The sequence below is a fragment of the Rhinolophus sinicus genome, linkage group LG06, assembly GCF_036562045.2.
Source record: "Rhinolophus sinicus isolate RSC01 linkage group LG06, ASM3656204v1, whole genome shotgun sequence".
NCBI lineage: Eukaryota > Metazoa > Chordata > Mammalia > Chiroptera > Rhinolophidae > Rhinolophus > Rhinolophus sinicus.
The window spans coordinates 81,055,060-81,304,708 of NC_133756.1; the positions used below are offsets into that span (position 1 = coordinate 81,055,060).

Here is a 249,649-nt window from a genome sequence, read left to right on the forward strand (position 1 = left end):
GCAGCAGTGAGCCACTCCATTAGAGAGTGGTTGCCCAATGGTTTTGGGCCAACCTATGGCAGTTCTGTAACCTTTGTCGCAGGGACGGATGCACTGTCATAAAGGCTAGCTTTTCCATCTCTCCTGGGGAGCAGAGAATGTTGTCTGCTCCCTCATCCCATAAACGTAATAGCCAAGCTGAGACTGGCTCTCCAGGGCGCTGTCTGTACCGCCTCCCCAGCTCCTGCAACTCAGGGGGGAGTGTAAGGGATGTAGGTAGTGAACTCAGTCACAGCTGGGTTGCCGGCAGCAACGCCCCCGGGGCCCAAAGGTTGTTCATGCTTTACCTTTTGTTTCAAGATTGGCCGGGCTTGGGGGTTGGGAGCTACATTGTCTCCACTCCCTTCCTTTGCCTCTGCCTCAGAGTCTCCACTGTGGGGCCCCTCTTCTAACAGGGGGACCTGGGCTTCCAGCGCCTCCAACCTGGACACCTGGTCTGGCACCTGGGCCATTTCATTAAGCGCGTTTTCCGTGTTGAGACTCAAGGCCGTGAGGAACATCCAGCCCACGCGGCCGGCTGTAGCCTTCGCCTCCTCTGGTAACCGCTCAGCCAGAGCCTGCAGGGCCCTCTCCCCACTGGCCGGAGAGCCGTGCATGTCCTCCCACCCCTCCTTGGGGGTCCAACTCCTGAGAACAGTGTCCGCTAGGCACCACACACTGTGTGGGGGCCACCTGTCCTCCTTCCCAGAGTCAGACTCCTTTCCTACCTGGTCGGGATCCTGCTCACTGTGCCAGGTGTCTGAGTGGGTGGAGGCCTCCGTGTAAGATGTCCACAACCCTCGGAGCCTAAGGCCGCAGCAGATCACCAAAATGAAGGCAACGCCGTCCATGGCCAATAGGGTGATGTGCCAGCTGGAGGCTTGAGTCTCCCAGGCAGACCGCGCCTCCCGTCCGCAGTGTCGCTCCTCATGGGCCTCCCGAAGCTGGGCTCTCACACGCACAAACCGCTCCACTATGCTTTGGTAGGTGTTGGCCAGCACCATACCCTGCTTACGAAACTGAGCTTTTATATGTATAAACTGCTCCAGTACATTCCGGAGAGTTTCAGCTGACACCACACCCTGCTCGCTGCGCCATGTGTCGTGCGGGGTGGCCTGCGGGGTCTCAGCTTCTGCTCCCCACACAAGAACACAGGATATGGTGAGGCCAAAAAGGAACACCCACGGAGCCATAGGTAGGGGAGTCATACCACTATAGTCTCACTGGAGGCTGGATTCACACGACGTGTGACCTGCTGTCTGCTTTTCTGCCAACCGACCGACTCCCCTCAACTCGACTCCCAATGCAGTGGCGGCAGTTATATTAGTGGCCAATGGCTCAACGGTTACAGCTGACGGCCATCTACTACCTGAGCCAGCACCTTTCCATATGAGGCCGAGAGCCTGGGAACTGTTCTCCGGGGCTTTGTCCCCACAGTGATGCACACAGTTCCCCAATATAATGGCTACATATCATTGTCCATTTCTATGGAGACAGAGTTCTAATATCATTAATATCTAACTGTGCTGCCAACAGATTATAATAAATTGTCATCATTGGGAACAAAGAGGGGGAAGGGGAACGGGAATAAGAGGTTCAAATTTCCAGGTATAAAATAAATAAGTCATGGGGATATAATGCACAGCATAGGGAATGTTGTCAATAATATTGTGCTAGCATGGTACGGTGTCAGATGGTTGCTGGACTTACCATGGTGATCACTTCTTTAGGTATATAAATATTGAATAACTGGTGTACTGCTGAAACTAATATAATATTGTATGTTAGCTCTATTTTAATAAAAATCTTTAAAGGAAAGAAATACACTCTTGTTACAAGGTCCTGCATACAAAGGAGGCATGGTACACATATCAACTTGTGGGGGCAGAGCCCCAGAAAGTAGTTTCCAGGCTCTCGGCCTCACATAGACAGGTGCTGGCTCAGGTAGTAAATGGCCAACTGTGATTGCATGGCCATCAGCTGTGGCTAGTTGGCCGTCAGCTGTAACCAGTGAGCCATTGGCCACTAATATAACTGCTGTGGCTACGCTAGCAGAGAGAAGGGAGAAGAGAGAGAGAAAAAAATGGGGGCTAGCAAGAAGATGGCGGCTGGGCTGGCAAGCGTGGATGGCGGTTTGCGGACAGTGTGGATCCAGCCTCCAGTGAGAGTATAGAGCCGCCAGAGAGAATATAGTGGTTATGATTCCCCTACCTATGGCTCCGTGGGTGTTCCTTTTTGGCCTCACCATATCCTGCGTTCTTGTATGGGGAGCGGGAGCAGAGACCCCGCAGGCCTCCCCGCACGACACAACTCCATGACACTTCCACAAGATTGCCATGGACCCCCATCAATGTTACTCGTCTGCAACCAACCCTGAACTAACTCAGAAAGTACCCAGGGGACCAAGGCATTATACCTGGGGACAGCGTCAGTTCTTCCTTTATCTGAGCAGACCATATTAAATTTATACCTAAAGAACTAGTGTCCAGATTTTGGTATCTTCTCAGCCACATATTATTTTCAAATTAATGAATCAGTTACAATTGCTGGTGGACAGTAATTTTAGGAAAACTGAATAGGCAAAATGAATAGCTACAATTTTCTGGGTGAGGACCAGAACGTAAACAATGCTGGGAGCCGATGAGGCTGAAAGATACCTGGTGAACTGAGCTAGCTGGTTATGGTGCCCTGGGAATGGGGAAATATCTGTCAGAAGGAACATAAATTCTGCAAACTAAACCTGGCAGTTTGGAGAAAATGTTTTTTACCCACCCATTCCCCTTCCTGTTTGTAATATTGCTTTCCTACTTTTCGACTTGAGTTTACTCTAGAAGTGGAACATATATTCCAACAAAATGTGCCTGGTGAGGTGTCTCAGTGATTAAAGACATCTGCTTATTAGTATATATTAACTCCAGTGTAGTACTTGCACTTCTCTGAGGATATCTTTACTCAGCCCTCAGTCGGCTGATGCTGCATTTTCTTCAGGTGTATAATTTGAAGAGGCAATTTTTACCTGCTATGCAGTCCAAAAAAAAAAAAAGATACTTAGCTTCTTGGGCTCATTAGCCTTTAGTCTTAGTTAGTGACTACCCGATGTTGCTAGAGCATATTTGGAAAAGAATTTTATCTGTTGAAATTTCTTTTGGAAATCAGAATGTTATACTGTAAGTCATGGAAGAGGAAAAATGTTGTACTATAAAGCTTAGCTATATGTGATATAATCATTTTATTGAGGATATGGTGTGAGCAAATTTTTTTTCTTAAGTAATGAACACATTTGCTTGTAGTTTGAGTTAAACAAGTTATTACATTTCCTCAAAAAAATATACAGAAAGTTAAAAGTGTGAAATCCATTTTAGCATAACAAAACATTTAGATTTCAAGATAGTATCAGATGTAAATATATCCAAGTTCAAATTACTTGGAATTCTAGATTCTAAATATTTTAAATTGAAGTTAAAATGAAATCAAGCGTAAATTTACCTGTGATTTTTTTTTTCTTTTGGTTATTTTTAGGTAAATAGGATGTGAGACTGGCAAACAATGTTTGTTGGGAGGACCCATTATTGTGATTGAATTCCAAGTAGCATTTTTTAGTCACATCTCACTCTTACAAAAAAAAATAGAAAAAGAAAAAGAGACTCCTGTTGTGTTTTAAACAGAAATACTGAAAACTTCAATTCTATTTGTGAATGTTTTTCTTTTTAAAAGTGTCTTTCCTACCGACAGATTCTCTAGAAGCCAGCCAACTGAATCCAGGCCTAACACTTTAGCTAACAGTTCAAAATCCAAAAAGTAGCGTAGAAGGGAAGTAAGAGTGACTAACAACAAAATGAAAATGGTCAATACATCTTAGGAAGCACTTTATTACAATAAATAGGTGACTTCACTGGGAATAGCACACTCTCCAGAAACCATATTTACCACAGATCACCCAAACTATTATACTCAATATTAACTAAAAGATTTATGTAATGTTTTTAAAATATACATTTTGTAAATGTAAAGATACTGTGTACATTATCAAATAATTCATCTATATTCTTGAAGTGTCATATTCTCTGATTCTTGTTAATCTGTTTGAACTAGGGACAAAAAAAGTTATTGAGATAGTTGGATTAGACCCCTATCAACTACTAAAATTGAACCCAGAAGATCCAAGCGTTCATAGCTTAATTTTATGCCATCTATGCTTCTCACAAGAGCAGTAAAAAAAAAGACTGACATAAATAAGTTATAAGAATATCTGATGATCTTATAAGAACATTACACAGAATCTTTAAAAGTTTTAGCCCTGGCAGGATTCCTAGGTGAGAATGGGCAGCTATTTCATATTTTACTTTTAGTTGCCCCCTCACTTTTTTTTGGTCATGACTTCAACCAGGCCCCTTTGGAAGTTAACAGTTTATTTATGAATGCAAACCCTTTTCCTTTGCCCGGTCTCATTTCTTAGTGCTCTAGGGAGAGATCCCACCAGGCAGTGAGTGGCCTGTTTTAAATTCTTAGGCTCCTCTCCCTCCCACTCACTTCTTGCCCTCCTCCCCTTCACATTCCTGCAATTTAGACAGGCAAACAAGGCTTCACACTTTAACATTTTAAAGGAACCAACCACTAAGCCACCTCTCTCTAGGATGGACACAAAGTGTAGGGTTATTCCCTTACACGAGTGGGTATTTTAAAATCTGGTTGGGAGATGACATGCTACAAATTTAGAATTTAAAAATTGTAAGGGGAATCTTTTTAGTCTCAAAAATAACCTTCTCACATTTCTCTACCACCTTTCCATTGGCGGTGTGGAGATAAACAAAGACCAACAGATAAGAACAGTTTGCTACAGCAAAGAACCCCGCCACCTACACTGAGTTTCGTGGAGACTCACGGCAGGCAGCGAGGAAAGGGGAAAGCTGCACCTATGCTCTGATTGGAGCGCGTTGGCCTGGGGAAGCTAGAGGCCTGCTACGGTAACTCGAAGCCAGGCGTCTCGTGTGATTGGCTTAGGGAACATATTTGGCTTCCTCTGATTGGTCCCGAGTTGGAAGCAGGGGCAAAATTGCGGAAGGTGGCAGTCAATGACTGATTCCTGCCCATTCTAGGCGGATTACTGCGGGGGCTGTTGTTTGTCTTCACCAGCTGCTTGCAGCAGCAGTTGTGGGTCGGGGTCCTATAGTCACAAACGGCCTGGCCATTGTCCCATATATTCAGTCTCTCAGCTGGGTGAGACCCGGGTTGTTCTTTTCCCTGACAGCTTTCTAGCTTCGAATTTTTGTTTTACTTGGAACATAATTTTCCTGTTATTTTTGTTAAGGGAAACGGAGACATTAGGATATAAAAAGTATTTATAAGAATAAATACATAAATATCCTTCAGTGAGGGTTAGGCGGGAGAAAGAATCACCCTCGGCCTTCCGGTTCCCCATGTCCCTACAGAACTCTTATTTCCATTATAACTGACTCCTCAGCAGCTTTCCTTTCCTTTGCGGGAGGTCGGCCCTTCCCCGCCCCCTCTTTCTTTGAAGATAGCCTATTGGGGCCGGGAGGAAGGTCGTTGCCCCGGGACCCCATCCCCCCCCCCGGCGCAGCCCCAGCGCAATTCCCCCTCGTCGTGTCCTTCAGTCCCCGCCGGGCCCCCTTCCGGCCCCCTCCCTCGAGCGCGCCGGCGTCTCATGGCCACCAGTTCTGCCTGTTCCTGGACAGACGCGGCCCCTTTGGTCCTGCAGCAGCTTCCCTGGCCCGCGGGAGATGTCAGGTCAGCGCTCCTCTCCCCGTTTCGCTGCCGGGAGAGGCCGTTCTCCGAACGCGTTCCTGGGTCAGGAATAAGCAGATCCTCTGTGGTCACAACCCTCGATTTCCACTTTGGGGGGCGGGCGAAGGCTGGATGGACTTCGCAGTCACCATTCCCTAGTCGTTTCTCCTCAGCTGTGGAAAAAGCAGCCCGCCTTTCCCTTCTGAGAAGAAACCGTACTTCCCCTTCAGCTTCCCCTCGGCCTGGCACCCCTGTGTGCCCGTTGGTGTGAGAGCACCGCTATTTTCTCTTGGGAGAGGCTCCGCGGCCCCTGTTCTCTCGCCGCGAAGCCGCAGAGGCCGTGACGCCCTGGCGGGCACAGCGGCGGTGGCTGAGCTCTCGCCATCTTGCGTGGAGGAGGAGTCGCGACCGCCGCCATGCGGAGAGGCCGGCAGCGAGGCTGGGAGGGAGGGGGCGGCGGGCGAGGGAGGGGGCTCAGGAGCCGAGTTAGCTCAGCCCGGGCGGTGACTTCGGCAGAGCCCTGAAAGCGGGCAGCGACGGAGGTGAGGCCGGCCGGCGGGTGGAGCGGCGGGCGCGGGCGGCTCGGGGCCTCGGCCTCTACAGCAGAGCGAGGGCGGGGGCGGAGGAGGCCGCCGAGAGGGGCCGGTTGGGGGCGGGCGGAGGTTTCCGAGGAGGAAGGAGCCGCCGCCATTTTGGGAGCTTCGAGTCAACAATAAAGGACCGAGGTTGCCGAGCGGGTGTGGCCTCGGTGGTAGGACTCAGGCCCGAGCCGCGGGGAGTGGGGTGAGGTCGGGGCTGCGGGGAAGCCTCTCGGTCAGCGTGGGGGACACTGAGGCGGAGGCCTAAGGCCTGGCTGGACCCTGGGGAGGAAGGCAGGCGGCAGCTGTGTGGGGTGGAGGTGTCTGAATATGGGGCTGTGCGCAGCGGGGTCTGTAGAGGGAGCGGGCCAAGTACTCGGAGGAGCTTTATACTGTAGAAGACGAGGGAATGTGGGACCATGGGGGCGGCAAGGACTTACGGTGATGTTGGAGGTTATAGGGTACGAGGCGGCCCTATAGGGGGCGGCAGGGATGTGCAGTAGTGGAGGGCTCCGTTTAGAAGGGGACCAGCAGCTGCTTGATTGAAGTGAGGCCTTGTAGGTCGGTAACGAGTGGGTGATTCTGGAAGCCCTCCGAGTCGTGGAGGAAAGAAAGACTTTCTGGGTTAAGGGTTTCTCTTTGGGGCTTCATAGGAGGAGTGCCTTTTGTTTCCTACCCGCGGAGCTCGTTCCCTGCTCTTGTGGCGCAGATAGGATTGCAGAGCCCCAACCCGTTTGTGTTTATGGTCACAGAGAGCTGACTTGGTGTGTGTGTGTGTGGTTTTTTGGGTGGGTGGGGTGAGGCGACAGGGAGAGCTAGAAATTATTGTCCTACAATTAAGTGGTCCAAATTATTGGCTCGTTTCCTTCCCTTATCGCTTACTCCCTTTTCCACAGTCCCCTTTTCCCCTCAGAATAAAACAGGCCAACTTGCAGATCCAGCTTACAGAAAATGCGCTGCCTTTGCAAACAAAAGCTCTCGCCGGAGATGACGATACTGTTTTGGGTGTGAAACTGTCAGTTGCTAACTACAATCGGGGAAGTGGTGTAATTAACTCCGCACGGGGCTCCTCCCAACTAGTCTACGTTTCCTTCGTACTATTTAAAATGCAGAAATATAATTTCAAATCTAAATGGGGAAGGGATAGAAGGAATATTTCCTCTGAGATGTAAAACTGCAGTGCAGGTTTCAGTTTAAGGAGGGGAGCAATTATCAGTCACAGTTTGGATCTAGGGAGACAGGAAGTGTTACATGCATGATGGACAGTAATGAGATCATTTAATCTTTAGAGGTTGCCTCCTTCATCCTCTAGTACTTTGCAAACAAATAAGTCTTCTGGTGTGAATTACGCGATACTGTTGATCGTAATATAAACCTGTCAATACAGGATACCATTTACTGCCCTGAACTGAAATTAGGTGACTGTTAACCACGATCTGTTTAGGAGATTAATTCGATACTGGGAGCCTTCGAAATATACCTCTTTGTGTGTATGATAATCTGGATTTGCTTGTGAGCAACTTTATTTCCAGTTTTTTAAAAAGTAAGAGAAATATTTTAAACAAATTTTATTGTTGGAGAAGACTTTATGGCACAAATTAATAAAGCTAGTGTATTTTTGGTAAGAAATGTTAAAGGAGTTAAAAAGGAGTAGGCCTTTCTTTTCTGGCCTTTGTAAATTTAAGTTTTTATTCTCTACATTTTAAAAGAATTCAGTTTGGGGAATAATTAAAAATGGAGGAGATTAACCAGTTCTTTTTTAAAACGACTCTAGGTTTCTTGGGAAATTTGATTCGTTACTAGTGTATTTAGCCTTTCACAGATTTTTTTTTTCAACAGTCACTTTCTTTTTAGTTTTTATAATTTTTTAATACTATTATACTTGAAAAGTGTTATTGAAATGTAGCTAATAGTTTTTTAGTATTCAAATTTTATAGTAGCTAAGGAGCTTCTTGGCTGTTTTTCAAGCAGGTGATTTTGACATGTAGATATGTCTATGTCCCTGCTTCAGTTATTGTTTCAAAGGGCAAAAACTTACAGGGAAAAAAGAAAATGCATTTTTCTTCATAAAGTTGAACTTTTATAGTTGAAATTCACGAGTGCACAGATGTGTTTTTTCTGAAAGCATAAAATTAAGTCAAAACGCTCACTTTTCAAGGATTCTCAGTTGCTGTCAGAAATAGAAAAAAATTAATGAATTATCTTGCCTTGTTCATATGTAGATTTACATTAAGTTGTGTGGTACTTCATTGAGTTGTAATGCAATAAGGTGTAATGAATCGTTGACTTTTAGAGGTGTCATGGACTTCTAGAGACTTAGGAAACTGTAGGGAAGAGATTGCCATTTGACAACTAATGCTAATTTAACCACAGTATCTTTCTAGCTGGGTTCTCTGGGTTGCTTTGAACTAACAATTTAAAATGTTTGAGATTGGTCTCATTGTGAGTTTGGTTTTTGAGGCAGTTCATCGTTTTTGTGTTTCTCCTAGCCTGGCTAATGATTTGGTTTAAGCGCAGCTGTATTCTTAATTCTTTAATTTAAAAGGAGAGTTCTTCTAAAGGAGTTCTTTAAAAGGGAAACAAGTTTTTCCAACTTTCCTGTGTTTTTGCTAACTTAACTTTTTCTTTGTTTCAGATTGAAGTGAGTGAATTCAGATACATAACTCAACCTTGTTAGAGCTTTTTTAAAAATAAAAAGTTGATTTGGTGCATGAGAGCAAGTTACTGCTGCTTACTGTTCAGAGACTTACAGGTGCTTGCCTGCATTGCAATAAAGGACTCAATATTGAGCAAGACTTATATTTATCTCTTCGTTTTGGAGAGCCTAATAAACTGTTATTACAGTTTCTCTACTGACTTTCAAAGTTTTGAAGTTTGAAAGAGACATCTTTACAATTAATACAGTATGAGCACGGCCAGAACAGAGAACCCTGTTATAATGGGTCTGTCCAGTCAAAATGGTCAGCTGAGGGGCCCTGTGAAGCCCAGTGGTGGCCCCGGAGGAGGGGGCACACAGACACAGCAGCAGATGAACCAGCTGAAAAATACCAACACAATCAATAATGGCACTCAGCAGCAAGCACAGAGTATGACCACCACTATTAAGTAAGTGTTAGAATAAATAGTAAACACACTCTGGGTGGTGGGACCAAGGAGATTTCTTTTGGTTACTTTGTTGTTTGTTGACTGTTTTGTGTAAATCTTAACTATTTTGATTGCAAATAGAGGACATGACTATTTTATGGCCATCAGGTATTTGCAATAGAATAATGTATTTCTGTCATAATTAATTCAGGTTTATTAAGTAATAATGAATGTAGGCATAGATGTATATTAATTTTGTATAGATTATTTTTTGAAACATTTCTGGCTTTCATAATTAGCTCAGATTCACCTTGTTTTTGCCAGTATAGCTTTCCCCTAGTATTGTGACTGCACCTTACCCTAGTTTAAATGGCAGTTAAAGCCAATTTCAGATTTTAAATTTAAGGACTTGTCCAGCTTTCTGAACTTCAAACATAATTCACTCATTGGAAATTTATCCATAATTTTTTTTTTTTTAGTTTATGGAACTTTGCTTTTCTATATATATATATTTTTTTTAATAAGCTTTCTCCTCCTCTTACAAAATAAGAAGCCGTTAAACATAGGGAAGTCAGGATTTGAACTCTCCTAAACACACATCTCTGAATAGGGGGCCAACCCTCCCTTGTTGACTAAAAACTTAGAGCCTCATCTTACTACAGAATATATTTTCCTTTAAATCTGAAAGTTTGTGGGCTATCATTTTTTAAGTGTTCACTTTAAATTATTTGGTAACTATCACTCTAAAGATTCAGTTAATAGAAAATTAAGATTTAAGATGTGACCCCCATTTGAGGTTTGGCTTTGTTGTTAAGAATTTAGCCATTAAAATTGATTTAACCTCTAGAAATCTTCTAAGATGACGAAACTGATTCACTGAACTAAAGTGTTTAATTACAACCTAGATTTTTTCCATGCTTATTAAGAAGCACTCATAAAGAAAAATAGCCTTTATAAGAAGCTACCAGAATATTTTATAGATGGTTACTTCTGTGTAGTTCACTAGTGACCTATAAGAATTAATTTCCAGTAGAATTGGTTTGGTCACTGAGTGAATTGCCATTAATGCATATTCTATGTTTTTTTTTTAAGGTGAATGCTTTAATTAGTAAAATATTTTCTAAATTGTAGTTTGTCTTGACAAAATATGAGTAGGCTAGCAAAATTTTGGCTATTTTTAATCTTTAAGGATAAAGCTGCATTATTTCATTATGATAATATTTTTTACTTAAATTCTAATTTCAGATAACAGTGGATTTTACTTTTTTGCTTTTCCTAGGCTTAATGGTTTCAATTCTGTGGGTTCTTTAAATCTCAATCCAAGTGTCATTTCTTCCATGAAGGCTTTAGATCCCATCAAATGGGGGGGGGGTGTCTAGAAGTTCTAATACTTTATCACTTATGTTCTCATTTTAATTACTGTGGTTTATAAATTCCTTGTGGGCAGATTTTGCATTGTATCGACTGCATTTTTATTCACTGTAGAATTTGACAGTGTGGTAAACTGGCCTACCTAGGGTGTTCAGTTAACACTTTTGCATAGAGACTTTGGTGTGATAGCAGCTGAGGTAAAAGGCTTTAGTACCCTGGGAATTGGTAGCAAATAGTCACTTGTGTTAGAGTATCTTGGATTATTTGGGACCCAGTTTTAAGTATAATAAATGCTCATCTTTCTAAATCAAAACTCCTGAGATGTTTTGGGGGCTCTAATTATACAGGAGTCGCTATAATGAAAACTTATTTAAAGACAACACAGTTGAACATGTTGTTTGCTTTATTGATGTTTTTTTCCTCTGTTAGATGCTTTGTGTTAGATGAATTAGAGGTTTTTGCCTGACCTAAAAGAGATTTTTAAAATTATATTTTCCTTGTTTTTTTCCTCTTTTATAGATTCAAGCATCCCCAGTAAAAAAAAAAAAAGATTGAGAGAGCTTCATTAACAGCTAATAATTGACTTACTTTGCCAGACACTGTGCTGAGCGCTTTGTGTAAATTACTTGCTGTAATTCTTAACCCGTTTTATATATGAGAGAATGGAAGCTTAGAAAAGTAACTGCTGGAGGGTCACAGAACCAATAAGTGGTAGAGTCAGGGCTTGAACTCAGGTCTGAAACGTTAGAGCCCTTGGTTTTAACTAGTCACCAGAAGTTACAAACTCAGATGCCTACCAAAAACTGCCAAATGAGAGGGTACTTGCCCTATTTAAAGGGTTCAGCTGCTTGATTTTAAACTCGTTACTAAGCTCTATTAAACTGCTGCCATGCAGAAATTTGGAACCAGTGTTGCTAAAGCTTCCAGTTTTTCAAGAAAATCCAGAATCTGGACTTTTATACAATCTAATTTTTAAATGTCAGCAACTAATTTAAATAAAAATACACTATGTAGGTCAAACAAAACGCATGGGTTCCCAGTTGTGACAACAGTTGCACTGTTGTCACACTATGCTGCTTAAGAAGATGGTTGCCTTATCCCTTTCCATTGATTTTTTTCTTTTTTTTTTTTTTTTTTTTAGCCCTCCCTAGATTGCTCCTTGTAAGGAGAGCAGTTTTTCTAGTTATCTCTGTTAACTGTATTCTTAAGTAAATGGTAACATGTTAAACTTTAATGTGTTTTTTAAGAACTTAATTATAATTAACACGAATTATCTTTGTATTACTAGAATAATGATGCTATGAATTCTGATATTTTAATATTACTATATTCTCTCTAGACCTGGTGATGACTGGAAAAAGACTTTAAAACTCCCTCCAAAGGATCTAAGAATCAAAACTTCGGTAAGTTGGTTGTAAGATTCAAGTGGAAAGTGGTGTGGAAACGAACAAAAATGAAGTAGTTACTTAATAACAATAGGCAATATGTGTTCACTCTTAAATATTTTGCAATTGTATAGATCATATATGATGAAGTGCCAAAAATTTCCACTATTTGGAGGAGTTAATGTGTATCTACATATTATGTTTATACGTATGTGTATTTTATCTAGTTATGGAGTGCTTTTGTGGTTTTCAAGGCATTTTTCTCAAAATTCTCTTTTCTCAGCAGCACAATAAGATTCCGGTTAGGTATTATTTCCAATTTGTGGATGAGAAAATGGAAGTTGAGGGGTTAGTTCTCTTAGCCCAGTGGTTTTCTCTCAACCAGGGGTGGTTTTTATTCTCGAGGGGGGTATTTAGCAATAGCTAGAAACATTTTTGGTTATCACAGCTGGGGAAATGCTACAGGATAGCCTCTTACAACAAAGAATTTTCTGGCCCAAATGTCGATATTGCTGAACTTGAGAAACCCTGGTTTAAACTAGGATATTTTATAGCCAGTGAGTGGTGGAGCTAAGGTTTGACTTCGCATTTTGTAATTTACAATTTATAGCATGATTCTTACATAGAAATAAATACTATTCCACCTGTGCTTAGAAGAATATGACCACAGTGTGTCCTTTCCCCAAAACACAATTTTTAAATGGCTTGCGTGTAAGAGAGTGGTTATTCTTTAGGAATAGTTGTTGAAGTACAGATCAAGATAACTAATCTGCATATATTTATATTATAAATGGGGTAGATAAAGAATTAGTCTCTTAAACAAACTTTCTTAAGCATGCTAACTACTAAAGGAACACAGTTGTACTTTATTCTTTTGTTGTTTGTCTAGGATGTGACCTCCACAAAAGGAAATGAGTTTGAAGATTATTGTTTGAAACGGGAGTTACTGATGGGAATTTTTGAAATGGGCTGGGAAAAGCCATCTCCTATTCAGGTATGTTTCCCTGTTTTATCACATGGGTAATGTTATGAGTTAAGCATTACACAACTTTTCTTTTTGATCTGTGATGATAAAATGAACCAGCATTTCTCTCGTGTGTGTGTACACACCCACACGTATATACGTGCACATACACACTTTGTGAATCTTTTAAGGGTAAGTTACAAAATCCTGGTACCTCTGAATATTTCAGCGTATTTCCTAAGAGTAAGGCTATTCTCTTGTATAACCATAGTACAGTTATCTTCAGTCATTAACATTAATACAACATTTCTATCTCATCTGTCATTTGTATTCTAATTTTTAATTGACCCCAAAATGTCCTTTTTAGCATTTTTTTCCTCCTCTGTGCAGGAGTCATCCTAGGATCAGGTATTGCATATAATCGTTACGTCTTTAACCTCTTTTAATCATATTTCCTGGTCTCTATGACACTGATATATTAAAAATACAGTCCCCTTCCTTTCTTTAGTAGAACATTTCTCATTTGGGGTTTGTCTCATGTTTCCACATGATTAGATTCAAATTGTATATTCTTAGCGAAAATGTTGCAGAAGTCATGTTACGACCTTTTCAGGATATCACATTTGGAGGTATAGACAAGTGTCCATGTATTTTGCATTGGTGATTTTAATTTTGATTATTCTGTCAAGGTGATGTTTGATTTTTCTATTGTATATTTGCTGCTTTTTTTTTTTTTTCCCCTCCTCCCTTGAAACTAATAAGCAGCCTGTAGGGAGCACTTTCATATCTTGCAGAGATCCTGGTCTTCATCATTTCCCCTAGTTTTAGTATTCATTGATGATACTTGCGTGATCTCATCTTTGTTGGAATATGAGTTTCCAACTCTGGTACTCTTTCCACATTTGGCCTTAAAAAGAAGATCCTTCCCTTATCTCCTCTCTGTGTATCTATATATTATCAGTGTGGGCTTATGAATTCCTTTTTTTCCCCAGTGATGTTTTTCTGCTCAGACTGTCTTAGATTTGGCCAGTGTGAGCTCCTTCAAACTGGTTCCTGTGTTTTTGAAAGGTGCCCCTCTTTATCTTTCTTTCCCTAATAGACTATTTTTTAGAGCAGTTTTAAGTTCACGACAATTGAGTAGATACAGAGACTTCCCATAATCTCTGCCCCTGATCATGCACAGCCTCCACATTATTAACATTCCCCATGAGAGTGACACATTTCTTAAAACTGGTGACCTGCATTGACGCACATCTCCCAAATTCTGTAGTTTACATTAGGTTTCACTCTTGGTGCTGTAAATTCTGTGAGTTTGAGTAAATGTATAATGACCTGTATCCACCATTATAGTACCATACAGAGTAATTTCACTATCCTAAGAATTTTTTGTGTTCCACATCTTCACTCCCCCCCCGCCCCCGCCCCTTTTTCTTGAGCACACTTCTGTTTTGGTATATCATGATACCAGGCATACCCTCCCCCAGCCTTGGAATCAGCCATTTCTCCAAGGAGCTCTGATTCCAATTAGTGGGAAGTAGTATTAGGGCCCAAAATCTGAGCAGTAGGTGCACTCTGCTCCTTGGCCCTTTCAGTGGAATGAGCAAGGAAATGTTCGTACACAGTTGTACTTTATTCAGATGTGATCAGAAAATATGGCAAATGTTTAAATTTTTTAAAAGTACAGTAAAAGACACATTGCCATTAATCCTCCTCAAAATACTCCTCCTCGCTTTGAACACATTTATCCCATTGTTCTTGGCCACTTTCTGAAGCCGTTCTAGAAGTCCTCTTTCGGGAGTGTCTTTATGAGCGTTTAAGAAACAATGTGCATAGAAAATGGCCTGAGAAACGGGCAAACGGTTTCATCCTCCATCATGACAATGCTCCATGTTACATACCGTTTTTGGTATATGGCAATTTCTGTCAAATAAAAACATTATGGTGTGTCCTCATCCACCTTGTTCACCGAATCTGGCACCGTGCGACTTCTGGCTCTTCCCCAAAGTCAAAATGACCATGAAGGTAAACGTTTTGAATCGATTCGGGACCTCAAGGCAGCCACGACAGCACAACTAAAGACGTTCACAAGAGAGCACTTCCAGAACTGCTTCAGAAAGTGGCAAGAACGATGGGATAAGTATGTTCGAAGTGAGGGGGAGTGTTTTGAGGGGGATTAATGACAAATGTGTCTTACTGTAATAAATGTTTTTAATTGAAACAGTCACTGTATTTTTTTATCACACCTTGTATGTATGCACATACATGCATACACACACGTAGACATAAACGTGTTATACATATATCTTTGATAAACGTGTGCTGTCTTCATGTAAGTTAAAACTTGAATCCAAGTTGTATTAAGGACAAACACTGTTACATCCCTGAGCACTTTTTCATTGAGCAAAAACAATTACTGAGTGACTTTTAGAAAGTGTTAGACATGGGATGTAATGAACAAGGCAGATAGGGTTCCTGTTCTTACAGTCTAGTAGAAAGGACAGCTAATTTTACAGGTACTTTCAATATAATATAATAGGCCCCCTTCTAGTCGAAAATGGCACATATATGTAGCCATTAGGGGAAGATGGAACAACCTGGAAGAAGTGATCCATATTCTAAGCAGAAAACACTGGGATAGTGATTACCTAGGGGGGAAAGTGTGCCTTTGTGGACAAACTGAAAGAAGTTTATCATGGCTGGAGAAAGTATCAAGATAAGGTTATACATCATCAGATAGGCAATTTAAGTGTAGATATTGAAAAATTTAGTAATCTACAATGTAGTTCATGTTAATCCATTTTATCTGTAACAATGAAAAGTTTTATGAGAGCTCTTCTGTAGGGTCTATATCATTCAACTTTGTATTTCTAGTATTTAGTAAGGTATATGCAGGAAATAGGCCCTCAAATGTTCGATTGTGTTTAGAATGCTTTGATGAAATTATGGTGAACTTAGTCGAGAGAACTGCTTAAATACACTAGCTTTGCAGTCAGATTGCCGAGGTTGAAGTTAATTATTTGAGATACCTCTCTAAACCTTGGTGTCCTGACATATAAAATCGATATAATAGTATATGCTGTAGGGCTGTTGTGGCTTAAGTGAGGAGATTCATGTTAGTACGCTTAATACAGTGCCTACGTGATAAAGGCTCAATGAGTGTTAATGGGTTATTCCATGTAACAGTTTTATCAAAAAAGGAGGTTGGTTCATTTGGCAGACTTAATGGACTGTTTCTCACCTTTGTATTAAAATTTAAAATTGAATTTGTTACTTGTGCTTTCAGTGTTAGTATAGTATATCATAGAGGCAGTTAACTCCCTAACCACTTGGCTAAAGTATTATTTTAGATACCTGAGACTACCGTTGCCTTTTTTCTTCACTATTGTTTTCACCTGAGAATCTGTAGAAAGTACAATAATTTGCTCCTTAGAATTATTCAATGTAACAAAGTATAAGTATTAGGATTTTAGAACCAAAAAGAAATGTAGAAGTCCTCTAGTAAAATTCGTCCTCGTGATTGCTGCCTTCTGTTCATTCTGTTCTAATCTTCCCTCTCTCCTTACTTGCTTGCTTGTTTTGTTTTTCCCCCCTGAAATGTCTTCTATCGTATATAGTTTTATCTGGAATTTTTTCACAAATGTAAAAGCCTTCTTGGACAGATGGGTGTCATCTACATTTGAATATTTTGTAAGAGGTGGAACTTATTTGCAATTTGGCTATAAGATTAGTGGAAGATGAGGAACTTAAATTATATCCTCTCAAAAGATTTTACACTAACAGGCTGGGTCCAGGTATACTACAGATATCTCCTACACGTCTTTCTTTGGTGCTGCCATCTGTGACTCTAGTTCTAGGTCTGATGAATACTGTGCCCAGCGGCATAACTTGGCATTCTAAAGACAGCTTTATAGAAACACAGACTTCTTTGGAGTGCATGAGAACCTACTGTTTTATTCTGCTTAACATCTTGAAACCTTATATTAACTTTGAGATGATTGAGAGGTAACAGGTCCTGCTGCTTCCAGACTCTAGACTACAACTTTTGAAGAATTTTTAGATAAGAAGGTGATGAAATGGCAGGTAGACCATTATTGAGGGAAACATGGAAGTTCCTTACTGTTGACAACAAAATTCCATATTGGGTCAAGAATCTCAAATTACTTTGAGAAATTATTTTGCCAACCAAGTCTAATAAGGATTAATAGTTTATTATTTATAGCTAGGAATTATAGCATTCTTTATCCTTTTGTAAAACATTCTTAACATGGATTTATTATGGTAAAATAATTATTTTTCTGAATTTTCAAAAAATCTTTAAGTGCATTTCCCCATTGATTACTGGGGGTAAATTGGGGTATGTTCATTATGTTAGACTATTTTTGAAATTACTACCTTCCATTTCCTTTTTTCTAGGTAGCAGTAGATATCTGTGACAACCATTGCTACCTCCTCCACAGTACCCATATTTTTTCCCCCCTGAAATTTGGATTCTTAAACTCATGTGGCTGAAGGAAGTAAAAAGCAGCAGCTACTCTAAAAGCAGCCAGTTTGGCGATTTTGAGCTTTTTTAGTGTCATACTCTTGTTAAATGGCTCTCAGTACTGGGATATTGGGAAGTATACCATTCTTTATAGGCAACAGAAACCAACATGGGCTAAGTTAAGCAAAAGGTAGTTCATTGGAAGACTAGTAGGAGTTCAGAAGATTAAGGAGAAGTCTGGAGAAATACACTTGGAATTAATTGGCCAAGAACTGAGGAAGCTGAAGGTCTTTAGGAAGCTGTAAGTTATAGGATGCACTATCAAAATTTAAAATCTTAGACGGGAGCATTCGGCTGGCCTGGCTTCAGTCAGTGTCTACAATTTGGCTGAGGAGAGGTTGGCTAGACTATTCATTGGGATGGGGGAGATGCAGTTCCTCGGAAGTGAGGGAGCTACTAAGAAAGAGAAATGGGTAATAGGGTAACCAAAACACATCAAATACATATTTGATCAATCCCTAGACCTTAAAGTAGAACATAGAGTTAAAGAGTTAAAAAAAGGTGGCAGAATCACAGGTTTGGGTTATATTGTGATATAAATCACATATCACACAATTCACACATATAAAGTATACAATTCATTGGGGTTTTAGTGTATTCACAGTTGTGCAACCATTGCTACACTCAATTTTAGAACATTTTCATCACCCCAAAAAAACTCATTTAGGGAGTTACTCCTTAGCCCTAAGCAGCTACTAATCTACTTTCTATGGATTTGCCTATTCTGGATATTCTCTATAAATGGAATTATACAACATTATGATCTCTTGTGGCTGGCTACTTTGATTTAGCATAGTTTTTTAGGGTTCATCCATGTTTTAACATGTATCACTACTTGATTCCTTTTTGTTGTAGAATAATATTCCATTGTATGACTGTGTACCATGGTTGGTTTATCCATTCATCAGTTGTAGGGTTGTTTCCAGTGTTAACTGTTATGAATAATACTGCTGTGAGCATTCATGTACAAGTTTTGTGTGGAGATGTTTTCATTTTTCTTGGGTGTATATCTAGGAGTAGAGTTGCTGGTTCATAAGGTAACACTGTTTAACCTTTTGAGGAACTGCTAGCCTGTTTTCCAAAGTGGCTACACGTTCCCACTTAGGAGTGTATGAGGGTTCCAATTTCTCCACATCCTCACCTACATATTGTTACTTGCAGACCTAAGTTCAAATCCTGGTTCTAGCATTTCTTGCTTTGTGACCATGGGCAAAATAATCTCTGGAGATTGGTTTTGTCATTTGTAAAACAAAAAGTACCAAACTTGAAGAGATAAATACAAGGTATCTGCTTAGCACATAATGTTTTTAAAGAATTTTTAGCTTCCTCCTTTTTCTTCTCCTTTGCAGCTTCCCATAATTTCCTCTTGGGTTTCAAAGCTGTCTGAGCCTGACTTGAATTCTCTTATTTCATATTAACTTAATCTTCCTAGGAAACAGTGGTAAGAAACAATGTGGATGTGCTGAATTCCCTGATTGCTAATCATTATGGCCATTATACAGGGAGAAATATCAGTGCATCTTGTAGGCTAGATTGCTTACTTTTTTTTGTTGTTTTTAAAGAATTCAGTTTTTTGGTGGAGGAGAATATAGGGGAACAGTGTGCTTCTCCAGGGCCCATCAGCTCCAAGTTGTTGTCCTTCAGTCTAGTTGTGGAGAACGCAGCTCAGCTCCAAGTCCAGTCACATTTTCAATCTTTGGTTGCAGGGGGCATAGCCCACCATCCCGTGTGGGAATTGAACCTGTAACCTTGTTGTTGAGAGCTCACATCTAACCAAAGCCATCCAGCTGACCCTAGGTTGCTTACTTTGTTAAAGCCTTACCTTAAACTGTTTCTAGAAAGCATAAGCCCTATCAAAGAACAGAAGACTAGAAGTCAATCTAACCCAGTGGCCTCAATCTAAACCAAAAGACAAACCCAAAACGGGAATTAGAATACTCCCTATCTAATTTTACCCTGGCTCACTTCACAAGTTTTGTAGTTTTGAAGGACATGACTCAGAAAGTCATTGAAGACTTTGGCGACCACCTAGCCTCCCCCCCCCCCCCCCCCCATTGAACTGAGTAGTGCAGGTAGTCTGTTCAAAAACCATAGAAGAGAATGAATCAGTGGGGGTAATGGGTCTCCAGAACGACTGGAAATTAACAGAGCTGACTCAAAGTAGAAGGGAGGAAATTAAGACCAAACGATCAAAGCCAAGGTTTTCTTCTTTGACTTTTTACCATAATAAGACTGTTTAATGCTGGTTGTCGGAACAAGATAACAGATTGTCACTGGACTGTTTTCACAGCTGGCAGCTATGTTATTTTGACCATGTGGAACCCATCTGACCCCTGAGATTGGGGTCTAGGTAGAATGAGTGTCATGGTGGGAAATGGAAATCATGATGCTTATGACTTAGATATTTCTATGATAAAAGTTTTTAAATGCTATAGATAGCTCTTTTGGTCATTAGCTCAGGCATAGAACTCATTCTTACAGTGACTATGAATCTCCTGGTTTATTTTCCCTTGGTTTTAGAAATTCAGATTTTTTACTTTAGAAACAAGTGTTCTCCTTTTTCCCTGTTTATACCTGTTCTGCCTTTTTAATTTGTCTCTGTGTTAGGTGTATTTAATTTTAAGTAATTGTTGGGAATCCTTTGCTATTGTCTAAGAAATTTTTCCTGAGTTAATAGGAAATGATGCTGTCTTCCACAAAACACACATGACAAAGGAAGCTAAATATGAAAATGAGAGTCACTCTCAGTGATGTGTTCGTGGATTGAGATAACTGGGATAGAATTGAGCCTCCATTTGAGCACATTTCAGGACAGAGAAATTGGCTATGAGACAAACATTGGAGGTTTTGTGTGATATCACATAAAACCTGAGGTTAAACTTTCCAGCCCTTTTCTGCTTTGTAAAAGGATAAGTTGTCCAAACTACAATTTTTCATTGTAAAATTGGCTTATTAGTCTTAAAATATCATATGGAGTCTTTCCATTGTATTGTTTGTGCCATTTTTTTCTCCAGTTTTTAACTGTGAAATGTCTTCTGCTTTTCTTCTGTGTCAGCCCAAGTTTCTCCTCTTTGTTGATGTTCAGCTTCCTTAGCCATACACAGTTTCACACATACACACTTACACAGTTTTTATTGCATTGGGATACAATACGTGTTCTATGAGCAGTTTCAGTAAATACTGGTTGATTAATGATGGTGATGTTGACTATTCTTGCTAATTTACTTGGTTTCTACTTTTTCTTGTAAAATGCAAATGTAAGGCACTTTAAAGCAATACCAAAGGTATACCTTGTGTATTTTAGAGAATTTGCTTATGCACTGTTTTTACTCACAAGTAACTGGCTTTGTCTCTTTTAGGAGGAGAGCATTCCCATTGCTTTATCGGGTAGGGATATTTTAGCTAGAGCAAAAAATGGAACAGGCAAGAGCGGTGCCTACCTCATTCCCTTACTTGAACGGCTAGACCTGAAGAAGGACAATATACAAGGTTAGTTGTTTAAATTCTAAAAATGGTGGTTAATAACCATGAAGTTGTGTGGAAGATGTTACCATCTTCTTTTTGTCAGAATTTACAGAATCTGAATGGCATACCCTTTCTTTTCACAGTTTTTTGAAGAGATTTGTAGTTTTCAAAGTAATTTTACATATTGCACAGTTTTGACAACGTTCCAATGAGATAGGCAAAGTATTATTGCCCTATAGATAGGAAAGTTAAGATCATAAGAAGTTAAATTATCTGACATTACTACTTAAAAACTATGAATTTCTGTGGCAGCTGTGTGTAAGTTCCTTGTAGAAACATGAACCTTTTCCCTTGTGGTTTTGGAATTTTAAGAGCTCAGGCAGTGGGGAAGAATCAGATTTCTGTAGTTGTACCCACCATAAACTAATAGTTTTTACCTCTAACGCATTATCTTAAATTCTCAGCTTTCTTGATCTATAATTATCATTCTTCCCCCCCTTTCATATGTAAATGAACCTTGGTAGCAGGAGTTTCCTATTTGGGTGTTCAGAGTGTCTTACTGAAATATTAAACTTCAAGCCCATGGTTGCCAACTCAAAGAACCCTGTAAAAGTTTGTAACTAAGAATAGTACAAGACTTATATAGTAATATTGTTGAGGAAGAGTCTTAATCTGGAACACTACTAGGTTCTCTTTAAGATTTACTCATTTGACTTTTCAGAATTGGTTTGGCTTATTACGATTAACTTCTTAATATGTCTGAGTATCTAGATTGCAAGGGGCAGTATTTCTGTAGCTTCTTAAACTCTTAAAATATGTTTTTTTCTGTTTTCTCTGTTGCTTGATATTTTCCAGCAATGGTGATTGTTCCCACTAGAGAACTTGCTCTACAGGTCAGTCAAATTTGCATCCAGGTCAGCAAACACATGGGAGGGGCCAAAGTGATGGCAACCACAGGAGGAACCAATTTACGGGATGACATAATGAGGCTTGATGACACAGGTAGGAAATGACTGATAATGAGGTGGCCTAGCTCTGAGTATAATTTCACACACAGGTGTTTCCTTTCAGTAACTTATTAAAAATTGCTTTTAAGAATTAATAAACAAACATTGCAGTAGAAAAATGAATGAAGGAAATGAGGGTCTCATTTCAAGAAAACACCAAATTGATAGTAATTGAAACAATACTCAATCTTACTAGTAATTTTTAAAAATGTAAATAAAATTAAAACAATAAATTCATACCGTGCTTATCTGACTGGCAAGGCAAAAAAACATTAGTAACATAATGTGAGTTTGTGGAGAAATAGGCTGTCTTTTGCAACATACATAAATTGATGCCTTCTGTGTAGTGGGCAAGTTGACATTATATTTTGAAATTATAAATGTATATTTTTAAGAATCCTTCCTGAAGAAATAATTGGGAAAATGCAAGGTTGTTTATTACAGTGTGGTTTGTAGTACTGAAAAGTTAGAACAACCTAAATGTCAGACAGGAAGTTGGCTAAATACATTGGGGTGTATATTTTGAGTGGAATACCACACAGCCATTAAAGGGTGAAGCTGATCTTTGTTTATTTTTATGGAGAGTTCTCCTGGATACACTGAGTGAAAAAAGATAAAACAGTACGAATGAGATCCACTTATACAAAATTATACATAGAATTTAGAATTTTATGATTGTCATTAGATTAATTACTATATTCATACTGCACAGTTATTTAAAATGATTCTCTCATTTGATCCTTATAACAATCTTCTGAAGACCATTGCTGTAATTTAGAGACAATCTACTATATCAGAAGCTTAGTATGCCTTTTGTTATTCATTAGGGATTGTCCTAAGATAAGGCGATATCACCCTTATTTGGAGCATGTGATTTGGGAACCTGTACCCCACCCCATGTAGAGATAAAACAAGCAAGTGTTTTCTAGCCAACTTAGGTGAAATGGAAATCCATTTCCCAAATACACATCTTTGCCTCTTTGTACTACAGTAGTCTCCCCTTATCTGTAAGGGATGTGTTCCAAGACCCCCAGTTGATGCCTGAAACCATAGATAGTACTGAACCCTATAGTATATACAGTGTTTTCCTATACATACTTAATGGTAAAGGTTAATTTATAAATTAGGCACAGTAGGAGATTAATAATAACAAAATAACAAAGTAATATATTGTTAATAAAGTTATATGAATGTGGTCTCTCTCTGTTCATGTCTACCTCCCACAAATTTAATGCCTTTTCCATATTAACTAAGTACTTACCATGTGCTGTGGCCATAACTTTCAGTTTGAGGTGCAACAGCAAAACTAACAAAAATTTCTTTTTCTTCACAATTTCACGGATAGATTTCATCGTAGATTTTAGCAAACTCAGCATACAGTTTTTTTTCTTACTATGTTGAGAACTTTCACCTTTTCACTTAAAGGAAGCACTTTCCAGCTTCTCTTTGGCATATCCAAATTACTAGCATCTCTACTCCTGTACTTTGGGCCGTTTAATTAAGTAAAATGTTACTTGAGCACAAGCATTGAGATACCACAATAGTCCATCTGACAACCTAGACAGCTACTAAGTGACTAACAGGCAGCAGGGTAGCAGATACACTAGACAAAGGGATGATTTACATCCTGGGCAGGATGGAACAGGAAGGTGTGGGATTTCATCATGTTACTCAGTACAGTGCACAGCTTAAAGCTTATGAATTATTTCTGGAATTTTCCATTTAATATATTCAGATTGCAATTGACCGTGGGTAAATGAAACTGTGGAAAGCAAAACTGTGGATAAGGAGGGACTACTGTATTCCTACCTCTACAGCAGTGTTTCTGATAATGTATATATGTATTTTAAAAGGTTTATATGTATATATTTGTGTATATATAATATACAGACACCTTTACTATATCCTTTTTGTCCAAGCTAAAATTAATGAGAATATGTCTTTTAATCTTGTGTAGTGCATGTGGTGATAGCTACCCCTGGGAGAATCCTGGATCTTATCAAGAAAGGAGTTGCAAAAGTTGATCATGTCCAGATGATAGTATTGGATGAGGTAATGTCTCTTCATTTGGAAAGATACTATTCTGTATTATTCTGAGCTTTGTTTATCATTGTCAGTGAATGAAGCAAAAGTTCTTTGTGTTCATGAATTTCTAAAAAAATATGACTTCTGTCAGTTCAAACTAATTTGCTTATAAAACACGCTTTGGCCTTTAAAGGCAATAGGTGATAGGCATTTATAGGAATAGTTCAGCCTTGTGTCTTTCCTAGGGATGCCAGATAGTTTGGGGTTTATTTTCATTTTTCAAGAGGAGTTGAGTATCCTTAAAGCTAAGTTCGTTCTGAGTCTTTCCATTCAGTGATACATCTTAAAAAACATGTAATATATCTAACCCCTCATTTAGCAAATACTGTGTTTCCTTGAAAATAAGACCTAACCAGACAATCAACTCTAATGCATCCTTTGGAGCAAAAATTAATGTAAGACTGGCTAGGTTCTTTTTTTCGGGGAAACACGGTAGTATGCATTGTTTGTTTTTTTCAGTCTCTGTTACATGTGTTACCTACACCAGAATGTTAATGTAATTTCCATGAAAGAGGCTGTATGGTATAGTGGTTAAAAGGACAGCCTGCAGAATCCAGCTACCTGGATTGAAGTCTTATCTCCTTCCCTTAACTAGCTATGTTTGGAAGTTAGTTACTTAACCAATACTTCAGATTGCACAATTTTAAAATTAGGCTGTGTACTCACTGTAGTAACTACTTTATAGGATACCTATCTTACAGGGTTGTTGCAAAAATTAAACGGGAAAAAGAAACATGTAGCGCACAGTGACTAAAGGTTATCTCGTTACTACACAAACAAAACTGATCTGAATTAGGCCATGATCTACGTGATCTAGTTATCTAAAACGCAGACCATGTAGGAAAGTAACTTTATTTTAAAACATTAACACTGATATACTGTATGTATAAAACACTAGTAGAGCCCAAGGATACAGAACTGAGTAAGTTGTTAAGATGCTTCGGTTGTGGGAACAAGGATTTTATATCTGTCTAGGGGTTTTATTTTTCCCCCTAGAAGATGGATATTACAGACTTTTCCCCTTCTGGATCACTGGGAATGTGTCTTGGTTCTTTTGCACTATGCAGTGTTGTAGAGTACTTAACTGTTCACAACCAGGAACATTCCATGGGTGCTCTTGGTGGATGATGCCTTATTAACCAAAGACGACATTATTTGTTTGTAAAATTGTCTTCTTTATACTGCAGGCAGATAAGTTGCTGTCACAGGATTTTGTGCAGATAATGGAGGATATTATTCTCACGCTACCTAAAAACAGACAGATTTTATTATATTCTGCTACTTTCCCTCTTAGTGTACAGAAGTTCATGGTGAGTATAAATCTGTACTTGGAAGCAGTGCCATCCTGTTGCCTATGGGTATACCTTTATCCATGATTACATCTTCTTATCAGTCTATGCTGATTATTTCAAGTTTTTGGCTTTTCAGCTGATCAGTTAAGGTTTGTTGTGCATAACTGATTTTTTTAAAAGCTATAATAGTAATTTGATAAAATTCTTCATTGTTCACTTAACTTTTGATGTCAGGCTGACGTAGCCATTGATGCTACCTAAATTATTATAGCATAATCTTATGTACAAAGTACAAAATAGTAATTTAGCTACGTGTCTGAATATTAGATCTCCCATGGTAATTTATTTCTCTTCCATGACAAATTATGTATACTTATTTTGAAGAGAGTCGTAGCCCTTAAAGCAAGAGTTTATCAGATAGTTGTATAGGAGATACCTTGAGTTTAAGAGATACATTCTGCTTTCACTTAAGTATAAGATTCTTCTTTTTTTTTTCCCCCCAGAATTCTCATTTGCAGAAACCCTATGAGATTAACCTGATGGAGGAACTAACTTTGAAGGGAGTAACCCAGTACTACGCATATGTAACTGAGCGCCAAAAAGTACACTGCCTCAACACACTTTTCTCCAGGGTAAGTAAGAAGCTTCAGCTTCTGAACATCCATTACTTAACCCCAATAAAATAGACAATTGTACCAGTTTTCCTACCATTTTCGGTGTTTGAAAAAGCCCATAGCTTTTCCTAAAAGGCAGTTGCAGTTGATCTGAAGTTGATACTGTATGATTGATGAGTCACAGGCACTTTTAATTCTAAAATAATTTGACCATAATTACAGTCAGTCCTCATTATTTGCGGTAATTATAGTCCTCATTATTTATAGATTCTGTATTTGCAGACTCACCTACTTGCCAAAATTTTTTTATAACCACAAAATCAATAGTTGTGTGCTTTAGAAGTCATTTGTGGACATGTAGTGCATGATGAAAATTTTGAAGCACGGTGCATATTCCCAGCCTTCGTGTTTCAGCTCTCACACCATATACCAAAGTTCTTTTCATGGTCTATTTGATACCACGTTTTTTTTGCATTTTCGTGCCTTTTTTGTTGATTTTTCACTGTTTAAAATGACCCCTAAGCATAGTGCTGAAGTGCTGTCCAGTACACCTAAGTGCAAGAAGACTGATGTGCCTTGCAGAAAAATTGTATCACATAAACTTTGTGCAGGCATGAGTTACAGTGCTGTTGGTCATGAGTAAATAAGGTGTCTTTAAACAATAACACACATAAAACAAACTTATCTATTGCTTCATTGTTGAAAAACTTACATGTATGACCAGAGGCTCACAGTAACTACCCAGTATTTCTCCTAGGAGCAGTGGTTCTGTGTTCACTAATTCAGTGTTTGCAGCAACTTTGTAGAACATAACTATTGCAAATAATGAGAATCAGCTGTGTTTTACTCTTGATGGCAATCAATCATGTGCCCTTATGAAATATACATTTTTTTTATAGTGTTCAACATCTTTTTATTATTTTTTTTAAGGAGGGCGCAGCTCACAGTGGCCCATGTGGGGATCAAACCAGCAACCTTGGTGTTATTAGCACCACGCTCTAACCAACTGAGCCTAACCGGCCACCCTGAAATATACTCTTTTACAAAAAAACTTAACAAATTATTACCTGCATCTACTAAGTAAATGAATAGTATTTACAGTTCTGATAGTTTTGCATCTCTCTTATATCTTAGATTCTAAGTCATAGACCATGTTTGTTTGCCAGTGATTTCAAGATGTGTAAAATAAATGAAGGTTATTTCTTTTTCATGTCTTTTTTTTTTTCTGTGCTCAGCTTCAGATAAACCAGTCGATCATTTTCTGTAACTCCTCTCAGCGAGTTGAATTGCTAGCCAAGAAGATTTCTCAACTGGGTTATTCTTGCTTCTATATCCATGCTAAAATGAGGCAGGTGAGTTTAAAACTAGAACTTGCACAGCTTTTAAAAAAATCTTTTTCTAAGTATTTCTTGGATTTCATTTTAATGCTCCTTCAAATGACCTAAGTTTAAGAATAAATTATTCCTTAGTAGGGGAAGAACCCTTCATTTTAACGTCTTGGGCATTCAGTTTTTTAACTGTAAAATAGGGGTAATACATATTCTTACCTCACAAAGTTGTTAGGAAGATTGAGATAATATACAAATGGAGTACTTTGTAAAGCATGATGCTAATGTGAGATTTTATTCCCTTCCCCTTGTAATCTCTAGATTTGCACTATTTAACACAATAACCACTAGCCATATGTGGCAATTTAAATAAGTTAAAAATTAAATAAAGTTTAGTTTCTCAGTCACACTAACCACATTTCAAGGGCCAAGTTACATGTCATTAGCAGCTACAGTTTTGGAAAGTGCAGATACAGAACATTTCCATCATTGTGGAAAGTTCTATTGGACAATACTGCCCTAGATTTTTAATGTATCTGTACCTCATCAGCCCAAATATTTTTTCTTTACTATTTGTCTTAAAAGGATGGAATCTCTAAATTTCAGAACTTGATTTTACAGAAAATAAATTCAAAACTAGCAAGACATTTTTTTGTGTGTGCTAACTATAATTGAAACTTCATGGAAAGAAAGCAGTTTCTACAACTGTAACAGGTTAAGAACTTAGATTAGTCGGCTCACATTTGGTTTTCAAAGAAGCTTAGTGTCAGGGATCATATAGGGCATCTAATACTAGAAATTATCACAGGAAATGAATGTGTTATTATGCTGAAGAGAATATTTTAAAATGGAGGAATGTTGCACTGAAAAGATAAGTCAGTTTGCCAGATGCTAGGTTTACCGTTTTTCCTAGAGTCATTGTGTGTTTTATTTTTGATTTTTAATTGGAAGGTAGTTATTTTTAGCTATTGCATATAATTACTAAAAAGGTAAATAAATAGATGTTTTGGTCATGCCAAATTCAACATCTGTTTGAAACATCTTAAAAGTATATATATATATATATATATATATATATATATATATATATATATATATAAACTTGGTGAAAATTGTCATTTATAATCTCCAGCAAAAAATATAAATAGCTTTAAGAGTCAAGACAAATGCTATATGTGCATAGATATGCATAGATGTCTGTTAGTTGCTTATTCCCATGAGAAACCAATTTATGGTGAATTTTTTTACCTTTTAAATTTATGTGTATTGAATTGGCTCATCTCATTTGTGTAAATAAATTTTGTATAGGAGAAACAGTGAAAAATTTGGGACTGTGTGTATGAGTTTTAATCGAACCCATTGCTTTGTTCCTAGGAACATCGAAATCGTGTGTTTCATGATTTCCGAAATGGCTTATGCCGCAATCTTGTTTGCACTGGTAAGTATTTTCTATTTCCTTTATCCATTGTTTTTCTCCCGAGTTCTTGCTCTGCTTTCTCTGTTCCATATTATGCAGCAGAGCCTGTAATGACATAGTCTAGCTCTCCCTACTACTACTTCTAGAATTTCTGAAGTTTGAGAATGAGTTGTAGTTAACTCCTGAAATTATATTCTGTATCTGAAACTGCAGAAGACTCGTTTTAGCACTCAACCTCATCTACCTTCTAAACCAATTTGGGGATTTGTGTGTTTTCTGAATAGTTTTAACACACAGGAATGGATTATATATGGCATATGCAAAATGAATTATATTGAGAAACCATCTACGTTTGGAAATTGTTTATTGTGGCCTTTTTATTTTTTGCTGGAAGCAGACTAGTCTATATTGTATTTCACTACATGAAGAAAATCACTGGGGAAGCAGCTGGACAATCAGATCAGACAAAGCAAATGGATTCAGTATCCTCCCATCTGTACACTGCAAATATAATCTTAGTATTGGTATGAGATTAATAATCTAAACAAGGTTCTGGGTAAAGAGAAGAACATGGATTTTGCTTCTTTTTTTTTTAATTGAGGTATCCACACAGGTCAATAAATCATAAGCATATTATTTGATGAATTTTTGCATGTTTACACATTCATATAATCAATACCCAGATTAAGATTTAGAATATGTCAAAATTTGAATTTTTAAAAATGTTGCTGTAGAAATTTCAAATTTTTCTCAAAAAGAGGACTATCGTATATGTTGCGTACTTCCAGTTTATATTGTTTCTGTGCCTTACATTTGAAAGGACAGTTAATACAACTGTGAATTAATACATTTATGTTTACTTTTATCAATAGTTCTGACCTTTAAATGTATTGAGGTATTCAAAAATATAAAATATTTGATTTAGTGGAAAGAATACTATGCTCCTAGAATTTTAAGCTTAGGGTCCAAGTCCTACCTACTTTTTTTTTTTTTAACCTTTAATCATGACCCTGGGCAAGTTATAGTTTTATGCCATTTTTTATTTGTAAAATGGGATGCTTTAAACTGAATTCTAAACAAATATCTATTATAGTTTATTCGAAAATATGTGTTAATCTACTGTTTATATTTTATCGGTAAGGCTTCCAGTCAGTAGTAGACTATATTAGTTAAGTTTTGGGGAAGTCAAGTTATATGCAGATTTTTGACTGTGCAGGAGTTAGCGCCTCTAACCCCTATGTTGTTCATGCGTCAGTTGTAGAAATTAATCATAAATTTTCATAGGAGGGGAAAGTAACTAGCTGAGTTTATCTGAGAATAGATGGAGTTTTAGGGCTTCATAAGCTGGATACATTTCAGATTTGTAGAAGAGGGGACTTTAAGTTAGGGGACTGGTATAAAAAAGTGATCCATAGAAGGCTAAGAAGGTATGTTCAAGGAAAGATAAGTGGATGAGTTTGGTAGAGAAGAAGGTTTGAGGCAATGTGTTAGAAAAAGTATGTTAAGACCAAAATACAGAGAGGAGGACCTTGAATGTCAATTTTAAATTTTACTTGGAGGCTATTTAAAGCAATGAGGTGCAAGTTCAAAGCAGTATTTTAGAAATACTATTCTGACCATCATGGATTATTTTCTTGGAGTGTGGAGCTGATAGAATCAGAGAAACCTACTGTGTTCCCCTAAAAATAAGGCCTAGCCGGACACTCAGCTATAAGACCTGGTCTTACGTAATATAACAAAAGACTGGGTCTTATATTAATTTTTGCTCCAAAAGATGCATTAGAGCTGATTGTCCGTTTAGGTCTTATTTTTGGGGAAATGGTAGTTATTAGCCTATTATTTCTATTTGTAGTTTTCAGAACCTAATGAGCATAGTAATTGTGAGACTAGAAAAAAGTAGAAGGGATGGCCTTGCATGTTAGCTTACCCCAGACCTATTGCAAATCATTTAGCAAAATGGGATGAATGAATTCTAAACAAAACATAAGTAATTACTGCTGGTGTATTACTTCTATTTTTGAAGTATTCTAAGTTACACAACAAATGTTTTTTTAAATAATTTACTATTTAATCTTAAATACTAAAAAATAGACTAAAGAGCAGTTGGTTAGAGCACGAGCTCTGAACAACAGGGTTGCCGGTTCGATTCCTGCATGGGCCAGTGAGCTGCGCCCTCCACAGCTAGATTGAGGACAACGACCTGGATCTGATGGGCCCTGGAAAAGCACATTGTTCCCCAATATTCCCCAATAAAATTTATTTAAAAAAAAAAATAAACTAAAGAAAATTCCTGATTATTCCTGAGACTCATTTATGAGTTTATAGTTTACCAGTTATCTTAATCTCTTCCTGCATTTGCAATTATCTTAGACCATTTTCTAAAACTTTTCTTACAGAACTGCAAAAAGGTAACTTGTGACCAGGAAGTTATTTATGATAATGTACATGAAAGGTAGTGTCAGTAATTTGCAAATGCATTTGAAATAATGAAGTGGATAAACTTAGATTATACTAGAAATAACAGTGGGTGCCAAAAAAATGCATACAGATTTTAAGGAAGGAAAACTATTAAAATTGTAATACTCAATGTATACCACTAACAAAAGGTGAGAGTACAAGTTACGTTTGACTTCTGCAATTACAAGAGGTGCTCAAAGTGGTTACCATCAGCTTCCACACACTTCTGATTACAGTGAACTGCTTGAGCAACGTTGACCAAAGTGTCCACTTGTGTACATTATTTTGGCACTCCTGTGGTATATGTTAAAGAGTATTATGGTAACAAGAAGCATGTTTTTAAATGCTTAAAATTGCTTAAATGCTTAAAAATTGAAAGGTATAATGGAGATTTTTTGTTGTTGTTTTTTAAAGATTTGTTTACCCGAGGTATTGATATACAAGCTGTGAATGTGGTAATAAACTTTGACTTTCCAAAGCTAGCAGAGACCTATCTCCATCGTATTGGAAGATCAGGTGAGGAAAAATAAAGGTGATGTTCTTCGTGGAAGTTTTTTGAGAAGTTTAATCACTAAATTTTGTTCCTGTGTGAAATAGAGTGTGGTAGTGATGAGAACAGTGAATTAAAATTAATTTAGTTGTTTGATATTTAAGACTAATTTCTAGCTCTTCCAGAACACTTACTAAGAAAAGTTAAATAACTACCATATGCTTAATTTGAGATAAATTCACAAAGGAGAACCTAGCTTTTCTCATTAGATGATGTACGTAACTACTGTTCAGTACATGTAGTTTTGGCAACTTTTGACACAAACATCCATTTTGTCATTTGAAGAAAGTAAACTAGAGTACTATTTAGGGCTGTGAAATCGGAAGTTTTGTGGAGTAATGTGTATAAGGAGACCAGAGAAAGTGGTTTCATATACCCAGAATGGCATTGAAAAACAATCTTGTATGGTTTTGACACAGACTTGCACATGCACATTCATTCTCATATTTAAATAATTTTATTATTTAAAAATGTTTTCCATTAGGTCGCTTTGGTCATCTTGGCTTAGCCATCAACTTGATCACATATGATGATCGCTTCAACCTGAAAAGTATTGAGGAGCAGCTGGGAACAGAAATTAAACCTATCCCAAGCAACATTGACAAGAGCCTCTATGTGGCAGAATATCACAGCGAGCCTGTAGAAGATGAGAAACCTTAACAAGCATGTGCGTACCCTACAGAATAGCTAAGTAAGCATAATGTTTATAGAAAGGAAAGCAATCAAGATGATCTTTCCTGGGAGAAATTTGATATCCCACCATACATAATAGAAACATAGGGTAAAACACTTGTTGGCATAAATGACAGTAAACGGGAAGTATCTCTTGGGTGAAGTTGGGTCTCATAGGAGAATCCATAAATGCTGTTCTTGAATGCAGTCTTCCTAAGTAATGTGCTATGTGAACAGTACCGTGACAAATTCAGACTTCTGAAATAATGAAAGCAAAGAGAATCTTTTTCAGTAATTTTGAATGTAAAAATACTTTGTTTTTTTCCTTTGCTTTTCAGTCATCTCTCTGTTAACATTCACTCTTAATTTCTAATGGGTACCTCAATAAATCAGGTTAAATTACCTGTAATACCTCATTCTCAAATTGTAATCAGGTTATGAGGATAACTATTTTTTTTTTAAGTTCCCTCTGGTTTCCCTCACCATCTAATCATTTCATCTTTTGGTGACTATTGGGCTCTGGTAGAAATGCTTAAAACAAAGCTCAACATAAGGGAATGTAGACCATTTTGGAATTATTTTTCTAAGGAAAATCTGATTTGCGACATGATGGTTTCTGAATTAGCAATGAACATTGTACTTATTGTTTTTAGATTTTTCAAATTACTCTTCACTCTAACCTTTCCCCCCCCTAATTTAAATATCAAACAAAATCCTTAGACAAACAAAACTAGCCAGTGTTTGCTAGTATATTGGCAGGCTACTTACTGAGTTTATATAAGGTTATAATAATTTTTTTGATTTTAATTGTTGTGAGTGACTTCTATCTGTTATTAGAACTTTCTCCCCCCCCCCCCTTCCGCCTCCCACCCTACTCTGGTTCAAGCCGTTGTTTTTCAGTCTAGTTGTGTAGGACACAGCTACCTGGCCCGTGCGGGTATTATGAGCCTTGCGCTCCCCGCAGCTGAGGCAGTCGGTCGCCAGTTGGCCACACGCAGCCCTTGCTGGCTGCCAGCCACTCATGGCGGGCACACGGTAGCCTGCGGCAGCTAATGGCAGCTCACGCTGGCTGCCGGCTGCTTATGGCAGCCCAGCTCCAGGGAGAGCTGTTGTTCACAATCTTAGCTGTAGAGGGCGCAGCTCACTGGCCCATGTGGGAATTGAACCAACGACCTCCAAGTTAGGAGCACGGAGCTCCAACCACCTGAGTCACAGGGCCAGCCCTGTTACTAGAACTTCAGGCTCTCATTCTGTTTCTAAAATGCCTAGCAGAAATTCCTTAATCCTGAATGGATTCTGCAATAGTTAAAATGCTCAGTAAAGGATAATACAGAGCATTTGGGAAAGGGATTGTGAAAACCTATATTCCCTAGTTCATACTGCTTTCACGCTTGTTAATTTTGGGTTTCTTCTTTCTTTAGGCTTTGAAAAACTGCAAAAGGCTCATTTGGATCTGTGACACATTGTTTTTTTGGGGGGATGCTCTTCTCTTTGTGGGGTTTTCATTTTGTTTATTTTGAAACTATGAAGAGTTCAGACATTTTTTTTCTTTTTTTTTAACTGGTGAAGAGAAAAAAGCTGAAAAGAAGGAGTTTACCTTTTTTGTTCCACTTGTTTGCACTGTGTGCTGACTGAACATTAGTTGCACTAACTGCTAGTTTTTAAAAATTTTCTGGGAAAGGGGGACAAGGAAGGAGGAAAAAGAAGAGAAGGAGAGAAACCCTAAAAAGAGAAGAATCTTAATGAACACACAAGCTTGTCTACAATTTCAAAATTCTCCAACAGGTGACTCTTGAGTGCATTTCAACTTCTCCCTGATTACTCATCGGTTTTTTAAGCCTGAAGAGCTTATTACTTATTTGTGCGAAGTGCCTTATGCTATGAGACCATTCAGAATATCATCTTTTAGACACAGCCCAAGGAATCAACAATAATAATTCTTTCCTTTTTCTTCTTAAAATTTTTGTCTTTTCATTTTGGTTTCAAGTTGGTCTCTCGCTTCTTTTTCTACCCAATACTCAAGCCCAGGGCTGGAAGATGAAACGTATTAGTAATGTTAAACACCATTTTTTTTTCTTTATGTGGAGGAGTTGATATGCAACTGCAGTCCATCCGCACTGTAAATACATGTATTTAAAAAAAAAACAATCCCAAGTAAAAATTTCTTCTGGGCTGAGTAGATACAACATCTTCGCTCCCAAAGGAAAGAGCAGTCTATCATTGCAGGAGCCATATGACAAGCCTTTGTGCTCTATAACAGAACACTAAAGACTGGTTTACATACGCCTGCCTCCATTAGCAGTTATGGCACTTGATGTGTAGACATGTCAGCCTTGACCCTCTTTCCTCTGTGGCAGAGCGTGTCCCGTAGAAAATTGGGTGTGTATACGTGTATAAACTTTGTAAATAAGTTTTTTTTCTGAGTTCGTGTGTATATATATGTGTGTGTGTGTACGTGTATATATATGTGTGTAATATATACACACACACACACACACGATTTTTTTTTTTTTTGGATGAAGGTTGCTGGGATTAAGGGGATTTAGAATGATTATGGGAGCAGCTAAAGATGAGAGGGGCTCAGTTTTCCGCAACACTAAATTTCTTACTGTAGAGAGCAGACCTCTATGGGGACCCTATGTTGGAAAGGGACCCAGAAGTCTGGGATTCACTGTTTGCTGCTACACTGTCTCATCTAGTACTTTTGGAGGAGGTCTGTCAGAGGGAGCAAGGAAGCTTCAAAAACCTATAATTTAAGGTGTTATTTTTGAGAAGCTCTCTCTGATTTTGCTTCTTCCCCCCTTTTTAAAAGTTGGAGGAACTTTTGAAGCTCAGCAAAAGGGAACAAAAATTAATCTGCCTTGCAGTGTGGAAATTTGATTAAATGGCAGTGTCTGAGCAGTGTAGGTATAAAGCATGGATTTTGCATTTCAGAATATTAGCCAGTACCAGCTTTGGTAACGTTAGTTAGGGGGCTTGCTTTCTGTGGATCACCTGTACTGTGTAAGTGTGTTGCCCTCTGCCTACCTTTCTACATAAACTTGCAGGAATGGGCAACCCCTGAGAGGTGATAACTTTTGTGCTGCAGAAAGCTGCTTGCCATCCTCTTTGTGACAAGAATTGTCATTTTGCATTGTAAATTGCTGGCAGATGCTCTACAGTGAATAGTGTTGCTTTAAATTGTGCCCCTCCCAACATGCTTGATGTTTGGCCTGATCTCCAGGCAAAAGGAATGAGATGAATCAAAACCAGTGAACTTTTTTTTTTAATGTTTTTAATTCCCTTTTAACCCAGTGTACTAGGTCAATCAGGAGGCATCTAGGGTTAAAAAAAAAAAAAGGCAAAAAAATAAAATTAAAAAAAATTTTGATTTCCATATTCCTCCATTGTTTTTCAAAACCCTAAAATATTATAAGGTAAGTCCTGCATATGCTTTCATGCTTAATTCATCTGGATGAAGAAATCAATTATTCAAAGTTGCTTTTTTTGACTGTCTAGTTCTAAGCAAAAACTATTTGTGACTCACACAAAATTCCTTGAGGATCAAAATCCTCCACATGCCTCCTGATCAGACGTAGCCCTGACTCCTTAAGAACTGTAGCAGGAGCTGCACAGTACAACCCAAAAAAGAATAAGCTCATTTATTTGGTATCCAAGCCACATAGGTTCTATCCAGCCAGTTGGCTACTACATTCAAGCCCTAATTAAGAAAGAACTTTTTTCCTGGGAGAGGTGGGGGTGGGGGGAGGGAAATTAAAAGGCATCAACTTTTGACCAAAAAAAAATCTTGCCCTTGTACTGATGCAGCTCTCTTTTTCCCCCCCACCTCTGGCAAGATAAGAGGGATCATTATAGAAGAAAGGCTCATAAATGCAATTTTGTATCTAGCTAGAGAGTGGGTGACTAAACAAACAGCGCAGTCCTTTGCAGTCCTCTTTGCCATCCTCAGACTGCCGTCTGCTTGGTGCCACATGCCTGTGGGTCCCTCTGAAAGCACAGACTTTAAATTGAAAGTATTACTGAAGTATATAGCCTCTGATGAGGAGTGGCACTTAAACTGGGACACCACTAGTGGACAGTCTTATACAGGCAGCTGTCCAGTTTTGGCGCTTGACTCTTGAATAGTAATTGTTAAATGGAAAGATGCTCTAAGTACTAGGTCAAAGCCTAGTGTTTTTTTTTTTGTGTTTTTTTAATCCCTTCACAATAAGGAACATTTGTTACTATTGGAAATTGTTTTTGTATTTTTCCAGTATTGGGTGTTTATTTTAAGTAATGGTAATATTTTTCCAGTGGTTCATTTGGATGAAAACTATTCCCTATTAATATTTAAATAATGTCCAGCTCGTGGTTTAGCCTGTGGTTGTGTAGTTGTGTAATAGGTTATGGACTGTTACACACCTTGCTGCTTCTGGGCCTATTTTTGTCTTTCTATTCCCATACATTCCAATGGAGAAACTTTCTTGCTTTTCCCTCAGGAATGGAATAAATTTATTCCAAAATGATCTTCCATGGAAAGGAGTAAGGGAGAAGGAAACCTAAACATGTCTCGAAATTATTTTCAAGTTGGTCCTACATCATAAAATGGGTTGGCCCCAAAAGCTGGGGGGAGGTGGGAGGCAACTGGTTATCAATATATTTTCAGAATGAGATGGGAGCATCTTTCCTTACCATGTGCTTTGTGTTTGATACCATCATGCTTCGGTTAGAACCAGACAACTCAGCACAAAGCCTTGAGTGTAAATTGTTGGAATCAGAACATCTCATTCTGATCATTGGTTTAATTATTTTTCTTTTTTTTTTTTAATAGGGGTGGGAGGGAGGTTACTGTGCCCCAAAAGGGAGGGTGTCTGCTTTAGGATTTAGAAACACTTTGGAAGCTCATAACCTCGTCAGAAACTGCCCTTAGGCACACTCCTGACCTTATAAGATGAGTAACAAAAGATAAATTACCGGGAATTAAGCCATGTTATTTTAATTTGCTACTTTTTTCAGCGTTCTGTGTATCTTAAAAATTGTAGTGAGTCATTTTCTGTCAAAATACCTTTTTCAAAATACTGGCCTCGGGGGAACTGAAGTCAACTTGGTGAACTTAAGTGGACTTTGGTGAACTTGTAGTTCTACTTTATATCCTTAAAGATAGTTTTTAAAAAGTCCCAAAGAAAATCCACTCTCCTGATCTAAAAAACTCATCTTTGGGGTAAAAGAGTTAAGTGTCCAAAGGTTATAACAGTTCATGAGGTCAGAGGGGACTAGCCTGGCACCGACTCAGCCCCTCCACAGCTGAGCTGATTCCGACAGAAGTGTATTTAAATTCTCCAGTAGACTACTGGGCAGGGCAGGGGAGGGGGGAGGGGTTGGGTTATTAAGATACAGGCTACTGTATTTTAACCAATGGTTGGGTGGGCGGGGGTGCCTGGAGAAAACAAAGTCACTTCCCTTTTTTGAAACAAAACTAAAACTTGAAAAAAAAAATTGTTCAATAAAAATGGGATAGAATTTCAATGTCCCTAGACACAAGGGACCAGTTCCACTGAGAAGTTAACAGTGGAGACTCAAAATTTTGAAAACATTTAGGGAAAGGGAAAATTGGCTTTCTGTTAATTGGCAAATGTTCCAGTGGGGCTCTGTTTTTGTTGGGATGTGTTATGTTATATGTACATGGACCAGAGTCGGCTGAGTTTAGAAAAGATGGTTGATAAAATCTTGATTTTTCGTTGTTTGTTTATTTTGTTAATTTATCTCAATAAAAACCCACTGGAACTCCAAATGTGTGTATGTGTGTGGTGTGTCCTTAGCAGGCTATGCTGTTTAGGAATCCTTGCATTTGAGAGCATTTTACTGAAGTAATTCATACTGCAGTGAAGCAATAAGACATTCTCAACACTACCCCTATTGAGCCCAGTTGAGAGCACATCCACATTTCACTTTCCTCAGTTTTTATAGCCTAAACAGAACCGAGATAATCATTTAGAACAGATGTTAGTCCACAGTATGTCCAGGGGGGTTATCTAGTTTTCCCCGCCCAGAAGAATTTTTCAAATGTTTCAGAAATAACATAACCACAAAAAATTATTTAGGAATAAATTTGTATGCTGAGAACTACAAAACACAAATCAAAAGACCTATAAATGGAGAAATTCAGACACAAAGCTGAACACTCTCACCCCCACTATACAAAAGAAATAGGTATAAAATATGCAAGACAATCTAATTCTAGAACACTATCTGCCTCTGGATGTTTCTCCCTGGGGTCACTCTCCAAAGATTAACATGTATGAACAGCGTAAACATTTTCTCTGTTGTCTGGCTTCCAGTTGGGTTTGCTCACGAGGGATTCCACCTCAGGAAATCAGAGGGAGAGGAGAGGAAGGTCAGAGTTGGTATTCCTCAAATTCTCTCCCTGCAAGATTGCTTCTAGCTCCTTTGTCCCTCAACTGAAGATCTCTCTGGTTGAGGCCTTGTGACTCCTTCCATTTTCTGGTAACTGTCCCCTCCCCTTGGTAGGTTTCCCCTACACCCACACCTTTGTAAATAGGCCATATGTAAACAAACTCAGATTTCTCTATTACAAGTGTGCCTTTTTGTTGGGACCAGAAGTAACTGCAGGAAACAGATTCTTAAACAGATTCTGGGATTGGGTTAGTTATATTTGATGAGCTAGCTCAAAGATAACCCCATGGGGGTTTGTGCAGGGTAGGCAGGGGATGGGACATGAATAATTCATGACATAGTGTTAATTCAAATTTTCACTGGTGAATCCATAAAGGAAAAAGCCAAGACGTGGAAATCGAGAGGCTGACAAAAGCAACATTAGGCCCTGGAATTCGTAAGAAAAAGAATTAGGAATGTGATTAACAAAAAAAAAACCGAGAAGGCGTCTGGGAGTTTTGAAGAGGGACCCTTTATCTGTCGATAACTCCTTAGTTGATTATAGGCTCCCTAGGACTCAAATAGACGGTAGAATTCGAAAGTTTTACTCGACTTACGTGCACAGAAATGCTCTAGGTCTGGCGAGCAGAATTCTGACTTGAGCCAGTCTGTTTTGAGGCTTGAATAAAGGAAATTTGGTCCCCTTCTCGCATTCTTCAAAAGGGCTTGTGACTATTTACTAGGGTGCCTGCACATTGGGAAAGAAGAAATAGACTTAAGGACTACCGAGACCCAAAATGCTACAGGTCAGAATAAAGGCTTATGGAGGTCAAGTGATCCATTGAGTTTTGGGATTTTTAAAAAGTATGTCAGGGCTGCTATTGTATTTCACACTAAAGAAATGGAATTTGTTTGGAATTTGCAGGCGCAAGGTCCCAAAATGATAATCACTTAAAATGAAGCCATGGATAGTCCAAATCAGTGAAGGACCAGACTACCTATTTGTAACCTTTCTGCAGCATTAGAGCCACCGATGATGGGGGGGCGGGAGGGTGGGGTGAGGCACACAAGGCTTTAATGCTCCTAGATTTTCAGTGCAGCAGAGGAACCAACCTGTGGATGGAAAAGGGACCCACGTGTTAAACCTGACAAGCTCAGGAGACTTAACCACATAGGATGGTGTGAACAGAAAAATTCCTAACCAAGGTGAGCCATGGTGGGAAGTCACATCCTTGGCCTGTAGCTTCCTTGACAAAGGTCAGTCTTTACCTTAAGTGAGCCTGTTGGTTGTTGTTGTTTTTTTGCATCTAAGATAACATACCCTTGGAAGGTCAGAGTAATCCCTTTTTCCAGACCCCCCAGGGGGCAAAACCCACTACACCAGAGCAGGAAACTACAAAATCCCTCATTGTTACCTTGTTCCCCAAACACCATCTCTATGTGCTGTAAAATGCTATTAACTATCCTGTACCCACCAATGTAAAAGTGTGTGTGTCTCCATTTTGCTTTTTATCCAATCCCAGAGATTTCCTCGCTTTGCTTTCTCCCACCCCCTTACTCTATCACCAATGGATTTCCTGTAACCTTCCTCCTTTGATTCTAATGTATAAAATAAGTTGCAAAACGGCCGTTTTCTGGAGCATTTTCTCAATCCATTGAGACTTTGCTTCCCGGCAATTGTCATCAGTTTGGCTCAAATAAACGCTTGTAAGCTGTCTCTTAGGCCGGATGTTTTTTTGTCGACATTACTTGGTGTAGTCGGCAGGATTCCAAAGAAGCCCATCCTGGACCGCCCTGCGGATCTGGATTCGATGCTCGGTACCAGCAGGGGCCCATTGTGCCCACAGGCTCCCTGCTTCGCAGTGGGTGAACTTGGGTGAGTTTTTCCTGGAATTCCGGACCTCCCCGTTTTAAGGTAGGAGCCATGACTTTGAGCTATTTAAAAATAAAATTCCTCGAGATTGCATTAAAAGTTTTAAGGGTTGAGACAACCCATGTTAAATTAAGGACAAAAGTTAAGATAACTCAGGGACAGGTAAAAAAAAAAATAGGTGGCTGGTTTTAATTTTGACTTTTCAATGAGTATTGCTTACTGAGAGTCTGAACAAAACTTACTGGATAAATGAGAGTCTGAACTTGTTCAGCTCCAAAGGTGAGGGGCAACCTGAATTTCGGGTATTCTTAGGTGACCAAGAATCTTTGTGGAGGTGTTTGAAGGTACTCCTCAAAAAGTGCAGTGGCCCCACAGGGAATTCCGACACAACTGTCATTAAATATTTGACTCGTCCTGGGACACGCACATAAAGGCTGGTCACCTAGCGCTGAGTCCCCACGGTTGTACTGATGGAGAAACTGACCTTAAAATGGTTTCCTGCCACGTGAAACCGACCTAAAATGGCCCGAGCTGAGAGAGAAGTCCCCAGCCTAAGTCCCAGCCCACTTCTGTATAACCACCTCCAAGCCACACCTCCAGCCAATCACGAGAGGACTTCTACCCCTTTCCCGACTGAAGAAAGTCCCCAACCCATAAAAACCTGCTCAAAACCTTGCTATGGGCTCAGTCTTTTAGGAAGGTTCCTGCTGAGCCCACCAGTGTAGTAAAGCTGACTTCGCCTAACTCAGTGCCGCCTGGGTTCTTTCTGGTCTTGGATTCTGCAACAGTACTAGACAGCCGGGGAGAGAAATCGAGGCATTTTAGAGGGTTGAAGCGACTCGACTCGGGAGGTGACAGTCCCTTGGAGCTCAACCCATAAGCAGCACACTTCAGCCCGCTACATTGTATCACTAGATATTTGTTCAGACTGAAGAGCTCAAAAGAAAACAAAATTTACATGGGCAATCGTGCCTCAAAGGCCAAAAAGCTCCCAGACTCCAGCCCCATTAATACTCCGGCAGACGTATATTCCTAGGAGTCTTGCAAATACTTATAGAAATGTAAAGATTTAACTAGAAGTGATATCAACTTAAGATGGCCAAAATAGAGCTTTTATTGATGTAGGTGATGTTGGATCTGCTGGCAGTTTCTGAGTGTGGGCTGGGATCGTGTCTCGTGAAGCCGAAGAATGGAAACGGACCAGGGAGAGGCAAAGAGTTTTTTTAAAAGGATAGTTTATTAGAGGCAGGAGAAGAGGTTGCAGCTCCCGAGCGGGAGGGGGTCCCGAATGGGGGGTGCCCCATAACTGAGGCAAAAGCTCTCGCTTTTATACCTTCCCTTGCCTGCTTGGGGAAGGGGAGCTGTTTGAAGAAGGGAACTCGTTTGAAGAAGGGAACTGGCGCCTTCTAATGAAATTCGTCTACCAGGTTTGTTCTACTTGCCCATCCTAAAGGAATCAGCAAAGTAACCCACTCTTATCTATGAGATCTGCTCCGTTTGTCAGGCCAAAATGAATTTTATGATTAACCTCAAGGCCTTGTTACGTTATGTCCTGGAGCAAAGGAGTGATTTCAAAACCTGAAGTTTTAGGATATGACTGTCTTTGTTTTTTCCACCAGGGACCTCCCTGTCTATCTAGGGACATGCTAACTCTCCTGTATCATTATAACATCTAAATAAATTTTCATGTGCACAATTAGAGAAAGCTGGCTTAAAAATCAAACTGAATGAAATGGGAAGCTTACCTCAATTGGCAAATAGAAGCCTCTGAAATGAGGGACATACTTCACTCCAGGAAGTTAGTAAGAAAATTTTAGAGACTGTCTCTGAATTAAGAAGGTTACTGAAGCTGCTCAGTGCCAACACCCCACTTTTGCCTCTTCTCCATCTGTCCCACTGTGTGCTTTACTTTGTCCGGACTGGCTCTCCTTTTCCTCTGCCTCTCTCCTGCACCTCTGTTGCAGCTCTCTTTGGAAAGGAGCTGGTCTTGGGCAGAGGAAAATCTGTGGTTGTATGCAGGCAGAACTAAGGAATCTGCTAAAGATTCCCCCAACCCTCTTTAGGACCCTGATGACTTCGCAAAGGAATTTGAGTTGAGTGTTAGAAGGAACTTATGATCCCAGCTTTTCTGATTTATCCCAATTAATGCACCTACTGGTTTCTGAGAGAAAAGCAACATAATTACTAAAGATTTGCTAGGGAAACTTCTGTAGAGGAATCTGCTTTTATTGTAGAAAGTCAGGTCATTTTAAGGATTGTAGAAAACTGAAACAGGATTTAGAAAAAGAAAAAAGTATATATATTAATAGAAGCAAACATAGGGCTGCTTCAAAGATTCTGAGGGCATTTCCTAACACTGGGGCTACTTCATTTGTTAGCACCATCTGACTAAATTGCCCTCTCCCTTGGAGTAAAGCTTCTGTACAAATGGTAGGGACATCTAATCAACCAGTCTTTTTTTAAAAATCAGAACCTGTTCCCTTCCAACTAGGAAATGTTAAGGGGCAACCTATATTTTTACTACTCAAATCTACCCCAAGTCACCTGAGAGTGTGACTTTCTAACCAATGATGCTCACATATCCTTCTCCCAGAAAGGTGAAATGTACTTACTAGAACTAAATGAATCAGATTGGGAAAATGATTTTTAAAGAAAGTACATGAGAGAAAACTAGTCTCGAGACTGACTAAATGTTTGTTGCAGGATGTTCCAATGCAACTTGAGGCTTTTTACAGATATTGGCAAGGTTAAGTCAGCCACTCCTATTTAAATAACTATTGATAATACTTTACCTCTACCTTATATTTGCCAATATCCTTTAAGGCCTGATACACTAGCTAGAATTAGCTCATTATACAAAATTATCTTTAAAAGGGGGGCTTATAATTCCATGTATGAGCACCTGTAATTTTCCCATCCTTCCAGTAAAGAAACCCAAGGGGAAAGGATGGAGATTTGCACAGGATCTCAGAGCTATAAAGATATCCTGTGGTTCCAGATCCACATACCCTATTATCAGCTATTCCTGTGTGTATTGCCAATATTTGTCAGTGATAGATCTATGTAGTGCCTTTTTCAGCATTCCTGTAAAAAAAGAAAAGAAAAAAACCCTCTTTGCCTTTCCACCTGGGAAGATCAGAGTTTACTTGGACAGTAATGTAATGCCACAGGGGTATATAGACAGTCCCACCTATTTCTCTCTGATTTAAATAATATTAAATTTCCCAGAAATTCTACTCTAATCCAATATGTGGATGATTTACTCTTATGCTCTAAGATATATTAGATTCCTAAGAGGACACAACTTACCTATTACAATAGTTAGTCATAAAAGACATAGGGACTCAAAGGACAAGCTTTGATTCTGTTTATACCGAGTTAAATACTTTGGTTATCTAATATCTAAACATAGGCTACTGATTAACTCTGAAAGACTTGGAGGAATAATATCCTTTCTTCTTCAAAGAACAGAAACAGCTTAAAGAATTCCTGGACCTAACTAAATGCTGTCTCAGTTAGGTTCCAAATTTTTCATTAAGGCTCAGCCTCTATATATCTTATTAAAATCAGGTCAGTCTGATCCAACTCAATGGAACCCTGAAGGGAAACAAGCTGAAGAAGCTCTAAACAATTCAACTCAGTAGTTAAAGGGCTCTTTCCGTGCAGATAGCCATCTCTGCTACAGTCAGTCATGTTATGCAAACAGAAGAGATAGTTACAGGTGCTCCTTTACTTATGTTACTCATTCTGTTAAATCGGTACTGAACTCAACACTTCTGTCAGCCGACTGGCCTCTTATAAAGTAGTCTTGCTTTCTGCACCTAATATTTTATTTCCCCCCTTCTTCTGCCTCCCCCTCTGCGCCTAATATTACTTTAACTCAATGTAACAGTCTAACCCAGCAACTTTATTACCCTCTTTACAGGATGAAGACATCCAAAACTGTTTTGCTTACTGACCACCTTCTTGTTCCTAGGAATGATTTACAGGAAACCCTATTGATAATGCTGACTCTTACATGAAAGATGAACAGGGACATTACCAAGCCGGATATACAGTAACTTCCACAGTAAACATAAATTTAAGCTTCTTATTTACCTGAATAAGATCTGCCCAACAAACAAAATTAACTGATCTAACAAGAGCTTGTAAATGAGCCAAAGATCAAATAGCCAATATTTACACTGAGAGTTGCTATACCTTTGGTGTAGCTCACAATTTTGGAATGTTGTGGAAGCAGCAAATCTTCTTAACTTCCTCAGGGCAGCCCATAAGAATGGAAAACAGGTTACAGAATTTAAATTAGATGTCATACAACAACTGAAACAATTGGCAATTGTCAAAAATTCCAGGACATTCTAAGGCTGCCACCATGGAAGCAAAAAATAATAATAATTTAGCTGATATTGCAGCTAGACAAGCAATAATAAACAGCCAAATTGTCCAGACTTGAGAATGTTTCTTCTCCCTATTAAATCAATAAAAGGCTCTCTTTTATAGTTCAAATGGACAGTTACAAAAGAAGAAAGGAAAATATGGCAACAAAAAAGGAGAAAACTTTGACCCAAACAGATACTAGCTTAGCATGTACATGAGCTAACGCATTGGGGTCTTGGAAAGATGGTTTCATGGAGTAAAGAATATTATTGGAAACCTCCTACTGTAGCTCATAAAGTATATAGCAGATATTCTATGTGTCCAAACCCTGGAAAATCACTCCATGGGTCCCAAAGACATTTCCCATTTCCTTTAGGTACATTTGATGTATGGTAATTAGGTTTTATCCAAATGCCACCATCTCAAGAATACAAATATGTATATTAGTCATGATTTGTATATTGTCTCGATGGGTTGAGACATTCCCTTGCCGGAGAGCAACAGCCTTAATGGTAGGTAAGTTATTTATAATAATAATAATAATCCCCAGTTGGAGAATTCCATGTGAGTAACTGAGGAACTTACTTCACTGAGCCAATGATAGAATCTGTTTGTAATATTTGACTGCTTTTACAGCATTTTCATTGTGCTTATCCCCCAGTCCTCTGGATTGGTAGAATGTACAAATAGTAAATTAAAACTCCACTAGATAAATTTTCAGAAGCTTTTATTCTCCTTTGGCCAAAAGCTCTCCTTATAGGGCTTCTCAACCTGAGATACACTTTTGTTAAACAGGCCTTCTCAATAGTCATTGTTTACCCTATGCGAAGGGACTTGTGAACCAACCTTACTAAAAGGAGACATTCTACATTATTATCAAGGACTTATCAATTGTCTTAAAGAAATAAATAAATTAGTAACTGATTCACTTCAGTGTGTTCCTGGGAGACGAAGACTGCAAAGACCATGACTCACAACCAGGAAATTTTGTCTATTAGACAAGACATCAATGAAAAACTCTCCAACCTTGTCAGAAAAGACCTATCAGTGGATATCAAAGAATCCTCAAGGACGAGCAGCTGCCAACATCAGGGTTAGACAGCTACCCCAAGTGATTGAGAAGGCCTGGATATCTACATAATTGATAGGAACTTAAAATAACCATTTGTTTAATATTCTTGACCTGTCTGCTAATAATATTAGTAATGATGATAGTTATTATTTAGGGTTTTCTCAAAACTTACATAGCCCAACTGTTAATAATTGCTGAAGTTATATAAGATAACTTTTATATTAGTAATATTTTTATGGTTTTGAAATTTAGAAGGAATGTTATTATAGAAGAAAGAAAAGGGATGTGTATATTTTTGAGAGAAGTTAAAAGGAAGTAGTTTGTTCTAGTAAGTTGATTATTTCTGAATGAGGAAAAAGAGACAAACTGAAAAGGATGAGTGAAGTTGTAAGTTAGTGGGAAAAAATATTGAAAAAGGAATTTTATATATATAAATATTAGAACCCAATTATGCTTACCCCCAAACTCAATGTAGACTGCTAATTATGTTACCGGACAGTAGGCTCTTCTCGACACGATGTTCAGGTTCTTGGCGTCTCAAGCAAAGAATTGAATGAAACAGAAATAAAGTGATGAAAGAGCAGTTTATTAGAAGAGATAGCACACTCCAAAGAAATAGGAACGGACCCGAGCAACAGAGAATGGCTCAAGGGCCCATTATTTTTTTAAAAAGTACACTCCAAAGGGTTTGGAGCAGGCCCCTGAGCAAAAGCAAGGCTCAAAATTCTCAAAGAGCCCTGACTGGCAAGGACTTGGAGTTTTTATCCTTTTTTCTCTAGAATTGGCTGTTCCTTTCTGGGCATGGGACTACTTGATTGACACCTGTAATTGACAAGAGGTTATTATCTCATCTTGTTAAACTGTGCATGTTTCTTCCCAGAATTCAGTCTGTTACAATGATATTAATATGAACTTCTGGGCATATGGATGATATTGTAATGATGGTATAATGAGACCCAGGTGAAATGAAGGTCGTTGTGGCATTTACTGCGCAGGTGTGAGTGGCCGGTTTAATCTAGTTGGGTATTTTGTACCCATTTGTTCCTCATAGGGGTAGATAATTACAATGAAACAGGGAAGTTTTGGACAGAGAGGGGAGGTCTTTTGGGCAGCTGCTTTCTGTGAATTACCGTGTTTCCCTGAAAATAAGACCTAACCTTAAAATAAGCCCTAGCATGATTTTCCAGGATGACATCCCATGAACATAAGCCCTAATGTGTTTTTTGGAGCAAAACTTAATGTAAGATACTGTCTTATTTTCGGGGAAACATGGTATGCAGGAATGCAGAGACCCGATGTCTATCTCTAACTGCCTGCCTTGTTTTTCCCTTGAGTGACACGATCCCCATAAAATCTCTATGGGAATTTGAGGGACAGTAGGTCTTTTCTTCTGTATCTGCTTCCTGCTGGGCAGGGGTGTAGAGCTGTCCTTACCTATTGGGGGATACATGGAACTCTTGCCCTATCTGATCTCAGATGAGAGGAAGGGGTCTCCATATCCACCTGGAAGACCACGTTGGTTTCTTTGGTTGTGACTGGCAACCTTGCTGGGGCATCCTCCCCATCCCCAAGGCCCCTGAATGAAGAAAAATAGATTTTAATTAATAAATCCGTTAACTCTATAAAGCCAGTGGCCATTCAGGTGTCATTCAACCAATCATTCAGGTGTCGTTAGCTGTCCAGGAGTTAAGCCCAGAATGGATAGGAGAGAATATTAAGCTTCAATGATTACAATCAACAAGTATGAATCACAAGTTTTATGGTTTTTATCTAAAGCAGGGGTAAGAGATTTCTATGATTCAGGTTAAAAACAATCTATTGTTTATGATTAAGAAACTAATGGAGTTAAAACACTAAAGAAAGAAAACAGTGTTTCTGTAGTGAGAAGCCCTTTCATTTGGCCAGTATCAATTCTATTAATTCAGATAAAAGCTGAAGTGGATATATATATATATATATATATATATATATATATATATATATATATATATGGTGGGGACAGAGCCCCAGAAAGTAGTTTACAGGCTCTCGGCCTCACGTGGAGGGGTGCTGGCTCGGGTAGTGATGGCTGTCAGCTGTGGCTGATTGGCCGTCAGCTGTAGCCAGTTAGCCAATTAGCCGCTAATATAACTGCTGTGGCTGCGGAGGAGAGAAGGAGAAAAGAGAAGAATGGGGGCTAGCAAGAAGATGGCGGCTGGGCTGGCAAGCGTGGATGGTGGTTTGCGGACAGTGTGGATCCAGCCTCCAGTGAGAGTATAGTGCTGCCAGAGAGAATATAGTGGTATGACTCCCCTACCTATGGCTCCGTGGGTGTTCCTTTTTGGCCTCACCATATCCTGCGTTATGAGGGGAGCGGGAGCAGAGACCCCACAGGCCACCCCGCATGACAAATGGCGCAGCGAGCAGGGTCTCCCGCGTGACATATATATATATATATAATATATATATATAATATATATATATATATAATATATATATATTTATTTTTAATGGTCCTCCATAATGGCTGTTGAGGCACAGACAATTTATCATTTTAGTATATGTGCTGCCGAAGCGAGCACCAGAAAATTTATTTATGAAACATTTATTGTCCTCATAGCCTCTAGAAATTTTTAGGTAGTAATTGTAATTTACACCATTGTATTCTTACAGACTTAGCCCCTATTAAACCTTAAAGTTACAGTTCCCAGTTGTACAACTAACAGAAATCAGATTAATAAATGACATTGATTACTTCCAATGTAAAGTAGACAGGCCATATGTCGTGCGGGACACCCTGCTCGCTGTGCCATGTGTCATGCGGGGCGGCCTGTGGGGTCTCAGCTCCCGCTCCCCACATAAGAACGCAGGACATGGTGAGGCCAAAAAGGAACACCCATGGAGCCATAAGTAGGGGAGTCATATCACTATATTCTCGCTGGCGCCTGGGTTGGAGACACAGGAAGCAGGAGCCACACGATCAGCAACCCTCACTCCGCCGCTTGCAGGCTCAGCCACCATCCTCTTGCTAGCCCCCATTTTTCTGCTAGCGTAGCCACAGCAGTTATATTACTGGCCAATGGCTCACTGGTTACAGCTGACGGCCAACTAGCCACAGCTGATGGCCATGCAATCACAGTTGCTGGCCATTTACTACCTGAGCCAGCACCTTTCTATGTGAGGCCGAGAGCCTGGAAACTGCTTTCTGGGGCTCTGTCCCCACACCATATTAAATCGAAAAGGTAAATGGTTATGTCCCCAATCAAAATGAAATTCTGAATTTACCCAATCCTGGCGTATCGTATCCACCTCAACAAACAACAGTATATGGGATATGGAAAGGGGACATTTGTTGGGAAGGATTAGAAAATTCTTCTGTCATGCTAACTGATTTCTATTGTAATGACACCGGGTTTATAGGAAATGCTATGGGAATATGGTGTAATACTAAAATAGACAAATTAACTTTGCCTGAGGTTAATAAAACCCATAATAATATTGATACTGAAAATCCAATGTATTGGGAAATTGAACTTAATCCTCCCCATGAAGTCCTTTCTATGAACACTAATTGGCCAAAAGAAAAATTGGAACTTCTAGATCATAAAATAATAGTCTTCATTCATCAACTTATCATGAAGAACAAATAACAGGAGATAAGGGAGAAAAACATATTATTAGTTTAATAAAAAATTATAATAATACATGTAAAGGGTTCTTTAGAGCTGGGACATTTACTCTCCTCAGACTCATACTTGTCTAATATTAGACATGTTCTGTTCCTAATCGGTGTTACTGGTTTAAAACTATTGCTCTTGGTTCTAGTTCGTACATGTTATACTAGATACAAAAAAACAGCATAAGACAGACAGAAAAGGAAAAAACTCGGATCATAATAGCTCAAAGATAAAAAAAAATGATCCAGAATATTTAATAAAGACATATAGGATGCCTCACATTTGCTCACCTTTTCTTTTAAATGAATAATTTGGCCTTGACTGCCATCTAAGGTTATGGTCTTGCCCCACCCCCAATGGTCCAACATTCAGCAAAATAAAACCTAACAGTAAGACTTCCTAGGAATGAGCCATCCTAGCACCATGGGACCACACTATCCAATCAAAAGGTTGGTCATCAATGCATCCTTCGGATTGATTGATGACCAAAAGGGGAAACTGGATGGAAAAGGGGGCACATCTTAAGCCAGACAAGCTCAGTGTTAAGCCATACTTAGGCCAGGAGCAGAAACCTTATCTTAAAAGCGATCTTGTCTTGATCCTGTCTTGCTTTATCCCCTAGGGGCCTGTGATCAAGGTTGGGACAGTGACCTGGGGCCAGGGTGTGGAGCTGGAGGACTTGGTCATGCCCAAAACCCTTTGTCATTGAAGAGGGAACAGCCTCCTTTACCCCCTCCTATAAAACTCCATACCCCTATTTGCTCGAAGAGGTTATGGATTTTTCTAATCTCAACTCTCGCAGCTCAAACATGCCAAATAAATTCTAATAGACCAATTTTGGTCTCCCATGACTCACTCCTCCTGCCATGCCTAACACTCAGGAGACAAAATAACCACACAGCATGGCATGAACATAAAAATTCCTAACTAAGGTGGGCCATGGTGGGAAGTCACATCCTTGGCCTGTAGCTTCCTTGACAAAGGTCAATCTTTACCTTAAGTGAGCCTGTCTGTTGTCTTTTTGTATTTAAGATAACATACCCTTGGAATTCCTCAGAGTAATCCCTTTTTCCAGACCCCCAAAGGGGCAAAACCCACTACACCACCACAGCAGGAAACTACAAAATCCCTCATTGTCACTTTGCTCCCCAAATACCATCTCTGTGTGCTGTAAAATGCTATTAACTATCTTGTACCCACCAATGTAAAAGAGTGTGTCGCTCCATTTTGCTTTTTATCCAATCCCAGAGATTTCCCCTCTTTGCTTTCTCCCACACCTTTACTCTACCACCAATGGATTTCCTGTAACCTTCCTCCTTTGACTCTAACGTATAAAATCGGTTACAAAACGGCCATTTTCCAGAGCATTTTCTCAATTCATTGAGACTTTGCTTCCCAGCAATTGTCATCAGTTTGGCTCAATTAAACGCTTGTAAGCTTTCTCTTAGGCGGGATGTTTTTTCGTCGACAAACCATAAGTAGAATCACAGGATAATATATACATACATATATATCATAAATGCATATATAGTTATATTTTTTAAATGCAACTGAAAGTAATTGGATTTCTTAAGGAATCAAATTTATTTCAAGAGATTACACATGGTTATTTAATCTCCAGTACTGAATAGTTCTTTTTGCTTTTATTAATTTAAGTGTGAATCAAGTGGTTAATACAGATTTGTTAACAAGTGTGGTTCTAAAGCTCCTGCTGTCATCAACTTGGGCAACAAATGACCCACTGGAAAGGCAAATCCACTTACAATATCTCTGCATCTTGTTCTGTGACTAACGTGATACACTGATACACTAATCATGGGAACCCAGAATGATTCAACACTTTCCCCGACTTCTCCCTTGATCTTTTGGTTATACTTTGAGCACTGTGAGAATGCTGGATAAGTGCTTTGAAGTTTTCAGGGGTGTATTTTTATAGTGAATATGATTTGCATGTCTTGCCAGGAGTTAAGCAGCCTCTGTGGGGTACTGGGGAAATAATTTTTTTCCTTTTATTTTTTGTGGGGTGGGGACAGAGGAGGTCGTTGAAGTTCTACAATTCTGGAATAGTCGGTGGTACATAGTTCACTTGGCTTTGGTTACATATTGAACTTTAACAAGTGAAGAATCCATGAGTGTCATTTAAATAAAAGTTACAGAACAATTGGATTTAGAAATTTAATTAGGAGAAATAACTCCAGTGCCAGTATTTTGATATAATTGTATAAGTGGGAGCAAAAATATGTTCTGCTTTTCAACTGTAGGTACTCCAGACTTGTTCTGTCACGAACACTAAATATGCTGTTTTCCTTCAAACATCTAAAGAGAAACTTCTGGGTCCGGCCCGGTGGCTCAGGCGGTTAGAGCTCCATGCTCCTAACTCTGAAGGCTGCCGGTTCGATTCCCACATGGGCCAGTGGGCTCTCAACCACAAGGTTGCCAGTTCAATTCCTCCAGTCCCACAAGGGATGGTGGGCTCTGTCCTCTGCAACTAAGATTGAACGCGGCACCTTGAGCTGAGCTGCTGCTGAGCTCCCAGATGGCTCAGTTGGTTGGAGTGCGTCCTCTCAACCACAAGGTTGCTGGTTCGACTCCCGCAAGGGATGGTGGGCTGTGCCCCCTGCAACTAGAAAATGGCAACTGGACCTGGAGCTAAGCTGCGTCCTCCACAACTAAGACTGAAAGGACAACAACTTGAAGCTGAACGGCACCCTCCACAACTAAGATTGAAAGGACAACAACTTGACTTGGAAAAAAAGTCCTGGAAGCACATACTGTTCCCTAATAAAGTCCTGTTCCCCTTCCTCAATAAAAAAGTCTTTTAATAAAAAAAAGAGAAACTTCTGTACATTTCTATAAATTCTCTTTTAATTTCTCAGAAATATCTAAAAGGGGAAGAAAAAATTCCACGAAAACTATAAGACTTCATGTTTTTACCCAGTGAGGAGGTGATAAATGCTGCCTATATGTGTTTTCATGCAAGCTGTACTTCTGAGCTTATTAGCTTCTACTTATATCTTTTTAAAAAGATTTTTATTAAAATATAGCTATCATACGATATTATACTAGTTTCAGATGTACATCATAGTTATTTAACATTTACATACCTAAAAATGGTGATCACCATGATAAATCCAGCAACCATCTGATACTATACCACACTGTCAAAATATCGTTGACTATATTCGCTGTGCTGTACATTACATCCCCATGACTTATTTGTTTTATTCCTGGAGATTTGAACCTCTTATTCTCCCTCACCTTTTTCCCTTTTTTAAATTTCCAATTACAGTTGACATTCAGTGTTACTTTATATTCATTTCAGGTATACAGCATAGTGATTAGACATTTATATAATTTAAGATGTGATCCCCCTGACTAGTCTAGTACCCACCTGGCACTATACATAGTTATTACCATATTATTGACTATATTGCTCATGCTTTACATCCCCATGACTATTTTGTAACTACCAATTTGTACTTAATCCCTTCACCTTTTCCACTGTGACCCCAAACCCCCTCCCATCCATCACCCCAATAAATCTAGTACCCATCTGACATCATGTACAGTTATTACAGTAGTAACTATATTCCTTATGCTATACCCTACATCCCCATAACTACTTGTTAATCCCTTCCCCTTTTTCACCCACCCACCCCAACCCTCCCATCTGGCAACCATCAAAATGTTCTCTGTATCTATGAATTTGTTTCTGTTTTGTTTGTTCATTTTGTTCTTTAGATTCCACATATAAGCAAAATCACATTGCATCTGTCTTTCTCTGTCTGACACAACATCCTTCAGGTCCATCCATGCTGCCACAGATGGCAAGAACCAATTCTCTACCGTAACCGAACAATATTCCATTGTATATATGTACCACCTCCTCTTTATCCATTCATCCACTGATGGACACCCAGGCTGCCTCCACATCTTGGCCATTGTAAATAATGCTGCAATGAACATATGGATGCACATGTCCCCTCAAATTAGGGTTTAGGGTTTCTTCTGATAAATACCCAGAAGTGGGATCACTGGGTCCTTTTTTGTCTCTTGTAGGCTTTGTTTTAAAGCCTATTTTGTCTGGTATAAATATTGCTACCCTGAATTTTTTTTTAATTTCCATTATCATGAAATAATGTCTTTTTCCATCCTTTTACTTTCAAGTCTGTTTGTGTCTTTCAATCTGAAATGAGTCTCCTGTAGGCAGCACGTACAAGGGTCTTGTTTTCTTATCCATTCAGACACCCTATCTTTTGATTGGAGCATTTAATCCATTTACATTTAAACTAATTGTTGATAAATATATACTTATTGCTATTTTATTATTTACATTTTTTATCTTTTTCTTTCCTTCTTGAAGAAGTACTTCTAACATTCCTTGTAATACTGGTTTGGTGGTGATGATCTCTAGCTTTTCCTTGTCTGGGAAACTCTTTATCTGTCTTTCTTTCTTTTTTTCCCCCTTTCTTCTGCCTCCCCACACTCCGGTTCAAGCTGTTGTTTCTCAGTCTAGTTGTGTAGGACACAGCTCCCTGGCCCATGCTGGTATTATGAGCCTTATGCTCCCCCTGGCTGAGGCAGTTGGTCGCTGGTTGGCCACACGCAGCCCTTGCCAGCTGCTGGCCACCAGCCACTCATGGCAGCACACAGTAGCCCACGGCAGCTCATGGCAGCCCAGCTCCAGGGAGAGCTGTTGTTCACAGTCTTAGCTGTAGAGGGCGCAGCTCACTGGCGCATGTGGGAATCGAACCCACAACCTCGGCTTTAGTAGCACAGCGCTCCAACCCTCTGAGCCACCGGGCAGCCCTTTATCTGTCTTTCGATTCTAAGTGATAGCTTTGCTGGGTAGAGTACCCTTGGTTGTAGGTCCTTGCTTTTTATCACTGAATATTTCATGCCAATCCCTCTGGCCTGCAAACTTTCTATTGAGAAATCAGCTGATTGTCTTATGGGAGCTCCCTTGTAGGACACTAACTGCTTTTCTTTTGCTGCTTTAAAGATTCTCTCTTTGTCTTTAAGCTTTGGCATTTTAATTATGATGTGTCTTGGTTTGTGCCTCTTTGGGTTCATCTTGTTTGAGATTCTCTGTGCTTCCTGGGCTTGTATGTCTATTTTCTTTGCCAGATTAGGGAAGTTTTCCATCATTATTTCTTCAACTAGATTTTCAATTCCTTGCTCTCTCTCTTCTCCTTCTGATACCTCTATGATGTGAACGTTGGTACGCTTGATGTTGTCCTTTAAACTGTCCTCATTTTTTTGGATTCTTTTTGCTGTTCTGATTGGATGTTTTCTGCTAACTTGTCTCCAGATCACTGATTTGATACTGTGTTTCATCTAATCTGTTGTTGATTCCCTCTAATGTATTCATTTCAATTATTGTATTCTTTATTTCTGATTAGTTCTTTTTTATGTTTTCTACCTCCTTTTTAATATTTTCTATCTCTTTGTTGAAATTCTCACTGAATTCATCTACTCTTCCCCTAAGTTTATTGAGCATCCTTATACCAGTGTTTTGAACTCTATATCTGGTAGATTGCTTGTTCTTTTACTGGAGTTTTGTCCTATTCTTTCATTTGGGACATGTTTCTTTGTCTCCTCATTTTGGTTGACTCCCTGTGTTTGTTTCTATGTACTATATAGATCTGCTTTACTTCCCAGTCTTTATAGAAGGTGTCATGCGGGACCCAGTGTTGCAGTCTCCCTGGTCACCTGAGCTGGATGTTCAAGTGGTGTCCCTGTGTGTGTGTGTGTTGTATGTGCCCTCTTGTTGTAGTTGGGCCTCAATTGCTGTTGGCACATCACTCAGGCTAACTGGCTGGGAGGGCTGGTCATGACTATAGCGGATGAGCTGTTGTATGTGGCTGACCTCTGTGCTAGGCTTGTGGGCCCTTAGTGGAAGCTGTATTCCAGGTCAAAACTGGCCACTACTTATGCCAGTCTTGGAGCTGCCTGATGGGAGTCACAATGCAAGTTAAGACTGGTTGCTGCTTTTGCTGGACTTGGGGCTCCTTAGCAAGAGTTACAAGGTACACCAAGGCCAGCCAATGCCCGTTTGGGGTTTATGGACCTTTGAGAGATTTTGGGTAAATCTGCAGCACAAACTGAGGTAGCTGATTATGTGGAGAAGCTGTGAAGAGTTCCAGTTAGGCAGGCAAGTGGATTGGGCAGTGTCTCATGGAATCACCAGCATGGGTCAAACAGTGTTAGCCAAGTTAATGGAGAGCTCAGGTATGATGCCCACCAGTGCCAGGTTGGCTGGGTCGAGGGAGGGCCCAATAAAAGAAAAGTGGTGCCTAACAGCACTTCCCTCCTCAGAGAGAGTTGCTCTGACCTCTGCCCCTCCAGCCCTTGCCCTGAAGTTAGTCAGTTTAGTTCCTCCCCATGTGTCCCTGGTGTTTTTTGAACTGTTGCCCCTGCTCCATGAATTTGTGAGCGAGCAAATTTGTGCATGGGCCCTTTAAGACCTGCAATGCTCCAGTCTATCCCAGACTTTTGTCTCTCTGGAACACAATCCCTGCTGGTTTTCACAGCCAGATGTTATGGGAACTGCTCTTCCTGGCACTGATGCCTCAAGTTGGGGAGCCTGATTTGGAACTGGGATGCCCCCACACACACTCCTCAGATATCTCTGTAGCCAACATATCCCTCCCAATTCTTAATTGCCATGCTATGGGTGTGGGACTTACTCATTTTGTGTTTCTGCCCCTCCTACCATTCTCATTGTGGCTTCTTTATATCCTCAGCTATAGGAATACTACTCAGGTAGTCTTCACGTGGTTTTCAATGATGGTTGTTCTATAATTTAGTGGTAATTTTGATGTGGTCATGGGAGGAGGCAAGCAGAGTTTACCTAGTCTTCCACCGGAAGTTCATATTTTTTTATTTCTGGTTATGGCCTTTCACTTCGTACTTAAAGAAAACCCTTTAACATTTGCTGTAAAACTGGTTTAATGATGGTGAAATCCTTTAGATTTTGCTTCTCTGGGAAACTCTTTATCCTTCCTTCAATTAACCTTGCTGGATAAATTATTCCAGGTTATAGGTTTCTTTCTTTCAGCACTTTAAAGATGTCCTGCCACTCCCTTCTTGCCTGTCAATTTGCTGATGAGCAATCAGCTGATAACCTTATAGGGTTTACTTTGTATGTAAACAAAGTATGTTTTTCCTTTGTCTCCTTCAAGATTGTCTCTTTGTCTTTAACTTTTGCCATTTTTACTACAATATGTCTTGGTGTGGGTCTCTTTGGATTCACTTTGTTTGGAACTCTCTGCTTCCTGGACCTGAATGTCTGTTTCCTTTCCCTGGTTAGAAAAGTTTTCAGCCATTATTTCTTTAAATAAAGTTTCTGTTCCTTTCTTTCTTCTCCTTCTGGGACCCTTATAATGCAAATGTTTGAGCCCTTGATGTTATCCCAGAGGTCCCTTAAGCTAGCCTAATTTTTTTTTAATTCTTTTTCTTTCTGCTGTTCTTATTGGTTGATTTCCATTAGTCTGTATTTCAGGTGGCTGATCCATTCTTCTGTGTTTGCCAATCTGTTTTTTATTTCTTCTAATGTATTTTTTTTAAAAGATTTTATTGGGGAAGGGGAACAGGACTTTATTGGGGAACAGTGTGTACTTCCAGGACTTTTTTCCAAGTCAAGTTGTTGTCTTTTCAATCTAAGTTGTGTAGGGTTCCGTTCAGCTTCAAGTTGTTATCCTTTCAGTCTTAGTTGTGGAGGGTGCAGCTCAGCTCCAGGTCCAGTTGCCATTTTCTAGTTGCAGGGGGCACAGCCCACCATCCCTTGCGGGAGTCGAACCGGCAACCTGTGGTTGAGAGGACACGCTCCAACCAACTGAGCCATCCGGGAGCTCAGCAGCAGCTCAGCTCAAGGTGCTGTGTTCAATCTTAGTTGCAGGGGGCACCGTCCACCATCCCTTGTGGGACTTGAGAAATCAAACTGGCAGGCAACCAGGGTACTGGTCTACCAAGCCAGAGCAGCTATGGGTGGGGAGGCCAGGTGTATGTAGTAATGTCCTGTTCATCCTGTTTATTCCCTTTGTTCAGGCCAAAATGGGCTTAGGTGATGTGTCCAGGAGCACACTGCAATGACCTTGCAGGAAGGCCAGAACAACTGGCTAGAGACCACATCCATCCTATGGAGGTGGAGGGGGATATAAACAATGGCACTAACCAGCCCCTCCAACTCTGGAGAATTCCTGAAGTACAAGAAGGGCTCTCCAGTCTTCTCTATATAGTCTGTCTCTTGTTTGTTGTACTGAAATTGGTTGCATGTGGAAGAGACCTCAGTTTAGGCTCTATGTGCTGGGCAGACGCTTAAAGTGCCTGGGATTAGCCTGCCAGAGAGCAGAACAGCTCTCATCAGAAAGGTCAGCTGGGTATGGTGATGCCCTCTTGTTCCTGCTTGCTCCCTTTGTTCAAGGCAAAAGCCTCCAGGCAATGTAGCTGTGAACACACTGCAGTTATCTTGCAGGTAGGCCAAAACTCTGAAATAGAGCTCCTGCTCATGCTATGGAAGCGCAGCGGAACATAAACAATGGCACTCACCGGCTCCTGTGCCCTGGAGAATTCTTGCAGCTCCTAGAAAAATCCTCTGGCCTCCCAGCCTTCCCTATTCAGTCTCTTTCTTTTGTTTGTTGTCATGAACTATTAATTCAGTGCTTGGTTGTCTTACTGTGGTTGCTACCTATATAAATGTATATCTGATTTTGCTCATGGGAGGATGTAAGCTCAGCATTCTCCTATGCTGCCATCATTTGGGACCTCTCCATGGAGTTCTGTCATGGGTCCACCTCAGTTGACCTAGTGGGTACCTGAACCCAGGTCCAATCTGCATAGTGAGTGAGAATTGACATACTCAGCAACTGGCAGAATCTTTAAATTAGTTCCCCAACCCATGGAATAAGGACTATAGTGGAAGAAAAGGTTAAATGAAAGCCACTAGAACTGTCTCTAATTATTAAAATAGTAAAACAAAAACAATTCCCCATTCCTGAAGAGATTGCAGAGATTAGTGCCACCAAGAAAGACATAAAAGATGTAAGATTGGTGGTTCCAGCATATCTCCATTCAACACACATATTTGGTTTGTGCAGAAGAGAAATGGATTATGGAGAATGACTGTGGATTATCATAAACTTAATCAGGTGATGACTTTAAATGCAACTGTTGTTCCAGGTGTATGTGTGTGTGTGTGTGTGTGCATTTTGCTGGAGAAAATCAACACATTCTCTGCCACCTGATATGTAGCTATTGATGTAGTGACGTAACCAAACAGAAAGAGAGTTCATTCTCTCAGCACAGAGCAGAGCCAAACACTGAACACTGAGAATTGCGGTGAAGAATTAGGGTGGCTTTATTGTAGTGTGCCACACAAGGAGAACGGGAAGCTATCACTTAAAAACTTGAGCCCCCCCACAATGGCTTACAACCAGGAGTTTTAAGGGCAAAGAAAATCATGGGTAACCATGAGCAAGGGGTTCAGGGTCATGGGTTTTGTTGATTTGTCAGTTCAGCAATTTTCTTGATCTGATTTATTTAGCTTTTGGCGGCATCCTATCTGGGGTCTTCATGACTGTGGCCAAGTGGTCTTTCCTGCTTACAGAGCTCTGCAAAACCATATTGAGATTGTGAGTTAGTGATGTTTCCTTAAGAGCAGAAGAAAGAGCTATACATCTTGTACTTAACAGGGCACATTCTTCTATTATCTTAAGCAAAGTATAGCTTTAGACGCTTTCCTGAAACTTGCTTTACAGGCTGGCCTTCAAGCCCTAAGATATGACTACATTTTAGTTCAGCTATGATTCTTAAAAAGCTGATTTAATAATTTTAACTAAAAGCTAAACTCTAGTATACCTAGTCTTTTATGATTTGCTGCCAGTTTCAGTGAATGCTTTTTATTCTAGACCTTAGTAAAGACTGTCCAATACAGTTTTCTTTCAGCTGGCAGGACCAGCAATACAATATCATTGTCCTATGTCAGAGCTCTATTACCCCTCTAACAGGTCTGCAGATACTTTGATCACCTCTGAATTCTACAGGGTATCATGCTGGCCTACTACCTTATAGACATGATGAGCAAGATATAGCATCTACCTTAAAGTCTTTGGTAAAACTCAAGCATGCCAGAGGATAGGAAATAGGTTCCACAAAAAAAAAATGATGGATCTGCCTCCTCAATGAAATTCCAGGGACCCAATGGTGTGGGGCATGTTGCAATACTCCTTTCTAGGTGAAGGACAGATTGCTCTATCTGGCCCCTCCTACCACTAAGAAATAAACACATTACCTAGTGGGCCTTTTTGGATTTTAAAGGCATCTATGCAGCAGTCCCCACTTATTCACAGAGGCTACCTTCTAAGACCCCCAGTGGATGGCCGAAACCATGGATTGTACTAAACCTTATGTATACTATGTTATTTCCTATGTGTACATATCTATGATAAAGTTTTATTTATAAATTAGATACAGTAAGAGATTTACAAGAATAACTCATAATAAAATAGTACAATTATAACAATGTACTGTAATAAAACTTATGTGAATGTGGTCTCTTGTTTCAGAGGATCCCTTGCTGAAGTCTTTATTTAGGCTCTGCTTTCTGGTGCAACGCTATGCCATCAATCAGAACATTTTTTTTGTTCATGTCTTCTGCCCACAGGTTTAATGTCTTTTTCATCTTCACTAAGCACTTATCTCAGACTGTGGCCATAATGTTTGCAGTTCGAGATGTGACAGCAAAACTAGCACGAATTTCTTTCTCCTTCTTCACAGTTTCACAGATACCGTAGAAGATTAGTTCTTACCATAGATCTTAGCAACCTCAGCACACAAAATTTTTTTGTTTCTTTTTAAGTCGAGAACTTTCAGCTTTTCACTCAATGAAGGCACTTTACGGCTTCTCTTTGCCATATCCGAATTGCTAGCATCACTACTCTTGCATTTGGGGCCATTATTAAGTAAAGTAAGTGTTACTTGAACACAAGCACTGACATACCATGACAGTTGATCTGATAACTGTGGCAGCTTCTAAGTGACTCATGGGCAGGTAGAATATACAGTTGACATGCTGGGCAAAGATGATTAACATCCCTGGCAGGATGGAGACAGAAGTCTCAAGATTTCATTATGCTACTCAGAATGGTATGCAATTTAAAACTTATGAAGTGTTTATTTCTGGAATTTTCCATTTAATGTTTTTGCACTGTGGCTGAATGGGTAACTGAAACCATGGAAAGGAAAACCACGGATAAGGGAGAACCTACTGTACTTGATTTGTCTGTGTTACTTCAACTCATTTGCTGAGATATCTGAATTGTTGCCATTTTCAAGGGTGGTCCAGAACAAGAGAAGGCTCTGCAATAGGTCTAAGCTGTATGTAGTACAGCTTACTTGGCCACTTAGACCTTATGATTTTGCAGACCTAGTGATTTCAGAGGGTTTGTGGAAGAAGAGGATGCTTGTATAAAGCCTTTGGCAGGTTCATTTAAGTGAATGACAGCACAGAACTTTAAGATTTTCAAGAAAAGCTAAGTCATTCTCTGCAGAAACCTATTCCCCTTTTGAGAAACAGCTTCTGGCTTGCTATTGTGCCTTTGTAGACTGAATCCTTCACCATCAAGCATTACCAAGTTACCATGTGACCTGAGTTGCCCATCTTGAACTGGATGTTGCCTGACTCATCAAGTCATAAGGCAAGGTTGGGTCCTGTTGGTCCCTGAGGACTTAGTTCCCAAGAGAGGAATGCCTCCTCCAGAGAACTCAGCAGAAGTTACATTGTACTGGAAATTGAGACTACCACATTGGACTTTTGCCTACTTTGGGCTTCTCATGCTAATGAACAAACAGACTTCTTTGTGGTGATTGATCCTGATTTGAAAAGAGAAGTTGGGTTGTGATTACACGAAGAGGGAAAGGAAGAATATGTCTGGATTGCAGTAGGTCTCCTAGAGCTACTCTTAATACTACCATATAATGTGATAAAAGTTAGTGCAATACTACAACTTAGTGCAGGCTGGACTAGTAACAGCCCAGGCCCTTCAGGAAGGAAGTTTTTGGTCCTTCTCACAGGAAAACAGTCAAGACTCTCCAAGGTACTTGTAGAGGACAAAGAAAATATGGAATGGGTAGTGGAAGAAGGAAGAAGGAAGATATAGATGCCATTTATGACTTCATGACCAGTTGTAAAAATGAGGACTATAATAGTTCTGAGTACTTCTTCCTCATTTTACTATAAGTTTATTAGGTATGTATCAACTTGTTCTTCTCTTTTTCTCTCCTCTCATTCTCCTACCGTTTAAGATAAGATGTAGTGGGAGAAGAATTAAGTGGTGGGATCCAAGCTAGCAGAGTAGATAAATATTGTGCTTGCCTCATCCTGTGAATACGTCAAAATTACAACTGAATTATGGAATGATCCACCTGGAGAACCACCTGAAGTCTAGCTGAACAGAAGTTTTATGTGGGGACAGAGCCCCAAAGAGCAGTTTCCAGGCTCTCGGCCTCACATAGAAAGGTGCTGGCTCAGGTAGTAAATGGCCATCAACTGTGATTGGATGGTCATCAGCTGTGGCTAGTTGGCTGTCAGCTGTAACCAGTGAGCCATTGGCCACTAATATAACTGCTGTGGCTACACAAGCAGGAAAATGGGGGCTAGGAAGAAGATGGTGGCTGAGCTAGCAAGAGTGGATTGCAGAGAGGCGGATGCCGCCAGCAAGAATATAGTGATATGACTCCCCTACTTATGGCTCCGTGGGTGTTCCTTTTTGGCCTCACCATGTCCTGTGTTCTTATGTGGGGAGCGAGAACAGAGACCCTGCAGGCCGCCCCACATGACATTTATAACTAAGAAGTTTTATAATTAAAGAAGAAGCTGGGGGCTGGCCTGGTGGCTCAGGTGGCTGGAGCTCTATGCTCCTAATGCCAAAGGCTGCCGGTTCAATTCCCACATGGGCCAGTGGGCTCTTAAACCACAAGGTTGCCAATTCGACTCCTCGACTCCGGCAAGGGATGGTGGGCTCCGCCCCCTGCAACTAAGATTGAACACAGCATCTTGAGCTGAGCTGCCGCTGAGCTCCTGGATGGCTCAGTTGGTTGGAGTGCGTCCTCTCAACCACACGGTTGCCAGTCCAATTCCACAACCTTGGTGGGCTCCACCCTCTGCAACTAATGGCAACTGGACTTGGAGCTGAGCTGTGCCCTCCACAACTATGATTGAAAGGACAACAACTTGACTTGAAAGTACACACTGTTCACCAGTAAAGTCCTGTTCCCCTTCCCCAATAAAATTTAAAAAAAAAAAAGAAGAAGAAGATGAAGAAGCCACATCAAAATTGGAAGGTGGAGTGGAGATGCAAAATGGGCTGGCCCCAAACCTCCATGTGGCAGATGAAAATTAGGTGGGATATCTTGGCCATAGAGATTCCCCATGGAGGAGTAATGAACCCCAGCCTACATCAAGTACTGGTGCTGGCAAGAGGAGCCCCCACAGCATCTGGCTGTGAAAAAACGGTGGAGATTTCGACCATCTGGGTGGGACAGAAAGCTGCAGGAAACCAGACATCCTTTTAAAGGGCCCACACAGACTTGCTTACCCTGGGCTCTGGTGGAGGGGCAGAAACATTTGGGGAAAGACTGAGTTGTGTGGCTACAGAGTGAGGACTGGAAAGACAGTTGCCATTTTCCCTGTGTGGGATCCTGCTCCCGTGCAGCCGGTAGGCAGGTGCCATCATTCCTGTGTTGAGGCCTCCCCCACCCCCATGGTCAAATCTGAGTATGAATTAGTCTGGTGATCTCCACTCACTCCACCCTGGTGACTCACTGAGACCCCCACCACACCCAACTCCTAACAGCACAAAGCATTATCAGTTACTGAACGTTACTGGAACCAGCAGCTGCCATCAGGCCTTGGTGTGTCCTGGCTTTTTGCAGAGCTACTCCAGACCTTGTACTGGTGGCAGCCATCCTTGGTTCACAGTGTGGCCTCTCCCATGCACCTCCAGGTCCAGCACAAGCAATGACCAACTGTGGATTGCTTTGTAGCTCCTACCAGGTTATTTCTGGCTGATCACAGGCAGTGGCTGATCTGGGCCTGCACCAGAACCCCTCCCAAGAGGCCCCAGAACCAAGATACTTAAATGTTGGCTTCAGACCACAGCAGAGCCAATGAGCCCCACAAGTGCGCATCAGGGGTGGTCTCAACAGGCACCAGAGCCTACTGGGTAAAATCCCACTTAGTGGGATAAGCCCCCTTCACAACAGCCTCTATGCTATGAACACGGCCAAACCCCACAGCCAGTCAGTCTGAAGATCAAACCCACCCAGTGATATGCCTTAATAACAATCAAGACCCAAGTATAACAGAAGGGCACACATAACCCATACAAGGGATACTCCTAGAGCACCCAATGCAGGTGACCAGGGAGACTGTGCCACTGGGCCCCACAGGGCACCTACTACATCAGGCAATCTGGCAAGAATGGGAGACGTAGTAGAACTTCCTAATACATAAAAACAAACACAGAGAGGCAGCCAAAATAATGAAACAAAGAACTACATCTCAAATGAAGAAATAGGAGAAAGCTACAGAAAAAAAATAATGAAATGGAGACAAGCAACTTACCAGAGACAGAGTGCAAAATACTGGTCATAAGGATGCTCTTGGAACTTAGTGAGAACTTTAAAAAAGAGACAGCAAACATAAAAAAAGACATAGAAGCCATAAAAGAAGAAAACAGTCAGAAGTGAAGAACACAATAACTGAGATGAAGAATACACTAGAAGGAATCACCATCAGACTAAATAAAGCAGAGGATTGAATCAGCTGTCTGGAAGACAAGGTAGCAGAAAACAGCCAATCAGAACAGAAAAAGGAAAAAAGAATAATAATAAAAATAATGAGGATAGTTTAAGAGACCTCTGGGACAGCATCAAGTGTAACAACATTCACATGAAAGGGGTACCAGAAGGAGAAGAGAGAAAGCAAGGGATTGAGAACCTATTTGAAGAAATAATGACTGAAAACTTTCCTAACCTGGCAAAGGAAATAGACATACAAGCCCAGGAAGCACAGAAAGTCCCAAATCCAGAGACTCACACCAAGACAGATTATAATTAAAATGCCAAAGCTTAAAGACAAAGAGCGATCCTAAAAGAAGCAAGAGAAAGGCAGCTAGTAATTGATGAGGGAACTTCCATAAGATTGTCAGCTGCTATCTCAACAGAAACTTTGCAGGCCAGAAAAAATTGGCAGGAAATATTGAAAGTGATGAAAAGCAAGGATGTACAACCAAGATTTCTCTACCCAGCAAGGTTAACATTTAAAATCAAAGGACAGATAAAGAGCTTTCTAAACAACAACAACAAAAAACTAAAGGAATTCACCACCACCAAACCAGTATTACAAGAAATGTTAGAGGAACTTCTTTAAGACAACAACAACAACAATAATAATAAATATGAATAATAAAATGTCAACAACTACAAATCTATCAGCAGTTATTATAAATGTAAATGTATTAAATGCTCCAATCAAAAACATAAGGTGGTTGAATGGAAAAGAAAACAAAACCCTTAATATGCTGCCTACAAGAGATTCACTTCAGATTGAAAGACAAACAGATTTAAAGTAAAGGGATGGAAAAGTTATTTCATGAAAATGGAAAAGAGAAAATCTGGGGTAGCAATACTTATACCACATAAAAAGCACAGGCTATAACAAGAGACAAAGAAGGACCCAGTGACCACACTTCTGGGTATTTATCTGAAGAAACCCAAAACACTACGTTGAGGGGACATGTGCATCCATATGTTCATTGCAGTATTATTTACAATAGCCAAGATGTGGAGGCAGCCTGGGTGTCCATCAATGGATGAATGGATAAAGAGGGGATGGTATATATATACAATGGAATATTGATCAGTTACGGAACGGAATTGGTTCTTGCCATCTGCGACAGCACTGATGGACCTGAAGGATGTTCTGCTGAGTGGAGTATGTTAGACAGAGAAAGACAGATGCAATATGATTTTGCTTATATGTGGAATCTAAAGAACAAAATAAACAAACAAAACAGAAACAAATTCATTGATACAGAGAACATTTTGATGGTTGCCAGATGGGAGGAGGGTTGAGGGGGTGGGTGAAAAGGGGGAAGAGATTAACAAGTACAAATTGGTTGTTACAAAGTAGTCATGGGGATGTGGGTTATAGCATAAGGAATGTAGTCAATAATATTGTAATAATTATATATGGTGTCAGATGGGTACTAGATTTATCAGGGTGATAGGGAGGGGAGATAAGGGCAAGGTGAAAAAGGTGAAGGGATTAAGAAGTACAAATTGGTAGTTAAAAAATAGTCATGGGGATGTAAATCATAAGGGATATAGTTAATAATATGGTAATAACTATGCCAGGTAAGTACTAGCCTAGTCAGGGGGATCACTTCCTATATTATACAAATGTCTAACCACTATGCTGTACACCTGAAGTTAATATAAAATAATATTGAAAGTTAAGTGTAATTGAAAAATAAAAAGAGGGGGAAAGTGAAGAGTAATAATTAAATTTCCAGGTATAAAACAAATAAGTAATGGGGATGTAATGTACAGCATAAGGAACATAGTCAATAATACTGTGATAGCATGGTACAGTGTCAGGTGGTTGCTGGACTTATCATGGTGATCACTTCTTTAAGTATATAAATATTGAACAACTATGGTGTTCACCTGAAACTGATATAATGTTGTATGTTAGCTGTATTTTTAAATAAAAATCTTTAAGAAAAAGATAAGATATGTTAATACAGATCAAAGGGGATTTAGACCCACTAGAAAAGGCTTGAGCATCACCTGAAGATAAAATGATATATAGGAATTTCTATCCTCTTTTTGGGAGAAGGTTAGCATGTTTCTGATTTTTTGATAGACAATGCAGTATGTTAATCAGAGGCCTAATTTTTCTATTTTCTTTGCTTTTTTTAGAAGTGAAATATGGTTTAAAAAGTTGACTAAATGTCAGAATAACATGGGATGGAGTGTTTTGGTTTTGTAATTTGTCCACTTAGGTAATCTGGAACGACATTTCCTAGGACCACCTGTCTTGTAAAGTTCTACTTTGGTGAATTTGTAGTGTATTAACGTGGCTACGCTAGAATGAAATGTCCCAGAATCCCCTTCCCTGTTTGGCTCGGGATCAGAGTTTGACAAATACAATTTGCACAACATTTGTGGTGGAGTTGCAGCAATGGGCATTCATTATAATCTGAAGGTCATCATGGGCAAAGGTGATGAGACATACAGAGGGGTACAAAAATGTTCCAGTTTCCCCTTGCTCTTTTTCCTTGTTGCACATCCTTGTTCTTGCTCCATGTTCAGCTCTTCTTCCTTATTGTAGCTCTGCTGACCCACAACAATCCCAGACCTGTTGCCAGACAACTTGCTGTGAATTCACAGAGCATAGCTATGAAGAGACAGCAGCCTTCCACAGTCTTCTATCCCAACTCGCTGTGTGATGCCATCCTAGCAGCTGTTATGCCTCAATTCCAGGTTTCTCTGAAAGCACCAACTTGTTCACCCAGACTAGTGTTTAAGAGGGCCAATTAATGATTTTCCCTTGGTTTTCCAACATCCCCCTTTGGACCCCAGTCTCTCCTCCAATCATGTAAAACAGTGGCTCCCAAACTTCAACATACATCCAAATCACCTGGAGAACTTATTAAAACAAATTTTCTGAGTCTTATGCACAGATCTTCTGATTCAATAAGTTTGTGGTGGACCCTAGATATTTGCTTTTGTAACAAACTCCCAGGTAATGCTGATGCTTGGTGTTGTTGGTCCAATGACCACACTTTGAAAACCACTGGAGTAAAGGCTAATGCCTATAATAAATTCCTTATTCTATAATATCTATTGTAGTTTTCTGCTTTGTTGTTTAACTTTGGCCAATATACTAGGGCTCTAGAGCACATAGAGGAATAAAAGGAATTATAAACTATAAACATGCAATTAGGAATATTCCAGTGGAGTGGGTGGAGTGGAGGACTTCTGACTTCCATTTCCTGCCAAGATGCAGTAATGGTGACCAGATCTACTCCCTTTCTTGAAACAACCAACAATGGACAATATATGAAGCAACAGTTTTCAAGATACTGGACACCAGGCAATGAAAGGCAGTGAAACCTGAAGAAGATGAAAAAGATGAGATGAGCCCTATGATTTTGATCACCTAGCTGACTTCCTTGAGAGAGTTTCCCAGTCATGATGAGGGAGAGAAATCTGAGTGGAGCCCAGAAAACTACCTTAGTTGAGAAACAGAGCTGACATTCCGAGAAGTACAAGCAGATAGAGTGTGCAGGACAGAGTGCCAGAGAAGAGAGAGCTGCAGAGAAAAAAAACAAAAACTCCAGAGATATGCAGAGTGTCCCCCTTGAGTATTCATCAGCACAGAAACTACTTGAGGCCAGAGAAAGAACCACCCAAAAGGATTAGCAGCAACAGAACCCAGGGCTCAGATGGAGTTGGGAATAGTGCCTGTTCCCACCAAGCAACCTGGAAAATGTCATGTTTATGGGGCATTGGGTAGAGTACTCAGAAAGGTCTTGCCTCGGTAATGGGGAATAATTAGACTTAGAATGAAAGCTGATATGGTCCCATCTGATAAATCTTAAAAAGCAAGACCCAGAAGGATCAAATTCTTTCCAAGTAATTTAATTTCATCCTGGAACAAAGAATATTTATAGGAATATAAAAACATCCAGCACCCAACAAAGTAAAATTCATAATGTCTGGCAGCTGATTAAAAACAAGCAGACATGCAGAGAAGCAGGAAAATATGACCCATAATAAGGAGAATAATCAATTAGTCAGAACTGACCCAGATATTAGAATTAACAGACAAGGACTTTAAAACAATTATAACTGTCCCAGATAGTCCAAAAGTAAAGAGACAGAAGATGTTAAAAAAAAACACAAAAAAAACAAAACAAAAAAAACAAACAGAAAAACACTCTCAAATTAAACTATAGAAATGAGAACTACAATGTCTGAAATAAAAAAAAAAAATATGCTGGAGGAGATTGATGGCAGATTAGACACTGCAGAAGAAAAGATTAGTGATCTTGAAACATAGCAATAGAAACTATCCAAAATGGGGGGGGAATTGTTTTTTCTTAATGAACAGATTATCAGTGAGCTATAGGACAATTTCCTCATTGTACTGAGGAACAAAGGTAAAAATTACAGTAGAGTTCTCATCAGAAGGAATTGGAGAGGATAGTAGAGCAATGTCTGTAAAGTACTAAAAGTAAAAAAAAAAAAAAAGGCTGTCATCTTAGGATTCTATACCTTAAAATATTACACATTTCAAAAATAAAGGCTAAATAAATAAATTTTCAGACATACAAAGACAGAAAGAATTCATCACCATCTGATCCACAATGTAAGAAATACTAAAGGAAAAACCAAAATGAAATCATATCATGTGAAAATATGGATCTACACAAAGGAAATAAAAAGCACTAAAAACATAATTACATGGGTAAAAATATAAGATTTTTAAGTTATTTTAATACCTTTAAAAGATAATTGATTGCTTAAACAAAAATAATTAAACTATAGTGTAGGATTTATAACATATGTACAAGGAAAATACAGAGGGTGCCAAAAAATATATACACATTTTAAGAAAGGAAAAAACTATTAAAGTTATAGTATTCAATATATACTGATAACAAAAAATGAATACAAGTCACATTTGACTTCTGCAATTCCAAGAGGTGATCAAAGTGGTTACCAACAGCGTTCAGACACTTCTGATTACGGAAAACTACTTACTGCTTGAGCTACATTGACCAAAGCGCCCCCTTGTATACATTTTTTTGGCACCCCCGGTATATGAGGTCTGACAATTAAGTTCGCCAACTGGCCACCATGCACTTATTGGCGGCACTGTACAGACAGCTCTGTAAGGTTTCATAACCTTGATACATCAATGTCTCACAGCTGTGTTCATGCCGACGTGTGGCGGTGTCTTGCTGAGTGGCGTTCATTATTGTTGTCACATGTTTTTGTGTGTCGTCGCGAGAATGTCTGAGCTTGAATTAGAGCAATGAACACACACCAAATTTCCTGTTAAACTTGGCAAGAGTGGAAGTGAAATCAGGGACATTTTAGTCCACATTTATGGGGATAATGCCATGAAGAAAATGGCAGTGTACAAGTGGATTAAACGTTTACCTGAGGGGAGAGAAGGCGTCACTGATGAGGAGAGGTCAGAATGGCCAGTAACGAGCAGAACTGATGAAAACATTGCAAAAATTTGTTGTATTGTGTGTCAGAATCATCGGTTGACTGTGAGAAGCATAGCAGATCAAATACATGTTGATAGAGAAACAGTTAGGAAAATCTTAACTGAAAATCTTGGCATGAGGGGCTGGCCCGGTGGCTCAGGCGGTTAGAGCTCCATGCTCCTAACTCCGAAAGCTGCCGGTTCCATTCCCACATGGGCCAGTGGGCTCTCAACCACAAGGTTGCCAGTTTAATTCCTCGAGTCCCACAAGGGATGGTGGGCAGTGCCCCCTGCAACTAAAGATTGAACATGGCACCTTAAACTGAGCTGCCACTGAGCTCCCGCATGGCTCAGTTGGTTGGAGCAGTCCTCTCAACCACAAGGTTGCCAGTTCGACTCTCACAAGGGATGGTGGGCTGCTCCCCCTGCAACTAGCAACGGCAACTGGACTGGGAGCTGAGCTGCGCCCTCCACAACCAAGAGTGAAAGGACAACAGTTGAAGCTGAATGGCACCCTCCACAACTAAGATTGAAAGGACAACAACTTGACTTGGAAAAAAGTCCTGGAAGTACATACTCTTCCCCAGTAAAGTCCTGTTCCCTTTCCCCAATAAAATCTTAAAAAAAAAAAATTATCTTGGCATGAGAAAGGTATGTGCAAAAACGGTCCCGAAGGAGCTCACTGATGAACAAAAGCAAAGGAGAATCAAAGTTTGTCAAGACCTTTCGGAGAGGCAAGACAATGTTTCGGGCCATGTTATCACTGGTGATGAAACATGGGTGTACCAATATGACCCTGAAACAAAGTGTCAAAGTGCACAATGGAAGTCAGCCAATTCTCCATGACCTTTTTCGTTCCATCAGTCCAAATCAAGAGTCAAAATGTTGTTGCTAACCTTTTTTGATATCAGAGGGATTATTCAGTATGAATTTGTACCAACTGGACAAACAGTTAACCAAGTTTACTATTTGGAAGTGCTGAAAAGTCTGTGTGAAAAAGTTAGATGAAAATGACCTGAACTTTTCACCAACAATTTGTGGCTCTTGCATCACGACAATGCACCAGTTCACATGGCACTGTCTTGTCTGTGAGGGACTTTTTAGCCAGTAAACAAATAACTGTATTGGAACACCCTCCCTACTCACTCGATCTAGCCCCCGATGACTTCTTTCTTTATCTGAAGATAAAGGAAATATTGAAAGGAAGACATTTTGATGTCATTGAAGACATCAAGTGTAGGTAATATGATGACAGCTCTGATGGCCATTCCAGAAAGAGTTCCAAAATTGCTTTGAAAGGTGGACTGGGCACTGGCTTCCATGCATAGCTTCCCAAGGGGAGTACTTCAAAGGTGACCATAGTGATATTCAGCAATGTGGTATGTAGCATTTGTTGTAGGATGAGTTCGCGAACTTATTTGTCAGACCTCGTGTGCCAATGATAGCAGAAAATCAGGAGGGAACAAATGAAAGTGTACTATATTGTAAGGTTCTCATTCTATACTTATAGTGGTATAATATCACTTGAAAATAGACTGTAGGGCCTGCCTGGTGGTTCAGGCAGTTGGAGCACTGTGCTCCTAACGCCGAAGGCGCTGGTTGGATTCCCACATGGGCCAGTGAGCTGTACCGTCTACAGCTAAGCTTGTGAACAATAGCTCTCCCTGGAGCTGGGCTGCCATGAGCAGCCGGAAGTTGGCATGAGCTGCGGTGAGCTGCTGTGTGCTGCCGTGAGTGGCCAGTGAACAGCGTGAGTGGCCGGCAGCCATCATGAGCAGCCAGCAGCCGGCAAGAGCTGCTGTGAGTTGCTGTAGGCAACCGACCAATGACCAGCAACCAACTGACTCTGCCAGGGGGAGCGCAAGGCTCGTAACACCAGCATGGGCCAGGGAGCTGTGTCCTACACAACTAGACTGAGAAACAATGGGTTGAACCGGAGTGGAGGGGGAGGCGGAAGAAGGGGGAAGAAAATAAATGAACTGGAAAAATAAAACATGCATCACAATTAAAAAAAAAGAAAACAGATTCTATAGGTTAATGATGCATGCTGTAAACACTAAAGTACTCTTTAATGTAACAAAATGAAGAGTTATAGCTAATAAACCAAAAAAGGAAATAAAATAGAATCATAAAAAAAGACTCAATTCATCCAATAAGAAAAAGGGGTATAAAAGAATAGATGGGACAACAGAAAATGCATGGCAAAATGACAGACATAAACATAAAATTATCAATGATCACATTAAATGTCATACTACTACACATCTATCGAATGACTAATATTAAAAAGACAGACAATGCTGGCAAAGATATGGAGGAACTGGAACTCTCCTACACTGGAATGTGAAATTGTATAACTACTTGGGGAAACAGGCTGGCAATTTGTTAAACATACACCTACGATATGATCTGGCCATTCAACTCTTAACATATTTACCCAGGGAGAACCAGAAGGACTTAAGGGAAGCTTAGAAGGAGTCACATGTAGTCACAAGACACATACAGCTGAAGACCAAGACCTGGGTCTCGTGTAAGGACTATGGGATTGTGGTACTGATCTGAACCCTCAACCCTAGCAGGTCTCTCATGTTACAGAAGGACACTGGTAGGGAAGGAGTAGCACTCTGAGTTATGGGATCAGGCATTTGGGCAAACATGAACCAGTCTAAAAACCTTGAACTTTCTCCATTCCTTAACTATAGGCTGCACATAGTGACTTCCTTCCAAAGAGAATGATGTGGAAAGAAGGGAGGAAAACAGTAACTTTGTAGCAGAGAAAACTGACAAACACTACCTCAGCCAGGTGATCAAGGTCAAGCTCAACAGTGAAAAGTCATGTTGATAGAATGCATCCTTGATATGATGTGATGAGAAGGGTACTTTACCTTTTGTGGTCTCCCTCCCCCAAACCTACAACCCTAGTATAACCATGAGAAAAGCATCAGACTTCCCAAATTAAAGAACACTCTACAAAATACTTGGCCAGTACTCCTCAAAACCGTCAAGGTCATCAAAAACAAGGAAAAGTTGGAGAAACTGTCACAGTCAAGAGGAGCCTAAGGAGACACGACAATTAAATGTAAAGTGGTATCCTGGATGGGATCTTGGAACACAAAAAAAGCCTAAGTGAAAAACTAAGGAAATCTAAGTATGGATTTTTGTTACTAATAGTGTATCAATATTGGTTCATTAATTTTGACAAATGTGCCACACAAATGTAGTAATAAGGGAAACTGGGTGTGGGGTGTATGGAAGCTCTCCGTACTATCTTTGCAACTTTTCTGTAAGTTTAAAGCTATTCTAAAATTAAAAGTTTATCTTTTTAATTGAAAAAAAACACCACATAAATGCTTCCCTCTTGCAATTAGGTTGTGATGGGGACACTTTCAGATTCTAATGCTATAAGGCCAATAAAATCTCTTAATGTCTGCAATAAACAAACAAACAAACACACCTCTGTCTGAGTCTCCAAATTCCCATAAATGCACCCCCCCTCATTTTTCCAATCCCCGTAACCCCATCTGCCAAGGAGTAAACTATTTTCTACACAAAAGCTTTTAAACGGCCATATCTGTAATAGCTAATTGTCTCCCAAACTGATATGACTCCCTTCAGGCTCCATTTATCGTCACCTCTAGGCCCGTGCTGAGCGTAGACCCTAACAAAACCCATTCAGAGAGGCACAGGCCTGCTTAGACACCAAAGAGTTACAAGATTTTGCTGATCTGTATTAGCAAGAACCTGGACAGATACACACAGGAGTGAATTCTCAGCATGTTAGGCGAAAGGGGGTATAAAACTTGATCAAACCAAATTCAATGACATGGGTGCAGTCACCTAATGTTTTGGCCAAAGCAGTCTTGAGTTGCATTTGGAATTTGCTAACCTGGCTAATTAAAGCCTGGACTTTATTGGTGGCCCACAGCAATGGTTCTTAAGAATTTTGAAGTGTGGTTACTAGACTAGTAGTATCAGCATCACTCTGGCAATTGTTAGAAATACAGGGTCTGACAATTAAGTTCGCGAACTCATCCTAAAAAAAGTGCTACATACCTCATTGCTGAATATCACTATGGTCACCTTTGAAGTACTCCCCTTGGGAAGCTATGCATGGAAGCCAGTGCCCAGTCCACCTTTCAAAGCAATTTTGGAACTCTTTCTGGAATGGCCATCAGAGCTGTCATCATATTACCTACACTTGATGTCTTCAATGACATCAAAATGTCTTCCTTTCAATATTTCCTTTATCTTCAGATAAAGAAAGAAGTCATCGGGGGCTAGATCGAGTGAGTAGGGAGGGTGTTCCAATACAGTTATTTGTTTACTGGCTAAAAAGTCCCTCACAGACAAGACAGTGCCATGTGAACTGGTGCATTGTCGTGATGCAAGAGCCACAAATTGTTGGTGAAAAGTTCAGGTCATTTTCATCTAACTTTTTCACACAGACTTTTCAGCACTTCCAAATAGTAAACTTGGTTAACTGTTTGTCCAGTTGGTACAAATTCATACTGAATAATCCCTCTGATATCAAAAAAGGTTAGCAACAACATTTTGACTCTTGATTTGGACTGATGGAACGAAAAAGGTCATGGAGAATTGGCTGACTTCCATTGTGCACTTTGACACTTTGTTTCAGGGTCATATTGGTACACCCATGTTTCATCACCAGTGATAACATGGCCCGAAACATTGTCTTGCCTCTCCGAAAGGTCTTGACAAACTTTGATTCTCCTTTGCTTTTGTTCATCAGTGAGCTCCTTCGGGACCACTTTTGCACACACCTTTCTCATGCCAAGATTTTCAGTTAAGATTTTCCTGACTGTTTCTCTATCAACATGTATTTGGTCTGCTATGCTTCTCACAGTCAACCGATGATTCTGACACACAATACAATGAATTTTTGCAATGTTTTTGTCAGTTCTGCTCGTTACTGGCCACCCTGACCTCTCCTCATCAGTGACGCCTTCTCTCCCCTCAGGTAAACGTTTAATCCACTTGTACACTGCCGTTTTCTTCATGGCATTATCCCCATAAACTTGGACTAAAATGTCCCTGATTTCACTTCCACTCTTGCCAAATTTAACAAGAAATTTAATGTTTGTTTGTTGCTCTAATTCAAGTTCAGACATTCTTGCGACGGCACACAAAAACATGTGACAACATGGAGCCAGCCCAGTGGCTCAAGCAGTTAGAGCTCCATGCTCCTAACTCCGAAGGCTGCCAGTTCGATTCCCACATGGGCCAGTGGGCTCTCAACCACAAGGTTGCCAGTTCAACTCCTCGAGTCCCACAAGGGATGGTGGTCTGCGCCCCCCACAACTAAAATTGAACACGGCACTTTGAGCTGAGTTGCCACTGAGCTCCCGGATGGCTCAGTTGCCGGATGGCTCAGCTGTTTGGAGTGCGTCCTCTCAACCACAAGGTTGCCGGTTCGACTCCCACAAGGGATGGTGGGCTGTGCCCCCTGCAACTAGCAATGGCAACTGGACCTGGAGCTGAGCTGCGCCCTCTACAACTAAGACTGAAAGGACAACAACTTGAAGCTGAACGGCACCCTCCACAACTAGGATTGAAAGGACAACGACTTGACTTGGAAAAAAGTCCTGGAAGTACATACTGTTCCCCAATAAAGTCTTGTTCCCCTTCCCCAATAAAATCTTTAAAAACAAAAACAAAAATCAAACAAACAAACAAACAAACAAAACATGTGACAACAATAATGAACGCCACTCAGCAAGACACCGCCACACGTCGGCATGAACACAGCTGTGAGACACTGAACTACCGAGGCTATGAAACCTTATGGAGTTGTTTGTACAGTGCTGCCAATGTAAGTGCACGGTGGCAAGTTCACGAACTTAATCCTCAGACCTTGTGCAGATTTTCAGACACCAGCTTAGATCTCCTGAATCACAAGCTGTGGGGGAGGAGCCCGACAATCTGTGTTTACAAGCCCTGTAGGTGAATGTGATGTACACTGAAGTTTGGGAACCTCTAGCCTATAATTAATGAGGTTAAAATGCCAGGTCTTTACTGTCATAAGTTCATCAGGGTAGGGATCCTAAGGCTCCAGGAAATGAGCGTGTTGGAATGGATCTATTATTTGCCACCTGCTTGGCCTCCCTAACTTGTGTTTTCTGGGAGGACTAAAAGACACACTCTTCCCCAAGGCATTGAGAAGTGAATTGGTGAGTGAAACCAACATTCTCAAAGAACGCTGTGATAGCTACTGGAGATGAGAGTGGGGATGTTGGACTTGGGTTCTCTAATTTCAATGGAAATAATGGAGACTGAGTGGCAAAGGTCAAGTACTTAACCATCAGAGACAAGGTAAACAGTTATCACAATGAGCCACAGAGCCTAAATGGCCATCAAATGTTTTTAACCATATGTATCTGCGACCATGGCTAGGTGATCACAGTGTCTCTACTGCAACCTTCTAAAGTGCTGCCAACATACACATATGGACTCAGAGGATTTCCTCATGACTAGGTAATGAAGGAAGACTATGCTGTGATAGGTCAGTTCCAACAATCCTAGAATTAGCCTGAGCTGTTTAGCTAAAGTATTTACATGGCACCAACCTTCGGTCAAGGCATGAGACATAATGACTAATAGTGTTGCTTTATAACCATGGTTCTGACAAATTTCAGGGACGGTTGTATCAGTTGTCAGCATTGTTTATTGATTACAGTGAGTCTCATGATTTGCACCTGGCCTCATTGAGACACCTGGAAAACTCTGGCTTGAAAGATAGTAAAATTATCTGCTGAGAGACAACATCCTGCAAGGTTGGAATTCTGTCCTACAAGATATAGTATAGTGGGCCGGCCCGGTGGCTCAGGCGGTTGGAGCTCCATGCTCCTAACTCCGAAGGCTGCCGGTTCGATTCCCACATGGGCCAGTGGGCTCTCAACCACAAGGTTGTCAGTTCCTGCAACTAGCAACGGCAACTGGACCTGGAGCTGAGCTGCGCCCTCCACAACTAAGACTGAAAGGACAACAACTTGAAGCTGAATGGCACCCTCCACAACTAAGATTGAAAGGACAACAACTTGACTTGGAAAAAAGTCCTGGAAGTACATACTGTTCCCCAATAAAAAGTCCTGTTCCCCTTCCCCAATAAAAAAAGAAAAGAAAAAGAAAAACGAAAAGAAAAAAGATATAGTGTAGTATATGCCTTAAGCTAGTGGCCAGTATGTGGCACCATATTCCCCATAGCAAGATGTAAAGTCCAAGAACAAAGGGCTGGAGATGAGAATGGCCCTTTAACTATTATTCCTAATAACCCACTAGAAAAACGTTTGCTTCTTATCTCCCTACAACCTTGAGAATGGTGAGTTGGAAGTCCTGCTACCCAGAGAAGAACAGCAGTTATAAGGGAACACAGTCACAATTCTGGTGAATTGGAAGCTGAAAACATCCCACCTCATTTCAGGATCAACATGACACTGAACTAACAGGCCAGGAAAAGGCTCACAATACTGGGTGGGGTGACTGATCCTGGCAACTAGGATGCTATTGAGTGGGACAAGGAGGACAGTGTCTGGAAGGAGGCGCGTCTCTGGGGCAGCCTTTGTTCCATAGTCCTGGTCAGTGAAAAACTGTGGCAACCCCAAAAATAAGGCAACCAAGGACTCAGGTGCTGCAAGAACGAAGATTCAGGTCACCCCACCAGGCAAAGAACCATGTCCAGAAAGGTGCTGGCAGAGGTGAAGGAGAATAGAGAATGGAAGCTGTAGGAATGCAGCCAGCTACAGAGGTGGAGACTGTAGCAGGCACATTTCATGAACTGTAATTGTTTCCTTTTCTCCCTCTTCCACCTGTTGCTTTATCTGAGTAACACCAGTGATTTCAGTTTGGGAGTATGACCAATTAACGTTGTCCCACGATGGTACAAAAGCTGGTAGGACTTTCCAGGTCCCCTCTGTTGGGGAGGCAAGCTTTTCACCCGAGCTAAGGTCTAAAGTGGATGCTGAGGGTCCAAAGGGGTGGGCTGCGCCATTGACCATCTTTTTTTGCCTGCTAGGTCTTCCCCCCTTGTTGCCTTCTCCACTCTGCCCTCTGCTCCAGGAGGCTGACCTGTGTGGTTCACAGCCTGTGCCTTCTGCATCCTGGTGGAACCTCACAGGTGACTGGAGAGAGAGGCGAGTAAGATCAGGTTATTTCTTTCCTCCCTGTGAACTGGCTGTGTCCCTCAACTAATGACCACATCATCTATCACTGTGGCTTGAGGTATAATTCTCTCCCTGTGGATGCCCATAGCTTTTCCCTCCCTCATCCCTTTAAGCCTCATGGTGCCAAGTCTTGGCTGCTACTAAACTTGGGTTGCTGCACAATCCCTGTGATTCCCTGACACCCACATCTTTTTTGTAAGTAAACCCTCTATTTTGAATGTGACACCTATTTCCTGCTGGGAGAATGACTGATGCAGCGGGTATATGCCAAAATTACTCTCCTAATAGTTTTATATTTGAATTTCAACTTGTGATATGCTGCCATCACCCCCTTTAATGGGAGCTGTTGAGCCCCCTAGGAGTGTCTGCCCCATGGCAGGCAAAATGATGAAATAAGACAAAGTAATCACCTAGCACAATGCTTGGTGCAGACAGACTAAATAAATGCTAGAAGCACCCCTCCCACCTCTCACTGCCCGACCACCCTCCTAGGTGTGCAGGCTCCAACACTACAAACACGCAAGTGGAGTTTCGCACCTTTTGTGCTCCTTTCATACAATGTTAGTGATTTGAGTAGGAAAGGGTTCAACTGCAGAAATTTTGCCAAAAATGACTATTCTATTGAAGGCCTGCTCAATTCTTAAACTTCAATACACTTGCAAAAGTCGAGAAAGGAGAATATCTAACTTAATATGCTTGGAAGCTAGCGAACAGAACTGGCCTGTAGGCAGAGCAAGCCAACCGTGGCCAGCGGGGCAGGCGTCCTGAGAAGGTCGTGACACCTAAGCCCCAGGGTCTAGCCATTCCATGTCTAGAAATTTATTCAAAGGAAAGAATCCATCTGTGCATAAAGATATGAATACAAGGACATTCTCTCCACCATTGTTTATAATAGAAAAAAAGGAATAAACTTAAATGTTTATGTTTATTAAGTGTTTAATGATAGAACTACTTAAATAAATTATGACACATCCGTATACAGTTGACCTTTGAACAACACAGATTTGAACTGAGCAAGTCTACTTACATGCAGATTTTTAAAAATAAATATGCAGTCAGCCCCTCTTATTCCTGGGTTTTGCATCCACAGATTCAAACAGTACTTTCTTCCATGCTTGGGAGTCAGTGAAGGTGGAGGGCCAAGACAACTGCATGCATTGTTCTGCGCCTTTTTATAAGGGACTTGAGTACCCATGGATTTGGGGGTTTCTAGAACAAATCCCTTGCGAGTACTGAGGGATGACTGAAGTTTTTGGGGACTGAAAAGTTATATTCAAATTCTCTACTGTGTGGAGGGTTGGCACCCCATGATGTTCAAGGGTCAACTGTATACAAACATCAAATCATCATATTGTACACCTGAAACTAACATAATGTTATATGTCAATTATATCTCAGTTTTTTAAAAGTGAAAATCAAACAACACCTGACAAAGGAAAACAATTAAAAGGAGACTTCTCAACAGCAGCAATACAAGACAGAAGTCAGTGGAATGCTAAATTCAAAGTTCTGACAAAAACTAACTCATTCAAGAGTACTTCAGTTATCTATTGCTGCATAACACACCACTCCAAAATTTAGTAGGTTAAAACAATGAGCACCATTTCTTTGCTTACAATTTGGTTATTTAGCAGACTCATTGGGGATAGTTCATCTATGTTTTATATGGTGTTTCGGCTGGGGTGGCTCAACTAGGACTGGAGGACCCAAGATAGCTTCACCTGTGTGGTGCCTCAGCTGAAGGTATTGGAATAACTGGGGGCTGGCTGGGCCTCTCTCTCTCCCTTTGTTGTCTGTCATCTTCCAGGGCCTCTCTCTCTCTCTCCGGTAGGGCAATTGATTTAGCTTCACAGTGGCTGGATCCAAAGATGGTGAAAGTAGAATTGTTTAGGCCTCTTCAGAACTAAGCCAGGATGTGGCTGGCATTGTGTCACTTTTACTTTCTATTGGTCAAAGCAAGTCACAAAGCCAGACCACATTTAAGGGGAGGGGAAATAAACTGCACCTCTCAATGGGAGAAGTGACATGTGCATTACAGAGATGGACAAAACTGTTGGTGGCCATCTATGTTGACAATCCACCACAAAGAGCGAAAATGAAATAAAGACCTTTTAGATGAAGACTATAGAGTTTACCATAACATATTGTTGGTGTTAGAGCTGCTAACACCTTTATTTTAAGAGAAAAGAAATTGAACTTAGAAGGAGTGAGATGAAAAAGTAATGAAGGGCAAACAAATTAGTAAATAAATAGGTAAATGGATATAAGCACTGATTGTGGGAACTGTCAGTGATGATGATGAATTGAAAACAAGGCAGATCTGAAATGCGGTTGACAATATGGAGGATGGAAAGGGTGATCAGAGTTAAAGTGTTACAAAGGCCCTTCCTCCTTCACAGGATAATCGTTTTTTATTTTTTTTATTAATTTTAGAGTTAGTGTGCATGTGAAAAGATGTAGAGATAAGCACTAAAGAATAGGAGTAAAACCTATAATTTCCAAGAAAACAAATGAATTCTAAAGCTAGAAAAAAATAATTAAAAGATTCAATAAATTTGATAAGAGTAGGAAACAAGGGAAGGAAAACAAACAAACAAATAAGCAAACACCAAAATAAGATGGTAAAAATAAGTCCAAATAATAACAATACTTAAACTTGTAAGAGAAAAGACATTGCTTCTCAGATTAGTTCCACGTTTTAACATGCCTAAATCTCAGACACATACCAGCAGAAAAAAAAAAGGAAAGAAAAGAAAAAAAGGGGCAGCAAATTGCAAGTGCTACAGTACAATACCCTGTACATAAGATCTTAAAATATGAAAAGCAGTATAGCAGTTCTTCAAAAAATTAAACATAGAATTACCATACGATCTAGGAATTCTACTACTGGGATTGAAAACAAGTACTTGAACAGATATTTGTACACCCATATTTATAGCAGCATTATTCGCAACAGACAAAATGTGGAAGCAACCATGGCCACAAACAGATGGATGGATAAACAAAATGTAGTTTTACAAACAATGGAATATTATTCAGCCTTCAAAAGGAAGGAAATTCTGACATATGCTACAATATAGATGAACCATGAAGACCCTATACTTAGTGAAATAAACCAGACTCAAAAGAACAAATATTATATAATTCCACTTATATGAAGAACCATAAATTCATAGAGACAGAAAGTGGAATGGTGGTTGCCAGGAGCTATGGAGAGAAAGAAATGAGGGGGGTTATTGATTAATGGGCACACCGTTTCAACTTTGGAAGATGAAAATGTTCTGGAAATGGATAATGGTGATGGTTGCACAACAATGTGAAGATACTTAATACCACTTACAAATGGTGAAAATGGTAAATTTTATGTTATGTATATTCACCACTTCCAGAACTGCTTCAGAAAGTGGCAAGAATGATGGGGAAAGTGTGCTCAAAGTGAGGGGGAGTATTTTAAGGGGGATTAACGGCAATGTGTCTTTTATTGTAATAAATTGTAAAAAAAATTTTTTAATTTAAACATTCACTGTATTTTTTTATCTGACCTCGTACTTGTGTTTCTTATTACTGCACTCTAAACTTTTCAATATACTTTGAGTTTTTCATAATTTGAAGGAACAAAATGTTTTGTATGCTTGTTAAGTAGGAGTCCTATAATAGTCCTGTCTGTATTACACATACTGAGGAGGCTTCACCCTAAGAATAAGCTCCTCCCCTAAGGGTTCCTGAGCAGTCTTCACTTATTTGCCAATTCTGAACAGAGCCTGCAAGTTGCAAAGTCAGAAGATCCTTCCAGACCCACCTTCTCCAGGCTGACCAAACACGTCCTCTTGCAAGAACCCGCAGGAGTGGAAGGGCAGAGAAACCACCTGAGGAATCGAAGCTATTAACAAGCCACCTTCAGAAGCTGTGAGTGCTAAAGGCTGCCTTTTATGGGAAAATCTGGAATGTTACTTTCCAGTGTGGTCTCAGACACTGACCCACCTCAGGCCATAGTATTGTGTCTTACAAGGTTAAGAGCATGAGGAGTCCTGAAGGAGCAGCCGTGTGGTGATTGCTGACAAGGAGGTCCTTCTAGGGAAGCCTGGCGGTACCTTAAGCATACCTTCTGTCAATCCCTCAGGAAAGTTTGTCAGCTATGTGATATGAGTCCACTTGGAGGGAACAGTCCTTCTCTTGGCCCCTCAGCTGCTGGAATGAATTAACTGAGGCATCTCTACCCATTAACAAAGCAGGTGCTACCCTTAGTTGACTATCTGCATATCTAAAACACATCATCTCATTCCTGCAACTCTCTAGAAGAGATATTATCATCCCCACTTTGCGAATGAGGAAACTAAGGCTCAAAGAGGTCATATTACTTGCCTGCACTCATGGACACCAAATGTGGCAGAACTAGGGTCAGTATCTGAGACCACATTCAGAGGCAGCCTTGGCCTCAGCGGTCAAAGGCAGGCAGTCCCAGGGGTGGTGTGGGGGCTGCAGGTGGATGACTCTGTGCTCCCGCACAGGTGCTCCCGAAGCCCTGAGTTCCTGCACTTGCATGTAGCACTGATTGAGCAAAGTGTGTGGGAGGTGTTCGACTGGGGCAGGAGTTTCACAGCAGTGAAGGGCTGTCATATTAAAGACCAGCTTGCTCCTCACCTGCCCTTTTATTTGTTTAACTACTTCTCACCACAACAGAAACTGCTTATCTGCAGGTGTGCAGCTATTCGAAGAGAATGAGTGACATTTAGCTTCGTATTAGCGTTCCACAGATCAGTCAGGGCCCAGCCTGCCCACCTGCTCTGTGGCAGGAAGCTGCATCACATGCTGGCTCTACGACCCAGTCCCACCTCCAGCTGTCGCAGGCCCCTCAGCCCCTCCTGTGCAAAAGAGCCAAACCAAGCAGGCAGATGGGCTACTTTTCAAATGATTTTATTATGAATGAAAGCACAATGCAGGAAAGTGTATGGCAATTTAACAGATCATTGTAAAGCAAATGCTTTGTAATCAGGTCATGAAACATAATAGAACACCACTAGAACCCAGAAGCTGCAAGTGTTACTTTCCGGCCAGCACTCAGCACCAGCCTGGCCTTGCTGCCCAAGGGGATTCCGGGAACTGTTTGCTCCAGCACTGATGAGAAGCCCGGGGGCTGGAGTGGATTTCCATACGACAAGACTGTGAGAAAGGTGATCAGTGCCTCTGCTTAGCATCATCTGATATGGCAGTAGATAGAGGCTAGATGATAGATAGATAGATAGATGATAGATTGATTGATTGATTGATTGATTGATTGATTGATTGATCTGCCCCTCACACCCAGACCTAGACTGACGTTAGGCCAGGCAGGCAAGAACACCACAATATTACTGTGACATTAGAATATCGCTGGACATGTAATGGGAATAAAGGAAAATGTACTGACCAGAAGGCCTCAGAAGAAGGACTTGTTAGAGACTCCATTTAGTGAAAAGTGACAGAAATCTGAAAACCAGTGGCTTTGTGTTTCTTATATAACGGGCTGTCGTGACTCAAAGGTGCCGTGGAGGTTGAAGTCATTCTCCATCTTTCTGCTCTCCCATCTTAAGCATGTGGTTTTTAGCCTCAGATTCATTGCCTTGTGGTTGCAAGGTGCGTTCTGCAGTTCCAAGCACTTCATCTGTGCTCAAAGCAGGAAGGAGCGGGGAGGGCAAAGGACAAAGTGCAAAGCTGGCTGAGTCTTACCTCCCTTAAGGAGCTTTTACAGGAGCCTTTTCCAGTGACTTTCACTTACCTCTCGTTTGTCAAAAGTGGGTCCCTGGCCACCCCTAACTGCAGGGGAGCCTGGGAAATCAACGTTTTTAAAACACTGGTCACGCTGAGAATAGACACTGAGAAGGAAATTAGTAATTCTTTTTCTTTTTTTCTTTTTAATTTATTGGGGTGACAATTTTTAGTAAAGTTACATAGATTTCAGGTGTACAATTCTGTATCACATCATCTATAAATCCCATTGTGTGTTCACCACCCAGAGTCAGTTCTCCTTCCATCACCATATATTTGATCCCCCTTTACCCTCATCTCCCACCCCCCTCCCCCCTTACCCTCTGGTAACCACTAAACTATTGTCTGTGTCTATGAGTTTTTGTTTCTCATTTGTTTGTCTTGTTCTTTTGTTGTTTTTGGTTTATATACCACATATCAGTGAAATCATATGGTTCTCTGCTTTTTCTGTCTGACTTATTTCGCTTAGCATTATACTCTCAAGATCCATCCATGTTGTCACAAATGTTCCTATATTATCTTTTGTTACCGCTGAATAGCATTCCATTGTGTATACCTACCATAACTTCTTTATCCATTCATCTATCGAAGGACATTTTGGTTGTTTCCATGTCTTGGCCACCGTAAACAAAGCTGCAATGAACATTAAAGCACACTTGTCTTTATGGATAAATGTTTTCAGATTTTTTGGGTAGATACCCAGGAGAGGGATTGCTGGGTCATATGGTAATTCTATTAGTAATTTTTTGAGGAACCTCCACACTGCCTTCCATAGTGGCTGCACCAGTCTGCATTCCCACCAACAGTGTATGAGGGTTCCTTTTTCTCCACAGCCTCTCCAACATTTGTTACTATTTGTCTTGTTGATGATAGCCATTCTGACTGGGGTGAGGTGATATCTCATTGTGGTTTTGATTTGCATTTCTCTGACGATTAGTGATGTTGAGCATTTTTTTCATATGTCTATTTGCCATTTGTATGTCCTCTTTGGAGAAATATCTCTTCAGGTCCTCTGCCCATTTTTCAATTAGGTGTTTGTTTGTTTTTGTTGTTGAGTTTCATGAGTTCCTTGTATATTTTGGATATTAGCCCCTAATCAGAGGCACTGTTTGCAAAAATCTTCTCCCATTCAGTTGGTTTTCTCTTTATTTTGTCAATGGTTTCTTTTGCTGTGCAGAAGCTTTTAAGTTTCATATAGTCCCATTCGTTTATTTTAGCTTTTACTTCCATTGCCTTTGGAGTCAAATTCATAAAATGCTCTTTGAACCCAAGGTCCATAAGTTTAGTACCTATGTTTTCTTCTATATAGTTTATTGTGTCAGGTCTTATGCTTAAGTCTTTGATTCATTTTGAATTAACTTTGGTACATGGTGACAGATAGCAGTCCAGTTTCATTCTTTCGCACGTGGCTATCCAATTCTCCCAGCACCATTTATTGAAGAGGCTGCCTTTCCTCCACTGTATGTTTTTAGCTTCTTTGTTAAAAATTATCTGTCCATATTTATGTGGTTTTATTTCTGGGTTCTCAATTCTATTCCATTGGTCTATGTGTCTGTCTGCCAATACCATGCTGTTTTGATGATTGTAGCCCTGTAGTAAGTAATTCTTTCTTAAAAAATACTTTGGCATAGGGATAATTAGAAACCCCACGCCATACCCCGCCAGCTGCCCTCCAAGGATGACGGGTTCAGTAAGATGCAGGGCTAGTAAGATGCAGGGGTTTTGCTGAGTGAGGGCATAATTTTGGGCCCAGAGCTGAATAACAGAACTAAGAGAAGCCTGAGCTATCTTTTGGGGTCCCCTTCTCAGTCCTGCCTCCATACAGCCTGCAACCTCACTGCAAAATCAAAGCTAAATAGATATTTTAAAGTGTTGTTTTTCCCACTGATGATGCACCTGGTTGTAAATGTATTAAGAAAGTCTGGGCAGGGGCGGCTGGTGAGCTCAGGGTTAGAGCGCGGTGCTTGTAACAACAAGGTCGCCGGTTTGATCCCCGCATGGGCCACTGTGAGCTGCGCCCTCCACAACTAGACTGAAACAACTACTTGACTTGGAGCTGATGGGTCCTGGAAAAACACACTTAGAATAAATAAAAGTTTTTTTAAAAAAAGAAAGTCTGAGCAGAGAAGCTAAGTGCTGAGACTCAGGTCTTGACATCCAAGGAGGTCAGGGCACCGACACTCCAGGGGAAGCAGGCTGCATCCTTGTGGGCTGAGGCCTGATCCAGAGAAAAATAATCAAACATATGTTTATCAGCCATCCATAGTTATTCTGTAGATGTCTTCCAAGCGTGACACTATTCTTTTTCTTTTGGATTTATAAGAGGATTTATAAGGATCTCAATATGTACAGAGTATCTCAATGTAAAGCATCACCAAATAGTTGAGAATCAACACCCCAGGCTGAGTCCTCATTCAAGGGTGGGGCCCTGGACACTCCTGGGAGAAGGGGAGGCTGGGTAGTGGTTCTCGTCCTCACCACTCCTCACACGCACACAGGAATCACTCCGAGATTTACCGTCAGAATTTGGGACATTGCAACACTTAAACATTGGGATATTTTACATAAAAATATGAATTTACACCTTACCTTGAAAAATTGAAAGATGTAGCAAATAAGGACCCCATATTACCTTAGTTAACCACAGGAATGCACTTCCAGTTCACTCCTCAAAATGGGCCCACCATGCATCACCCCCCTTGTACTGTTAGTTCCCTTACCCCAACCTATTTCACACATTTGTGTACTGGACTTTGCAACCCCTACTAGAGAGCAAAGGCTTCAATTTATACATAAATAACCTGGAATGGTGAAATGAGTTGCCCAAAGGTACATGCCCGTAATGACATAGTCAAGTCTTCAGTGGGGGTTCTCCTGGGACCCAGTTGTGATTTAAAACATCTCTCAGGAAGGCTAGCAAACATTTAATCCCATTGATTACAGGGCCTGTGCAGGAGAAAGCATGTGTGACTTCAGGGGGTCACCTGGGAGCATCTGAATTTTGCTGATATTGGGCTGTGGCAGTGGAACTCCTAGCCTAGCAGGGAGATGCCCAGCAGTGTGGGTATGAGGGAGCCCCTTACCCTGGTCCCTGTTCCCATCGGGAGAGGAAGTCACAGTGGTTGAGGTGACAACAAGAGTTGGGGCAGCCTGGGTAGGCAGAGGCAGCCACAGACAACAGCACCAGGCTTTGGCCTAGCCCAGATGCACCTTCTAAACTCTCTCTGCAAAAAGTGCTGCCATGGGCAGAAATGCAGAAACGTGCAAAGCCTGAGAGCAAGTGGGGGGAATCACTGTGTGTGCAGGCAGTGCTTATGACTCATCCTCAACCATGCACATCTTTCAGGCAACGGAGGGTTAAAAAAAAAGAGGTGTTTTTGACTCACAGGTGGCTGTGGTTTGAGCAGCAAAGTTGGGGGAGGGGACTTGAGGCACCCTTTTCTAGTTCCAAACCCTTGGCAAGGGGTGGACCCTGCCCTGGGAGGAGGGGGCAGCACTGTGGTGCACAGGCTGGTGGCCAAGCTGCAAAGAAGAAGGCCCCACAGTGGTCTGCCCTCCTGTGTCCTGCAACTCTCGGCTCCTCCTCTCCTCTTGCCAGGACAGAGCTCTCCTGTCCCCCTCACTGCAGGGCCTGGCCTCTAATCATGGTGGTATCTTCCCTGCTTCTTTGTCCTCTAGCGTCTCTGCTGCCCCAGGCAGGCCCTGGACCCCCAGAGAATGCTGATGCCTCACAGAGCAGCCTAACCAGCCTTACCACCACCTTTCCCGATTTGGGCAGTCACTGCTACAGACTTTATGTGGTCTTTCTGTGGCCTGGTCAAGTGGCATGAAGCTGGGTGAGGGTGGTGTACGCCTGGGGCTACACGACCCCCAGAGCACAGATCATGACTCCCTTCCTGAGAACATAGGCCCCCATCCCCACAGTCACCATCCATCAGAGAGGTGGGGCTAAGTCACTTGCCCTCCTGCCAGGGGCCTGGTGACACTCAAATGCTGGTCAGGAGGTTCCTCACCTGGGTCCCCCATAAGGGACATAATAGCGATTCAGGACGTAGCTCTTTTCCCCCAAGCTCACAGAGATGTTCCTGTTCTCAGTCCAGAAGTCCAATTCCAAGGCTAGGGTCCCAATATTGTCCCTGGGGTGGAGCCAGGCACCACCTCAGCCCGGGCACACCTCCCCAGTCCCACCCTGGGAGGTCTCAGGTGTGGGGGCTGCAGGGAAGCACAGGGAGGGGGTCCCCACCGTAGGAAGGCGATGTCGTTGGTGTGAGTCACGTAGCGGTCCATCATGAGCGTCAGGAGTGGGGGCTGGCTGCGCTGCAGGTAGTACACGCGGGCCCCGTTGGGGACATGTCCATAGCTGTCGAGAAGGAAGCCTGCTAACACGCCCCTGCCCAGCTGCCAGAGCCAAGACCGATCCAGCTCCGAGCCCATGGCACCTGCTTCTCCACCCCGGCCTTGAGGTGCCCAGCGCCCTCTTACGTTTGCACCAGGTCCAGGAAGTTCTGCAGCATGCCCTTCACCGTCTCAGGCATCTCAGAGAGGAGCAGACCCTCCATCACCCAGTAGGAGTCCCTGGGAAAAGGGACAGCTCAGGCTTCCTGCTCAGGCATCCCTGCACCGCCCTCTGCCCTGCACACTCAGGCCACAGGGTGCCGCACCATGCTCAGGCCACCCGCTGGCCCTGGGCTCCCCACCACTCCCATCCCTGAAGCCCCTGGCTACTCACCAGTAGTAGAACTCGAGAAAGCGCCCGCCGGGCACAATGAACGGGTGTTGTGAGTAGATCAGAGAGAACCGCTCAGGGTGGCGGAGGACCTCTGGCTTCACCTACAGTCAGGAGAGAGGGCACGGGGAGCCTAGACCCCCCACTTTCCCACGGAGTGGAGGCTGGAGGGGGCTGGGGCAGTGGAGGCCCTGGCAGATGCAGGCTTTGGAGCCAGTCAGCCCGGGCTTGGGTTCTGCTCTGCTAATGCCCAGCTCTGTGGGTGTGATCAAGGTCTGGGCCTCTGGGAATCTGGTCTGCTCACCCCCACATGTGGGCCTCTGGAGTCCCCACTGAGTGCGATGGTGTGTGGGAGCCCCGGCCACTCAGCCCGGCAGCAGCAGGTGCTCACCAAGCAGCCGCCACTCCTAGGACCCAGGTAGGGGACCATTGTTTCCGGCTCCCCTTGCCTTCCGAATCTCTGCTGCCACCAGCAAGCCAGACCCAGAGACACAGGGCCCCCCATTCTCTGGCCCATCCTTTCCCCAGTGAGGTAGATGTGGGTGAACGTGGCCAAGAGAGAGCAAGGTAGGATCAGAGGGGGCTTGCTGTGTGTCCATGACAGGTATTTGCTCTGTTCCTTTCCTGATAGTTCTGTATGAGTGAGTGTGGTTTTAGTGGGAGAGAGGTTTTGAGGGAGCAATGGAATGGGGCTTGGGTTTGTTGGTGTGGGGGCTGGCGGGGGAAGCAGCCCACACTAGCCAAGGAGCCCAGAACACCACTCTGCCTGTGGGTGCCAGGGCCCGGGGAGGCCGGGTGGGAGGACAGGTGCCGTGCAGGCTTGGACAGTGCACTGCCCTCTCTGAGCCTCAGACAACAGGAGAGAAAGTGCCAATGAAAGGACTGTGCTGCTCACAGGGCTGGGCCACCATCAGCAGCAGCAGTGATCATTCCTGAGCAGAGTCCTGGCCTGAGGAGCTCAGGGAGGAGAGGGAGCAATTACCATGTGGTGTTGAGGAAGACTGGGCAGGCTGGAGGCAGAAGGACAGGCTAGGTTTGCCTGGGGAGAGGCTGGGAGGGCTTCAGGGAGGAGGTGAGGAGTTAGAAGAGGATGTTGCCCTGTTCTTTTTCAGAAATTCTTTATAAAATTCTTATAGCTCTAGAGCTCTTTGTTAGAGGCCAAGGTAAGGAACCCTGGTTACTCCATCTAAACTAATGCCACCCCAGAGAATGACTCCAAAACTATGGAGTGCTGAAGTTTGCAGAAACAGTGTTTCACTGCCCTGAAGGCCGTCCTGTTTGATGTGGAGACAGGTGTCTTCTTCCACTACAACCATGGGCACAGAAAGATCCCAGAGTTTTATCCATCCAACCTCGCTCCTCTCTGGGCTGGCTGCTTCTCTGACCCAGGTGTCGTGGACAAGGCTCTGAAATACCTGGAGGTAAGGGGGGCAGCTGGCGGGCTGGTACACTAGGCACAGGACCACCTGTTCTCTCCCTGACTCTGAGCAGTGACTTCTGGCAAGTGACAGCCTCCTCCTCCTGCTTCCAACCCCGAGTCTTGGCCTGAGTCCCGATGCAGCCACCAGGGGGCAGCTGTGAGCCAAGAAGAGAAGGCCAGCAAAGGGACATCTGGCTTTAGGAGGGCCCAGCCACCTGGCTCCCCCCCCCCCAGCCCCCACCCACAGTCATAATAATGTCTGGAACCTTCCAGGACAGCAAGAGCCTGACCTACCAGTATGGGATCCCGACCTCTCTCTGGAAGACAGGCCAGCAGTGGGACTTCCCCAATGCTTGGGCTCCCCTGCAGGACTTGGTCATCAGAGGTAGGAGGCAGGGATGGGCATATCCAAGGCCTTATCCTGTGGGTGTAGAGGGTCGGCCTCCCTAGTACTAGGGAGGTGTGAACAAAGGGTGTGGGGGCCTCTCTCTGACTCCTCTGCTCTCTCGGCCTCCCACTCAGCGAACATTTACGTCCACTCCCACCCGTCAGGGGAATCGGCCGTCCTCTCCCTCCAAACCTGCGCCCTGGATTAGAGCAGGTTGGCCTGTGGCTCCCGGAAGGAGGTCTTAGGGCCCTCTTTCCCTCCTTGAAGAGAGTTAGGCTTGGGCCTCTGCTCCCCATGAGATGGAGGCTCTGGAGATTCAGTGTCCTGCCTCGGGGCGGGGTCTAGGTCTGGCCAAGTCTCCTTCACCCAGGACCCAGGAAGTGGCTTTCCAGCTGGCGCAGAATTGGATCCGAACCAATTTTGATGTCTACTCCCAAAAGTCAGCCATGTACGAGAAGGTGAGCTGGCGCTGAGCCCCGTCCCACCAGTCTTCCTTCCCATGGTGACATGGGATTGTCAGGCTTTGCAAAGTCCAGGCCCAGGGACAGTGGCGGCACCCAGTGGCTATTCTTGGGCACTGCAGACCAGAGCAGCTTCTCCCAAAGGGGCTATTTCTCGCTTCCCCTAGAGGGCTGGGGTGCGTGGGCTGGGGGTAGTACTGACCTTAGAGCTTGCCCTCTTGTCCCCAGTATGACATCAGCAACGGTGGACAGCCGGGTGGCGGAGGGGAGTATGAAGTTCAGGTGAGTGGGCCAACAACCTAGAGGGAACTATGGGCCTCTGCTCTCCCAGCTGACCATGACCTCCCCTCTCTAGGCTGTAGGTCCACAGGGAGGAGCCTGACTGGTGCTCCTTGGCACTCCTGAGGCGAGGCAGGGCCAGAGCCTCTGGGTAGAGATCCCATACCCCCTACAAGGACCTCCCCCAAAGGTCTTGCCCCACTGGCCATGCCTCTCTCCAGGAGGGGTTTGGCTGGACCAACGGAGTGGTCCTGATGCTCTTGGACCGCTACGGTGACCGGCTGAGCTCAGGGACCCAGACAGCTTTCCTGGAGCCCCACTGCCTCGCAGCTGCCCTGTTGCTTAGCCTCCTGCTCAGCTCCCTGCCACAGTGATGGGCCTCGGTGTCCCGTCTGCCTTCAGTTCCTCCTCTGGCTCCAGCTTCTGCCTCATTAAACTTGTGCATGAGTCCCTACCTTCTTCTGTCTCTTCATCCTCCATCCCTGGAGACCCCATGCCCTCCTATGCCCCCAGCCAGTCCTCGGTCATAGTGGAGTGGGGACAGAGTAGGGACATGGAGGTCATAGGTTGGGCCCTGGGTGGAATAATAAGGTGGAAATCCTGCTCTGTGGGGGAAGACCTAGCAGCCCTGCTACCCCACAGACCGCATCCCAGTGCCGCACACAACTTGGTCTCCCAAACACATACTCCAAATGCTTTATTGTTCTGTTGAGATGCTTACAAATACTGAAATTACCCAGCCTGGGCCCAGCAACCATGGCCCAGTGCTGGAAAGGAAGGTGAGGTCAGAACAAGTATCAAACACTGCCCTTTTGAAGCCTTGGTTAGGATAGAGAGGGACAGAGGAGAGCCAGTACCCAGATTTGCTGCAGTATGTTATCCAAAATGTCCATTTTTCAACAAAATAAATTATGAGACATGCAAAGACATAGGAGTGCATGACGTGAAACAATAGAGAAGAAAAACTGCCTGAGAATGACCAAAGGTCAGAATTAAAAGAAAAATCTTCAAAGTGACTATTATAAATATGTTAAAAGAACTAAAGTAAACTGTATTTAAAGAAGTAAAGGAAAGTGTAATGACAATGTTGCACCAAATAAAAAAAAATATCAATAATGAAATAGAAATTACAAAGAAATCAAATAAGTATTTCCAGTTTGTTGTCCAGCATGTAAGCAGATTGAAAGCCTTCACTATGTTTGAACAACAATTTAAAAATTGAACAACCAAAATTTAACAACTCTTAGATCTGTCAGAAAATTGAGGTTACAGAGAAAACTGTTACCCCCAAAACTGGGGAGACAGACAGGTGAATACAGAGAATCACAACTTACCAGAGCAAAAACTCACATTCCAAAACCTCTACAAGAAACAATACTAAGTTTCTTTTACCCAATACATCATGTCCAGTTTTCAACAAAAAATTACAAAGCATACTAAAAGGTAAAAAAGAAAACAGTTTGAAGAGACAGAGAAAGCATCAGAACCAGACTCAGATAAAGAAGGGATGTTGTAACTATTACATCGGGAATTTTAAAGTAGCTCCAGTTGATATGCTGAGGGCTGTAATGAAAAAAATAGATAATATAAAAAAACAATTGGGTAATGTAAGCAGAGAGATGGAAATTCTTAGAATAAAAAATTCTAGAAATAAGAAACACTGTAACAGATATGAAGAAAGCCTTTGATAGGCTCTTTAATAAATGGGACACAGCTGAGGAAAGAATCAGTGAGTTTGAGGATACGTCAATAGAAACTTCTAAAACTCAAAATCAAAGCAAAAAACAAAAAAGACTGAAACAAACAGAACAGACTATTCAAGAACTGTGGGACAACTACAAATGGCGTAACATGTGTGTTAATGGGAATATCAGAAAGAGAAGAGACAAAAGAACAAAAGTAATATTTGAAATAATAATGACTGAAAGTTTCCCAAAATTGATGGCAGACACCAAACCACAGATCCAGGAGGCTCAGAGAATACTCAGCAGAATAAATGCCCTCAAATCTACACCGAGGCATAGCATATTCAAACTGCAGAAAATCAAAGATAAAGAAAAAATCTTGAAAGAAGCCAAAGGACAAAAACACCTTACTTATAAAGAAATATGAATAAGAATTACATTGGACTTGTCCTAAGAAATCATGTAAGCAAGAGTAGAGTAGAGTAGAATATGAAGTTTATAAATTTTTTTAAAAAGTGGATGTATGAATAAAATGAGACTATCAAGAGGTAGAAATTATAAAAAGAAACCAAATTCTGGAGCGTAAAGGTAGAATAACTGAAATGAAAAAAACAATTCATTTAGAAGGGTTCAATAAATTCTGAGAAGGCAAAAGAATCAGAGAATTTGAACATGGAACAATTGACCTTATCACGTCTGAAAGGCAGAAGAAGAATGAAAAAAGGGAACAGAATCAAAAGGGCCTTTGGGTCACAATCAAGAAGACCAACATACCGGGGCCGGTCCGGTGGCTCAGGCTGTTAGAGCTCCACGCTCCTAACTCCGAAGGCTGCGGTTCGATTCCCACATGGGCCAGTGGGCTCTCAACCACAAGGTTGCCAGTTCAATTCCTCGACTCCCGCAAGGGATGATGGGCTCTGCCCCCTGCAACTAAGATTGAACACGGCACCTTGAGCTGAGCTGCCTCCTGGATGGCTCAGTTGTTGGTTGGAGCGCCGGCTCTCAACCACAAGGTTGCCAGTTCAATTCCTCGACTCCCGCAAGAGATGGTGGGCAGCGCCCCCTGCAACTAAAATTGAACATGGCACCTTGAACTGAGCTACCGCTGAGCTCCCGGATGGCTCAGTTGGTTGGAGCATGTCCTCTCAACCACAAGGTTGCCGGTTCGACTCCCGCAAGGGATGGTGGGCTGTGCCCCCTGCAACTAGCAACGGCAACTGGACCTGGAGCTGAGCTGCACCCACCACAACTAAGACTGAAAGGACAACAACTTGAAGCTGAACAGCACCCTCCACAACTAAGATTGAAAGGACAACAACTTGACTTAAAAAAATAAATAAACAAATAATTTTTAAAAAAATCTTTTAAAAAAAAAAGAAGACCAACATACCCACTTTGGGAGTCCCAGAATTAGAAGTGACAAAGAAAGGGGCAGAAAGAATATTTAAAGAAATAATGGCCAAAATTTGAGGAAATAAATGAATCTAAAAATCCAAGAAGCCCAATGAACTCCAAGTCTGAGAAACTCAGAGACACACCAAGACAGTATAATCAAACTGTTGAAAGACAAAGACAAAAAAAAAATCTTGAAAACAGTAAGAGAGGAGTGACTCATCGGGTACAAGGAATCTTCAATAAGATTAACTGCAAAGTTCTCATCAGAAAGCAGTATCTCTGCTTACATTACCCATCTGTTTTTGGATGTTGTCTACTTTTTCCATTACAGCCCTCAGCATATTAATTGTAGCTATTCTAAAATTCCCAGTGCAATGTTTTCAACATCCCTTCTATATCTGAGTCTGGTTCTGATGCTTTCTCTGTCTCTTCAAACTGTTTTCTTTTTCACTTTTTAGTATGTCTTGTAATTTTTTGTCTCATCCCACCAAGAAGACATATTTAAAGTGTTAAAAGAATAAAAAGTTCACCAAGAATTCTATATCTGGAAAAACTGTCATTCAAAAATGAGGGGAAAAATTGAAGCTGAAGCTGAATAATAATGAATATCAACTATAATTTTATATATATATTTACATACATGTATTTGTATATATATTCACAGGAAGTGGAGCACAGCATAAGGAATAGAGACAGCAGAAATGTAACGACTGTGTATGATGTCAGAGGGATAGTAGATTGGGGGAGGAGGGTTATCACTTTGCGAGGGGTATAAATGTCTAACTATTACATTGTTTTGTACACCTGAAACTAATGAAAAAAAATGAAGGGAAAACTAAGGCATTCAGAGATGAACAAAAGTTGAGGGAGTTTGTACCACTAACGCTGCTCAAAAAGAAATGCTGAAGTGAGTCCTTTCAGGTTGAAATGACACGAGACAGTAACTCAAGCCATATGAAGAAATAAAGATCTCCAGTATGGGTAAGTGCATGGGCGAATATAAAAGCCAGTATCATTGTATTTTTGGTTTATAACTCCACTGCTTATATCATAGAGAATTTAAAGGACAAATGTAATATAAATAATTATAAATTTATGTTATTGGGCACACATGTGTAAATATGTAATTTATGACAAAGATAATAACTTAAGGGGAGAAAGACAGAGATGTATTGCAGCAGAATTTTTGTATACTACTGAAATTAAGTTGTTATCAATTTGAACTAGCTTATTATAAAGTAATAGTAACTACAAATGAATCAACTAAAATATATACACAAGAGGAAATGAGAAGGGAATCAAAATGGTTCACTACAACAACTAAGCACAAAAGAAGGCAGTAATGGAGGAAATGAGAGACAAAAATGGTATAAGACATGCAGAAAAAAAATAGCAAAATGGCAGAAGATTCAACTGTCCAATTAAAAGGCAAAGATTGGAAGAATGGATTTTTAAAAAATAATCCAACTATCTGCTGTAAATAAATGACTAACTTTAGCTCCAAAGACACAAATAGATTGAAAGTGAAAGGATGGAAAAAGATATTTCATGAATATAATAACCAAAAGAGAGCCAGGATAGCTATTCTAATATCAGACAAAATCATCTTTAAGTTAAAAACTTCTACAAGAGACAAAGCAGGACATTATATATTGATAAAAGGGTCAATTCATCAAGAAGATCAACAATTATAAATATATGCACTAAATAACAGAACCTAGAAATATGTAAAGCAAACATTGACAGAATTGAAGGGAAAAGTAGACAGTTCTATGATAATAGGTGGAAACTTCAATATACCACTTTAAATGATGGCTAGAACATCTAGACAGAAGATCAATAAGGAAATAGAAGACTTGAACACTATAAAAAAAAAAAAAAAAAACTAAACTTAATAGATGTATATGGAACTGTACCCAACAACAATATAGTACACATTCTTCTCACATTTATGCGGAACATTCTCCATAATAGACCATATGTTAGGACAGGAACAATTCTCAAACATTTTAAAAGATTGAAATCATACTTCCGGAAAAATGGCGGAGTGAGGTGAGCCTCTGTAAAGCTCCCCTGGAATTTACAAAGAATCGAACAACAAAAACTCCACAAAGGACTCCCTGCACAGCAGACAGGCAAGACGAAGAGGCCCACTACCGACTGAAATCACCTACAGGTGGGAGATTCGCGCGAGTGGAGGGAGGAGGGAAGGGAGAAGCGCGCGGAGACGGAACCGCGCGGGCGCAGGACGCAGACCTAGCTCAGTGCTCCGAGCTCGCTGCTTCCCGGAACTACCGCAGCTGCGGGAGATCGGACTGCTAGGGCTCCGCCAGGGCTCCACAGGGCTGAGGGGACAGCATATAACACGGCTGAACCCAACGCTCACGGCAGAGACCTTGGAGAAAAGACTGAGGGAAAAAGGCTGAAAACGGTGGTTTGGGCCCTCACTGCTGAGCAGAGAACGGAGCCTTAGGCACTGAGACTAGCCGCCCCCTCCCTCCCCTCCCAGAGCTCACCCCGCCCCCACCTGCCCGGTGCTAGAAGCGAAACAGTAGCAGTGTCAGATCAAAACAACAGAAAATTTGCTGTTTTGAGATCTGTGGACCGCAAATACAAATTCACAGCCCAACTAGTTCCAGCAAAGGGGAGAGAGCAGTGGAAGCAGGACCGGCTGTGGTGGTGGTCGCTGCCATTGCTCTGGGCCACCTCTCACAACTCACCCCGCCCCTGACCCCACCTATCTGGGCGGATCCCTGCAGGAGTAAACAGAACTGCTGAAATATACGGGCTCTGAATCAGCAGCTGGAAGAGCTTTCGAACATCAAAAGCTCTCCGCATACCCACCGGGACACTGCGCCCTGTGACCTAGATGAACTACTAACAGAGGAGAAGCCCGTCTCCCAGGGAATCCCCCCCATTGCGTGAGAAGTTGGAATAGTGCAGAGAAAACATAGCACTACTGTGTGGGAGAAGAAAAATAAGTTGCAGTTGGAGAAATAATAAAACATTCTACCAACAAGTACTGGCAAACAAAAGAAAGACCGCTTTCTATCAACCTGTTGCAGAAGTCACTCCTGTAGATGTCTAGGAAGAGAAATAGTAAACCAGTAATCGCCATGAATAACCAAGGCAACAAGATAGCTCAGAAAGAAAGTGAAAAATCTCCAGAGAAGGCACTTAAAGATACAGAAATATGTGACTTAAATGACAGAGAATTCAAGATTGCAGTTCTGAGAAAACTCAACGAGATACAAGAAAACACAGATAGGCAGTTAAAGGAACTCAGAAACTCAATCAAAGAACAGCATGAGCATTTTACGAAAGAGATTGAAATCTTAAAAAGAACCAAATAGAATTTCTGGAGATTAAGAACTCAATAGAAGAAATTAAGAATGAAATAACCAGCTTAGGTAGTAGAGTTGACCAGATGGAGCAAAGAATCAGTGACATCGAAGATAGAAACCTGGAAATGACACAAATTGAAGAAGAAAGAGACTTGAGACTTAAAAGAAATGAAAGAACTCTACAAGAACTTTCTGACTCCATCAGAAAGAGCAATATAAGAATAATGGGCATACCAGAAGGAGAAGAAAGAGAGAAGGAACAGAGAATATATTCAAACAAATTGTCGATGAGAACTTCCCAAATTTGTGGACAGAACTGGACCCTCGAATCCAAGAAGCAAATAGAACACCTAGTTACCTCAATCCCAACAGACCTTCTCCAAGGCACATTGTATTGAAGCTGTCTAAAATCAACGACAAAGAAAGAATCCTCAAGGCAGCCAGGGAAAAGAAGACGGTAACTTACAAAGGAAAGCCCATTAGATTATCATCAGATTTTTCAGCAGAAACTCTACAAGCCAGGAGGGAGTGGAACCAAATATTCAAACTATTGAAAGAGAGAAACCATGAGCCAAGAATAATATATCCAGCAAAGATATCCTTTAGATATGAAGGAGGAATAAAGACCTTTCCAGACATAGAGAAGCTGAGGAATTTTCTAATACACGACCTGCACTACAAGAAATACTAAAGGAGGCTATTCGACCACCATCAACAGGGACAATTTGTGGCAACCAAAACTCAAAAAGGGGGAGAGTAAAGGCCTGAACCGGAATATGGGAATGGAGAAAGTAAGCGTGCTGAAGAAAATGGAATACTCTAAATATCAAACTTTCTTTTACATAAACTTAAGGGTAACCACTCAAAATAAATCCAGAATTGAAATATATACTGAAATAAAAAAGAAACAGAGGGAAACATCATAGAATACCACCACACAGAAATAATAGACAACAAAAAAAGGCAAAGAAACAATGGAGACACAACCTTACCAGAAAACTAAGGATAGAATGACAGGAAATCCTCACATATCAATAATCACCCTAAATGTAAATGGACTGAACTCACCAATAAAAAGGCACAGAGTAGCAGATTGGATCAAAAAACTAAACCCAACCATATGCTGTCTCCAAGAGACACATCTCAGCTACAAGGACAAGCATAGACTCAAAGTGAAAGGGTGGAAATTGACACTCCAAGCAAATGGTACCCAGAGAAAATCAGGTGTAGCCATAATGATATCAGATGAAACAGACTTCAAGGTGAAAAAGATAACAAGAGACAAAGATGGACATTTCATAATGGTGAAGGGACTGTACAACAAGAAGACATAACAGTCATCAATATTTATGCCCCCAATCAGGGAGCACGAAATACACCAAGCAACTACTAACAGAACTAAAGGGAGAAATTGACCAAAACACAATTATACTAGGGGACTTAAATACATCATTGACAGCTATGGATAGATCATCCAAACAGAAAATAAATAACGAAATAGTAGCCCTAAATGACACATTAGATGAAATGGACATAATTGACATTTATAGAGCACTTCATCCTAAAACATCAGACTATACATTCTTTTCTAGTGTACATGGAACATTCTCAAGGATAGACCATATATTGGGACATAAAATCAGTCTCAACAAATTTAAGAAGATTGAAATCATACCATGCATATTCTCTGATCACAAGGCTTTGAAATTGGATATCAACTGTAAAAAGAAAGCGGGGAAAAACACAAATACATGGAGACTAAACAACATACTTTTAAAGAAGGACTGGGTCAAAGAAGAAATTAGAGGAGAGATCAAAAGATACATTGAAACAAATGACAATGAAAATACATCCTACCAAAATTTTTGGGATGCAGCGAAAGCAGTTTTAAGAGGGAAATTTATCTCATTACAGGCCTATCTCAAGAAACAAGAAAACTCCCAAATAAATAACCTCATGTTACACCTTAAAGAACTAGAAAAAGAAGAACAAGTAAAACCCAAGGTCAGCAGAAGAAAGGAAATAACAAAAATTAGAGCAGAACTAAATGAAATAGAGAACAAAAAGACAATAGAAAAAATTAATATGACAAAGAGCTGGTTCTTTGAAAAGATTAACAAAATTGACAAACCCTTGGCTAGACTTACTAAGATAAGAAGAGAGAAGACACTGATTAACAAAATCAGAAACGTAAAAGGGGAAGTTATCACGGACACCACAGAAATACAAAGGATCATCCAAGAATACTATGAAGGACTATATGCCACCAAATTCAACAACCTAGAAGAAATGGACAAGTTCTTAGAAACATATAGCCTTCCAAGGCTGAACCATGAAGAACTGGAAAATCTAAACAGACCGATCACCAGTAACTAAATTGAATCAGTCATCCAAAACCTTCCCAAAAGCAAAAGTCCGGGACCAGATGGCTTCACTAGTGAATTCTACCAAACCTTCAAAGAGGATCTAATACCAATTCTGCACAAACTCTTCCAAAAATTGAAGAAGAGACAGTACTCCCTAACTCATTTTATGAGGCCAACATTACCCTGATACCAAAACCTGGTAAGGACAGCACAAAAAAGAAAACTACAGACCAATATCTCTAATGAATACCGATGCAAAAATCCTAAATAAAATTCTAGCAAATCGAATACAACAATGCATTAAAAAGATTATTCATCACGACCAAGTGGGGTTCATCCCGGGGCACAAGGATGGTTCAACATACGAATCCATCAATGTGATACATCACATAAACAAAATAAAGGACAAAAATCATATGATTATATCAATTGATGCAGAAAAAGCATTTGACAAGATACAACATCCATTTATGATTAAAACACTTAATAAAATGGGTATAGAAGGAAAATACCTTAACATAATAAAGGCCATATATGACAAGCCCTCTGCTAATCTCATAATTAATGGAGAAAACTGAAGCCCTTTGCTCTACGTTCAGGAACACGACAGGGATGTCCCCTATCACCTCTGCTTTTCAACATAGTGTTGGAAGTCCTTGCCAGAGCAATCAGGCAAGAGAAAGAAATAAAAGGCATCCAAATTGGGAATGAAGAAGTTAAATTATCACTCTTTGCAGATGACATGATGCTATATATAGAAAACCCTAAAGACTCCACCAAAAAGCTATTAGAAACAATCAACAAATACAGTAAAGTTGCCGGCTACAAAATCAACGCACAAAAGTCCATTGCCTTCCTATATACTAACAATGAAATCTCAGAAAAAGAAATACAAAAAACAATTCCTTTTGCAATTGCAGCAAAAAGAATAAAATACCTAGGAATAAACTTAACCAAGGATGTGAAAGACCTATATGCTGAAAACTATAAGACATTTTGAAAGAAATTGAAGAAGACACAAAGAAATGGAAAGACATTCCGTGCTCATGGATTGGAAGAATCAACATAGTTAAAATGGCCATATTACCCAAAGCAATATACAGATTCAATGCAATCCCCATCAAAATCCCAATGGCATATTTTAAAGAAATAGAACAAAAATCATCAGATTTGTTTGGAACCACAAAAGACCCCGAATAGCCAAAGCAATCTTAAGGAAAAAGAACAATAATGGAGGTATCACACTTCCTGACTTTGGCTTGTACTACAGGGCTACAATAATCAAAACAGCATGGTATTGGCAGAAAAACAGACACATAGACCAATGGAATAGAATTGAGAACCCAGAAATAAAACCACATAAATATGGACAGATAATTTTTGACAAAGAAGCTAAAACATACAATGGAGCAAAGACAGCCTCTTCAATAAATGGTGCTGGGAGAATTGGATAGCCACGTGCAAAAGAATGAAACTGGACTGCTATTTGTCACCATGTACCAAAGTTAATTCAAAATGGATCAAAGACTTAAGCATAAGACCTGACACAATAAACTGCATAGAAGAAAACATAGGTACTAAACTTATGGACCTTGGGTTCAAAGAGCATTTTATGAACTTGACTCCAAAGGCAATGGAAGTAAAAGCTAAAATAAACGAATGGGACTATATGAAACTTAAAAGCTTCTGCACAGCAAAAGAAACCATTGACAAAATAAAGAGGCCACCAACTGAATGGGAGAAGATTTTTGCAAACAGTGCCTCCGATAAGGGGCTAGTATCCAGAATATACAAGGAACTCATGCAACTCAACAACAAAAAAACAAACAACCCAATTGAAAAATGGGCAGAGGACTTGAAGAGACATTTCTCCAAAGAGGACATACAAATGGCAAATAGACATATGAAAAATGCTCAACATCACTAATCATCAGAGAAATGCAAATCAAAACCACAATGAGATATCACCTCACCCCAGTCAGAATGGCTATCATCAACAAGACAAACAATAACAAATGTTGGAGAGGCTGTGGAGAAAAAGGAACCCTCATACACTGTTGGTGGGAATGCAGACTGGTGCAGCCGTTATGGAAGGCAGTGTGGAGGTTTCTCAAAGAATTACGAATAGAATTGCCATATGACCCAGCAATCCCTCTTCTGGGTATCTACCCAAAAAATCTGAAAACATTTAGAGATAAAGACATGTGTGCTCCAATGTTCATTGCAGCTTTGTTTACGGTGGCCAAGACATGGAAACAACCAAAATGTCCTTCGATAGATGAATGGATAAAGAAGTTGTGGTATATATACACAATGGAATACTATTCGGCAGTAAGAAAAGATGATATAGGAACATTTGTGACAACATGGATGGATCTTGAGAGAGTAATGCTGAGCGAAACAAGTCAGACAGAAAAAGCAGAGAACCATGTGATTTCACTGATATGTGGTATATAAACCAAAACAACAAAAGAACAAGACAAACAAATGAGAAACAGAAACTCATAGACACAGACAATAGTTTAGTGGTTGCCAGAGGGTAACGGGGCGGGGGTGGGGGTGGGAGATGAGGGTAAGGGGGATCGAATATATGGTGATGGAAAGAGAACTGACTCTGGGTGGTGAACACACAATGGGATTTATAGATGATGTAATACAGAATTGTACACCTGAAATCTATGTAATTTTACTAACAATTGTCACCCCAATAAATTTAATTAAAAAAAAAAAAAAGATTGAAATCATGCAAAATATTTTCTCGAACCACAATGGAATGAAGCTAGTAATAAATAACAGAAGGAGAACTGGAAAATTCACAAGTGTAGAAATTAAACAACACATTTTTAAACAACCAAAGAGTCAAAGAAGAAATCACAAGGGAAATTAGAAAATACTTACAGATAAATGAAAACAAGAACATAACATACCAAAATTTATGGGATGCAGCAAAGGCAGTTTTTGGAGGGAAATTTATAGCTGCATTTGTCTACATTGAAAAAAAGGGAAGGAGACATGTAGCTGGCAGGAGTAATCGCACCATATATAGCTGCAGGGGGAAAAGTCCAGTGACACAGCGCCATGGCTTCGGACCAAGGTCCTTCAGCTGGCGATCCCACCTCCAGGAGAAGAATTGAACCATGGGAATTTGAAATGGTCTTCGACCCCAGAGATCTCCGTAAAGAGGCCTGTCTGCTCTATGAAATCAAGTGGGGTACAAGCCACAAGATCTGGAGAAACTCAAGCAAAAATACTACAAAGCATGTTGAACTCAATTTTATAGAAAAATTTACTTCAGAAAGACGTTTTTGCTCATCCATCAGCTGCTCCATCATCTGGTTCTTGTCCTGGAGTCCCTGTTGGGAATGCTCCAAGGCTATTAGAGAATTTTTGAGTCAACGACCTGGTGTGACTTTAGTTATTTATGCAGCACGACTTTATTGGCACATGGATCAACAAAACCGTCAAGGACTCAGGGACCTCATTAATTGTGGCGTGACTATCCAGATCATGAGACCCTCAGAGCATGACCACTGCTGGAGGAATTTTGTCAACTACCCACCTGGGAAAGAAGCTCACTGGCCGAGATATCCCCCTCTGTTGATGAAGCTATATGCACTGGAACTCCACTGCATAATTTTAAGTCTCCCTTCCTGTTTAATAATTTCAAGAAGAAGTCAGAAACAGCTTACATTGTTCAGACTTACTCTTCAAAATTGCCATTACCAAAGGATTCCACCCCATATCCTTTTATGTACGGGGTTGATACAACTTCCTGTGACTTGGAGATGAAGAGAATGATTCTTTGTGTATACTCTTTCAAGAACAAGCAATGATGATTCACTAAAGAGTGAGTGCCATTAGAATCTAGAAATTTGCATTTCCATACACAAACAATAAATAATCTAAAAATTAAATAAAGAAGACTGTCCCATTTACAACAGCATCAAAAACAATAAAATGCACAAGAATAAATTTAAACAAGGAAGTGGAAGATCTGTACATTGAAAACTATAAGATGTTGATGAAAGAAATTGAAGAAGGCACAAATAAATGGAAGGGTATCCCATGCTCATGCATTAGAAGATTTAATATTGTCCATACTACCCAAAGCCATCTATAGATCTAATGCAATACCTTTCAAGATTCCAAAGGTATTTTTCACAAAGAACTCCCCCCCCAACAATTCTAGAATTCATTTGGAACAAGAAAAGACCCCAAATAATGGAAGCAATCCTGAGGAAGAAGACCAAAGCTGGATGCATCACATTTCTGCATCTCAAACTATATTACAAACTATAGTAATCAAAACAGTATGGAATCAGCATAAAAACAGACAAGTGGGGCACCATAGAGAGCCCAGAAATAAATCCATTCATACATGGTCAACTAATATTTGACAAAGAAGCAAGAATAGTCAATGGGGAAAAGGTAGTCCCTTCAATAAACGGTGATGGAAACCTGATACTCACATGAAAATGAATGAAATGGGACCCCTATCTTATACCATGCACAGTAATTAATTCAAAATGGTTTAAAGACTTAAATGTAAGACGTGAAAACTTAAAACTCCTAGATAAAAACATAAAGAAAAAGCTTTTTGGCTTTAGTCTTGGCAATAATTTTGTAAACATTACACCAAAAGTACAAGCAACAAAAACAAAAATAATCAAATGGGACTACATCAAATTAAAAAGCTTCTGCACAGCAAAAGAAACAATCAACAAAATGAAAAGGGAAACTATGGAATGGGAGAAAATATTTGTAAACCACCTGTGTAATAAGGGGCAAATATTCATAATACATAATGAACTCACACAACTCAATAGCAAAAAAAACCTACCAAATAATCGGATTTAAAAATGGGCAAAGGACCTGCATAGACATTTTTTCCAAAGAAGATTCAAATGGGCATATAGCTACAGGAAAATTTGGTCAACATCACTAATCATCAGAAAATGCAAATCAAAACTGTAATGAGATAGTACCTCACAGTTATAATTTCTATCACCAAAAAGACAAGACATAAGTATTGCAAGGATGTGGAGAAAAGAGAACACTTGTATACAGTTGGTGGGAATGTAAATTGGTATAGTCACTATGGAATACAGTATGGAGGTTCCTCAAAAAATTAAAATAGAACTACCACATGATTTAGCAATTTTACTTCTGGATATATATCTGAAGAAAAGGAAATCACTATCTTGAAAAGATATCTTTTTATTTTTTCACATTTTAAAAAAATTAATTTCAGGTGTACAAAGCAACGTAATAGTTAGACATTTAAACCCCTCATAAAGTGATCACCCCAAGCTACTACCTCTCTCACATCTTATACAGCTGTTACAATACCATTGACTATCTTCCCGAAGTTGTACTCCACATCCTGTGACTATATATGCGTATATATTTAGTTATAGTTGACATTCAATATTATTCTACAGCTTCAGGTGTATAGCGCATTGGTCAGGCATCACACAGTCTATGAAAGTGATCTCCCTGATAAGTCCAGTGCCCATCTGGCACCTTGCATGAGCTTTACAACATTGTTGATTCTATTCCCCATACTGTGTTAACTACCAATTTGTATTTCTTAATAACTTTAACTTTCTTACCCTGCCCCCAACCCCATTCCCACATATCACCCTGATAAATCTAGTACCTATCTGGCACCATACCTAGTTATTACAATATTATTGACTGTATTCCTTATACTATTCCCTATATCCCCAAGACCACTGTTTGAAGAGATATTTTCACTCCTGTGTTCATTACAGTATTTATAATAGTTAAGACATGAAAACAACATAAATTTCCACCAATGGGTGAATGGGTAAAGAAGATGTGGTAGATAGAGCCACAAAATGGAATGTTATATAGCCAAAAAAAGGAAATCGTGCCATTTGCAAAAACATGCATGCACCTTGAGGGCATTATGCTATTTGAAATAAGTCAGACAGAGAGAGAGAGAAATACTGTATGATCTCACTTTTATGTGGAAAAAACCCAACTCAGAAATAGAAGATTAGTGGTTGCCAGAGGCAGGGGTGAAGGTAGTCAAAGTACACAAATTTTCAGTTTTACGATGAATAAGTTTTGGGGATGTATTGTATAGCATGGTGATTATAGTTGATAATACTGTATTGTATACTTGCAATTTGCTAAGAGAGTAGATCTTAAATGTTCTTACCAAAAAAAATAAATTGTAAGTATATGAGGTGATGACTGTTAACTCACCTTATCATTTTGATATATATATATATAGATATAGATATAGATATATAGATATATCAAATCATTATGTTGTACACCATAAACTTACACAATGTTATATGTCAATCATATCTCAATAAAGCTGGAAGGGAGAGAAATTAAAAAAAAAAAAAAAAAAGGGAAGACCTTAAATCAATAACCTAACTTCACAGTAACTTGAGGAACTAGAAGAGTAAACTATATGCAAAGTTAGTACAGGAAGTAAATAATAAAGATTAGAACATAGATAAATTAAATAGAGAATAGAAAATCAATGGAGAGAATCAATGAAACCAGAAGTTGGTTCTTTGAAAAAAATAAACAAGATTGACAAGCTTTTAACTAGAAAAAAAGAACATTGACCAAGAAAAAAGACAGAAGACACAAATAACTAAAACCAGAAATGCGAATGGAGACATTATTACCATCCTTACAAAACTACAAAGGAATACTATGAACAATTGTGTGCCAACAAATTAGATAACCTAGATGAAATAGACAAATTCCTAGAAACACACAAATTACCTAAACTGATGCAAGAAGAAATAGAAAATCTCAACAGACTTATAACAAGTAAAGAGATTGAAATTAAAAACTTCCCAACAAAGAAAACTCCACTTGATGGATAGTTTTATGTGTCAACTTGGCTAGGCCAAGGTACCCTAATATTTAGTCAAAGTCTATTCTAGATGTTTCTGTGAAGGTATGTGTTAGATGGGATTAATCTTTAAATCCGTAGACTTTGAGTAAATTACCCTCCATAATGTTAGTGGACCTCTTCCAATTATTTGAAGGCCTTAATAGAAAAAGACCAACCTCCTCGGAAGTAGAGGGAATCTTGCCAGCACACTGCCTTTAGGCTGAACTGAAGCTCTTCCATGGGTCTTCAGCTTGTTCTCCTATCTTGTGGATTTTGGACTTGCCAGCCTCCACAATCATGTAAACAAATTCCTTAAAGTCAATCTCTCTTCTCTCTTCTCTCTCTCTCTCTCTCTCTATACACACACACACACACACACACACACACTTTTATTTCTGTTTCTCTGGAAAGTGGAAAACTGTAATACAGTCCAAGACCAGTGGCTTCATTGGCAAACTCTACCATACATTTGAAGAATTAACACCAATCTTTCTCAAACTCTTCCAAAAGTAGAAGAGGAGAAACACTTCCTAACTAATTCTATGAGTCCTAACTAATTCTATAAATGTCCCTAATGCCTAAGTCAGACAAAGCCATCACGAGAAAAGAAAATTACAGTCTAATATCCTTTATGCATCTGATGCAAAAATCCTCAACAAAACACCACCAAACCAAATCCAACAGCATATCAAAAAGATTACACACCGTGCAAGTGAGATTTTTTTTTTAAGAATTCAAAGGTGGTTCAATATAAGAAAATTAATCAATGTAATACACCACACTAGCAGGATTATTCATGATAGCTAGAAGGTGGAAGAAACCCAAGTGTCCATTGACAGATCAATGGATGAACAAAATGTGGTCCATATATGCAATGGAATATTATCCAGCCTTTAACAGGAATGAAATTCTTATACATGCTACAAAAGGGAGAAAAAAGCCCCATAGGATTATTAATGGCTGCAGAAAAGGCTTTTGACCAAATCCAACACCATTCCATAATGATAATAAAAAAAAAATCTAAAAAGTAGGAATAGAAGGGAACTTCCTCAGTACAATATAGGGAATTTATGAAAAACCCACATCTAGCATCAAACTCAATGGTGAGAGAGTGAAAGAGTCTTCCTAAAATCAGGAACAAGACAAGGATATCTACTTTCACCATTGCTATTCAACACTGTACTGGAAGTTCTGGCCAGAGTAACAGGACAAGAAAAAGAAATAAAAGACACTCAAATTGGAAAGGAAGAATATACCTATTTACAAATGACATGATTCTATAGATAGAAAATCCCAAAGGATACACAGGAAAAGCTACTAGATCTAATAAACAGATTCAACAAAGTTGTATAAATCAACACACAAAAATCAGCTGAGTTTCCATATAATCAGAACAATCTGAAAAGGAAATTAAAAAGCAATCCCATGTTACAATAGCATCTAAAAAATAAGATACCTAGGCATAAATTTATCCAAGAAGATGAAAGGCTTATCTACCGAACACCACAAAACATTGCTGACAGAAATTAAAGACTGTCTAAATAAAGGGGAAGACATCTAAAGTTCATGGGTCAGAGGGCTTATTATTGTTAAGATGCGACTAATACCTACAGCAATCTACAGATTCCACACAATCTCTATCAAAACTCCAACAGCCTTTTGTTGCAGAAATGGAAAAGGTGATCTTCTAATTCATATGGAATTGCAAGATACCCTAAAATAGCAAAAAACATCTTTAAAAAGATCAAAGTCGGAGAACTCACACTTCCTGAGTTCAAAACTTACTATAAATTTTAAATAGGCAAAAAACTTGAATAAACATTTCTCCAAAGAAAATATAAAATATACAAATAGCCAATAAGCACATAAAAGAAGTTCAACATCACTAATCATTAGGAAAATGCAAATCAAAACCACAATGAGACGTCACTTCATAAACATTAGGATGGCTATTATATAAAAAAACAAAAAAAACAAAACAGAAAATAAGTGTTGCGGACAGTGTGTAGAAAAGGCAACCACTGTGCACCCTTGGTGAGAATGTAAAACGGTGAAGCTGCTGTGGAAAAGAGTCTGGTGGTTCCAATTAAACAAACAATTACCACGTGATCCAGCAATTCCACTTCTAGGATGAACAAAATGTGGTGTATATGTGCAATGGAATATTATCCGGCCTTTAAAAGGAATGAAATTCTGGGGGCAGTGGTTAGCTCAGTTGGTTAGATCCCAGTGCTCTTAACAAGGTTGCCGGTTCGATCCCTGCATGGGCCACTGTGAGCTGCGCCCTCCACAACTAGATTGAAACAACTACTTGACTTGGAGCTGATGGGTCCTGGAAAAACACACTTAAAATAAATAAAAGTCAAAAAAAAAAAAAATGAAATGAAATTCTTATACATGCTACAACATGGATGACTCTTGAACAGATTAAGCTAAATGAAATAAGCCAGACGCAAAAGGACAAATATTGAATGATTCCACTTATATTCAACACCTAGAATAGGCAAATTCACAGAGACAGAAAGTAGAATAATGGTTTCCATGGGCAGTGGGGAAAGAGACCTGAGGAGTTATTGCTTAATGGTTATAGAATGTATGCTTGGGATCATAAAAAATGTTTTGGAAATAAATGATGGTGATAATTGTACAACATTGCAAATGTAATGTAAATTAAATTCAGTTGTGCTCTTAAAATGGTTGAAATGACAAATTTTGTGTTATATCTATTTTAACCACAATAAAAAATTTTTTGAAAGAAGGAAGTATTTAGTATCAGGAAGCAGGGATGGCAGGAAGGAGGTAGGCAACGTAACAGAGCAGAGGTGACCGTTCCGGTGGGAGGGACAGGGGCAGTCAAGGGAAAGCATAGGGCCTGGGCCATCTCGTCTCATGGCAAACACTGCTCAGGCACTACAACTGACGTCCTGGAAAGCAAGCCTGAGAAGACACAAAGGGGAGGTCACACAGTCACTAAGCTCAGATGGTGATGGCTGGCTGTGTGCACCTTGCCCCACCCTCCTGTCATTTCAAGCCTGAGTCATGGGATCCTGGATCATTGCTACAGCCTCCCAACGTGCCCCTGCCCCACCCTCTGCCCCTTCACCTCATCTTCCCTAATGCCGAGGGGATGAGCTTCCTAAAGCAAATCTAATCCTGCTGCCTCAGCTCACAAGCTTCCCTGCTGGTTCCCTCACTGGGAGCCTGCTGCATCCTTGGCTCAGCCAAGGCTATTTACCAGCCAATGCCAGCATGTCCCTCTGGCCTTGTCTCACACCCGTCCCCTACACCAACACCAAGTTCTGTCTGGCCAGGCTGAGCTTCTCATGTTCCCTTAACAGGTGCTCTGCATACATTGGAATGGGCTCCAGCCCACTGCCTTGGCAAACTCCTAGTAAGTAATCTTCAAGACCCCTTGCAAATATCCTCACTACTGTCACTACTGTGAGCTGAGAGCAGAACAGCAAGTAGCCACAAGTAAATCAGGCACACACACCCGCAGGTGAACACGCCTCAAACGTGGACTTTGGCTGCCCTACCTGGGCAGGAGAGCCAGGCTGTACGCCTGTGAGCAGGAAGTACCTGGGCTTGCTCATTAGGCCACAGACATAGCGACCATGCCTGGGAGGATCTGGGAGCTATGCCTGCTGCTTCTGCTGGGGCCGGTGCTGGGGTCTCAGGAGGCCCTTCCCCCACCCTGTGAGAGGTAGGAATGGGGAAGGCAGCTGGGGATGGGACAGGACGACCAGGGTTCGAAAGGCTGAGATATCAAGCCCTTCCGAGAGAAGGGAAGGAAAGGAAATTCGGTTTCCTTGTGTAGTAGGCTGTATGCCAGGCACCGATTTCCTATGTGGGGAAAGACGGAGCTACCTGAGGTTGGCCTATGCATGATCCAGGAGCCTGCTGGCCACAGCCCTCCCTCCTGCCCGCCCTCCAAGTTGCCCCTTGAACTGCACAGGGTTGTTCTCAGGATTGTTCTAGGAAATGTTCTGCCCAATTTCTCTAGCTTGAGTGTGAGAGGGGGAGTAAGTGCCTGAAAAGAGCTCCTGGATTTGACCTCTGACCTCGGTGACCAAGGGCAGGTCAAACCTCTTTCCAGAGCCATAGTTTCCACCTCCAAATAATAGAGATAAATGATCCTGTCCTCCCTCCCGGACTCACAGGGTATCGTCTATTCTTCATTCAACATGGATTTATTGAGCTCTCACTGTGTCTCTTGGGTTGTAGCAGTGAACAAGAAAAATGAGGTCCCTGCCTCTATTGATCTTACATAATAAGCAAGAAAAATAATACTAGAAGCTAAACAGTGACAGAAACACTAAAATAATGTAAAATAAAGTTAGGGAGCCACTCGGGGGTGAACAGAGAGTGTTTCAGATAGGAAGGGGAGGGAAGGTACCTGAGCATAATTGTGGAAGGATCCATCCCTGTGCCGATCTGGGAGAAGACAGTCCAGGCATGAAAACTACAGTACAAAGGCCTGAGATCACTGTTCAAGGATCAGGAACAGGGTCTGTATGGTTGGGATAGAAGTAGGAATAGGCTGCGGGAGACAGGGCGCTCCAGGGAAGAGGGAAGCAGGGCTTAGGCTTCAGTGGTAGGAGCAGCAAGGTGCGAAGAGGTTCAGAATGGGGTACATACATACTGGAGCTTTAGCTGATCAGACTTGCTGGTGGTTGATTTACGGAGTATAAAGGGAAAGGACACATCTGGGGTCATTCATAAGTTTTGTCCTGAGTAATTGTAATAAGAATTTCAGAGAGGCTATGTGATCAAGTGTTTTGTCAAGCATTAGGTTTGTTGTCAAAAGCATGGCAAGAAGACCGTGTCGCCGGTCCCTAAGCCCACCCTCAGCTTCAGGGACTTATCAGTACCACCGAATGGTTCTATCCATGGTTACAGGTTATTACAGTGAAAGGATAAAGACTAGAATCAGGAAAGGTAAAAGGTGTATAAGGCAGAATCTAAGAGAGAAGCAACACAAGCTTCCAGTTGTCCTCTCCCAATGGATTAATACAGATAGCACCTAATTTTTCCAGCAACAATGTGTGACAGCACACGTGAAGTATGGTCAACTTGGAAACTGACCTAGGCCTTGTCATCTGGGATTTTTGTTGGGGATCAGTTACAGAGGGATAGAGTATCCACATGGTTGACCTTAGTTACTCAGTCTCCAAGTCTCGAAAGGTCAAAGCGGTACTAGGTGGCTCTTGGCCTCCAGCATAAAAATCATTATTAGCATAAAATGTCTGGCATGGCCCAAGGCCATAAGTACACAAAGACTTATGAGGCAGAGCAAAATATCGAACTGGAGGTGTTTGTGTGAATTCCTGAACTTGTAGCCTGCTGGTCAGAAGTGGGGGTAGCTTGGGAGTCTCTGAACTTGCAACTGTTGCCTGGAGTGAGGGCACTCATACTGTGGACTGTGCTCTTGACCTGGGGTTGGTGTCTGAGCTAGCTGCTTAGTGCCAGAATTATACTGCCATATTGCAGTTGGTGTCAGAAAATGTGTGATTTACTAGGATGACCTTGACTCACTGAAACATGTGACTTCGGAAGAGCAAGACGAAAGGGCAAGGGATGAGGACCCTTTGATTACTGGGTGGCCACAGGATCACCCATTGTTTGGAACAGTAGTTGTGCTACGATCAGTTACTGAAGGTGAAAATTACCAATGGAATGAAAAAATTTGGACCCATCTCCTGGGATGTTGGCTCATTGGATGCATAAGAAAATGCAAAATAATAAGAAAATATTAAAAAATACAATTCCTTGATTATTGTTAACTATAACAGCAAAAATGAAAGAGAGATGGGCCAAGCTTAGATTCTGACCAGTCCAAACTACAGACTCTCGTCTCAGGGTCCTTGCTGAAGGAGTGTATTGGGGAAGATCCATAGCCACTAGCCTCAGAGCCATTTCCTAAGGAAAAAATTATTCTGAAATAACAAATAATGAAGAAAATTCCTAAGAGAATGGGGTAGACAAAGGAGAGAGCCAAGGGACTCATCTAAGTAGGGAGATATCTTTGAACAGTTATTAAGAAATGAGGTGAATGAAGCAAACATTTATGGGGGCAAAACAAAGGAGGAAGAGAAAGGAGAAGAGTCAAGGGACTAATCCCAGCAGAGTGGAAACCTTTAAGTGGTTACTAAGAAATGGAATGAATAAAGCAGCTGTTGATAGGATCAAAACAAAGATCTTAATGCAGCACTCTTAGATGTTGAGTGGACCAATGCGAGCCCCTGTAGGCCTCCCAAAATGGATGGGCCCTAAATGAATCTGCTTTATTCACCCTACTTTGGAGGAATTTGGAAAACTGCAAGGCAAAGATGACAATGAGAAAACTGATTTCCAATCTGTTGGAGCAATTGTCCTGAAATTTGATCAGCATAAAGATTGCTGAAAGGCTCAGGGCCCCTTAGCTCTATCTCCTGCTGGGAACTCAAAGCCTTATGCAGATGAGTGGGCAAAATAGTCAGAGGGTAGAGAAGCTTCTTGGACTTTGTGACACGGGAACCCTAGGCACTGTGGTACCAAAAGCCACTGTGGTACTAAAAGGGGCTACAATCAGATTGAGAGGATATAGGAAGGCAAGAGTTGATAGGATTAAGGTAAAAGTTCAGATGAAACTTGGAATGTTTAAACAGACTCTTTGTCAAGTGGTTGCTTCTCCTTCACTTGGATATTTTCTGACACTGGTTATTATGTCTAACTGGGAAGACTTTACCTACCCAATACTGGAAAACCAAAAACTGCTGGTGAAGTCCTAAAGGGGCCACAGTTGGGAATGCAAGGGTTGATGGGACTAAGGCAAACGCTTGGATGAAAATTGGTATGTTTGAACAGTTTTTATGTGAAGCGGTTGCATCTATTTTTACCTGAATGTGTTTCAGGGATGGATATTTTGTCTGACTGGAAAACGTTTCCACCATCTAGCATTATAAAACAATAGGCATGTAAATCCACCCATCAAGCAATATTAATCAGACATTGCAAAGGATAACAAATAAGGTTGTCCAAGTCCACACAGATTGTAAACTTCTGTGGAGCATAGTCTAGGGCTTATAGCAAAAGGCTTTGGGCACCTCCCAGCATGACTGCTGAGACTTTGGAGTAGAGAATTTCTATCTGAGAGGCAATTACTATCATGCTGTCAAACATGAATTGAAACGGCCCCTAAGACTGAAGGACATAAGATAATCTTGAAACCTGAAATAGCCATACTATCTTGGGTGATATTGGAGAAATGCTCTAAGAGGGTGGGCAGTGCCCAGAAAAGTTCCATCATAAAATGAAAATGGTTTATGAAGGCACATGCTACTAGGGGAATGTACAGTAACTCAGTGTATTCAAGATCAGGTACTCTTTTCCCCGAGGACTGACTTTAAAACCACCTAGGAGCAGCTGGACTCTATTGTCACTTGGATAGTGCTTTATAAACAACTCTCGACTGACCAACAAAGAGCTCCTTGGTTTATGGATGGTAGTTCTAAGGTGAACAGGTAACATACTGTTTGGAAGGCTGCCACTCTGATCGAAGATGATAAAACCAAATCAGCTTGGTGGTCTGAATTACGTGCTGTTTGCCACTGTGTTTGGGGTTTTACATACTCTTAGTCAGCGGCCAATGGCCTGGCCTTATCAGCAGGCAGAAAACTGGTTTGTATTGGCGTAGAATTAACCCCTGGTTGTTCGTGGAATGTAAAAGCATTTATGAAACTCTACAAGAGTATAAGAAAATATTTATTGAAAGTCAAAAAGAGAGAGAGAGTTCTGTTTGGAACTGGCAGAAGAAGTTTTGCCAGGGCAGCCTGAGAAAGAGTTGCCGAGACAGAGGGGTAAGAGAGATCCTGGCAGAAGTTTCCCAGGGCAGAGTCTGATGGAGACAGTGGCTAAGACAGAGGGGTAAAGAGAAATATTGGCAAGGGAGCTTCTCCAGGGTAGAGCCTGATAGAGACAGCTACCTTGATGAGAAGGAGTGCTGGGGTTTTATATTTTTCCATGCAGGATGTAGGGTGCTTGTCATCTTGTGGGGGGTTGGGGGACTGGGAGGGTGGGCTGCCGTTACAATTGTCTTCTTCTGGGAACTGTCCTGTTCCCATCTATGATGGATCTCAGCTTGCAGGGGGCTGCTGCTGCAACTGGGAACTATTCTGTTCCCATCTATGATGAGTGTTAGTGTGCAGGGGGTTGCCGTTTTGATTGGGAAGTGTTCTGTTCCCACCTATGATGGATGTAAGGTGCTTGTCAATCTGCAGGAGCAGTGCTGGCCTGGGGACTCAGAGCCAAGCAGTGAATATTTAAGCTTGTTCCTGTCAGCCCACAAGCTCACTCCTGGTAACTGTGTGCCATCCTGCCAGCTCACAAGCATGCTCCTGTTAACACTTTACGTATCTCATCATAGTCTATAAAAACAATGCCCTTAACGTGGCACAGTCCTCTGGGAATCTGAGTGGTGCATTAAAGTAGAACATATTGATGCCAGTTAGAAGAACCCCCTTCTTTGGAAGGTAACCGGAGCCAGCAAGTGGGTATCCCAGTGTACTCATGTGAGGTGGCCACTTGGGTTCCTGAACTGAGTGGACATTTGGAGGTTGCAGCAATGCAGAGATGGACTGAATATTCCACTTGTATTCTCTAAAGCACAAAATGCCAATAAGAATTGTTCTGTTTGCCAAAAAGAGAGACAGACTACAGATGGCTGTGGGGCAGAGTCCCTAGGGGAAAGGACATGCATATAGCTGGCAAGCTGGACGATGCTGGAAGACCTAGAAGGCTATAGATGGATCCTGAGAGAAACAGACACCTACTCTGGACTGGGCTTTGCATACCCAATGGTAGATACAAATACTCAAAATATTATAAAAGGACCAGAACAGAAGACACTGCAACAATTTGGACAACTGAGTTACATTTCTTCAGACCAAGAGAACACACTTTAATCCGCAGAGTAATGGTTTGATAGAGAATTGGGATAAACAATTAAAACATTGGTTGTCTAAAACAGGGGGAGATATAGATATGAAGGGCTGGCTTACACACTTTCACAAGTGTGTGCCCACACTCAACAGTGTCCCTACTAGATAGATTCCTCTGCTTCTCTTGGGCAATCTATGGAACAGGGGTGGAGAGGATGTTGGTACCTATAACTATACTCTTCTTCCCATGGGAGGAAGATGACGGTACAGCTGTTCTTTTTTCTTTCTTCCCACAGCCCTTCAACTTTTTTTTCCTACCTTGGTCCCAGGACCAAGACTGCAGCTACAAGTGCCAGAAGCAGGGATGATCCCTCAGCAAGAAATTGTAATTATACCTTTAAACCATTATGTCAGAATTCCTAATAGGCTGATGGGGCAGGTTGTACCTACACCCCACCTGGCTAAACTGGGTGTCAGTGAAAGCAGCTGTGTTGCCTGGCAGTAGGAATCGCCCACTCATCCTGGACTATGTAACCCTATGCTATACGAGTGGGAGAGGACTGTGGGGGAGGCATGTGCTAGACTAGTATTGCTGCCTGCCATTTGAACCAGCACAGTGGTCAAACCTAATGTCTTTTGCAAAGGTGGAAAAGTTTGGATATAAATGGAAAGAAGGAGAAATAGTAGCTGAGAGTAAAGGAATGGATAAATGGATTAATAATAAATGCAATGAAGGAAATCCACTATTATATTAATACTTTAAAAGAGTCTCAGAGGAAGAAATGATATCACCCCTTAGCTCAGTAATAACAGATGCCTGAAAAGGTGAAACTATACATTGCTGAGACCATTCCTACTTTGGAACCTGACGAGATGGAGTGGAAGCCTGCAACCCGAGTGGCCTCGCTCTGGGAAACATTTTGGTCATACGCTATGATGATGACTAATTATTAGTGACTCCATGGGACTCGAGTAATGTGTGAACATCTTTTGACTACTTTTCCAGGTTACATCTACCATAGTGTGATATGGTAAAAACACTGGCATTGTTGGTTAGATTATAATATTAATGTTGATGGTCAAATGTGTTGAGAAATTGAATTAAAAGCCTCCTATCCCTACCCTACAGTAGCTCTAAATGTTAGGTATACGCATGTTGATAAAGCAACTATTACTTTATCTGTTATACAAATGCTATACCAAATGCAGATGCTCAAAGAGGTGTTACTGGTATTTATTATAAGGAACCCATGGACAAAGACCAGGGTGGCCTGTTGTATAACAAAGAATTTGTCTATCTTTTTATTTGGTTTCCAGGCATGTAAGCTCTAAGGTCTTGGCATTTCCCAGGTGATAAGAGTGTCATTGGTATTCAGGGTGGTCTCTGATGGTTTATGTTAATGAGGTGCTCTTGGTGGTGGGGAGGCATCGATGAGTCATGCTAATGAGATGAGTCAGGATGGGGGCAGGCCATGCCAGAAAATCCATGTGATTAAGGGGTTGGGCCACCTGATATCAGCCCAACCTCCAGGGAGGAGAGTGGGGCTGGAGATTGAGTTCAATCATGTGGCCAATGATTCAATCAATCCTACCTATGTAATCAGACCCTAATAAAAACTCTGGACATCAAAGCTCAGTGGAGAGTCCTGGTTGGTGAACACATCAATGTGCCAGGAGGGTAATGAATCCTGATTCCCTGCGGAGAGAACAAAGAAGGTCTGTATTCAGGTCCCTCCCAGACCTCACCATATATGTCTTGTGAAATGAACAGAATGAGAGCAATTTCATTAGAGAATGTGCCCTTAAGCCTGTGGAGTCTGCACTAACTTCAGGTAGTTACAGGCAGAATTGAATTCAGCCCACCACCCCTCTGGCCCTTGGCCTAGGCTCTCTAATAGAAAAACCATCATACTTGTCTGAGCATTTGCATTTAGTATAGTGATTACATAATACAGCAATTATATCAGTATAACTATGCCTAACATTTGGAGGAGCCAGTGCAGATTTAAAGGGATAGATTTAAAGAAACAAGTAACCTGGCTTATAAAGCCTTTATATACATTTTCATATTTTTGTTCTAATTTGATTACTCATTTCCCTCCTTGATCTGCCACTACTTTTAATCTTATAATAAACTTGTGCAGAACTACTTAGCATAGAAATTAGCTAAATCCAGTTCTTCCTCAAGCAGTCATTTTCCACTGGTATTACATTTTGATAAGGCTTTAACTCGAGCTCCCAATATATTTAATCATCAAGATCAGTATTATCATATGGCTTATTTATATAAGGTAGCTGAATTGTACCAATAGTACCAGTATTATACCATATCCTAGTATGGTTATAGTACAACTCAGTTTTATTACAGAACGAATCTGTAAGAATTACAGAAGTATTTTCTATGCGTTCCCAATGGAATCCAACCTTGCCCATATACCAAATATTATTATGGACACGCATCACTACAAGTGGCCATGATTTGTAATTGTTATTTACTATTTCTGGGTTCCAAGTCAGTTAGAGGCCAAACGAACTGGTACTTGGAGGCTGGTTCTGAGATTGATTTCCACTGGGGTATATCTTCTTCTGACCTATTCTTGGAGCAAGGGCAGTCATAGTGCATCCATATAAAATACAAGTGTCCCAGGGAACTGCCATAGGTTCACAGGTCCATAACATTCCCCTGAGCCTCAGCAGCTAGTATGGAGGGCCATTGCACCATGGCTACTTTGGCTTCGATCAGCATTGAGGTAATTAAGAGCTCTTGTTGTGCAAGAGTACAAACCTTTCCCAGTGCTGTCCCCAGCATTATCCAGCACTAATTGTTGCCTTGGCCTGAGCCGCTTCACTAAAACGTCATCATCTTTCCAGGCTGACTCCCACCTTTTACTTTCCTCCTAAAAGAGAACCCCTTCTAATATGTTTATTCTAATTAATAAATATATTTCATCTGAATGCCTTTCCTCATTAAAAGCAAATTCAGTTTGTTCCATAGTGGGTGACCTGACTCCCCCACAGCCCTTTTTGTCTCACGGGCCGATGTTGTTTAACCCACCAAGTGTGTTGTCATTGTGGACTAAGGGTCTGACTGCAGTTAGGATACATATTTTGTACCCAGAAAAGGCAGGTCCCCCATCTAAGGTTAGATTGGTGGCAGTCACTCCTAGATGTATTTATTCTGAGGATGCCATAAGGCCTCCTATAGCCTTCCTTGTCTCGGGATGGGGATGGTCCCTAGGGGACTTTGGATATACCATGTGATACCTACTGCTTTAATTCCATATGAAACTAATATTTTTCTATTCTGTTTAATAGCTTTCTACAAAAACAAGGGTGATGTGCATTTGTGCATATAGCACAGTGACACATGGGCCATGCCGCTGCTCTATTTTGTCCATTAAAATAGAGGACCTTTCTAAGCATCTGATAGTCAAGGTTTATAGTTACAGGGTGTCGTGCAGGAGACCCTGCTCGCTGCACCATTTGTCATGCGGGGCGGCCTGCAGGGTCTCTGCTCCCGCTCCCCACATAAGAACTCAGGATATGGTGAGGCCAAAAAGGAACACCCACGGAGCCATAGGTAGGGGAGTCATACCACTATATTCTCGCTGGCGGCTGGATTGGAGACACAGGAACCAGGAGCAACACTGTTCGCAACCCTTACTCTGCCGCTTGCAGGTTCAGCCACCATCCTCTTGCTAGGCCCCCATTTTTTGCTAGCGTAGCCACAGCAGTTACATTAGTGGCCAATGGCTCACTGGTTACAGCTGACGGCCAACTAGCAGCAACTGATGGCCATCCAATCACAGTTGATGGCCATTTACTACCTGAGCCAGCACCTGTCTATGTGAGGCCGAGAGCCTGGAAACTACTTTCTGGGGCTCTGCCCCCACACTCCACCCCTACAGGCTCTTGCCTCACAATCTACATGACAAGCGTCTTCCGCGAGGGGCCCTGTGCGAGGAGCCTGGAGGTGAATGCAATATCCTGGACACAGCCAGGCTCTCTGGGCACAGCCAGGGTGTCTCAGGGCACCACCAGTGCTTCTGGGCATGGCCAGACTTCCTGGGCTTCTTAAGGTACCACCTGTCTTCCCGGACACAGCTAGGGTTTCTCAGGGCACCACCAGTGCTTCTGTATATAGTGATATGACTCCCCTACCTATGGCTCCGTGGGTGTTCCTTTTTGGCCTCACCATGTCCTGCGTTCTTATGTGGGGAGCAGGAACAGAGACCCTGCAGGCCGCCCCACGCGACAAATGGCGCAGTGAGCAGGGCCTCCTGCACAACACATGGCGTAGTTGGCAGGATATGGTGCCGGCCAAAGCTCCCCGAAGGGCAGTGGAGCAGTTTGTGCGTGTGGACACTCAGTCTCAGGAAGACCAGGAGGAGCAGCTGCCAGAGAGCTGGACCCCCGTGGAAGGTGGGAAGATGTGGACGGTTCTACAACCAGCATAAGCTGGAGAAAGCGAAGGTCGTTGCGGCCCTGTGGGCTGGGGAGTGCTTGCTGAGGCAGCCCGGATGCGGGACTTGTCCCAGGAGGAAAGGCTTGCAGAGTCCTCCGTGGGAGATGAGGGTGAGGTCAAGGTCTTCCCTCACCCCCAGGATAGCCCTGGCGAATGACTATGGACTATGGGGAATGGGTGTTATCTCTAATTTAATGGACCACTTGACTGTTTGGGAACATACCACCATGTAGTGGAACTGGCCGATGTTTGCTTTTGTGTCTTGACCGGCCGCCATTGAGAACATGTAAGCACCTTGACTGTGAGCCGCTGTTGTTCCAGCACAGTACCCTGAGAGGCCCAGAGAGAGTGTCAGTGCCCTGAGAGCCCTGGCTGTGTCCAGGAAGTGTGGCTGTGCCCACAGAGAGTAGCAGTGCCCTGAGAGCCCTGGCTGAGTCCAGGAAGTCAGGCTGAGCCCTGAAGATACCCTGGCTGTGCCCAGGAAGTCGGGCTGTTCCCAGAGAGAGTGGCAGTGCCCTGAGAGCCCTGGCTGAGTCCAGGAAGTCTGGTGTGCCCAGAGAGAATGACAGTGCCCTGAGAGCCCTGGCTGAGTCCAGGAAGTCTGGCTGTGTCCAGAGAGAGTGGCAGTGCCTTGAGAGCCCTAGCTGTGTCCAGGAAGTTGAGCTGTGTCCAGAGAGAGTGGCAGTGCCCTGAGAGGCCCTGGCTGTGTCCGGAAAGACTGGTGGTACCCTAAGAAGCCCAGGAAGTCTGGCTGTGCCCAGAAGCACTGGTGGTGCCCTGAGAAACCCTGGCTGTGCCCAGAGAGCCTGGCTGTGTCCAGGATATTGCATTCACCTCCAGGCTCCTCGCGGAAGATGCTTGTCATGTAGATTGTGAGGCGAGAGCCTATAGGGGTGGAGTGTGGGGGCAGAGCCCCAGAAAGTAGTTTCCAGGCTCTTGGCCTCACATAGACAGGTGCTGGCTCAGGTAGTAAATGGCCATCAACTGTGATTGGATGGCCGTCAGCTGTAACCGGTGAGCCATTGGCCACTAATATAACTGCTGTGGCTATGATAGCAAAAAATGGGGGCCTAGCAAGAGGATGGTGGCTGAGCTAGTAAGAGCGGATTGCAGAGAGGCGGATGCCGCCAGCGAGAATATAGTGATATGACTCCCCTAACTATGGCTCTGTGGGTGTTCCTTTTTGGCCTCACCATATCCTGCGTTCTTGTGCAGGGAGCGGGAGCAGAGACCCCGCATGACTCCCCGCACGACACAGGGCAAATAGTCTGCCTGCAGCTGTAAACCACACAGTCCAAAGACCCAGTAGGGAGTAGCTCCTGGAAATTCCTTCGCAAGTGATATCCTTCGTAGTAGGTGTAACCTGAAAACTTAGAGTAAAAAGACATTGGCCGGGCGGAGCCAGCCAGGTGGCTCAGGTGGTTGGAGTACCATGCTCCTAATGCCTAGGTTGCCGGTTTGATTCCCACATGGGCTAGTGAGCTGTGCCCTCTACAACTAACAACTAAGATTGTGAACAATGGCTCTCCCTGGAGCTGGGCTGCCGTGAGCAGCTGGACCTTGGAGTGAGCTGCCGTGGGCTGACGATGCTCTGCTGCTAGCTACCGTGTATTGCCATGAGTGACCAGTGGCCAGCGTGAGTGGCCGGCAGTCATCGTGAGCAGCTGGCAGCTGGCGAGAGCTTCAGTGAGCTGCTGTGAGAGGCCAACCAAAGAGCAGCTGAGTGCTGCTGCGGGGTGCTGTGTGCTGCCAGGAGTGGCCGGTGGCCAGAGTAAGTGGCTGGCAGCCAGTGTGAGCAGCCGACCAGAGACCGGCGACTGACTGCCTCAGCTGGGGGGGAGCGCAAGGCTCATAATACCAGCATGGGCCAGGGAGCTGTGTCCTACACAACTAGACTGAGAAACAACGGCTTGAACCAGAGTGGGGGGGGCGGGAGGCGGAAGAAGGCGAGGAAAAAAAAAAAAAGACATTGGCACATTCCTGGAGTTCCCTTCAGTTGTCAACAATTAGTCTAGCTCATATCCTAAGATGAAAATGCCTCTCAGAGTAGTGCCACTCAGGTTTGCAGGCTTTCTTTCATTCAACTGTGTCAGGTTCCAAAGGCAGGTATGGTCATGGCAAACCATGTGGCTTCACCATTTCAGGTATCTGGTGTAATTGTGCTAAAGACAATAATAACCTCTTGCTCTGAGCCTCTCTCCAGGCACCAGTGGATTTCCCATTTTTGTTGCATACCCGTTTATTCATCCCTTTACCCCCAGCTACTGTTTCTGTTTCTCCTCTCCATCTGTCATTGATTTTTACTAAACTTTTCCATCTTTGGAAGAGACGTTAGGTTTGGCCATTGTGCTGGTCCAAATTGCCAGCAGCAATACCAATTTTGAAAGTGCGTCCCCCACAGTCCCCTCCCATTCATATAGGATAGGGTTACATAGTCCAGGATGAGTGGGCGATTCCTAACATTCAGCAATACAGCTGCTTTCACTGACATCCAATTTAGACAGTTACATTTAAACCAACAAGGAATCGAAGAAATCCTGATCTACCCCCCAGCCCCCGCAAAAAAGTTACATTTTCTTGCTTAGGGATCACCCCTGCTTATGTCACCACAGTTGCAGTCCTGGTCCTGGGACCACTGCATCAGGTACGAAAAAAGTAAGTCAAGATGCTGTGGACAATAATTGTGTAGTCCTACCAGCAACCTCTCCCACCCCCTCTTCCCAGATTCCCCAGAAAAGCAGGGGAATTTTTCCAACAGGACTCCTCTCTTGACCCCTGCCCCCATGTTGAGTGTGAGCACACACTTGTGAAGGTGTGTAAGCCCGCCTTTCATGCTTTAATCTCTCCCTATTTTAGACAACAAATATTTCAATTGTCCTTTCCAATTCTCTATCAAGCTGCCACTCAGGATGATATAACACGTGATATGTCCATTTGATGTGGTATCTCTTGGCCCATTGTTGTCCAACTATGGGTTGTCCAAGTTGGTATAGTATCTTCTGGTACAATATAGTATTTTAAGCATTTTCATCTACAACCAGCTATTTTAATGTGCCTTTTAAATTCCCATAGTGATTTCCTTAGGATTATGCCCCATACAGGCATCCTTTAATAGCCCAGTTTTTCATGGCCTGGCCACTGACCCCTGCCCCATAAGTCAATAAAAACTCAGACATAGGGGCTTTTATTTTTCAATCCTTCCATCACTGCAAGGGAAACAACATGCAATTCAACCCACTGAACTGATTATTTCCTACGTTTGCCAAAGCTTTCCATCAGTCAGAGTGCAGTAGCCTTACAAACAAGATACTGTCTGGCCACTTTGGAAGTGCCATCAGTAAACCAAGCAGCTTTTTGTTGGTCAGTAGAGAGCTGTTCACAGGGCAACTTCTGGTGAATCCTTGGGTCCTTCCAAAGTCTCAGCATTGTGAGAAAAGAAGCCATCTACTCCTAAGTACATCCTTGCATTCCCCAAGTAGCATGTTCCTGTGTAAACTACTTCTGTTTTATTAAGGAACCCTTTGGGACCACTGCCTTCTTTATCAGAATATTTCTCTGACATCACCCAAGACATTATGGGTATTTCAGGTTTCAGGAATATTTTGTTCTTCAGTCATAGAGGCAATTTCAATCAACACCAAATAGCAAGCTAGTAAGTATCTCCCTAGTGACATATATCATACATTGCATCTGGAAAATTTCTCGTCCAAAATCTCAGCAATTGCCACTGGGTGCAACTCACAGGCTTTTGCCATAAGCCCTTCTGATCAGGTCCACACAGGACAACTGTACAGAGAATTCGTCCATCCTATTCTATTAGGTTGGTACAAAAATAATTACGGTTTTTGCAATAATTTTTAACCTTTTAAACCACAATTACTTTTGCACCAACCGAATAACCTCACCGATTAAAGTGGTAATCTCCTTTTGTCCACCAGGTATGCGATACTGTTTCAAATTAACAACTAATGTGGGCTCAGGCAGTTGCTTAGGTCCTTTAATGGACAAGGACCCTCCTCGTTCCCTGAGCCTTGTATGTTACCACCACCCACAAACCCCTACCACACATGGACACACACACATACAGCCCTTGCCCAGTACAGGGAATATGCCCCAGACTCTAGCCTTTCTTCTCCCCTAATAGTGTGGTCTGATCTGCTCCCCTCCTCAACTCTCTCGGCAGCCAGATTTACTGCCATGGGGAGCTTCTGCACCAAGTTCAGATGGCCAAGCTCTACCAGGACGACAAGCAGTTTGTGGACATGCCACTGGCCTCAGCTCCAGGTGAGGCACTTGGGGGCCCCACCTTCTCCTGAACCTTCCACCAAAGGGCAGTGGCAAGACCAGGCCTCTGATGAGGGAGGGGCTCATGGGGTTCCATTGATCCCTCCCTGCTGCCTGTTCCTCAGAACAAGTCCTACAGCGCTTCAAGGAGCTAGCCAACGCCCACAACCACAGCATCCCCCAGCAGCAGCTTCAGGGGTTCCTCGAAGAACATTTCCAGGCCATGGGGCAGGAACTGCAGCCCTGGACCCCTGAAGACTGGAAAGACAGGTACAAGCCTGGACAGGGAACAGGAGAGGGCCCTTCAAATGGGCTGACTCCCAGAACTCTGTGGGCCCGGTGTTCTTCCAGCCCCCGATTCCTACAGAAGATCTCGGACCTCAAGCTGCGAGCCTGGGCAGGGCAGCTGCACCAGCTCTGGAAGAAACTGGGAAAGAAGGTATCAGGAGCCTGGGCCTTCCCCAGGCCTGAAAAGAGAAATGGAGTTACTAGTAGAGGGACACACCAGCTTGGGGATAGGGACTAATTACCTGAGCACAAAGCCCCCACCTCCTGGGTCCTTGAACAGAAGCTCTCTAAAAAGAATTTCTGAAGGGGAGAAGGGCAACATCCTCTTCTAACTCCTCACCTCCTCCCTGAAGCCCTCCCAGCCTCTCCCCAGGCAAACCTAGCCTGTCCTTCCGCCTCCAGCCTGCCCAGTCTTCCTCAACACCACATGATAATTGCTCCCTCTCCTCCCTGAGCTCCTCAGGCCAGGACTCTGCTCAGGAATGATCACTGCTGCTGCTGATGGTGGCCCAGCCCTGTGAGCAGCACAGTCCTTTCATTGGCACTTTCTCTCCTGTTGTCTGAGGCTCAGAGAGGGCAGTGCACTGTCCAAGCCTGCACGGCACCTGTCCTCCCACCCGGCCTCCCCGGGCCCTGGCACCCACAGGCAGAGTGGTGTTCTGGGCTCCTTGGCTAGTGTGGGCTGCTTCCCCCGCCAGCCCCCACACCAACAAACCCAAGCCCCATTCCATTGCTCCCCTCAAAACCTCTCTCCCACTAAAACCACACTCACTCATACAGAACTATCAGGAAAGGAACAGAGCAAATACCTGTCATGGACACACAGCAAGCCCCCTCTGATCCTACCTTGCTCTCTCTTGGCCACGTTCACCCACATCTACCTCACTGGGGAAAGGATGGGCCAGAGAATGGGGGGCCCTGTGTCTCTGGGTCTGGCTTGCTGGTGGCAGCAGAGATTCGGAAGGCAAGGGGAGCCGGAAACAATGGTCCCCTACCTGGGTCCTAGGAGTGGCGGCTGCTTGGTGAGCACCTGCTGCTGCCGGGCTGAGTGGCCGGGGCTCCCACACACCATCGCACTCAGTGGGGACTCCAGAGGCCCACATGTGGGGGTGAGCAGACCAGATTCCCAGAGGCCCAGACCTTGATCACACCCACAGAGCTGGGCATTAGCAGAGCAGAACCCAAGCCCGGGCTGACTGGCTCCAAAGCCTGCATCTGCCAGGGCCTCCACTGCCCCAGCCCCCTCCAGCCTCCACTCCGTGGGAAAGTGGGGGGTCTAGGCTCCCCGTGCCCTCTCTCCTGACTGTAGGTGAAGCCAGAGGTCCTCCGCCACCCTGAGCGGTTCTCTCTGATCTACTCACAACACCCGTTCATTGTGCCCGGCGGGCGCTTTCTCGAGTTCTACTACTGGTGAGTAGCCAGGGGCTTCAGGGATGGGAGTGGTGGGGAGCCCAGGGCCAGCGGGTGGCCTGAGCATGGTGCGGCACCCTGTGGCCTGAGTGTGCAGGGCAGAGGGCGGTGCAGGGATGCCTGAGCAGGAAGCCTGAGCTGTCCCTTTTCCCAGGGACTCCTACTGGGTGATGGAGGGTCTGCTCCTCTCTGAGATGCCTGAGACGGTGAAGGGCATGCTGCAGAACTTCCTGGACCTGGTGCAAACGTAAGAGGGCGCTGGGCACCTCAAGGCCGGGGTGGAGAAGCAGGTGCCATGGGCTCGGAGCTGGATCGGTCTTGGCTCTGGCAGCTGGGCAGGGGCGTGTTAGCAGGCTTCCTTCTCGACAGCTATGGACATGTCCCCAACGGGGCCCGCGTGTACTACCTGCAGCGCAGCCAGCCCCCACTCCTGACGCTCATGATGGACCGCTATGTGACTCACACCAACGACATCGCCTTCCTACGGTGGGGACCCCCTCCCTGTGCTTCCCTGCAGCCCCCACACCTGAGACCTCCCAGGGTGGGACTGGGGAGGTGTGCCCGGGCTGAGGTGGTGCCTGGCTCCACCCCAGGGACAATATTGGGACCCTAGCCTTGGAATTGGACTTCTGGACTGAGAACAGGAACATCTCTGTGAGCTTGGGGGAAAAGAGCTACGTCCTGAATCGCTATTATGTCCCTTATGGGGGACCCAGGTGAGGAACCTCCTGACCAGCATTTGAGTGTCACCAGGCCCCTGGCAGGAGGGCAAGTGACTTAGCCCCACCTCTCTGATGGTGAGACTGATAGCCCTGGAGAATCCAGGGCTGTTGTCTCCAAGAGCAGCTGAGTCAACCCAGCTCAGTCCCCAGTTTGGGCACAGCCCTCATACAGCCTCCTAGGGCCAGGCTCTCCACTCTCCTCTTGCCAGGCCAGAGTCCTACAGCAAAGATGCAGAGCTGGCAGACACCTTGCCTGAAGGTGAGCAGCAGTAGGGTGAGGGGGTCTAGGTGGGGCTGTGTGCCTGCAGCTGTGTCAGGCCCTGGTCCGCTGTCTGCCGCTGCCTTACCCTCACAGGGGACCGGGAGGCTCTATGGGCTGAGCTCAAAGCTGGGGCCGAGTCTGGTTGGGATTTTTCTTCCCGCTGGCTCGTTGGAGGCCCAAACCCCAACTTGCTGAGCAGCATACGAACCAGCAAATTTGTGCCTGTTGACCTCAATGCCTTCCTGTGCCAGGCAGAGAAGCTGATGAGCAAATTCTACACCAGCCTGGGTGAGCAGGCCAGTGGGAGGGGAGGAACAGGGGTGCTTGTCCAGCTTGGGTCCCTGCCGCAGCCTTGACAATAGAGCTGGAAGTAGGACCTTGGGTGAAGGGCCTCCAGCTTCCCAACCTGCTCAATACTTCACCCCTAGTGTAGCCAGGGCAGGAATACAAATGGAGCCCACTTTTATTTTCACTTCCCCTCTTTTTCTTACTGGGAGGGCCTTCTAGGTACTGTGAGAGGACACCCTAGTCCACACTTCCAAACTCCTTCTGTCCCCTCTCTCCAGACAGCTGTTCTTTGACTCCCTCACAGCTAGGGAATCCAACACGGCCAATGCTTTCCCAAGGATGGACTCAGGGGACAGGACAGTGCAGGTCCTGGGAGCCAGCCATATAGGACCATTGCTCAGGGAATTCCAGGTCCTAGAGGCCTAAAATGTGGTGGGCTCTCAGTGGGCATGTCCTCTTGGTGCTCAGGACTTCTTAGTCCTTGGGGAGGACAATAGGAAGAGGCCAAAGTTCACAGGGCCCTAAAGGCAATGTTGCCCCAGGGAATGACTCTCAAGCCACGAAGTACAGAGACTTGTGGGAACAGCGCTTGGCCGCCCTGAAGGCCATCCTATGGGATGAGGAGAAAGGTGCCTGGTTTGACTATGACCTTGAAAATGGAAAGAAGAACCAAGAGTTTTATCCATCCAACCTCGCTCCTCTCTGGGCTGGCTGCTTCTCTGACCCAGGTGTCGTGGACAAGGCTCTGAAATACCTGGAGGTAAGGGGGGCAGCTGGCGGGCTGGTACACTAGGCACAGGACCACCTGTTCTCTCCCTGACTCTGAGCAGTGACTTCTGGCAAGTGACAGCCTCCTCCTCCTGCTTCCAACCCCGAGTCTTGGCCTGAGTCCCGATGCAGCCACCAGGGGGCAGCTGTGAGCCAAGAAGAGAAGGCCAGCAAAGGGACATCTGGCTTTAGGAGGGCCCAGCCACCTGGCTCCCCCCCCCCCAGCCCCCACCCACAGTCATAATAATGTCTGGAACCTTCCAGGACAGCAAGATCCTGACCTACCAGTATGGGATCCCGACCTCTCTCTGGAAGACAGGCCAGCAGTGGGACTTCCCCAATGCTTGGGCTCCCCTGCAGGACTTGGTCATCAGAGGTAGGAGGCAGGGATGGGCATATCCAAGGCCTTATCCTGTGGGTGTAGAGGGTCGGCCTCCCTAGTACTAGGGAGGTGTGAACAAAGGGTGTGGGGGCCTCTCTCTGACTCCTCTGCTCTCTCGGCCTCCCACTCAGCGAACATTTACGTCCACTCCCACCCGTCAGGGGAATCGGCCGTCCTCTCCCTCCAAACCTGCGCCCTGGATTAGAGCAGGTTGGCCTGTGGCTCCCGGAAGGAGGTCTTAGGGCCCTCTTTCCCTCCTTGAAGAGAGTTAGGCTTGGGCCTCTGCTCCCCATGAGATGGAGGCTCTGGAGATTCAGTGTCCTGCCTCGGGGCGGGGTCTAGGTCTGGCCAAGTCTCCTTCACCCAGGACCCAGGAAGTGGCTTTCCAGCTGGCGCAGAATTGGATCCGAACCAATTTTGATGTCTACTCCCAAAAGTCAGCCATGTACGAGAAGGTGAGCTGGCGCTGAGCCCCGTCCCACCAGTCTTCCTTCCCATGGTGGGATTGTCAGGCTTTGCAAAGTCCAGGCCCAGGGACAGTGGCGGCACCCAGTGGCTATTCTTGGGCACTGCAGACCAGAGCAGCTTCTTCCAAAGGGGCTATTTCTCGCTTCCCCTAGAGGGCTGGGGTGCGTGGGCTGGGGGTAGTACTGACCTTAGAGCTTGCCCTCTTGTCCCCAGTATGACATCAGCAACGGTGGACAGCCGGGTGGCGGAGGGGAGTATGAAGTTCAGGTGAGTGGGCCAACAACCTAGAGGGAACTATGGGCCTCTGCTCTCCCAGCTGACCATGACCTCCCCTCTCTAGGCTGTAGGTCCACAGGGAGGAGCCTGACTGGTGCTCCTTGGCACTCCTGAGGCGAGGCAGGTGCCAGAGCCTCTGGGTAGAGATCCCATACCCCCTACAAGGACCTCCCCCAAAGGTCTTGCCCCACTGGCCATGCCTCTCTCCAGGAGGGGTTTGGCTGGACCAACGGAGTGGTCCTGATGCTCTTGGACCGCTACGGTGACCGGCTGAGCTCAGGGACCCAGACAGCTTTCCTGGAGCCCCACTGCCTCGCAGCTGCCCTGTTGCTTAGCCTCCTGCTCAGCTTCCTGCCACAGTGATGGGCCTCGGTGTCCCATCTGCCTTCAGTTCCTCCTCTGGCTCCAGCTTCTGCCTCATTAAACTTGTGCATGAGTCCCTACCTTCTTCTGTCTCTTCATCCTCCATCCCTGGAGACCCCATGCCCTCCTATGCCCCCAGCCAGTCCTCGGTCATAGTGGAGTGGGGACAGAGTAGGGACATGGAGGTCATAGGTTGGGCCCTGGGTGGAATAATAAGGTGGAAATCCTGCTCTGTGGGGGAAGACCTAGCAGCCCTGCTACCCCACAGACCGCATCCCAGTGCCGCACACAACTTGGTCTCCCAAACACATACTCCAAATGCTTTATTGTTCTGTTGAGATGCTTACAAATACTGAAATTACCCAGCCTGGGCCCAGCAACCATGGCCCAGTGCTAGAAAGGGGGGCAGAGAGGTGGGCGTAGTGTTAAGGCATGAAGGGCTGAGGCCAGACAGCTGGAAGCCTGGTCCTCTGCTCTCCAGTTTCATTACCCTTCTGAGGCTGATGGGAGGGTAGCAGTACCTCAGGGTCTTCCCTCTCTGATGCTTCCTCTCCTGTTCAGGTTTCCTGAGGTAGCAGCCCTCTATCCTTTGCAGAAACTCATTCCTATACAGCACCCCTAGGATGGCCCTTCTAGCTTTGTCTCCCATCTGCATCACTCCTCCTCTGGATCTAGATACCCCAGCTTCATCCCTTGTGGCTCTAAGCAAGGCACGAGTGGAAGAGAGAGGCCTGGCCCAGGGCAGGGGGGAGGGGGTGGCAGGCTGTGCATCAGGGCCTGGAGACAGGCTGGGGGCAAGGAGGTGTTCAGTACCTTCCCCCAGCCTGAGGTGTCCAAGGGCCTGAGCTGGAGAGATGATGGCACGTACCCTCAGATGGGCCCACAGCTTAAGCAGTGGGCTGAGCCATGGAGCCATGGCAATTAGTATGTAACCACGGCAATGAAGCAGTTAATATGGTGATCATGGTGATGCGTCTGCAAAAAGAGGATGGGGCTGCGACCTCAAGGATGACACTTGAGGTCTCTGGCCCTTGAGCAAAGTAATAAAATATATAAATGAGAACAATGGCGTAGAGCAGGCTTTGAGAAGTACACTGCCTGAGCTGTTACCCCACTCTGGATGTGGCTCTGCTCAGTCCCCACGCCCCTGCAAAGAGGGCGGAGGCAAGAGGGGATCTTTGGCAGATTATGGTACCATAATTTATCCTTTACAAAAGAGAACACAGGCTGGGGAGGGCAGGACCCTGAAGGGTTATTGCAAGTTCTAGACTCCCAGGAGGCAACAAAGCCCCCTCCCTACCTTTGATGTCCTGGCTGGTTCATTAGGGGGCCCAGCTCAGAATATTCCAGGACGTTATATTCCTGTACACAACGTTACAAAAGCCTCAGGCGCGCTTCGCCCTCCCAGTTCCTCTAGGAGCACCCCAATGAGGTCGGGAACCCAGGGTGTGACTCTGTCTTGAGGGACAAGCAGAGCAGCAGGTAGTCAGGCATGGGTCCTGGGGCCGGCCCTAGGGTCCAGGAAGCCCACCCCAGTCAGTTCATGAACTGAGTGTAGCCCTCAGCCCCTGTTACAATGACATCCATCCAGATGCGCATGGCCTCTGCAGATGGGGCCACCATGTAGTACAGCCGGTCATGGGTCTTCACACAGAAAGTGAGGGCTGGGTTCGGGCTCTGTGGAGCGAGAGAGAAGAGTCTAAGACCAGGCGGGCTCACCCCTGGCGACCAAAAGCATTCTCGTAACCCGCCTCTGCCCTTTCTCCTTCCTGTCTCCAGGACAACCTGGAGCTCAGGGCTGAGTCCTAAATAGGCCGGAAGTCTAGTGCCCACAGGTCAAGTGGGCCCCAAGCTGAGATGTTCCCCACACACAAGGGCAGTCCTTGGACCCTGGCAGGGTCATATCCTGCGAGGTGGGGGCACTGTTCCTTGGCACCCCTAGGCACAAAAGTCATTATCAAAAGAATCAGACACAAAGGGCTATTCCAGTGAGGACCAGAAGTTCTCCTCTCTGCAGAAGAGGGGCAGATGGAAAAGGCTACAAGCGATATGCTGAACCCCAGGACCCCAGAGGAGCAGAGATTGGGGGGGGGGGGGGCTGAGGCTTGAGTGCACTGCAATGAGGCAGATGACCAACCTCAAACATCTCCTGTTTTTCAATCCCCTCTACCAAATCCAGTTTCCAAGGGCCCCCTACTCCCCTTTTAACCATACCTTCTTCATTGCCTACCCGCATTGGGAGACATCCTGCTGTCATCTCAGAAGAGGGAGGCAAGCAAGCCAAATTCAAGCCCACAGGGGCTTCCTGCTCTCTGCAACCCACCTTCAATCCCTCCCTCAGGCCTGGGGAAGGGAGGGGTTTTAGGGGAGAATAAAGGGTCAGGGTGGAGTAGGGTATGGAGACGTTAATATGTGGTAGTTCTGGTTACTGTATATGGGGAGGGGTACCTCAGTCACCATAGTGAAGCTGAAAAACCTCTTCTGGGAAGGGGAGAAGGAGAGAGGAAGAGAATGTTTACAAAGAGAACAAGGGATGGGTCTGAGCCTCTGAAAAGGGCAGCTTGGAGGCCTTTGCTCCCAGAGCCCACCCATTCTCCATGGCTGTCCCTTCTGCCCTCCTCACCTTGGCTGCACTACGAAGGTGGTCATAGTATACCTCCTCAATGGCCTGGAAATAGATGATCCCCTTCAATTTCGTCTCATGCTTGTCTGCAAAGAAAGCAAGGGCCAGGCTGAGGAGGCCTATCATACTTCAGATCATGCTGTGTTGACATGGAGCTTCTCCGTCTGGGAAACAGAGTGATTCCCAGGATTCCAGAACAGAACCCAACATGGAGCCCTGAAGATATGTTCAATGCTCAAGTCATTCAGAATTACAGAGAATGTAAATTAGAACGCCACTGAGATACCACTTCTCACCTATCGGAATGGCAAAAGTATACAAAAAATATATAGCACACTTTTGGCAAGTCTGTGGAGAAATAGGAAGTCTAATAAATGGCAGGTGGGATTATAAACTGGTAGGCCTTTATGGAAGATTTGGCCGTATCTACCAAAATCAGAAAGATGTTGGCCCTTTGAGCCAATGATTACACTTAGGAAAATCTATCTTACACATGTACAAAATAACAAATCTACAAGATCATTCACTGCAGCAGTATTTGTAGTCACAAAAGACTGGAAAACGCACGTACCCATCAAGTGGAGACTGGCTGATAAATTATAGTGAGCCACATGGTGGAATTCTAGACAGCTGTTATACAGATAATGCAGAAATATCTGATATAAATCTATATCAGAAATAAATCTATAAAATATCTGATATAAATCTTTATTCAGAAATAAATCTATAAAATATATCCAGATATAAATATCTAGATATAGATGTATTTGATATAGAAAGATCCCTTAGATACGTTAGCAGGGAAAAAAGGAATGTATTATATGCTACCTGTTGTGTAAGAAAAGGGGTAAGAAGGGATCAAATATACGGTGATGGAAGGAGAACTGACTCTGGGTGGTGAACACACAATGGGATTTATAGATGATGTAATACAGAATTGTACACCTCAAATCTATTTAACTTTACTAACAACTGTCACCCCAATAAACTTTAATTTAAAAAAGGGGGGGCAAGAATACATGTTTGCATTTGTTTATATTCCCCTAAAGAAACTCTAGAAGGATACACAGGAGTCTAATAAAAGTGGTTACCTATAGTGAGTGGGGCATAATTCTCAATTTAAACCTTTTTATATGTTTTGATTTTTGAACTATATGAATGCATTTACCTATTCAACTCTAGTATTAAGAAATGGAAGGAAGTATTTAGTATCAGGAAGCAGGGATGGCAGGAAGGAGGTAGGCAACGTAACAGAGCAGAGGTGACCGTTCCGGTGGGAGGGACAGGGGCAGTCAAGGGAAAGCATAGGGCCTGGGCCATCTCGTCTCATGGCAAACACTGCTCAGGCACTACAACTGACGTCCTGGAAAGCAAGCCTGAGAAGACACAAAGGGGAGGTCACACAGTCACTAAGCTCAGATGGTGATGGCTGGCTGTGTGCACCTTGCCCCACCCTCCTGTCATTTCAAGCCTGAGTCATGGGATCCTGGAGCATTGCTACAGCCTCCCAACGTGCCCCTGCCCCACCCTCTGCCCCTTCACCTCATCTTCCCTAATGCCGAGGGGATGAGCTTCCTAAAGCAAATCTAATCCTGCTGCCTCAGCTCACAAGCTTCCCTGCTGGTTCCCTCACTGGGAGCCTGCTGCATCCTTGGCTCAGCCAAGGCTATTTACCAGCCAATGCCAGCATGTCCCTCTGGCCTTGTCTCACACCCGTCCCCTACACCAACACCAAGTTCTGTCTGGCCAGGCTGAGCTTCTCATGTTCCCTTAACAGGTGCTCTGCATACATTGGAATGGGCTCCAGCCCACTGCCTTGGCAAACTCCTAAGTAATCTTCAAGACCCTTTGCCAATGTCACCACGACGGTGCACGGCTGTGCTCTTTGCTCCCACAGTATGCATGTGCTTCTGTATAGGAATTTATGCTGAATCTGAACCCTCCTTTAAATTCATAGATCTACCTTCTCCAACACCAACAACTATGTACCTAGCACACACTAGGTGCTCAGTCGATGCTGAATAAATTAATCCTGAGCACTGGGATCCAGAGGAGAGTCAGAGACCCTTCTCTTAGGAACTTACAGTCTAGTAGGGAAGAAAGCATTTATCAACTGTGTGACGTGGGTGTCCAAGAGAGCAGCTATGCATCATTGGTTGTTATGATTCAAGTGAGAGAACATATTGAAAGTGTGCAGCAGTGTCTGGCACATAACATGCAGCATCTGTCATCACATCATTATGCCACTGGGCTGATGTTACATGGCAGACAGACCCTGTGTAATACAGGAATTATACAGCAGACGACAGGAACTATTCTCAGTGAGGTGGGGTCAGGAAACGTTTTACAGAGGTAATATCTGATTTGGACCCTGTAGAATTGAGGGGTTCCATTGAGTAAGTGGAAAGAGGGTCCAGGCAAAGGCAGAGAGAATGGCAGGTTCAAGGCAGGAGTAGGCAAGGCACACTGATCCAGGGCCCTGATCCCACTACAGACCCATCTTCATCCAACACTTCCATCCCCTGGCCTGACCATCCCTCCAGCATCCGTTCTCTCACCTCTCTTCCTTCACTGGAAACAGTAACACTCTCCTGCCTCTGCTTCCTTACCACCCACCTATCCTTGCTCTTGTGCAATCTGGCTCCTGCCTATGTACACAGCAGAAATCTTTCTCTTAATAAGCTCCAATCTCTGAATCGAATGGCCTTTGGGTCCACATTATTCTTGGCCTTTCTGCAGCATTCAGCTGGTGACACCCCCTGCGTGTAAATGTCTGCTCCTTTGTCTGGCTTCCTTCCCTGTTTCTACCCATTTGAACCTGGTCTCCTTTTGTTTCATAGATATTAAGGAAGGTCACGTATGCCAAGTGCCAGCACCTGGCATGTGGCTTCCTGCCTCCCACCCCTTCTCCCTTTGCTGGTCCCTCCTGTTCCTCCTGCGTCCCAGGGTGCAGCCCTCTCTCTGCCTCTTCTAATTGCCCAGGTTCAGTCTTAGCTCTGCCTCTTAACAGCTGTGAGACCTTGAGCAATTTAATTAACCTCTCTGAGCCTTATTTTCCTCATCTGTAAAATGGGTATAAAAACAGTGCTTCCCTCACAAGATTATGAAGATTAAATGAGGTGATGCATGTAGAGTGCTTAGCACAGCATCTGGTTCATGCAAGTTTTTAATAAGTATGATCTCCTATTTTTGTTATTATTATTACTATTATTATTCCAACAGATTCAACTTTCACTCTGCCTCTAATCCTGACCATTACCCTAAATCTAGATGTCCCCAGGGCACTTCAACCTCAGCATGCCTAAAATGAAGCTCTTCTCCCCAGGCCTGTTCCTCTCAATCTCAACAAAGTCCATTCCCAGCCCAGGTGAAAACATGAGGACACTTGTGCCTCTGCCTCTCCTGTCTCCCTACACTCAGGGCCCAGGTGGTCAGAGAAGGCTTCTTGGAGGGGGTGGCACTTGGTTAGGGACCAGGTGAGAGGGGAAGCAGGGCACTCCAGGGGTGGGCATCTTTGGCACCAAACATCTAGCCCTTTCCTTCCAGACTCCAAGTAGGACTGCTCTTCCCAGCATTGTGGTTGGGTGGGTCTGGGTGACTGGTTGAACAACCCTATCAGTGACTTGTGAACGAACCCAGCCGGAGCATTTAATATCAATGTAGGGCCCATTTAGGCTTCTGTTTACTCCAGCCAGCAATGTTCCAGAAAGACACGTCTGAGGCAAAGAGAACAACGATGTAGAGCAGAGCGCCCACCACCTGCAATGTACACGGATGTGTATCAGGAGTAAGAAGGAAGACGCTATGGTTTTGAGCCATTGGGATCTTAGGACTGGTTGCTTCTGCAGTACACCCTAGCCTCTCCCGAACAGGGGACAATACAGCATCCCATGTTCCAAGTCCAGAGGGAATTCTAGAGATGGGAAACTAAGCTAGAGGCTGAGTGGAGAGAGCTGAGGGAGCAAGACAGGCAGTGGGCCTATCCCCAAGGCAGTCCTGAGTGCTCCTTGGCATTGCTCAACAGCTTGTCTTGGAATCTTTGAGAACTTTCCCAAGGGGGGATCCACAGGATTCCATGTAGCCCCAGCATCTGGATGTCCCTACAGCATACCCATCATGCTTTGTTTTAACTCTTTGTTCAGTATCTGCCTCCCTGACAATAAGCTTCAAGGAAGAGAGCTGTGGCCATCTTGCTCATCACCAGAACATAGAACAGAGCCTGGAACCTATTAGATGCTCAGTAATTGCTGAAAAAATGAATGGATGGATTAACAAATAAATGGAAGTGAACCAGGTATACTCTATATATTTTCGGGGAGGGGAGGACAAAACCCAGCCCAAGCATCTGGCCCCCCAACTTGGAAGCTTAGCCTCCTTCCAGAAGACCAGCTGTCCTGGGTGACAGAGTCCAGGAGTCTGGCTCTGGGTCAGTCTTATAGGAACTCACCCACATAATAGGAAAGGGTGCGCTTGAGCCGGTCGAAGACAAACCAGCGCTTCTTCCATGATTTAATCTTGCCGCCCATCTTGACCAAGTAGCCACGGCAGACCTGGTGGGAAGTGGGAGTAAGGAAGGATCCAGATGCATAGCCCTTAAACCTTTCTTCCCTGAGCAGCAATGTAAGTGCCATCACATGTGCCTGTATTCATAGGAGGCTGTCCCCAACATCTCTTCAGGTCAGCATACTAGGTCCTGGGACAGAGACCTCTGCTGTTAGGGGAGAAACTGAGGCCACCATTCTGAGGATGCAGTAGGTACCTCCGCCCATGGGGTTCTCTCCTCAGCACCGCAGGGCTACGCAGGCCGTGTACCTTGCTGCTGAGCACCACGTGCAGGCAGGTGTCGACGCCATGGCCTGACGACTCGATGTGGGTCTTCAAGTCAAAGTCCTCCTTCCGGATTGGCAGGTAACGGGTCAGAGGTCGTGCCTAGGAGCAGAGGACAGGATTGGTAGGCTCTCTTCTCTTCTCCATCCTTGCCCAGGCCCTTTGGTCAGTCCTGAACCCCCAACAGATTGCCATCACTCCCTCCCTACCCCTATAGCTGTCACTCTCATTTCACAGGGCCTGTGGCAAAAGCAGACACTTAGCATGCCTATGCTGACTGCTTAGGTTTGGGCAAACTGCTCAGTGAATCTATGCCTAAGTTGCCCACCCATGACCAAGACACAGCCAACCTTGTCTTGTCCCTGCCCCTCTGTCTCCTGGCTGAATGGAATAAAGCTGGAGGCCAAATATACACATGCTCTGAGAAGAAAAGCCCAATAAGAAATCTGGTCTCTGACTTCCCATGAGAACTTATTTGGGTCATACCCCCTTTCTGGGCCTCAGTTTCCTTATATGTAAAACAAGGGCTTTGAACTAGATAATCACTAAGGCCTGTTCTACCTCAAAAATTCTGATACTAACTAGAATTCTCAGCCAACTGGAAGTTTTTTCTACTCTTCCTTTCTGGGAAGAACATTAGAACAGCAACAAAATGAAACATAACAAATTACTGAAAGAAAATACAAGATGTAAAACTTCCGGGAGACACCCTAAAGATGAGTTAACTCCACCCACCAACCACAGCAGACACTGGTGGCTCCTGCAGCAATGCCTCAGCCCAGAGCAGGGGGTTAGAGTCCCAAAGTGGCCAATGACTGAGGCAGGAGAGGGAAATTAGGCATATGACAAAGATTCTAGGCACAGAGGCAAAACTCAGTTTCTGATTATTTCTTAATTTTAAAACCCAATCCAAGGAGCCTACCCCTTAGAATTTACGTTGTTGCGTCATGGGAACTCAGGGAGCTGTGATTACTGGTCACTACTGGGGGTAGAGCCCATGGGATTCCCGCTCTGGGGAAGCCTATAGAAACACAATAGAAGGGACAGACTGTCTGAATCCTCCCTCAGGCTCTCACAGGGGCCAGGATGGGTAGATTTCCGGAGAAATGGGACCGGAGACATGGGTAGATTTCCCTACCCAACCTAATTTATCCTTCTGCCTTTAACTGTTCTGTTCAAGTCTCCTGTGTAAGGAAAAAACCCAGAGTTGGTTCTTGTACAAGGAGGAATTCTTGCCCCAAGGATAAACTAGTATAATTCTCTCTTGCAGATGTAAACCAACAGTCAGAGCGAGGTCACCTGCTGGTGGTGGGGCCTAGAGCCAAAAGGTGTGGTGGAGCGAGGGGCAGGACAGCATGAAGCACCAAGCATAGGAGGTCATCAGGGAAGTGGGAGGTCGGTGCAGCACAGACTCAGGAAGCAGAGATGAGGCCCTCGAGAGAGGCCAAGAGGAGCCACCCTAATGCCCAATTCTCAGCTCCCATCTCTGAGAGGCCTATCCAGACCATCTTCTCTGACCCCAGATGTCAGCAAGGTCATCTGCCCACTCACTCCCAACATACAGACACACACTGACTTGAACAAGCCCATTGGGTCTATGTTCCTTGGGGCTAAACGAGTCCCAGGTAGAATTCTGCTTGTGCTAAGCCAAAGCAATCTTTTTGGGAGTAGAACAGGCTTTACAGCCCAGAAGAGATACCCTGGGATGTCCCTACCTCTCCACAGCCTCACCCTCCAGCCAACCACCCACTGTACCCCAGCACCCACTTACCTGAGAAAACTGTTTCTCTCGCATCTTGACTTCCTTCTCCACCAGCTGCTGCCTCCTAGCACTCTCACTCTGCAGCCTCCGTTCCACTTGCTCCCTCCTCTTCCTCTCCTCCTCCAGGGCCTGCCGCCGTAGCTCTATCTCCCGCTCCTGTCCCCAAAGCCAGGGGTCAGTGCCCACAGCTGCCCTCTTCCTCCAATCCCTGGCCACCCCTCCTCAGGACAGGGCAGAGCCACAGGAGGCACCCACCTCAGAGGGCAGCCTGGCACGAAGAGGCATCATCCTGAAAACCAACCCTCTCCAAGGACTTTGCTGGTAAAGGGTAAATGCTTTAAAGTGAGACTGTCCTGGCTTCAAATCCTGGCTTAGTCACCAGTGTGAGTTCTGGGACTCTGACAAAATAATTTCAACTCCCTAAGTCTCAAGTGCCTCGTCTATACAATGGGGCCGAGAGTGCCTACTCCTGTGTGATCATAGTGAAAATTAAATGAGGTTGTATATGTAAATGCCCATCACTGACTCCAGCAGGAAGGAAACACTCAATAAATTAATGGGGCTCTTACAATTTTCATCTGAATTCCTAAAACATGGATTATCTAAACAACGTTTTTTGACAATGAATATATTCAATGGTCCCTCCCTAATCACTAGGGCCCTCTGAAACTCCAAATTAGAAACTCCAAATCTGTACTCGAACTTCAAATTTTATGGGAAAAACTGAACTTATAAAAGCCATTATTAAAAGATTTTTAGGGCCGGCCCAGTGGCTCAGGCGGTTAGAGCTCCGTGCTCCTAACTCCGAAGGCTGCCGGTTCTATTCCCACATGGGCCAGTGGGCTCTCAACCACAAGGTTGCCAGTTCAACTCCTCAAGTCCTGCAAGGGATGGTGGGCAGCACCCCCTGCAACTAAGATTGAAGACGGCACCTTGAGCTGAGCTGCAGCTGAGCTCCCGGATGGCTCAGTTGGTTGGAACGCATCCTCTCAACCACAAAGTTGCCGGTTTGACTCCCGCAAGGGATGGTGGGCTGCACCCGCTGCAACTAGCAATGGCAACTGGACCTGGAGCTGAGCTGTGCCCTCCACAACTAAGACTGAAAGGACAACAACTTGAAGCTGAATGGCACCCTCCACAACTAAGATTGAAAGGACAACAACTTGACTTGGAACAAAGTCCTGGAAGTACACACTCTTCCCCAATAAAGTCCTGTTCCCTTTCCCCAATAAAATCTTTAAAAAAAAAAAAAAAAGATTTTTAAAGTCATCAAAACGAATCATTAAATACAGAGCATGTCGGTGATGTTGTGCATGTCTTAATCAACGACAACGACCTTTATGCCATAACTTCCATTTGCCATTTCTTCCCAGCGCAAAACTTAGCAAAATCTCCTCTTTCTCTCTCTCCATTTGTGAAAAGCAGCTTATAAATTTGCCCTCCTCTGACATGAATAAGGCTAAGAGGCCTTCTTTTCTGGTGGTCTAGCTGCTGACTCCTGCTCTCTGGCTCCCTCTCATCTCAGGAGATGCAGAGTGTGGGACGGTGGAGATAGAACAGCTTCCGCAGATCCTTTGTCTAACTCCCTTCCAGGCCCTGGTTTCCTCAGCCTGGCTGTATCCAGGATAAACCACTGCTCCCTATTTACTGTGCCCTAGCTCCAGGCCCATGTGAAGGCGACATGACTTCTCTCAGCTCCCGTTGCTCCCCAAGGCCCCCCAGCCAACGCCTTTGCTCTGGCTTAGACATCTGCCTTCTCTTCTGTCCCTATCCCTCAACCCCCAGTTACTGCTTTTCCTAACCATCCCCAAGAGGAATGACCTGCCACTCAAGCAGACAAGAATCAAAATCCCTGTGGTAGCCAAAACGTCCACAGAAGTAAACACACAGAGACTGCAAGTTCCCACACGGGAAATTCATGTGCTGCCTCCCCTTTTCCTAAGAGCTGTGAAAAATGGAATCTCACCAAGCCTCCCTATCCCCCCACTTGAGGAATGCCAACTTTAAAACACTTTCTTCCAGGGAATGTTGCCAAGATAATGTGGATGAAACAGCTTGGGGTGGACTGTAGGCCCTTGGCAGGTGGAAGGTAGTGCTGGGGCCCCCACTGCCTCTGCCTCTGTGACCCAGATCTGCCTCACCCTTGACTCCATGAGCCGGCTCTTCTCCACATGAGCTTCTTTCAGCATCTTTTCCATCTCCTCGATCTTCCCCACGTCTAGGCCACTTGCACTGAAGAGGGAAGGGGAATACTGGGTGTATCGAGGAGCTGAGGAGGAGTCTGGCAGAAGCGGTGGGTCCGGTGTGGGGGAGGGCAGAGTTGGCACCATCAGGTGGGATGGGGTGGGGGTCAGGTACCTGGACATGTTGTCGGGAGAGCAGGCAGAGTTGCCTCCTGTGGAGATGCTGGTCTCCATGCTGTCAGAGCTCTCCAGGCTCAGTGTATCATAGGCGTGCTCGCTGTCCTCTCCACGCTCCCGCCCAGCTGGCAGGTGATGCAGGATGGAGTGGTGCATGAGGGGTGGGAAGCCCGAGGGACCTGCTGGGAAGGGGCCCGCCCCATGCAGGGCGTCCCACTGGCACTGGGCCTCGGCTGCTGCTTTCTGCTTCAGCTCAGCCAGTCGCCGCCGCTGCTCCTCAATCACCTGCTGCCCTACAGGAGGGACAGGTGGGAGTCACAGTGGGCACCCACCCATCTAGAAGGACATTGGCACCATCACAGAGAGAGGGAAGAGGTGAGCAGGGAAAGTTTAACACAGGGCACCCACATGAGCCCCCACCAGCTTCCCTGAAGCCCCCACAGCTCCAGGTCCAGCTGCCCTGCCAATGCTTCAGTCGCCTGCACATCTGGCCACAGCCATGCAGTCTGGCTTCAGCACTCTTTCTGCATCCTGAGCCCATACAGGGAACTGATCCTGCCCATGTGGTGCCCTGGCAGCATGACGGCCAGGTGGCTCCAGCTCACAACCAAGGCCTGAATAGGTGGGGACATATGCACCCACCCTGCCTGTTGGGGAAGGGAGAAGGAAGAGATGGTGGGAGCCCCATGAGCACCCAGGGTATAAATGCAGACTCAGCAGCAGCGATGCAGAGCAAGAGCAGCAGTGGCAGCAGAGAGGGAAGGATAGGCAAGGCGGAGCACCGCTGAGGCAGCAGAGAGCTCAGTTCGAGTGGTAAGGCAGCCAGCCACTTCTACCTAGCTCAGCCTGGGAGCCTGCCTGACTGCGGATAGTGGGGGCCTGGGCAGAATACATCATGCAGATGCCCGGGCAGAGGCTGCCTGGCCAAAGCAATGTCCTCAATGACCAATGTTCTACCTGCTGGGTCGTCAGTTGGGAGGGGCTCAGCAGGAAGCAACTTGACTGGTGTGGGGGACCCCAGCAGAGGGCAGAATAGAGAGACACAGAGGGGATGAGAGGAGATAGAAGCACGGACATGGGCTTTCAAACAACGAAAATGCACACAAGCAACAAGGACTCCTGGGTTCTCAGAGCCAATATCTTAGCGAACCATTTCTGGAGGTCAAGTCCATCCCCCTGCCTCTAGACAGGGCAATACCTATCCCCATTCAGGTCATAAAGCATTTCCCTATTTGTTGGGCTGTTAAGGAAAGACCTCACAGCCCCCCATACCCTTAGTCCCCTGCCTTTTGATAAATATCCAGGAAGCTCTTCTTTAGGCATCTAATCTAAATCCTTTCTGCTCTTGCCTAAATCCCAATTAAAGAAAAACATCCTGTGAAAGGTGTGGGAATGGATAAGGGGGGTGCAGAGCAGATATCCAGGGCTCCCAGGAGAGCAGGTAGGCTAGCATTGCAGCCACTCACCCTTCTGCTGCAGGGCCAGTTGGCGCTTGGTCTCAATGTCCTGCAACGTGGCTGCCAGGTTGCGAGGAAGGCTGCCTGTACCATTCTGGGTGAGCAGAGCACTCTGTGGAGGGAGATGGAGCATTGGGACCTGAGGCTCAGAAGACCACACCCCCAAGACATTCAGGGGTGGCTTTGGCGTCTCCCCAGTAGCCAAAGCAGACTCCCCAGCAGCCTCCATCACCCTACCACCACCACCCTGTTACACAAGCAGCCCATCCGCTGTCCTCAGACCTTTGGGGAGGGGCTACGGCCCAAGGTAGCCACGCTGAGCTGGGAGGAGGAGGAAGAAGAACCAGAGGAAGAAGGGAGGGGGCCACTGCGGGTGCGGGGCAGGGGACTGGTGGCCTCACCATCCATCTTGGAGCGGTAAACCTAGAGGGAAGAGATACTGCCTGGTGAACTCCAGCTCCCTCACTGCCACCACCCCCATGTCACCTAAGCTGGCTGTGGTCCAAGGTATTGCTCTGGCTCCAGGCCCCTGTCTCTAGCTGGAAGCAGCACTGAGCCTCCTGGGCCACCCAATGACATGTTATTGGTAGCTGTCAAGCCTCCTTTCCAGGCTGTTGCTCCTTGGACCAATCCCTGGTCCAACTCTGCATTTTGAAAGAACCTTGTAAATGGACCCATGCAAGGAGTTAACATCAGCTGGGCGGAGTTCTATAGAAGACCAATTGGAAGCTGGGGTACCTCTGGTCCAAGCTCTGCCATTAACATGCTGTGTGACCCTAGGCTATGCACCTCCCCACTCGGGGCCTTGGATTCCTTATCTGCAAAAGGAGTGGGTAGAGCTAGACTAAATAACTGCCAAGCTCGCTCACAGCACTAATGTTGGGTGACTCGGCATAGGCTCTGCTACTTCCTACTTGAGTGGCCTTGGGGAGATTACTTATCTTCTCTGAGCCCAGTGTCTGATATGTAAAATGTTAACAATATCTACCTCAAAGGCCTGTGGTGACAATTAAATGAATCAAAACACAGAAATTTCTAACCAGCTAGGTCAAAGGAGAGGTACCACATATGTTACCAAACTCCTCCCAAAGGGAACATGGAATTTTAGCTGAGATCACAGTCTTAGAGGTGCAATGCCTTCACTCAAGGAATGAATCTTGAATGGTGAGGTCTCAGGCACTACAGCAGGTTAGTGGAGTGAAACTTGGGGGAGAAGACTATCCAAATACTCTTTCCCCACCCCCACGGTCAGCAGCTTGTTGCAGGCTCAAGTAGGCCCATACCCTCCATGGCAACTCTGAGGAGACTTGGGCACGTCCTCAGGACTGTCATTTCAAAGTCTTTGCTCCTCTCTGTCCTGTCTCCAAGTGTCATCCCTGGGGAGACCACAAGAGCAAAATGCTGGCAGTTCTCCCAGGACACACTAGTCCCAGCTTCAAGAAGCTCAAGAGTGTGTCAGGCTCCCATAATGAGTGAGACGCTCTGGGGTTGAGGGCTACCAAGCACAGAGCAGAGCCACAGTCTAGCCCAGCACGAGACACCAAACAGATCCCAACCTGACCACTGCTCCCAAACCCCCTTCCATTGGACAGTCAATTACGTCACCTTTGGACTCATGAAGCTGGCTCTCCAGCTGCCAAAAATATCAAGATGGTTACCTATGAGGAGACCCTCACTGCCCTCTCAGAGGTCCCATATTGCCCTGGCTGGACTGACCCTCCCCCATCACATAAGGTGGCATGTATAACTGATGGATTGGCAGAAGGTACCCAGAAAAAAGAGGAGCAGCAACAGGGGAGTGATGGGCAGTAAAGGAAGGGGTTACCTGCAGCTGACGGGAAGCTTTGGCAGGCAGAGGCGGGGGGGAAGAGTGAGGGGAGGCTGCAGTGGGGCCAGTCCCCAGCCCGGCCATCAGTTCCTGGTACCACTGCTCTAAGTCTACAGCAGGGAGCAGCAGCTTCTCCATCTGGAGGAGAGCATGGGGAGGGAGCCAGGGTATAGGAGGGGAAGGATGGAGAGAAAAGGTCAGGAAATGAGAAAGGAAAGAGGAGGAAGAAGGAAGGAAAGGGAGAAGAAAGCGGAAGGATGGAGGAAGGGTGAAGAAAGGCCATTATCAGGGAAATAGACAGTTAGGTGAGGCAAGAAGGGAAGGAGTACGGGGAAAGGAGAGCATAAAAAGGAAGAGAAAAATAGTGAAAAAACAGTTGCTGTGAATGTGCTAAGGGCAAAGAGAAATAGTCAGGGCACAACTCTCAAAACACATAAATGTGCTATGCCAACCATGATGCCAGTCAGCCAGCGCCCATAGGCACTGAGCACTCTCCTGGGGCTGGCCTAGAGCTGGGAAGTCGGGTGAGCAGGGGCAAAACACACACACACAAAGCCACACCAGAAAAGGGCTGGGGGTGACAGGAACACACAGACCACCAACCTTGGGTGCAGGCATGATAGAAGCGAAGGAGGAAGAAGAGGGCAGCACAGGAGGAAGGCAGGTGGTGGGAACCAGGTCCCAGGAAGCAGGGGCCCAGAGAGGCGGGCCTGGCGCAGGGGTTGTGGGCATGGGCGAGGTGCCCCACATCACCTTTAGCTGCTCAAGTGTCAGGTACTTGGGGGAAGGCCGGGACGCAAGAGGGAATACAAGAGGTTAATGGAACTGGAACCCAAGAAATGGTCCTGCCCATGCACAAAAGAAGAGCAAGAGCAGGAAGCCCAGAGCAGAGGCTTGCAGAGCCCAGGAAAGCCAGAGTCCTCTCAGCACAATGCCCTCATGCTAGAGCAGAAGGCCTGCCCCTGCTTGAGCTGTCAGGAGCTGAAGAAAGCTCCCGAGGCCCTGCGGAAGAGGGAACCACTCCCAACGCCCCTCACGCCAGTTGCCCTTCTCCCTCACGGATGAAGACAGACCTGGCTGTCCCCCAACCCAGGCCTGAGGGGCAATCTAGGGCATCCACAAGGAGGCCCTTGGGCATAGGGGGGCTCAGTAGGTGGCTGGTACCTCACTGTCAAGCAGGGGCTGTGTGAGCACGCTGGGGGAGTTGGCAGGAGCACAGGGGTCTGAGCGGGAGCACAGCTAGAGAACCTCGGCCAGGCTCACATACTCTAGGGTGCCCAGTGGGAAAAAGAGGGGTAGGTAGAGAAAAGGGTGACAGGTTTCAACCAAGTACCCAATACCCACACCCCATGCCCTAGAGCCATCACTCCACTCCATACAAAATCCAGAGCAGGGGTGTGGAGCTTGGCTGCCCACTGTGGCCATAGACAGCTATGGGAGTGAGGGGGGCCGAAAAAGGGCAGGTAGAATAGGTTCTCTGAATGCTCCTCCTGACCCCCACTTTTGAGGTTGCCGTGGCATCCAGGTCCTTCCCCAGGCAGACCCTGAGGGCCAATCCCTGGGTTTCCCCTGGGCTGGGGACATGCGAAGAAGCCTAGGGAGGGCCTTCCAAGAACCTACCAAGGACCAGGACCCAGCGCCAAGAGAACTCTTTTGTCTCCAATACTTTGGGCATCCCTAGTGGGGCACACACATACAGTCACATCATTTCCAGGTGTCCCCTTGTACCCCATCTGCTGGGGCAGGGGCTGGAAGGGGTGAAGGTAGAGACACCACTAGGGCCTGAGCATGGCAGCCTCTGAAAAAGAGACCTTGGCAGGGAGCAGCTAAAATCCCAGGCAGAAAAGCAGGCCCACTACCCAAGGTGAGGACTTGGAAAGATGCCAGCTTGTGGGTCAGGAGGACAGGGACTGTCATGTTCCCTGAGCACATCCTTAGAACCCAGAGCTTATCAGGTGGTGGGGGCATGGGAGACATCCAAAATACAGGCAGAATCAAAGCACAGGACCCTAAGCCTGCCCTATCCAAAGGAAGACTGACCATCCTGACCTGCCTCCAGAGGCCAACTGACCTCCAGGGGTCATGGAAAAGGAAAATGAGCTGGAGGGTCCAGTGTTTGTGAGAACTGACAAATGGCATGCAGAATACATGCAAAGTAATATGCAAATTGATGCTAATTTTTTTTATGGGCTGCCCAGAAACTTACAGCACACCAGCACACTCACTCAAACTTGCAAACTCTGGCCAAAGGATTATTGTCACACACCCTTCAGCTGGGCGCTTGGGAGAAACTATAGGCAGGAGCTCAGCAAGCAGGTAGAGAGGCAATGTGGGCACAGCAGAGCAGGAGGTTAGCTATGATTACCTCTTGTGCTTTGGGGCAAAGCTGAGTGGAAGCAGGTGGGGTTAAGGGGACAGAGGAGGTGCCCGCCCGAGAAGACCCTGGGAACAGTCCCTGACCCCATCTCCAAGGACTCAGAGATGAGCAGTTCAGCCTATCGAGAGGGTGTGTGGTGAGGGGCCTCAGACCTCACACTCAGCCCAGCCACCCAATCCCAAACCTAAATTGCTTGTGCAGTGAGGCAGGGAGGAAGGGAAAGAGCTCAGAAAACTAGGCGTGTCCTCATTGGACCTCACGCACCAGACGTGCAAAGACTCAGGAAAGAATGGGTTCAGGGGCCTTAATGCCCACCTCTGAGCCAAGAGCCTAGTTCTACACTGAAGTCCAGGGATCTCCAAGACCAGGATCCCTAGATCTCGATACTCCCGAGTCCTGGCCATTTCCAAACCTCTGAACAGCCCATCCTCCTCACGATGTACTCAGTCACCCAAAATGGTAGGATTGGTGGGCTCCTGGGACCCAGAAAAGTAACTAAAAAGCAGCTGGTAGCCATAGCAGGTCAAATTCCGGATTGCAGGACCATTCCTACTCATATCTCTCCAATTTAGGAAAATGTCCCCATACTCAACCTCAGCCATTGAGGTGAAAGTGCCCCATGTTGCTCCAGAGCCTCCCAGGAGACCCCCTTGGGCCGGAGGCTGGGGCTGACCCAACCATGTTACCTCTTTGAGGGTCGATGTGGTCTTCGGAAAAGGCCTGCCCCCAGTGAGTGAGATGTATCTTCTTTCCAACATTGTCAATTTCTCCTTCTCCTGCAAGCCCAAAGGAGTAGAGAATCAGAAAGGAGTGAGAATGATAGCAAGGGAGACCAAGTAAAAGAGGAATCCTGCATTCCCCTCCCAACCCCAACAAACCCCCCCACCCCACCCCACCCGGCTGGGCTACCTTCTGCAGCAGCTGCAGGGAAGCGTTCTTGTCCCGGGCCAAGCGCTCAGATTCTTGCACAGCCTGAGCCCGGATCTGCCCAGCCTGACTATCCAGGACTGCCAGGCGCTCCTGAAGGAGATGGGGATGGTCAGGCAGGCCCTGGGGAGATGGCTGAGCTCAAAGTAAGGCTTGGCTGTCTCTCCTGCCCAGAGACCCTGGGCTTAGATGAAGGGAATCAACCAGCTCTTCTGCTTGGCCTCAACTCACCCCAGAAAACTCAGGCTGCTAAGGTCAGCTCCTTCTCTCACCCCTCCCTCAACCAGTGACCCCTGGGCTAGCAGGCACACCAGCCAGAACCCAAGTTCCCAAATCTGCCTTCCCTCCACCTCCACAGTCAACATGTCCAGAATCCTAGAGATAGGGAACAGTTCTCCACCTGCCCTATTCCCGGCATCCCACCTCCACTGCCACACCCAAATCCAGGCCCTCTGCTTTCCAAGCCCGGACTTTGTCACCAGCTTCCTGCTTCCAACTCTGTCAACTTTCTGACCCATTCCACACTGCCACAAATACCTTCCTAAAATGGCCTTCAAGGTTTGTTTTTGTTTGCTCGCTTACCTGAATTTTCTAGTCTTTCTAAGAACATATGTTACTTAAACAATTTTTTAAAAACCCACAAGTAAGGTTAGATCACTTATCTCCTGAAAATCTTTCAGTGACTCCTCATTACTCACAGGATAAAGCACAAACTCCTAAGCTGGCAGTCAGGGGGTCCTAGAACTGTGTCTACATTTTTCAGCTCCCCTCGCACCTGAGCCCTCCGTCTCCTCTCATTTTGGCCATGATGTACACACAGCTGTGTAATTGTAAACTCGCAGGCCTTTCTTAAACTGTTCCCTTAGCCCAGGAGCGCTATCTCTATATTCTCCACCCATCAAGAGTTTACTTACCCTCCAAAAGCAGACCAAATGCTATCTCTCCTCTAACATCTTCTTTGATCACAACTCAATTTTTTCGCGCCTCCTTCTGTGCTCAAATTATTCCGTGTCACCATTTGCCCAGTGTTACTGTTACTTGTGAATGTATGTCTCCATCACTACCATCTGACTCAGGCTATCAAATCCAAGGGCAGGTCCAGTGTCTTTTCTGTCTCCATATCCCCAATAGGGCTTAGCACAGTGCCTGGCTCAGCAATCATGTGCTAAAAGGTAATTAAAAGGATGGGGGCTGGAGAAAATGGACTGGGTTAATCCTGGGAGGGCTTCCTGAAAGAGGTGGCCTTAAACCACCATCCTTAAGAGCAAGATATGGGAGAGGACAGAGGGAAGAAGGAAGCTGTCCTAATCTGGGGTTAGCCCCCCAAAAAAGATTGAAACAGGCCAAGATCTGCCATTTATAGTTTGTTGAGAACCTATTAGGACCCCAGAACTCTGCTACATCTCTTGTATTTGTTACCTCTTTTAACCCTCTTATGAGGCAGGTGCCTTTATGCCCACTTTACTGATAAGAACATTGCCATACTTACCGTGTTTCCCTGAAAATAAGACCCAGCTGAACAATCAGCTCTAATGCCTCTTTGGGGGCAAAAATTAATCTAAGACCTAGTATTATATTACATTATATTATATTATATTATACCTGGTTCTATATTAAAATAAGACCGGGTCTTATATTAATTTTTGCTCCACAAGACACATTAGAGCTGATGGTCCAGCTAGGTCTTATTTTCAGGGAAACACGGTAGGAGGTTTAAGGCATCTTAGTAAGTGGTAGACCTAGGATTAGAACCAGATCTGTTGGCCTCCACAAGGCACCAGGGCAGACAGACACTGGGGTGGGTGGAACACTGGGGGCCTGGGGATGGCAGTTGAGCAAGGCTCATGAGGAGCATGGGGAGGAATATGACCCCTGGGTCTCAATGGCTGAGCTCCAGTTTCCTAGGGGCCAGGGTGGGTGTAGGGAGGAGGGAACAGCAGTCCAATAGTACTGACCTCTCCCAAACTACTTGGACCTTATACCCACGAGGATGTCGAATGGATGGTATTGGCTGATCTAAAGGTTCCCTGATGCACTCTCCAGGAAGAAAGAGGAAGAAACCAGGGTAGTGCCAGCTCCCAAACAAGTGCCAGCTCCCTGATGCATTCTCTCCAGAAAGAAAGAAGAAACCAGAGTAGTACCAGCTCCTAACCGAGGGCAGTAGAGGGTAGAAGGAACAGCGGCTTTTAGGCCAAGCAGGCCTGGGTTCCAATTCTGGCTCTGCAGCTTATAAGCTGGGAGGTTTTGGGCAAATCTGTGGCTTCTCTGAGCTCTGGTTTCTTTGTATATAAATGAGGCTAAGAGTGCTGGCTTGGGGCGGCCGGTTAGCTCAATTGGTTAGAGCATTGTGCTCTTAACAAGAAGGTCGCCGGTTTGATCCCTGCATGGGCTACTGTGAGCTGCACCCTCCACAACTAGATTGAAACCGCTACTTGACTTCGAGCTGATGGGTCCTGGAACAACACACTTAAATAAAGTTTAAAAAAAAACACGTGCTGATTTTAGGAGACCGTCCTAAGGTCAGCTTGAGATAACCCAAGGAAGCCTCCTGGCACATACCCATGTACTTGGGAAATGCTAGTTTTCTTCTTTTCATCTGCCTCACATCTGGAAGTGTATGCATTTGTCACGGAGAGAAGCAAGGAATCTGAACTCAGGGGGAGGTCCAGCAGCGCCCCACTTACCACCAGCCCAGGCTGGCCATCAAGCACTCAATTCACCACTTTTTGACACCTCTACCCGGTCTCACTGCCCTCACCTCTCATCCACTCACTCTAGCCAGGTAAACTGCACAAGCATGCACGTGTGTACATGGACCCACAGGTCTCAGCCACAGGCATGTCAGCCGCCTGAGCCATCCTCCTCCCCAATATCTTCCTTACCTTTGTTTAACAGTCTCTTCTCAACTTTACTTCCCACCCTCACACACACACATCCCTGCCCATCACCCTCTCCTGCTCCAGCTGAGGTCAGGAGAACCACAGTATCTGGAGCTCAGAACTGGCCAAGATACAAGACCCAATCCCCTTGTTTTATGGCTCAGCTGAGCAAGCGCTGAGCCAAGGCTGGAACCCAGGTGATGTCCTTTCAAGGCTCCCTGGCTGGCTCTAATATCCGGATCTCAGGTCTCTGTGTGTCCCAGCACTTCCATCACAGCTCTACAAAGGCGGGAGCAAGCCTGCTCTTCGGCCTCCTCCTCCTCCATGTCTATCTTTCACTGCCTTGCCCAGCTCCAAATGTGAGCCCAATCCACTTTCCACTGAAAGATCAGGGGAGTCAGGGCTTCATAACAATAGCTATTGTTTGCTGAGTGCTTACTATGATCATATTCTATGCTGTCTTCACACACATCATCTTGTTTAATTCTCACAATCGCCTGGTATTGTTCTCACTGTATGACGAGGAAACAGGCTCTGACAGGTGAAGTTAACTTTCATGAGGTCATCAACTGGGGTTCAGACCTAGGTCGCTAGCCTCCAACCTCGGCCAGCAGGCGTACCAGACGGCAGGGGATGGGGTGGGGCACACCTTCCGCTTAGCGACGCTGCGCAGCAGCTCAGCCTTGCTGCGGAGCAGCCCCTGCCCGGCCAGCTCCCGCTCCTCCTCCAGGCGGCTCTCCCGCTCCAGCTGCTGGAACTCCAAGTCCTCAAAGAGCTTTGTCTCGGTTTCCAGATCCTCTGCCTCCTTCAATGACAATGACAAAGGGGGTTGGATCGTGCTCGAAATACCACTCTGGGCTTGGAAGGCCAAGCCACAGAGGTGTGAGTTCTGGGGGCTGGACCCAGGGAAAGTGGGGAAGGGAGCTGACCCCACCCAACCCCCTTTCCTCCGCTTGGCTTTGTTCCTTTCATGGGCATCACTGCCTGGAGCAACAGAAAGGAGAAAACAGATCCCCCCAATCCTTCCCTGTCCCCTCCAAACCACAGCACCGACCCTGGTGTCCAGCAGGTACTGCAGGGCCCAGGTGGTCCTGTCCCACCGCTCTCCTCTTTTCTGGGCAGGTGGCCCGCAGGCCGAGGAAGGGGGGCTGGTGAAACTGACCCTTCTCAGCTGCTCCTGTAACTGTTCCCGCACTGACTCGGGGCAGTTATCGAGCTGCGTCTGGAGCTCAGCGTAGAGCGCCTGGCGGGCCTCCAGGTGCCTCCGTCCCGTGGCCAGCTCCGCCCTCTCCTGGTCGGCGGGAGGGGGAGGGGGTGGGCGGAGCACAGGGGAGAAACAGAACACACACTCCTCAACTCCGGCCCCGCAGGCAGGGAGGGCGATAGGGCGGGGCAGGGTCGGGAGGGCAGGAGAGAGAGAAACGGGGAGCGGAATGGGGGTGGGACAGAAGAGAAAAAAAGATGAGGACTGAAATAGGAGAATAACAAGAAGAGGAGAAAGAAAAGAGTAGAACGGGGAAATAAGGAGGGAAGAGGGAAGAGTGGGAAAAGCAGGAAGCTGCGGTGTAAGACAGGACTCAGAGATGCAGGGGATGGGGCACCAAGGGCAAAAGTGTGGGACCCAGGCAGAAATTTTGGTCTCTTGGAGTCCCTAGAAACGTTTGGGTAGGTCCTAAGAAAAGGCCCTCTGCTTTCTCTCCAAACCAGCCAAGGCCAAAAGTGTTTCCACGTCACAAGCACAGAGCCTCTTGCTCTTGTAATCTCCCCCTCTTCCACTGCCCAGAGACCAAAATTTAACCCTGGGAAACAGGGTGGATATGGTGAGAGTTAAATCCAGAGGTTGGGTTTGAATCAGGAGCTGAGGACATTGAAGCTACAGCAGTGCAGCAGAGGGAACCCCAGCCCACCCCCTTGGTCTCCCTCCCTCCTGCCCAGGGTGGGGGGTGGGGTGCTGGCATAGCAGGCTGAATTTCAACGGGATGAAGGTTGTAATTAGTTCAGCCGTTGCCATAGTAATAGAAGCCCCAGGAGTGGGTACAGAGAGGAGGTGGATGGCTCTGTCTGGGGCGAGATGACACCTCTGAGGGCAGGAAGGGGAGGGGTGGAGCTGGTGAGTCACCCCGCAGAAGAACAGGCAGAAGAGAGACTGTGACTACTGATTCCAAAGCCAGAGTGGGGCCACGGGCTGGGGGCTGGGGAGGGATGCTGAGTGAGACCCGGAGACCATGGCCACCACCTCAAATAACTGGGCCCAGAGAGAAGACAAAGTCCAAGCCTCCAGGCAATGCCAGGTCAATGAGAAATCAAATTAGGCAGATTCCGTATGAAATGCTGAGCTTCACTGGGGATAAGACCCTATGTTGAGTCCTGCCCCCACCCACCCTAATATCCCACCCCCATCCCTGGAGTAGAGGATCTGATCAGGCCAGTTCCTGGGGTCCCAGCACTCAGCCTTTACAATACCCGATGTTCTGGACAACTTGGGCGGAAGAAGGGGAGAGGCTACCCGTTTCCACCCTCTGCTTGGGGTACCTGAATTTGGAAAGCCTCAAGGGGAAGCTAGGAAGGGTAGCCACTATGTGACCAAGATCCCTGTCCCAGGCCTCCACAAGCCGTGACACCACAACTGGACCTATTTACCCCTCTGCTCTGGAGGGAAGGTGGGCAGATGGCTGGAGGACAGTATGCCTCTCCCTCCAACAGTCTGTGGAGGCAGCACCCAGGCTTTTCCAAATGGGAGGAGTTCTTCACTCTGAGAAACTCCTAAGTCATGTATTTCCCCCAACCTTGTACCCATCCTGCTAATGTCCTATAAAGTTGAGCTATGCCCCTTGCCCATTCCTTTCTGATCAAAACCCTGGGGTCCCACACCAAGAAAGGAAGAAAGCAGCATTAGAGGGGAGAGGCCAAGGGCACAGAGGTGCCCATGGAGTTAGTACAAAAGCAGGCATGGCTTAGCCCTGCCTGGGTGGCACCGACAGTTAGGGGCATGCGGAGAGCCCAGGACAGTGATTAGAGGGGGCGTTAGTGCAGGCCTGTTTGGTAAGCGTGAAGTTAACTTGGCACAGAATTTGGGAGTGTGGTTTGGGGGCCAGAGCCAAAGCTCAAAAAAAGGGGGGGTTGTCAAAGAATTTTTAAGAGCTTCAAAATTGAGAGGGAGGAGGAAAACACTCTCGAAAAAATCCAGAAGGAAAATGAATTCTTGGAAAAATACTGTCAAGTCCAGAAATAGATGGCCCCTCTCCACTTCAGAGCTTTTGGCACATGTTGGGCATCTTGGACATGGCTGGCACGGCCCCTGTGGGACGGAGCGGCCCCTGCAGGCTGGCACAAAATCTGAAAGGGGCAGGGGTAGGAGCTGACACCATATGGGATGGGAGGCTGCAGATCCAGACGGCTCAGGGGAAGCAGAGACCTGAGGGCCATCTCCCAAAGACCACGTCCTGAGCACCTGAGGCATGCTTTGGAGGGAGACCTTCTCCAGATGGAGGGACCCAGACCTGAATCACTCCCCAACACCAGTCCCTCGGGCTGTGCTCACTGCCCAAGAAGGGCTTTGGTACTTCCTAGAACAGCCATGAAGGGCCCAGAATGGCAGGCAACCAGGCACCCAGAGGTAGCAGAGACCCAGACAGAGGAGACCCCAGACATCAGCCCAGCCCGTACTGCTCTCCAAGCTGGTACCTTCCACAGAGGACAAGGCCCCTGCCCCTGGAGGGGCACAGAGACCACCCAGTCTGCAGGGTGGATGATGAGGTAAGGGGTAAGGGGCCCCAGATAAGGCATTGCTCCTTCTCTCCAAGGTCACTGGTCCCAGCACTGAGCCAGGCCAGTTGTTGGTTACCTTGTCCCTCTCCTTTTGGATGCCCGTCTCCAAGGTCACCAGCTTCTCCTGCAGCTGGTCTGCTGCCTTCTGCTCTTTCTGCAGCAGTGCCCGTTCTGCCTCCTTCTCGCCCTGCAGCAGCGCCCGCTCCATTTCAGCCTGGGGCAATATCAGGGTCCACATCAAGGCCAGTCAAGGCAGTTGGACTCAGGCCACACTAGGGGGCTTCACCCTGCCTGGGAAAAGTCCAGCGAGGGCCTGCACCTCACCTCTCGGGCCGACTCCTGCAGCTGCTGGTCCAGCTCCTTCACGCGGACCTTGAGCTGCTCCACTCTCCCTAGCACCTGAGCCCGCTCCTCTTCGAGGGCCAGCACCTCTCCCTGGAGCTTCGAGCTGGGTGCATCTTCATGCTGAAGTGGAGGGAAGCTGTCAGCTGGGGAAGCGGAGAGCCTTACAGGACGAGACTAAGAGTGGATACCCGTTCCTCAGGGCACTTGGAAGGGGCAGGTAGACTGAGATAGAAGACAAATTCCCCTGCCTGCATGGGGAGCAATATGGGCTCTTTAAATGAAATAAAGATTTACCACTGAGTGCCAGGCCTGGGTGGGGCCCCAAGGAAAGGCAGGTCATAAAGCATATTTATAGCTTGGCAAACTCATCAACACCTCTCTCTTCCTTGCTTCATTTCTACACCTCTCATCCATGATTTCTTCCCAAACTTGATCCTTCAGTTACTTCCCCCTCACTGGGCCTTGGCTTCTACCACCCATGCCTACCTCCTCTGCCTCCTAGCAGGGCCCACCTCAGCCCCCTCACTGTGAGAGTAGGTGACACACACACACACCCCACCTCCTGCTGGGTGCTCTCAGTGCTACTGCACTCCTCCTTAAGATTTTCCTCATCTGAGCGTTCCACACTCTCCCACAGACGTTGGCTGGCACCTCCAGGATCCTCGTTGCTCCGCCCAGAGGCCCCAGTGGCCCCTGAAAGGCCTCGTGAGGGTCTGCGGCCTGCCAGTGCCAGTGCTGCCGTGGCCTCCCCAATGCTAGGCAGCTCCCCAGCCTCAGGTCCCCCGTCAGCCCGGCTGTACTCAGCACACAGGTTCAGGATGGTCTCCAGGCGCTGGCGTTCCTAGGAAGGGTGGACAGAGCAGGGCATGAGGGGGAGGAGGCAGGGTACTGGTGGGACTAGAGCCAGCCAGGCACAGTGTCCTGTCAGGAGAGAGAACTAGGATACTAGGGGCTTGAGACTCAGAATCAAGCCAGGAGAACCCCAACTCCAAGGTCTGAGGAGGCAGAGGGAAGGAGAGTGCCCGAGAAGGCTGTTGTGCTACCTGCCCACATGGCTAGCCCCTCCCGTCTTCCTGTTTCCTTTCCCTTCTCATTCTATCCTACGGTGGACTTCCTCGTGACATAGAGACACAGCCCACACACCTGGGAACACATACTGGTAGGCAGACTAAAGACCAGAATGAGACACGATAAACACTCAGGTGCTCACATGCTGACATGGATACATGAAGATCCACGACACAAGGGCACACAAAGACACCCACACACACCAGCACTGACACACAGGGAGACAATACGTGCCCTAAGGCTGCATTAACAGGCAGGTACACACAAAGACACAGCCCTGACGTGCACAAATGCACACTGACGCACACTCACACAGATCAACATAGTTTAGCATACAGACAGCTTGGCATCGACACACAGGGCTGGAAAACAGACCCACGGACCCACAGGGACCTGACACAGTTCACACAAAGATGTGCTCAGCATGTATACACACTGCCAGACAGACCTGGGACGTGGGCCTCATCTCTACCTCAACTCCAAGTCACTCTCAGGCAGCCCTTGGTTCCTGGCTCCTTCCCGGCAGGGTGGGCTACTGCCAGCACTTAAATGCCCAGGCCCATGTGAGTGCTTTATGGCCCTGCCACTTACTCTGCCCCCTCGCTACACACAGCCCACCCAGATACCACTCAGGGGCTCAGAGAGAGGGGTACTGGGAGTACAAACTATGGGTCTGTGTCCCCCCTCTCCCATTCATAACACCCCAGACTCCTATGGCTCTCCAGGGTCCCTCAAACTCAGATGTCTCTCACCATGTACGGTTTGGCCATGACCCCCGAAGCACTTACCCAGCTTCCCTCCTGTTGCTTGCCCAGTTCCATGGCAAAAAAACAACAACACAAAAAACCAAAAAAAAACAACAACAACCAGGAACAGAGCCTCAGCACCCAGGAGGCTGGGCCAGTGCCCCCACCCCTACCCCAGGACCCAGATAAGCAGCCTGGTTGAGGTGGGAGGGGCAAGGCAGGCAGCCTCCAAGATTTAAAGTGGCAGGTGGGGCAGGTCAGGGCTGGTGGTAAGGTGTGTGCTCATGTGTGTGAGGGGGGCTGAATGGAGGAACTGGAGGAGGCTGGGTGGGCCCACCATTCTGCCTGTGCTAGGCTCACTGCCTCTTCTCCAGGATAAGCCGCCAGGGTGGGCCAAGCTTTGTCATCTAGGCAGTGAAGAGAAGATCTAGCCACAGAAGACTGTCAATCCTGCCTCATCTCTCCCCTACCCGACACAAACACACTGACACCCTCACCTCAGCCAAAGCTGTCTCAACCGCTTCTAAAAGGGTCTCCAGACAAACCTCCTCTATTCTGATTCTCTTCTTCAAACCACTCCCAGGGAAAACCTGTTCTTTTGCTCACACAGGAGAAAGGGCAAAATCCATTCTGTACCTGTGCTCAAGTGTGTACACACTAGCCAGAGCCCCTAGAGCTCCCTGTGTTATCTGGGGAAGCCCAGCCCCCACCCAGCTCAGATGCCATCTCCAGGACAGCTGCCCAAAGCCACGCCCAGCCCCCAAGTGCACCCCAAGGCACTATCACAATTACACCGGCTGCCCCAGAGCAGGCCAGGGGCTGCCCATCCTGTCCTCTTCCTTTTCCCTGACACCTACATTCCCAGATGATCCTGCATGTGGCAGGGGGAGCAGCTCCCACCCTTTTTTAGATGCCAAAGTAAAGGAAGAAAGGATTAGGGGCTTTTCTAAAGAACAAGACCTGAAAAGACAGGAGATTTGGGTTCCAATTCCAGCTCTGCCAGAACTTGCTGTGTGACCTTGGACAAACCCATTCTGCCCTCTGGGCCTCAGCCTTCTCATCATGAAGACCTGCTTCTCCAACTGAGAGGTGCAAGGCCTGTTTTCCCAGACCTTCACTGTATTCAGGTAAATAATATAAAACCTAATTTATACATTGAAACCAATGCTGTGTTACAGAATAAATGCAAAATTAGCATGAATTTAAAATAAAGCCTTAGAGACTTCAAAGAAAGTTCTTTAGGGCACCAGAACCTTGAGATAATAGTCATTACGGTATATCCTGGAAGTGGGGAAGCTTGAGAAGCCCAGGCCCTGTCCATGGGCCCCTCCCACTCTGTCAGCTGGCCTGCCCACACCCTGGCAGACACCCTGCTGTGGATGTCAGCAGCCTCCCTGGCGTCTGCTCACCAGCCTCTCCATCTCCTGCTCCCGAAGCCGCTCCTGGCGCTGCCGCCGGTGGTACTCCAGGAGGTCGTCCTCATTGTCACTGATCTCTGTGATGCTATTTTTCCGCTCTCGAGTGACTAAGTCCCCACTGGAGAGCTTCCTCTGGGCACGGGGGCTCTGGCGGGGTGAAGCCCCAGTCAAAGAACCCAGACTATAGGCTGGGCTCAGCCTGCCACTGAAGTTGCTCTTGCGGGGTGCGAGGGACTCGCCGAGTGTGGGTGAAGGGCTCCGTGTCCTACGGCCCCGCACCCCCAATGTCAGGGAGAAGTCTTCTGGTGAAATCCCATGGGCTGCCCAGCGCCGGGGTCGGGGACTCTCTGCCACTTCCCTGGTTAGTTTGGGATCTGGGGTATTCCGGGAGGGCATGGGGGAAAGAGCCCTTCTGGATAAAGCCGGGCTCAAGGGAGGGAGTTCTCGCATACTCTCCAGGCCCCGCCGGCCCAGGTAGGGACTCTCAGGAGGCTGCAGGGTGTGGGTGGCTGACCCATCTGAAAATGTTCGGCCCACCAGCTGGCGTGAGGGGCTGGTTGTCAACACCCGCTCAGTGCCTGGCAGCTCACGGAAAGGGCTGGGAGGGCGGTCCTGAAGTGTGCCAATCTTGTTTCGGGGAGCAGGGACTGGAGGCTGGAACTTGGGGCTGCCAGGAATGCTGGTGGGTTGGCTGTGGGCACTGGAAGCTGAGCATTCACTCAGGCTGATAGCCACCAGAGGCAGCTGCCCACCTAGCCGGGGGCTCTCAGTGGTTCTGCACGCCTCCGCCAAGACAGTAGCTGCAGGGCTGTCTGTCAGCAGACCCCGGAGGCCAGGGCTGGGAGGCCTTTCTTGACACCCCTTCCTGCCCGGCCGCGGGCTCTCAGAAAAGCGGGCACCACTAGGTCGGGAGTGTGGGGGCTGCAGAGCCAGATGGTAGCTGGAGGAACGGGCAGGCACCAGTGGGGGCATGGAAGGCGCTGGCTCCTGCCCACTGGGTGAGTGGCTGGCACAGCTTCCACTGCTGGCTGGTGAGGAAAGTGGAGAGAAGGCTGGAGAGGTGTTCTCATAGCTGGAGCCCACAGACATGGCACCAGGGCTGGTTGGGGGGGACAGCAGGTAGCGACCACCGTTAGCCATTGGCACCAGTGGGCAAGTTGTGGCAGGCTTCTTTCCAGCAACTCCAGGTTCCTCTAGCACCAGTGAATCCATGATTTCCTGCAGGTCCTTCTCAATAGAGCTCACCAGGGAACTGTGGCTGGCACAGGCCGAGGGTCCTCGGGCTATAGGCTGTGGAGTGTGGTTCCCATTCACCAGGCTTTCTGATTCTGCTAAAGGAAAATGCAAAGATGCCTCGGGCCCTGGTCTTTGACTTTGGGGAGTTGCATAATAGCAAAGGCACTACCCCACCTCCTCCTAACAGAGTTGGGCTGCAAAGACTCTGGAGAAGAAACCAGGAGATCTGGGTTCTGGAGCCAGCTCTGCCACTGACCTGCTGTGCAACCTTACCCAAGTCACCTTGCCCTCAGTTTCCACTTCTGTAAAGAAAGAGGATGGGCAGAGATCTTCTGGCTGTAACATTTTATGACTTAGGACAGACGTGGGAATAATGCCAGGCTCTTCTAGGCCTAGCTGTTGCTGACCCACCCCAGGACTACGCTGCTCCCTGCCTTGGTTTCCCCAACCTCCTGAACCTATCCTTCAGGAGAGCAGGTGAACATTCCGCAAAAGGGATGACATGCTATGGAGCTGGCCAAAAGTTCCAGGGGTGTCCCAGTCTAATAGGACATAGGGCCTCCCAACGCAGCAGAGACCCAGGGGAAAAAATACACAAAGCCTCCAAAGCTGGGCAAGAAGTGAGTGCTGCAATACTTTATCCATTCAGAGGTAAGGGAAGGGCCTGGCACTGATGGCTAGTTCCTGGAAGCCAGGCTGGCCAGCAACTAGGTGCAGCTCAGTGCCTCCAATTAGCCCGTTAAGCCACACCAGCAAAAGGCTTTGCCCTGCCCCAGCCCTAGTCAATCAACCAGGAGTCTCTGGAACCACTGCCCCAAACAGCTGACAGAGTGGCATGACAAAGCTAGAGTGGGGTCAGGATAAAGCTAACCAGGGAGTAGACTGGGAGCCCAGGCTTCTTAGCTCCCTAGGGGCTAGAAAAGACGGGAGGTGGGGGTGGAGGAGGAGAAGGAAAAGCCTTTGCAAGACTGAATTTGGGTCCAAAATTATGGGAACTGTGTAGGAGGACCAGTCAGGGGGGTTACTATGGATAGTGGTGATCCCAGTGACTACCCATCTTTCTTCAGATCCCCAGGCTATCCATTGACGTCACTGATGCTACCCTGCTACATATACTTGACATACATGTCCACCTGTCCCAACACCATGTTGACACCTGTCATCCCACAGCCAACTGAATGCACATGCAAAGTCTGGGATAGTAGGCCCTCTGGCAGCCTCCTGGTCTGCACCCTACCCCCTAAGCATCTGGGCTGAGGGGAGCTGTGCTGGTTCCCTGGGACAATCACCAACTCTCCTCTGGGAATCAATAATTCACACACAAACTGCAGCTGCTCCACTGAGTCGTCAGCTGGCATGGCCTGGCCTGGGGGTGGGGCAAGGCCCAGGGATGATTAGCAGCAGGTAAGACCCACCAGCGCTTACAGGGGTTCAACCTAATGCTTCCTTCTGCCCATTCAGGGTGAGGCTCCCTGGTGGTGACACAAGAGGGTCAGGGTCCCAGACATTGAGGTGGCATCTTCCAGGGCAGTGGGACATAGGCTGGCAGAACCCTCCATCTCTCAGGCATATGATTCCCCAGTTTCAGCCAAGCAGCATTTCTTGGATCTCTCCCAGTGGCCAGACTGCCTGGCATTCTTCACCAGTGGCCCATGGCAGGTGGCAGCAAGCCTAGATCATGGGTATTGTCCTGCCCTGACACTGTAAGCGTGACTGGAGTGGGCAAAGCAGACTGCCCAGGGGGTACCACCAACCCAACCTCCTGCTCCAACCGGGTACCTACCTGGGCCAGGACTGTAGGGGGGCCCCGGGGCCCGGCCCCCCGCAGGAATCATGCTTTTCATCCACTTGGCTTCAGCTGGGTGGTTAAAGCGGAGGAAGGTGGACTGACCCAGGCACAACATGCAGCCTTTGGAGAAAGAAAATGCTTGGAAGGGCAGCAGGGCTCAGGCAGCCCTCACCTACGGTACTAGCAGGCTCACCCCAGGCTCCAAAGGGTCATCCCCACCTGCACTCACAGTGTCCACAAGGTCCATGACTGACCCTGCCTGTGCTTGAGATAGGCACTGGCAGGGATCAATAGCGCAGGGCAGAGTGGAAGAGCACTGGTTTGTGAGTCCCAAGATCCAAGTACTAGCCTAACTCTTCTTCTTACTAGCTGTGAGACCTTCGGGTGAAGTCACTTCACCTTTGACTCTAGCTTTATCATTAGAGAAGTGAGGACAATGCCTCTGAGCTGGCAGCGTCACTAAGACAGCACATGTTAAAGTGCTCCGCAAATGGGGGTGGTTGTTCAGAGAACGTGGACCCCTTGTCCCGCCAACCAACCTGTGCCCATGACCGTGTATCTGCCCCTTGGATGGAAGGCAGCAGCTTCCAAGATCACAAAAAAGTTCTACGATAGGGGACAGGGGAAAACCGTGAGATGCCCCTGCAGGGACCAGAATTTGCTTCCTGGCTCCAACAGTGGGAGCGGCCACCAAGGTCTTTTTGACAAACACACCCTCTGACCTGACATCCTTCTGCTCCTACATCTCCCATGGAATGTAGCCAAGCCGAGGCCAAAGGGCCTAGCCTCAGCCAAGCACATTCCCAGGCAGCAGACACAAGTCCAGTCCTGCCCAGGAAGTGAGAGTGCATGGAAGGGGGAGGGTACTTGAGAGCCAGAAAATGTAGCCAGAGGCACCAGAAGTGTGCACAGTGGTAGGTGTGTCCATAGGCACCTAAGCCTGGCTGGCAGAACTCCTGGCCACACCAGGTGCTAGAAGACTCCTACAAAACACACTATATTGGGAGAAGCCCTAGCCCCGATGCTCCCTACCACCCACCCTTCCAATTTGTTCACATCCCTGGCCCCTCGCCCCGGCCTCCTGCCTACCCAATCTGGTGCCACTTGGCACCCCAAGCTTCATGCCAGTCTGAGCTAAGACTGGCAGGGAAGTCTACATTCCTGGACACTGAGACAGTTCCGCTCAGGCAGGCCACAAGGGCATGGGCATCCCAGGCCCGTGGCTACATCAGCAGGCCCCTCACTGAAAAGCCTGTTGCTGGAATCCAGGGCACTGCTGTGTGGTGGGGGGCAGTGGGCTGAGAAGCCCATAACAGATAACTATAGTGGACAAAGCCACCCACTTCTCTGGCACACCCACAAGCCCTCCCAGGCAGGCGGGCACCAACAATTCTTAAGGCTGATGGGTGGTTAGGAGAGGAGGAAGCTTTCCCTGCCAAGCCACCAATCAGAGGAGCCCATCCCAGAGTAATCATAACAGGAATAAATAATAGCCCACCACCCGTCCACCTAATTACAGCCACAGCTGTTTCAGAAACAGCCCTGCCAGGCTCTTCCCCTTCCTTTCAACCATTTAATGAGCTAATTAATGATGAGTCTGTAGGGTCTAGACGGATCCACTCAACCCTAGATTGATGGGGGGAAGGGAGATCAGAAGTCGGACCACACAATCCAGGCTGGGAAGAAGGTAGGGAGTCTGGGTGGATTCCAGCCCATCAGTGCCAGGCCCACACAAGGAGGCTGTGGGCACCTAGGGACCCTTAGCCCTGGCTCCTATAGCTGGGAGTTCCCTGCCCCTTCTTCTACCCCTCACCCTCCTCCTCTATACAGGGGGTGTGGCTATGCTGCTTCTATAAATAGGTGATGCCAGGCAGCAGAGCTGAATCTGTATAAATAGAGACAGCAGAAGGGCAGCAAGACTGAAAGCAGACCAGCTTCTGCCCAAATTAACTTTCTATTTGCACTCAGGGGCCCCAGTCATTGCCCCAACTCTCATCCAATGCCCCCAGGGGCTTAGCCAGCCTATTTCTGGGAAGAAACCTCTCTACCCACTCCTGCCCCACACCTCCAAAGGTCAGCCCACTGAGGAAACCCAAGAACCCCTTCTCATCCAGGCAAAGTTCTGGTCTGTGCCCCCGCCCCCATCCCCAAAGGACTCAGGGCCCAGCAGTATGCAGGTTGGTGGTGGCACTGCACATCTGGAGGGGAAAAAAATGCAGGGCAAAGGAGAGGGTGGATTCTATCTCTGAAAGACACAGACGGGAAACACCACAAACAACACACTCTCATACAGGTTCACACACACACACTCACAGAAACATACAGACACAGGCATACATGCTCACACACTGCCCTGCTGGCCACACAAATAGCATGGACTGGCCAGAGGGAGGCTGGGATGAGGGGAAGATGGAAGGAAGGGTCTTGGCCCTTTCTATCAGAGACCCCCGTTAGCCATAACACAGGCTTCCTTCATCCTAACCAGGACCCTTCAACCCCATACAGAGGGCAGTCCTATGGAAGGGACTGCCTGGCGTTGGGGAAGATGAAGTCTGCCGTGCTGAGGAGTGGCCTCAAGCCCAGACCTCCCACTCAGAAATGTTCAGGACTCAGACACAAATGAGTCTCACAGCCTCAAGCTCCCAAAGAGGGGCCTGAGGACCCTTCCCCCTGCTCGCCCCCCACCCCCTACCCCGGGCTTTTCCACACCCGGCTGCCTGCGGGCTGCGGCTGGCCCCGGGCTGAGGACTCACCGCCAAACCCGGACCTCCGGACCGCTCGCCCCCACTAGCTCGGACCCTCCATGTCCCGGCCCGCCCCGGGCCTTTGAGGGGGCGGGCCGACCTCCCGCGTGCCCGCTCCAGGCTCCGAGCAGCTAGCAGCAAAGCAGCTAGCAGCCACCAATGCCCGGGGAGGGGCGGACCTGCCACCAGCGGCGAGGGAAGGGAGCCAGGGGGAGGGACAAAGGAGAGGAGGAGGGGAAGAGGAAGTGATGGAGGAGAAGAGAAGGGAGCGGGATGGAGAGGGCGGGGCGGGAGGATGCGGAGAGGGTGCAGGCGCGGGATTCTGGCACCAGGGCGGGAGTAGAAGTGGGGCAGGGTGTAAAAAGGTTCAAGGGAGGTGACAGAAGGAAAGGTGAGAGGTAAGTAGAGAGACCAGAGGGTAAAGCGCCAGAAGGCAGGAGTGAGAAGGGGATCTCCCTGAGAACCCACTGTGGTAGGAAGTCACCAGAGGCCTAGGATGGGGCCAGCCTAGCCCCTGACTGGCTGGTCACCTGGGGCCAGTCACACCTTCTGGCCTTATCTACAGAATGAGGAGGTTGGCTTCAATGACAGCAGAGGTTAAGCTCTTGACATTCCATGATTCTACATATAAGAGAGACAACCGGAACTTACAGGGATCCAGCTAGGTCATTAGGTTCTGCTCTGGCCCTCAGTCTGCCACTGTGATAAGGTCCCTCCGGGGCTGGAAGTTCAGCCCAAAGCAGTGCCCTGTGCAATGTGAGCAGCACTGAGCCCAGCCCCTGTTTCCAACCTAAGCACCTCCTTTTCTGCCCTCTCCCTGCTCCCTACACTTCCAAGCAGCTCACCTCACCCTACAGACCAGGCTAGACCAAGCACTGCCCTTTCAGAGACAGCCCACTTGCCTAGGGTTCTAGAAGCCAACCCTACCTCCCAACCACAACCACCAGTTGTGCTAGCCCCAGCCTAATGAGATACCCTTTCCATCTGGGAAATAGTGTCACCTGCTTCTGGAGCCTCCAGGGGTTCTGGGTCAGGCAAGTACCTACCACCCAGCTTGGGCCCCAGAGAGTTCCAGGGACCTGGCGTCTGGACACCAGAGCCTTAAGGGACACACTGTGTTTTCTCAGACACTCAATGTGCTCAACACTCACACAGCCCCACACACTTTTTCTCAGATACACAGCAACACTTGCTCAGTCACACAGACCCCACTTTAGCTATGTACATTGAGTCACAAAAACATCCCAGTCAAACATGCCCTGTCTCACACACATTTATTCTCACACATACAACCCCATAGGCACCAACCCCCCTCTTAGTTACATACTCACTCAGGCACAGATATCCTTTCATTCAGTCCCTGGAGACACTCTGAAATCAAAAGTCAACCTCCTTAGAGAAATAGTCAAGCGATTTTTCCGTTCTTGCTGAATACCTACACATACTGCCACACACTCACACTTGCACATGTATCTTATTCCCCTTCTAAAGGAAAAAGGAAAAAATCATATAAGGTCAAATGCGAAATAGGGGGAACCTTTAAAAAAAATCTTCTCAAGAAGAGTGATTCATCGGTCTGGAAACTGTGAGGGCCAGCTGGGCAGATACAGAGGATGCCCACCGGTGATTAAATAGTGTAAAAGACAGGCACAAGAAGTGGAGAGCTAGGAGTCTTTGCTTTTTCTCTCCTTCCTTCGAGCTTTATTAGTCAAGATCTTTATCAGTCTTATAACAGAGGCTAGCTGACAGCTTCAGTCCCATTTACAGAAGGAATAAATGATAATTGGGTGGGAGAGGAAAAGGTTCAGTGTCCTGAATCCCAGACGGAGGCAACTGGATAACCCAGGAATCCTGACTCCCCAGCCATGTCCTAGGGAGCTTCCCCTGCTGGCCTCACACAAGCCCTTCCCCACCAATGAGGGGCTTCGGGAGTGAAGGAGCTGTGGAGACAGGCACTGGCAGCAAGTGCTGGGAGTGGATGGGGACCTACTGTCTAGACAGCCTGGGCCCTGAGTATGTGGCTTTCTAGGCCCTCCTCTACTTAGTCCCCTCCCAGATCTTTCATGTGGTCTGGTGCTGTGGTCCCAGGGTGTGGCAGCCTAGACCCAGATTAAGATTCCTCCTCATTTCCTTGGTCCTATTCCCAGCTCCACCTCTTGCTCTGTAGAGAAGGCAGCGTGGGCTGTGCCAAGATCCCCGGGTATGAGAGTGGAATCACGATCTTCCTGGCTCCCTCACTTCAGGCTCCCATGTCCATAGCTCTAGCTAAAGGTTGGCATCTGCTTTCTGCCTACCTTCCCCCACCCATGGCCCAGGCACATTCCTACTGGAAGAGCCTGTGACTGCCATCTCTTCCAGTCATGTTGTGTGCCTCTCCAAGTTGCCTATGGCTGGGCACAGTGCCTGAATGATGCATCTAAGGCCTGGCCCAGCCAGAGCAGTCTCCTTGTTATTTCTAGGGTAGCCCTCTGTTTTTCAAAGAGGAGGGTACCTTCTACAAGGTTGGATCACAGGAACAAGACAGGGAAAATGTGCACATATGCCCACAGATAGGCACATGGCCAATGAGTTCTCACAGACACATAGGAGCACCATAAGTCCTGAGTTCACTCCTGCCCTCCACTCGAACATTCTGATCCATAAACACAAGGAAAGATACAAACACAGAGATACACAAGCCCAGAGTCACAGACACATCCGGAGATACATAAACACACTCCAGTTACACAGAAATACAGAGATAGCACATGCACCCCAGAGCCACCCAGTTTCCAGGGAAACGCACTCCCAAGAATGTCCGGAGTGGGGCCAGGCAGGGCTGGGCTTGGTGCCTTGCTCCAGAGATGAGACAAGGAAACCCTCAGCTCCTGGAGCTCAGGGGAGGGGGAGTGCTGGAAAGAACACCCGTTCCTTTGTGCCTCTGCCTCCCCCTCCCCAGGCTGCCAAGCTTCTGGGACAGGCGAGCCTAGACAAGAAGGCCGTGGGGTGGGAGGAAGAAAAAGGGAAGGAGGTTTAGGGTCAGAAGAGAGTAGGGTACATACTTGGCAGGCTGGGCTTTTGGCTAGGAAAGGGCTGGGGGTCACTGGAACTACAGGAAATGCCTAAGAATCCATCTTGGCCCAGGCCCTCCCTCTTCTCTGGAAGCTAAATGATGCACTGGGAAGATGGGCAAGATCACTGGTTCCTCCACCCTGCTCACAACATGGAGGAAGAATGTTCTTGCCCATGAACGTGAGGGATTTGGGGCCGGAGTAGTAAGGGCTGGGCTCTTTCTCCAGAAGTCTTTGAACTCTGCCCCTACCTCTCCTTGTCACTTTGTCTCACTTCCATGCACTCAAATCTTTGGGAAAAGGCTCTCTTTGAAATTGAAGAGGACTATCAGGAACCAGATGGCATTACAGCCAAAGTCCCAATTTATGGGGGTTCCTTCTCTCCTGTGGGGGTCAGAGACCTTGAAGCCCTGGAGGCGGCAAGGGCCTGCCTGCTGCTGCTGGCAAGCCTGCCTCCCTGAAATCAGTTGTCCACCAGACACTAACCCAAGGGCAGGAAGAAAAGAGTAGGGCAAGGCTGGGTCTCCTGGGTCAGCTGTGAAGGGAGTAGCATTTAAAGAGACCCCAAGGAGTGTGAAGAAAAGGGGAGAGGGAAAATAGAGTGAGTGGGATTTTTACTCTAAAGGAGCTTATACCGTGTTTCCTCAAAAATAAGACCTAGCCGGACTATCAGCTCTAATGCATCTTTTGGAGCAAAAATTAATATAAGTCCCGGTCTTATTTTAATATAATATAGAACCAGGTGTAATATAATATAATATAATATAATATAATATAATATAATATAATATAATATAATAATGCCGGGTCTTATATTAATTTTTGCTCCAAAAGATGCATTAGAGCTGATGGTCCATCTAGGTCTTATTTTCAGGGAAACGCGGTAGTCAGTAAGTGGTAAGAGGCCTCAGAAAATGATGCCAGGACACAGTCCTCCTGCTCAGAGCCAGGCTTAGCCCAGAGCTCCCATCCTCATGTTAACCCCACGGCTACTCCCCACCCTAATCTGCTTTTCTCATTCCCCTAAGATGATGATTCACCATATAAATTGATGGCCAGGGCAAACACACTTGTTCTGTCAAAGTGCCAGCTGGGCTAACCCCTTACCTGCCTGGTCACCATAATAACTAGGGGCCCCTAGAGCTACCTTACACAACAGAATGGCCTGTTGCTTTGGGAAACAGAGTGGTAACCATATTCATGACCCAAAAGCTACTGTCAACAGTGTTTTAACAGGAGTGGGCATGTCCTCAGATTTTGCCATCAGATTTTGCCCTTGCCCAATCCCCATCAAGTGGTATTATCTTCCTTTCCCCAACCTCTACAGCTTTTCAGAACACAATTCCCACTTGGCATCATGGCACAATGCCATTGTTCCCCTCATTGCTGCTCCAATTGCTCTCCCCTAACAACCACTAATGATCACACAACCACTCCCCATGCCCTTTGATAGCAAGAATTGGAAACTCTTCTTTCCCTGTGGTGTGGAAAGGAAGGATGGGGTGACCAGAGAAGAAAAGCAGGCGGAAGACAAATCTGGATGCCAGAGGGGTTTGGGATGTTGTTTAGGCATGTCAGATGCACCTGAGCACCCCACTCCACTATGGTCACTCAGGCAGTTACCATGGTAACCACCACAGCAAGCTCCCCTTGCACCTATCATGCACAAGCTTTTAAACAGAGGCCCCCTCTTTTTAGGTATCAAACCTTACCCTGAGTGAGCCTGGTGGGCTGTCGGACAGGCAACCCATCAATAGCGCAGGCATTGCCACAAGGGTAGAGGGTGAGGGTGCCCCGCAGGTTCTCAATGTAGCAGTGCTCTGGAGCCAGGCCTGGACCCTGCAGTGAGATGTCCTTGGCCGCAGAGCCAATCACCGTCCTCCCTGAAAACAGGAGGCAAACTGAGTCAGAGGGTTTGTCCAGGCTGAGGAGCCAGGGACAGGGCAAAGAGAACCACAGTGGAACTATATTTCCACCTCCTACTCCAGGGAGAATCACTGCCCACCACTAGTCACCACTTTTGGACCTCTGAGCCTGGTTGAGACAGTAAGTGGTAGAAGCTCTTCTCAGGCAGAGAAAACTCTGGACCAGACATGGGAAAGCCCACAGAGTACAGTAGGATTCAGACTCCATAGATAGGTAGAAAAGGGGGACTTCTTTTCTGCAGACCCTCCCTTAGTTTCTCCAACTCTCCCTCCCTAAGTCCTTTGTCTCCTTCATCATGCTCCCCCCTCTTTTCTTCTAAATCTCCCTCTTCTTCTTTCCCTCCATTCTACCACCTGCAATCCTTGCCCTCCCTTACTCCCTCTCTCTTCAGTGCAGCCTCTCCTCTCGCTGCTTCTACATGTACAGACGTTCCCCTGGCAGAGCCTCTGGAACTGGTATTTGGAGAATGTGAGGAATGTAGTATCACCCAGGCAATAAGTGCAGCCAGGGGAGAAGAGAGGAAGGGCAGAAGCTGCAAAGTGAAGAGGTTGTGCCAGGGTCTTATCTTGAGAGATTTGCCCTACTCCCATCTCTCCATTCTCCACCAGTACCTTCTCCCATGCCAGGCATTGCCCTGGAGTGGGGCCCCCTCTCTTCTTGGCCATACCGGTTGCTAAGAGCAATGTGCTCTCTTGTTTCAGTGCTCTCCTCCTTGTTTTTAAGCTGATCTTTAATCCCAGTCATGGAGCCAAATTATCTACCCAAAAGGGCAGGCAGTCTGGGGAGCCAGAGACAAGGGAAGCAAAGTGGTGGGGTGCAATGGCACAGCCTCCCATTTGGGAGAGGTGAACACTGCCAACAGCAGAAAGGGCCCAACACATGTCTGGACCCCATGGCAGGAATGTCTACAAGGATGGAGGGGTGGCAGATGGGATGTCCCTCAACTTACCTTCCTCCAGCGGGAGAAGGGTGATAGCTGTGCTGAGTCGCCCACTGCCCAGGCTCACCAGATGGGGTTTGTCAGTTTGCACTTTCAGCCCTTTGCCTGTCTCTATCAGGTCCAAGGGTCCTTTCTGCAGGCAGTGGGGGTGGGGGATAAACATCCTTAGAGACTCCAGGCCAGCACTTTACCACCCTAGTCCCGGTCACACCAGCACTCTCTCCAGCACTTCCCTTCTCCAAAGGGCTCTGAGGGTGTTGAAAGGCTTAGCACAAAATCTTGCATAGAGCGTTATTCCACTAAATTGTAATTAGATCTGAATCTAGGCCACTAACTTGTCCCAGCGGATTTATCTCAAGTCTTGGCTTAACTACCCCCTTTGTCTATTAAGACAGAAACAAGGAGAAAGTAAGGGGAGCAGGGAGGCACTGGGTAAGAGGAGGGGGTACTGTAGAGAGAGCCAATCAAGACTTGTCCCTGTAGACTTGTCTGTGGCAATCCACTTGGCTAATGATTGCCCCTTTTAAAGTAAATCACAAGAGTGGGTGGTGACATGGATCGAGGAGAGGAATACAGCTCAGTCTGAAAACCACTTGCTGCCTTTCCAAGGGTATTTTCTGGGTAAACCAATTAACCTGATTCAGATAAAGACTTAGCTGTTAATAGGCTTGGGACCTGGGAAGGGCAGAGAGGAACTGCTGCTCTCATCCTTGGGCTGGGACCACAGGCGCATAGAGGAGCCAAACCCATCCTCACCAATAGTCCTTTTGCCCCATGGCTCAAACCCCACTCACCTGCACCATTGCTTGGGTCTTGCATCCAGAGCCTACCTGGTTCCTATTGAGAGTGTCCATGGTTCTAGGTCTCTAGGGCTCCTGGGGACACAGCAGAAAGCAGGTGAGGTGGGAGGCCAGAGCAAAAAAGAGAAAGGAATAGGCTATGTGTCAGGGCTCTCAGGGCAGGGGCAGCACCAGGCACTGTCATTTCCAGTATGTTTATGCTGAAGGAAAAGTGGAAGCAGCTCAGGAGCTTTCTGGGGGGGAAGGCAGTGCCACATCTTCAGCCACAGGATGGCTACCACATCACACCAGTCCCGGCCCTTGCCACCAAAAGCACAAAAAGTCCTATAAGACCCAACCTGTATTTCTGGGTTTTCTTGCCTCTGACACCCAGGACCCAGGTTTTGACAGCTGAGGACCCTTAGACATCTGGAGCTGTAAGCAGGGTGGGGAAAATCGACCTTAGTGGGAGAAGCTGAATCCAAGGAACCCTCTCCAAGGGCACTGTTAGCCAGAGGGCCCCCAGCTGGGTGGCAGGGCTGAGATAGGAGCTTCCTTCCCCAGTCTTTCCCTTTCTTCTTCTCCCTTTGTCTCTTTTCCCAGGGGTCTCAATGGGATGTTTTCTTAAAGGAGACACAACAAGAAAAACTCAACCATTCCTGCCATCTTTTTATGTCTCAACTCCTGCACCCTCTCTTCCTCACAAAGCAATCTCACCCCCACACAATCAGCAAAAAACCAAACAAACAATTAAAACCAAAAAAAAACCCCAACTCAGTACTGACTAATACTGGGAATATAGGATCTTGGGGTCTTAACCTGATTTGGTGCTTACGAAGCTTAGATCCTTAGAACCAAGGGTAAAATAGATTTCGGAACCAGAACTTGAACTCTTCCTCACCCATCTCTTTCTTCTTGGCTCACATTTTTGGAACCTAAGAAATGTGAGGAAGGACCTTTGTGTACTAATGTGTGCCTACATGCCCATCCCTTGATCAACTTGCTAAAGTGAGAACTTCTCATTTGTTGCTGAAATGTTACTGGGTAAAGCTGAGAAGAATGTGGCTGAAGGTAGGGAGGGAGACCCAAGAATGCAGGGTTTCCCTCCACTTTCTCTTCCAGCCATCAACCAGGTGACTTGGAGAGCAAGTGGGGGCAGGAGCCGGCATTCCAAGGAATGTCTGACCCTGGCAATGGGGCCCAAGAGCCTCCGCCATAGAGTTACTAATTTTACCCTCCCAGCTTCCACCCTTCCGGGCCTGGACTGCCTCATCTCTGTCACCATTTCCACCCACGCTGGTGGAAGAGAGGCCAAACAAGGCCTGGGGCCCATCCCAAGTCTGCCTGGAAAGAGGGAAGGCAAAGGCCATTAATCTATAACAAAGCCCAAGCTGGCCTGGCACCTCCTCCAGAGAGCTGGTCATGGGTAAACATTTCCAGGGACAGAGACTGTTGTACTGCTTCTTTCAACTCAGGGAAATCCCTCAGCATTCTCTGAGGGAGGAGAGGCAAGAGACAGTGGGTTGGGAATGGGGAGTTTATATAAAACAAAGGGTAAGAAAAACAAAACAGTAAATAACGATGAAGGAAAGGCATCATCACTTATTGTTTAACCCTGACTTTATTATTTATTATCTGTGAGATCTTGGACAAGTTACTTAACTTGTCTCTGAGTATCAGATCATTTGCTATAAAAATGGAATAATGATTAAAAAAAAGATCATCAGATTAGCGCTTGCCTGTTATGAGGAGTGATTAATAAATGGACACAAGATTTCTTTTTGGCCTGACAGAAATATTCTAAAACTAAATTGTGATGAGAGTTGGTTGCACAGCTCTGTAAGTATACTAAAAATTATTGAATGTACCCTTAAGTGAATCTTATGGTATATACTTTATACCTCAATAAAACTGTTAGGTTTTTTAAAACGATTGTCTGGAGATTCAGGTTTTATTAAATGGCACTTTGTGAAGTACAAAGCACTATAAACATGCCAGTTATTAGTATGAGCTTTATGACCTTGAACAAGTCACTTCACTTTTGTGAGCCTCAGTTTCTTCATTGGTCACACTTGTCGCTATCACCCTGCGAGGCAGCTGTGCTCATTTATTTACACCAACGAATTTCAAGTGAAGATAAAGATTGTTAAGGGATAAGGTTGACAGGGAACAAGAGTGATTAGAAGAGAAGAGAGAAGGGAATAAGGAGATGAAAGGAGAGGGAGAGGTAAGGAGACAGGCGAAGGGAAAGACGAAGATAAGAAAAGATGTAGAGATTGGGAGGTGCGAGGCTGTGGCCCCAGCTCAGAAACCTAATCCAGGTTAGGTGGAAAGATACTGCAGAACCAACGCGTCTCAGTACTCAGGCGGTGCTTTGACACAGGGGCTGCGTCGCGGCCCAGAGAGCAGCCACCTGGGGGCGCCTTGTCCTCGGACCTCACCTCTGGCTTGGATGGCGAAGCGACGCTACGCCTGGGCGCCCCCAACCGGCCGACCCGCTTCCGTCGGACTGGGCTACCCACCACCTCCCGCCGTATTTATCCATCTCGCCTGCCCCGCCCGACCTCTGCGGCCTTTCTGGGAAACCCCGCCCCGCTGCCAAAAGAGAGACGGAGACGGAGACAGAGACGGAGAGAAAGAGGGAGGGAGGGAGGGAGAGAGGGAGAGAGGGAGAGGGGGAGGGGGAGGGGGAGGGAGAGCGAGAGAGCGAGAGAGCGAGAGAGCGAGAAAGAGAAAGGATGGAAGAAAGGGAAGGAAGGAAGGAAGGAAGGAAGGAAGGAAGGAAAGAAAAGAAAAAAGCTTCCTGCATTGCGAGTACCGCTTTCCAGCCTGAGGGGTGGGAGGGAAGCGCCACCATCAGCGCCGGCTCTCGGTAGCCCTCCCGCATCGCGGGCACAGATGCCCAAGCACCTCCACAGAGCAGGGTGGCAGAGACCTGGGTGTCTGGTGCCGATGTGAACAGGGTGTATGGGGCGAGGCCCGGGAGCTGGCAGGTGACCCCGCTCGGGTCCGGCCACTCCGGCCTCCTCGCCGAGTGGGATCAGCAGCCCTACCCAGTCCCCAGCCCTCTCCGCCGAGTGGGGCGTCCAGAGTCACCGCTTGGGTATCTCGGCACCCGAATGAGGGTGGAGGGAGGCCCAGGAAGGGCCGAAAAGATCTGGAACCAACAGGCACAGGAGGAGATCCAGGCTCCAAGCTGGGCCGCAGACGAAAGGTCCAAGGCTAGACCCAGAACGGAAGGAAGCCCGGCCCTCGGTGGCGCCCCTACTCTGGCGCTCCCCCGGGTCCTTGCCGGGCCGCTCCACCCCTCACCTGTGGCCAGGGGACCCGCCGAGGCTTCGCCCCGGGCGTAGCACGTCTGTGGCCCGAGGCCTGCGAGGCTGAGTCGAGATGCTCTCGGCCCGCCGACGCCTTCGCCTTCCCGTTGCACATCCGCCCTCGGGGAAGGGCCGCGGACAGAGGAAGGAGTCGGGAAGGAAACCGAGGCTGGGAGCTCGGCGGGAGGGTTGCCGGAATAGGGCGGGGGCTGGGGTGGGGTGGGGTGTGGAAAGGCCCGCTGATGAGAGAACTCAACTGACAGATGAAGAAAATGAGGGGTCTGCGGAGGGATGCGACCGGGAAGGGGAGACGAAGGGCTCTGGAGTGGAAAAGGGAAGCGGGAGACTGAGGGATAAGGAAAAATGAGAGCTGGGGAGAAAAAGTGAGGGCAGCAAGGTGGGGAGAAGGGGAAGGAGATGGGGAAGCAGGATAGAGTCTGGGGGACGCAGAGTTGTGGGGAGACAGGGACAGAGACGTAGACGAACTGGAAGACCAAGAAAAGAGATGGGGAAGACTGAGGACAGACGAGTCCTTGAGGAGCGGGGAAGCGGCGGAAGGCACCGAGGGCAGTTGGAGGGGAAGCAGCGGGGCGGGGAGACCGGGAGTTGAAGGAAGAGAGGGAGACAGGGCAGCCACGGGGCCCAGGAGTGGGGGAGAGCGCAGGCGGTCCAGGAAGAGAGGGCACGCAGCGGGGGAGAGAGGCGTGAGCATAGTTCGGGTTCCGCTTTTTATTTGTGTGAGGGGTAGAGGTGGGGTGCGGGGAAGTGCACATCCCCCAAATCGTAGGCGGAGTAGGGTGTCCGCCAGGTGGGACAAGGCCGCAGTGTTGGGCCGCCGGCAGAGCCGCCCCGCCCGCGGCTGACGCCGGACAAGCGGCCTTTCTTTGGCACAGCGGGGAGAAGGAGCCGCTTGTTTGCGCGGCTGGGGAAACGGGTGGCCCCACAGACACCGCCCGCTCCCCGCGGAACAGCTGCGGGAAGGAGGAGTGCGTGTGTAGCGGCGATGTGTGTGTGTGTGTGTGTGTGTGTGTGTGTAGGGGGCTGCGCGTGTGAGGGATGTGAGTGTATGGAGAGGCTGCGTGTGTAAGAAGGCTGCCGGTGTGAGGGCTGCGTGTGAGAGGTGTGAGGAGGGGGACTGCGTGTGTGAAGGTGAGTGGGGTGGGGGCTGCGTGTGAGGTTGTGTGAGCAGCGGGGGTGGGTGGGAATGGGGTTGTGCGAGAACTGCGTGAGTGCGGGTGCCACAGGTGTGAATGGCGCTTTCATGTGAGGGCTGCGCTGCTGTGCAGTGTGTAGAGTTCTGGGTGTGTGTAAAGCTTCCGCGCGTTTCAGGGCGGTGAGAGACTCGGGGGCTGTGGCGTGTGCATGAGTTATGCAGGCTGGGCTCGCTGTGAGTGTTGCCGCGTGGGACATCCGACGTGGTGGGGAGCTGTGTCTGTGTGTGACGGAGGCGATGAGTCAGCCTCCGGGAGCCTCCGGGACTGCTGAGCTAACGGACCCAGAATGCAGCCCCGCCCCGGCGCCCTGGGTCCCCACGGGGTCTTGCGGTCTCCGGGCCAAGCCCCCGATCGCGCCCGCCTCGGCAGAAGAGTCCGCGGGCGCCTCGCGACCCCCGCGCCGGGCGGTCCCTCCCAGCCCCCAGCCACCCCGCCTTCCAGCCCGCACTTCCCCATCTCGGAGGAGGTCGGATGACTTGGCCGCGCTCGGGGAACTCCGCAAGGGATTCGGATCCGGACTAAACGGGTTTGTCAAGGGACTGGGACTCACTCTCCAGGGTACCCCATCCGGCCTCCCAGACCCCAAAAGACGTGGGGCGGGCCCGGTATGTCCCAGACGTGCCTCCCATCTCCTGAACCCACCCATGCCTCGGAGCCCGACTCAGCATCCCTCTTCGTGGGTCAAAGCGACCCAGCCGGGTACCGGAGCGTCGATGCCCCAGGGGAGCCCCTCCTGTGCAGGGCTCTCAGTCCTGCGTGGGCGGGAGAGAAGGAGCCGTGGGGCGCAGGCGGACCGGACTCCGCAGTTGTCGGCGGGTTCCTCTGGGTACCCGCAGAAAGTCTTGCTGGGGCTAGCTAGGATCGGCGTCCCTCCAGGGGATGGGCGCGAGGGCCCCCTCTGGCGGCGGCGCGGGCAGCAGCTCGTGAGGGCAAAAGCAAGATGCTCGCTGTAGAGCAGGGGCGCCCACTCCCCACAAAGCCCCTTTCGCCCCCACGCACTCACCTGGGACATCCCCACTGTCCCCACTGGTTTCTTCCGGGGGCCCTAGCCCAAAGCTGATACGAGGGCTCTCGCCAGGCCCCAGGGACTTCCCCTTATTCAGTGCCAGCCGCACGGCGAACGAGGCCCGCAGGCTCTGTAGAGGGAGGGAGGGTCCTTACCTCTGGGGAGAGGGGGACACCAGTCCCTCAACCTGGCTCGGCCGCCGCGGCCTCAGGCTCAGGAGGACACTGGCTTTTCGCTAGGAGCCCCGAGAGTAGGAGGAAAGCGAACGGGTCCCGCCCCCCTCCCCGCTAGTCCCCGCCCCCGTCCCCCGTCCGGTCGGCCCGGCCAGCCAAAGAAGACGCCCTTGTGGCGCTGGAGCCCAAGGTTCCCCCCCCAACCACACACACACACACACAACCCTTTCCCATAGCAGCACCTCCCCCCACCCCCACCCCCCGCCTGCACAGCGCCCGCTTTGTTCCTCTCTGCAGCTGGGCTTTCCACTACCACCAACGCACACACACTCCTCTCCTTCCTCCCCCTCTCCCCTTTCGAACTTCTAGACCACCCTACACCCCTAGGCTTTAAGGCTTTTCTGAGAAGATGTTTTTGACAGGTTTTTTTCTCAATCTCTTCTCCCCCCCCCTTTTAAAATCCTAGATGTCTGAATCCTCCATCGGCTCCCAGTGAACCCCTCCCTAGTTGTAGCCCTACAACATACTCAACGTCTCCAGAAAATTTGTTGAGGGTACCCAGGTCTGCCCCCTGTCTCCACTTCTCCTCACCCTCTTTCAAGCACCATCATGAAGCTGTAAATGGGGTTGATAACCCTGCACATCAGGCTTGGCAAATTTTTCTAAGGATAGGTATAAGACATATTAAAGTGCCATGCAAACTGTAAAGCACAGGAAAGCTGAGAATTAACATCTTGCCCCCATGTAGCTCCACCCCATCCCAACCTGCTGGATTCCAATTGGGAGGCAAGCTATAGATACACAGTTAGGCACACCATGCTTTAGCAGTTTGGGTCTCTGTAGGAGTAGGGAGTTAATAAGAAAGAAAGGGGGTGGTGGTGGCTAAAAACCTAAGAGGAGACTAGAAACTGAGTCTGGTTGAAGTCATTCCTCACCTCAACCCCCAACCCGAAATCCAACGCTGACAGTGGAACCTTACCTTGCAAAGCCAGCTCATGCCCCAGGAGACTGACTGCGGAGGCCCTAGGGAGGTGAACTCAGCAGGACTGAACTTCTTTAACCTGCACTAGAGGGACTCCTGAGACTCTTCCTCACTGAAGGAGGGAGCAGAAAGCCCCCATGGCTGGCATAAATTCCAGCTGGGGTGGATCACAGAAAATAATGTGTTCTCTTTGGCATGGACAAATCTTGTTCTGACTCAATGGCTTTAGTTGGTGCCCTCTCTCCCCAACCGAGGAACAGCAGGAGGCTGAACTGCAGGAATCTTTGGTCACTCATTGACAGGACCAGCATTAGTATGGGGGGGGGGGGCATGGCTAGAGACTGGAGCTGACCGGAGCCAGGCAACGGACACAAAGGGGGAGGGGAAGGACGCTCTTTGCAGCAACCTGCTGTAGGGAACAGGTCACTCAGTCCCTAGCATGAGCTATACCACGAAGCCCAGTGATGTGTGTGTGCGGTGGGGTTGCGCGGGGGAGGCTCTTATTCTTCCTGTCTTCATACTGTTTGAAGCTCATGAAAGTATTTTGACTCTGGCCACTTTTCATGAGGCAGATCACAATAGTAATTTTCAGGCTTTTCTGGTAAAACAAAACCCAAACTGTTGTATCCTATGTGCCAAGACCCAGCATTTGAGGGAAGGGGCTCAAATTGGGGTACCTCAGACTTTTCTCTTAACTCTGTTGCACAACTCCCAGCTCTTCTTTACCATCTTGGTCAAGAGGAATTTCAGGGAATAATCAAGCCTGCCATGGAGGCAGCTGATAATGAGGCAGGGGGTTGAAACAGCTCTCAACTCCTGTCCTGCCAGCCCAGAGACCAGCTGATCCCATGCTAAAGGCTCTGTGCACTGTGTCCACTTCTGCTGTGTCAAGGCCCTATGTTCTCACAGTTAAAGCACTCAGGGGACTACAGACCTATACCGCCCCTACAATACACCCCCACCCGGCTCCACATCTGGAGCACATCAAAAAACTCAAGTGCTCTCACAATTACGCAAGAGGTCGAGCAGCTGGGAGTTCAGAAAAGGGGGAGGAGGAAGAAAGCAGAAAACAGCTTTCCAAGCATGCTTCAGACTTTCCGAAGTGGAAGCAAAGGCCGGGTGTGGAAGGAAGAGTGGATTTTTTTAAGCCCTCTGCATTTAGCTTTGAATGTCAGTAGTGGGTTTCCACACCCCTCCTGCCTTTGCCTTAGGCATATTTCCCACCTCTGTCCCTCCAGTCTGAAATTGTACTGCTCCAGCCCCAGAGAGGTGATTATTGCTCATTACAGCAAGTAAGCCCTGTAGATACACACCCTATCCCAGAAAACTATCCTTTCTGTCCTCTTTGGATCCTGAACTCAGGCATCATCAGTGTAGGTGTGGTGGCAGCAATGGTGCCAAGTAACTCCTCGCTGCATCCAACTTGGGAAAAAGTTCAAACCTTTCTTCAGCAGCTGCAAAGGAGCAGAAACTCTCTTCTCAGCTTGTCTTAGAAATGACACAATCCACACTTCCACCCAAAGCTAAGATAAATCCAAGCTGAGTGGAAAATTTGGGAAGGATAGAAAACTGGTCTTGTCTACCTCCATGGCTCAAGACCTTCCTATAAGCTGAAAAGAAGCATTCATTTGTGCAAAAGAATGGGAAATGAGCCCTATTTCCATTTCTCTCATTGCTTTGATTTTGTAATGCCTTTTTCAAATAGCCCCTCTTTGCTAATCAACCTGATCTGAGTGTATCTATGGGAACTCTCCAGAATTGGACTAAGCCCTAAATAACTTAGCCCTTGCCTATGAACAAGACAAAAAACTCTTTAGGTGGGAGGTAGGGGTTGTAAGAAGTGACCCAAACATCTATAAACTGCCTGGTTGCTTGACCTCTTGTGTTTGAGAGAGGGGCAACAGCTTCGTTTAGAAAGGTAGTCTAATATTCTTAAAGGCTTGCTTCCACATCAATCACTAACTCCCCAGAGTAAAATGAGACTGACACTTGCAGTGATGCCCTCAGCCCTTGGGTGAGAGCAATACAGAGCAACCAACCTACCTGTGGATCTTCCAGTAGATTCAAAGCTCTATAGCTGCAATTGTATTTACCAAAGCAGGCAAGAATGGAGGGAGAATTGTTGTAATGAGAGGTGCATAATAAAGGGGAGTCAATTCTGAGTTTTTGCTTTCCAGAGATTCCTCTAAAGCCTACAAGACAAGACAGAGAAACCTCACCCTCACTGAGACCCATGTTGAGTATCACTAGTTGTAGTTAACACTTATCTTAGAAAAAAAGAAAAAGGCTTTGTAAGTATAATAGATGCAGCCATTGTTTCTAGTTAGACTTTACTATCTTCTTGAGATGGGGACTTTTCTACTTTTTTCGTTATCTCCACTGATCTATGCCTGATGTGAACTTTTAAGAAGGACTAGTCTCTCAACCCTGGAAATCTCTCAGATCCTACCCAGTGCGAACAATTTTAAATTAATTGGAGGGCAAATTTTCCCATCAGAGATGCATGGGTCGATATTTAGGGTTTGAAACTGAGCAGATAAATGACAGATCTTTTTATGAAGGAATTCCTGCCCACGGAGGTGTGCTCCCTACCTCCATGTGGACTTAATTAAACCGGAGCAGGAACCACAACCCTCCTACATTAAACAGAATGCTCAGCCAGATCTAATTGTTTTGTTAGTCTCCCTCACAAGAGGCCAACAAAAACTCCACTTGATGTTGTGGAGGGATTAGCTGCCAGTTAGGGGGTGTGGCATGGTTTTGGTGTGTGTTTCATTGGATTAAGGTTACAGTTTCAGAGAGCCAAGCCACACTTCAGCAACATTAGACCAGATACTTTCTGTTTCTCTTAAGGAAAAAAAAAAAAAATTCAAAGTCTTGGCTTTCACCATTAAAATAAAAACTTTTCATTCCCAGACACTTATTACTCATTAGAATAATTTGCCTTCCAAACAATCTGTTGATGTTCAATAGTTTTTCAAGTTAAATCAAAAGTGAGGAAGAAGACTTTTTGAGGGAATTAACAACTGGCATTCATCACTCATCCCTGAGTAACTTTTTACTACTGCCTGTCTAATGGGGAAGTGAATGCTCCAAAATATTACAAACCATTGTTGTTGGTGGTTTTTTTTAAGGAGTGTGCAGCTCAGTGGACACATGCGGGACCGAATCAGCAACCTTGGTGCTACAAGCACCACGCTCTAACCAATTGAGCTAACCACCACCACCCCCCCATTATTGTTCTTTAAAGGTGAAGCCTCAATTTTCTGACTCTATGACTGCCCCTGACAAAATTTTTTTAAAAAGTCCTTAAATAGCATTAAATTCAAAAGCTACCGTCAGATGCACACGTGTATGTGTATGCCTGAATGGAGAAAAAGACACAAGAAGGCACAATACCTGTAATGGGGGGAAAAGCAATGAATACTCAGAGATTATTTTCTCTTAAAAAATACATATCATTAATTTTTAATCTTAGATCCCATTACATTATCCTGAATCAGCAAGCAGACACCAAAGTATGAGAGTCAAGAGTCTAATAAACACTCATTTTATAATACTCTTTATTTGATTAAAGAATTTGCCTTCTTGTGTACACTGGAATGCTATATTCCCTATGTATTTTACAGGGTTACAAAACGTCTTTCATTTTAAATATTACCCCAAAAGTAATTTCAGAAAAAAAAAGTTTTTATGAAACTAAACTTGACTTTTAAAAAAATCATATGGACAAGCAACTCTCAAACAAAACTGGATTAATAAGATTTCTTTCCTATTTAACTACATGACAGATTTCTTGTCCCCAGTCCCCTTCCTCAAAAAACCTCATGTGGAAACCGAACTACAGATAAGGATTTCTTCCCTGACGCAGTTAAGGGAAAGGGAAAGGCCAGAAATTTCTTTGGCAAACAATTCCATCCATGGCCATTTGTGCGTGACTGCTTTGCTTCAGGAACACTCCACTGTTCGCAGGGAAGGCCAATGCTGTTCAGAGTGGGAGTGGTGCTCTCCTAGCAACGGGAAGTGCAGAAATCATCTACAGTCATCTGCCTCTTCCCCTGCCTGTGGCTGCAGAATGGCAGCAACTCCACCAACCTCCCTGAGTGCAATCCTGGGTTAAAAGCCAATGTTGGCTTGGCTGATGTAGTCTTCTCCATTGAAAAAGTAATGGTTGAGATGGGGCTAAGAAACAACCACTGCATTATGACACTCAATAGAAAAGACTTAGAAGAGGATTTCAGAGACAGGGATAGATAGGCTGGTGAAAAAATGCTGGGCAGGTTAGAAGGAAATGGGAGTATATGTGAGCAATCTAACTCCTACCAATATAATCAGCTGCCTCTTGAAATGCTAAAAGCCTGGTGGTGGAAGTGGAATCTCCTCGATAGTTCAGGGCCAATGGGACTCACTGAACCCACAGCCTCCAAAATCATAACCTCATCTCTGCTAGAAAAGAAAGGACAACAGCCAGAAAGAGGGAGGTGGTGAATACGAGGAATGTGAATGGATTACAAAGACCATGAGCTATTATATTTCAGCTGAAGTACCCAAAATGTGGACAACTGGAAACCTGGGTAGCACCAGCAGCAGATATGATTACCTGTGGATGTGAAATCCCTAACTGGACATAATCAGTCTCCTTCCACACACCTTGAAAGCTGTTTCTCAGCTGTCTTTAATATTGACACAAGTGGGATTCACAGTACTGTTCTAAACTGGACGGACAGGCCTGAAAGGAAAACAACTTGGCAAAGAAGTGGAGGGATGAATGGATATAGGAAAAGGACATGAGGCATCCTTATCTTTCAGCTTCTAGACCCGATACACCTTAAGTAGTTCACGTGTACAGTCCAAAAATCAAGACTGGATTAGATCAACCTGTTCTAGGAGTACCAAACAAATACAACGCCTACAGTGCTTGAATAAATGTATAGAAAGAAAAAAAAATGAAGGTAAAGAAAAGAAGTATGAAAGATTAAAATCTTCTGTAGAAAAAACTTAAAAAACAAAGTATGAAATATAACTATATTTAGGACTAAGGAGCAACTTAGATGAAAGCAGAGGTGTTTAACTAGGGGCAATCTCTGGAGAGCTGGTTTTCCTGGTGGCCAGTAAAATCTGCCAAAGAAATCAGCAGCCTTTCCCTTTGTTTGTGTCATTTCTTTGCCGAAGAATGTCTCTGTGACACTGAAACACTGAGGGTGAGTTGAGGGTCCTTGCGCGCCGAGAATCGTGAATTATACCAGAAAAAAGGGTCTCCAATGGCTTGTAGATGTGGAAAAAACTCTTCAGCCACTGTGGCTTCTTTTTTATTAATTTGAAAGTTTTCCTTTTCGGTTCCTCTTCTTGGTATTACAGGATTTCATACTTATCCACTAGGAAAGTGGTCTCTGTGGAAAACCTTACAGGGCTGTTCCCATCTACCTGGGTCACTTTGGTTACCTAGGAAAACAAACAAAGAGTAAGGTAAAACAGAAGGAGAGCAAGTCTCTAAGGTGCTAACTTCTCAGTACAGATCAAATTCCCTAAAAGCAGTATTAAAAGTAACTCAGAAATGCTAAAAAAGTTCAATTCACAACTGTAGATTACAGCATCACTCTTCCCCATCAACATGATTAACCAGCTTTCTAGACAGAAAAGATGACTGTTAGGATGAGATGCAAAGTGGTATTAAGTAAAAGGTCCAGGATGAGTGGCCATTGCCCAGGCCCTGCCCTATAAAACCTATGAAGTTCACAGACATTCCACCAGGATGATCAATTAACATTTAGACACAAAATGCAACATTCTAACTCATAACATTATTTATTTGATTTACTCTCAAAGTTGTACTAAGGTTCTTATTTTCTAGATATGGCTGGGTCCTTCTAAAGAGATTTTTTTTTTTTAAACTATTATTTAAGTGTGTTTTTCTAGGACCCATCAGCTCCAAGTCAAGTAGTAGTTGTTTCAATGTAGTTGTGGAGGGCACAGCTCACAGTGGCCCATGTGGGGATTGAACAGGCAACCTTGTTGTTAAGAGCACCACGCACTCTAACCAACTGAGCTAACCGGCCACCCAGAGATCTTTTCTTTTTAATAACAAAAAATGTCTACTATGGGCCAGCCCCGGTGGCCCAGGTGGTTGGAGCAACGGGCTCCTAACGCTGAGGTCACCGGTTCGATTCCCACATGGGCCAGTGAGCTGCGCCCTCTTCAGCTAAGATTGTGAACAAAAGCTCTCCCTGGAGCTGGGCTGCCGTGAGCAGCCGGAGGTTGGCATGAGCTGCCTCAGGCTGCCGTAGGCTACCATGTGCCAGCATGAGCGGCTGGTGGCCAGCGTGAGCGGCCGGCAGCAGCATGAGTGGCCAGCAGCCGGTGAGAGCTGCCATGAGCTGCTGTGAGTGGACGACTGACACAGGCGACCGACTGCCTCAGCCAGGGGGAGCGCAAGGCTCACAATACCAGCATGGGCCAGGGAGCTGTGTCCTACACAACTAGACTGAGAAACAATGGCTTGAACCGGAGTGGGGGGTGGGGGGAGGAAGAAGAAAAGGGGGGAAAAATGTCTAGTGTAATTAATTATCTGCAACAATGGTGCCTGTAATAGTACCAACACAATACTTGAACCACTGATTCATATTTTCTAATGTGATTTTGAGAGAGTAATTATACTGTCCTACCCTTTAAATGGTCCCAAACAGGAAAATGTACCCATTTCTACCTAATATCGTGGGTTCAACAATGTGCTACCAAGACTGATGGGGTGATGCCAGTAACTGAAGAGGGGAGGGGGAAGGGGAGGGAGAACCGCTCTTTGGAATCACCCAACAAAGGACAGTATAACTTCCCAAGCACTATGGAGAGACAGAGTCCATCTGGAAAATAAGACAGTGCCAGAATAATAAGCAAATCAACAAGTCAGAGCAGAAAGCTGGGTCCTTGTAATACAATTTCAAAAAGTGGAGAAATAATGAGTTAAAAATAATGACCTAAAGGAACAGTCCACAAATTTCCATTACTTTGCCTACCTAAAGGACAAGGTTTGCAGTAGCACTGGCTCATGATTATCTGTATTAATGAAGGGAAGATGTGATATAAATAACCCAAAAATGATATCCATTTGTTTTAGAATCACTTTTTGGGGGCAGTTATTTTGCCTTCCAAATAAAAAAAACTTCCTTTCATTCCTTAGGTTCAAACCAAGTGTCGTTACAAAAGGCATTACAAAACCATGGTGTTTTGGCAAATGAATTTTAAAATACGAGATTATAAACAAATAGGCAACTAAGATATAAATCTTGTACAATCCATAAGTACTTTTATACATATTCACATTCAATGTCTTAACTTTGTCTGATCTAGAGAGGAAAACTGAGGTAAAGCAGGTGAGGAACTTGACCAAGATCATACAGTAAGTCAGGAACACCAGCTTTTTTGCTTATTTGCTCTGACCATAAAGTCATGCTGCCTATTTGGCATCTGTCTTACTGCTTTCCCCATATAGGTTCTCTATTAAAATGGGGTACCTGTATATTACAGTAGTTTTTTTTGGAGATGAAGGAGACTTGAACAGGAAAGAAATCATTGGGCTGCCCAGCAATGCTGAACTCGAGGCTGCCACTCTTATTTTTGGCATCAATCACTGGCAGGCACCACTCCAAGGTATTTCGCCGACTGTCATGTCGATACTCGCCATCGATCTCACCAATCACTGGTGCGCCGACACCAGATCTATCATAAGAAACATCTGTGTCAAGTTAGTTGTCCAGAGCTGGAAGAACTTTGCCAAGGAAAACCAGCCCCAAATTTGATTATGCTCCTCAAATTCTGTCCACTTTTATAAGAAAAAATTAGGCTCCCTAATAACTTCAAGGATCAAAGTCCTAGCACATTGGCTAAGAATCTCACTCATTCCCTCTGTGGATACAGATATATGAAACCAGAGGTAATTGGCAGCGATGCCCGTGGGCTGTTCCAACATGTGGACTGGATCTGGAGCTAGGAGCTAGCAAGGGACTGAGACTGACAAATGTGTAAAGTGGGGCATATTTCCAAAAATCCTGCACCAACGGTTTGTTGCCATGTCAAGAAGCAATTTTAATATAATGTAGCTCTCTTAGGTGACAATGGGGTACAAGTTGATAATAGTGGGGGGAACACTTTAAACACCATTATGTAGTTGTTCAGAATGGAGTGAATTTAGGCCTTTGAGAGGATGTTTTCAAAAGATTTAAGAATGTTTCAAAACTTACTTTATTTGCCGCCAGTGGATTTATTTGATTAACAATCCAGTAAGTGGACTTTTGTTTGATAAGTGAAAGCACAATTACCCCTGACAAAATGAGAACATGATGGGAGAAGGGGGTAGGTACACAGTTGTCCGTAATCTGCAAAAGAACTACTCTGTTTCCCGGAAAATAAGACCTTGCCAGACAATCAGCTCTAATGCGTCTTTTGGAGCAAAAATTAATATAAGACCCAGTCTTATTTTACTACAATATAAGACTTGGTCTTTAATATAATATAACATAACATAGTATGGTAATAATATAATATAATATAATATAATATAATATAATATAATATAATATAATATAATACCGGGTCTTACATTAATTTTTGCTCCAAAAGATGCATTAGAGCTGATTGTCCGGCGAGGTCTTATTTTCCGGGAAACAGGGTAGTTAGAAGGTACTTTGTATCCTCACACATGGCTGACAGGCAGTGTCACCTACTCCTCCACATTCTAAATTTACCATCTTTTAACTCACCAGTGACATTCAATGCTTGAATTAGAGGCAGGGTAAATAATGGAGACAAATAAAACTTTAAGGGTGATATAACACAATTAACTCTTCCCTATCAATTTTATGGTCCCAGTTATATATATGCTCTTCTCTTTGCCCTGTTCCAATTCTGATTCTGATCTCTAATTTGATCAGTTTTAGACAATAGGGTAAAATGTTGTCTAAAGGTCTCTTCTGGAGACTATTGCAAAATTGATCTAAGACACAGGAAACCACTATAACCAAAATTACAGGGTAGATGGAGAGGCCTAAAAATTGTGGCATCCTAAAAATAGTCTACTAAAACAAATCTTGACAAAACAAAACCCACACCTGTTACCAATGCCTAAGACCTACAATGGTTCAAGGCAGCCATCTACTCCTCTGAAAGAATAACCAAGCTGTGAAGAATAAGATGGTTATCCCATTAAAGGGGATATTGATAATAAAGCATATTTTTAAAAAATGGAAACAAGAATGAGTAAAACCAGACCTGGCCATCTGAAGGCCTGAATTATCAAAAAGGGAACAAAACTACAAATTAAATTAGTACCATTTTCTCTCCAACAATAACTAAGCAATATAATAGTAAAGATACACTAAGAATACACTAGTGGGTGTTCATGAAGGGCGGGCTGAGAGGTAGAGGAGCTGGGATTCATTGGTAAAGTAATAGTGCACACTCACTGGAAATGCTAGCGAGGAGATAAACTTAAGGTAAAGAGTATTTCCAAATGATCCTAGAAAGCAGGCCATTTAAGCAAACAAAAAAAACTTATTTGAGCTAAATTTTTGGGAATGGTGGAATGGATATTTTCATTATCTTAATTGTGGTGATGGTTTCACAGGTGTATACATGTCAAAACAAACTGCACAGTTAAATATGTGTAGTGTATTACATATCAGTCATACCTCAATAAAGCTGTTAGAAAATTTACTGAAAGTAATGTAGACATCATGTTTCAGCAAGAATTAACAGTTCCCTTGAAAACACACTCTCATCTTTAGCTCAAAGTTTAGACAGCAAAATGAAAAAGAAAAATTCAATCTGACGGACTCAACTTCTTTGACTTGCAAAATGAAACAGAGAAAGTTTGACTGAGAAGTGGCTCCCCCTTCTGGAAATCTTCATTACTACATGAATAAACTGAGGACCTACATCTAAAAAAAAAATAGCTCTACAACTACAACTAGCCAGTTTTAGTCTTATTTGTCTGGTTTGGTTTTAAAGTCAGTAAACGCCACTCTTTTTATTTTGTTTGTTTGTTTATTTATTTATTTAAGGAGGGCACAGCTCACAGTGACCCATGTGGGGATTGAACCAGCAACCTTAGTGTTATTAGCACCACACTCTAACCAACTGAGCTAACTGGCTATCCCAACTCCACATCTTTTAAAGCGTACAGCTAGCTCAACGCATTTTGACAAGTGTATGTAATCTTATAAACACCATCACAATCAAGTTATAGAACATTTCCATCATCCCCAAAAGTTCCCCTGTGCCCCTCTGCAGTCAAAGGCCTTCTTCTCTACCTCCTAATTTCTGATCCAAAAGTATTACCTTTTCAGAATGTCATATAAGTGGAATCATATAGTATGTAGCCTTTTGTATCTGATTTCTTTCAAAACTGGCCTTTTAAAGAATCAAATATGTTAGAATGGATAGCTAGCTAAATAATGTCTCCAAAATGAGTACTATAAGACTAGTTCTATAAACCCAATATAGAAAATATGATCGTGCGGGGGATACCACTTACGGGAGTGGGATGGTAATAACCACATCATTCAGTTCTAAATTATCTTCTTGTAGTTCATATTCTATGTTGACATCACAGCCATTTCCACTCTCTGAGGGCCAGCAATTAACTGAGGAGAAAAGCAAAGCAGACATACTAGAACATTAGAAAAGAGTAGAGAAAAGTTAAGATGGAAAATCAAAGCTGACAGCTGCAGGCCTTAAACATCCTAATGTAAACTACTGAAAATAAGTTTTAACATTAAAGGTATTAAAATTTAAAGCTAATGATTAAAATACACAAAATTCAACAAAAGGTCATTTTGTCAAGAATTCTGCTATGTCAATGAAGATAAGAGTATATAAGCCAGGGCTATTTCTAGTTCTCAGTACAGACTAGCTTAGTGGAACTGGCCAGAGGCACTTACTTGTCAGCGGAATAAAAGATTCCTCTGTGGTTTGTAGTCTCCACTTTAGCACCCCTACGTCACTATTGACTGGAAATGACTTCTCTGGATTCTTCAAGCCAATTAGAGATTCTGCAGTGAAAAGTTTTTTATCCACATTTGGATGGGTCTGAAATGAAAAGGGAAAGAAAACTTCTGAGGTTCAGACAGGGTAAGACAGGAAATAAATTCCTTCTAGTCTTCCATGGGTCGTATCGAAATATCTCAAATAGGGTGCCTAAAAATTTCGAATTCTTTTTGATTTTAAAGAATGATCTCCCATCTTTAAAAACTTTTAAGAAGATTTAGACATTTAAAAAACAGTAAAAGAAAAAAATGATTTCAACTCTAAGCCATTTTGTTTGTAATTGAACAAGTTAATAATTTTGTAATTGAAAAAGTTAAAGACCTTTAAGCAAGTCCTTTCCAAAAATACTTCACAGGGAGCAGCCTCATGGTGAGGTCAAGCTTGCCAAGTAGAAGACTAGGGTCAGACATTGATCAGCTGCCTGGGTCAGACAGCGTCTTGGTCTTATATCAAAGAAGCAGCAGAGGGAAAAGGTCTATGGAAAGTTTAGTTGCAATTTTGCCCCAGAGCACTAAGATTGTTCAAACTCAGGACAAGTAAAATGGACTAATCTTTTAAAAAGTCGTATTAGGAGAAAAAAAGAAAAATAACTTTTGGATAGCAGCCTACATATACTTTTAGAGCCAGCAAAGCTGTTTGAAATAATATAAGCACTGCTTACAAAAGACAGTTTTGTGCTAATTATGGGGGGTGGGGGAGTAGACAAAAACACATTCTTCCCTGAAAAGGCTTTGTTCTTGTGATAAGATAAAATCAACCATCTACATAATATGTGACAAGAACATCTCACACACATTCAGACAGGTGGAACATACAAATTGATTTTGTAACGGTTTGTGCACTTTTCAAATATACGTTAGATACTGCCCTTCAGCTAACAAAACAAGCACTGGTAGTTTATATAAAGTGGCAGAATGAGTAAATTTGGTATCATAACCTGTTTCAATAAAATACATCCTTATTAAGTTTAAAAACTGTTTTATAAAAACTATATATCAAGCAATATCCTAAATGAATTATTTTACTCTTTGTATAACAGTAGCAGGTAAGCATCTCTCTGCACCTTTCTTAATGAGTATGAAGTAATTTATTAGATTTCAAAATGACCTTTCATTCAATTCCAATATTAAAAGGCCATTTTAATACAGCTGTTGTCAATCACTGAACCAGCCTGGGAAGAGATTTATTGCCTTAAGGCATCCACTGTATGTAATAGCATTAACTTCTTTCCTGTGCATCTAGAATGGCACTAGTTATACAACTTTAATAATTTTCTGTGTTCTGTGGTTCATATGAGGAACTCCAGGTTGGGAAAGACTGTGCTAGGTAGACAAACAAGTCTTAACACTCCCTTATCAAAAGTCTCTACACACCTGTAGCTGCACCCCTTTCTTATCTTCATTTTCCACATGAAGACGAATTCGGCCAAATTTATCATCTGAGATCCTAAGCATGATCATGCCATGCAACTCCATGTTCTGTAATCCTCCATCTCGTCCACAGGTTAGTGTGATTTTTTCCTCAATCTTCATGTGCACACTGCAGAGAAAAATTTGTTCAGAAAGGTAGAAACCAGAACTCTCCTTCTTCAGGGTTTAATGGTGATTAGCCATCCACAACTTATGTTCAGGTGCTGCTGCTATATGTATCGAAATTTAAAGCATTATACTCTTCAATTCAGCAATTCCTCATCCTACAGATAAATTCTCACCTGTGCAAACACTGTAGTTCAGTTATTCACTGAAGAATTGTAATAGCAAAAGTTTGAAAACAACTTAAATGTCCATCAGTAGGGAAATGCTTAAATACATAAAAGTATATCCACAAAAATGAATACTAGGCAGTTATAGAAAAAAGGGGCAATTATTTTCAATTGAAAAAGCTTTTATTTGAAAATAATTTAAAATGTTAAAACATTAGAATTATACCAGGAATACATGTATACCCTTTTTACCTACTGTTAACATTTTATCCCGTTTGTTTCATCATTTGCATACTCTTTATAAATATTATATATTTGACTTTTTTTCCTGAACCATTTAGAGGCAGATAATGTACATCATGACCTTTTCCCCTAAATACTTCAGAGTACATTTTGTAAGAATATAGATATTCTCTTACACAACCATAGTACAATTAACTTCAGAAATCTACACTGGTACAATACTTTTACCTAATCTACCATCCACATGCCAATTTTGTCATTTGACCTAATAATGCTCTTTAAAGAGTAAAATAAAAAGTGCTGCTGCTATGGGCAATAATTAAGTACAGTCTATCTATATTCTTTACTAATAAACTATCTATAGCTGGGTGAACTGCAGAGGTTAAAAAGAATATTCTGGCATCCTACTTTGTTCTATGTTCCAACCACTAAATCTTCCCAGAAACAAAGACAAGACACTTATGACCACAAAAGAGTGTATCTTAAGACAACATAGGGTCCCATTTACTTTCACAAGAGTTTGCTCCATACTCAAGAAGTAGTTCATCATTCAGAAAAGAATCAGGAACCCTCTCTAATAAGTGATCGTCTCCAACATCTTTTTAAAATAGTGTCAAGCCTCTGTTTCACTCAAAGCAACCACTAGGAATGCACAGGAGCTTTAATGATTTAAGAGATTTATACTGATGTAACTAGCCCTGTTCATATCATACAGAACAGAATACACAGAATATTCCTTTTATGCACACCTGTTAGAGGTATCCTCCCAGACTCATTTTTCATTTGCCCTCAAAACCATTAGCAACAGTAGAAGCTCTGGGCTTCAAGACAAGAAATCTGAGTCGTGAATATGTGAACCTGATAACTACCATTTAAAAATGTTACCAACCAGGACCACAGTCCCGAGTTAAGAAACCAAATATTCTATACTAGGTTTAAATACTTAAAAGGTAAAAGATAATGTTAATTTTCTGTTAAAGATATTTATACATTTTATATTAAAGTTTGGTTCTCCTTAAAGTTTAATTAGAAATAGACATGCCAAAATATAGTGTAGCAGTCATCACATCTCTAGCCCTCTAATTCAAGTGCCATTTCAAGGCTCACATTAGGCATGAAGACAAGTTATTTTTAACTTACCCAGCACAGAGTTGATAAAAGCTAAGTTCTAAACTTCACTGAAGATAGATGGCTGAGAGCCCCATATCATGGTTAAAATGAAAACAAACAAAACCCCCCAAATTCCTTATGTTAATAACCTAGAATATACACGAAGTCTTTTAAATCTGGAAAAATTAAAAGAAAAAAGAATTTATAGTGCACTGAAATAAAAATTTTCAAACATTATGTAACCTATTCTTACTGAAAAGGTTACTGCTCACCTTTCCATGTTAATGGGTGGAGCATGCACTTTGGTTGTTTCAGAGGTACGCTTGCCCATATTGGAGGACATGATAGTTTCACCTTCAGATTTCAATTTGTCCACAAAGTTATCTACTTCCTTTCCTTTGGCTCCAAGTTTCAAAGCCTTGCTGGGGCCTGAAGGCCTAGGTGAGAAAGAATACAAAATAAGAAAAAATACACACACGATTTAAAAAAAACCACATTAATTAATAATCCCGTGTCAATGAAGCGTTCCCTGAAGCTATTCTTTATGAGGAATGTGAAGATCTCAAGGGAAAAACCCAACTGTCCTAGTGTTTGGTGAACAACTAGACTATTTCCCACCCAAACTGGCAGCTGAGTCACTATTAACATGCAAGCTTCAGATATCCAAAGACCAAAGGTATACTTTTATAAGCATGTATGATCTGATGAAAACTTTGTACCTTCCATCCAGATAAATACACCGGTCTACAAATGAACTTTTACATATAATTATGGGTAGTCACAAATTCTCCCTGAAATCCACTCATGAACACAAAGATTAAAAATCTATGTTCCATAAAAAGTTAAATATCTCCTCCTCTCCCAAAACAAGGCAACTCTCATAGGAAATTGAGGTTATGGTATAATTTGTAAAAGAACTCTCTTTTACCCAAAAGGAAAAACATCACATTCAAATTTCTCCTTTATCTCCATATTATGTAGTCAAATTCAATAGTACATCTTACTTCATCAAGACACTCCTTATTTACAGCTTGCCTAAAAATCAGATTATCATTCCAAAGATACACACATATAGCCTTCAACTGCCATTCTAGGGCTGCTGGTGATACACCAAATTATACCTGACTGGTGCAGGTGCCACTTTTGGTTTATCAGTTTCAATGATAGTCTCTGTGATCATGGCAGCTGTGCTTCCTCCAGAGACTGCGGAACTTCCAAATCCCCCAAATCCTGGTGCTTTTTTGCCCTGTCTCTCTGCATCTCTTCGGGCCTGTTGTAATTCCTTTGCTTTACGCCGCATCTCAGCCTTGGCTTCACGTTCTTGAGTCTACAAAAAAAGACATACATGGATGTGCCTTTGAGCACAGTCTATACTAGCAAATAAAGACAGGAAAAACAGATAATGAAGCATAAAAGGAAACCTATACAAACTGGAAGTCACAGAGAAGAAACTATTTACCTCTCTGACTGCTCTGAACACCTTCTCCTCGTGAGAATCCATTTCTGTGAAGGTTCTGATCTGTGCCAGATTAACATTCTCCCGGTATCCCAGGGCGACAATTTCATCAAAAGCAAAAATCAAATCAAAACAGTGCTCAGATATTTCATTTTCCTCTAAGGCTCGGCAATATTCAGGGATCTAATCATGGACAGCAATGGAAAAGAAAGATTTATCAGCAGTTATGTAGTTCAAGTCTTATCCTTTAAAGTACACAAATTTCAATAACCTGAATCCCTTTAACTCCTTCTACTCCATTTTAAGCAAGACTTTGGCATAAAGTGTGTGTGTCTGTCTGTCTATATCAATAAGTCTAACCTAAAGTATATTATCCAAAAATTCAGCCAAATAAGTATCAGAACCACAAAGGCAGATTACAGTAAATGCTTAAGAACTAGGAAACAAAAGGGCAGTTCCCATATTCTCTTTTGGGATACTTATAGCCTAGGAGGACATCCAGTAAACGTTTGCTGAATGAATAAAGAGCTATAGCAATAAGCTGCTGGGGTTGGGGGGACATGGAACATGCAAATTGATAAGCATCATCTGCTTTGGGTAAAAATAGTTTCTCACAGAAAATTTAAAGCAAAAAACTGTAATATTACAGAAAGACTCTTACCACTCTTGAGAAGAGCCTTAGGGTCTCCAGATCTTCTAAGATGTTGCTGTTTTTGGTAGTGATCAGTACCATGTATAGTTTCTCCATAGGCTGGTAGACATATCTTACACTCTCTGTTTCAACAAATGTATGTTGTTTTCCAGTGTTCATGAGCTTTGGAAAAGCTGCTAACAAGCCCTCAATGCGAGTTCGGGTCATCTCTACAAACTGTCGAGAAACAATAGCCTTTCCTGCTTTTGTGCAGACCGCTGCTGCCAACAGCACCTACCAGGAACATACATATAAATAAGTACTATTTAATTATTTCTTGTGCTCCCTTCGGCAGCACATATACTAATTATTTCTTCACATCTGTTTTCTCAACATTCCAAAATATTCCATAGAAACACTCAGTTATCTAGTGATATGACTTCTATTAGAATGACTTTCAAATTCAACTTCATTGTTCTTTTTTTAATTAGTTTCAGGTGTACAAAACAATATAATAGACATTTACACCCCTCACAAAGTGAGGTTTATCAAACCCCTTCCCCCAATCTACTACTCCTCTGACGTCATATACAGCTGTCACAATTCCATTGACTCTATTCCCTATGCTGTACTCCACATCCTGTGACTATATATATATTAAATTATAGTTGACATACAGTATTATTCAGCTTCAGGTGTACACTGCAGTGGTCAGGCACCTACACCATCCATGAAGTGGTCTCCCTAATAAGTACTGATCTGATACCCTACAAAACCTTTACAACATTATTCATTATATTGCCCAAACTGTCTTCCGTATCCCTGTGGTTCATTGTTCTTTTAATTGTAGTACTATGTAATTCATAAGACAAAGATAAAGTGGAGGAAAATGAAGCTCTAATTCCTATTTTTCAATAATATACCTAAAGAAAAACTTAAATTTAATTTTTTTCCAAGTCTATATATACGTTATTGTGACTCAGAACTGGGTTGCTCTCTGGTTTGGCAGGCTCATAAAGAATAGTTTATGAAAACAACAAAAGAATAAGACAAAAAAATGAAGAAACAAAAACTCATAGACACAGACAATAGTATAGTGGTTACCATAGGGTAAAGGGGGAGGGGGTTTCTAGAAGAGGGTAAACGGGGTCAAATATATAGTAATGGAAGGAGAACTGACTCTGGGTGGTGAACACATACCATGTTTCCCCGAAAATAAGACCTAGCCGGACCATCAGCTCTAATGCATCTTTTGGAGCAAAAATTAATATAAGACCCAGTCTTATTTTACTGTAAGACCGGGTATAATATAATATAACAATACCAGGTCTTATATTATTAATTTTTGCCTTAAAAGACGCATTAGAGCTGACAGTCCGGCTAGGTCTCATTTTCAGGGAAAAAGGGTAATGTGAGATACAGATGATGTAATACAGAATTGTACAACTGAAATCTATGTAACTTTACTAACAACTGTCACCCCAATAAACTTTAATTAAAAAAAAAAATAGTTTGAATTTTTTCTAAGAACAGAAATTTCCACAGCCAAAACAGAGGTCTGATCAGACAGATTAAAGGTTTATAAGAAGACCCTGACCTTTGCTTTCATTTTTACCTAGAATATGGAACCAATCTAGGGAGTTTAAATTTATCTTCTGCTCTTTGATTAGCTTTCCCATTCCACACTATTCTACTTCCAGGTCTGTATACAATCTGTAAAATGAAAAACTAAATGACTCCGTGTTTCACACAGGTTTTGACACTGAACAAGGATAAAGACCTTTTTTCAGAGTCTGGCATTTTATTAAACAAAACAAATAAAGCGCCAAAGGAGGATGAGAAAATCTTAAATGCCATTAGCAGGGGAGTAAGAAAATTAAGTACAGTGTTAACAGTTTTTTCAGTGAAGGAACCCAAGGATTCACAAGTACAAGTAACAAAAAGACTATTTACACATTTTGGAAGAAGCCTCAATGCTAGGATACAACCACTGAAATATTCTACTGGTCAGGCTTCTCAGCTTTACAGAAACCTGCCCTGTACAGGTGAGCGGCTTGAAGAAAAAACAAATTAGTTAATTCAAATAAATATTCTTTTTTCAAATTAGTTTCAAATGTACAAAGCAACATAATAGACATTTAAACCCCTCATAAAGTGATAACCCACCCCCCAAGCTACTACCCCTCTGACATCTTATACAGCTGTTATAATACCATTGACTATCTTCCCTATGTTGCACTCCACATCCCGTGACTATATATACCTATATATTTAGTCATAGTTGACATTCAATATTATTCTATTTCAGATTTAGGTGTATAGCGCATTGGTCAGGCATCTACAGTCTATGACGTGATCCCCTGATAAGTCCAGTGCCCATGTGGCACCTGACATGATCTTTACAACATTGTTGATTCTATGCCCCATACTGTGTTAACTACCAATTTGCATTTCTTAATGCCTTCACCTTTTTCACCCTGTCCCCATTCCCATCTATCACCCTGATCGATCTAGTACCTATGTGGCACCATACCTAGTTATTACAATATTATTGACTATATTCCTTATACTATACCCTACATCCCCATGACTACTGTGTTAACACCCAGTTTGTTCTTCTTAATCCCTCCCCTTTCACCCCTCCTTTACCCCCTCCCATCTTAAAGAAGTCCCTGTAAGAGTCCTTGTAATACTGGTTTGGTGGTGATGAACTCCTTCAGCTTTTTCTTATCTGGGAAGTTCCTTATCTGTCCTTCAATTCTAAATGACAGCCTTGCTGGGTAGAGCAATCTTGGTTGTACGTCATTGCTTTTCATCACTTGGAGTATTTCCTGCCACTCCCTTCTTGCCTGCAAAGTTTCTGTTGAGAAATCAGCTGACAGTCTTATGGGGGCTCCCTTGTAGGTCACTAACTGCTTTTTTCTTGTTGCTTTTAAGATTCTTTCTTTGCATTTAACCTTTGACATTTTAATTATGATGTATCTTGGTGTTGGCCTCTTTGGGTCTCTGTGCTTCCTGGGCTTGTACGTTCATTACCTTCACCAGGTTAGGGAAGTTTTCTGTCATTATGTCTTGAAATAGGTTTTCAATTCCTTGCTCTCTCTCTTCTCCTTCTGGTACCCCTATAATGAGAATGTTCGTACACTTGATATTGTCCCTGAGGCCCCTTAAACTCTCCTCAATTTGCTGGACTCTTTTTTCTTTTTGCTGTTCTGGTTGGGTGTTTTCTGCTACCGTATCTTCTACATCGCTGGTTGGATCTTCTGCTTCATCTAATTTACTGTTGATTCCCTGTAATACAGTCTTCATTTCCATTACTGTAGCCTTTATTTCTGACTGGTTCTTTTTCATGGTTTCCATCTCCATTTTTATGAGATCATTGAGCATTTTTTTTTTTTTAAAGATTTTATTGGGGAAGGGGAACAGGACTTTATTGGGGAACAGTGTGTACTTCCAGGACTTCTTTCCAAGTCAAGTTGTTGTCCTTTCAATCTTAGTTGTGGAGGATGCTGTTCAGCTTCAAGTTATTGTCCTTTCAGTCTTAGTTGTGGAGGGTGCAGCTCCGCTCCAGGTCCAGTTGCCATTGCTAGTTGCAGGAGGCGCAGCCTACCATCCCTTGCGGGAGTCGAACCAGCAACGCTGTGGTTGAGAGGACGCGCTCCAACCAACTGAGCCATCCGGGAGCTCAGTGGCAGCTCAGCTCAAGGTGCCATGTACAACCTTAGCTGCAGGGGGTGCTGCCCACCATCCCTTGCGGGACTCGAGGAGTTGAACCAGCAACCTTGTGGTTGAGAGCCCACTGGCCCATGTGGGAATCGAACCGGCAGCCTTCAGAGTTAGGAGCACGGAGCTCCAACTGCCTGAGCCACCGGGCTGGCCCTTATCAAGCATTCTTATAGCCAGTGTTTGGAACTCTGTGTTTGATAGATTGTTTATCTCTGTTTTGCTTAGTTCTTTTTCTGGAGCTTTGTTCTATTCTTTTATTCAGGACTCCCCATTTTGGCTGCCTCCCTGTTTGTTTCTATGTATTAGGTAGGGCTACCATGTCTTCCAGTCTTAGTAGAGTGGCCTTATGTAGTAGGTGTGCTGTGGAGTTCAGTGGCACAGTCTTCCTGGTCACCTGAGCCACATGCTCCAGGTGCATCCCTTGTGTGGGTTGTGTGTGCCCTCCTCTTGTAGTTGAGCCTTGGTTGATAACTGCACATCAATATAAGGAACTGACCCTTGGGCTCACTGGTTGTGAGGAGTGGCCTTGACTACAATGGAAGAATTGTTGTGTAGGGGCTGATCTTACAGAGCAGGATCTGCCTCAGCAGAACTCTGGTGCCTGCCCAATTTGCCCCTTGGGTGTGTTGTACTTGGAGGTGGCTAGGTGGTGTTCTAGCTCGTTTTTGAAGCTGGCCACTGGGTACACCAGCCTTAGGACCACCTTGGAGGGGATGCACTGTAGGTCTATTTCAGCCACAGTCCGTGCCTCACCCAGGGCGACCTAGCAGGAGCTAGAAAGAAATCTGCAGATGTCTGCCACCTGTGCTGTCCTTGGAAGTGCCTTTGAGAGGCCAAGCTGTGAACCAAGGCCAGCTGCCGCTAGTGCTGGCTTAGGGCTGCTCAGCCAGAGATACAGGACATGCTCGAGCCAGATGCTGCTTCTGGGTTCCGTGAACCTTTGAGAGAACCTAGGAAAGTGCAGCTGAGGCAAGGCAGGCAGTCTGCGTGAGAAAGCCACTGAAAGCAGCCTGCGTGTGCCCAAAAGTTGGGCGGGGCCAGGTCTCAAATCACAAGGGGGGTTGGGGGGAGGGCTCAACAAAAAAACAATGGCCTCCACCAGCTCCTTCATCCATGAGAAAGCTGCCTTTCCAACCCCTGTCCCAAGCCAGACAACTGAATTCCCCACCATTTGTCCCTGTCACCTTTCCTGCTGCTGCCCCAGCTGGAGCTCAGAGCGAGTGATTCCACTGGTGGGTAAGTTCGCGCGCAGTCCCTTTAAGAGTTCGGAATGCCTGTGAGTGCAGCCGCACTGCATCACTCAGTCACAATCTCCACTGGTTTTCACAACCAAAACTTATGGGGAATTCTCTCCCCAGCACTGGAACCCTGGACTGGGGTGGGCCTGGTATCTCTCTCTCCTTTAGGGGATGGGGGACCCCCACAGCAGAAATAGCCCTCCCGATCTTTAATGGTCACACACGGGTGTGAGACCAGCCCGTTCCATGTCTGTGACCTTCCTACCAGTCTGGAGGTGGCTTCTGCAAGTCCTTAGTTGAAAGGCTTCAGTTCAGCTTGATTTTAGGCAGTTGTCAATAATGGTTGTTTTGTAGATTAGCTGTAATTTTGATGTGGTTGTGAGAGAAAGTAAACACAGTGTTTACCTACTGTGCCATCTTGGTTGTGTCCTCCAATATTCGTATAGTTTTAATACATCAATACAGTTTTATAATAATCAAAGGAGAACACAATGTCCTTATCTATCAAGAAGTGGCAATTAAGGTATTTGGGAGATAACTACCATCATGCTTACTTCCAAGCAGCTATGTAAAAACAACTTACATTGGAAAAGTGTTAGACATGTATCCTGCACAAATAATTTCCCTCCACTGGACATATTTTTATGATTTACCTCCAATGAACGGGCAGATTTTCTCATGTGAAATCTCAAGAGATAATGCTATCAATTACTTTATTTCCCAAATAACAACTGCAAGTTTAGAAAGAAGCAGATTTAAGGGAGTAACACAATTCTGTTTATGTTTCTATCAACTTTACGTTGAAACTTACCTTAATCATCACAGCTTAAAGTTACTTTTATATTGCAGAGAATTAAAAACAGTTAAAAAAAAAAAAAAGTAATCCTAAACCATAAATAAATGCTCTTTGGAAGAATCTTGTTTTGTAAATCAGTTCCTTTTAAAAAGATCAGAAAATATTGTAGACATACAGAGAGGTATATAGCATAAAAGTTACCAGTTGATTACTTTAAGAATGGCAAATAAGCTAGCCTAAAAGTCCAAAAAGCACTTTTTCCAAAATATTTATAATTTTTAAAAATAAATAGTTTTGTACTTAAGAAATGTATCCTTTACAATCACCAATTACTTGGGAGGCTTTTGTCATCACCTAGGTATGAGGCAAGAAGATGTATGGAGGGCAGTAAAGGATCCCAGAAAAAGAAAAAAATGCAAAATGGTTATGACCCTTACCTCTCAAAAGAAATCCTGCACTCCATGTTTTTAACTTTATCTTTTTATTGTTGGCTATAGACCTTTAAGTGTACATTGTGGTGATTCCTTGTTTTTAACTTTAAATTAATGGTGCGAGGAAAAAAGATTTCTTCAAATAAGGACAAGGTAATACCTAATCCCTAAAGAGAAGAAACTAACCTAAAATTATCACCAGGCGAGAGTATTTGTTTAGAGGACTAAAACCAAATGCACTTAAGAAAGTTAATTTTACTAACCCTTGTCACCCCAATAAGTTTTAATCAAAAAATAAATAAAAATAAATAAATATATATATACACATACACACACACACACATACATACATACACAGGGGGCGGCTGCTTAGCTTAGTTGGTTAGAGCGTGATACTCATAACACCAGGGTTGCTGGTTTGATCCCAGCATGGACTAGTGTGAGCTGCGCTCTCTACAACTAGACTGAAGCAACTACTTGATTTGGAGCTGATGGGTCCTGGAAAAACACATTTAAAATAAATAAAAGTTTATATATATATGTATATATATATACATATTACACACACAGATTTGATTTCACATTAATTTTTATCATAGATTCATGCATCATCTACATATTTCTGACAAAGAAAAATGTAGTTGCTGCTTCAGTTTACTAAAATGACAAGCAAGTAGTCTCTGTACTGGTTCACTCACTAAAGGTTTCTATGCACATACCGTGTTTCCCCGAAAATAAGACGTAGCCAGACCATCAGCTCTAATGCGTCTTCTGGAGCAAAAATTAATATAAGACCGGGTCTTATCTAACATAGTATAATATAAGGCTAGGTCTTATATTAATTTTTGCTCCAAAAGACGCATTAGAGCTGATGGTCCGGCTAGGTCTTATTTTCAGGGAAACAGGGTATGCCCCAATAAGGTTAAGATTTTTGCCCTCAGGAAGGAGCTGTGCTACATGAATGTTCACAGCAGCATTATTCATAACAGCTAAAAGCAAAAACCCAAATGTCCATCAACTGATTAATGAATAAAGAAAAGGTGGTATCTATACAATGGAATATTATTCAACCATGAAAAGTAATGAAGAACATGGACAACATGAACTTTGAAAATATTATTTCTAAGTATTTTTATTTAGGGTGCAAGGGGCAGCCGGATAGCTTAATTGGTTAGAGCGCAAGCTCTTAATAGGGTAGCCGGTTCGATTCCCACGTGGGTCAGTGAGCTGCGCCCTCCACAACTAGACTGAAGACAATGAGCTGCTGCTGAGCTGCTGGAGGGCTGGCCAGACGGCTCCGTTGGTTGAGCTCTCAACAACAAGGCTGCCAGTTCAATTCCCGCATGGGATGGTGGGCTGCCCTGGAACTAAAGACTGAAAAATGGCGACTAGATGTGGAGCTGAGCTGCGCCCTCCACAACAAGATTGAAGGACAACAATTTGACTTGGAGATAATGGGCCCTGGAGAAACGCACTGTTCCCCAACATTCCCCAATTAAGAAAAGAAAAAAATATATTATGCTAAGTGAAAGAAACCACATCTTATATGATTCCATTTACACGAAATATCCAGAATAGGCAAATTCACAAAAATTTACTTACAATTTCAGGGAATTCATAGATTCTCTAGAGCAGTAATTCTCACATGGCCCACAAAGAATCACTTTATGCAATGAAAAATAGTACTGATAAATAGGGGCATATTGTAAACCCTTGTAGAGCCCCTAGCCACCAAAAAAGAAAAAAGGGTGAGAACCACAGTTCTAGGAAGTTATGCTCTCCTACTTTAGAATTTTATCAGGTTTTGAAAGAATAAAGTAAGTCCCAGTTAAGAAAAGATGCAAAGTATAGCACAACTTAAAACACATGAAATCAAATGTCTATCTAGAGGAAGAAATGCTCAGACTAAACCTTCAGATCTACATAAATATGCTGATTTAATACAAAGCCCATATCTAAAATACAATAATCCTGTTAGAAACAATGTTGTAGGTTTCTGGGTAGTTCTCAGGCAGCTGAAATTAAAAATGCCTTCATACCATACAGATAAAATTTAGGTAAAAATTAACATCAAAGGCAACATATAAGGGGAAAAAAAAACAAAAGCCAACCTGTAACCAGAAAAGTATATACTATGGAAAGGTGCAATTCATCTACTTTGCTTTATTGGCAATTCCATTTTAGCAATATTATTTTAAGAATTAACTAAATAATTATTTATTGAACATCTACTACACACACTAGATGCTCTCTAGGAATACTAAGAACAAGATTGGTATTCTTCCCTCAAAAAGCCTAGTATGACCTTAAAAGTTCTCATCACAAGAAAAAAATATATAACTATGTAAGGTGACTGATGTTAACTGACTCACTGTGATCATTTCCCAATATATGCAAATATTGAATCATTGTGTTGTATACCTGAAACTAATGTTATATGGCAGTTATACTTCAATTAAAAAAAAAGAGCCTAGTAGGGATAAGACACAAACATAAATAACCATAATACTAGGTAGACAGACTTTGTTAAGTAATGTGCTATGAAAATTCAGAGGAGATTACTTCTAGCTGGTAAGATCAGGGATGACTCGATGGAAGAAATAGCATTTAAATTATGTTTGGATGAACTAGGGGATGTGAGTTTTGTAAAGATGAAGAAACAGTAGGGTAAAACAGTATTCCCTGAGCAGGAAAACTGAGACACTCGCTGAGTCATTCCATTATCCAGATACAAGCAAAAAATAAGGCTCCTGAAGTAGGAATAAAGCACCCCACATTAAGTATGAATTTAAACCTTGAAACACCCAAGACACCACACACCATAATCACAGGGTTCACGAAGCTGACACAGGTTTCTATTCACTGTTATTCATGTTAATGAATACAGTTATGAACATGACTGAAAGGTATGGTCACCGCTAAACAAAATACATTTAACCTACCCTAAATTAATATTCATTTTCATAAATGCTTTGAAGTAATAAAGCTTCTCTTCACACCAATGTTTACAGGTGTTTAACAATTATTAAAATATAGTGTACACTATAAAAATATACATAGTACACACTTCAAGATAACTTAATTTTTCCTACTGTAACTTGATCTGATTTTCTTTGTGGAAGACTAAATAAGTATGATTTTCATAAAGTTGTTTTATTTATTGTTTGTTTGTATTTTTGGAAAAGAACATTTACACTTATAAGGCAGGAACTCTCAAGAGCCCTTGATTGTTTCATAGATGTAAAAACCTAGGGCCCAGATGTTAGATGACCTCTCCAGGAATGTTTAAAAAACAAACTTAAAATTTCAGTCATATTAATATTTTTAAGTTAATTTATTTTGTTTCACTAAAGCATTTTAAATTCACACACATACACAGACACACACACACACACCCCAATTCCCCATTAATTTGAGCTTTGTCAAACAACTTTTCTCTTAATAATACTTACAATGGTTTAAGTATACCATCCTTTGTTTTTGAATTAAAAAACAACTCTCCCCTATCTAGATTTAACTACATGGCTCAGAAAGTTCCTTGAGCAAAGAAATCTGGAGAATTAGGTTTCTTTTCTGCCTCTGCCACTAGTTAAGATTATTCAAGAATAAATCACTTAATTGCTTCTTAAAATATCCCTAAATTAGAGGTTAGCTTATATGAAATCTAAAGTGCCTTTGCATCTTTTTTTTTTTTTTTTTTAAAGATTTTATTGGGGAAGGAACAGGACTTTACTGGGGAACAATGTGTTCTTCCAGGACTTTGTTCCAAGTCAAGTTGTTGTCCTTTCAATCTTAGTTGTGGAGGGTGCCATTCAGCTTCAAGTTGTTGTCCTTTTCAGTCTTAGTTGTGGAGGGTGCAGCTCAGCTCCAGGTCCAGTTGCCATTGCTAGTTGCAGCGGGTGCAGCCCACCATCCCTTGCGGGAGTCAAACCGGCAACCTTGTGGTTGAGAGGATGCGTTCCAACCAACTGAGCCATCCGGGAGCTCAGTGGCAGCTCAGCTCAAGGTGCCATGTTCAATCTTAGTTGCAGGGCGCTGCCCACCATCTCTTGCGGGACTTGAGGAATTGAACTGGCAACCTTGTGGTTGAGAGCCCACTGGCCCATGTGGGAATCGAACCAGCAGCCTTCGGAGTTAGGAACATGGAGCTCTAACTGCCTAAGCCACCGGGCGGGGGGGGGGGGGAACCCCTTTGCATCTTTAAGATTCTATTAAGTCTAAGCATTTGAAGACTTCACAGCAACAGAAAATGTACAATACCTCCATTTCACACCCATTGCTCCAGTAGTAACCACTTTGGAACCATATTTTACATTAAGCTGCTAGATGGAGAATTACTTAACTAAAACAAATCAGGTATGTACAGTGTATGTGTGTGAGATAGAGATAGCTGCCCATCATCCCTTCATCCCAATCAGTGATAGAGGTCCAAGAATAACAGATAGTAATTCAGCATAAATATGCACAATTCCCTAAAGAAAAAAGTCAAGGACATCCTCCAAGCCCTAAATGTTTCAGTATTCCTCACTTCCAGAATTAAGTAGTCACTTTCTCCTTCATAATTCATGATCATGTTAAGGCTAATTTCTAGAACTGTCATAGAGAGGACCATTTTTTTCTTTCCTTTTTGCATTAAGTAAGCACAGATGAAATCAGAGGAAAGATTAAAATAAAATCTACACCATATACAAAACCTAAAACCTGAAAAGTTAGTGAGAGTTTTAAGCTTATCACAGGTTTCTGTTCTAAAACAAAAGCTTGTAGAAAATCAAAATAAAAGGACATCATTCTCAGTTTCTGCAATGAACTTCCTATTTGAAGAATAGATGGCAAATCAACGGGAACTCAAATCATTTCATTCTTTGCTGTCCTCTCAAATAACAATAAAAAAGATACATAAAGGGGCGGCCAGTTGTTTCAGTTGGTTAGAGCACAGTACTCATAACACCAAGGTCACCAGTTCGAAACCCACATGAGCCAGTGAGCTACACCCTCCACAACTAGAGTGAAAACAACGACTTGACTTCGAGCTGATGGGTCCTGGAAAACACAGTTTCCCAATGTTCCCCCCCCAAATTTTTTTTTTTAAAAAAGAAAGATACATAAAGAATACAATAGCTACACAGCTACTGCCTGTATGTCAGAAAGGGGAGGGGAGCAACAGTAATCCTCTAATTGGGAAGTTTTTACTGTGTAGGATTTGTTTCTCCCCATCATGTATAGGTCAGCCACACAAACCGAAATCTAACTTTCTAACAACCAATAACTTTTCGGAACTGAACTTAATGGGATCATTTATATTTAATGTGGCCACTATAGTTAAGTTTATTCATTGCCTGTACTTAATAATAAAAGAATGGCACTCTGTAGATAAGCAAAGATTTTAGATTGGTGTTACCATGAGATTTAATATCAAGTTTTTTCAAATGTAAGTTTATTAAGAAAAGGAACTATCATTGTACCTGACAATGTATTATTGTTAGGAAAATAAGAACATGTTCTGATTAATTTGCAGAAAACTAGAAAAAAGATCAAATCAAAACATGTCCTTTTTTCACTTAAATAAATAAAAGCTTAAAAAAAGTGAAGGGGGGACCGGTTAGCTCAGTTGGTTAGAGTGTGGTGCTCTTAACAACAAGGTTGCCGGTTCAATCCCCGCATGGGCCACTGTGAGCGGCGCCCTCCACAACTAGACTGAAACAACTACTTGACTTGGAGCTGATGGGTCCTGGAAAAACACGCTTAAATAAAAGTTAAAAAAAAAAAAAAAAGATGTCTTTTTTATTTCTTCATTTTATAATAAAGTCATCATAAGCCATCTGTTTTTGCATTTGTTCATTTATTTCTCTACTAGGACTTTGAAGCGTAGGACAAAAATATTACTAACTTCAGTAACTAAAGCCAAAGGAAATTTATATTTCATAAATCAACATTCATGTACTGATATCTGCAAGTTACTCTAAAATGCATTAAAAGATGTATGGAGAAATGGATGGATGATTAGACGTGTGATAAAACAAGTATAGTAAAATGTTAATTACAGAATCTAGTTGGTGATTATATGGGTGTTCACTATGAAGTTCTTTCAACTTTTCTAGATGTTTGAAAATTTTAAATGAAATGTTGAGAAAAAAATCAATTTTCAGAAGTTTTGAAACAACTTTTAGATCCAAAAAATCTTACAAAATGTCACTCTACTTGGATATTTTTCCTGTCCAGGAATAGCTTCATAAAGGAATAGGACACAAAAATATTACACAGAAATAACACTTAATGTCTTAAGACTCAACTGAGCAGAAATATACTGAGAGAGGATGTTCTCCAGAAATCACAAATCTGTGGGTATCTAGATTATGCCAGGTTCCAAATAATTCAGAAATATATGCATATTTAAACATGACACAACTGTATACATATGCACACGTGTCCAAATAATATGCAAAATTTATATTTTATTTATCACTAACACCTAGAACTTTAATATCCCTCAGTTATCAATGAATTAAAAATATAGCAGGTCCTCAAAAACACTGTTTCACTCAAGATCATGTTGTTATGTTGATGAGATGTTGAGAGAACTCTTGTTTATATCAATTAGCCTATGGTAAAACTGATTTCGTTATGTCATTTTGCTTAAAGTCACAAACCTATTGATGATATTAAGTGAGGGCTTACTGTACTAAGTTCCAAGACTTTTCAGCATCTTTTTGTAAAGATTATCTACATTCGGTTTTTATAAAACAAGGCTTTAATTTTGCTATTAAAATTACAATATACTATAAAATGCACTACAAATACATTCAGGACATAAAAGGAAAAGAAGCTTAAAAATCACTATCCAAACACTGAAACTCCTAATAGAAATGAAAAAAAGGAGTTTTTGAAAATTTTATGTGCAACATTCAAGTTTTATGACGCAAAAGTGCTTGAAGCAATTTATATGCCTGAAGCTGAAGAAAACCTTTCAGTGTTTTAAAAGCCCAACCATGAATCCTCCACAATCTATGTTCTCATCTAAAAGGTTGTCAATTGAACTTAACATGAATGACACCAAATTCGACCGTCGTCTCTCAAGTGTGTAGGAAGATGCTTTAAATCAAATGATTAATATACTAACAATAAAAAAGAAAAAAAAACTTCAAAAGATTGAAGGGCATAAGGTGCACTAAAAAAATAAATTACTAGCTCGTTTGGAACCAAAGAATTTCTCCTACTTCATAAATATCTGTGCACAAATTCTAGTGATAAAGTAAGGTTTAGTGGAGTCAGCAGTGTTTTGTCCCCATCCTCACCCACATTAAATTTTCCCATCTCTACAGTGGATGAGAACATAAAGATAATGTATCTAAAGGCAAGTAGGTCACAGAGCATAACCTCTTACTATATGCTATACACATTTTACTTCACCTGAACAGTGTTTCTCGAAGACAGAAAGCCTATATTCTTTACAACTCGCTCACATTTTCCCAATGCTCTATACATTACATATACTCAATCTCACTGACAAATGGACACACCTAAGTTCTGTACTAGTGGAAGGTTTCAGGGACACCTGGGTCTACAAACTAGTGTTCTGTGCCTCCTTTCGAACTTGCTCCTCTATTTCCCCCTTTCGAACAAACAAAAGAAGTACTGAAAACCAATGATTTTGGATTTCGAATATTAATGGCCTACCAAACACCGGGGATGGGAGGCAACCTGATTATAGAGGGAAGGGAACCCCCAGAGAGAAGTCCCGCCTGCTGAGCCTAGGCACCCATGGAATAGGCTGGGCTTTTGCGCGGAGGATCGCAGAGGGGGGTCCAAGCGCTATCACTATGAGGTTCTCGTAGAGCAAACACCCCAGCCCATTCCAGGGCCCGAATCTCAGCACAGGAAGGTGCCCAGTTGGGGGTGGGGAAGGAAAGGGTGTGGGCGCGACCGCAGAGGATACAGGAGTCAGGTTCCTCGATCTCCCGAGAGGTCGGGCACAAGACAGCGCCCCGAGGCTGGCGCCGGGCGGAAGCGCCGTGCTCCAGGCCCTCAAGTAGGGACTCCTCTGGCCCTAACACCAAGACGACCCGCAGAGAGAGCGGACACGCGAGGCCAGACCCGGGAATGCGGCCCGGCTCGGATCTTACCATGGTGAGGGCGGTGTGGGGCGCACCCGCGCTCTGGCTCCACTGGGGCTAGGGCTGAGGTCAGGGCAAGGAAAGTACCGGCGGCTCTGGACTTGATGCCCCCTGACAGGAGCCGCAGCCGCTTTGCCTCTCGCCAAGATGGCGGCCCTGAGCCACGTCTCAACCGGAAACTGCACAGGTCAAAGGGCGGAGGGCGGGGCGCCATGGGGTGGGGAAATTGTGCGTGCAAAGCTAGAACGCGACTTGGCCACGAAGGCACCCGGCTCACCCAAGCGATGGAACCTCATACTTTTGTCCCTTCACTTTTTGTCAGCGCCCTTGTTTAATTTTTGACACCTCTTGTAGTTTATAAAACTCTCACAGCCACTATATCACTTAATATACAAAATAACCAGGTGTGCATAAGGACCTAATATCCAGAATAAAGAACAATTACAACTCAATAATAAAGACAAATAATCCAATTTTAAAATGGGTGAAACAGACATTTCTCCAGAGGACATACAAATGGCCAATAAGCACATAAAAGATGTTCAAACATCCTTAGTCCTTAGGGAAATGCAAATCAAAACCACAATGAGATACCACTTCACATGCAGGAGGATGCCTGTAATAATAACGTTGGTATAATAAGAATGTGGAGAAATTAGAACCCTCATACACTGCTAGTGGGAATGTAAAATAGTCCAGCTACTTGGGAAATAGTTTGGTAGTTCCTCAAAAATTTAAACATAGTTACCATATGATGCAATTCCACTCCTTGGTATATACCCAAGAAAATCGAAAGCATGTCCCACAAAAATGTGTACACTAATGTTCATAGATGCATTATTCATAAGAGCCAATAAGTAGAAACAACTGAAATGTCCATAATAAATGAATGGATAACAGAATGTGGTGTATCTACACAATAGAATATTACTCAGTTGAAAAAAGGAATAAAGTACTGATACATTATACAACAAGTATGAACCTTGAAAATATGCTAAGTAAAAGAAGCCAGTCACAAAAGATCATATCTTATATGATTCAAGTTATATGAAATGTCCAGAATAGGCAAATCCATAGAGATAGAATGTAAGGTTATAAGGAGGTGGGTGAGGGGAAGAATGGGGAGTGAGGTTTTTGGAGTGATGAAAGTATTCTGGGATTATACAGAGGTGGTGGTCACACAACTTTGTGAATATACTAAAAACCACTGAATTGTACACTTTAAAAGGGTTAATTTTTATGACTTGCAAATTATACCTTTTTTTTAAAGTGTGTGGGAATCAGGGCAATTACTGCATTCATGTTCGTTTTGTAGGTGAAGAAAATTGATGTCAAGTTTAAGAAATTTACCCAAAGTTCTAGGCCAGGATATAATGGAAACAAGAGTCAAATCTAGCCTTCTGATTCTGTTGATAGTTCTCCCATGTCAAATGTCAGACTTAGGGCATATATGATTCAGCAGTTCTCCCCTATAGCATTTCATCCTGTATCACTGGCTCAACTCTACAACTCTCAAACACTGCTGCAATAATGGATAAACAGCAAATTTTTATTGAGTGCTTATTTTGTGTCAGGAACTTTACACATGTTATCTGTAATCTTTTACAACAATCCAGTTAAGGACACCGAGGATCAAAGAAGTCAAGCACTTGCCCAGACTCAGTCAGTAAGGGATAGAGCCAGGATTCAAACCCCTTTATTCTCATTATGACACACCTGCCTCTCTTTATATATACTATGTTCTGCTGAAAATAAGACCAGGTCTTAGACCATATTTCCCCAAAAATAAGACTGGATCTTACTTTAATTTTTGCTCCAAAAGATGCATTAGGGTGTATTAAAGCTGCTCAACTTTAGAACCTATACTCTTAAGCACTGCACTATAGAACTCTCACTCATTTCAATTCTATCTCCAGTGGCTTTCTAGGAGATGTCTTATTTTTTCATGTACAACAATCTACATTTATTCAAATACAATCATGTCATCTTCTGGAACATCATCAAAATGTACTAAATGCGTCCAGCTGGCTGATGATCTTAACTGGGGCTTATTTTCGGAATAGGTCTTATTTTGGGGAAAACACGGTACATCTTCTGTACATTCCTTAATGTTTATTGAGCACTTACAATGTACAGTGTATTTAGGAATACTGTGTATTCCTAAACTCTTCGCACAGATTATCTGATTTAATCCTCACAAAAATTCTCTGAGATAGGAACCATTAATATCTTTATTTTACAGGGAAACCAAGGTACAAAGAGGAAAACTATTCTACCACACCTCTCAGGGCAAGAAAGTAGGATTGGAACAAAAGCTGCTCAACTTTAGAACCTATACTCTTAAGCACTGCACTATAGAACTCTCACTCATCTCAATTCTATCTCCAGTGGCTTTCTAGTAGAATTATTACAAACCCCCCGTATTTTAGAATTTGCATGTCTGGGAGGATCTATGTCAAACTGTACTGTTTATTTCTATTATGAAAAGGACATGCAGTTTTAAAAAGATGAACAAATTCTTAATTTAAAAAAAGTGAAAATCATGTCTGGAATTATTGCTTTATTGTGGCAGCTTCCGGGGGCATTCAGTGTGGAACCACCTAAGCTCATAAAGACCAACTGATGCTGATTCTTTAGAAATATGACAGTTGAATTCAACTGCGTAAGAAGAGTACCCCAGTAAGCATGCTTTGTGAGGAGTGCCTTAAAGGCAGAAAGTCATAATGGTTAAAAGCAGAGCCTTGGGAATTAGACTGACCTGTGTTTGACTCCCATTTTCGGCATTTACTACCGTAGCTGAGTGACTTTAGGCAAGTTGCTTTAATTCTACAAAGCCTCAATTACCTAATCTGTAAATTGACAGTAACATCTATCTCATAAGGTTGTGAAGTTAGGTAATATATTAATAAGTAAGATTATATAATCTAAGTGGTCCTACATAGTAAATGCTCAACAATACATATCCATTATTATTAGCAATAACAGATGACAAAAAATTTTAAAACATGTTTTGCAGTTCCATTTTTTTTAGATACATTTTTATTGGAGAATATTGGGGAACAGTGTGTTTCTCCAGGGCCCATTAGCTCCAAGTCGTTGTCCTTCAATCTAGTTGTGGAGGGCGCAGCTCACTGGCCCATGTGAGAATCAAATTGGCAACGGTGTTGTTCAAAGCTTGCTGCTCTAACCAACTGAGCCATGGCCTCCCTGCAGTTGCATTTTTAACCAGAAGAATCTCAGAAGAGGTGTTTCTCATTTTCTTTTTAAAAGCCACTTTCCTCTGGCTGGTTTTCAGGGTCAAATTTCCAATATTATTCTCTTTGTTTCTCTCTTTCTTACTCCCCAAATTAACTATGTCTGTAGTTTGAAATATTTGTTCCTTACATCTTCGTTCACTCATTCATTCACCCAATGAGCATTTTTAAAACACCTAATTTATGCAATGCACTGACACTATGAAGATCTTAAAATTTAGACACAGACCCTGCCCTAAAGAAGCTCAGTCTTCTTTAGCAAATAAAAATACAGACACCAGGATAAATTGTAATCTCAGATAAATAACGAATAATTTGTTAGTATAAGAAGTGTCCTATGCAATGGGACACGGTAAAGAGGAAGGATTATAATGTAATACAAATGCTAAAAAGGACGTACAAAGTGTCGTGGGACTATTCCTTAGAGATTTTGCCTAAATTCTGATTAGACTGATATAGGAGGAATTGCATGACCAATGGTAATTGTCTTACGGGGTAAAATGCACATGATTATTTCCAGATTTAAGGGTTAACTTTATAAACCCAAATTAATCAGCCAGCTTTGCCACCCTTGGCCGCTGGATGCCGCCACAGACGCCTTTACTGAAACCATAGACAAACAGGCGACCTGATCGCCCAGAGAGGCTCCTCCAACCCCCAACCCCGGAGCCGCTCTTGATCCTCCTTGGAGCCTTTCCTCGCAGGGACTGAAGGCGGGAGTGGAGAAAGTCTCACGAGAGTGAAAGCAAGTCTCGCAATTTTTAAAATTTGTTTATTTGTTTATTTTTACCTAGCGACTGACGAGTGGACGGTTGCTCCAGGTAGAATCCCTAGAGTGGCTTGGCCTGACATTGGAGTGAGACCTCAGCCTCAGGCTGGGGTTCTTTCAATTTAGAGGAGACGGATTCAGATGGGCTACAGGTAATTGGTCCTCACCCTCTCCGGAAGAGAACTCCTTTTCTCCCTCCCAAGAGGAATTTAAGCGGACTTCCATTCTCTCCTTCCAATCCCCCAATCTCTTCTCATCTCCATGACAACTGTTCTTTTTCCCTTTCGTTCACGCCCCCACCAACCATCCTGCTTTTCTCTTACTCCCCAAGAAACTTAAGGGGGATCCGACCTGCAAGATGGGTAGGGGGTGGAGATGGAGGTGATGCTTTCGGGATTATTGGATGGGACTGAGAGGCTGGAGTTGACCCTCTGTTCCGGTAAACGAGGTAACCCCAGAGACAGAACTCATTCTAGAGCCTCTACAGCCTCCCTTGAGAAACATTGACAGCCTTGGGAAAACCGAAGAAACCTAAGTCGCCATCTACAAACGAATACTGTTTAGCCCGTGTGCCTGTGTGTGCCTAACAGCTTTGGGGAGCTGGTGTAGAAGTTGGCTGTTGTTTCCCTCCATGATTCTCTGGTTTCTCAGCTAGCTTGTCAGCAGTTCCTAAACATGGATTGCAGCAGGATGATCTCACTGCTTGATCTTGGGCCAAGAAGCCTTAAGGAAAGTTTGAACGGGGGTGAAGTTTTCTTGTGAAACTAGTGTCTTGGGTGAGGAACAGGATGAATGCTGGTTTGGAATCGCACCTCTCCGCATAGTGCTTTAATATCTGGTGATATGAGCTATGTGATCGTGTCTCCTTTTGCTTAGACCAAGATTGTTGAAAACCAGACATATGATGAGCGTCTAGAGATTAACGACTCTGAAGAGGTTGCAAGTATTTATACTCCAACCCCAAGACACAGAGGTAAGAGAGGAATGAAGAGGAAAGCAGAAAAAATGGTTCTTGGAACAAAGGGCAGGATGGATTCATGATTGTCTCCAAGAAGTTCCTATTTTGTAATAGCAAATATTGGCTTTCAGAGTCAAGTTACTTCACTTGCCATTGTTTCTGTTTCCTAACTAGTTAAGGGGGATGAAAACACAGCCTCCCAGATTCTGGGATATTTTTCCAACCTGATCAGTGTTTCCTAACACCATTTACTTCATGATACTGCTCTGCTCACAATCTGCCAGGGGTTCATGTTTTGTTTTGTTTTGTTTTGTTTTTAACTTATCAAAACTGTTTTGCTCCACTTTGAAAATGCTTCAATAACCTTCCTTTAATTTGCAATCCCAATAAAAATCTCTGGAATAATTTAAGAGGATTTGACACCATCATTTATTTAACAAACATTTTTTTAATGTATACTGTGTGTCAGCCTTATGCTTGTCACTAGGTGTATAGTATTAAAAGAGACATTGATTCTGCCATCTGATGCTTGTAATCATTGGAGACAGGTGGCAAATTAATAGATATAATTACGAGATATGATCAAGCAAAACGGTGAATGTTTAAATTTAAAAAATTTATTACAGTAATAGACACATTACCATTAATCCCCCTCAAAATACTCCCCCTTGCTTTGAACACATTTATCATCATTCTTGCCACTTTCTGAAGCAGTTCTGGAAGTCCTCTTTCGTGAGTGTCTTTAGTTGCATTGTCATCGTGGCTGCCTCTATGTCCTGAATCATTTTGACTGTGGGGAAGAGCCAGAAGTTGCACCGTGCCAGATCCAGTGAATAAGGTGGATGAGGACACACCGTAATGTTTTTATTTGACAGAAATTGCCAAGTACCAGAAGTGATGTGTGACACAGAGCATTATCATGATGGAGGATGATTTATGGCATACTTTAAAACACACCTTCTCGGGGCGGACGGGTGGCTCAGTTGGTTAGAGTGCGAGCCTCTGGGCAACAGGGCTGCCAGTTTGATTCCCATATGGGCCAGCAAGCTGTGCCCTCCACAACTAGAATGAAGTCAACGAGCTGCCGCTGAACTGCTGAGCTCCCAGGTGGCCAGATGGCTCAGGTGGTTGGAGCACAGTCTCTCAACCACAAGGTTGCTGGTTTGACTGCCGCCAGGGATGGTGGGCTGCACCCCCTGCAACTAAGATTGATCACGGCACCTTGAGCTGAGCTCCCGGATGGCTCGGTTGGAGCACGTCCTCTCAACCACAAGGTTGCCGGTTCAGCTCCCACTAGGGATGTTGGGCTGTGCCCACTGCAACTAACAACGGCGACTGGACCTGGACCTGGGGCTGGGCTGTGCCCTCCACAACTAAGATTGAAAGGACAACAACTTGACTTGGATGGAGCTGATGAGTCCTGGGAAAAACACACTACTGTTCCCCAATAAAAAGTCCTGGAAATGCACACTGTTCCCCAATAAAGTACTATTCCCCTTCCCCAATTAAAAAAAAAAACCCACAAAAACCTTCTCTGACCTATAGCTCACACCCTACTGACTGTACCGAACAAGTTGAAACTTGTCACACACTGTTAGTAAGGTTCGGTGTACCACTTTCTGTATTGAAGATCCCTGCCTTTCTGTTGGATGGCACTCGGCATCAGCCTTCACCGTATTTTTTGATGACAACAGAAACGCTCCATGTCACACATCGCTTCTGGTATGGCAGTTTCTGTCAAATAAAAACATTATGGTGTGTCCTTATCCACCGGATCTGGCACCGTGCGACTTCTGGCTCTTCCCCAAAATCAAAATGACCATGAAAGGTAAATGTTTTGAATCGATTCAGGACATCAGGGCAGCCACAACAGCACAACTGTTGGGATATATATGTGTGTATGTGTATATATATACACACACACTATATATATATATATATATATATATATATATATATATACACACACACACACACATATACATATATACACATACGTATATACACATGTATACACATACATGTATATATGTATGTATATACATGTATATACGTATGTACGTATATACATATACATGCATATACGTATACACATGTATATGTATCTACATGTACATATACATGTACATACGTATATACATGTATATGTATATACATATATGCGTGTGTATATATATGTATATATCAGGGATGCCAAGAAAATGTATACAAGTGGACACTTTGGTCAGTGTTGCTCAAGCAGTAGTTTGCCATTATCAGAAGTGTCTGGATGCTGATGGTAACCACTTTGAGCCCGTCTTCTAATTGCAGAAATCAAACATGATTTGTATTCATCTTTTGTTATCGGTATATATTGAGTATTATAATTTTTAATAGTTTTTTCCTTTCTTAAAATGTGTATACAGTTTTTTGGCACCCTCTGTATACAGACACCCAGGTTTTGACTTGAGCGTGTTTTTAATCTTGCCAGTGTGAATGTGATAATTTGTTTTTAGTTTGGGCAGTTTAGTAGGCTGAAAAAATGGTGTTTAACTGGCATTTATTTGATTTAGAAATCATGCCAGTTGATACCTTACATCTGGTTATGCTTTTAGAATATCTCTGGTTAATTGTTCAGAGTATTTTTATAGTTGTTATCTAGTGGGCACTGATACAGATTTACATTTGTGACTATAATTTGCCAGGAGCTGGGTCAGTTTTTTCCATTAAGTTTTTACATTTGATCCTTATGACAGTCATGAGCGAGAAATATTATTGACCTCATTTAGAGGTGGGAAAATACTAGACTCAGAGAGGTTAAGTCATGTTGTCCAAGTGGTAGAGTTGTCCTTCAAACCCAGTCTTCTGACTATAAATCCAGCACTTTTCACTTTGCTAATCACTAACCTCATTTTACCAATGTATAAACTAAGGGCAACTTTTATACTATTTATGTAATGCAGATAATCATTAGAATAATGTCCAATGCAATGCCTTAAGCACAGTAATGTTTAGAAAATATTTCTTGAATTGAATTGACAGAGCCATGATTAGAATTCATTTTCCTATGCTTTAGCTAGATGTTCATATAAACCCTGTTCCATAAAATGGTTAGAGCATAAAATATTATAAACTTAAAATATTTGTCTTTAAAAATCATTTTAACAATAACCTAAAGGGAAAACTTTTTTTCTAAGGACGTCATTCTGCCCATCTTCCTAACAAGACTATGGCTGATAACAGCAATGATGAGTATGAAGAAGAAAATAACAAGGTGCAGTATAACCCACAGCTTCTTGTGGAATTTCTGCTTTGATTTTTTTTAGTAGTTAGTTTGAGATGACACCAGTTCAGTAGTAAACATTTATTTTTTTTTATTTTTTTTATTTTATTAAATTTATTGGGGTGACAATTGTTAGTAAAATTACATAGATTTCAGGTGTACAATTCTGTATTACATCATCTATAAATCCCATTGTGTGTTCACCACCCAGAGTCAGTTCTCCTTCCATCACCATATATTTGATCCCCCTTACCCTCATCTCCCACCCCCCACCCCCCACCCAGTAAACATTTCTTGAATACTCACCTCTAGTAGTTGGGTACCTTTGAGCTCATGGAGGACTATCAAGAAGGAAGAGCCTTATGATTTTGACGTCAGGAATAAAACCTACTGTTACAGCTGACTGTTTGGTGAGGAATTTTGTATAATGTAGGCAAGTGTTTTGCAAACTTTACTGATCATAAGAATAAACTGGGAGTACTTAATATTTAAAAATGCAGATTCCCAGTCCCTACCCAGAACTACTGAATCAGAGTCTTGAAGGTAAAAGCCTGGGAATTTATATTTTTAGCAAGCACTCCAAGTAATTCTCATAATAAAGCAAGACTGGAGTTTTATTTTAGGCACTTGTTCATTGTCAACATTTGTTATACTGCCAATATTATCTGAAAGAGACTTTAATTTTGAAGTCTTATGACCCAGAGTCACTTTATTGTTAACTTTATGAACCTAGAGAATCACCCTGTTTATGAAAGAAAGACGGAAAGACGCCTACAACTCTGGCCAGATGGGGCCTTAAAGTTGCAGTGTGCTCGCTTAACAACCGGTGTATTCAGCCTTAGCACATGGTCCAGTGGTTTCATTCTAGTTGTCCTTTACTAACAGGAGCTTTGAAAACTCAGTGATATAGACTGATTTCGTAAAAAGCCTAAAAGGTAATGTTTTAAGGTAGCCCCACTGTGTAACTACTGTGTGGTTTTAATATCTTTTTTTTTTTTTTTTTAGATTTTTTTATTGGGGAAGGGGAACAGGACTTTATTGGGGGAACAGTGTGTACTTCCAGGACTTTTTTCCAAGTCAAGTTGTTGTCCTTTCAATCTTAGTTGTAGAGGGTGCCATTCAGCTTCAAGTTGTTGTCCTTTCAGTCTTAGTTGTGGAGGGTGCAGCTCAGCGCCAGGTCCAGTTGCCGTTGCTAGTTGCAGGGGACACAGCCCACCATCCCTTGCGGGAGTCGAAACCGGCAACCTTGTGGTTGAGAGGATGCGCTCCAACCAACAACTGAGCCATCCGGGAGGCAGCTCAGCTCAAGGTGCCATGTTCAATCTTAGTTGCAGGGGGCAGAGCCCACCATCCCTTGTGGGACTCGAGGAATTGAACTGGCAACCTTGTGGTTGAGAGCCCACTGGCCCACGTGGGAATCGAACCGGCAGCCTTCGGAGTTAGGAGCACGGAGCTCTAACCACCTGAGCCCCCGGGCCAGCCCCACAAAATAATTTTTTGGACATTTGTCGGTAGTATATAAAGTCCTCTCCCTTTAGATCAGGTATTTGCAAAGTAGAACTTTGAAGAAGCAAACAAAAGAAAAGTGAACAATTTTCCTGAATTGACCTCCTAAATTTGTATATTCACCCTACATTTTTCTGATCTTCATCATGATGTGGTCAATATTCAAGGTTCATTTATGTTTCCAAATTAGTATGCACCCGGAATCAGCATAAAGGATCCGCTTTTGAATAATCTTTAAATTGACAATCAATATTCTTAAAAAGCTCCTTTTGTCAAACTGTTTCCCATGTGAACAAGGATAATTTGGGCAGGTTTTAAATTAAGAAAGAACACTATGGAGGATTCTAATTTTTTTTTAAGTGTGTTTTTCCAGGACTCATCAACTCCAAGTCAAGTGGTTGTTTCAATCTAGTTGTGGAGGGTGCAGCTCATTGTGACCCATGCCGGGATCCAACCAGCAACTTTGTTGTTAAGAGCACCGTGCTCTAACCGACTGAGCTAACCGGCCACCCCTAGAGAATTTTTATCAATTGTATACTGATAAAGCTTAGTCACTGAATACATTCTGCAACTGTGTATCATCTGTTGCACAAAATTACAGATTGAAATATACTTTTATCTATGTATAATAAATCTGTGTGGGGGCCTGCTCGGTGGCTCAGGCGGTTGGAGCTCTGTGCTCCTAACGCCGAAGGCTGCCAGTTCGATTCCCACATGGGCCAGTGGGCTCTCAACCACAAGGTTGCCAGTTCGATTCCTCAACTCCCTCAAGGGATGGTGGGCTGCGCCCCTTGCAACTAAGATTGAATATGGCACTTTGAGCTGAGCTGCTGCTGAGTTCCTGGATGGCTAGGTTGGTTGGAGTGCGTCCTCTCAACCACAAGGTCGTCGGTTCGACTCCCACAAGGGATGATGGGCTGTGCCCCCTGCAACTAACAACAGCAACTGGACCTGGATCTGAGCTGTACCCTCCACAACTAAGACCTGTTCCCCTTCCCCAGTAAAATCCTAAAAAAAAAAAAAAGTGTGTTTTAACTAAAAATAAATAAATCTGTGTTATGCTTAGAGGAAAGTGTGACCAGTAGCAGTTTTTGATGTATTGTGTCACAATTTTATGTACCAATAGCTGCTTTACTATAAAAGAAACGTTGAATAATTTTAGAACTAGAATCAAATATCTGTTACCATCAGTATAAGCTATATAGCAAATGGAAACCAAGCTTTCAAAACCTACTTTTAAAGGGGGCCAATTGGTCATCCTTCAGGTCCTAAGTGAGTGCATGCCACAGGTTCCAAGCCACAGAGACAAAGACATGGACCCTGTCCCAACTGCCTCTGCAAGCCCCAAGCATCACCAGACCCCTTCTCATGGACTTGAGAGGGTGGGATGGTACATAGAAAACCAGAAACTCAGAAAGGTAGGTTTTAATGCCGTTAGAAGAAGAGTCTTTTATCTTGAGCTATAATGTATAGTCATTGCATTTAACTTATGGGGGAAGGGAAGGGAAATTTGGATCCATCAGATATCCATTAAAGAGAATGGAAATAGAAAAGCTCTGGAACTGCTGGTCAGAATTCAGGCACAAGGTTGATTATGAACTTTCTTCTTTTTTCTTTTTTTTAAAAGATTTTATTGGGGAAGGGGAACAGGACTTTATTGGGGAACAGCGCATATTTCAAGGACTTTTTTCCAAGTCAAGTTGTCCTTTCAGTCTTAGTTGTGGAGGGTACAGCTCAGCTCCAGGTCCAGTTGCCGTTGTTAGTTGCAGGGGGCACAGCCCACCATCCCTTGCAGGAATCGAGGAACTGAACTGGCAACCTTGTGGTTGAGAGCCCACTGGCCCATGTGGGAATCAAACCGGCAGCCTTTGGAGTTAGGAGCACGGAGCTCCAACCGCCTGAGCCACTGGCCGGCCCGAACTTTCTTCTTTTGATAGTTACAAGTAGCTTACTCTGGATAGTCTGCAAATTAAATAGTAGATTTTCTCCCTGTGATCTTTGTATTACGATCTCCTCAAGTTTGTCTTCCCCACTTCATCTTCTCATATTCCCTCCCAAAATAATTATTTAGAGTTGCCTTTCTCCAAAATTCTCTCAGTTTTAGAATGGAAACTGACTGGATAGTTTATACAGAGGTCTCAGGATCTCCTAAGTAATAGGTAAAAGAGATATAATTTGGATAAAATTTATATCCAGACCTCAAGTAGAGAAATAGAATGTTAGAGAAAGTGGGGACCCAGTTTGTAGCTAAGCAGGAGCAGAAAAAGGTTTTCGAGGCCCTTCTGGGGAGTGCTGCCTTCTCTTTCTGGTGATGTGGTGCCAGGTGGAAGGGTGTCGGTTAGGGCACTAGGCGAGAACTGGCATAGGTATACTACATTTCTCTTTATATGGGCCTTTCTGTGCCTACTCCTTCTCAGGAGAAGAAGGCCTCACAGCTGACATCTCAACGGGGCTTTAGTGAAAATGATGATGATGATGATGACGATGACGATGACGACGACGACTCCCCTGAAACTGATTCTGATGAAGATGACGATGAAGTGCACGGAGCCCCTCTGGAAGGGTGAGGAGAGCCCCCGACGGGGGGGGGGACGCCTTCACAACACTGGACGGGGACGATAGCAGTTAAAAGGGAAATTCCAGCCGCTCTTCTGCTCTCCTCTATGTAAGATTTTCAGAGGTCTCAGAAACCCAACACAATGAGTTTTCCTTCTTTTCTGGCTCCACGGCCTCACCGAATCCTTGATGTCACTTGCACGATCTGAAACATTTGTGGGCTCAGGGATTTCACAAGGGTTTGCTGAGTAAATCTAGAAGATGGTCCCTGTCTTCAGGGAGTTCACATTCTGGGAAAAAGAAAATACATTTATATACATACATACCAAAGCATTTCTGTTTTGCAAGGAAAACATACATGCACAGGAATATTTCTACTTTAGGGTCAGGTCCTTTTTGGACAAGCAGAGAATAGGTTCTTCAGGAGTGCCACATTTAGGCAAAATGCTCCTGAATGATGCTGAAGTAAAGAAATCTTACCCCAAGCCTGGTGTTACATTAGTCATGTCCCATCCCTATAGGTTTTAATCAAAGTGGATTCTGAGGCCCATCCATTTAAAATACAATTACTGGAGGGGATGAATTTTGGACAGGAGGCCACCATCCTCACAGAATGCTGGCATTTTGAACAAACCTGCTTTTTTCCTACCGAAACAAAGAAACAAACAAACAAACAATTATTGGTTAAATAAATGATGGTGTAGCCAATCAATAGAATTCTATATAGCCCTTGGAAAATATGAGGCAGCACTTTATGCACTGGTAAAGAACAATCTTGAGGAGATACTGTTGAATTTTTAAAAGGTATAGAAGTTTTATATTTTGCTACCATGTGTACAAAACAAATATTTCATAGACTAGCTCCAGGATACACTAGAAAATAATAATAGTTATTACTTTTGGGAGGGGAACTTGGTGTCAAGGACAGAGGGGTGGAAGGGAGACATAACTTTTCAATGTATACATTTTGTATCTTTTATTTTGTATTGTGTGCGTGCATCATTTATTAAATAAACTAATAGAAATAGTTATCTTTGGATTATCTACCTGTGGGTAGATATGAAGTAAATTAGGCAAATGTTTAATACCAGACTGACTTCATGCTTCCCAGTATACTTTATGGTCATATTCTGCTTCCATAAATTATAATCAGGGGAAATGTAAACTGTAAGTCATTAATCTACAGAGGGTGCCAGAAAAATGCGTTTTAAGAAAAGTAAAAAACTATTAAAATTGTGATACTCAATATATACCAATAACAAAAGATGAATACAAGTCGTGTATACATTTTTTTGGCACCCCTGGTATTCAATTTTTTGTTAAGCAACTCTCCCTAGAACAACCTTATTAATAACTTTCTTAGTCACTTATATACTTTGCCAGTGTTCATTACATTTTACGTAATTATAGTTAATATGTGTTCTATTTTTTACTGTATACATTTCATGTATCAATACAAGTATTTTAAAATAACTATGTAGTATTCAACTTGACTACCTAAAACTAACTCAAATTTGGATATTTTACTTGTTTCTAATTTTTTTACTTTTATAAATAACACTGTGAAAAACATCTTGGTAAAAATTCCTGTTTTTCTTGGCAAACTGTTTTTATGCCAGAAATTAAAATCTCATTCCATCTTTTTTCTTCATCCCTTACATTGAAAAAAATGGAAACAATTTGGCTACATTCTAAAATTTTTTAAAATTATGTTTTGGATTTTCTGCAGCTGAGCGGTACTTTACTGCTAGAGGTAACTGAGAGCTAATTATAATAAATTTCAAAGTTACCTTGCAGACCACCCAGGAAAGGCAGATGTGAGTGGAGCAGAAACTAGGTTCAGAGTCATGTGCCCTGTGGTCAGAGTACCACACAGGCTGAACTAGGCCACAGCAACATCCACTCTTCTCTGTCCTCCTTGAATCCTATTTTTCTTTCCCCAGGGTGTATGATCCTGCAGATTATGAGCATTTGCCAGTTTCATCTGAGATGAAAGACCTCTTCCAATATATCAGTAGGTGAGTTTTAGGACTTCCCACCATAATCCTCCAGGCCCTACCTTGCCCTTTCCTACCTCTAGTCTGAAACAGGGCCATTCTCCCTTGAATTTTTTTAGCCTTAAAGTAAGTTTTTCTGTTTCCACTTTCCCTTGGCAATATCTCCTAGGTATACACCTCAGTTGATTGAGCTGGACCACAAACTGAAACCTTTCATTCCTGATTTTATCCCAGCTGTCGGGGATATTGATGCATTCCTAAAGGTACAGTCAGAACATCCTAAAAATGACTCCTTAGGTGTTTCTTCTGACCCCTCTATTACTCTAGCAGTTCCACTAATTACCTTGACTAGCATTGGATACCTGGATATATAATCTTCATTTCATTAGAATTCTTAACCTTGCTCTCTATACTCCATATTATATTCATTGCTATTAGGTACTGTTTGATTATCTCATTATATGTTAAAAATTTGTCATATTTGCCTCCTAATTATCCATGACTTCAGCTTTATATTTAGATCCTATAGATCATGTATGTTTTTCAAGATGATTTTAGTACACCATGATATACAGGCATGCTAGTTACTAGTAAGTAATAAAGAGGAACCAGAAGAGTTCTTCCTCTTCAGTTTATTGGAAACAACATGTGTGGCCTTTTTATGTCCCTCATTTTTTCTGTATTCTTGCTTTTTCCTAACCAGGTCCCACGTCCTGATGGAAAGCCTGACAACCTTGGTCTGTTGGTATTGGACGAGCCTTCTACAAAGCAGTCAGACCCTACAGTACTCTCACTCTGGTTAACAGAGAATTCCAAACAACACAACATCACAGTAAGATACTAGCCTAGTACAGTCCCCAGCTGGAGAGGGCCAGAGTGGAGGCCTTGCTGGTATTTGTACAGTTGACTTACGGCCTATTAAAAGGGATGACTGTGGTTGCAGGACTGTCCTATCTTTTAAATAACTGTTTTATTGAGATATAATTAACCTACCATAAAATTCGCCCTTTTAAATTGTACAACTCAGTGATTTTTAGTGTATTCACAGAGTTGTACAACCATTACCATCTAGGAACATTTACTTCATTCCAAAAAGAAACCATGTACCCCTTAGTAGCCATTCCTCATTCTCACCAGCTCCTAGACCCTGGTAAATACTTCATTTCTTTTCTTAGGGCTGAATAATATTCCATTGTATGGACACACAACATTTTGTTTATCCATTCACCAGTTGTTTCTACTTTTATTATGCTGCTGTGAACATATACAAGTTTTTGCATGGACATATATTGTTATTTTTTACATATATTGTTATTTTTCTTATGTGGGAGTGGGAATGCTGGGCCATATGGAAACTGTTTAATATTTTGAGGAACTGCCAAACTATTTTCCAAAGTGGCTGAACCATTTTACAGTCCCACCAGTAATGAATGAGAGTTTCAATTCTCCACATCCTCATCAGCATTTGTTATTGTCTTTTTTAAAATTTATATTTTTATTAGTTTCAGGTATGCAAAGCAACGTAATAGACATTTAAACCCCTCGTAAAGTGACAACCCACCCCCAAGCTACTACCCCTCTGACATCTTATACAGCTGCTACAATACCATCGACTGTCTTCCCTATGTTGCACTCCACATCCTGTGACTATATATACCTATATATGTAGTCATAGTTGACATTCAGTATTATTCTACTTCAGATTTAGGTGTATAGCGCATTGGTCAGGCATCTACAGTCTATGACGTGATCCCCTGATAAGTCCAGTGCCCATCTGGCACCTTACATGAGCTTTACAACATTGTTGATTCTATTCCCCATACTGTATCAATTTGCATTTCTTAATGCCTTCACCTTTTTCACCCTGACTCCAACCCCATTCCCATCTATCACCCTGATAGACCTAGTACCCATTTGGCAACCTACCTCATTATTATAATATTATTGACTGTATTCCTTATAGTATATCCTACATCCCCATGACCACAGTATAACAACCAATTTGCACTTCTTAATCCCTCCCCTTTCACCCCTCCTTTACCCCCTCCCATCTTAAAGAAGTCCCTGTAAGAGTCCTTGTAATACTGGTTTGGTGATGATGAACTCCCGCAGCTTTTTCTTGTCTGGGAAGTTTCTTATCTGTCCTTCAATTCTAACTGACAGCCTTGCTGGGTAGAGCAATCTTGATTGTACGTCGTTGCTTTTCATCACTTGGAATATTTCCTGCCACTGCCTTCTTGCCTGCAAAGTGTCTGTTGAGAAATCAGCTGACAGTCTTACAGGGGCTCCCTTGTAGGCAACTAACTGCTTTTCTCTTGCTGCTTTTAAGATTCTCTCTTTGTATTTAACCTTTGGCATTTTAATTATGATGTGTCTTGGTGTTGGCCTGTTTGGATTTATCTTGTTTGGGACTCTCTATGCTTCCTGGGCTTGTACGTCCATTGCCTTCACTAGGTTAGGGAAGTTTTCTGTCATTATGTCTTGAAATAGGTTTTCAATTCCTTGCTCTCTCTCTTCCCCATCTGGTACCCCTAAAATGCGAATGTTGGTACACTTGATATTGTCCCTGAGGTCCCTTAAACTCTCCTCAATTTGTTGGATTCTTTTTTATTTTTGCTGTTCTGGTTGGGTGTTTTCTGCTACCTTATCTTCTACATCGCTAGTTGGATCCTCTGCTTCATCTAATCTACTGTTGATTCCCGGTAACATATTTTTTTTTTATTGGGGTGACAATTGTTAGTAAAATTACATAGATTTCAGATGTAAAATTCTGTATCACATCATCTATAAATCCCATTGTGTGTTCACACCCAGAGTCAGTTCTCTTTCCATCACCATATATTTAATCCCCCTTACCCTCATCTTCCACCCACCTCCCCCCTTACCCTCTGGTAACCACTAAACAATTGTTTGTGTCTATGAGTTTTTGTTTCTCATTTGTTTGTCTTGTTCTTTTGTTGTTTTTGGTTTATATACCACATATCAGTGAAATCATATGGTTCTCTGTTTTTTCTGTCTGACTTATTTTACTTAGCATTATACTCTCAAGATCCATCCATGTTGTCACAAATGTTCCTATATCATCTTTTCTTGCAGCCGAATAGTATTCCACTGTGTATATATACCACAACTTCTTTATCCATTCATCTATCGAAAGACATTTTGGTTGTTTCCATGTCTTGGCCACCGTAAACAAAGCTGCAATGAACATTGGAGCACACGTATCTTTATGCATAAATGTTTTCAGATTTTTTTGGGTAGATACCCAGGAGAATGATTGCTGGGTCACATGGTAATTCTATTCGTAGTTTTTTGAGGAACCTCCACACTGCCTTCCATAGCGGCTGCACCAATCTGCATTCCCACCAACAGTGTATGAGGCTTCCTTTTTCTCCACAGCCTCTCCAACACTTGTTACTATTTGTCTTGTTGATGATAGCCATTCTGACTGGGGTGAGGTGATATCTCATTGTGATTTTTATTTGCATTTCTCTGATGATTAGTGATGTTGAGCATTTTTTCATATGTCTATTTGCCATTTGTATGTCCTCTTTGGAGAAATGTCTCTTAAGGTCGTCTGCCGATTTTTCACTTGGGTTGTTTTGTTGTTGTTGTTGTTGAGTTGCATGAGTTCCTTGTATTTTGGATATTAGCCCCTCATCGGAGGCACTGTTTGCAAAAATCTTCTCCCATTCAGTTGGTTGCTTCTTTATTTTGTTGATGGTTTCTTTTGCTGTGCAGAAGCTTTTAAGTTTGATATAGTCCCATTCATTTATTTTAGCTTTTACTTCCCTTGCCTTTGGAGTCAAATTCATAAAATGCTCTTTGAAACCAAGGTTGATAAGTTTAGTACCTATGTTTTCTTCTATGCAGTTCATTGTTTCAGGTCTTATGCTTAAGTCTTTGATCCATTTTGAATTAATTTTGGTACATGGTGACAGATAGCAGTCCAGTTTCATTCTTTTTTTTTTTTAAAGATTTTATTGGGGAAGGGGAACAGTGTGTATTTCTAGGACTTTTCTTTTCCAAGTCAAGTTGTTGTCCTTTTGATCTTAGTTGTGGAGGGTGCTGTTCAGCTTCAAGTTGTCCTTTCAGTCTTAGTTGTGGAGGGTGCAGCTCAGCTCTAGGTCCAGTTGCCGTTTCTAGTTGCAGGGACTCAAGGAATCGAACTGACAACCTTGTGGTTGAGAGCCAGCGCTCCAACCAACTGAGCCATCCGGGAGGCAGTTCAGTTCAAGGTGCCGTATTCAATCTTAGTTGCAAGGGGCGGAGCCCACCATCCCTTGCGGGACTCGAGGAATTGAACTGGCAACCTTATGGTTGAGAGCCCTCTGGTCCATGTGGGAATCAAACCGGCAGCCTTCGGATTTAGGAGCATGGAGCTCTAACCACCTGAGCCACTGGGCCGGCCCCAGTTTCATTCTTTTGCATGTCGCTTTCCAGTTCTGCCAGCACCATTTAGTGAAGAGGCTGTCTTTTCTCCATTGTATGTTTTATTTATTGAAGAGGCTGTCTTTTCTCCATTGTATGTTTTTTGCTTCTTTGTCAAAAATTATCTGTCCATATTTATGTGGTTTTATTTCTGGGTTCTCAATTCTATTCCATTGGTCTATGTGTCTGTTTTTCTGCCAATACCATGCTGTTTTTATTATTGTTGCCCTGTAGTACAAGCTAAAGTCAGGGAGTATGATACCCCCAACATTGTTCTTTTTTCTTAAGATTGCTTTGGCTATTCAGGGTCTTTTGTGGTTCCAAACAAATCTGATGATTTTTTGTTCTATTTCTTTGCATTGAATCTGTATATTGCTTTGGGTAATATAGCCATTTTAACTATGTTGATTCTTCTAATCCGTGAGCACGGAATGTCTTTCCATCTCTTTGTGTCTTCTTCAATTTCTTTTAAAAATGTCTTATACTTTTCAGCATATAGGTCTTTCACATCCTTGGTTAAGTTTATTCCTAGGTATTATATTCTTTTTGCTGCAATTACAAAATGAATTGTTTTTTTAATTTTCACTTTTTTTCTGAGATTTCATTGTTAGTATATAGGAATGCAATGGACTTTTGTGCGTTGATTTTGTAGCCGGCAGCTTTACTGTATTCGTTGATTGTTTCTAATAGCTTTTTGGTGGAGTCTTTAGGGTTTTCTATATACAGCATCATGTCATCTGCAAAGAGTGACAATTTAACTTCTTCATTCCCAATTTGGATGCCTTTTATTTCCTTCTGTTGCCTGATTGCTCTGGCAAGGACTTCCAACACTATGTTGAAAAGCAGAGTTGATAGGGGACAGCCCTGTTGTGTTCCTGAACGTAGAGCAGAGGGCTTCAGTTTTTCACCGTTAATTATGAGATTAGCTGAGGGTTTGTCATATATGGCCATGTTAAGGTATTTTCCTTCTATACCCATTTTATTAAGTGTTTTAATCATAAATGGATGTTGTATCTTGTCAAATGCTTTTTCTGCATCAATTGATATAATCATATGATTTTTGTCCTTTATTTTATTTATGTGATGTATCACATTGATGGATTTGCATATGTTGAACCATCCTTGTGCCCCTGGGATGAACCCCACTTGGTCATGATGAATAATCTTTTTAATGCATTGTTGCATTCGATTTGCTAGAATTTTGTTTAGGACTTTTGCATCTGTATTCATCAGAGATATTGGTCTGTAGTTCTCCTTTTTCGTGTTGTCTTTACCAGGTTTTGGTATCAGGGTAATGTTGGCCTCATAAAATGAGTTAGGGAATACTGTCTCTTCTTCAGTTTTTTGGAAGAGTTTGAGCAGGATTGGTATTAGATCCTCTTTGAAGGTTTGGTAGAATTCACTAGTGAAGCCATCTGGTCCCGGACTTTTGCTTTTGGGAAGGTTGTGGATGACTGATTCAATTTCATTACTGGTGATCGGTCTGTTTAGATTTTTCAGTTCTTCATGGTTCAGCCTTGGCAGGCTATATGTTTCTAAGAACTTGTCTGTTTCTTCTAGGTTGTTGAATTTGGTGGCATATAGTCCTTCATAGTATTCTTGGATGATCCTTTGTATTTCTGTGGCATCTGTGAAAACTACCCGTTTTTCATTTCTGATTTTGTTAATTAGTGTCTTCTCTTTTTTTATCTTAGTGAGTCTAGCCAAGGGTTTGTCAATTTTGTTAATCTTTTCAAAGAACCAGCTCTTTGTCATATTAATTTTTTCTATTGCCTTTATGCTCTCTATTTCATTTAGTTCTGCTCTGATTTTTATTATTTCCTTTCTTCTGCTGACCTTAGGTTTCATTTGTTCTTCTTTTTCTAGTTCTTTAAGGTGTAACATGAGGTTATTTATTTGGGATTTTTCCTGTTTCTTGAGATAGGCCTTTAATGATATAAATTTCTCTCTTAAAACTGCTTTTGCTGCATCCCAAAAATTTTGGCAGGATGTATTTTCATTGTCATTTGTTTCTATGTATCTTTTGATCGCTCCTCTAATTTCTTCTTTGACCCAGTCATTCTTTAAAAGTATGTTGTTTAATCTCCATGTATTTGTGTTTCTTCCTGTTTTCTTTTTGCAGTTGATATCCAATTCCAAAGCCTTGTGATCCGAGAATATGCTTGGTATGATTTCAATCTTCTTAAATTTGCTGCGGTTAGTTTTATGTCCCAATATATGGTCTATTCTTAGAATGCTCCATGTACACTCGAAAAAAAATGTATAGTCTGATGTTTTAGGATGAAGTGCTCTATAAATGTCAATTATGTCCATTTCATCTAATGTGTCATTTAGGGCTGCTATTTCGTTATTTATTTTCTGTTTGGATGATCTATCCATAGCTGTCAATGATGTATTTAAGTCCCCTAGTATAATTGTGTTTTGGTCAATTTCTCCCTTTAGTTCTGTTAGTAGTTGCTTGGTATATTTCGGTGCTCCCTGATTGGGGGCATAAATATTGATGACTGTTATGTCTTCTTGTTGTATAGTCCCCTTTACCATTATGAAATGTGCATCTTGTTTCTTGTTACCTTTTTCACTCTGAAGTCTGTTTCATCTGATATCAGTATAGCTACGTTTGATTTTCTCTGGGTACCATTTGCTTGGAGTGTCAATTTCTACCCTTTCATTTTGAGTCTATGCTTGTCCTTGTAGCTGAGATATGTCTCTTGGAGACAGCATGTAGTTGGGTTTAGTTTTTTTATCCAATCTGCTCCTCTGTGCCTTTTTATTGGTGAGTTCAGTCCATTTACATTTAGGGTGATTATTGATATGTGAGGATTTCCTATCATTCTATCTTTAGTTTTCTGGTAAGACTGTGTCTCCATTGTTTTTTGCCTTTTTATTGTTGTCTGTTATTTCTTTATGTTGGTATTGTATGATGTTTCCCTCTGTTTCTTCTTTTATTACAGTATATATTTCAGTTCTGGATTTTTTTTGAGCGGTTACCCTTAAGTTTATGTAAAAGAAAGTTTGATATTTAGAATATTCCATTTTCTTCAGCATGCCTACTTTCTCCATTCCCATATTCCGGTTCAGGCCTTTATTCTCCCCCTTTTTATCTTTCGGTTGCCACAAATTGTCCCTGTTGATAGTGGTCGAATAGCCTCCTTTAGTATTTCTTGTAGTGCAGGTCGTGTATTAGAAAATTCCCTCAGTTTCTGTATGTCTGGAAAGGTCTTTATTCCTCCTTCATATCTAAAGGATATCTTTGCTGGGTATATTATTCGTGGCTCAGAATTTCTCTCTTTCAATAGCTTTAATATTTGGTTCCACTCCCTGCTGGCTTGTAGAGTTTCTGCTGAGAAATCTGATAATAATCTGATGGGCTTTTGTAGGTTACCGTCTTCTTTTCCCTGGCTGCCTTGAGGATTCTTTCTTTGTCATTGATTTTTGACAGCTTCAATACAATGGGCCTTGGAGAAGGCCTGCTGGGTTTGAGGTAATTAGGTGTTCTATTTGCTTCTTGGATTCGAGGATCCATTTCTTTCCACAAGTTTGGGAAGTTCTCATCAACTATTTGTTTGAATATACTCTCTGTTCCCTTCTCTCTTTCTTCTCCTTCTGGTATGCCCATTATTCTTATATTGCTCTTTCTGATGGAGTCAGAAAGTTCTTGTAGAGTTCTTTCATTTCTTTTAAGTCTCAAGTCTCTTTCTTCTTCCATCTGTGTCATTTCCAGGTTTCTATCTTCGATGTCACTGATTCTTTCCTCCATCTTGTCAACTCTACTACCTAAGCTGGCTATTTTATTCTTAATTTCTTCTATTGAGTTCTTAATCTCCAGAAATTCTATTTGGTTCTTTTTTAAAATTTCAATTTCTTTGGTAAAATGTTCATGCTCTTCTTTGATTGTGTTTCTGAGTTCACTGAACTTCCTGTCTGTGTTTTCTTGTATCTCATTGAGTTTTTTCAGAACTGCAATCTTGAATTCTCTGTCATTTAAGTCACATATTTCCATATATTTTACTTCCTTTTCTGGAGACTTTTCACTTTCTTTCTGAGTTGTCTTGTTGCCTGGTTATTCATGGCAATTAATGATTTATCATTTCTCTTCCTAGACATCTACAGGAGTGGGTTCTGCAACAGGTTGATAGGAAGAGGTCTTTCTTTTGTTTTCCAGTACATTGTGGTAGAATGTTTTATTTTCTCTCCGACCGCAGCCTTTTTTTCTCTCTCACACTGTAGTGCTATGTTTTCTCTGCACTATTCCAGCTTCTCATACAATGGGGGGTTCCCTGGAAGGCGGGCTTCTCCTCTGTTAACAGTTCACCTGGGTCATAGGGCACTGCGTCCCCATCAGGATGCGGAGAGCTTTTGAAGTTCCAAAGCTCTTCCTGCACCAGATTCAGAGCCAGTGTGTTTCAGCAGTTATGTTTACCCCTGCAGGGATCCACCCAGATAGATGGGGCCAGGGGCAGGGTGAGTTGTGAGAGGTGGTCCAGAGCAATGGTGGTGACCACCACCACAGTCGGCCCTGCTTCCACAGCTCCCTCCCTATTGCTGGAACTAGTTGGGCTGCGAATCTGTGTCTGCGGATCACAGTTCTCAGAACTGCAAATATTCTGTTCTTTTGATCTGACACTGCTACTGTTCCGCTTCTAGCACTCAGCAGGTGGGGGCGGGGCAAGCTCTGGGAGGGTGAGGAGGGGGTGACTAGTCTCAGTGCCTAAGGCTTCCACTATCTGTGGCAATTAGGGCCTACACCACCATTTTCAGCCTTCTTCCCTCAGTCCTTGCTCCAAGCTCTCTGCCGTGAGCGTTGGGTTCAGCCATGTTATATGCTGCCCCCTCAGCCCTGTGGGCCATAAACGGAGCTGAAGCAGTTCTTCCCTCTCCCGTAGCTGTGGTAGTTCCGGGATGCAGCGAGCTCGGAGCACTGAGCTAGGTCTGTGTCCTGCGCCCACGGGGCCCCATGTCCATACTTCTCCCTTCCCTCCTCCCCCGCTCGTGCAATTTGCCCACCTTTAGGTGAATTCAGAAGTGAGACTTTTCGTCTTGCCTGTCTGCTGTGCAGGGAGTCCTTTGTAGAGTTATAGTTTTTCAATTTGTTGTAAATTCCAGGGGACGTTTCCAGAGGCTCACCTCACACCGCTATTTTGATGACCGGAAAGTCTGTAATATATTCTTCATTTCCATTATAGGATCATTTATTTCTGAATGGTTCTTTTTTATGTTTTCCATCTCCATTTCTATGCTTTCTATCTCTCTGTTGAAGTTCTCCCTGAGATCATTGAGCATTCTTATAACTAGTGTTTGGAACTCTGTGTCTGATAGATTGCTTATCTCTGTTTTGCTTAGTTCTTTTTCTGGAGCTTTGTTCTGTTCTTTCATTTGGGACATGTTTCTTTGTCTCCCCATTTTGGCTGCCTCCCTGTTTCTTTCTATGTATTAGGTAAGGCTGCTATGTCTTCCAGTCTTAGTAGAGTGGCCTTATGTAGTAGGTGTGCTGTGGGGTTCAGTGGCACAGTCTTTCTGGTCACCTGAGCCACGTGCTCCAGGTGTGTCCCTTATGTGGGTTGTGTGTGCCCTCCTCTTGTAGTTGAGCCTTGATTGATAATTGCACATCAATGTGAGGGACTGACCGTTGGGCTCAGCAGTTGTGAGGACTGGTCTTGACTACTGTGGATGAGTTGTTGTTCAGGGGCTGATCCTATGGAGCAGGATCTGACTCAGCAGGTCTCTGGTGCCTGCCCAATCTGCCCCATAGGTGTGTCGTACTTGGAGGCAGCTGGGTGATGCTCCAGCTCGTTTTTAAGCTGGCCACTGCGGTTGCCAGCCCCAGGATCACCTTGGAGGGAATGCACTGTAGGTCCTCTTCAGCCTCAGCCCGTGCCCCACTTACGGCTACCCAGCAGTAGCCAGAAAGAAATCTGCAGATGGCTGTCTCCCATGCTGTGTTTGGAAGCGCCTTGAGGGCCCGAGCCACAAACCAAGGCTGGCTTCCACTAGTGCCGGCTTAGGGCTGCTCAGCCAGAGGTACAGGAGATGCTCAAGCCAGATGCTGCTTATCTGGGTTCTGCGAACCTTTAAGAGATCCTAGGGAAGTCTGCAGCTTGAGCCAAGGCTGGTGGTTTGCATGAAAAAGGCACTGAAAGCAGCCTGGGTGTGCCCCAAAAGTTGGATGGGGCCAGGTCTAAAATCACCGGGGTAGGGTGAACGAACAGCAGAGTCTCAGAAATGGCAGCTGCCTGTGTTCACACGCCGGGAAGGGGGAGGGCTCAACAAAAAAACAATTGCCTCCACCAGCAACCCCATTCAGGAGAAAGCCACCTCTCCTGTCCCCATCCGAAACCAGACAACTCAATTCCCCACCATTTGTTCCTGCCACCTTCCCAGTTGATGTCCCAGCACTGGAGCTCAGAGTGAGTGATTCCGTTGGTGGGTAGGTCTATGCCCGGTCCCTTCAAGAGGAGCACCTGTGAGTGCAGCCGCACTCAGTCTCAGTCACAATCTCCGCTGGTTTTCACAACCAGAAATTATGGGACTTCTCTCCCCAGCACTGGAACCCTGGGCTGGGGTGAGGCTGGTATCTCTCACTCCTTTAGGGAATGGGTGGGGACCCCCACAGCCGAAATAGCCCTCCCGATCTTTAATGGTCACAAGCGGGTGCGGGACCAGCCCATTCTGCATCTCTGACCTTCCTACCAGTCTGGAGGTGGCTTCTGCAAGTTCTTAGTTGAAAGGCTTCAGTTCAGCTTGATTTTAGGCGATTCTCAATAATGGTTATTTTGTAGATTAGTTGGAAATTTTGATGTGGTTGTGAGAGAAGGTAAACACAGTGTTTACCTACTGTGCCATCTTGGTCGTCTCTTTTATTGTCTTTTTTATTCTAGCCATCCTCGTAGGTGTGAAATGGTATCTCATTGTGATCAGTCTTATCCTATTGACCTGCCCCTGTCCCATGGTTCCAGAAAATTTTATCAGGGTTTCCCGTAATCTTCAATTGGCTGCGATCAGGCATCCCTTCTCATCAGCTACCTTGTGTATGAAATAACAGCATATGATGAGTCACGCTTTAAAAACAGGAAAGCTACTTCCCTGCCATCAGCCAGTCTACCCCCCCCGTGTTTTTTTTTTTAGCAACATATGAAAGTAAAGAGCCTGGAAGATGCAGAAAAGAATCCCAAAGCCATTGACACATGGATTGAGAGCATCTCTGAGTTACATCGTTCTAAGCCCCCTGCGACTGTGCACTATACCAGGTAAGAAATACCACATTCTTTACCACAGAAACCCATGGTAACCTTCACCACCTGTGAACCCATTTCTTCTGAGAAGACAGCCCAACAGCTCGGGACATATTTGATCAACCTGAGGTCCTATGGATCCTGGCAGCTACTGGCTGAGATTGTAGGCATAAAAATTGTGATTTATCTGGTATTATTACTTAGCCAGCTTTTCCAAACCCCAGGGCCTGGGTAAGTTTGGTCTTCCCAGTCTGTATTCTCCTGAAATCCTAATGTGCCAGATTGAGAACCTCCTTTCATTCTAAATATCCTGATCCAAAGGTTGCTGATGTCAATTGTCCATGTTTCTTGTTTATATACTTTATATACCCTATACTTTAGGCCCATGCCTGATATTGACATGCTGATGCAGGAATGGTCCCCAGAGTTTGAAGAGCTTTTGGGCAAGGTGAGTTCAAGGTAGCAGGAGCTAAGAAAGTATGGCATGCACTCTAGAGCCCAGTGTTTTCTCTCTTTCCATATTATCATTAACTCATTAATTGAAGTATAACACACAATCAGAAATGTACATGTGTTAATTTTCACTAGCTGAACACCTCTGTGTAAATCAACACATTAGATCAAAAAACGGAACATTGCAGGCGGCCGGATGGCTCAGTTGGTTAGAGCTTGAACTCTGAACAACAGGGTTGCCAGTTTGATTCCCACATGGGCCAGTGAGCTGCGCCCTCCACAACTAGATTGAAGACAACGAGCTGCCGCTGAGCTTCCGGAGGGGCAGTCAAATGGCTCAGTTGGTTAGAGTGTGAGCTCTCAACAACAAGGTTGCCGGTTCAATTCCTGCGTGGGATGGTGGGCTGCACCCCCTGCGGCAACTGGATTTAGAGCTGAGCTGCGCCCTCCACAACTAGATTGAAGGACAGTGATTTGGAACTGTCCCTGGAGAAACACTTTGTTCCCCAATATTCCCCAATAAAATTAGAACATTGCTAGCATCCTAGAAGCCCCCTCATGCTCCCATCTCCCAACCTGATTTACACCACCCTGATTTCTAACAACATAGATTAGGTTTGCCTATTTTGTATTTCATTTAAATGTAATGGTACTCTTTTGTGTCTTATTTCTTATCTATATCGTTCATCCATATGGAGATTCATCCATATTGTTTCATACATTGTGGTTGTACATTTGTTCTCATTACTGTATGGTATTCCATTGTTTGAATATGTGACAATTTATTTATCCATTCTATGGTAGCTGTTTGGGTAGTTTCCAGCTTGGGATTATTATAAATTACTATGGAATATTACTATAATATTTCTATGAATTTCTAACACATACCTTTTGATGAACATGTGTACTTCCTGTATTATTACTTTTCCACAGAGATATTTATGCTATTCTAAGAAGCTGATGTGCTATTTATAATTACCTCAAATTAAAAAAGGAAAGAACAAACAGGAGTAAATTTAATAAGGAATTGGCAAAATTTTTTTTTTTTTTAAAGCAAATTATAAAACTTTTATGAAGGGCAGACACAGGATCTGAATGAATGAGGAGTTAAGCCATGTTCCTAGCTGGGAGGATTCAATCTCATAGCACTAGTAAGTCCTTCCCAATTTACCATGTCAGTGTAACGCTATTTCTATTAGGATTTTAACTGCATATTTTTAGAAATTGAAAATTTGGTAATAAAAGTTACCTGAGAGAATCAATTTTTAAGTCTACTCACGGAAATTATAGGAAAAAATAATGCAGGATTTGGCCTATCACATATTAGAAACACATTGTAAAACTGTAGTAAATAGAACAATAGTATATTGGCATAGGAATAGAAATAGGTTAGCAGCACGTAATAATCTGAAAGCAAATCCATGTATATGTGGGCATTTCATGTATAAGAAAGGTAGTATTTTAAATAATTGGAGATAGAATGGGTTGTGATGAGACCATTGACTGCCCATTTGACAAAAATTAAATTAGGTCTATGCCTCAACCATATGCATATGTGAATTTCAAATGAATTGAATAGTTAATGTAAAAATAAAGCTATACAAGTACTATTTTTAAAAATAGGAGAAATATTTAATACTGTTAGTATGGTTAGGTGTTTCTTAGCATAATAGGAAAATAAAAAATTATAATGGGGAAAATGTGATAGTTACCGTAAACAAAGTTAAAAGTGCGATGGACTGAGAAAAATTACTTAAACATATATATTACTATCCATGCAAAGAACTCTTACATATCAAGAAAAGAAAACTGAGCAATGATGATTAACAGGTCTTTCCTGGCCACCATATTTAAAATTACACCAGCTCCCCCATGTTCCCCTCCCTCTTTCCCTGCTTTTCTTCCATAATACTTACCTTCTAACATACTGTGTACTTTACTTTTTTTCCCCCCTCCCTACTAAAATATAAGCTCTATGAAGACTTTTTGTTTTTTTTAACATGTTTATTGGGGAATTGTAAAAGCAAAGAATTTGAAAACAATCTCTTTCCTCACAGCATTTTAAAGCTGTAGCTGAGGAAAAATGTCTGATTAGGGAATTAGGGAATTGATTGTAGTAAATCCATTCAGTGAAATGATTATACAGTGGAGTATTATTTGGCCTTATTTTGCTCTGATACAGAGAAATATCAATGATGCTGTTAAGTGAAAAAAGGAAATTACAGAACTATATAAGCTCTTTATTTTTGTAAAAAAGAGAACAAAATATTTTTAAAGAAGCTAATGGTCTTTAAACTTACAATGTAACTTGTTTAAATCCAAAGTCTGTCACCTGAGATGTCATGTCCATTTTTTTTGTTCCTTTGGTGTCCAAGGACCATTAGGCCTTATAATACTAAGTAACTATCAATATTTAGACATAACCTGGTTTCAGTTTCTTCTTCACACAGGAAGACAGCATGGTAGTATATTTTACTTATAAAATCTTTTGGTTCTGTTAGATCATCTGCTAATTTGGTGGTTAATTAATATGACCGATTTCATTTTACTGATGAGAGAAAAACAAATAAACATGTTGTATTACTTGCTAGGGCTACCATAACAAAGTACCACAGACTGGATGGCTTAAATAACAGAAATTTATTTTATTTTCTCACACTTCTGGAGGCTAGAAGTCTGAGATAAAGTTGTCGGCAGAGTTGATTTTTTCCAGAACCTTTCTTCTTGGCCTTCTTCTCCCTATGTCTTCACATGGTCTTCCCTCTGTGTGTGACTCTTAATTTCCTTTTCTTGTAAGGATATCAGTCACGTTGAATTAGGGTCCACCCTAATGGTCTCCTTTTCACTTAATTATCTCCTTTAAGACTATCTCCAAATACAGTCATGTTCTGAAGTTAGGACTAGGGGTTAGGACTTCAACATATGGATTTTGGGGTAATACCACTTAGCCCCTCACATGTATGTGTTATATTAGGAACTCTTTTTCTTCAGAGAGTGAGTTCAGCCTTTTGACTTTGGTCCATCCCATGTCTCTCCTAGGTGAGCCTGCCCACGGCAGAGATTGATTGCAGCCTGGCAAAGTATGTTGACATGATCTGTGGTAAGCTCTTCCATCCCATCCTTGTCTCCGTCTCTGGATAAACACACTGTGGGCTTTTGAAAAGCTTTGTTTACTCTGGGAAGATAGCATCCTCAGTTAAAGCCTTCACTGTAAGCCAGTTGTGCTATTGGCAGCACTCAAGGGTGGCATTTGGGCTTCTGTGACGTATTTGCCCAGTATTTTACCCCCAAGGCCATAGTGACACGAGCCATCTGGGAGGGGATTGGCTCTCCTAAATGGAAATGCTCCATAAGTCATGGATTTTTGTTTGGTTCTGCACATGGGAGTTCTTGATTTCAGCCATCCTAGACATCCCTATCTACAAGAGTCGGATTCAGTCCCTCCACCTGCTCTTTTCCCTCTACTCGGAATTCAAGAACTCACAGGTAAGACTAGCCCTAAAGATTGACTTAAGCTGTAGTGAGGATGGCTGCAGTCTCCACTGTTCTGAGTCTGCTGTGGTTGTGTCCTGTGACAGTGGGGATGTCTCTGCCTAGAGTTGCTATTACCCTTCTCTGTAATTAAGAGAGCTGCAAAACAGGCACGGGTAGGGCTTTTAAAGGCAGGGAAAGTAGAGGTGATATGGGCTTTAGACAAGGTTAGGTAAGGATCTACAGATGACCGTCACGCTTACAGGAGAACCAAGTAGCCTAATGAATGGAAGCAGGAAGGAAGGAATAAAGGGGTTCGTTTTTGAAGGAGATGGGGCAAATTTCTAGCTGTTTTTCAAAGACAACACCAAGGAATTGTTTTGGAAGTAAAGCTGGGAGAAAATTGAAGCTTAAAGTATTGTGAAGAGGTTAATTCTTGCTAAAATGTAGCAACTAGCATATCCCAAATACTCCATGCTTCCTCTCTTTCCTCACAGCATTTTAAAGCTCTAGCTGAAGGCAAGAAAGCATTCTCCCCTCCATCCAACTCTACCTCGCAAGCTGGAGATGCAGAGACTTTAACCTTCAGCTGAGACACCTCCCAGGTCACTCTGTTTCAAGGCTGAGCAGGCTCCTCTATCCCAGCTGAGAAGAAGAGATTGTCATCAGCCACTTGTGTCCTTGCCTGTGACGCAGCTTGTCCTACTACCTTACCTTCTCTGCCAGAAAGCACTGCACGTGCTTGTTACATGGCTTCTGCCTGTCCTGATTTTCTTCCCATGGGAATTGTGCATCTCTGCCACTGGGGACTTGAATGAGAAGAATTGGATTTCTGGGATGCCAGGATGATCAGGTTAGGAGGAAACTTTAAATTTTCGGGTAACAATGGAATTGTTTTCTTTCATTCTTAAAGTTAGTTGGCAAAGATTTTACAAATAAAATACTCTTTCAGATTATCCTGCTGCTCTTTTTTTGGGGGGGTAATAAGCAGTATATAATCTAACATCTTTAATTTTATGTACATGAATATAATGTATATCAACTTTGTACATGAGATACATGCAGTATTTAAACATTTTATTCAACAGGTAAGAATTTACAAAATAACTGACTAGGGAGCTGTCTATTTAATCTATACTTAGATTAGATCTGTACTTTAAAAGGAAAAGAATCTAATACTGTGTTTCCCTGAAAATAAGACCTAGCTGGACCATCAGTTCTAATGTGTCTTTTGGAGCAAAAATTAATATGACCCGGTCTTATTCTACTATAATATAAGACTGTGTCTTATAATAATATAACATTATATAATATAACTACCGGGCCTTATATTAATTTTTGCTCCAAAAGACACATTAGAGCTGATGATCCTGCTAGGTCTTATTTTCGGGGACACAGTGTAGTTTACTATCATAGAAACACTGACATTTAAAACAAGACTATAAAATAATTTACATATATCCTAGCATGTATAGAAAGGAAAGATTTGTATTTTGTGGCTGTGTGCAATGAATGGCGTATTTTAAATATTTAGGTAGTAAAATGTTTTAGAAGCAGTTCATACAGTGGTTAAAGCAAGGGATCCTTCAAGATGTCCTCTGTCTTCAAATCAGTGGACATAAGACGCACACTAGGTACAACTGGGGCACACTAAAACAAGTCTCCAACAGTTACACAAGGTGACAGCCTTTCTTCCAACTACAAGTGCAGGTCACGACTTCTCTCAGCTGTGGGAATAGTCAAGTTACACTTAAAGTGATTTACTGTCTGTCCTGGAGTTCTGTGTAATATATCTGTATACCAGGTAACTAACAGAACTTCCTGGTTTTCACAACTTTACTCTGATACTTCACAGAGTGCTCCCCATGTCTTATGACATAAACATCCAGCATATCCTGCTATTCTATAAAATGAAAGAGAAAAGGTAGACTGAGTGTAATGTAGAGAGAAGGAACTTGGCCTAGTAAGACATTAAGTGAATAGCAGTTTAAGCACATCAACTTTGTGAAACAAAATCAAACACCAGTCCTCCAAGATTGGCAGTAGAGGGGAATCATTTTTCTCCTGGAACTTATTTTTTCTGGGGGTCTCTGTGGGGACAGAGCCCCAGAAAGCAGTTTCCAGGCTCTCGACCTCACATAGACAGGTGCTGGCTCAGGTAGTAAATGGCCATCAACTGTGATTGGATGGCCATCAGCTGTGGCTAGTTGGCCGTCAGCTGTAACCAGTGAGCCATTGGCCACTAATATAACTGCTGTGGCTACGCTAGCAAAAAAAATGGGGGCTAGCTAGAAGATGGTGGCTGAGCTAACGAGCGGATTGCAGAGAGGCGGATGCCGCCAGCGAGAATATAGTGATATGACTCCCCTACCTATGGCTCGGTGGGTGTTCCTTTTTGGCCTCACCATGTCCTGTGTTATGTGTGGAGCGGGAGCAGAGACCCCGCTTGGCACCCTGCATGACAAATGGCGCAGCGAGCAGGGTGTGGTGTCGGCTGAAGCTATCCAGAATGTACTGGAGCAGTTTGCACGTATGAAAGCCCTGTTTCGTAAGCTGGGTACGGTGCCGGCCAAAGCTCTCTGAAGGACGGTGGAGCAGTTTGTGGGTATGAACACTCAGTCTCTAGAAGACCAGGAGGAGCAGCTGCCGGAGAGCTGGACCCCCGTGGAGGGGTGGGAGGACGTGGATGGTTCTCCCACCAGCACAGGCCGGAGAAAGCAAAGGTCGTTGCGGCCCTGTGGGCCGGGAAGTTCCTGCTCAGGCAGCCCGGATGCAGGACTTGTAGTCCCCAGGAGGAAACGCTTGCTGAGTCCTCCGTGGGAGATGAGGATGAGGTCAAGGTCATCCCTCACCCCCAGGACAGCCCCGGCGAATGACTATGGACTATGGGGAATTGCCTTCCATCCCTAATTTAATGGACAGCTTGACTGTTTGTTTAGGAACACACCACCATATAGTGGAACTGGCGGATGTTTGCTTTTGTGTCTTGACTGGCCACCATCGAGAATATGTAAGCACCTTGATTGTGAGTCGCTGTTGTTCCAGCAGGGTACCCTGAGAGGCCCAGAGAGGGTGGCAGTGCCCTGAGAGCCCTGGCTGAGTCCAGGAAGTCTGGCTGAGCCCAGAGAGAGTGGCAGTGCCCTGAGAAACCCTGGCTATGCCTGGAGAGATTGGTGGTACCCTAAGAAGTCCAGGAAGTCTGGCCGTGCCCAGAAGTACTGGTGGTGCCCTGAGAAATCCTAGCTGTGCCCGGGGAAACTAGTGGTACCCTAAGAAGTCCAGGAAGTCTGGCCGTGCCCAGAAGTACTGGTGGTGCCCTGAGAAACCCTGGCTGTGCCCAGAGAGCCTGGCTGTGTCCAGGATATTGCATTCTCCTCCAGGCTCCTCGCGGAACATGCTTGTCATGTAGATTGTGAGGCGAGAGCCTGTAGGGGTGGAGTGTGGGGACAGAGCCCCAGAAAGCAGTTTCCAGGCTCTCGACCTCACATAGACAGGTGCTGGCTCAGGTAGTAAATGGCCATCAGCTGTGATTGGATGGCCATCAGCTGTGGCTAGTTGGCCATCAGCTGTAACCAGTGAGCCATTGGCCACTAATGTAACTGCCATGGCTACTCTAGCAGAAAATGGGGGCTAGCAAGAAGGTGGTGGCTGAGCTAAGAAGAGTGGATTGCAGAGAGGCGGATGCTGCCAGAGAGAATATAGTGGTATGACTCCCCTACCTATGGCTCCGTGGGTGTTCCTTTTTGACCTCACCATGTCCTGCGTTCTTATGTGGGGAGCGGGAGCAGAGACCCCGCTTGGCACCCTGCATGACAGTCTCTCACCAGTTAATGCTGCCTGCCTTACAGGCTCCCTGCCTGTCTAGCTCCAGACCTGCCTGGTTGTGGTCTCAGGGGGGCTAGCTATTTCAGTAATCAAGGTGATAGGTAACTGTACCTTGGATTAGGGTGGGAGTGGTGATAGTAGTAGAGATGGACAGATTTGGGAAATATTTTGGAGGTTATATCAGCCAAGCTCCAGTCAGGAAGTCAGAAACCATGCTAGTTACTTCTAAGAAAGGGTGTTAAATATGGGAAATTGATTACAAAAGTGTTGGAAGGGCTCAAGAAACAAAAGGAAGAATGACGGGTGCTAAAGAAATGAAAGGTTAAAGGGGTGGTGTCCTGTGCAGACAGAGCCAGGAGAGCAGTTTCCAGGCTCTCGGCCTCACGTGGAAAGGTGCTGGCTCGGGTAGTAGATGGCCATCAACTGTGATCAGATGGCCATCCGCTGTAACCAGTGAGCCATTAGCCACTGATATAACTGCCGTGGCTAAACTAGCAAGTGCAGATTGCGGCTAGCAAGTGAAGTTAGCAAGCGGATTGTGGATTGTGGATCGTGTGGATCCTACTTCCTGTGTCTCGCCCGGCCGCCAGTGAGACTGGGGTGCAGGAAGACTCCTCATTGGGGTACTGGCGGATGTTTGTTTTTTGTGCCTCGACCAGCCGCCAGTGAGAATATAGTGATATGACTCCCTTATCTATGGCTCCGTGGGTGTTCCTTTTTGGCCTCACCATATCCTGCGTTCTTGTGCGGGGAGCGGGAGCTGAGACCCTGCATTATACCACCAACGAGTAAGAAACATGGCATTAAATAGAACTTGAAAAGGGCGTTTCTTTACAGTATGACAGCTGAAGCCAAAAGGCAGAATGTTGCCTTATTCAGCCTCAGCTGGGAAGTAGGTATTGGGCAACGCTAATTTTTCACTGCTCTGAGTGTGGTTGCAAATGATCGTGAAAACACTGCAAGTATTGACTTTTGGATTACAAATAAGTTTTAGCAAGTGAATTCAGAAATATGGAACCTGCAAACAATGAGGATAAATTGTATTACCTGCCCAACTTACTGTTTAATGTGTGAGCTTTCAAGCTTCTCGCCCTACGTCAGCACATACACATTAACTCGGCAGGGATCATCTTCAGTTTTCATCATGAGCTCCTCTCTCCTCTTCAATAATCTATAGTTACTCCCTGTAGGCTGCTTGTTCTGTGGCCCAAAGAAAGGTCAGTTAACTTCTATGCCTCAGTTAAAGTAGCTCTGAATCAATTATAATAAACACTAACTTAACTCTTAGTTTTGTCTTGTGGGTGAAAATATGTATAAACATTAAGTGCCACAAAATGTCAGATATAATAATTACATTACTAAGTATACATTTTCAGCGTGGCCTTTTAGACTATCCATTTGGCTACTCTTTACCTACCCAAAAGTCCTTATTTTCCATCATTCCCAAATGTTAACCAATATGCTTGCCATGCTCTACACATGACTCACGAGTTTCCTCTTCTAACTACACCTTTTCCTTGCTGGAAGTGTCCCTCACCTCTGCTGATTATTTAGAAGGGTTCTCAACACTTCTAAATAAGTAAATATTAAACACAAGTATTTACATCTTCCTTCCTTCAACCTTATTGACTAAAATGACAGTACCAGAATAAATTTTAAAAAAGGTGTAAACCAGCAAGGACAGGTAGATAGTAAGAAAGAAAATAATGAAAGACTAGATAGCAAAATTTTAGAAGATGGACAAATGGTAACTGATTTAGTGGGTGGGTGGGGGGAAGCCTGCAATTTGATTGCCTATGAAGGAGGAACCGAGAAACTGATAAGCCACTTGACACTGGAAAGGATCAGGAATTAAAAGTGCCAGATACGAGGTCTGACAAGTTTGCAAACTCATCCTAGAAAACGTGCTACACACCTCATTGCTGAATATCACTACAGTCACTTTTGAAGTCCTCCACTTGGGAAGCTATGCACCTATGCCAGCGCCTAGTCCACCCTTCAAAGCAATTTTGGAACTCTTTTTCTGGAATGGCCATCAGAGGTGTCGTCATATTACCCTTGATGTCCTGAATGTCATCAAAAATGTCTTCCTTTCAATATTTCCTTTATCTTTGGGTAAAGAAAGAAGTCATTGGGGGCCAGATCAGGTGAGTAGGGAGGGTGTTCCAATACAGTTATTTGTTGTTTTTTTGTTTTTTTTTAAAGATTTTATTGGGGAAGGGGAACAGGACTTTATTGGGGAACAATGGTCAAATTGTTGTCCTTTCAATCTTAGTTGTGGAGGGTTCTGTTCGGCTTCAAGTTGTTGTTCTTTCAGTCTTAGTTGTGGAGGGCGCAGCTCAGCTCCAGGTCCAGTTGCCGTTGCTAGTTGCAGGGGGCGCAGCCCACCATCCCTTGCGGGAGTCGAACCGGCAACCTTGTGGTTGAGAGCCCACGCTTCAACCAACAACTGAGCCATCCGGGAGGCAGCTCAGCTCAAGGTGCCGTGTTCAATCTTAGTTGCAGGGGGCAGAGCCCACCATCCCTTGCGGGACTCGAGGAATTGAACTGGCAACCTTGTGGTTGAGAGCCCACTGGCCCATGTGGGAATCGAACCAGCAGCCTTCGGAGTTAGGAGCACGGAGCTCTAACCGCCTGAGCCACCAGGCCGGCCCCAGTTATTTGTTAATGGCTAAAAACTCCCTCACAGACAGTGCCATGTGAGCTGGTGTGTTGTCGTGATGTAAGAGCTCCTTCGGGACCATTTTTGCACACACCTTTCTCATGCCAAGATTCTCAGTTAAGATTTTCCTAACTTTTTCTATCAATGTTTACTTGGTCTGCAATGCTTCTCACAGTCAGCTGATAATTTTGAGGCACAATTCGACGAATTTTTGCAATGTTTTAATCATTTCTGCTTGTTACAGTTCGCACTGACCTCATCAGTAATGCATTCTTGCCCCTCAGACAAATGTTTAATCCATTTGTACACTGCCATTTTCTTCAATGGCATTATCCCCATAAACTTGGAGTAACATGTCCCTGATTTCACTTTCACTCTTGCCAAGTTTAACAAGAAATTTGATGTTTGTTCGTTCCTCCAATTCAAGTTCAGACATTCTCGCGACGACACACAAAAACACACAACAATGATGAACACCACTCAGCAAGACACCGCCACATGTCGACAGGAACACAGCTGTGAGACACTGATGTACCAAGGTTATGGTACCTTACAGAGTTGTTTGTACAGTGCTGCCAATGTAAGTGCACGGTGGCAAGTTCATGAACTTAATGGTCAGACCTCATATTTCTGGTGTCATGTGTGCAGGGTGTGGCTGAAAACAGAAAGATTGGTTGAAGGTTTGTAGAAAGATTGGATCCCCAGAAACGTCCCCATCTATGCTGCCCACCTCCTTACCCCAACAGAAGATAGTCACCTTTGAATCAAGGAGGCCCTGGCCATGAGAATACCAAGTAACTATGAGGACAGGAATAAGGGGCCATATTTAAAATAAGAGGATAAATGAAGGAATGAGCAGTGAGACCTTCAGCCCTCTTCAGGCTTATACCTCTAAAGCACAATATTAGAAGTCTTCTTTTGGGAAATTGATCAGCCCAAGAGAAAAGACCCACAGATACTGACAGAGTCTTTAAGCAAATATCCCTACCTACCCGTCAACTTCCAATCAACTTTCTGGTATCTCATTCTTGTGTATGTGCATTCATGCATGTTTGCAATTCTCATTCTTCTTCTTTTTTTAAACAATCACTTTCTTCGATTTTTTTTAACCTTTTTTTTTTAATTGGGGAATATTGGGAAACAGTGTGTTTCTCCAGGGCCCATCAGCTCCAAGTCGTTGTCCTTCAATCTAGTTGTGGAGGGCGCAGCTCAGCTCCAAGTCCAGTTGCCATTTTCAATCTTAGTTAGATTGCAGGGGGCGCAGCCACCCATTCCATGCGGGAATTGAATGGGCAACCTTGTTGCTGAGAGCTCACGCTCTAACCAACTGAACCATCTGGCCATCTTGCAACTCTCGTTCTTAAATATGAACATACAGAGATCACCAGACATTTGAAGAAAGCCAGAAAAATAGAGACTAAAACTGACAGAACAAAGGAAATCAGAAACAAAGCAGGCAAGATTTGAAAAATGAAATACAATATTCATAGAGCAGTTCTCAAACTTGGTTGCATGTTAGAATCAACTGAAGATATTTTTATCCCTATCTCCCCACCCCTTCCCCTTTGGCAACCATCAGCTTATTCTCTGTATCTATGGGTCTTTTTCTGTTTTATTTAGTTTTTTTAGATTCCACATATGAGATCATATGGTATTTGTCTTTCTCTGACTTATCTCACTTAGCATAATACCCTCTAGGTCCATTCATATTGTCTCAAATGGCAAGATTTAAATTTTTATGGCTGAGTAATATTCCATTGTATACATGTACCACATCTTCTTTATCCAATCATCTCTTGATGGACATCTAGGATGCTTCCATATCTTCGCTATTACTAGTAATGCTGCAATGAACGTGGGCATGCATATATCTTCTCAAATTAGTGTTTTTGTTTCGTTCAGATGAATACCCAGAAGCAGAATTACTGGATTGTATGGCAGCACTATTTTTAATTTTTTTGAGGAACCACCAAATTGTTTTCCATAGTGGCTGCACTGATTTGCAATCCCACCAACAGCACAAGGATTCCCTTTTCTCCACATCCGCGCCAACACGTGTTTGTTGATTTATTGATGACAGCCATTCTGACATGTGTGAGGTGGTATCTCTTTGTGGTTTTAATCTTCATTTCCCTGATGATTAGTGATGTTGAGCATCTTTTTATATGCCTGTTGGTCATCTGTGTGTCCTCTTGGCAGTAATGTCTAACTAGGTCCTATGCCCATTTTTTAAAATTTTATTGGGGAACAGTGTATTTTTTCAGGACCCATCAACTCCAAGTCAAGTCGTTTTCAATATAGTTGTGGAGGGCGCAGCTCACTGGCCCATGTGGGAATCGAACCAGTGATCTTGGTGTTATAAGCACTGCACTCTAACCAACTGAGCCAACAGGTTGCCCCCACCTATGCCCATTTTTAAATTGGATTGTTTGGGGGTTTTTTGGTGTTAAATTGTATGAGTTCTTTATATTTTTTGGATATTAACCCTTTTTCAGATGTATCATTTACAAATATATTCTTCCATTCAGTAGGTTGTCTTTTAGTTTTGTTGATGGTTCAACTGGAGATCTTTTAAAGAAAAGTTTCTATGCGACATGGATGGATCTTGAGATTATTATGCTGAGCTAAATAAGTCAGACAGAAAAAGTTGAGAACCATATGATTTCACTGATATGTGGTATATAAAACTGAAAACAACAAAAGAACAAGACAAACAAATGAAGAAACAAAAACCCATAGACACAGACAATAGTTTAGTGGTTACCAGAGGGTAAGGGGGGAAGGGGTCGTAGATGAAGGTAAAGGGGATCCAATATATGGTGATGGACAGAGAACTGACTCTGAGTGGTGAACATACAATGTGATATATACATGATGTAATACAGAATTACACCTGAATGTACACCTGAAATCTATGTAACTTTACTAACAATTGTCACCCCAATAAACTTTAATTAAAAAAAGAAAAGTTTCCTATTCCAGTGAACATACCAGGCTAATTAAATCACAATATCTGGAGGTGGGATATCAGAATCCACATTTTAAGAAACTCCTCAGATTATTTCAATATGCAGACAAATTTGTTACAGAGAGATAAGAGGATTCCACATCCGTGAAATAATAGGAAACTTACAAAAAGAAGATGCAATATAGCAAGAAGGTATAACAATTATAAACATTTACACACCTAATAACAGACCCTCAGAAGATATAAAAAGTTGACAGAATTGAAAGAAAAAATACAGTTCTACAGTAATGTTGGACACTTCAGTACCCCACTCTCAATAATTGATAGAACAAGACAGATGGTTAGTAAGGAAATAGAGGGTTTGAACAACACAATAAACAACTGGATCTAACAGACATATACACAACACTCTACCCAACAACACAGGGTACACATTCCTCTCAAGTGCATGTGGGACATTTTCTGGGACAGAACATATGTTAGGTCACAAATCAAGTCTCAGTAGATTTACAAAGACAGATATACAAAGTATCTTCTCAGACCACAATGGAATGAAGTTAGAAATCAACAGAAGGAAAACTCAAATATCCACAAATTCGTGGAAATTAAACAATACACTCTTCACCAATGGGTCAAAGAAGAAATCACAAGGGAAATTAGAAAATACTTAGGGATAAATGAAAACAAAAATACAACACACCAAAACTTATGGGATGCAGCAAAAGCATTGCTCAGAGGGAAATTTTGAGCTATAAATGCTTACATTAAAACAAAAACAAAAAAAACAAACACCTCGGGCTGGCCCAGTGGCTCAGGCGGTTAGAGCTCCACGCTCCTAACTCTGAAGGCTGCCGGTTCGATTCCCACATGGGCCAGTGGGCTCTCAACCACAAGGTTGCCAGTTCAACTCTTTGAGTCCTGCAAGGGATGGTGGGCTCCGCCCCCTGCAACTAAGATTGAACACGGCACCTTGAGCTGAGCTGCCGCTGAGCTCCCGGATGGAGCGTGTCCTCTCAACCTCAAAGTTGCTGGTTCGGCTCCCACAAGGGATGGTGGGCTGTGCCCCCTGCAACTAGCAACGGCAACTGGACCTGGCGCTGAGCTGCACCCTCCACAACTAAGACTGAAAGGACAACAACTTGACTTGGAAAAAACAGTCCTGGAAGTACACACTGTTCCCCAAAAAAGTCCTGTTCCCCTTCCCCAATAAAATCTTTAAAAAAAAAACAAAACACCTCAAATTAACAATCTAACTTTACAATCTTAGGAACTAGAAAAAGGACAAACAACCCATAGCTAGCAGAGGAAGGAAATAGTAAAGATTAGAGCAAATGAAAATAAAATAGATAACAGAAAAACAATAGAGAAAATTGACAAAACCAAAAGTTGGTTCTTCAAAATGATTAACAAAATTGAAACGCCTTTAGCCAAGTTGTCTAAGAAAGAAAAAAAGACAAAACTCAAATAACTAAAATCAGAAATGAAAGTGGGGATATTACTATCAATTCTATAGAAATAAAAGGATTAGAGAGTACTATGAATAATTGTAGCCAACAAATTGGATAACCTAGATAAAATGACAAAATTCCTAGAAACACAAAACCTACCAAGACTGACAAAGTAGAAAATTTGAAAGACCTGTAAGTAGTAAGAAGATTGAATAAGTAATCAAAATTTAAATACAAAGTAAAATATACATAAAATGAAATTTACCATTTAACCACTTTTAAGTGTACAGTGCAGTGGCATTAAGTACATTTACATTGTTGTGCAACCATCACCACTATCTAGCTTCAGAACTTTTTTGTTATCCTAAATTGAAACTGTAGCCATTAAACAATACCTCCTGCCTCTCCCTTCCTCTCCACCCAGCTCCTGGTAACTTCTATCTTCTGTCTTCAGAGTTTGCCTATTCTAGGTACCACGTCAGTGGAATCATACAAGGTTTGTCTTTTGGTGTCTGGCTTATTTCACTTAGCATAATGTTGTCAAGGTTCATCCGTGTTGTAGCATATGTCAGAATTTCCTTCCTTTTTAAAAGGCTGAATAATATTCCATTGTATGTATATACTACGTTTTCTTTATCCATTCACATGTTAACGTACATTTGGGTTGTTTCCACATTTTGGCTATTGTAAATAACGCTGCTACTAGTATTGGTGTACAAATAACTGTGTGAGTCCCTGCTTTGAATACTTTGGGGAATAAACCTATGATAAGAAGTAAAATTGCTGAATCATGTAACTTTTTGAGGAAATGCTATACTGTCTTCCACAGTGGCTGCACCACTTTACATACCCACCAGCAA

General features: G+C 43.6%; 8 protein-coding genes across 54 annotated transcripts; 5 read left to right on the forward strand and 3 right to left on the reverse strand.

The window, feature by feature from the left end:
* Positions 1 to 5,600: 5,600 nt before the first annotated feature.
* DDX6 (DEAD-box helicase 6) lies at positions 5,601 to 38,342 on the forward strand. Of its 7 annotated transcripts, none has more exons than XM_019716313.2 (14): positions 5,601 to 5,766; positions 8,977 to 9,446; positions 12,136 to 12,199; positions 13,071 to 13,175; positions 21,045 to 21,174; positions 22,006 to 22,152; positions 24,115 to 24,209; positions 25,430 to 25,552; positions 26,038 to 26,166; positions 27,384 to 27,500; positions 28,851 to 28,914; positions 31,765 to 31,866; positions 32,385 to 32,567; positions 33,994 to 34,720. In XM_019716313.2, the coding sequence occupies exons 2-13, from the start codon at positions 9,247 to 9,249 to the stop codon at positions 32,558 to 32,560; spliced, it is 1,452 nt and encodes a 483-aa protein (XP_019571872.1). In that variant the 5' UTR covers positions 5,601 to 5,766; positions 8,977 to 9,246; the 3' UTR covers positions 32,561 to 32,567; positions 33,994 to 34,720. The 7 variants fall into 7 exon arrangements, with proteins under 7 accessions (XP_019571872.1, XP_074191452.1, XP_074191453.1 ...); XM_074335351.1 differs by having other exon boundaries at positions 5,628 to 5,766; positions 32,385 to 32,591; XM_019716311.2 differs by lacking the exon at positions 5,601 to 5,766 and adding an exon at positions 6,167 to 6,305 and having other exon boundaries at positions 33,994 to 38,342.
* A 46,105-nt stretch (positions 38,343 to 84,447) lies between these two features.
* LOC141572170 (trehalase-like) lies at positions 84,448 to 89,498 on the reverse strand. The gene is made up of 4 exons (XM_074335353.1): positions 88,861 to 89,498; positions 88,614 to 88,706; positions 88,375 to 88,491; positions 84,448 to 88,267 (listed from the first exon to the last, which is right to left on the reverse strand). The coding sequence occupies exons 2-4, from the start codon at positions 88,688 to 88,690 to the stop codon at positions 88,141 to 88,143; spliced, it is 321 nt and encodes a 106-aa protein (XP_074191454.1). The 5' UTR covers positions 88,691 to 88,706; positions 88,861 to 89,498; the 3' UTR covers positions 84,448 to 88,140.
* Positions 89,499 to 89,840: 342 nt separating this feature from the next.
* Positions 89,841 to 92,142, forward strand: LOC141572420 (trehalase-like). Its single transcript, XM_074337117.1, has 4 exons — positions 89,841 to 90,662; positions 91,011 to 91,123; positions 91,355 to 91,408; positions 91,627 to 92,142. Exons 1-4 carry the CDS (start codon positions 90,533 to 90,535, stop codon positions 91,777 to 91,779), a joined length of 450 nt encoding a protein of 149 aa, XP_074193218.1. The 5' UTR covers positions 89,841 to 90,532; the 3' UTR covers positions 91,780 to 92,142.
* Positions 92,143 to 103,209: 11,067 nt separating this feature from the next.
* On the forward strand, positions 103,210 to 104,415 carry LOC141572421 (C->U-editing enzyme APOBEC-1-like). Its single transcript, XM_074337118.1, has one exon. The coding sequence runs from the start codon at positions 103,274 to 103,276 to the stop codon at positions 103,982 to 103,984; it is 711 nt and encodes a 236-aa protein (XP_074193219.1). The 5' UTR covers positions 103,210 to 103,273; the 3' UTR covers positions 103,985 to 104,415.
* A 6,237-nt stretch (positions 104,416 to 110,652) lies between these two features.
* On the forward strand, positions 110,653 to 136,877 carry LOC109437205 (trehalase). 4 transcript variants are annotated; one of them, XM_074335390.1, is made up of 15 exons: positions 110,653 to 110,787; positions 124,651 to 124,751; positions 124,877 to 125,021; positions 125,103 to 125,190; positions 126,349 to 126,449; positions 126,604 to 126,696; positions 126,819 to 126,935; positions 127,043 to 127,165; positions 127,381 to 127,430; positions 127,527 to 127,721; positions 128,264 to 128,481; positions 128,754 to 128,865; positions 129,214 to 129,326; positions 129,553 to 129,606; positions 136,744 to 136,877. In XM_074335390.1, the coding sequence occupies exons 1-15, from the start codon at positions 110,699 to 110,701 to the stop codon at positions 136,756 to 136,758; spliced, it is 1,614 nt and encodes a 537-aa protein (XP_074191491.1). In that variant the 5' UTR covers positions 110,653 to 110,698; the 3' UTR covers positions 136,759 to 136,877. The 4 variants fall into 4 exon arrangements, with proteins under 4 accessions (XP_074191491.1, XP_074191488.1, XP_074191490.1 ...); XM_074335387.1 differs by lacking the exon at positions 136,744 to 136,877 and adding an exon at positions 129,826 to 130,157; XM_074335389.1 differs by lacking the exon at positions 136,744 to 136,877 and adding an exon at positions 129,826 to 130,157 and having other exon boundaries at positions 110,687 to 110,787; positions 124,655 to 124,751.
* PHLDB1 (pleckstrin homology like domain family B member 1) lies at positions 130,287 to 176,624 on the reverse strand. 34 transcript variants are annotated; one of them, XM_074335355.1, is made up of 26 exons: positions 176,520 to 176,624; positions 170,843 to 170,923; positions 170,058 to 170,181; positions 168,895 to 169,065; positions 161,383 to 161,508; positions 158,355 to 159,694; positions 155,691 to 155,972; positions 155,111 to 155,251; positions 154,863 to 155,000; positions 152,181 to 152,309; positions 151,668 to 151,823; positions 148,122 to 148,232; positions 147,899 to 147,988; positions 145,439 to 145,612; positions 144,833 to 144,973; positions 143,290 to 143,430; positions 143,017 to 143,119; positions 142,508 to 142,552; positions 141,549 to 141,843; positions 141,332 to 141,422; positions 139,200 to 139,346; positions 137,414 to 137,530; positions 137,049 to 137,151; positions 132,602 to 132,687; positions 132,427 to 132,459; positions 130,287 to 131,655 (listed from the first exon to the last, which is right to left on the reverse strand). In XM_074335355.1, exons 2-26 carry the CDS (start codon positions 170,900 to 170,902, stop codon positions 131,515 to 131,517), a joined length of 4,485 nt encoding a protein of 1,494 aa, XP_074191456.1. In that variant the 5' UTR covers positions 170,903 to 170,923; positions 176,520 to 176,624; the 3' UTR covers positions 130,287 to 131,514. The 34 variants fall into 34 exon arrangements, with proteins under 34 accessions (XP_074191456.1, XP_074191465.1, XP_074191462.1 ...); XM_074335364.1 differs by having other exon boundaries at positions 170,879 to 170,923; positions 176,520 to 176,595; XM_074335361.1 differs by having other exon boundaries at positions 170,879 to 170,923; positions 176,362 to 176,594.
* Positions 176,625 to 181,064: 4,440 nt separating this feature from the next.
* ARCN1 (archain 1) lies at positions 181,065 to 208,165 on the reverse strand. Its single transcript, XM_019716335.2, has 10 exons — positions 208,010 to 208,165; positions 193,729 to 193,992; positions 193,071 to 193,250; positions 192,733 to 192,938; positions 191,884 to 192,048; positions 189,930 to 190,095; positions 188,451 to 188,598; positions 188,045 to 188,153; positions 185,028 to 185,232; positions 181,065 to 182,961 (listed from the first exon to the last, which is right to left on the reverse strand). Exons 1-10 carry the CDS (start codon positions 208,010 to 208,012, stop codon positions 182,872 to 182,874), a joined length of 1,536 nt encoding a protein of 511 aa, XP_019571894.1. The 5' UTR covers positions 208,013 to 208,165; the 3' UTR covers positions 181,065 to 182,871.
* Positions 208,166 to 211,893: 3,728 nt separating this feature from the next.
* Positions 211,894 to 238,842, forward strand: IFT46 (intraflagellar transport 46). 5 transcript variants are annotated; one of them, XM_074335393.1, is made up of 13 exons: positions 211,894 to 212,175; positions 212,900 to 212,996; positions 216,158 to 216,234; positions 219,015 to 219,167; positions 220,167 to 220,312; positions 222,249 to 222,323; positions 222,472 to 222,565; positions 223,006 to 223,134; positions 233,856 to 233,977; positions 234,344 to 234,410; positions 237,455 to 237,515; positions 237,803 to 237,901; positions 238,384 to 238,842. In XM_074335393.1, exons 3-13 carry the CDS (start codon positions 216,190 to 216,192, stop codon positions 238,389 to 238,391), a joined length of 999 nt encoding a protein of 332 aa, XP_074191494.1. In that variant the 5' UTR covers positions 211,894 to 212,175; positions 212,900 to 212,996; positions 216,158 to 216,189; the 3' UTR covers positions 238,392 to 238,842. The 5 variants fall into 5 exon arrangements, with proteins under 5 accessions (XP_074191494.1, XP_074191495.1, XP_074191493.1 ...); XM_074335394.1 differs by having other exon boundaries at positions 237,455 to 237,495; positions 237,816 to 237,901; XM_074335392.1 differs by having other exon boundaries at positions 211,894 to 211,999; positions 237,816 to 237,901.
* The last annotated feature ends 10,807 nt before the right edge of the window (positions 238,843 to 249,649 follow it).

Bases quoted from the DNA above. Each gene is read 5' to 3' on its own strand.
- IFT46 (XM_074335392.1), top strand. From the start codon at position 216,190: ATGGCTGATAACAGCAATGATGAGTATGAAGAAGAAAATAACAAG. The intron at 219,168-220,166 runs GTAGGTTTTAAT...ACTCCTTCTCAG, and splicing joins AAAACCAGAAACTCAGAAAG to GAGAAGAAGGCCTCACAGCT. The intron at 220,313-222,248 runs GTGAGGAGAGCC...TTCTTTCCCCAG, and splicing joins CACGGAGCCCCTCTGGAAGG to GGTGTATGATCCTGCAGATT.
- LOC141572170 (XM_074335353.1), bottom strand. From the start codon at position 88,690: ATGGAGGGTCTGCTCCTCTCTGAGATGCCTGAGACGGTGAAGGGCATG. The intron at 88,492-88,613 runs GTAAGAGGGCGC...CCTTCTCGACAG, and splicing joins TTCCTGGACCTGGTGCAAAC to CTATGGACATGTCCCCAACG. The intron at 88,268-88,374 runs GTGGGGACCCCC...GCTCCACCCCAG, and splicing joins AACGACATCGCCTTCCTACG to GGACAATATTGGGACCCTAG.
- LOC109437205 (XM_074335387.1), top strand. From the start codon at position 110,699: ATGCCTGGGAGGATCTGGGAGCTATGCCTGCTGCTTCTGCTGGGGCCG. The intron at 124,752-124,876 runs GTGAGGCACTTG...CCTGTTCCTCAG, and splicing joins GCCACTGGCCTCAGCTCCAG to AACAAGTCCTACAGCGCTTC. The intron at 126,697-126,818 runs GTAAGAGGGCGC...CCTTCTCGACAG, and splicing joins TTCCTGGACCTGGTGCAAAC to CTATGGACATGTCCCCAACG.
- LOC141572421 (XM_074337118.1), top strand. From the start codon at position 103,274: ATGGCTTCGGACCAAGGTCCTTCAGCTGGCGATCCCACCTCCAGGAGA.
- LOC141572420 (XM_074337117.1), top strand. From the start codon at position 90,533: ATGTCTGGAACCTTCCAGGACAGCAAGAGCCTGACCTACCAGTATGGG. The intron at 91,124-91,354 runs GTGAGCTGGCGC...TCTTGTCCCCAG, and splicing joins AGTCAGCCATGTACGAGAAG to TATGACATCAGCAACGGTGG. The intron at 91,409-91,626 runs GTGAGTGGGCCA...GCCTCTCTCCAG, and splicing joins GAGGGGAGTATGAAGTTCAG to GAGGGGTTTGGCTGGACCAA.
- ARCN1 (XM_019716335.2), bottom strand. The intron at 190,096-191,883 runs GTGAGCAGTAAC...TTTTCTCTGCAG, and splicing joins CCACCCATTAACATGGAAAG to TGTGCACATGAAGATTGAGG. The intron at 182,962-185,027 runs GTACCCCATTTT...TTGTTTTCCTAG, and splicing joins AAAACTACTGTAATATACAG to GTAACCAAAGTGACCCAGGT.
- PHLDB1 (XM_074335355.1), bottom strand. From the start codon at position 170,902: ATGGACACTCTCAATAGGAACCAGGTAGGCTCTGGATGCAAGACCCAA. The intron at 155,973-158,354 runs GTGAGCAGACGC...CACCCTTCCTAG, and splicing joins AGCAGGAGATGGAGAGGCTG to GAACGCCAGCGCCTGGAGAC. The intron at 152,310-154,862 runs GTAACCAACAAC...CCCGCCGACCAG, and splicing joins TCCAAAAGGAGAGGGACAAG to GAGAGGGCGGAGCTGGCCAC.
- DDX6 (XM_019716313.2), top strand. From the start codon at position 9,247: ATGAGCACGGCCAGAACAGAGAACCCTGTTATAATGGGTCTGTCCAGT. The intron at 26,167-27,383 runs GTAAGTAAGAAG...TTCTGTGCTCAG, and splicing joins TCAACACACTTTTCTCCAGG to CTTCAGATAAACCAGTCGAT. The intron at 31,867-32,384 runs GTGAGGAAAAAT...GTTTTCCATTAG, and splicing joins CCATCGTATTGGAAGATCAG to GTCGCTTTGGTCATCTTGGC.